Source organism: Rhinolophus sinicus, chromosome 17 (assembly GCF_057876585.1).
Source record: "Rhinolophus sinicus isolate RSI-liver-muscle chromosome 17, RSI-T2T, whole genome shotgun sequence".
Taxonomy (NCBI): domain Eukaryota; kingdom Metazoa; phylum Chordata; class Mammalia; order Chiroptera; family Rhinolophidae; genus Rhinolophus; species Rhinolophus sinicus.
This window is the reverse complement of record NC_142517.1, coordinates 156,293,396-156,581,753: the sequence shown is the minus strand read 5'-3', so window position 1 is coordinate 156,581,753 and position 288,358 is coordinate 156,293,396. Positions and strand designations below refer to the sequence as shown.

Below are 288,358 nucleotides of genomic sequence, written 5' to 3'. Positions count from 1 at the left end.
CTGTCCAGATTTGACTATAGCTTTTTGTCTTTTAGCCTAGAAATCACCTTAAATTGTCTGTTCTTGAGAACCAGAAAATAATAATGCCTTCCTCTCATTAATAGAGAACATCATAAAGTGATATAATATGTATATACAATGGTATCCCCAACCAGACAATGTAAAAATCAAATATCCTACTCTTGTCAGAGGCACCTGATATAGTCTACATAACATCTTACTTTTAAGGGAGTTTTCCGACTGACTCTAAAAGTCAGTCCTCTCTGAAAGCAATTTAGTATTTTGGCATTTGGAGGACATATTAACTACCGTCATCACTACCTGTTTATACCTAACTCTAAAAGCTCAAAAAATAAGCAAATTCACCCACATTTAGTAGATTTGGAAAGCGGATTTAGTGGTTTGGGGTTTATTATTTTCTGAACATAGCTTAGGCATTAATAACATAGACTATAATGAATTTAGACTAATAAAAGTATCTATACGACTACTTTTCCTCGCTCCTGTGTTGCTTACACATTTGTCAGTAAATAAGGGTTTTATTTCCTTCATACCAAGTATCCTGCAGAGATTGAGAACAATAAAGATCCCTGATATAAAATATAAGAGTTTCTGACCACTAGTAAGTAAATTCTTATTTATTGAAATTCTCATTTATTGAATTTCTTTCTTCTTAGTATGAGGTGAATAAACTTAGTGAAAAATTTGCATGGTATAAATAATATTAAAATATACTAACTATGAAAATTCCAGAAAATTCCAGAGTGCACTGGATTATGGAATAAAAGGCTTATTTCCAGGTGCTGCAGCTATAGATTTTATCCTTTTTACCTAAACATCTTGGTGATTGCTAAAATCAGGCAGCAAAAGTACAATAGCATAAGAAAAAAAAAAAGGATTCTGCAGCCAGGGGAAATATCCACACCTATGTATTACAGAAGCATTAAGGTGTATAAGTACCAGAGATTAGGCAGAATGAAAGCAGATAAACAGTTGTCATGTTCTTCATATTATATGTGCTCTATGGCCTGTTCCTATAGTGAATCAGCACATTCTTTTAGCACATAGCAAATTGGGGGTATGCTTGGTGATCATTCCTTTAGCAGAATTTTTTTTCAATTATAGTTGACGTTCACTATTATTTTATATTAGTTTCAGGTGTACAGCATAGTGCTTAAACATTTGTATAATTTATGAAGTCATCCCCCACCCCATAAATCTCCTTTAGCAAATTTACTGGCTACCTAGTGTATTACAACCCTTGTTCTAAGCACTTCCTTATAGCAGGAGAGGAACAAGTTCCTGTTGTCATGCAGCATGCATACAAGTGGAACAAGACAGAAAAGCAATTGATAATTCATATGCTCAGGCACTCACTCACCAGCTATGACAAGATTCAAAGTGTGAGTGTGAGAACTGATAGGTGAGGGGAAGTGTAGGAAACGTCATCTATTAGGGAGAAAATCAGAAGCTAGGCTGTGGTATGTCTTATGCAAATGGTTACTGGCTCCCAAATGGATGAGAAATTTGTTAATAATAAGAGTAAGAGTTCACATGCTGGAGAAGATTGTCAATCAGAAAATAAATCTTTAATAAGAATGTCAAAAGATGATTGCTATACTAGAAAAAGGAAAGGGTGACACAGCTAAAAATATCTTCAGAGGAAGAGTTTTTTATTTGTTTGTGTTTGGGGAGAATTGTTTGCTTGCTTTTTTTTACACAAGGTTTTATCACTTCTGGATATGGTGATACAGGGTGAGAATAAAAACACCAGGTCCATCCACACTCCTGACACTGAAGTTTTTGATGTTAGAATAAATAGCCCCCACTTAAGCTGACAGCAAGGAACGGAATTCCCCAGAGGCCTATATGTTTCAAGTGTAGTGAGACAGAGCAGGTTTCTCTTGACACCACAGGACACGTGTGTCTACAGCTTCCACCTTCTGAATATATACCTAGCAGACAGAAATAGAACGCATGATTTTAAGGGTCTTCAGGCAGAAGTGTGGAAAACAAATAGCAACTTATTCCTCCCACCTACAACGCAGCCCTCCCACCAAATCGTCCATTGAGCAAATCAAGGGGATCTCATCAGCTCATTATTAGGAGCACAATAATTGCCAAAATCAATCAACTCCAACTTAGTAACATTGTCTAACAGTGGTGGCAAAATATTTGCTCCAGAACAAAAACAATGAAAAATGGTTGTCCAACTCATTGGTTTCCCTTCTATTTTCTTCTTGTTTCTACTATTGCTCTGCAAATGTCTTGAGATTAGTTGCCTGTTCCTTACACATTACACACAGCTGTACATTAGTTCCCCTTATCCACGGGGTATACGTTCCAAAACTCTCAGTGGATGCTTGAAACTGAGGATGGTACTGAACCTATATATGTATACTATGTTTTTTCCTATACATACATACATACCTATCATACATTTTAGTTTATACATTACGTACAGTAAGAGATTAACAACAATCACTAATAATAAAATTGAAGAATTGTAATAATATACTGTAAAGTTATGTGAATGTGGTCTCCCTCCTCAAAATATTTTATTATACTGTATTCACCCTTTTTCTTCTTGTGATGATGTGAAATGATAAAATACCAAACTTTTTCCTGAATCTGTGTAAATATTCTTGCAGTAAATGGCTCGGTGTCACTCATTTCAGGGGAGCCCTTGCTGAAGTCTTTGTATAGGCTCAATGCTTTCTATCACAACAGGTTGCCCTCAATCAGAACAAGCTTCCTGTTCATGTTTTCCACCCACATATTTAATGCCTTTTCCATGTTAACTAAGCACTTATCACACATTGTGGCCATAACTTTTGAGTTTGATGTGCAGCAGAAAACCAACATGAATTGCTTTTTCCTTCTTCACAACTTCGCAGATAGAAAATTTGCAGATAGAAAATTTGACCGTAGCAAGCTTAGTGTATGATTTTCTCTTTATTAAGTCAAGAACTTTCACTTTTTCACTTAAAGGAAGCACTTTATGGCATCTCTTTGGCATATCCGAATTGCCAGCATAATTACTCTTGCCTTTTGGGGCCATTATTAAGTAAAACAAGGGTTACTTGAACACAAGGACTCTGATACCACGACAGTCCACCTGATAAGCAAGATGGCTATGTGACCAAGGGTTGGGAGCACATATAGTGTGGAGACGCTGGACAATGGGGTGACTCAAATCCAGAGTGAGATGGAGCAGGATGGGCAAGATTTCCTTATGCTATTCAAAATGGCATGCAATTTAAAACTTATGAATTGTTTACTTCTGGAATTTTCCATTTAATATTTTCAGACCTCAGTTGACCTTAGGTAACTGAAACAGCAGAAAGAAAAACCGCAAATAAAGGGGACTACTCTACTTCTCTTTATTTATGCCAAATATCTTATGTAAGCTATAAAGTGTTTGATATTATTAAATTTAAGTTAAATGGACTGAAAGATGCATAGAATTTTACTGAGAAGGGATGCATAAGTCAGATTCCTCCAAGGGAAAATTCTATGCACTAGAATCTTCACTTGACTTGTCACTACGATGTGTGTGGAAGAGAAACTGGTCATTCATACATTGCCTATTCAAAATGTATCAAGTGGATGTTTGACACTACAAAATAATTGTGAACTTTTAGGCATGATAATGGGCTTGAGTTACATTTTTAAGTCCTTATAATTCAGAGACATGCTAATGCGTTTTTTTAATGACATGATACAATGTCTGGACTACTTTTTAGCTAATTCAAGATGGGAAGGAGCATACAGATGAAACAAGTTTATGTGTTGACAATAGTTGAGGCTGAGTACATAGGAGTTTATTATACTTTCTTTGTCTTTTTGTATATGTTTGAAATTTTTCATAACAAATGTATAATTTAAACAAACAAAATAAATGTAACAGAACTTTTCTATGAATCATGGATGAAGCATGCTACCCCGGACATGGTTTGCACAGAACCATGACAGTGTTAGCTTAGTTCCACTTTCCTCTTCTGTAACTTAGAATATAAAATTTGAATCTCTTATAAATATACATGATTTCCCTTTCCCTCATTTTTGTTATCTTTTCTTGATGTGTTGCAGGAATCTTTTTTTAAGGAAACTTCACCTTTTCCGAACAAGATAGGACTATAAAGTGAATGTTCTGTAGTGTGACTACATTTTCCAAACTCCCTTTGGGAAGAAAGACGTTTCAACAGCTCTTCTCTTCACGGCCAAATTGGCCAAATTACTCTGCTGCCCACCAGTTTTCCAAAAATTCCCCAAATGCATAATTTTTCCTCTGTTCCTTGTTTCAACTCTAGAGTGAGGTTATAGTAACTCCAGCCCATTTTTTTCCTGAACAGCTGCACACCTACACACACACACCTACACACACACCCTACAGTGCTGTCCAGATGTGAATGTTACAAGCTGACATTTGCCCCTGACAAGCTCCACTGGGGCAGGTAGGCACAGGGAGAGACAGAGTAAGGAGGGAAAGAACCTGAGTTTGGTGCTTCCCTTTCTCACTCTCCCCCTCTTCTCCCTCCTGTTCTCACCACCACCACCACCCCGACCCCCCCCCACACACACACCCCTACCTCTACCCCTACCCCCTTCACAGGATCCCTTCTCTTCCTCTCCTTTCCATTTCTTCAAGCCCTGGTCCTCTCCCTGCTCCACCTCCTCACCGATCCCGAGCTTCTATCCCCTTCCCTTGCCAGACAGCTGGTAGAAAAGACGCCGCCGCAGCTGCCACCGTTCAAGCTGCTGCAGCGGCTGCAGCGGGTTTCTGTCGACATCACCCCGCCCACGCCCGGTCTGGTTGAAGTCGCGCACTGGCCTGGAGATGAGGGCGGGGGGAGAAGGTGGTGTGGCGGGGAGAGGGGAGGGAGTAGTGGGAAAGACACAAAAACAGCTTCCAGGCGGCGGGCGCGGCTTCACTGCGCAACTGGCAGGAGGGGTCGCTCGGTCAGGGGCTGGGCAGCCGCTCCTGAGACTTGGTTTCTAGCTGGCAATTCAGTGGGGCCATTTACTGCCGAGCTTTCGTGGTCTGGGTGGCATCAGCTGGTGAGGGCAGATGCCAGCCTAGCAACACCTTCTAAGCAACCACAGCCCAGGAAACCAGAGAAATCAGAAAGAAAGAGAAGCCCAGGAGGAGAAAAGGGCTCCAAGGAGCCCAGCTTCTCAGGGTTCCCTGAGGTGCTGGTGGAGACCCCTCACATGGTAGCAAGTAAGTGCTTTTTTCTTGGTGTGTGCAGTCCAAGGACGGTGATAGCAGCCATCTGCGGCCAATCTTTCCCACCCAGCCCATGCCAGCCCCACCCCATACACTCCCCTAGGTCCCCAGCAGGAGATCAAGGTTCTGGACATAAATTAAGAGAGCTACTTCCTAGAGCAGCAGTGGCCTGTGGGTGTTTGTTCTGCACTGAATGTGTGGTCAGTTTTCTCATCCCACCAGGTAAGCTTCTGAAAGCAAGACGTTCTATTAGTGTGCAATTTCTAGAAACCCTGTACGGCAATGGTTTTTAGGTTACATGACACAATGATAGAATCGAAGGAATAAAAATTTATGCAGGATGGAGTGAGTATACATCTAAGGAATCTTGTCTTTTATTGTTAAGTAACTTAGTGATTTAAAGAATGGTGCTTTTCATGTAAGAATTGACAGTATAAAATTAGAGGCATGACTATGAATGGGAAATAGTGTGCCCAGTTTAAAGCATTGGGCATTTTGGTATTGTTTGGATCAACAGGTTTTTTTATTGTTTTTCATTGTTTAGCTCTGAAAAAGCATACCTTCAGGAGACTTTCTTTTAGAGGTGATGATGTACGCATCGTGACTCTGGGTATATGTTGCCTCCAAAGTTAGGATATCAGTCAAAGCAGGACCAATGATGACTACAGGTGGAAAGGCACACTGACGGGCTTGTCTTAGTAATGGAAACGATGAAGGCAAGTTTGGATATTGGTCAGAAAAAGCTCTTGAAATAGGAAGGCGTTTCAGTGGTGCTTTCTGTGGATTTTTTTTCTTCCTGGCTATCTTTCAGGAGAGTAGTCCATGGTAAATTAGAAGGAAGCTGGACCCTACACTAAACAGAATCCTGGGCACCAGACCTGCCCTGATGAGCCCTAATTGAAGTTACTTAATTACTCCACCCATGAGGAGTAATTAGCCAGTAATTACCTAGCTAGTCAGTGATGAGCTGGAAGTCAATGAAGAAAACTATGGGATTTGGAATGATAAAACTTGATTTTCATTTTTGTGAAAATGAAGCAAATGCTTTAACTTTTGATTAAGCCTTATTTTTCTTATTTTAAAATGACCCATCAAAAATTTACACATCTTGGTAAGGACTAAATGACAGAGGTTGCATGAAGGGTTTTGTGACGGTAGTGTCATGTGTAACTATTGCTTATAAAAGGAATTGTTCTGTGTTTTTATGCATATTATTATTCTAGCTCTCATCTTAAGTCTAGTTCAATAGAGGAATAAAAGGGGCTTTGATTGGTCTCACTAGAATGCACTAGAGGAAGTTGAAATTCAAATGCCCGTCATGATCTCTTGCCACCTGTACACTTTAAAGTATATTCTAACCTGGGAACTTCCATCCTCACAAAATTGTGTGCTTTGCCTAACAATTCATATTTAAACACCTTTGGATATTCTCAAAATATGCTTTTCACTCTCTTTTAAGTTTTAAATTTTGCTTTAGGGTATGTGGTCTTCTTAGGGATGAAATCATTGGGTATATTGGATATTGCTGAATTTAGTTGGTCCATTAATTAATATATTATTACTTATAGGTATAAATTAATATATGATTAATTATAGGTATAAATACTTGACTTTTGACTGCTAGGATTCATTAAAACCCTGCACTCAGAGAAGAGGTACTGTGAGCTCCCTTTATCCCATCAATGTGTTTAAAACAATAGGAGAAAAACCTACAATTGGACATAGGCTCAGGAAAAGGGACCAACAGATCCCAGGTGACGTGGGCAGGCCCCAGGACCTGCCATTGCATATCAGTCTCCGCTAAGAGTGGGAGATAGAGCCAAACACCTGGGAACTCGGCATCCTGTCTCACAGCCTCCTGTGAAAGAAGCTCTGGTAGGAAAGTTGATACATACTCCAGTAAATGTTGACCAGGGAGAATAAATACAGGTCTGAAGCACAATGGAAATTAAAACAAGAATATTTTACTCAATCCCTTACTTAGGGAAGAAGTATTCTACTAGATCTCGTTATGACAGGCTCTGTGCCACAACTGGAGCACTCAGAGACTGACCCATAATCCTATCCCTTCCACCGTGGACTGTCTCTTGAAAGTGTATAGTGAGGGTATTAGCATAGAAGGAACATTCTTGATTTCTGAGAGTCCGGACCCATTATTTCCACTAACCAATATAAACATTGGTCAGTTGTGACAGGACATCTGCAAACCCTGCCCACCCTGACTAGTTATCAGTAATGTACACTCACCCATTATGACACTAACTTGTACAGACAGATCTCATTTTTCCTTTAATTGGTCCCCTTTTATTCTGTTAGTGTATGCAAACCAAGGCCAGGTAAGCAAGGTCTCGCTTCCACAACACTGACAGAGGGAACCTTTAAGGTTGAAGAGACAGTTTTCATCTGATCACTTCTAGGGATGTTTTCAGCTGATTCGTATCTCTTGGCCCAGCTGGGATGGTGATTTCCATGTATTTGTTCAATCATTGCTGTTTATAAACCAGGCTATTCTGGTTATATCCCATGTTGATGGGAGACCCCTGTTTGTCTGGCAAACAGATATCCCCGTTGTATACACAGTATTTCTGTCTGAATTGACTCGGCCTGCTGCTGGCTGAGGATAACTAGCTATGTGGTAGCAGCCAGGTGCTAAATCAACTGTATCAGCATCAAGCAAGAGCTTAATGAAATGCTGAAGCCAGAGACCTGCCCAGGGCAATGCAGTTTTTAAAAGTCTAAAATTACGACAGGGTATTGGTTTTAACCTAGAACATCAGAGGATACTGATTTGGGGGCCGTAGTCCCTGGTTAAATATATGGTGTTGAGTGGAATATTCCTTCCCTTCTGCTCTAAATGCCAGAGTGAGGCTCTGGGTCCACCAGCCTTGCACTCTCTGAGTTCTTCCAAAGGCTGCATGGTTTAAGCCCCTGATTACAGGTTGTAACATTGGCTCTAGTTCATATCTAGTCTCGCCCTAATGTGTTTCAAGGCTCCTTTCTGGCTTTTCCAAAATTTGAGAAGTGGTCGGGTATCTATGTGTTTGGTTCCGTGTTTGAAAAGCTAGAGTAGTTTTGGGGGTGAGACTAGATCCTGGAAAAGCAGACCAACTATTCAAGAGTGATCAAGAACAGAGGTAAATAACCAGCTTTAGGAGGCCTTCAGGGTTCCAGTGAATATGGCTGTCCTGGATCTTTTCTTTTTTTTAAATTTTATATTCCACAGATCCAGTAGCATCTAAAACCATAGGTCAGAAGGTCTCAGGATTGCTGTTCAATATGAAAGTTATATACATAACAAGGTCTCCTTTGTAATACTCTAACAGGGGCAACAATACATTCTTCCCTCTTGAGCTCTTAAATGGCCTCTGGCCAGATTTTTCTTGTCAAGAGACTGACTAGGGTCACAGAACAGTCAGTTATGGATAGATTCTGGCCTTTCCCCAACATGCTTGTTTTGGTGGGCTGGACAGGCACAGCTTGGAAATTGCTGTCATATCCATAGAAACAAGGGACCCTACTAGTGAACCATGAGATTGCCATAGAGAAGCTCAAGTGGGCGTACTTACCGCCGAGGCAGCTTTTCTTCCTGTTCCTGGAACCCCTTCCCTATCTCCATTGCCTTGCCACTCATAATGGCTCATCCTGGTGAGACTCCGTCTCCCACGGAGACTTACTGTCCTACATCCTCTCAAGGCACTGAAACATCCTCTGAGCTTTCCTTGGGCTCATTCTTGTAAGTGAATTTGAGACTAGGCGCTAAGACTAGGCGCTCCTCCCCAGGAAGACATTTGCAAAGACCTCAGCTCTTGATTATTTTAACAAACCACCTCTAGAATCCAAGTTTACCAGATTTTGAGGGGAATTCAGTTCTCATAAAAGAACATTTTAATTTGGGGAGAGGTGAAGTCTGCCCCTTTGGCTTTTGCTTGTGTTTGTTTATTTACAAGACTGTTTTCCTAGTTTTTGAATCCAGAAGATTTGATTCAGAATTCTTCAGAAATATATAAAAATAAAATGGCAATACATACTTAGGTTTTTTAAGAAAATCGTTTACAATTTTCCTCTGTAAGATGACATATTCTAGGAATGTGTTGGCTGAGATTGTGAGTGAGGCAGTTGAGTCCAGAATTAAGTGGATATGTTGAAGCCAAAATAGGCTGATCTGGGAGCAAAAACAGCTGCAGGCAGAAACCATGTCCAGGGACAAAGGAGAAATATCAATTAAGGCAGGCCAGATAAACTGTATTCCAGAAGAATTAAAGAGTAGGAGTCAGATAATCAAAGTTACACAGGAAGTAAGTAGCTCGAGTGGAAAAATAATCCCAAAGCAGAAAAGCAAGTAGGTTCAAGTAAAGGGGAACAGACAGCTGCAAAATTCCAGGTGAATAAATACCATTCCGGTCAGTCTGTCCATTATTCCCAAGCTTTCTGTACGTAAGCTTTCCATTTCTGGATTTCAGTAATACATACATGGCATATTGCATTCAAGTAGTATACAAATATTAACCAGAAAGCAATTGATACCTTTTCAGTTCTTTTCCATAGATACAGCAGTTTAGTTCCTTCCAGGGAGGAAACATTACGCATGTGCGAGCATGAATAACGCTATGTATAAAATCCTTATAGAATGTGTTATTCAAAGGTGAACGATGCCAGCCATTCTCAGCATTACATTTTTCAATAAATAATTTATTTTGGGATTCTTTCCAAAGGAGCACAGATATATCACATTCTTCATGATTACTAAATAGTGTTTCCTGATAGCAACCAACTATAATTTATGGTATTACTTCCTTGGGTGGACACTTTCATTGTTTTCAGTCCTTGAAATTAGAAGTATGTTGTGATTAACATCTTTGCAAATATGACTTCTCAAACTTCAGCAAGAATATTCATAGGGCAGTTTAATTTGGGGGGCCAAAGAGTACGTGTAAGATTGTTTTAAAGCTGTTGACGATCAGTACTTCGGAAGAAAATGCACTTATTCACTCTCTCACCAGAACTGTGAGAGGGGGCCTTTTGCTTCCATATCCTAGCTTGTCAAAGGTCACATCCATTAGGAGAGTCTCAATTATGTCTCTGATGTTTTATTGTTCAAATTATTGATTGTTTTAATCTTATCCATATCTCAGAATCTCATGAGTTTCAGCCCTCTTTTTGATAGCCTTCTGTTTCCTAAAAGACAATGATAATATTTTTGTATTCTCCATAAGAAAAACAACAACAACAATGCATCTAATATCATTTGAGTTCTAAACCCTGGAGAAAAAGAAAAGATGATAGAGATCTCTAAAGGAAAAGGCTCTGCATCAGAGAATTTAGCTGAGTCATCACGGAATGTGGGAAAAATGAAATATAAGTACTTCAGAATATATCTATAAAGTACAGTCGAATGACCCCAATGAATGAAAATGTCAATCTAAATTGGTATTCACTAAAGCAGGTGTGGTTTCTACCTTCTCAGCAATATAGTTTCCATTTAATGATCACATTACGTTTGTCTCTTTCACTTAAACATGCAGTTAACTTCTAGTCCCAAGTTAACTCTTTTATCAGCCTTTTCATTGCTAGCATTACTTTTTTTTTTATTTAAATTATCTGAATCTCATTGGTACAGTAGGCTTAAAGCATTGTCCATGGCTGATAGAAAGTAGAATTGTTTCAGAATAGTTGGAAACTAAGTGAGAAGTCACTTTACTCTTTATTCCCTATTCGATGTCAGAATGAAATTGGCATTTGGGATTTGGGATATTATTTTTACTTTATGGGTCCATTGTCCATTTTTTTTTCTTTTTCTGGCTTCATTTTTTCCTAATTTACATTACCTTGCTCTATGGCCTATACCATTCCATTGTAAGGTACCCTAAATCTTTTGGTAAATAAATTAGGAGAATAAATAAATATATGTAATCTGTTATAGAGTAAAACATTTCATAGTTCTCTTTGGCAAAGCTAATCTAGCATCTGTTTTTCATCCCTAGGATTCAATCTAGTTTCCCAGAAAGCATAGAGGTTGATTAGATGCTGTAGTTTCATTCCCTACTGTGGGAAACATGAAAGTGAGGAGGCTGTGATTGCTCTGGATAGTCACAATCTGTCCCCACAGCCTGACTGCATTACTGGCAGGCCATTGCTTGGGGATCAAACTGAGGGATAGAGGGAGCAATAGGGAGTGGGAGAAGGAGACAGGGAAAACAGTGACTTTTGGCAACCTCTTTCTTCACTATCCTTCATCATCTCTAAGAAGATGCAGCTGCAGTTGTTGATACAGAACGCTAGCCACACAGCCTCTTCCCTGAGAACTAAGCTACACAGAGGCCAAACATTGGATCACTGATTGTGTCTGTGTCATTTATCATCCAGCTCAGGATGCTTTTGAAAAGGAACAAGAATGCCATGAAAAATTAGTTCTCAACAACAAGCATAAACCCAACTGTCCCCAGAACCCATGACTCCTAATGACACTACAGAAATATGAGATTGAATGTGCTGGAAACAAGAGGAAAGAGTGGAAGGAAAGAGAGATTAGTTATCTTGAAGCAAACTGGGAGCAACAGGATAAGGTAGATGTCCCAACTGCATTTCTTTGATTTCAAACGTTAGAGCCGTTTTGCACCAGGACCGCTATGGCAGAAATGCCATAGGAAATTCTAGAGCTGAGGGAGAGAAGGTGCCCAAAGAGGTGAAAAGAATGTGGATTTTCTGGATAAGTGATGTTCTAAAACAGGTATTTGCCTCAGCAATTCCATATATGCTTTATCTCTCACACTTAGGATGTGAGACAACAAAACATACCCAAAGAAAATGTAATGATGTCTCTTCCTCTGCTTGCTTTATAAGGGTGGTTGGATGAAGCTTGGCTATCATCCAAAGGAATCTTTCTCTCTGGCAGGCTGCCTCACATTCATCACAAGGGACCCCTACCCATATTCTGAAATTATGTCTGGGTTGGGCCACTTGCTCCTAGATTTTCAATATTAGCTCTAGGAGATTTCTAATATGCAGTCAAGAGCTGATATAATTCAAATCAGCTGCACTGAGAGGATTTTCTTTCCCTATAGCTCAGTAACAGGCTGTTGACCAGAGGCCACTATCCTTTCCCATTCTTGGTCCTCTCAGAGGTCCCAGGATTCATGAACTGCAGATTTGACACTGTCACTTCTTGTCAGCCACCCAGAGTCTGATACATTGTCTTGTATCCATCTCAAGCTAACCCAGAGCCAGACTAGGTGCTAGAAGTTTGTGGTTGGCCTTGTATGACAACGGGTTTAGAACTCTTTCATCTGGTCACAGATTCAGGGCATGGTTTGCGCATCTATGAGCTTAGTTCCACTTCTCAGAAACTGGGCAACGATGAAGGTTCAAAGAAATCTAACGGACTCACTGGAGATTAAGAGGATGCTCAGGGAGGCCAGCTGGTTGTGAATCGTCCCCAAGAGTTCCAGGAAGAGTTCCAGTTCTGGATTTTACTAAACAGAAATTGAGATCCGGTCTTGTATCTCAGGGGAGCCAGTTGCATCAAGGACTTCAGGGTTGAAAGGAAGTTATAGAATCTGGTTGCATGATAAAACCTCCTGTGCATTCCATTGGGAAGTGGCAAAGGGTCCTTTTACTTGTTCAGCTCTAACATGGCTGCTGGCCAGGAATTTTTGGTCAAGGATCTGACAGACTGGGTTCACCAGAAATACAACTCTAGGAAGATCCTGGCTCCTCTACAACTTGCTTGTTTTGTTGGCATAACAAGGGAGTCATTCAGAAATCTTAGAGACCAATTTCACAAAGGAGTAGAACTTTGAAAAACATCTGGAGAAATTGGAGACATTTAGTGGTTTGGAATGTTGGGTTAGACCACTTTCTCAAATTCACTGGTAGGAAACCAAAACCTTTGTTGTCTTAGAAGATTCAAGTAGAAATATTTAAGGCAGAATCAGCTTTGCTTTTGTCTTCCTGGCAACCTCACATTCTATTGTCTTTATCAGTGTCATAGTGGCATTTGTTAGTGAGTCAGGAGACTCTCACTGGGATCTTATCCCTGGTGATCGACATCCTTTCCTGGTGTTTCAACTGCCAGTAAGTTTTCCTTATGCTCATTGTTCTTAGTAAACTGGCAGTCAGATGCAGATAGGGAGACTGTTACCTGACACCGGTTATGGACTTCTAATCATATTGACTATGTCATTTGGAAACTTAATGTCCTAGACTGCTCCCTCCTTCAAGAAGAGAGACATTAATTGTTATCAGATTATTAGAATACTGGATAAACACTCTGTAGAATCCAGGTCCACCAGTGTTGGAGATGGTTTTAAGTTCAGTCTCATATTGCCCTCCATGACATATCAAACTGCAAGAACAATCTTTTAAGGAAAATTGAAGTTCACTTTTAAAAATATATCTGAAATTAAAATGTTAAAATAGAGAATTAATGATAAGTACAGATTATCATATATATGCAGAGAGAGAGACGAGACGAGACGAGACGAGACGAGACGAGACGAGACGAGATGAGACGAGACTTGTTTGCAACTTCTTTCTTCAGGAGAACATATTTCAGTAAGGGGCTCCCAAGAGGTCTGAGAAGGGTTGTGACAAGGGAACTAAAGAAGGATAGCATTCAGCAATCAGAAAATGTGAAACCACCAAAAAAGCACAGAACTTTGACCCAGAGTAGGTCAATCCTAGGTCAGAGACACATATCGAGGAGGCTTAGCCAAAATTGGCTGAACTTGGGACAAAACGTAATTACAGAGAATGTAAAAACAAGACCTATAAATCAAAAGTCATTTTAGTCAGAAAAGAGCAAAACAATCTCAGGAGCAAGAAAAAAAGTTGGAAAAAACAAAGTGATAGCCACACTAAAGAGATGCTAGTACAAGAAAAATCTTAGCATATAAATCAGTAATGTGATAAATTAAGTGAAATCTGAGCCAGTTTTGGAGACTAGTGCTTGTATACTCACAGGAGTACATGGTCATTTTCTATCAGATGTCAGGTCTGTCCAGCTGCCTGTCATTCAGTCCTTCCACCTAGGAATAATTATACTCTTGGAACCTCAAGTCATCAAGTAATAATTGTGACATGTTTTGGATTATACTTATAATAAAGGAAACATCATAAGCTTCTTCTAAACATTACTGGAATCTAGGACTCTAAAGAGACGTACGTTCTGCCATATTTATCCAGAAGTCCTCAATTTCAACTGTTTAAGCTATGTCTCAGGATAAGAAAATAATGGGACTTCGTGTTAGGGACAGGAGAGATGATTTATAAAGAGCCAAAACTTTTATAGTATGGTTGATTTTTTTTTTTTCCTATTAGAGATTTTGGGCTGCCATTTACAGCCCATTATTATGGTGTTTACACATAGCAAGTTAGAGAGGAATTGTTAGAAGAGGAAGCAGATATAAACAAACAGTTTGAAAGCAGCAAGGAAAAAATGTATGAAATTCTGATGATGAAGGAGATACAGATGAATAAAATGAAAGATAATGTAAAAAGCAGAACTTTTAAAAAAATTATTTAAGGATATCACAGTATTGCAGTTGATTATAATTAAGTATATTATTACTTTGATTTATCAGTAAGAAATTATATTATGCATATTTTCTTTATAAATTCCAGGAAATATGGCAGTAATTTCAATTAAAAATGTGGTTAAACATAAAAATACAGTGCTTTAAATGACTAAAAGTAGTAACAACTAGTATTTATTGAGTGTGTAGTACTTGGCAGGCTCTGGTCTAGGTGCTTTATATTTATCAACTCATGGCATCCTCATATTACCCTAGGAGATAAGTACTCTCATTATTCTCATTTTATAGTTGAGGAAACTGAGGCATGGAGAAGTTAAGTGCTTTGCGCAAGGTCACAGTTAGAAAATTCTGAAGTCCAGATTTGAATCTAGATGATCTAGCTCCATAGCCAAATATTTATTGGTTATGGAGCTAGATTTTTTTTCAAATATTTATTATAAAATATTTCAAACACATAGAAAAGCAGACAGAACTGCACAAGAAACAACCAAACACTCAACACTAGTCTTCAACTGTTATTTTATAGTATTTTCTTTGTCACATATCTATCAATGTATTTTCAAACCATCCATCAATTCTTATGTTTTGATGTCTTTCAAAATAAGTTATAAGCACTAGTAGACCAGACCCATTAACACTTCATAATTCATATAAGTAATTAGAATTCAGTATTTATTTATGGCTTTAAAAAAAGTGAAACAAAGTAAAATGCACAAACCTTAAGGGTATCATCCTATCAGTTTTTACAAATGTATATACCCTTGTGTGCTCCAAACCTCTAACAAGATGTTGAACGTTACCACCACCCCAGAAAGTTCCATCATCCCTCCCAGTCAATTACTACTCCACTCCTAGAGATTATCTTTGTGTGTTCTAGCACGTCATATAAAGTGGATCACATAGTTTGTAATCTTTGTTGTAAGGCTTCTTTCACTCAGTATGATGTTTTTAGACTCAGTCATTTTTATGTGTATCAGTAATTTGTTTTTTTGTTGTTGTTGTTTTTTTGTTGTTGTTGAATTGCATTCTATTGTATAAATATACCACAGTTTTTATTTTTCTTTCTATTCTCTTGATGGCTACCTGGGCTGCTTCCAGTTTTTTGGTAATTATGTTTTATATTTTTGTATGCTTCCCACAAATTTTCATTTCTCTTTCACTTTTTTCTTCTTGAAGATCTAAATTTACATCTGAAAATACCTTTATTGTGTCCTCATTCCTGAGGGGTACTTTTGCTGTGTTAAATTGTAGCTTCATATTTATTTTTCTTTAAAGCTACTGTTACATTACCTTCTGGTATCTTTTTTATTGTGATGAGAAGCCAGTAATCATTCTTATCATTGTCTCCTAATACATAATATGTTATTTTTAAGTAATTTCAATATTTTAACTGTGATATTCCTTATTAATAATTGATCCGCGTGACTTAAAACATTTATTAGCAGTGATATATAAAATAATTTGCTTTCTAAACTGTTGTTTTTTATCACAAATGTTAAATGATAGGTAGATGCTTTTCAATGGGCTGTGCTTGAAATCATTCTATAAAGAATTTTACACATCTGCACATAAGCATGATATTTTGTACTCCATTTATTTTAGCTATTTATCTATCACATAACTATATAACCATGTACTATATATGTAAATATACACATATATACACACATATATTTATACTATATGTATATAAAGCATATGCACACAAATATACAGTTTAATTATATTTATTAAGCTCCAGATCCAGACTTCTAATTAATCTCTGAATTTTTACTTTTGGATATTTCAGATACACCTCAAACCCAATAAATATGGAACATTATCTCTCATTCCCCTGATCCCTAAACTGGTACTTCTCTCATATTCCATAGTCTCTATAAGGTATGACAATCAGTCATATAATCCGGATCTTATAGACCTCACTGTCAGAACCAGTGATCTATGTACCTAGTTAGGAATCAACTATTAGGTGTTTTTTTCAAAAAAATGTTACGAAGATACTAAGAAGCATATCATTTCCTAGTTAACACCTGTTTCTATTTTAAAAATAATTGTACACGCACACTTAAAAAATATATATAATATATATATATATATATATATTATATATATATATATATATAGTTGCAGAAGCATAAAAAATTAGTAACAGTCTATTATAAAGATGTACTCTATTTTTCAGCAGCTGTACCTGCGAAGCATGTTGACCGCTTCTATTCTTAGCTATCAAAATGCTACTCTGAACAATCCTGCGCACATTAATTGGTTTGTGGTTTAGCCATTGGTACATTCCTACTGCTCAAATTGCTAGGGTAAGCTGTATATTTTTTTTAATTTAGAGAACTAGTGCCAGATTTCCTTCTAGAAAATTGTACCAATTTAAATTACCAAAAAAGTTCATTGAACTGCTTATTTCCTCACATCCTAATCAGCACTTTGCTTCATTAAACTAGGACTTCCATCTTAAATTATTATAAATTAATTTACTTATGGTTTCTTTTATAAGTTTTATTGTTTGGTTTTTAATTTTTTTTATTTTGTATGTAAATCATTGATCCATCTGAAATTTATTTGGATATAAGAAATGTATGGAGCTATGGATAATGGGAACTGCCCAATTCTGCACATCCCCATATATGCCCCACAAACAATACAGTGCAGAAATACCCAAAAAACAAACCAACAAAAAAACAATCAGTACTACACAAAACCTATACCATCAGCATAGCTAGAAGACAGAGAATGCCCAAACTTCAAAACACCTGTAAAGTAAAAGTAAAACCCAATCCATTTGTTCTCTCTCTCTCTCTCTCTATCTCTCTCCCTCTCCTTCTCCCTCTCCCCCCCCCCCAAAGGCTTTATAGAAAATCGGGACTAAGTTTGATTTAAAATGACTGGCAGAGAATTCTCACCCTAATGGTTAAAAGACTGAAAAAACAAACAAACAAATTTTCCACAAACTTCCTTGTAAATTATTGAATGAGCTCTATTGTCCACTCTGATTTGAAATAAATTAAGTTTTTATGTAGATTCTATACTATACCAATACTTCAAATTATGCTTATTGACAGTAACAAAACAGCCTGGCAGGAATGGAACCTTTGATAGATTTAAACTCAATTCTCGATAATCCTAAATCTGGACATCTACAGAAGGAAATGGTGGAGGTGGAGGGGGGACGGGAAGAGGAGGGCTGATAAATCACAGTCAAGATCACAGCTAATATCAAACGGCAGAACCAGTCCAGTGAGCATGAATGACATTTCAGCTCAAAACAACCAAAAATATAGCACTGAACACGGCTACTGGCTCCAGACCACTCCCCAAATTTCTAAAGTTGCTGCTGAAGCTTCGAACTCCCTTTCAAAAGTGGATTCTCAGCTGCCCCTCTTATTTTGTGTTATTAAATCCAAATTTAAAATCTTGAGCTGATGCATTTGACTGGCTTAGTCATGTGGTCACTTCTTAGATTCCATGCGACCCTGCACAAGTCATTATCTGCCTTATTTGGTCCTTTCCACATCAGTTGCCAGAAGTCTCCTTCATAATTCATACAATAACAAACTCCCTAAGTCTGTATAGGGGATCATCATACTGGGCAGCATGTCCTCCCCTCCAAATGGTGCATGCTTACCTTAAATTTTACAAAATATTTGACTTTGACAACATTTACATAAAGGTTATTTCCAGACAATTCCACCTGACATCAACTTGTCAGCTACAAAAGTGATGCAAGTTAGTCTAAATTATTCCATTAAGCCTGTTGTTGTTTTTTGGGGGGTGTCTCTAAAGTAGCCCTGCAGAGTTTGTAGTAGCTACTACAGAGTTTATCCTTGTCTAAGAAATTTACAACTTCTAACCACTTTTGTGGTGTAGTTTACAAGTACCCAAATTTAGCCTTAGACACATCTGGGTTAGCATCTATCTTCACCACCCAACTAGCTCTGTCTAGAGTGATGGAGAAGTTATGAAACTCATCGATCTTCGTTTCCTCATTTGTAAAATGGTGATCACAAGGATATGTGAGAACATGAGATAATAGAATTAAAAACATCTAGTCTAGTGCCTAACAAATACTAATCACTCAGTAATGTGACCATGATTACAATTGCCTTAATTATGATAAATATTGGCTAATTTTCAAATGCTTAAAAATCATTTTCAGGAGAATTATTTTTCTATAAGAATGTACCTCTTTTCTCCAGACTGGTGTTGGTTCTACTTTTAACTGATATCCAGGAGAGGTGGCTTGCACTTTCATCAATAATATAAAATATTAGTGCAACTGGAACTTGTTAGAGTCCAAGCCTGAGTTGACTTTGATACAATTCTTGCCAAAAGCTTACTTTAGCTTTCGATTTTTTTAGGAGGGAAGCCTAATGGACAGATTTACTATTAAGCTTTCTATATATTTCAGACTTTAGCACTGTATTAAGATCACTCACCGGAAAGCATAGTGCTTGGACCATATTTTATAAGTCCCCCTATAGAAATGCTTTCACTGAATTATGAGTTAATTAATAATTCATCATCTGCCCTTAGCTATCAAGAAGTTGGATGCATGCCAGTTCCATCTGATAAGTGCTTGCATTTCTTTGTCATACCATAGAAGAAAATGCCCACTGTCAATTCATTCACATAGTCAACAACCCAAAGTAATTTCATTCAACATCAAAGTATATAAAGGAAGATTTCAATGAGAACTGACTGAGTTGGGAGGAAGAATTAGCACTGATAGAGTCAGTACTGTCACCGAGGCTTTCTGTATATGGTCTGTTTAACTTTTATGATCTTGTGAAACACATGGGGCATTCTCAAGTTTACATTTGAGGATATATGACACAGGCTTTGTTATGATACTTTGAAAAATATAATGTTCTAGTTGAGTATATTCTGCTTCAACTAATATATCATCCATTCTTTTAACTAGTCTATAGATGGTGTTTTTTGAGTCTAATCACTGTTCTGATTCTATTTGAGGACCCTCCAGTTTAAGTACATTCCTTTTACATATAGTCATGGATTACAGCAGAATGGAAAAGGGTTACCTCCTCCATCTTCCTTCAATACAGATGAAGGTTATATAGCTTTCTTAGCAAGTACAAATCAGTATTGATTTATATTGTAATCACTGTTAAGTAAAACCCCTTGGTAGTTTTCTCTGCTGCAAAAGAAAAGATGAAACAGTGCCATTTGCGACAACATGGATGAATCTTGAGATTATTATGCTAAGCGGAATAAGTCAGAAAATTTCAAGAACCATATGACTTTACTGGTATCTGGGATATATAACTGAAATCAACAAAGGAACAAAACAAACAAATAAAGAAACAAAGTCTCATAGACAAAGACAACAGTTTAGTGGTTAGTAGAGGGTAAAGGGGTAGGGGTGGTAGTTGGAGAGGGTAAATGGGGTCAAACATATGGTGATAAAAGGAGAACTGATTCTGGGTGGTGAACACACAATGTGATATATAGATGATGTATTATAGAATTGTACACTTGAAACCTATGTAATTTATTAACCATGGTCACCCCAATACATTTAATTAAAAATAAATCTCTACTGTACTTTGGTAGATAGGAGGTTTTGGTCCAAATTTCAAAATCATACATATATTCCTTTTACATATTATTTTGTTAGATTTGGCCCATCATTCTAAGATATAAAAACCTTATCACAATAAAATTTTTGTTTACATCCTACCCATTATGTGCCAAACACTATAGTAGGCATTTTAACCCATATTATTTTATCCTTATTTAACTGAAAGAGGAATCCCAGTTTTATAACTGATAGATTGAAGAATATTAATTAATTAGGCTGTGACCTCTCAGAACATTAGTAACAAAATTGAACATTTGAATGCAAGTTTATCTAATTCCAAAGTTCATATTTGTTTTATTTGTTTATACTAGTCTATAATCATGAGTTACTAAGAAACTATTTAATATATATTCAAGGAGCCCCATGTAAGGAATATAATTTTGAAAGCTCATTAAATATTTTAAGGGAAGAAGACTTCATATATAAGAGCAAACTTCAATTATGTGTAACATGAGTTTATAAATTGTACGTATTCAAAGACTTTTGACTCCCCTCAACAAAGTTTGATATGTGAGGTGTTCCTATATGTGTGTTTGTGTTACATATGGTGAATATAAATAATTCTTAATAAACTTTTCATATATTAGTTTTGTGCATGATACTTAGCAAGATATTTAGAAAATAAGTAAATTTTAAGATGGGCAATTCTTAGTTTTCACACCATTAGTCTGGAAAGAGAGTTCTGAGTAGATACATGTTAATATTCCTATTCTGTATTTCTCTCTTTAAAATTGTTTCACATCCCATCCTTGTAACGTCCCTTAAGCAAGCATAAGCAGCCATTGCAATTGTGAAAAGTCCCTCTCTGGTTGCAAATTTCTGAACCAAGGGGAAATAAATCCATAGGCTGGGCTAGACCAATTAAGAGTATCTTTTTTATTTACAGTTTTTGAGATAGAGGTTTTTGAGGTAGGCAAATGGTGGGAATTTAAACTGAAAAATCAAATAAAGTTGAGGCTAGGATAGCATTTTTTATGTGCATTCTTGAAGTAAGCAAGGAAGCCATTCTTTAAATAGACTGCAGTAGAAATGAAAACGAAAGGACTAGAAAACTGTGATCCCATGAAAGCTATAAGGAGTCATCCCAATACTTGATTTTTTCATTTTTATTTGCCATGACACAGAACTGGACTATGTGTTCTCTCCTTGGATGTCTATGAGATTGTCATTTGTATATTTAAAATATTTCCCACACACTATTTATTTAAGTTACCAGTAGGAATCTGATTCTTACAATGATGGGTACTCCACTAAGATTAACCTCTTTTCTTACTTTCCATTAATAGACAAATAATGAATTAAACTATTAAACAACTCGATTTTACTCAACAGTATGAAATTCTGGTGCAGTGTGTGTGTGTGTGTGTGTGTGTGTGTGCGTGCGCGCGCGCATGTGCGCGCATATCTGTGTGATTTTTGTTTTAGGAAAACATTATAGAAGGAATTAATCTAAGGCCAGCACTATAAGAGAAAAAATATACTCATACAAAATGCCACAATATCAAGTACAAAATCTCTTATCCATAATTGCAATAATAAAATTACAAAGAGGGTTAAGGGAAAATGAATAAAGAATAATCAGTTGTCACTGAATAAGATCACTTGAAGAGTAGGTTTTGACAGGAATTGGGAGGGAGAAAATCAGCAAAAGAACATATTTTTATATGAGAGGAAAGAACAAGTTCATGACGGGGAACTGATGCATAAAATTATATTGAATGAAGAAAATTTTGAATGGCCTGTAGAATGATTTGAAATAGGTAAAGACTAGAATAGAGGGAACCCTGTAAAGATTACTACAGCAACCTGCATACAGAATTACAAATATGACTTACCCTGATGTAAATATATAAACAATGGCTAGTATTTAAATAATGAAAAATAACTGTAAGAACATTGTTTTCTTCAGAGGAGTTGATGACAAAGAAAAATTTCATGAGTAATTTTCAAAATAATTAGTTTGTATTTGTGCTTTTGTTTTTACAATGGCAAGAAGGTTAAAGAGTGGTTCTAGTTATGAAGAAAACAATAAATTTTGTTTTTACTTGTTAAGTTACTGTCATTGGTGGGATTGCCACATCAATGACTGAGGGACGATAGTGTTTTGGGAAATGCACTTGGTAAATAACCATGTACAGTAATTAAAACTCTGTGTTTGCCTATGTATTCAACAAACAGAAGGATACAACTGAAGGGGAAGGCAGAACTTTAAGGGATATCAAAGTTAAAATTTAGAGGAAGAACTGAGTGAAGGGAAGTTAATCAAAGGCATAAAAGAAAAGTGGGGCTTAGAGCCAATGAAGACTGTATTTAGCAAAGAAGTGTCTACTCAATGGTTAAATGCAGCTGAGAGTGAAATAATTGGATTTGCCCCCCAAGCCCAAAATCTCTAACAACATTAGAACTCTTTCATTACAAGGGAGAAATGAAAAAAAGACGATTTTAGTAAAAGAAAAAGGATTCAGTGGATAAGTAAATGAAACAGAATGAGTTAGTCAATGACCTTACAAACTAAGTCTAATATTATGTGTAACAAAACCTGATTTAATAACTCAAATTTCTAAAAAACTCAGCAATTATCTTTGAGTGCATGTTTGCTGTTCTCCTTTATTTATATCCTAAACTTGTGTAATTCAAGCTTTTTCTTCGTACAGTATACTCAAATTTTATATAGAACTAAAGAAAATACATTTCTTGCAGGTGCAAAATTGGAAATGGCTTCCCCAGAACCTAAGAGCCTTGTCCCCTTCACCAGAGAGTCTCTTGAGTTTATGGAACAGCGTATTGCTAAAAAGCACAGTGAGGAACACCAAGAAGAATTAAAGCCAAACACTGATTTGGAAGTTGGAAAAGAGCTTCCATTTGTTTATGGAAATCTTCCTAAAGGAATGGTGTCAGAGCCCTTGGAAGATGTGGACCCATACTATCAGAATAAAAATGTAAGGATTAATTGAACTTATTGTGACTACATTTTCATTATTTTATTTTGCACACATGCAACAATGTAATTAAGATATCATTAAAAAGAGAAAGAAGAATAAGCTAAAAAGCAACTTTAAGTTATAGAAAACTGCATAAGAAATTTCACACATACTTGAGATTTTTATCAAAAGTGATAAAAATTATTGCGTGATTTGTTAACTTATTTGGGGTTACTTTACTTAGCAGTAGGCTGTCTTGCTATGCCTTAATATAATAATTTGTTTTATGGGAGTATGATGATTGGCTATTTCAAGTTAGTAATTTTAAAACAACTATAATATAAAATTTCCATAATATGTACAACAATTTCAACTGTTCAACTTGATGAGCTACTGAGTAGTTAGGAATATGATGCCAAACTAAGTTTTATTTCTCATTTTTATTCATTCATACTTTCACATCCTATTTTATCTCCATAATGACTTGAGGAACCCTCTAAATATTTGAACAATCCAATAACAAGCACAGAATGATTAAAAATCAGAATATTTACACATTAAACTATTTTTAAAAAAATAAAAGAATATGATTAGGAAAGGCAGAGATCTGTGTGGACTGACAGAACTGGAAAGGTCTTCATTAAGGAAATAGAATTTGAGTTACAATTTGGAAAACACTTCAAATTTTAACAAAACAAAGGAAAGATCTTCTATAACAGGGCAAGAGCAGAGATTAATTCTGGAATAGAAAGAAGACAGGGTGATGACAGAACTGGAACCCTTGCAACTGTATTGCAAGTTGTGGGAAATGAGATAACAGAGATGTCAATTTGGATCTAATTTGGTGGCCAAAAGAGTGATGTGATGAATGCAATATTTAAGTAAGGTTAACCTGGAGGTTTCTCAACTATTATTGCATGGAAGAGATAGGATCAGAGAAATGAAATAGGAGTAAAAGTAATCCAAGGCTGAATTTCAAAGGCCTGGATTATAAGACTGTCCAGGGAAAAGAGAGGTAACAAACCCGGAAAGAAATAGCAGGATTTGAAGACTGACTAATAATGCCAAAATTTCTAGCCTGGAAGAATGATGCTGCTACTGACAAATATGAAATAACTATTAAAAAGTTCAAGTTTGGAAGAGATGACGATTAGCCCTGTTGTGGACAAATGTGATTTTATATTCTTGTTGAGCATTCAATGATATTAACAAATGGGTGAAATGGACTTGAACAAGAATTCTGGATGTAAGGCAAAGTGATCATTTTGTATAAACACAACTCTTTTGAATACTTGACACGGTGGAAGAGTATTGGTATTTTACAGCGTAAGTGTATGTATTATAAAAAGACCTCAGTATCTTGGTTGCCTATATGGGTATTATGAAATAGTAACTATAAAACATCTGTAAAATCTTGAGAACATTTTAGTGAAAATGTAAGTCCTTATCTCAATTATCTCTGCTTTCAGATTTTGTTATGCTTAAATCATAACATTTGATGTAACACGCTAACCTTAGAGATTAATATAACAGAGTTCTCAGTTCTTTGTACTATATCCAGAGTGGTAGAAAAATCTAGGTTTGTTATTGAAGAAAAAAAAGGGTTGGAAAAATAAAACAAGCCAAAAACTACAAAGATAGCTAAGTATGAAAAGTATATTAATCATGACACAAAGTTATTAAAATTTTGAATTCAGTTTATTCTGTTAAAGAAGGCATATCAGTTAATGATTCTAAAATTAAACATTTCAGCACTTAAACATTAACTGGAAAATTATTATATTGGGAATTACACATTGTTTCACAATAATATTAAAACTGGTTGGTTGCACATACATCTTGTGTGAAGTTTGAGATTGTTCTGGAAAATACATGGAAATCACATTTTAAATAATCAAATTTATTTTCTTTGGCCTTTTAAAATTTTCTCTTTGCATTTAAAATGAAATGAGGGAAAATAACTACAATACAGGACAAATGTCCACAGATTGTATTTTGGAAAAGTATTTTATTAAGGAAAATTATAGCACAGTTTAGTTTCCATCTAGAACATGTAATCATAAAGTAGTGACAAATATATATTTGTGTCCACTAATGTATTTGTGGTCACCATATACACTTCTGTATAACTATGCATTACATAATATATAATATAATAGTATATAAGAGATTATATTTAATACATAACATTTTGGTATATAGTATATTATATTACATTGCATTATATACTATATTATATACTATATTATATTATAATCTGTATAATATTCAATATGTAATATATTTATGCACATGCCACATTCAATGAATTTTCCAAATAGATATGTATCTATACTAAAGATGTACATATACATAATATATCTATATCTATCTATCTATCTATCTATCTATCTATCTATCTATCTATCTATCTATCTATCTATCTATATGGATGCCAAAAAATGTATACGTATTTTAAGAAAAGAAAATTGTATTGAAATTGTAATATCCAATATATACCGATAACAAAATATGAATTCAAGTCACGTTTGACTTCTGCAATTACAAGAGGTGCTCAAAGTGGTTACCATCAGTGTCCAGACACTTCTGATTACAGCGAACTACTGCTTGAACAATGTTGACCAAAATGTCCACTTCTATACATTTTTTGGCACCCCCGGGATATATATGAGACATACATACTTTCACTTGTGTACATGTATTTACACCTGTACATATATGTGTACACACATATACATATATGAATCATTTTTAGGATATTTCTGATCTTTCATTATTTTTGGTTTTAATGTTTCTATATCCAATATGTTATTTTTCCTTGATGTAAGTGTATGTTTATGTCAATGATAACATACAAGCAGAGTTTTATACCATGCAAAATTACTGATGATTAATGTAACATTTCAGTTCATTGGGTCATTTTTACTATGACCCACACCTTATTTGTTTTGAAATAAAATTAACTATTTTTTTTACATTCATTGCATTCTGGTATGTTTAAATGCATCTCTACAAACTATTAGAATGTAGTTTTCTCCCTATTATTTTAGTTTTGCAGGAAAACTTGAAGATCGGTGTGTGGCAAATGGCTTTCATAGATACAACACTGGGAAAAGAAACTGTTAGATAAGCCTAAATATCAATGCAAAACCATTCCATTTTATTTCACATTTTAAAGAATATCAAAATATAAGAAAAGTATAACTGTTAGAATTGACTGAAATGATCATTGGCAATAACCAATCATGGTATAATTGGTTAGGTTATTTCACTCAATGCTCTTTTTTCGCCTTACAGACTTTCATGGTATTAAATAAAAAGAGAACAATCTTCAGATTCAATGCCAGCTGGTGTACATTGTCTCCTTTCAATTCAATTAGAAGAACAACTATTAAGATTCTGGTGCATCCATATCCTTTTCTATTGACTTTAACCTGTACTACTATCAAAAGAAACAATTTTATTCAAATATCGCTGCAGTCGTTTTCTCTTTTGAATGATATGTCATTGTAGATCATATTGAAATCTGGATTTTCATTACACTAATTCCACATTTGAAAATACATTTAAACATATTTTCTAACACATACAGCAGTACCAAATATTAGCAAATCTTAATCTTAATTGTTTTTCAATATGAATAGTATATATATATTTTTTTTGACATTTAAGAAAATAGTTTATCTCACATAGCTATATACATATAAACAGATTTTAGAAATATGTATTTCCAAAACCATTGTTATCTATTATTCCTTGACTGTAGCCTACCTTTTTCCAACTGTTCATTTTAATTAGCGTCCTGATTGACTGCATACATATGTCCATGAATGATTTGCCAAAATGGGTGCCAGCATTGCAGTAAGTTACATAATTTTATTATGTGCCAAAAGTATCCTTGTATATATGTATAATAAGTTCTTTCACACAACTTTACAATTCGGTTAATTGTGTGATTCCCAATATGGAATAAATTTGATATTTGGTATTTTTGTCATTTACCTAAATATGCATACATACAGACTATAACCTTGAGTTAGGACTTGTTGAAAAACATAGTCAAATTTCATGGTTAATGCCATAAGACATAGCCCACCCTATAGGACTGTGATAAGTCCTAGCTAAAGCTCTATCCTATAGTTTAGAGAACAAATGCTTTTTTCCTTGTGGTCTGGTTAGTAGGTTGGTTGGTTGGTTGGTTGTTGCCAGATAGTTATCATAGACATGGTATTTCAGAGCTGCTAATGTATTATTTTCACTTTTGCTGAATACATGAAAATTTTTATGCAGGTCTACTTTGCTTGGAATTTACACACTTGAAATACTTGTAAAACTCACTGCAAGAGGCACCGGGGCAGGACCTTTCTACTTCTTTGGTGATCCGTGGAACTGCCTTGATTTAAGTATAACTTTGTTTGAGTGAGTATTTCTTTAAGTTATGACCATCTTAATACCTTGCTAAGCAAATGCTTTTCATAAAAATTAAAAATAAAATAAAATTGAAGTTGACAAAGTTTTCTGCCTGTAAAACCTTTGCGAATAAAGAATATTTCATGTATTATAGTCATAGTGAGTTCTCTCAGGCAGCTCCAACTGAATTAGTCCTCAGAATATGAAATAAAAATGAAAAGAATGGGGTGTTATCTCTGTTTTCTATATGAAGCAAAGATGATAGAGATTGATTTTTTGCTTTTTAAGTGATTATTTTCAGTGAGCAGAAAATCCCCTGGAAATTTAGGAGATGATTGTGGCTTATTTGGTTCTGTCTCCAGTCTACATTTTCTTTAGCTACATTGCTTAAGACCGATAAATATATTTGATATCTGAATAAGATGTTTTAAAAACACACACACATTTTCTAGTGTTACATCAAATTCTAATGATTTACACATGTGTTTATTTTTTCAATGCGTGCATTAAATGTACTCTGATGGCTGAGGAAATGATAACTGGCATTAAACGCCTCTTAAATTAATTTAAAATAACATTCTATTTGTAGATTTTGCATCAAATTAAAAAAAATCTTTATAAAGGTTAATAATGAGTGTCTGCCCTATTGTAAGCAGTCAAAAATAGTAGCTGATATCATTGCAATTATTATCACTACTACTTCTATTGCTGTCATCATTTCTGCTGTTGCCGTTAGCAATCACTTAGCCCTTACTATGTGCCAGGTACTGTTCTATGCACTTTACGTAGAGTAACACATTTAATCCCCCCAAAAGTCCTCAAAATGAGGAAGGATTATTATCACCACTTTTGCGGAAACTGAGGTGCGAAAGGTGAATTTCTCCATGTCACACAGCTAGTAAAGAGGAGAGCCTGGATTTCTACACCACTATGTACCCTACTTTCTGCTATCATCACCGTTATCATTGTTACCACCATCATCATTGTTATCGCCATCACCAAAATCACCATCACCTAAAGTTTAAATCCTTAACATGAAGCTCATTCCTAAAAAAAACAACTATGGATTTTTAAAATTATCTTTTTATTAATTAGATAACAAAGTATTTGTGAACATAATATAAAGTATTTGATATGGTTAAGAGTACTCACAGTGTCAAAATTTTATAAACTGTCATAATTTGTTTGTGGGTTAATATTTACCTGTGTACTTGGCACTTTGTAACTATCTTTGTCTTCCAATCAATAATAAAACTGTTTGCAAAATAAAATAATGAGAGCAAGGTTATATGGTTTTAAAAATAAATTTTAGAGAATATGAAAAGCCAAAGATAAGTGGCACAGACTCAATCTGATTTCTAAATAACTCTAACTTAATTCCACAGGCATATAACAAGATATTCAACTCCAAACTCCACTCCAATATTTGGAATTGTAAGAAATTTGAGAATTTTGAAAATTATTCCTTTAAACCAAGGTAAGAAATGGCAGTGAGTTCCTTTTCTTCATTTTGTTTTGTGTCTTCCCGCACATTCCCTTGAACTCCTCTGTTATGTCTTGGAGAAATGCTAAATTGAACAATGTTTCAGCTTTGAAATCAGTGAATTATCTGATCTTTAAATTTATTTCAGTCACTACAGGAAAGACAAAAAAAATCACATTTGTTATTTGGGTTCATTACTTTTGATAAAATGTAGCAATCCATCAAAAATATTATTTTGTATTATTTATTTATTCTTACATTTTACATATGAACTTATAAAATTGTCCCTAGACTTTTGAGATTGATAACAATTTAGACAAATATCTAATTTACCTACTTCTTTTCCTTATTGCATCTAAAACCGAGTTGGAATTAACAAAGTAACATGAAATAAGATAAATTCCCTTTGGCTATGAATGCTTGGATAGTATGCATTCCAAATGCCACAAAGTTCAAGGAGGTTATGCTAAATAAAGCTGTGACTACATTGATGGAAGGTTCTGAGGACTAATTTATAGCTACCATTTCTGAAGATATCCTAAAGATGCCCACCAACACTTTCTAATTTTCATTCAGAATTAATTTTTAAAAAATCAGATAAGAACAATGCTGCTTAGAGTTTTTTTGGTTGCAGCAAGTCAGAGTATTATGAAATAGTTGGATCAATAAACCCAGGGGTAAGTGTGATAATACCAAAAGTAACATATACAGGTAACTTTTTTCTTGTGGGACACCGGGAAGAAGGTCAAACATATGCATAGTATGTACTTGGAGTCCAGGCGGGGCAAAACAGCACAAAGATTGGTGAGTGTGGTGATGGATGCATAATCCCGTGGATATACTAAAATGTTGAATTTCACACATTAACTGGATGAATTAATTGTACAGTTTATGAATTATATCTCAATAAAGGTGTTTAATAAAAATTGTCTGCGTCATGGCACCTTCACCAAACCCAGTGAAAAAAAACCAGTGAGAGTTGTCCAGGGAGGAATTTCCATGGTCCTAGCTTCCTTACTACTCTTTGCAGATTGCTAGAACTTAAAATTATATCAACTGCTCCTTCATCTTAGGATAAGAAGTAAGGATTATAGAAGAAATCATGTGAATCCAAGTTAATACAAGAATACACTCACTAGAGTTGGGAGCACACAGGTTGGTAGGGCCTGCTCTTTTTTTCAAGGTAGAAAATAATCAAGGAACATCGTAATGATATAGAGTGTATACAAATATTCTGCAATATAGAAAGAGAAACATACTATTTAAGAGAAGGAAAATAATCCTCTTTTTTCTTTGAAAAAGGTGCTCTAAGGAATAGGAAAAAGTATAAAAAATCATCTGTTTTGTAGTCCCAATAGAACAAAACCTAGACTCTTTCAAGCAGAAGATGAAAATGAGATTATAAAATAGACAAATAAAAATACCTTTAATACTAAAAAGTGGTAAAAGTTATAATAACTTCCGGGAATATTTGATGGCAATGGAAGCAGTAAAATATAGTATTATCTGTATAGTATTATGGTAGAGTAAAACAAAACCACATGTGTAAAGAAAAACTAGAGAAGTTCTACATTAATACAGTAGAACCAAAAATTTCATTGATTAATGAAGGAGAGAAAACTAAGTTCCATTTTATGGATAATTGGTAATACTAAAAAGGAGATAAGAATAAATATAAAAGAATTTATTTAAAAAATACATCACAATTTTTTAAAATCCCTTAACTTAGTCATAAATGGAAAAGACAAAAAACCTAAAAGCTATTCTTATAAAAGTATTATAAAACACCTACAAGCAATAAAGCAAAGAAAAAGAGCCTATGGAAAGGTCATCCTTAGACCTCGTAATAACATTAAACATGAGTGGGCAGTGGAGTTTTAGAGCTTGTGGGGAATGTGGGCAGGGAGGTTGTGACACCAGAATTCTGTATCTGTCTGTCATTCACATGTGAAGTCAATAGAAAGATATTCTCAGCCATGCAAGGGTTCTGAAATTTTACATGTGTATCTTTCCTGAATATCTGCTGAAAAAGAAAAATATGAAAATAAAATATTCAACAATGGGAAGATTTACTACCAAAAGTAATTGCAATTAATTCTGAAATCATTTCAACAGAGAATGCATTTCAAAGTACTGTCGTTACTGGGTTGCAAAACAGAATACAAATATAAATCGGAAGTTATAACAAGGACATCTGTGGATCATTGTTGAACTAGAGACATATTTTTCTTGTGCTTTAAAAAACTTTGAAATAGATACCAACCTTATAAAAATCTCTTGACTTTTACAAAATACAAATTAATTTGGATAAATTGTCAACATCAATCCAACTGAATTCCTGCATGGAAACTACCAGGTGTAATTGAGAAGCCACTGACCCTTTAAGTCAGTTATATTCATCCAAGTCCCCTCCCCTCCCTATTTGCATGAATTTATGTTTCTGACAAGTCTTTGTAAGAATTAAAATGTTACCTTTTCTACAAATCATTAAAGATAATGTCAATGCAAAATACATAAAATTCAATAACTATAAATAGGTCAAAAGTTCTAAATTATATTAACAGAAACTGAGAAGTGGAAGTAGAGAAATATGAGAAAGTAAATATGGCTATTTTCTTATCTGGTGAGACTATAGTAGATACAGTTTTATTTTTGATATAGACAGTACATTTGTTCAAAATAAGAACTTAAGTTTGATAAAGGTTCTAAAATAGATATATTTTATCTAAAGAACAGAAGAAAAGAGAAAGAAATTAAAGTTTATTTAGAAAAGATAGAGCACATAAAAAAATAATAAGAGGAGAGGAATACAAAAAAATGGCAAAGGCTAATCCAAAATAAAGCCAATTTATGAAAGTTAAAATTATTGTGTTAACTTTTCTGTCAATATGTAGACTTTAATATTAAATCAGAAATAAATTAAACTCCACAAGAGACATACTTACACTAAAACAAAATGAAAGTTTAAAAGTAAAGAGAAAGAGAAAGTCATACCAGGAAATCAAAATCAAAATTGTCATATGGTTTGAACATAACAATAAACGGTAGATGACAATTAAAATTATTAATAAATCTGATTCTGTAAAATTAGATGGTGACTTTTTTTACCTTCAAACAAAATGTCACCACTAAAATTAAAGCTCTAAAAACTTAGTTTATATATAAATACAGATATATATATATATATATATATATATATATATATATATATCCACACACACATACACACACACATTTGTTTTTATTTAAGAATTGCTAGTCTTAAAAATAATTCCAACAAAATAATATGAAAAAATATTTTCAGTACAATAATACACAGAGGACTCATGATAGTTACCTAATAAAGTACATAGTGAAAAACATACATATTTTTAAAGTTCATTATGGTAATCACAGAAATCAAAGTAAAGTGATCCCATTTTTCTTCTAATAAGTTGAAAATAATGCTTTTTTAAATGTTTAATTTTTAAAGAAGGCTTTACTATACTCATACATAGTCTTTGGTTTATACATTGTTTCAACATCTTTCAAAAGCAATTTAGACATATGTATCAGTACTTAAATCTGGTCGTATGAATATATTTTGACACAGAAATTCCATTTTTAATGTAACTCTTAAAAAAGACTGGTATATAGCAAAATAATAATAATAATAACAGTATAATTCCAAGTGGCAAAACTAGGCTATAAACATGTGTTTTAATATACTAGCAATTGAAATTGTGTATTTAATCTAGATACAACATTTCTTTAATCACAGAAATAACTTTATTTCAACCCTATTCTGTTATACTCAAGAAATCCAATCATCTGAGGAAGTCATTTAAAAAAAATAGATTTCAATAATCACAATAATATAAGAAACAGCTATTATTATTCCCATTTTAAAGATAATAAAATGGAGATATAGAAATGTTGATAACTTGCTCAACATCACAGAGCTGGTATATTCTAATCCATTGTTGAGCTGAGCTGTTATTAGGATGCCATATATTAACAGACCAACAAATATGAAGACAGCAAGGTAAAAACAGGAAGGAAAGAAGGGAGAGAGGAAAGAAGGAATTACAATTGTCATACAATATTATATTAGTTTCAGGTGTACAAAAGAACAGGGTGATTAGACATTTATATACCTCACAAAGTGATAACCCAAATAAGTCTATTACCATCTGACACTACATAGTTATTAAAATATTATTGCCTATATTTTTATGCTATACTTTGACTATTTTTTTCAATTATAGTTGATATTCAATATTATTTTATATTACTTGCTGGTATATACCATAGTGATTAGACATTTATATACTTTAGGAAGTCATCCCCCTGATAAGTCTAGTACTCACATGGCATTAGGCATAGTTATTACAGTATTATTGACTATATTTTCTATGCTGTGTTTACATCCCCATGACTATGTTGTAACTACCAATTTGTACTTAATCCCTTCACCGTTTTTACCCAGCCACCCAAAACCTTTCCCATCTGGTAACCATCAGTTTGTTCTCTGTATCTATGAATTTGTTTCTGTTTTGTTTGTTCGTTTATTTTGTTCTTTAGATTCCCCATATAAGTGAGATCATATGGTATTTGTCTTTCTCTGTCTGACTTATTTCACTCAGCATGATACCTTCTAGGTTTGCCCATGTTGTTGCAAATGGTAAGATTTCATTATTTTTTATGGCAGAGTAATAGCCTATCATATATATGTATCACATCTTCTACATCCAATCATCTATTGGTGGACACTTAGGTTATTTCCATAACTTGGCTATTGTAAATAACGCTGCAGTGAACATAGGGGTGCATATATCTTTTCAAATACTGTTTTGGAATTTTTGAATAAACACAGAGAATTGGAATTGCTGTGTCATAAGGTAGTTCTATTTTTAATTTTCTGAAGAGCTTCCAAACTGTTTTCCATAGTGGCTACACAAATTTGCAGTCCCATCGACAGTGCACGAGGATTCCCTTTTCTGCACATCCTCGCCAACAATTGTTTTTTGATTTATTGATGATAACCATTATGACAGGTATGAGGTGGTATCTCATTATAGCTATAATTTGCATTTCTCTGATGATTAGTGATGTCGAGCATCTTTTCATATGTCTATTGGACATCTTTAGGAGCTCTTTGGAGAAATGCTTATTCAGGTCCTCTTCCCATTATTTGATTGGATTTTCGTTTGTTTCGTTTTTGGGTTTTTGGGTTTCTTTTCTTTTTCTTTCTTTCTTTCTTTCTTTCTTTTTTTTTTTTTTTTTTTTTTTTTTTTTTTTTTTTTTGGTGTTGAGTTTTGTGAGTTCTTTATAAATTTTGAATATTAACCCCTTATCAGATTTATCATTGGCAAATATTTTCTCCCATTCGGTAGGATGAATTTTTGTTTTGTTGATGGTGTCCTTTGCTGTGCAAAATCTTTTTAGTTTGATGTAGTCCCATTTGTTTATTTTTTCTTTTGTTTCCCTTTCCCGAGGAGATATATCAAAAAAAAATATTGCTAAGGGCAATGTCAGAGAGTTTACTGCCTATGTTTCTTTCTAGGTGTTTTATGGTTTGGAAACTTATATATAAGTCTTTAATCCATTTTGTGTTTATTCTTGTATATGGAGTAAGAAGTTTGTCCAGCTTCATATTTTTGCATGTATCTGTGCTTTTTCACAGCATCATTTATTGAAGAGACTGTCTTTGCCCCAAGGTATATTCTTGTGTCCTTTTTCATAGATTAATTGACCATATAGGCATAGGTTTATTTCTGGGCTTTATATTCTGTTCCGTTAATCTGTGTCTGTATGCCAGTACCATGCTGTTTTGATTATTATAGCCTTGTAGTATAGTTTGATAACAGGTAGTGTGATACCCCCAACTTTGTTCTTCTTTCTCAAAATTGCCATTGCTATTCAGGGTCTTTTGTGGTTCCATATAAATTTTAGAATTATTTGTTCTAGTTCTGTGAAAAATGCCATTTTGGTAGTGATTGCATTGAATCTATAGATTGCTTTGGGTAGTATCAACATTTTAATTATATTCTTCCTGTGCATGAGCTTCCATTTATTTGTATCATCTTCACTTTCTCTCTTCAGGGGTATAATTTTTCAAGTATAAGTCTTTCATTTCCTTGGTTAAATTTATTCCTAGGTCTTTCTTTTTCTGATGCAATTGTAAATGGGATTGTTTTCTCAATTTCTCTTTTTGATAGTGCATTATTGGTGGATAAAAATGTAACCTGCTACTTTACTAAATTCATTTATCAGTTCTAATAGTTTTTTTTGTTTGTGTGTTTGTTTTTTGGTGGAATCTTTGAGGTTCTCTATATATGGCATCATGTCATCTGCAAATAATGATGGTTTTGCTTCTTCCTTTCCAATTTGGATGACTTTTATTTCTTTCTCTTGTCTGACTGCTGTGGCTAGGACTTCTAATACTATGTTTAATAAAATTGATGAAAGTGGATATCACTGTTTTGTTCCTGATCTTAAGGAGAATGTTTTTAGCTTTTCCCCATTGAATATAATGTTAGCTGTGGGTTTGTCACATATGGGCTTTATTATGCTGAGATATGTTCCCTCTATTCCCACTTTGCTGAATTTTTTGTTGTTGTTGTTGTTTTGGGGTGTTTTTTTATTTTGTTTTGTTTTGTTTTATCATAAATGGATGCTGGATTTTGTCAAATGCTTTTTCTGCATCTAATGATATGATTATATGATTTCTATCCTTCATTTTGTTTATGTGGTTTATCATGTTAATTGATTTGCAGATTTGACCCAACCTTGCATCCCAGGAATAAATCCCACTTGCTCATGGTGTATATTTTTAATGTATTGCTGAATTCAGTTTGCTAATATTTTGTTGAGGATTTTTACATATATATTCACCAGTGATAGCAGCCTATAGTTTTCTTTTTTTTGTAATGTCTTTGTCTGATTTTGGATCAGGGTAATGATGGCCTCATAGAATAATCTTGGGAGCCATGCCTCCTCTTGAATGTGTTGTAATAGTTTGAGAACAATGGGCATTAATTATTCTCTGAATGTTTAGTAAAATTCACCTGTGAAGCCATCTGGTCCAGGACTTTCCTTTGTTGGGAGTTTGTTGATTACTGATTAGATTTCAAGGTAGTAATCAGTCGGTTCAGATTTTCTGTTTCTTCTGGATTCAACCTTGGAAGGTTGTATGCTTCTAAGAATTTATTCATTTCTTCTAGATTTTCCAATTTGTTGGCATGTAATTGCTCATAGTATTTTCTTAATTTTTTTTTCTATTTCTGTGGCATCAGTTGTCACTTCTCCTCTTTCATTTCTGATGTTATTTATTTGGGTCCTCTGTCTTTTTTTCTTGATGAGTCTGGTTAAAGGTTTATCAATTTTTTTAAAATCTTTTTGAAGAACTAGTTCTTGGTTTCATTCATATTTTATATATTTTTTTAGATTTTATTTCATTTATTTCCACTCTTATCTTTATTATTTCCTTCCTTCAACTCACTTTGGGCTTTGTTTGTCCTTCTTTTTCCAGTTCTTCTGAGTGTTGTTAGATTGTTGATTTGATATTTTTCTTGTTTCTTGAGGTAGCCTTCTAAGAACTGCTTTCACTATGTCAGATAGATTTTGGGTTGTTGTGTTTTCTTTTTCATTTGTCTCATGGGATCTTTTGATTTTTTTTCTGTTGATCTCACTGTCAGCCCATTCATTGTTTAGCAGCATGTTATTTAGCCTCCATGTGTTTGTGTGTTTCTAGAGTTTTTTTTGTTTGTTTGTTTTGTTTTTTTGTAATTGGTTTCTTGTTTCACAATCACAAATGACTAATTTTAAAACAAATTGAGTCTGAATTATTTTGTTAAGTGCAATAAATTAGCAAAATAGAAAACTCAAATTTTTATTCATTCTATTTATTGGACCACTATAATGATGAATTATATTATAAAACACAAAGCTACCAATTTCGATGGAGTATGCATTTGCCATGGGAGAAATTTGCTAATGCTACTATACTAACATATTACATATTTTATTTTTTCAAAAACAAATCTTTTCATTTCAGGTCTGAAGTCTTACGTAGGAATCCTGCTCCATTGCTTGAAAAAACTTACTGGTGTTATTATACTTACTTTGTTTTTTCTGAGCATATTTTCTCTAATTGGGATGGAACTCTTCATGGGGAACCTGAAGCATAAATGTTTAAGATGGCCCCAAGAAAATGAAACTGAAACCCTGCACAACAGAACCAGAAACTCACATTATATTCGAGGTAAGAATCACTTCCCATCTATGTCAAAAAAAATTAAAATTTTTCTTAATGGAAAATCAATCTTCACAGAAATGTTGAACTCTCAACTTTAGAACAAATTTAACTTCAGAACAAACTTCATGTAAATGCTGTAAGTATGCTTAAGGACTAATTTGGATCAGTTTCATATATCAGAATAGCAAAGTTCATATCTTCAGAGAGGTAAATCATGGAAACCTAAGTTTAGAATAGCTAGATTTTATTTTATAAATAAATTAATAAATGCATACATACATGCCAGTCTTATTTGCAATTCCATCAGAGTAGAATCCCCATAACACTACCTTTCTTTAATAAAGTTGCTTATTTAAAATATAAATTTAACCCTAGAGGTGAGTGGAGGTGAGAGGCTTGCAACCGAAGCACTTGGCGAAGGTGGGCATCCCTGGAGCAGCAGCCTTCCAGCCTAAGAGGTTTGGGCAGGCTGAAGGAGGCATGTGAGAGGCCTGCAGCTCCACTGGTGTGAGCTCTAGAGAGGCCACCAGTGGGAGGCGAGGGTGGGGAAACTGAGGCCCAAATCAAGGCGAGGGATACAAGTTCATGCAGCAGGCCAGAACTTCCTGGGCTCCCACGGCCTCGTGGGCACTTCCTGTGCCTCCCAGAGGGCTCGGAGCTCACAGTGTGAGTGAAACAGTGGGGACTGTGGCCTCTGAGCCCAGGCCAGACCAGTGTCTACAGAACTTGCCTGTGGACAAGGATTGTTGTCTCCTAGCGCTGGAGCCACAAAGTGAGGCTTTTGGGGAAATATTATATACTCCTAATTTCCAGGGGCATGTACAAGGCCGATAGTGGAGGACGACAGGTAGGCCCCTCTGAGGGGCCTGTTGAGTGCAGGATTAGGAGTTGGATTGCCTGGGTTCATATCCCGGCTCCCCCAATTACAGGCTGTAAACTTGGATCTCTCCAAGCCTCACTTCCTCCATCTGTAAAATGGGGGTGTAAAGATCATGTCCACTACCCCTCACCCCACCCGAGTTCTTGGGTTTTGTGAGGTCAGTAGAATACTTGGCACAGGCTCTGACACATACATAAGCATGAAAACTGTCATTGTAATCACTAATAAACCTCATCCAGGGTGAACCTCACTCAGAAAAGACCCCCCCCCCGCAAAAAAAGGACTAAATACAAATAAAATATAAATTTGAGTTCACTCATTAGACATTTTGAGATGACCTTACAAATGAAAAAATGGCCTACGGTGTAGAAATTCTTATTCTTGTTGGATTTCAATTACTGCTGCTCATTTTAAATGCTGTGAGATATACTTTACTAAATAATGAAAATATTTTAGACTAATAGAAATAATGCCAAATAGATATCACTTAACTCTTATACGTAAGTAATTTACATGCCTGATCACATTTTCCATAATCCTGCAGAGGACACATGAATAACCGATTACAAACAAGAAAACTGAATGAAGTTCAGAGAAATTCAGTGAATGTTCCAGCTTACTATAACTACTTGGTGGTAAAACTAAGATTCTAACCAAACTCAATCTGGCTATATAACCCATTCTTTTTTCACCAGGCCATACTCTTACTGGATTTTTCTCTCATCTTTAAATTATCAGGTCCTTTGTGGCAATATTTAGAAAAAATTAAAACAAATTTTTCAGCTAATAAAAATAAAATGTTGCTAAATCTTATGTACTCCTTTATTAGTTTTATTTATACTTTGAATTTAATAATTTCTAAAACAAATCTTAATAAATTTTATTCTTTGGTTTACCCCATAATATGGTTCTGATGTAAGGAATACAAAATCATTAGTATATGAGCATGTGAAATGTTTCCTTATTATATGTGTCTATTTCAAGGTCCCAATTTTAGTGGTGAGGACAACAGGAAATAGATATTAAATCTTAGATTCCAATTGAAATATCTTTTGATTTCTTTGACATTGTAACAAAAATATGCTAATTATTTTAAAAATATATAATATTTGCTACTTCAAAGGTTATTGCTATGAAAACAGCATATAGGTTCCTTTCATCTTTGTTAAAGTATAATATTATAAAAAATCACTTTTCAAAGATTATTACTTTAAAATTTATCCCATTCTAGTCATTCCATTTTCTCAAATAACGTTAGGAATTGCTGAAAACATTATATTTGTATGTTATTGAACCTAATTGTTATGTCATAGTACTTGTATTTGGAAGAGTAGTTGGGACTGCCCAGTTCTACTAATATCAAATTTCATTTGGTTTTTGACTGCCATTCATAAGGTTTGATTAATGATTCCTAACTATTTATGATTTAAAAATTCTTCTAAAATTCTTCTGGGTAACAAATTAAAGACTTTATTTGAGATTGGAGTAATTCAATTTTGTATATATAATACATTTACAATTTTATGTATATTTGCCTACACACATACACACACACACACACACACACACACACACTCACACACACTCAGGACCAATCTCATGGGTTCGATCTCTGTGATTTGAATTTAGAACCTAAAAAACAATGTTCCTAAGTATGCATGTTGCCAACCTTAGTCACTGGTATCTATAAATACACAATTTGCATTTTGGTTGACAGCAAATAAGAATACCTGGATAAATTCTGCGGGCTATGACCCAGATCTACTTGGGTTGTGCTCAAAATTAGGTGACGCAGGGAAATAACTAGTACTGGATGTTCAATGTAGAAAAATAAGCTTCGAAGTGGGAAAAGAATGGAAATTAAACCCAGAGACAGGAAAATCTGGTCTGCTCAGGAAGATCACCAGGAATAAACCCTGGAAGCAAAGGTCCTCAGCTTTCAAACAGATGAATTTTAGGAGTCTTTTCTTCAGGGGTCTGGTCATAACCAGCTGGTTAAATGCATTTTCCTGAACTGATTTTGAAAGGGATTCTCCTCTTTCTATGCTGAGTTTTGTCTCTTTGAGGGCCATGAAGTAGGTGGGTTGCCAGAGCACTTTGGCCTGTGCGTCAGAGGTTAGGCCAGCCTCCTAGATTAAAAAGGCCACACCATATCCTCATTCCTTCTCACCATACACGGGGATGGTCATCTTCTGTACAGAGTGAAATTGATTTCAGATAAGCTGGTCACTCAAAATTATATATACAATATAATTTCTTTCCTATTTTTCAGAAACACAAAACTTTTATTATTTGGAAGGAGAAAAATATGCTCTCCTTTGTGGCAACAGAACAGATGCTGGGTAAGTGATGTTAATGTTTTCTTCTATGAAGTCATTACCAAAAATCAATAGTATTTATTGAATAATTATTGTTTTTACTAATGGGTCCCATTTGATTACAGTATCTCATTCTATCATCAAAGCCATGCTGAGAAGTGCACAGTATGGAATAGTATTAATCGAATTTTACAAAAAGCAAAAAAAAACACAGTAGACTAGCTAAATGATTTATTCAAGGTCAAGAAGTTATTAAATGGCAGAGCTGGGACCTAAACAAGGATCTGATTTTTTGTTTGAGTGTGCCCCAGAGCTAGTGGAAATTATCAAAAAGACAATATAATCTTTTCTTTGTCCAGAAGCCTATGAAGAAGAGAAATGTTAAAGGTATGCTGTTATTTCACTTATTTTATGGTTTGTATATATTTTATGACTATAATTTACATTAATAAAAAAACGTATTGTTCTTAAAAACAGTATTCATAAGCAATTCTTCAGTGAGATGACAAAACTCTCATGTCTTCCGGTCCTATAATTTCAGATGAGGAAACAAGGAAGTAGAAATAGAGTGCTTCTAGTCAGTGCTATGACTCACACAAAAAGTGCTATGCTACTTTCCTCAGCTGGGATGACTTGATGCTCACCTGTAGGCTCAACTCTTTCTTAGGTTCTGGAGCCCAGATTGACAAAAGGCACATGGTAAAGAGAAGCATGAGTTATACAGTTTAGTTATCAGTTGATTTAGATATTTTCTCGCTAAAAGAGTTGAGCTTCTGTTCTATTATCAAGTCCAAATTGTGAACCCATCCCATTGTATCTTCCCTATACCACTCCAGCTAACCCTTCTTATGGACATTCCAAACTCATATTAAAGATATCTGGTCATCAATAGTCAGAATCACAATGATATATTTTAAGGCCAGAAGAGAGTCATGCAGTGTTTCACCTGTAGCCATCATACTTTGCTGCATGGTAAAATATCCTAAAAGTTAGTACCTTAAGAAAAGAACAAAAATTCATTTGTTCAGATTATGTGGGTCAGCAATTTAGCAAGCCTCAATGCACAATTATTTTTTGAACCTCTGTTTATATCACATGTGTTAATCATTAACAATTGTCCAAAACAAGTCACATGGCCAAAGCCAAAATAATGTGGGCAAGAACTACGTAAGCACGTGGATAGTGGGAAACATTTTTTAGTGGCCACTACTTTAATAATCAACCACAGCACCCAAGCTCCCAGTAGATAAAAGTATGAAGACTCCAGGAAAAGAAATGAAATAAATATTGACTCTGATTTTTCCACCAATTTGCAAGTACTGCTTATAATTGTTGATGTGATAAATGCTTTTTCACCCTTACATAATAGGATCTAAGGATTTGAGGTGAGATCATTTAGAAAATCAAACCCTCAGCTATTACAATTTTATTTTTATCAGTGTTATGTTCTGTCAGTTATACTTTCGCTTTGATATTGGACATTAAAGAAATCTTTAACAAAGGCTTGGCAAAAACCATTTGTTAGGCCCCCTTTTTAGCCTAATTAACACTGTTCACTTATTAGAAACTTAAAATCTAACACATTTGCAGGTTTTTCACTGGCAATTGTTTGGGGGAAGAAGACTCATGGTGGAATAGGGAGCCCTTTATTATGTATGGATAGATGTTCTATATTTATGATTTGGCCATAATCTGAAAGTCAACCTAAGAATAAGCAGTTTTTCTATTCTTTGTCTTTTTTAGTCAGTGTCCCGAAGGATATGTGTGTGTAAAAGCTGGCGTAAATCCTGATGATGGCTACACAAATTTTGACAATTTTGGCTGGGCCTTATTAGCCCTATTCCGGTTAATGACGCAGGATTACCCTGAAGCACTTTATCATCAGGTAAGAACAGAGAGAATCGGCTGCGCGTGTAAGAATGGTGCCATGCTCCACACTCCTCCCTTCCAAAATGATGGTGGAATGTAACATAGTTTATTAAATTTTTATGTGGAGAAAAATGTGAAGACAGAAGGAAAGAGAACTAGAATTATTAAATGTCAAACTATATCCTAACACTGTGCCAAAGTCTGTGCTCGTATGTACGAGATCTCATTTATCTTTAACACAATCCTACATGGCCAGTATGTGTTTGTATATGTATATGTATATGTATATGTATATGTATATGTATATGTATATGTATATGTATATGTATATGTATATGTATATATGTATATGTGCTTTTTATATGGAGATCAGAGTGGTTGGGTAACCTCCCCAAAGTTACATGTATGTGCCAGATCACTGCCTTGCTCTGTGATATCATACATTTGATATTAAGAACACTTCTAGGTTTCAATTCTTTAGTCAAGAATTTGAACCTATGAGATTACCAAGTATTAAACAATTATTTATTGAATACCTACAATGTGCTATTTCTTTTCAATTCTTCTATTTCTTTCGTTTCCTCTTTATTATTTAATCATGCTTCAGTTCTAACAGAAGGCTTGCTGTTACGAGACTTGAAATCTAAATTCTGAGAGTCTGTCTTCATAATTGATGATTTGTGTACAATAGTTTCTCAGAGGATATAATATTCATTAAAATGGAGATTCAGTTTTTCTTTTAAGAGAAGTTTCATCACGGTACAATACGCAATGCTATTTTAGCAGCATAGCTAATATCAAAGGATATTAGATAAAATAAATAAATTACTTTAAATTCCAAATGTATTTACAGTTGAAGGAGAGTGCTTTTTTAAACACATACACACACACCCATAATTTTTATGATTGGATAAGTAAATTATGGTGTGTGTGTATAGGTCATTAATGATAGGATAATGTAATATATTTTTGGCACAAAGGTTCATGACATATTATTAAATAAAAATTAAACCAAATATTGATCTAGTATAATTATATTTCTAGTTAAAGAATTACATTCAAATATTTCAAGTGTTATTTTTTTCTTTATGAAAACTATTTTTCTAATTTTGTAAGTTTAGTATTTGTATTGTTATTTCCAAAAGTTTTTGACAAGTATCAATGGCTCCTCCAAAATACCAGGAACTTCTTATTTGTAAACTAATCTCATCATGTTATCATCCTTCTAAAATCCTTCAGTGGCTTCCAAATTCCTATGGGATGAAGTTCAAAGTCCATACCCATGGTACATGGTGCCCTTCAAGATCTAGTCTGGGTATACTTCTCCAGATTTATTTCCTAACAATATCCCAATATATACTTTCTGTTTTATTTGAGTATGAAAAAAGGCTTGTTGTTTCCTAGGTGAGTTTATCCCATAATTTCTTGTTTCAATCTAGGTTGTACTCTGCCTGAATTCAATTCTTTCTGTCTTGAGTTTCATGCTCGAATTCATGCCTCAAAGATTCCTTCTTTGAGCTTTTCCCTAAGCCCTCCTTTCAGAGTTAGGCATATCCTATAACAGAATTCCACAGAACGCTATAATTGCCTCTGATAGTGGTTATTTCAATTGTTTGTTCAGTTCTTCTTTGCACTAGGAGATATACTACCTAAGAAGATGTATTTTGTGTTATTTTAATTTTTGTGTTCTCAGCATCTAATACATAGAAATGCTTAATGAAGTTTTAATAAATGAAAAGTATAAGTGAATATTTATGGATTGTCACTTTATATAATAATGTCTTGCTTTTTTTACAACCCTTAAAGTGTGTTAGCTAATTTTGTTGTTAGCATTGGTTTAAAGGAAATTCTTTCCCACTACCACTAAAATGAAAAATCAGTTTGGGAATGGATTCCACATAGTACCTTCATCATTATCACATTCTAAGTTTTATTGACTCGTGTAGATAAAGTTTTCTTTGATTTGAACTGGACTTGTACTCTGCGCGTTGCCCTAAACTGAACTGAGTATGACTAGGAAAATTCAGTGATTATTCCCAAAGAGAACAGCTCGTGCTTTAGAGAATATTATTCTCCATTCATTCAACAAATAAGTATTTCATCCATGTACTCTTTGATACACCATGGTTACAAAAATGAGCAAAACAAAGTGTTAATGTTCATGGAATGGAGTTATATTTAACAATAGTTAAATGTTTATTGCATATTTGCCATGAGCTAAGATCTTTGCATGCATAGTTTCATTTGATTTTCATAACAAAACTATTTGCTCCAATTTCATACTAAAATCTAATAGAACTAGAATTTTTACACTTTTTCATCCTAATAAGATTGTATTCTTTTGTCCTCCACCAACTTCATATAGTGAAAAGAGCAAAAATTTTGGATTTAGGTATCCCCCTGTAGTTGTGAAATCTTTGGCAAGTCATTTTGCTATCGATTTTCATCTCTCTTCTTTTGCACTTTGGAAATAATAGTAAATACCACATAAAAGTGTTGCACAAAATTAATAAGATGATAAACATAAATTACTTATTAATGTTTATGGCCTGTGGTATACTCCATAATATCTATTATTGACTCCTGAATATACTACTATAAATGCTCAATGGGAAAATTACATACTTAACCAAATCCTAAATAGCTGACTCACTGGGATAATAAGGTTTATTTAAAATACTTTTAAAGACAAGTATACTATAGATTAATAAAAATTATTTCTGATTGAATAGAACTTCCTATGAATCCGTAAACATTCTTAACTCTGTTACATCAGCACAATATTTTCTGTAAATAATATTTATTGATTCAAATGGATGCTGAAAAATAAAAACTATTCCCATTTTCTTTTTGAATTTTCTTCATGTACTTTTAATCAATGAGAATAAGTCATTGGACTATATTTTGGATTTGTAATGTCTACATATAATTTCCTAAGTTTTTAAATTTCCTGATTTATCTTAGGTAATTATTAAGAAATAAAAGCTAGTCAAGTCTCAGTTTGGAAATCTAAAATTTTGTATTTTCTATCTAAAAATGAATTCGTATAATTGAATTATATGACTTTCCCTTGTGATTCATTCAAAGCTTCTTCACCAAAGTAGGTATTCTGACAGATGCAGAAATAATTCTGTTCCCCACCCCTTTGAATACCTTATTTTGTACCTGTGGTGTTTCCGTAAAGTAATGATCAGAAGAAAGTAATCTCTAAACATTCATTTTCTGACTTTATTAAATTTCATAAGTTTAAAGATTCTACTGCAAAGAAAGTAATCTTCCATAATCAGATTGTTCAGCTTTCTTTATTGAGAGATGACAATTTTTTTTCAAAATGTTTTGACTATTTTATGAAGATATAAAAGTAAAATGCTCACCCTAAATTACTCAATTCTTCTTTTGTTTTTGTACCATATATTTTATACCATATATATATATATCTCATATATATATACATACATATGTATATATGTGTATGTATATGTAATGTCTTCAGTTGAAGAACATTTTACTTATTTCTCTAGGTATGAGTACTTAAACTGTCTTGTGATTACATTCCACGTATAACTTTATTTTAAAACAGGAGATTACAGGAAAACAAATAACATTTTCCTCCTTTGTCCTGTTTTTCACTTCACCTTAGATCCTTTATGCTTCTGGGAAGATCTACATGATATTTTTTATTGTAATAAGTTTTTGGTTTGCCTTTTACATGGCAAGTTTGTTCTTGGGCATCCTCGCTATGTCCTATGATGAAGAAAAGCAGGCAGCCGCTGAAAAAGCTCAGAAGACTGAACCGAAATTTCAGGACACTTTAAAAGAACTTCAAGAAGGAAACAAAGCAGTTGAGGTACACATTTGTAAAAATGCTTCTTAGAATGACAGAGTTTGAGTTCTCTTCTCACAGTCTTAGAGCACATTGCCTTCTACTAGATGCTCACTATCTGTTTGTGGTACATGATAAGAAGATCAAAAGTGATTTTAGTAAGAGATCTCACTTTTGCTACATAACATTCCTTCCTGAGTGCACTGTGGTAAGAACGGCCAACATCTTTAAAGATTTCTTTAATACATATATTTTTTGTTCCAAAATGTGTATTATTACTTCTGTTAAACTATGAATATGAATATATATATATATGTTTGTATATATATATATATATATATATATATATATATATATATGTATGTATATCTATGTGAACTTGACTTCTCTTAATGCAAGTGTAGTTTATTAATTCAAACTTGCTTCAGATAGTACATCAGAATTAACTACAAAATTTTGGTGTTCAACTGAAAAGTGCTAGTGCCTTCCATAATTTAGAAATCATGAAGTACTAAATGCAAGGATAAAGTACAGTATTGAAGTTGTAAAAAGAGAAAAAAATTACTTTATTGGCTTTCTAGTTTCTTCAAGAGGAAATGCACTGAGCATGATGATATTAGAAATTATTTTATCCATAGAATAATTAAACCCATGATTAGTAAAACTTCATGAGGGATTACACTTATTTTCAATTATTTTAGTGTTGTGTTTTAATATATTTTCAGATTTTAAACTTCATAGCAAAAGATTTGGTCTATGAACCTAAAAGTATTGACAGAAATAACATTAACAAAGTCATAGGAAATTATTTTTTAAACTCTTAATTGTGCTGTAATTGTGCTAAAAGGAAGAAAAGGACCCAGGAAAGCAACTAGAAGTAGCTTCCTTATATCCCATAGGACCTGGCAATCTCACACCTCTTCCTTGGTTCAGAGAGGAATAGATATAGCCCAGTGTCCTAATACTCCTCCCAGGAGCTGTTGAGGTGTGCGGTGGGCAGAAGCCAAGCAACCTGGGATGGGACACAGCCCATGCTTTTTCCAGGTGTTGCTCCTTTCGCCCTGTTGTGAGGAGACCTCCTGCTGGGATCTTGTTGGAAGGAGTGCTGTGCCCAAAGTGTCCATAGTCAAGTCAAGTGCTCCCACGCCACTGGCCTGCTTACAGGGCCCTCACTTGGGGAAAGAGAGCCATGTTCTACCTCCTTTAGATCCCTCTGGATTTGTTACTATTTTGCACCTTAATACCTGCTAATGAAGATTGTCTATACTGGGGGGGGGGGGGGGAAACTAACTTCATTTTATGTTAAATGGACAAACACAGATTGAGGGAACAAATAAAGCATAGAAAGTAGCTATACCAAGGACCCTCTCATTTGAGGAGGGTAAAAAGAGATGGGGAAAGGTAAAGGGACAAGATACACTATGGCACTAAGTGGAATGTACAGTAAAGCTGGCTAAGAGATCAATTAATGCCAAAGGACCCTTCTAGGTCAAAAAGAGGAAAACGTTAACTTGCCTACCTAGGTAACCGTTTTATTAAACCATTATCAATGAAGAAGCTCTAAGAAAGTCATTGTACCAAAAAGTGGGGCCTGAACAACACGATGTAAGATCATACCAAATGACAAGTTATCGATAGATACTCCTGTCTACCTGGTCCATAACATGTATACCATTGAAACAGGAAGCAATTATAAGCTATATGAAGAAAGCATGTGTAAAAAGAGGCTCTTGAGTATAGCCATTATATCACCCATGAGGAAGTCACAGAAGAACAAATTACAAAAACTTTCTGTCTCTAGAAATGAGTCTAGGGTTCTTCAGATTGAATGATTATGGTCTGAATGATATGTTGAATGTGTAATTTGTTTTGAAGTGTCATTTCAAATGTCAAGGGCTACCCACAAATATATCCAAGAGCACAATGCTTGCCTTATCCCAAGACAAGATGCCCTATTAACTCTGCTTAAGAACTTGAATTTTTTCCCAATTTCCCAATATCTCCATTCATTTGGCTGCTCTGGATCACAAAAAGCCTTTCTGATTTTAATTAACATCTTTCAATTACAAAGGATTTATTTTCTTGGAAGAATTACTAGAACATTTTGTCATGCAAAGATTTTCTGGGAAGTGAGAGTGAAAACCACTTTCACAAGATTTCTTGTTTTATTTATACATAAGAAAACACTGGAGCGGGAACTTGAAACAAGCTGAGGTCCCTTTAGGTGACCAATCTAAGTGAAGACTCGTCAGATTCTAATGCCAATGTTGGTATTACCAGGAGAGTGCTTAGATGCTTCATATTCTCACATTATAGGAAAGCAATGGATCATATTGGCTAAAAGCACAGTTTTGCAGTCAGATATAGACTTGAGCTACTTCATGGATGTATGATATTTGCCAATTCTGTTAACCTTTATAAACTTCAGCTTCTTCATCTGTAATATGTAAATTACTATAGTATCTGTCTCATAGGTAGTTGTAAGATGCAAGTGAAATAAATTCATGTTAAGAACTTGGCACTTCTTAGACTATATTAAGCAACTGGCAAATGTCAATGGCTAGTTGTAGGGAACACAACAAGAAAAACATAAGAAGGCACAGCAATCTATATGGAGAATACTTCAGAAACATAAAATTCTTAAGTCTTTGACAATATCCTCTCCTCTTTTGAGGGGAAAAACAACAACAACAAAAACAACAACAACAATAATAATAAAATAAATGCTTATTGAGCATCAACTATGTACCAGACACATATGTGCCTTCATGACTTTTCAAATTTAATCCTCACTGAGTTCCAGTTGCAAAGTTTTATCTACATTTATTGGTATTAGATTTGTCAACACTGAAGAAGAGAATCTAGTGTTAACCACTTCTTTGTTTCAATGCTGAAACAATATTATTATTCCATCAATTACACAGTTTTCAAGTGAAACTCTTCTATGAATTGTCAGTTACAGGCAAAACCTTAGGAACGGAATCAGATATATACAACTTTAGGATTACAAATATTTTCAAATTTCCCCATCTACACAGACATTCCTATAGCTGATCTGTCTAATAAAACATTATTGACAATCTGTAATATGCTAGCCATTGTACTACGCACTGAAGATAAAAATACTTTAATAAATATAAATATAGTGTCTATCTTCATGAAGCTAATAGTCTAATGAGGAGATAAACTATAAAATTATCATAAACACAAAATTGTAATTCTAGTACCACTAGACATTATGTGTTCCCCTATGTTATGAAATAGAAAACCTAAAACACGACATACAATATGTCCTTTCCAAAATCTGAGTTACATCTAATAAGCCTCTAGGTTTAATTTTTTTAGAGACTATAGGAGAGAGAAAAACAGATTAAATTACACTAAATGGAAACAATCTGTCAAAGAATACGGAAAATACTACAGCATAAGTGACCTATCCCCAACAAATAAATCACATAGGGAAAAAAAAATAAAATCACAAGGTAATCCGTGGACCTGCCAAACTAAATACAATATGTACTTATTTGTATTTGTTTTCTTTTTAAAATTTTTATTAAAATATAGCTAATATACAATATTATCTTAGTTTCAGGTGTACACCATAGTTATTCAACATTGTATACCTAAAGGAGTGATCACCATGATAAATCCATCAACCATCTGACACTGCACCATGCTATCACAATATTATTGACTGTATTCCCTATCTTGTACATTACATTTTCGTGACTTATTTTTTTTATACGTGAAAATTTGAACCTCTTTTCTCCTTCACCTTTTCCTCCCCTTTTTAAATTTTGCAATTGACATTCCATATTATATTTCAGGTTTACAGCATAGTGGTTAGACATTTATATAATTTAAGAAGTGATCCCCCTGACTATTCTAGTTCCCACCAAGCAGTATATATAGGTATTGCGGTATTATTGACTATATTCCTTATGCTATACCCTACATCTCCAGCCTAGATAGCCCTCCCAATTTTTAACAGTCACACACAGGTGTGGGGTCAGCCTGTTCCATGTCTCTGCCACTCCTACTAGTCTTGATGTGGCTTCTTCTGTATGTCCTTAGTTATAGGGCTTTGGTTCAGCTAGACTTCAGGCAATTCTCAGTGATGGTTGTTCTGTAGTTTAGTTACAATTTTGATGTGGTCTTGAGAGTAGGGAAGCACAACATTTACCTAATCCAGCACCTTGAGTGGAAATTCTCAGTTTTTGATCTAATTTGTATTTTGATTGATACAAGTCAACTACAATAGAATGTTTCTGAGCAATGAAAGAAACTTGAGCATGGTCTGGGTATCTGATAATATTAAGGAATTACTAATTGTGCTGATAATGATAATGGTGTTGTGATTATGTTTTTTAAATGCTTATTGTGATAATTATATAACATCTGAAATTTGATTTAAAATCTATCAAAAAATCAGATGAGCAACACATGAAAAATGCAGAATATAATGTTATTATATTAATTGTTGAAGCTGAATGTTGGATTCATCGTGGTTCACTGTATTACTCTCTACTAAAAAACAAACAAAACAAAACAAAAACTGTAGTAAGTGCTGTAAAAGAAAGAAACATGATGCTTTAAGAGCCTATAATAAAGGCTATCTCTGAGTCTGAAAAGATTTTTATCTGTGAAATGACACTTGAGCTGAGATCTGAGGAATGAGTTTATGCTATATAGGTGAAGGAACCAGGGTGAGCCAGAGGATTAGAATCACCAGTGTGGCTGCAGTCCAGAAAGGTCTGAGTCCAAAATGAGCACTTCAGGTAGTTTCATTGCTAAATGCTAGAAATTGACTGGGTTCTTCCTTATTCATTCCTCCCTCCAGAGAAAATTTAAACCAGTTGTGAGAAGAAGCCTAGTGCCTTTTTCCAGTCTCGTTTTACCATTGAATTGTTTGAAATTCATGTATATGCCCTTATTAGCTCTCAAACTTCCAAAAAGGAGAGTTAGTGAGTTAGGATCCTCTCAATTTGTATTGTAAATAGCTATATCCTCAAGAGTTGGCCCACTTGTGGGCATTCATGCAATATTTTTGAGAAGCTCAATCAGGGTGTATATATTACTAGAACGATATGTGGTTTGTTCATTTTATATTCTAAAGTATGTCCATCATTCAAGCCAAATTAGAAGAGAATTGAGCATTGAATTATGTCAACAATAACATTATGACTCCCCGCACTCCATCCCCCATCCGCCACACACGTAATTGTCTTTACTCAGTTGTTCTTTGGTGTGATTCCATTAAATGTTGCTCACTATCAGAAACAGCTCTACAAGAAGTAATTTCTTTGTATTAAGAACATAGTGGAGGATATTCTTCACTATGTCACCACAGTATCATCTTTATGAAGATATTTGGGAAATCCCTGTCAGATCTTAATAACAGAAAAATTATACTTCTGTTGTTTTTTAATCTCATGGTAATTTGGAATTGTAAAATTCATATCTTATGTAACCTTATAGGTCAGCTAAAAAATAGTTTCTGAAATAACCATGGTTTAAGTAAATAAATTAACTTTGCATCCTGACTTTTTAGCTTACTCTGAATTTTAAAAAAATGGGGAGGAGAATCAGATCTGTAGACCTGCAGACTCTGCTAATGAAACTCATGATGTAATACAGTTGGTTTTTACCTCCTCTAGCTCCAGTATTTATGACATTAGAGGGGACTTGACTGGCATGAATATGAATGCTTTCATGCCTATTATGCCTCTTCAGAGAGGCCAGAGCAGAACTTGCCAACCAGAGTGTGTAGTGTATGGGTTACCAGTGAACCTCAATTACTAATTGCCTCAGTGTTAAAGTGGCAACTTCTCCCATGTCAGTTTCCTCTATCCAGGAGTAGCCTCACTTCTTTACCCCAAGTTACCAAATATATAAGTATTCTCATTCTTTTATGTGCCAAATGTAAAAACTGTTGGAAACTCTGTGGTGTAATATCGTCTACCCATTGTCAGTTTCTTAGAGTTTAAATACTAATACAAATTTTATACATGGTCACTAGAAACACCTTGGGCTATATTTGTAATACTTATGAATGTGTAGTACTTGTAATATCTACATCAAAGCCTAGGAGTTTTGAGTGTTTTTCCAGTACAAGGGTTCTTTTTAACCCTGTGTAGCCACATCAGCAAAACAGAGAGTACCTTAAAACCGTTGCTCAAGAAACATGAGAGACAGAAAGAATGATTTGTTTATGGAATTTTCATATACTCATATGTTCTAACCAAAGCAATCCTTTAAATTCATCCTATTACCTGATATTCTTCAAGACTTATTTCATTACCATGAAACTAAATCATTTTAATTTTATCAAGATAATATATAAAGTTATAAAATTAACATTTCCTCAAGGAAAAAATTTAAGTTGTTCAAGGAACACTTTTCAATAACATATTTGCCAACTGGATATTTCACAATAATCCTAAACTACACATTGAATTCCTTGTCAAATATGGGTAATACCACTCTCATCCTCTCGTTTACTCCTTTTATAATTGACCTCATAGCATAAAATTATTTTCGTTGAGTTTTAAAGTATACACATTCATTTAAAAAAAAGTTTCTGGAAGTAGAATCAGCATTTTTAAGAAGGTTATAAATCTTCTTATAGTTATAGCCTTGGAGCTACAAAGGGAAGAAGCCAATATTAGACTCATCAACTTTCTTTTTAGACCAAGACCACAGAGATAGAAATGAAGAAAAGATCACCAACTTGTATAATCACTTCTTTGGATGTGTTGGATGATGCTACTATGAGACATGGAGAAGGTAAAGAATATTTAGATACTATGGAGGGTACTATTTATAAAATTTGCTTTTAAAGAAATCCTGCAATTTCTTCAGAATTTTGATAATAGCTAAAATTTAAGGAATAACCTGAGAATACTAGGATGAACAAGTCATAAAATTTCCATAAGATAGTGTTTTAAACATTAGAAAGCATTACCAAAGAGTGCCAAGGAATTTTCTTTAGTATTTAAAGTAACATAAAAGTGGTAAGTTATAACTAAAAATATAGGTTGGAATATATAACATTAAGATATTAAGGTCCTTTCTATGTTGACTTTTGCTTTTTAAACACAGAGCGAGTAACTCATTATCATGGACAATGTTGAAAGGCATTATTTGTAAAGCATATAAATCTAGGAATTATATAACTCTCCATTATATTCCATATTTGTTTTTCTTGAGAGACACGCCTATGTTTTGTTTTTCTAATATAGTTTGTCTTGTTTTCATTTGTCTGACTCAGCGAGCATGAACAAAATTTCAAAGGAAATTTCCTTTGCTCTGCTTTTTATTAATATAAAATATTTCTATTTGGTAACTCCAAGTCAAAAGTCTAGTTTCAAACCTGTTTTTACATGCAAAAGTGAAAACTTTCTATTAGTTAAATTTAAATAGACAATTTACTAACGTTGAGTTTGTCCATTCTTTCATTGCAGAACATCAAACCTCTCAGAAGAGATGCCCATTGTGTTGGTATAAATTTGCTAAAACTCTCTTGATCTGGAATTGTTCTCCCTGTTGGTTAAAATTGAAAGACTTTGTCCATGTAATTATAATGCACCCATTTACTGATCTGTTTCTCACTGTATGCATAATTCTAAACATCTTTTTTATGGCCTTGGAATGTTATCCAATAAGTAAAGAAACCATCAATGTTCTCAGCATTGAAAACAAGGTAAGGTTCTTTTCATTTGCAACTTTAAAATTTTAATCATTATTATCCCTTTATTTATTTTATAACTGCAATATGTTGCAAGTGCATTATATGAGTATTGGATGTAGTCTTGTTTTCATGCTTCTCCACTTCACCACTCCCAGTCCTATTTTGTAAATGTTCTTATCACTGAATAGGTTTCTACCTAGAGTTGAAAATTCTGTCATTTAAATTTGGGATTCCTAGCCAGCTGCTTGGCAGTAAGGTTAAGTGGAAATTATTTATTCCCTCTCCCTTCCCAACTATACCCTCTCTTGGTACTATAGCCCCGTAGATCAAAGAAGGGCCATGGTGCAATAACACAAAAGTTCTACACTGACACCTGATTCTGAATCCTGGCTACAGCTACACTTGACCCTGTCTGCTCTCACCACCTGCCTTTGCCTTTGTCAAGGTATCGTTTGGTCTCACCGATCCTTTTCTTCCCATATGATTTAAAAGGCAAAAGAGAGTCCTGTGAATTTAAAAACAAGTCACATTTAAGCAAATATATAGTGTTTATTTTATTTCATTTTATTTTATTTTTATTGTTGCTGATGTTAGTTGCTTGGTATTCATACAGCTAAACAGCTCCCAGTTTTGAATCATACATTTACTTGATACCAAAACAGTAATTTAGTTATTTCTACCGGTATAGCTTTAAAAGGGCAGTTTCCATAGGTTTACTCTGTTTTCATTCTGTACCATATATGTACCTCTTTTATTCTTTTACTAGTTGAAAAATTAATTACCTTAATATATACTCCATAAACCAAAAGGAACTATCCAAACTGAAAAAATTTCACGTTCAAATATTCTTTCAGTTTCTTCCAGACTGACATTAAAAAAATAATTGAAGATTCTGTATACAGTGTTTAACATTAGATTGTTAAATAAAATGTATGAGTGTGTTGTTATAATATAGACTCCAAACCTAATTAGATATGGACAGAGGAACTATGAAGAGTGTGGCAGTGAAAAGTTAGTTTCTGTGCATGAGGGTTCTGACTAGAGCTATTGGAATCATATTCTCATCCATGTGCTTTGTTTTTATTTAGGTTTTTATTGGAATTTTCACAGCAGAAATGATTTTTAAAATAATTGCCATGCATCCATATGGGTATTTCCAAAAAGGCTGGAACATTTTTGATTGCCTAATTGTGTTCCATGGTTTAGCAGAACTTTATCTAACAAAGATTCATGGAATGGCTCTTTTTCGATTATTCAGGGTGGTAAGTAGAGTCCACGACCTAAATTTTTTTTTAATGAAAATTTATCTTAGTTTCCTCAGACATAAAATGGGAAGAATAGTAATACCCTTGGGTCATTGAGAGCTGAATAAATTAACACTACCCCAGGAAACAGAAAGCAGTCTCCAAATGCTGTTATTTGACCAAAGCAGTAAAGGAAATAAGCCATAAATGTAGCACATTTGAGATGTAGTTTTAGGAAGCAGGGCCAGGGTACTGGGTCAGTTTTGAGGAACAGGGTAATGAAGAGCGCCAGAAGCAGAATGTCAATGTATAAGTAAGGAACTGTAATCAGGTATTTCTAAATGTAAAAGCAGTCAGGCCAGTGGAATGTTTTGAAAACTGTTAAGTCAGAATCAGTGTATGTCTCAATGCAGGGTGAGGATAAGACTCAGAAAACTAGGAAACGGAATAGTGTTATTAGAATGGTATTTATGGAAATGTTAAGTATTTGATAATATATTTTCACATTCTGATAACAAGTTAAAGGAATGTAGCAATAAATAAGAACAACTTAGTAGATTGGATCTTATACAAATGATTCTTTAGAGCCCTGTCTTAAATCCTCATCCATAAACTTTTCTAATGAGTGAGAGAAATATATACAAGATATAGTTATCAAATTCATGAATGAAACAAGACTGGGGAATGCAGAAAATATGATAAAAGATAGTATCAAAATATATGAAAGGGTAATAACAGACTGAATATAAGATGATTAAGTTTTACATGGATAAACATAAATTCGTACTCTTGAGTCCAGAAAGCCAAATATATACTAGAAATAGTTAGGGATGACACAGAATGTATTAAAATGATATATGGGTTTTAGATGCCTAATTTTATTGTGACATGGTGGCTAAAATATTAAGGAAATCTTGTGCTATAACAAAAGAAATCCAAACTTTAGTGAAAAGAAGGGAAATATTCAAACTAAACCTAGAATGTTGCGTTTGGTATCTGATATGTTACGTTAAAAGGGAAATACACAATAGATCCTTCAATGGAATTCAGTGGAAGGTGACAAGCTTTTCCAACATCACCTATATGTCAGAGTGTGGGAAAATAGCCAATACATTATAAAAAGCAAAACAAAGAATTGATGGTTGTCCTATCAGACATTAAAACATAAAACCAGATTAATTGTAATAGTATAATTTTGAATGGGAATTGAGCGATCAATAGATGAGAATATATGGGTTTAGTGTAAAAAATTATAGAATATCTATGATGTATTAAGAATTCTATATGAAATGACTTTTTGGTGGTTAGTATTAATGCTCAAAATTGAATATTGCATTAAATATTGTATATGTGTATGTGAATAATGTTGATAAAAATCTTAAATGTGCATCATAATAAATGCTAACTAGGTTTTGTGTTGTTTGTTTCTTATGTTTGTTGTTTTTTACATTGCTCTCTTAGATGCGAATTTTCAAGCTGGGGAAATATTGGCCAACATTTAGGATTCTGATGCTGACTCTTAGTACCTCATTGGTGGCCCTGAAAGACTTGATCCTGCTCTTGTTCACATTCATGTTCTTTTCTGCTGTGGTTGGCATGAACATGTTTGGTTCGAGTTACAAAGATTGTATCTGGAACGTGGACAAAGACTCTCAACTCCCACGCTGGCACATGATTGATTTCTTCCACTCCTATCTGACCGTGTTCCGGATTCTCTGTGGAGAGTGGATAGAGACTTTATGGGATTGCTTTAATGTAGCAGGCCAATTCCATTGTTTTCCTTTTTACATGATGGTCATTTTAATTGGAAATTTACTGGTAAGTAATCCATGCTTTTAAATTTTCCTTGATATAATATAGTCCAGTATTTTCATGTTGTGGATTTATGGCACTCAGTGGTCTATAGCTGTGCTGTCCAATATGGTGGCATCGAGCCACATGTGGCTATGGATCAGTTGAAATATGGGTGGTCCAATTTGAGATGTGCGCTAAGTGTAGAAAACTTAAGCACTTAAGCTAACACTAGTTGTCAAGCATGGCTGTGCATTGAAAGTACCTGAGGAATTAATAAAAATATACTAATGTCTTGGATCTATTCCCAAAGATTCTGATTTTATTGGTATGTGGACATAGCCTGGTCATCAGGATTTTTTAGGAATCCTCATTTGATTAAATTGTGCTGCAAAGTTTGAAAACCACTGTCCTATAAAACTATTATGCATTAACTAAGAGAAAAAGCTTTCACTTTTAGATTTCCAGTTATTGAAGTGGTGCTACATGAATTGAGTAAGTAGGTTTTTCTTCTTCTAAGAGAAAGGAACAACTTACAAAAGAAAATTGTTCTTACAGGAATAAATGGACATGATATTTGCTTTTTAATCATAAGTATTAGAGATCAAGTACATTTCCCAAGAGACTAAAAAGAACATCACAGGTTAGACTCCATTGGATTGGTGCCCTTCCTCATTGCTTCTATTTCACCCTGGCCATAACCACTGTCACACACTTACCACATTGACATTATTGATAATGTCAATCTTGTGGATGTGCTTATCCACAATAATGTCAACAAAATCTTTCATTGTGGATGTACTTATCTCTCTTCCTTATTAAACTGTAAGCTCCATGAAGGAAGAGATCATGATGCTTCTTTGTATCATCAAAGCCTAGAACAGTGCCCAATGTGTAAATATACTGCAATATCCCCTGCCTTCCTAGCTATCAATACATTTTCAACTCCAAGTAACATAAAATACTATTCCAACTGGCTGAAACAAAAATGAGCATATATATCAATACGTAACTCAAAACAGGAGATATTTAACTTCAGTTATGGTGTGACACATAATTTCAAACATGATCATTAAAGACAGCTCTTTGTATATTTCAGATCTGTCTTTTTCTATGCCCATTACTGTCTGGTAGCCTCTGTGTTATTAAGATGGCTGCTGCAGTCTAAAGCTTCATGTTTTCAAGTCTAATAGAAGAGTAAATTCCTATTTCTTTCCTAGAAGCCACAGCAAATTTCCCCTATTATCTCATTAGCTCTGAGTCACATGTCCATTTCTGAACCAATCTCTATTGCCCAGGGTGTGGAATATATTAACATATATTAATTACTATGTTAAGCCTCTCAGACTCCTCTCTTAGAGCTGGAGATGGTGTCAATCCAAACCCAAATCATACAACTACTAATGGGATAAGGGTGATTTCCCAAATGAAATATAGATTTCTATTCCCAAAGAAAGGGCTTTGGCTGATGGCTGGGGTGAACAACACACACACACACACACACACACACACACACACACACACACACACACATTTCTAAAGAAAAGAATCGGAAATGCTGAGGTAATAATGTAATTTCATTTGTTTCTTTGTTTTTGGACTCCACTCCATTTCTCATTTTTCTCATTCATACTGATCAGAAACTTCAAGTCTATGGGCAGAGGGGTTTCAGGATAAAATGAAGTTACATGAACTTCCATTTCCAATTGATAGACCATCATATTGCTTGGCTTCCTAAATCTTTTAAGTTTTATTCCCCTCAACAGTCATCCAGCTGTGGGGCATCATAATAATAATACTAGAGTAAATACAAGGGGGAAATGCAAGGAGAGAATTTTTGAGGTTGTAGATTTTTTTTCCCACACACATCCAACTCATTGCATTACAGCATTAAAATTTCACACCAAAACTACAGCACTGGTATAAAGGGAAGTTATTCAGAATTTTTTTAAAATTTAATTTTATCTTATTCACCCAGCAAAATTCGAACAGTGATTCAGAGGCTTAAGTGGAAACGTTAAAAAAGTCATCATAAAAAAAAAGTCATTGTGTACCAAAGCTAATATTTAAAGTGCCTTTTAAATAGTTCTGTGCAGTGTTGAGTTGTAGAGAAAACACAGAGTTCAGAGTCAATCAAAAATAGATTTAAATTTCAATTCTGTTATTTACTAAATAAGCAGCTTTATGCAAATTACACAGCTTCTTATCTAACCTTGACAATATCTAACGGAACAAGCGGAACAATAATACGTGCCTTAAAGGGTCATTGTAATTTAAATAGAATTAGCTAACACTCTATAAATAATCATAAATGTTGGCTTTAGTTTCTTTAAACTCTAGAAATTATAACTCCCACAACTATAGAATTTTGTAAATTATTTGACATTATTATAAGTTTCAGTTAGGCACCTTCCAGATGTTTTACCTGCAATTTAAATAGTAGTCACCAGGTGAATTATGGTATCTTATTAAGGTCACATAAACAAACCAAAGAGAGATCGAAACATGAAAAGAAGTAGAAAACAATATAAAATCTAGTTGCTTTTTAAAAATAAAATATTTGACCCTAAATATGTATGTTAATATATTTATATATTTCCAAGTTAAATACATTAATATGTAATAGAACAATATTAAAATAGAAGACCCTTAATACATGTTAAAGTACTTGATTACTAATCAGAAAAATAATTACTTAAGTAAATTTTGAATTGTCTTTCTCTTCCCTGCTACTGTGTTTTGGTATCAATTGCTCAAGTCTCACCTAATAGGTAGTAGATATGTTTGAAGTAAAGGAGAGAGCAAATTTCAGGAGAGACTTTTAAATGTTTTATTTTCTATACATTATCTCACCTTTTATCTCTTTATAAACAAAAAGCAACAAGATGTGTTTTGAATCTTGTTGTAACACTGTGACTGGAAGAAAGTTACCCTGAGTTTATATAATATATATTTCCCCCTTCCTTCTTTATTGCTCAAATTAGAAGAGATAGTCAGACCTGTATAGTTTTGGGTCATTTACATATCCTGTTTTTCCTTTTTAATCCTTTAAAAGACTGTAGACTATTTTAATTCAGAGCACATTTGAACAAAACAGTAGTGTTGTATAGTGTTTTAAAGTTCTTTTTTTATTCCACAATTCCAGAGTATTTTGAAGTTCATTTTCAGCTTTTTAACATTATTATTATATATGTATGTATACATATATATGTTGCATGGGTATATGAGGGAAATGTGTGTCTATGTCTATGATATAAGAAATCTTAGATTGCAAGCTCTTAAAAATACAATTGCTAAAGCATAATTTTCCCTTGTCCAAATCCTTGTACAAAATCTATTCTTTCATTCACTCCATAATTAATTAATTTTTCAACAAATATTTATCACTGATTTTGTGCCTAGCACTGTGTTAGTTGTCTACTTAAAAGAAAATGTGGTTCCTGCTCATATGGAGCTTATAGTCATGAAATTATTACCTAACACCTTTTCCTTATTTCTCACCATGCCTAATACTAAATCAAATAAAGGAGGGAAAAGAAACAATCAACTACCTTAACTTATATTTGGTCCTGCCCTCTTACATCCTGAACTTACTATCCTTTGAAAAATGATAGAGATGCAAAAGTGTAGTTCCTACAAGGGTCCTGGAATCCCTGCCAAGATTATCTGTAGTAAACCTTATTGTCAGATGTGACACTAGTGTGAAAGCAGCCATACTAATCTCTGGATCACTGTTTTGTCAGTTTTTATGTTTTGTCCTCTGAGACTCTCTCATTGTAGGTTATAGAAAACATATGGCAGTCGTTCAGATGATCTCACCTGTATGAAATTTCCACATTGAGCCATCTTGTACCCTACGTTTCATTGCTGCCCCAAAACTATGGTTAAGATTAAGGTTATTTATTTGATGACATTAGTATCTGCTATAGTATTCTGATTTTCCCATATGAGTCTTAAATAAACCTTCTTTTCCTAAGAGATATGAAGATCTAGGTATAGAGAAGTAAAAGCAATCCATTAGAATTGAATACTATATGGGGGTCAGTTCATATTATCTCAGGTGTGTATGTGCATGAGAAAGACAGTAATTATCAGAATAGCTGAGAATTTCATCTCTTCACATAGATCCAGAACTCAGAAAGAAGTTTTAACAAATGAGTATTAGGAGGTCTTTATATACTTATTTTATTTTATGTGCACATAAATTGTCAGTATAATTATTTTTAAGAGTACGTATACCTTCATGTGTGAAGAAATCAGAAACACAAGTTATATAAGTTATATATGCACAGCAGGTCCTCGAATAACACATTTTGTTTAACATCATTTCGGCCACCCTCAACCCTGACTTGCAATAAGCAGATTGGAAAATAATTGTTTTACTTGTTTTTATTAATCTTTCTTAAATGTATATATAGCTTATTTCAATGTATAATATTAGAAGAGTTTTGGGTCTTTATTTAGAGTTTGGTGATGTTTTTTGTGACCAGAAATATGCTGTAGGAACTTAGTTCTTATCAATTAGCCTGTGGTAAAATTATCCTATGGTAATATAGCCTATATCAATTAGCCTATGGTAAAATTAGTTTCGTTTTATGGCATTTCACTAATCACCATTTCCAAGAACCTATGGATGACATTAAGTGAGGACTAACTGTATAGATAATGTACGCCATTTGAACTTTTCCCTCTAAAAAAAATATGTAAAGCATAAAGTAAATTAAATCTTAAAAAACTCAAATATCTGAAGAGAGAAAACTCCCATAATAGGCAAAATGCTCAAATTATTACTTTAAGTTTAAGAGAAAAATCAATATGAATCTCTTACACTAAAGTTTAAAATGTCATCTAATTCTCCACAATTACAAACAAAATAAAAAATGATTCTCTGGAAGCTGAACATGCTTGATCATACTTCTCAGTGATAGTGATGGTTAAAATATATACTATCCTTGAGTTCAAATAACTTGCAAGTATTAAGAATGATACTTATGTCACTCATCACTGTCTTATTTGACCAAATTTATTACCACAATAATCAGTTAACCTATCCAATCCCTGTGCTTGTGTGTCTCAAGGAAAATTAGATGTGAGCTTCAGAACCAGGAATAGCTCTGTCCCCATGAGATTCCTTACAGGTTTGCAGAATCCATGACGATGTCATTAGACAACTTTCTGGGATAAAGCTGAAGTGAAGTCAGCCACCAGGAGTAGCAATACATTTTCTTACCTTGGGAGAGGCAGCTTAGCTCAGTGAAATAAAACAAGCTTCAGAATTAGATAGACTTGAGTTCATTCTGTGTCCTTTGATATTTGACATCTGTAAATCTTGCCTTTTTTTTTCATTTATAAAAATGAAATATAGAATGTTGTGACCTGAAACTAATAAAAATGGTAAATAAAAAAAATAAAAAAATATATGAAATGTTGTGAAAAAAAAAACAAAGAAGGAAGGAAGGAAGGAAGGAAGGAAGGAAGGAAGGAAGGAAGAAAAGAAAAGAAAAGAAAGAAAGAAAGGAAAGAAAGGAAAGAAAGGAAAGAAAGGAAAGAAAGGAAAGAAAGGAAAGAAAGGAAAGAAGGAAGGAAGGAAGGAAGGAAGGAAGGAAGGAAGGAAGGAAGGAAGGAAGGAAGAAAGAAAGAAAGAAAGAAAGAAAGAAAGAAAGAAAGAAAGAAAGAAAGAAAGAAAGAAAGAAAGAAAGAAAGAAAGAAAGTTGTGACCTTAAGATGACTTCTGGCTCTACAAATCCCTAGCACAGCACCTGATGAGTAAGAATTGCCTAAAAAGTATTGTAGTTCATATGCTGCTCTCAAATCTCAGGTTAGTTTTTGTTTGTTTTGTTTTGTTTAATAAGGATTTGTTGTTGTTTAAAAGGAAACAAAAAAGAGATATACTTATTTTCATTACTTCCTCCTTTAGATATTATACCTGTTTCTGGCCTTGGTAAGCTCATTTAGTTCATACACTGCTGCAACAACTGAAGAGAATGATGAAGCAAAAAATCTCCAGCACGCAATGGCAAGGATCAAGAAAGGAATAAACTGTGTGCTTTCTAACGTATTACGCAAAAAACAAAATGTTCCCAAGGAGCCAATGGACAATGTAAATGATACCTACGTTAAAGAGAATATTTCTGACCATACCCTTTCTGAATTGAGCAACACCCAAGATTTCCTCAAGGATAAGGAAAAGAGCAGTAGCACAGTGAAAACCACAATGGCCGAAAATGAGCGTCAATCACTTATCCCCAGTCCTAGTGTCTCTGAAACTGTACCAATGGCTTCCGGAGAATCTGACATAGAAAATCTGGATAATAAGGAGATTCAGAGCAAGTCAGGTGATGGAAGCAGCAAAGAGGTGAGATGTTTCCATATCTTGATTAGTTATTGTTAATTTATGGCATTGTTGATAAGAAAGTGAATCATCACTGAAGTTCCAGAATTAGATTATCCATTCAGTTTTGTTATTGCACTCCTTGCTCTTGATTTTATGCTTCTGATCAAGTTACTTAAACTTTCTAAACTTCAGTTTCCTCATCTGTAAATGAGAATAAAATTGTATCTATTTCTAAGGGACGATAAAAGGATTAAGAACAATAGTTCAGTAGTGCATAGAACAATGTCCAATATGTAGTAAGCACTTAGGAAACATGAGGTAATATAATTATAAAATTCCAGAAATTAATAAGCAGGTAGTAGAGGGTTATGTAAAGCATACTAACGAAAACTAAGTTTTCCAGTATATTACTAGAGAAATCACTGAACTCTCCTGGGCATCTTTAAAATTTGAGATTGTACTAGAGGAGTGCTAAGATACTTCCTTGCTTGTGCCAATTCTAAAATTCTTACCAGTTAATTTCTGGAACATATACCGTGTTTCCCCGAAAATAAGACCTAGCTGGACTATCAGCTCTAACATGTCTTTTGGAGCAAAAATTAATATAAGAGGGATGGCCCGGTGGCTCAGGTGGTTGGAGCTCTGTGCTCCTAACTCCGAAGGCTGCCGATTGGATTCCCACGTGGGCCAGGGGACTCTCAACCACAAGGTTGCTGGTTCAGCTCCTCAAATCCCTCAAGGGATGGTGGGTTCCGCGCCCTGCAACTAGCAATGGCAACTGGACCTGGAGCTGAGCTCTGCCCTCCACAACTAAGACTGAAATGACAACAACTTGACTTGGAAAAAAAAGTCCTGGAAGTACACACTGTTCCCCAATAAAGTCCTGTTCCCTTTCCCCAATTACAAAAAAAAGTTAAAAAAAAAAAGAAAAATTAATATAAGAACCGATCTTATATTATATAACACCCGGTCTTATAGTAAAATAAGGCCGGTTCTTATATTAATTTTTGCTCCAAGAGACACATTAGAGCTGATGGTCTGGCTAGGTCTTATTTTCGGGGAAACAGGTATTATAACATATATAATTGAATTGAACTAAAAGAATAGAGAAATCACCAGGTTGATTTGCAAACAGTTTGTAGCTTTCTAAATTCCCAGACAAAAAAAAAAAGGGGGCACACATTTAAAGAAGGGTAGATAATGCCATTCACTTAGCTTCTAAAATGTACACCCTACTGGATACAGTCTTATTGTCTTCATTTGCAAGTTGCATAATGTCTTAGTAAGAGGTGCAGTTTAATAGAAAGCTACATCTACAGAGACCACATTGGCACTATGCTTCTTGCACTGGGCCTCACACTAGGAACTCACTTTAGATCACTCATAGGCACTGAAGAGGGGCAAGTTCCCAAAGTCTCTGACACTGTCTTGTCGCCCAGACCCCTTCTGGCTTGGCAGCTGTTCTGTTCAGTAACTTTTCAAGCTGGTCTTATGAAAGGTGTTGAGATTTATTTATTCAAAGTCCTTCCAGCTCCTAGTGAAGGCATCTTTGTTTAAGAGAAACACTTTCACTCCTTACTACACACGATATTCTAGGGTTCATTTTTCTTTAACATAATTATTAGAAAAGAGGGGGCAATTCCTCTCCAGCACACTTCTGTATCTTCACTTAAGACTTTGACTACCATCCATCTCTGGGTAACATTGCTGTTTATCACAGTACATCAGTCAAGATGTTCTGGGGAACTCCTTTCCAATCTCGTTAAAAAGTTTGGGATATGAAAATATATAGGAAAGATGGAATTAAATATAATTGTTGAGGTTGCAGAAGCTATAATTCATGCTGCATCATTATTTGATCCTGTTGATTGGTTAACTACTCACAGGTTTGTTCACTTATTTGTATGTTTAGTTTATTTAGACACTTTCCAGATTATGAAGCCCATGGGTACTTAGGATATTGATCTACCAACTCAGTGAATTGCTGTAGCCTTTAGTTCATCACAAATATAGAAAATTTAAGGGAAATTGAAATAATAAAAATGATTTGTTTACTTAAGAGTATCTTGCTGGACATATTTTTTTTAATTGAGCACCATGTCTTACTGACAACTCACCTCTAAGATTTAAGCAAACAAAGCTTCCTAATTATATTTCCTTGACATTTATTGTACATAAGACTAAGAAGTAGGACAAAATATAGTTTCCTTTCTTTATATGCTCTACCCCGATCTTTCCTTAACTTTTTAAGAAATAAGACTGGTTTTCTTCCAAACGTTTTAGTGCACATCTTAATTTTTAAAATTAGAAAATAATTTTGTATGCTATTAACTTTAGGGTCTTGGTCATTTTAAGGATGATATGTTATATATTCATTTTTAAATCAAGTAAAATTAAGAGTGGTGAGAAAATCATTTCAAGTAAAGGCCAAGTTTGTCATTTGCATTATTACCACAGGTACAAAGTCTGCCTTATGCTAGCCAGCCTTGAACTTCAGACAAGAATAGAGTGGGAAAGAAGGTCAATATTTGCACCTAGCTTCTTCTCATAGGGCTGGTACCACTTTCCCAGGTCTTCTCTTGACACTAGTCCTCATGCCATTTAATTTCACTTCAGGATAACTTCACATGAATCCCATTCTGTGAGGACATACACAGGAATGTCTGGCCTAGGTTTTACGATAAACACTAAGTACACTCTTGTCTACCTATTTTTAGCATCAAGGAGTGACTTGTTCTGATACTACTCATCTAATTGAAATAGCATATGAGTATATAGGATCCTTGTGAGTAACTTCGGGAAAGCTTTTGGAACTCAAATCTTTTTGGAAATTGGAGATAGACTGTACATCTTTGGGGAGAACAGTATTATTAAGTAAATGTTAATTTTAGTTTAAAAGATATTTTAGCTTACAATAATTTTTGAGATTTAAAAAAATATTAAATTTATTGAGGTGGCACGGATTAGAAAATGATATAGGTTTCAAGTGTACAATTCTATAATACATCATCTATATATTTTACATGGTGTGTTCACCACGCAAAGTCAATTCTTCTTCCATTAACATATATCTGATCCCCTTTACCCTCCTCTATCACCCCCGCCCTTACCGTCTGGAAACCACTAAACTGTTGTCTGTGTCTGTGAGTTTCTGTTTGTACTTCAACTCACAAAGGTATGTATGCATTTTAATACCAATCATGACATTGGCCTTAAGTCTTTCACACCTGATAATAGTCTTTATGTACATATTTTTTCTTATTTCTGTAAATGAAATAAACTTTAACTACAGTGAGTAAATGAAATTTTGTTCACATTTTGGTGGGATTTTACTTTTCAGAAGGTAAAGCCATCTAGCTCATCTGAATGCAGTACAGTTGACATTGCTATCTCTGAAGAAGAAGAAATGATCTATGAACATGAAAAGCTAAAACATCTTAAAAACAGTAAGGAAAAAAGTTCTTTGATAATTATATTGAAATTAGACTATATTTCTCTTACCCTAAGTAATACTATTGGATATATTTTTAATTTTAAAAAGTCTATTAATTTGGCTTGGAATACACACACACACACATGCACACATGAATTATGATAGAAACTTATAATAAATGTCAAGAAAAAAGTCAACATTTGGAAAAAAGAAAAAGGACCTATATTTCCTAGGGAGACTAATGAAGCAGTTAAAAGTGTTGTCTCTGGAATCAGACAGCCTGAGTTGAAATCCCAGTCCACCACTTACTAGCTTTTACTTATTCTCTCTCTGACTCGTTTTCTAATATGTAAAATGAAGATAATAATAAAAGTTACCTTCTGGGATTAATAAAAAGATTAAATTAGGGTATGTGTGTATGCGTGTGTGTGTGTGTGTGTGTTTGTGTGTGTGTGTATTTTTATGCCTCATGGAATGGAGTCAATATTTAAATGCTCATATGAAAACATCCTATAACTTTCATAGGAAAACAAATCATGCAATGGTGATGTATTTTTACATTTCACATGAATATTAAGAAATGTACAAGGCTTCAATTGGTTGGCTCACTACATATGTAACATATACCTCTTGACTTATAATTAAAATTAGTTTTTAAACAAGATTAACAAATGACTACATGTTCTGGACATTTGAAATCACTGGAAATAATCAAAATAGAAACTGCTAAGTGCTCAAATTTCTATATTCAAAATAAGAACCTGCCCTCACTAAATTGAGTTCTAGGACATACATCATCCAAGACAAGGGAAGAAACACTTTCTATACTTTTTTTGACCAAAGATATATAAATTGATATTAGGTAAAATTCTAAAATGAAAAATGTTGACTTTTAATTCCACCCTGTTAATCACTCCCTTCTCCTTAGGTTCTCTTTATGCTAACTTGACCAGAAGTTAGAGTTCAAAAACATGCACATGTACCCTACCCACAAAGTACTCTACAATGTACTTAGTTCCTTAGATAGTCTCAACCAAAATTCCCATCCCCATACCACCTGAGAACTGAAATCAATTTATCTGACTTATCTGATGTTATATCTCTTAATATTTCATAAATAGTTGTATATTTAAATAAGACTATTTGGTATGCCATGTAAATCTTCAGAAAATGAATTTTTAGGCATTATACAAAACTGTGATATTCAAAAGATATTGTACATGTCTGTCTGTCTTCCTTCCTTTCTTTCCTCTTTCTTTCTTCCTTTCTCTCTCTCTCTCTCTCTTTTCTTTCTTTCTTTCTTTCTTTCTTTCTTTCTTTCTTTCTTTCTTTCTTTCTTTCTTTCTTTCTTTCTTTCTTTCTTTCTTTCTTTCTTTCGTTTCCTTCCCTTCCTTCCTTCCTTCCTTCCTTCCTTCCTTCCTTCCTTCCTTCCTTCCTTCCTTCCTTCCGATTCGGTGATAAATACTATTCTCAGACTCTGTCCTTCAAGATTATGGGATGTGCTAAGTTATCTCTGCCTTTCATAATTTCTTTCTTCCTCCTATTACCAAACTCACAAGTTAAGTTTTTCTTTTTTTCCTCAGTGATTGCAGTTGTCAGTACAGCAGGGCTAAAAATCAAATGTTTATAAGCCAGAGACCACCTATATTCCGTAAATAAGTAATTGCTAAAGCATATGGTAGAAACTTTGAGATGTTTACTTTTCCATGAGTTTTCCAGAATTTTCTTCTTAACAGTTTTATTCTTGATAGGGCATGAACGAAGATCTTCACCTTGTCAAATCAGTAAAGAATCCAAGAGAGCAAAAATTTGTCAAAACATGAGGAAAACCTGTTGCAAGATAGTAGAAAACAGTTTTTTTAAGTGTTTCATTGGCCTTGTCATTCTACTCAGCACAGGTGCTCTGGTAAGTGATAGTATGTGAGATTTTTATGGGAAAAATGTAACATAAGTCATTTTGTATCAATTTATGTAGTTATCATGCCAAATTAGTTTTCCCCAGAAAACTTATTATAGCACCAAAGTTTGTATTCTATAATTTTAGTCTTGGAACATACATTATAGTTCTTGTAGAATCTATATATGCCTCATTCAATATTAAATAAATAATGCAGTTTCAAAAATATGAATAACAGTGGGGAAAGGAATGTTAATAGATACCTAATTCTTCTTAATTTAATAAAGTTTCATATAAGAAACAAAGTTTAGTAATGTGCACATACAAAACTATTGTATTGTGCTAGTACTTTGGTACCTATTTAGTAAGGAAAGAGGAGTGTTGCGTATACTTTTAAGGACCTTTGAACTATAAATATATTTACTCATACCCAACAATCTTAATTCTGGGAAATTATCCTACAAATATCTGAACAGGTATTAAATGCATTTACAAGGCCATGCACTGGAGAGTTTTTTGTAATAGCAAAAGATCAAAAAGCAAAAATAGTCCATAGTAGATGACAGTTTATACTATGGTACAATCATCCAATGGGACACAGTTCAACTATTTAAAAGTTCAGAAGTTATATGCATGCTGATATTGCAAGATATAGTAATAAGGAAAAAAGAGAGATCTAGAATAAAGTGTATGACATGCTACATTTTGTGTAGGAAAGAAAGGGAAATAGAAGGTATATTATTTGCTTGTATTTGATTGGAGAAGATCAGAGAAGGCTACACAAGAATTAGTTAATTATGAGATGCACAGAACAGGGAAGATGGAGTCGTGGTTGGGGACCAGACTTTGTACTGCATATATTTTTAAGTAAACTTTATATTGACATCTATTACACATTCTGGCAACCATACAAGTTATAAATGTATAGGATAAAGGATTTTCAGAGAGTGACTACACCTGTGTAATTGTCACTTGGCTTGAGAAATAGAACATTGCCAGGAATTAAAAACCATAGTCTGACTCCTCACAGTTACTTCCCCACTCCACGTGAGTAGACAGTACACGCAAATCAACTGCCATAGATTAGTTTTGCCTAGGTTTAAAATTGTTTAATTGAAGCAGAGACTTCTAGTATATCTTTTTATATTATTTTATATTATGTACCCATTCAATAAATAAATACATGCAATAAAATAAAGTCCTTTAAAATAACTTGTGATTACATTTTTAATTTGCTTTTATAGATACTTTTACTCCATAATTTGTCCAATTAAGTTAGTAACTCTATTGCTATTTTATACTTACTTTTATGTAACAGTAGGTTTATAAAAATCAAACCATTCTTTACATCAGATTACTTGAATTCTTGTTTACTTTTTGAACTTCAATGTACTTTGATGCAAGTCTGCCTGAGATTATTGATACTTTATTGCCTTTTTTCAGTACTAAAAGAAAAGAACCATGAAATTGCTTTGAATGGCATTATCATACTTCACAACCTCTACAGTGAAATTAAAACAGAGAAGCTTTGGAGAAACTATTATATTTTTATTTTATATTCAAACTGAGAAGCTTTGGAAAAACTATTATATTTTTATTTTATATTCATGTATTTCCATTGGTTTATCTGATTATTTCTGCAGTGGAATAAACTTTGTGATGTTTTCTTATGATAGCAGTATATATTAATGAAAACATATTTTTTTTTTACCTCTCTGCTTCATTATTAGCAAGTGGCATATATCTGTGAGTTGACTACATGGAAATAGAGATAAGAGCCATGTCAGATATGACTAAAGTTTCCATCTCTTATATTAAGTTTGATTAACTAATATGAGAGGCATTTTAGATCACTAGAACAATTATAAGACCAAGTTTAGCCTCTATAAGAAGTGGTACTTATGGATTATGTGAATTAATCCAAGTGAAGTGAACCAGCCCTTGAGACTACAACCTATGACTTTGCTCACCATCTGCCTACTAGAGATGGCATTCCATTCCCCTCTATGCCAAAAGACTTTTTAGAAATTACATGTAGACTAATCCTTAAATTTTTACCCGCAGGCTTTTGAAGATATATATATCGATCAAAGAAAAACTATTAAAATCTTATTAGAATATGCTGACATGATCTTCACTTACATCTTCATTCTGGAAATGCTTCTAAAGTGGATGGCATATGGTTTTAAAGCCTATTTTACTAATGGCTGGTACAGACTAGACTTCATGGTTGTTATTGTATGTATTTTTAAAGAAAAAAATTTAAAGCTATTTAATTTGCTCTTCTTTCTTTACTCTTATTCTCACTCTTCAATTTACCTAGGTCTTCCTTTTTCCTCACTCTATACATTTGTAGTCACCAGCATCCCATATTTCTTCCTTTGTAATATTTAATACTTATTCTTTTCTTCTCATTCTAAAATTTTAAAAGTTCAGCATTTCATGCCTCAATTATTCTAATAGTCCATCTATGTACCCAGTGCTAACAGAATAGGATTGTTGTACAATATCTTGGAAATATAAACGTCCTAAAATATTTAAATCCTGTTTGCTCAACTTCTAAATTATATATTCAAAATTAGACTACTTATCATTACCTTCACCAGTACCACACTAAGCAAAGCCACCAAAATGTTTCATTTGGATCATGGCAATGTGTTCTCAACTGATATCCTTGCTTCCACCACTGCACACTTTCATTCTATTGTCCACATGGCAACCACATACATTTTACTGTTGTAAAATGGAAGTCAGTTCAAGTCACTTCTCTTCGTGAAACCCACCCCATTACACTCAGAGTAAAAGTTACATCTGCAATCAACTGTCTGCAAGTCTCTACAAGATCCAGTTTTGCCTTCTATTACTCTCCCTTTCCGCATTCAAATCTATGTACTGTACCACCACCACTGGCATTCTTGAAGCTCTCAGATATGCCAAGATTACTTCCATCTTAGTGCTTTTGCACTTACTCTTCCATCCACCTGGAGCTTTAGCCAACTCACCTCATTATGTCTGCTCAAATGGAACTGTTGAAGTTAGGTGTTTCTGTATTTCCCTATTTAAAACTGCACCACTCCAATGCGCTCTTTTTCCTTTACCTGCTTTATTCATCTCCATAGCACCTACTGATATTATATAATTTATTCATTGATTTTGCTTATTGTCTTCCCCACTGAAAGATAAGCCCCATTAGGGCAGAATTGTTTTCTCAATTTGGTTCTCTCCTTATCTCCTATTCCTAGAATAATTTATGTCATATAGTAGGTGCTCAGTAATTTTGCTGAATGAACAAATGTCTCCCTATTCTATAGGCGATGATTGAAGCTTCTTTGTTTATTAATGAAGACTTAAACTATCTGACTTCTGTCTTCTAAATTAATTCTTGCAAATTAACCTTCTACTCCAACCAAACCACACTTTACCTGTAACCCACTTTCCTGTTTCCTGGTCATTGTTCTTATGTGTCCACATCCCTTACCTCCATGCTTACATAAATGACACCTACCCTTACTTCAAAACCCACTTCAAGACCATCTCTTTAGTCTAGGGTTAAAAAAGAACATTTTTAAAAAATGTATATTGCCTTGTAAATACAGAAAATATGAAGGTATAATAAAAGTTAATCATGACTACCTTAATCTCCATTAACATTTATTAACTTTGAATCATTTTTATTCATATATGTTTGCTTTTAAAAAATCACCTTAGTATCTTTCTACACTTTTTTGTAATTTGTACTTGGACTTATCAATATTCCTATCCTCTTTGATGCCTCTCCTCTGAACTCTAATTCTGTATATTGTCTTACCCATATTTATATATGAATGCATATGTAAATACATTCCAAATTTTGTTTTAATGAATACATTGTATACTATTACTATATTGCAGATAATCATGAAATTAATTTTTAATCTAATTTTAAATGAAAAAATGGATATAAATATTAATCCTTAATTATAGAATGTCAAATATATAAATGTTTTTTATTTCAACATGTATTCCTATTACCAGAAAATATTTTTATCTTTTTAAAGTGATTTTAACACAAAATTATTTTCTTTACTTTTCTGTAATCATTGTTAAAACATACTGAAATATGTATTAAATCTTTTGCTTATTTCTTGGTAGGCTTTGACTGTATATCTTTTTTGTAAAATAAATACAAAGTCTATTTTACAGATTGTTTTGGTTAAAGTTAAAATTAAATCCTATTAATTCTTTTTTTTTTTTGTATATCTAGGTGTTTTGTCTTAGCTTGATAGGCAAATCTCGGGAAGAACTGAAACCACTTATTTCCATTAAATTCCTTCGGGCACTCAGAGTTCTATCTCAGTTTGAAACAATGAAGGTAAGAGAAAAGTTTCCAAATAAATCTGTAAGTTTTTATTTAGGATTACTATATTTCTACAAATTAAAAGTTTTGTAATTCTCTCATTTGTATCTTTAACAATGTTAATACAAAAACCTTACCTTCCACTACTTAAAAATATAGAAGAAAGGTATATTAGCTATGCTTATTCTGATTTTAGGTCTTTATTTCTCATAAAATATGAAAACTAATAAAGGTAAGCAAAAAATCTAATAGCTGAAAGAAAATATAATTTCAAAAGTATTACCAGTCTAACCCACATGGATATGTATGAGTATTAATTAAATTATCTCAATATTAAAAATATAACTGACAGAAAATGAAACCTTGATTAGTTAGTAACTCTTTTAAATTATAAGAACATTTTGCAAACTAAGTAGTTATTTACTCCATAAAATAAAGTTTGCATTTTAAAATAAGTTTACTTTTTTTTAAGCCAGAAATCACAAATTATGAATTCTTACCAGTTGTCTCTACCTCACTACCATGTCAAAACTTCTTCTGAACAACGTGAGAGAAACTAATAGGCTGAAGATGGCCAGTGTTCAAACTTATGGGCCTGTTATGAAAATCATCTGTTCTCAACCTAATGAAAAAAAAGAGTGTATTACCGCCATAAATAGTACATTATGTGGCTGTATAGAGATTGATTATGTACAAAAATAGCAGAAAAAAGTCTAGTTTTACCTTTTATTTCATAATCACACATTTGTTTTCTTACATTTTTCATTTACATATTTATTATACCATTAGTGTACCTATTTGATTAATATTATGTAATATCACATATTCAGTGTAGATAGGATCCAATAAGAAAATTATTTATGTTTAAACTGTATTTTTATAGTTGATGTATTATATGTTACATTTAAACTGCCATTCATTAAGAAACCATAACACTTAAATTCTTTTCACTTGGTTAAAAAAATGGATATTTGTTTTATCTCAAAATGGGAGTGATTATTATAAATCCAAACAGAAATATAAGTAATTTCAAATGTGAATTTTACCAAAAAAAATTGCTTAAATTTTAACAGTATTACCTTTATATCATGTGTATATACATATATACATAGAGCACTGTATGTTTAAGTACACTGATTACATTTTAATATATGTGCAAGAACATGGTTATTAATATTTTGGTAATTCATATGAATCTGAGGTTGACTCATTATAACAGAATTTAAGCCTGATTAACCTTTTCCTCAAATGCATTTGATTTGTGGTGTTGGGAAGAAATATTTTGACTACGTAGCAAATACAGTAAAATACCAATTATCATACACCTAGAAAACAAATATCTAAATATCAATGATAATTTATATTATAATTTATTAAGCATTTTATTAGCAACATCATGGAGGTCCACAAGGTGGTACTGTCCCCACTGGTTTGCTTTTAAACCAAAACAAGGAGGAAAATAAGTAGGAAAGGAGAAAGTAGTTGAAGAGGTCTGTATGATTGAGATTAAAATGACAAAACAGCCAAATTTCCAGCATAAATGCAATTAGTGATGGAAAAAGTTCATAGAACATTCTGGCTATAAATTATACATGACCTATTAACTCAAAACACTGTGGGAGGGAGCAGGTTGGTATAAATGGTGAGATGTTGGTCAAACGGTACAAACTTGCATTTATAAGATGAATAAGTTCTGGGGATCTAATGTACAGCATGGTGACTATGTACAGTTAATAATACTGAAATGTATACTTGAAATGTTCTGAGAGTAGATCATAAGTGTTTTCACCACCAAAATAAATAAATAAATAAAAGGGAAACTATGTGAGGTGATAGATGTGTTAATTTTCTTGATTGTGATAATCATTTCACAATGTTTACTTATATCAAATCATCACTTAATACACCTTAAATATGTACAATTTTTATTTGTCAATTATACTTCAGTAAAGCTGGAAAACACACACATGCATGCATGCACACACTGTAATGAATATAACTAGAATAAATTCCTCTTTATTGTAAAAAAACATTATAGCAGAATACCAGGGTTTTTTTCCCCCAATACATTCTGATTCACGGGAAGGTGGGAGAAAACTGCCCAAATCAGCAAATTGTCTGGCCCTAATTTTGAGAAAAGTAGGAAGAGATTTGCCAGGGAAGACTGCCCCTATTTGTAAGAAATGAAGCACTGTACCATTTGATGCCAAACTTAATTAGACTGGCAATGAGATAGTAGCCAAGGACAATTCAATGAGGTGTATAGTAGTATAGCAGCCATGCTTAGGTCAAGGTCAGATCCAGATCTTCTCTTCATCTCAACCTCTGGAAGTTCTGTAGTTGAGTGCTCTCTGAAGCTGTACCACTGAGTATATAAGGAAGCTACATGATTACAAAATTAATATTTTATGTATTTAATAAGTTTCAGGTCTTGGGTGCTCTTCTAGTGAAATATTTGTGTCAACCATAACCATGGCTTTTAGTCTTACATACATGTATTTTCTAATAGGCATAGCATGTTGTCATCAGAGGCATCAGTGGACTTATCAAAATATCTAAAGTGTCACCGAAAGATATATGACTTAGTTTTAGAATAAAATAAATTGACGTTGATAATACAATTAAAAGTCAAAATATTACTAATAATTCAAGGCCAGAAAACTAAAGAATGTAATCAAGAGAATAAGAACAAAAGGGTATGTATCCAGTCATGGCTGAGAGAGGGAGAAGTTAGAAAGGAAGAAAAGAGATCAATGGTGCCTTTGAGAAAACAGAGAAAGAAGTGAGATTGGGAGGAGGGAGTCAAAAGTGTAACTGCTAAGCGAAAGATAAAGAAGTAGCAAAGATTAGAAATATTCTATTGGATAGAGCAACAGGTTTACATTTGCCATAACAGCATTATTGGAATGATAAAAGTAAAATTCTGGTTTTAACATTAAAGGGTGAAGGGAGTTGAGGAAATGGAGGTAGTGATTACAGACTATTGCTCAGGTGTAGGTGGCAATTTCGTTTCCCAAACTTCCCACTCTGGAGTGGCTCACCAGTGAGACAGAGTGGGTCAATGAGGAGGTTTGTGATTTTGCAAGGTCTAGGTGCCCATTCAGTGTTTCTTGACACAGTCTCTTGCCTGGACTTCATTGATCTATAATCTCTTGGTGTTCCCTTATTTCCCCAGCCATTCTTTACTTTCTCCTTTGAAAGCTATTCTTCTTCAAGGTTAGACTCCCCAAGACTTAGATATGGGTCTGTTCTGCTTTCATGTTATATACTTTCTAGATAACCTCATACACATACCTAGGTTCAGTTATCTTGCTCATTTCTGGCACAATATAGGAAGTTGATAAACGTGTTAAATCAGTGAAATAATTCTTCTTTCTAGTATTTATACTAATCAACTCTGTTGTCTTTTAATGATTTTTTTTTTAGTACACACATGTTGAGAATACCAGGACTTTTAATGTACATTTTTTAATTGAAAATTAGATTCTTTAGGTTATTTAGGTTCTTCAAATACCGGCATGTGGTCTATTCAATCTTTACAGATGGCCTTTTTTTGTGTTTGTTATTTTGATATAACATTACATTAATTAGTATTTCCAATTTAATCAAAAAAGTTTCACATTTCTTACCTAAAATTTGCATATTTGTTTTTTATATGCCAGGTGGTTGTAAGAGCTTTGATAAAAACAACTTTACCCACTTTCAGTGTGTTTCTGGTCTGCCTTATGATCTGGCTGGCTTTCAGCATCATGGGAGTATACTTATTTGCTGGCACATTCTATGAATGCATTGACCCAACAAGTGGAGGAAGGTTTCCTGTATATGAAGTCAGTAATAAGAGTCAATGTGAAAGTCTTGTATTTAATGAATCCATGCCGTGGGAGAATGCAAAACTGAACTTTGATAATGTTGGAAATGGTTTCCTTTCACTGCTTCAAGTAGTAAGTATACTTATGATTTTTTAATCTATTATATCTTCACCCGTATTGTACATAAACATAAAGGACAGAATATGTCTGGTTAATAGAGTTGGTTATAAATTATTTTAGCAATTATTAGTTAGTAGATACATGTTATGAGATATGAGTTCATTTAGGGAGATCAAAGTGAAATACAATTTCTGCTCTTCTTGGAGAAGGCAGTGAAGATGAAGGTAGAATTGATGGAGGAAATGCCAGGTACTGGCCAAATCTATTTCCATCACTGATCATGTAATATGGTCACAATTTTTGGTCCAACTCAGGTTACTACTATTTTGTTTCTATTTAGCGCTTTGAGCAATGGTTATTTAGTCACCCAGCATGTGACAGATTTGAGGAGATGAACCATCCCTCTCATTTTCCCCATAGAAAAACACGTATACAGCAGTTACAAGTAACTATGACTCTTGGGGAGCATGTATTTATTAACTATTTATCTATCTGCCTCTCTCTCTCTCTCTCTCTCTCTCTCTCTCTCTCTCTCTCTCTGTCTCTCTCTCTCTCTTTCTCTCTCTCTCTCTCTTTCTCTCTTTCTATTTATACTATCATAAAATATTTTGTTATTAACTGCAATTGTGCTAAGTAGTTGTAAATAGTTATTAAGAGACAATATAAATATAATAATGAAAATAATAAAGATCTCAATTACACAATATATTGAAGTATGGTCAGCCTTACTAATCAAATATTTTACTATATTAATAACAGATTGAGTTTTACTTTTTATTTACCATGAAGCATAAAATTTTCATAAGAATTAAATACATTCCATTTTTACAGGCAACATTTAATGGATGGATCACTATTATGAATTCAGCTGTTGATTCTATTGGTGTAAGTACAGTATGATCTTAGAGCTATTGTTAAGGTTCAAGTGAAGTCATTTTGAAATTCAAGAACAGGGCACCAGCAATAATCGAATAGTTAACAGTGTAAAAGCAAATGCTTATGCTAGACAGAATTTAAATACATTTCAGATTGAGTATTTCATGGACAATGAAATCCTTCCAGGATTATACACTAAGGTTGAGGCCCAATAGCCCTATTTAAAGGATTACCAGACTTCCTAACAATGATTAAACCAACACAATAAACTTTAAAATCCAATAAACAAAGCAACGATATCCCTTCACCAAAGATCGAAGAGGAAACATTACCTCAAGTAACATTATTGGAATGTTGTCATAACTTGTTTTATAAAGCTTATGTTTTAAAAAGTCAGTATCAATATTTTGCTTATCTTTTTCTATGTATTTATTTTTAAGGACATTATTTCTTAGAGCAGTTTAAGGTTTACAACACAATTGAGAGGGAGGTACAGATATTTCCCATATACCACTGCCCCCACATATGCATAACCCCCCATTATTATCACCCACCAGAATTGTACTTTTTTCTTTTTTTATCAAGAATGTGTCTACATTGATTGACAACATAATAATCACCCAGAGTTCATAGTTTATCTTAGAGTTCATTCAGTGTAGTACCTTCTATGGGTTTGAACAAATGTATGATGACATGTACCCATCGTCATAATATCATACAGAGTATTTCACTACCTTGAAAATCCTCTATGCTCTGCCTTATTTTGCTTATTTTTCTAACTTAACTTTTAGGTAAATATGCAGCCTAATTTTGAAGACAACATCTACATGTATTGTTACTTTATTGTCTTTATTATCATCGGACTATTTCTTCCTCTGACCATGCTGATTGGTGTTATTATTGCTAATTTCAACAAGCATAAAATAAAGATAAGTATAACTATTCTTTGTTCATCAAGGCCTCAGAAAACCAAATACATTTATAAAAATGTTCTGCTTCAAATAATTGGTTTTGGATTCAGCTTGATGTCATTTTTATTTGGTACTTACCTAAAAAAAATAATTGGTGGTCCTGTATGTTGATAAATATTGCTAAAATGTTCATCTGTACATTGTATTCTATATTTAAATATATACATACAAGTTTAAAAGTTAAAAACTACAAGTGTTTCTGAATGAAGGTTCATAAATAATGAAATGCTGAAGAATAAATAATATTGTGCATCTGCACAAATATGAGAAGTTTAAGAAAAATAAAGTGCACTTTTTCACTCTGAAATATTCAAAGCCTTCAGAGTCATAACCAGCAAAGACACTACATCAGTTGGAGTAAATTTTTATGCTGGAAGTAGAGAGAATCATAAATCCTAATTGGGTGGCCAAAATGAATAAGAGAGAATTTAGAGGCAGAATTGAACAGCCCTTGTTTGGTGCCACCTCCACACAAAGACTTTCTTCAGGGCTTCTACAAATTGCAAAACCCTCAAAGTCATATAAATCCACTCATTTTAACCACAGAGACCTGCTTTCTTGTAGGGGTAGGAAAAACTTCTAAAAATCTAAGAAAAGAACAGTTTAATTGTGAAATTCCATCTTTAACTATGTCATCAAAGTTTAGCCATGTACAAAATCTGGTAAACAAAGCACTGAATTTTAGATGGGATTAGTGAGGTCAGTGATCAAATAAGCATTTTATTGGATGCTTTGGCTTCTTGGGACATCAGCCCAATGGGAAAACATCCTAGGATTGGCTTCTGGGCTTCTAATCAGTGTCTCTTGTCAATTTTAAGTGATCGAGTCCTGATTTAGGGCAGTAACAATTCCTAATTCCCAGATTAACACATTGAATGTTCAGCGCTTATTTATTTTATATATTTTGTATAAGATACTGAAGTGAGCACCAGAAACACAACGATGAATAAGCTCTAGAGGGGCTATGAAGAAGTAAGCTATGAATATATAATAACGCATATGTGATCAATTCTAGTTTTTCATGCTTATTAAAAGGTACAAACCAACTTTACCTTTAGCCTTTGAGTTCAACCTTTCTTAGTAGACTTTTCCAGATATCCTGTGCTATTGCTCTGTTGTCTCCATCAGGAGACTGAAAAGTTAAAATAAGGTTGACTACCCACAGGAAATTGCACCAAAAATAATTGAACATCAATCCTTACCAGTGTATATTCTATATATGTTTTTTTTATGGATTTTTGTGCAGAAAGTCAGATATGTTTAAACATGATTTAATTCATTGCCGTTAAGGCCTTTTATAAAGGATTAAATCAGTCATTGCCAAGCTTTCCAAAATGCATAGTAATATAAGGTGAAATTTGGATTAAATGTGATTTTCATATATTTTTCTTTCATTTCCTTACCAGGGAAGCTCAAATATCTTTATAACAATAAAACAGAAGAAACAATATCATGCACTAAAGAAGCTGATATATGAGGACTCTGAGAAGCCAGTACCTCGCCCAGGAGTAAGAAAGCATCTAGAATTTTTTTGAAGCTTCTAAAAATATTTCCTTTTTATATTCATCTTTAAAAACAAACATGTGTTTTTAAAATTCTTAACAGCAAAGGCTTGTGACAGAAATTTAAAAATATGTTCCTTGACAAAGCTTTTAATGGTTTTTGTTTGTTTTCACTAGATGCTATAATTATAGTTTGGTAAAAATTTAGGCCCTCACTTATCTCCTATTTATGCCGGGAATAAAGTTGTAAATCTAAAGACTGTGTGTTTATATCCTATTAATAAGACTATTACACTTGTTTCTTTACCCACAGAACAAGTTCCAAGGATTCACCTTTGACTTAGTAACAAATCGAGTCTTTAATATTGTCATTATGGTTCTTATCTGTTTCCAAGCAATAACCATTATGATACAAAGTGATGAACAAAGTCCAAAAATGGACATTGCTCTCTACTGGATTAACACTTTTTTTATTATACTATACACTGGAGAATGTGTACTGAAGCTCATCTCTTTTCAATGTAACTACTTCACCATTGGATGGAACGTTTTTGATTTTATGGTTGTCATTTTCTCTATTACAGGTAAGGTTTTATTTATTCAGATCTTCATTTGTAGTAATATTAATTCAGGCAAGCTCCTGAGATATAGCCTCTTAGTAAGCAAAACAGGTGGGGCCCCTACTTATTTCCAACAGAAATGCTTTACATTTTTGTATTCACACATGTACACAGGCCTGACAGATATATTAAAAATATGTTTTGAATTAATACATCTATTTGAGTGCACTGACCAACAGATAAATACTTAATTACCCCTTCAGTGTATCACCTGCATAATTTTTGTAGGATGACACTAGAGGGATCTTTATGTCTTAGCATGATATAACCTTTCAAGCTCATTATTTTCCCTTTAACCTTTAAAACTGTTGACAACTTTGACAACAGTAGAGTTGAAGGCTGTGATGGATTGGTTACTAGCTTTCTCTTACTCTGGAGGTTTCAGTCTTTTATTTCACCAATGTATTTGATTACCCTCTTTGTGAATAGATATTATACTACATACAAAGAATTTAGTAGTAAACAAGGTAGGCATAACTCTTATAGAAACATAGTTTGTAATGTATTAAGAGATACAGATAATTAACAGTGCATTCTAATATTGTGCTCGGAAGGTTATGATAAGGGAAGAGGCACAGGGTGCTGTAGCTGTGCAAGAAATTGAGGAGCACCTGATCTGGAAGCAGAGATCAGAAAAACCTTCATGGAAGAAACAAAAATCTAAATAGATACTATTGGATAAGGAAGTAGCCAAGAAATAATCTTGGATAAAAGTATTCTAGAAAAGTTTGTTTATTGTGTCGCCCATAAGACACATGGTAAAATGTAAGCTCTATGAGAATAAGGACAATATTTAAGTGGTTAACATCAAGTACCGTGTTTCCCCGAAAATAAGACTGGGTCTTCTATTAAGTTTTGCTCCAAAAGACACATTAGGACTTATGTTCAGGGGATGTCATCCTGAAAAATCATGCTAGGGCTTATTTTCCGGTTAGGTCTTATTTGGGGGGAAACAAAGTACTATTCTATGTAGTCAGTAGTAAAATATGTAGATACACTGTCTGCCTAGTTATGCTTCCATAAAATTCATTCACTCAGTTGGTAATGGAAGCAGTGCAGCTAACTACTGATAGACAGGTTCAAGAAGCTCCATAGAATAATACATAGAGACTGGAGGAGAGCATTAGGAAGATAACACAGGAATATGGAATTAAAGAGCCCTAGGAGACTAAAGTGAGAGTTACTTAATCAGAGATCTGGACAGAAAGAAAATTGCAGTTAGAGAGAAAGCTGTTTGAATTTGAGATCTCAGAAAGTCAGGTATCCTGCCTGGGTACAGAATGTGGCCATAGATGTATAACTAAAGTAAAATGGTGGAGCTTATTAAAGTTAAGAAAGTCAAAGACTAAGAGACTGGCCTTTGAATGGGTTGTTGATAGTAGGTGCTGGGATGGAAAGAGTAACACGAGCCAAGGACTAAAGACTCCAGTCTTTATGAATGAGGAGAAATGAATAATCAGAGAGCCAAGGAATTGTAGAAGACGATATAGTTAAACGGCATGATCCACAAGTGTCCAAAATTTATTTTTTTTCTCCCTTTATAAACATCATGGGAAGGAAAGGTGTCTAGAAATCACATTGGAAGTAAAAAAAGATGCTTACTTATTCCACCTTTGTACCCTGAGAATTATGTAGTGAGGAAGAATGAGCTGTCTGCACTGGAGTATTGCGAGGGAAATAATGTTCTCAAGATAGAGTCAGATTTTCAATTAGAAAGGAGGTGAAGAAAATTTAGTGATGAGGATGTAAAAAACATTTGTTTATAAGTAAATGGGGATACCTCCTGCATAATAGAAGAGTTTAGAAGATTGTGGAGAAACAAAAATTTGAGCCGAGTAGTTTTCCTAAAGCACTGTGAGATGAGAGTATGGATAAGACACAACGTCAGAAAGAATATCATCAGTGACAGTGACCAAGTTCAACAGAAACCGTGAGATGTGATCCTTCCAAATTCAGTAAACATAGCATCTCATTTAGAAGCTTCATATGATTCTCCCCTCCCCAACCTTCTCAACTGAAAATGTACCACCCATCTCCAGTACTTTCAGAGTATTCCTCATGCTTTTTGTGGTGATTATAATTTCGTCTTGTTTTATAGTTCTATCTCTCACTTCCATACTTCCCTCTTTCATCCACCACCACCAGAAAAACATTCTGTTATAGGTAAAGACTCATTTATTCAATTCACATTTAAAGTTCCTAAGGGCCCAAATACTATTTATGAAAGAAATAAATTAAATTATAATCTGTGAGTCACTAAATGCCAGACATTTTTATAGTTGTATTTATCAACCAGGTTTTTCTGCCTTGCACTCTAATTAATTTAAATGTCTACCTCTATACATTACAAGGTCTTTAGGACAGAAGTCACATCATTCATCTTTGCATATTTGTATGATACCTTTATTAGGTATCCAATAAAAGTTGGATTGAACTAAATTTCTTGATCCAACTACAATCAGAAAAAAATGTGACTGTTGTCACATTTCATGGATTCATGCCATCTGTGATTCCAGAAGTATTTGATCCACAGTACTATTAAGATGATGGTACAAAGAATTCTCTTCCAAATTTTGATAGATACTCTGAGCATTGCCACAATTAGTATTTGACTAACCCAAACTTTCATTATGTGCTATTATATGGGCAGGATTAATAAAATGATCCTAACATATAGAAAAAAATGAAATGTAAAATAATTTATATCCTTCTAAATACAATCAAATTTGAATAATTTTATTGCTTGCTTTATCTTTCCACACATCCAGGACTATTTCTGCCTTTGACGGTAGGATACTACCTGGTGCCTCCTTCCCTCGTGCAACTGTTACTTCTGTCTCGACTCATCCACATCCTGCGTCCTGGGAAAGGACCAAAGGTCTTCCATGATCTGCTGCTTCCTTTGATGCTGTCCCTCCCAGCATTGCTAAACATCAGTCTTCTCATCTTCCTCGTAATGTTTATCTACGCCATCTTTGGAATGTACAATTTTGCTTATGTCAAAAAGGAAGCTGGAATTAATGATGTGTCCAACTTTGAAACCTTTGGCAGCAGTATGCTCTGTCTTTTTCAAGTTACAATATTTGCTGGTTGGGATGGGATGCTCAATGCAATTTTCAACAGTAAATGGTCTGACTGTGACCCTGATAAAATTAACCCTGGGACTCAGGTTAGAGGAGATTGCGGTAACCCCTTTCTTGGGATTATTTATTTTGTCAGTTACATCCTCATATCATGGCTGATCATTGTAAACATGTACATTGTTTTTATTATGGAGTTTTTGAATATTGCTTCTAAAAAAAATGCCAAGACTTTAAGTGAAGATGATTTTAGGAAATTCTTTCGCGTATGGAAGAGGTTTGATCCTGATAGGACCCAGTATATAGACTCCAGCAAACTGTCAGATTTTGCAGCTGCCCTGGATCCTCCTCTTTTCATGGCAAAACCAAACAAGGCCCAGCTTGTTGCCATGGATCTTCCCATGGCTGTTGGGGATAGAATTCATTGCCTTGACATCTTACTTGCTTTTACAAAGCGAGTTATGGGTAAAGATATGAGGATGGAGAAAGTTCTTTCAGAGATAGAATCAGGGTTTATGTTAGCCAACCCTTTTAAGATCACATATGAGCCAATTACAACTACTCTGAAACGAAAACAAGAGGCAGTCTCAGCAACCATCATTCAGCGTGCTTACAAAAGTTACCGTTTGAGACGAAATGACAAAAACACATCAGATATTCATATGATAGATGATGATATGGAAATTCAAGCTACCGACTTTGATAAAACTGAGGAAAAGTTGACTATTAAAAACCAGATCTAATCCTATTTACCACCTTCTTCACATACACCCAAAACTCTTAAAAGTTTAAATCAAGAATTAAAGCAAAGATTAGAGAAAGTAAAGATTTCACTTAATAATCATTTGTTTATAACTCTTGCTTGTTTTCACAAGACTCCATATCAAATTCACTTTTTACCCCTATGTATTCATTGTAACCAAGACTACCCTTTAAATCACTGCAGTGAGTTAAAGTGGGTTTAAATTGCTGTTTGATAATTCAGTGCTTGTTTTCTCTATATGGTTTAGGTGGTATGTGCTTCTTCTGGAGGATGGCGAGGTAGTGGTAGAAATTAGTAACAAAAGGGTCTTCCTGGTATATTTTATGTCTACTTTAACTTGATGGGATTCAAGTCCTCACTTTCTTAATGTAGGATGGTGTTTAAAAAATAGTACAATGCCATTGGCCATGAAGTCATAAACTTGCCTAGACAGATGTCAATTGAAGGAAGAGGAAGGGTAATTCTTAAAAAGTGCCTTTGAGATCAATCACAGAGACCTTGGGCTGAATCAAATCACATTTGAAAATATTGGTTGGAGCCCACCTTTTGTTTTAGTTTGTTTTTGTTTTATTTTTGGTACAGAGAATTAATGTTGTTTCATTGTTTCTCGTCTATGGCTAGTTCCACCTAAGTTCCAGCTCTTTAACAGAATGGATTCATAGAACAAGAAGAATAAAGGGAACAGTTATGATCTCCATTTTCCTCATTTTTTCTTATTTACATTTTTAAGTATACGTTGACTAAAATGACATAATAGAGATTGTGTTAGTAGACTCAAGTCCTATCATAAAACTAATGTATTTTTATCATTTATCTATAATGTAACACTGAGTATATAAGGTCTGGCAAATGCATATCATAATATGAATTAGAAGAGTCAAGAGCTACCACTGTGTTTAGGGATTTTCACAGTGTTTTGATCTGTAGTTGGGAAACTGGCCACGTTGAAGTACTTTTCACTATACTTTATCATTCTTTATAACTTAGAGAAAGAAAATGATCCTGAAACTGTGAGGACTCTGAATTAGGAGATCAAAGTATAAGTTCGTTGTTGGTAGGGTTTTATAACATTAATATGTACATGTTAGTGTTCACTTACTTTTATCTTTCCAAGTTTTCTTGTTTTATCTCATTACATACATAATTACTCACTAAAATGTTTGTGTTTGAAAAACTTTAAAATCCTAAACATTAATTTTCACTATTGAAATTATTTTTATAAGATAGGCACAAAGTTGTTTTTCAGTGTTCTCATAAAAATGCAGGCACATCCATGTGGTTTGAGATTCTAAAATTTATTCCTTTTGTATGAAGATGGATTTCAATGTGCCTACAAATTCCTAAAGGATTCGAAAAGATAATATGTATACTGTTGACTTAAATGAGAAGCTTATATGATGTTCAATGCCACTTAAATATCGGTAATTATATTTTATTATGAATGCATGATCTTGAGCCTTAACTATTATAATCTCTTTCTGCTCCTCAGAAATGTTAACCTGACCAAGATGCCTTTGGGGGATCCCCTAAGCAAGTATAAATTCAGGGTTCTGTTTCTTTCTATAAGTGTTCCTTTCTCCTCCTGCTCTCCATCACATGATGGGAACTGGAACCATGAGGAATCATCGTTAACTTGGTGACATGGTGATAGATGGTGCTTTATCTAAGCGTCTCAGTTTTCTATTTCTTGGAAATGCTTTAATGTGGAAACTGCTACAGATATTGAAACTTAGTCGTAACTTGCTTCTGTAAATTCCATAAAGACCATAAACTGATTTTAGTTTGAAAATTATATCTTTTACTTATAAACTGTGTTTGCCACTAACTTACCCAAATTGTGTAAAAAATTATTTTTAACAAAGTCTTACAATATATTCTACTTTTTAGATACTTTAGAGAATAATAAACACAACCTGTTAACCACATTAACTTTTGTTTTTGTTTTTTTTCTTTGGTATGTCAGGTTGGCAACTTTCGACAATAAGAACTTTTTAAAAAAATATTTCTTTTCATAACTTACATTGTTTGTTCTTCATTGTTCTGCATGAGCTCTTGGTTTTTGTTTATTTTTTTAGAACTTTTCAAAATGAGCCTTACATCAAATTTAATTCATTCAGGCTCAAAATTTAAAACTGCTTCTTTAAAAAAGTGTTTCTGGTCTTTTAATAAATATAATGTACTTCAAAATAGTTTCAAAAATATTGGAAATAGCTACCAATTATCGAACAGACTGTTATGCCTGGCCTTGTATTAAGTATTTATCATGCATGAGCTCAGCATTCACAACAACTTATGAAGCAGTGATAACTGTCCTTTTATAGATGAAAAATATTAGGCTTAGGAGGGTTATAAGAGCTTTCATATGGCACAGAACTTGCAAATGACACGCCAGGACTCCAGGTCTAGTTTTAGAGCCTTAATATTTAATCACTCTGTTCAATAACTGTCTAGTAGTAAATGACCTGGGTAGAGACTGAGGACGTTTAAGAACTAAATTGTTCTACAGAGATAAGGAGTATCTTTGTTTATCTATCTCTGTGTCCCTCTTAGGAGAAATTTTAAAAGTATAAGACAACCCCTGGAAAAAGGAAAGGCACAAGGGATAAAACTAAAGAAGTTTTTCATTCCACATTTATTGAACTCTAGATACTACAGGTAAACCCAGAGCCTGGATAGACACACATATATACAAATATACCTGAGACTAAAGAACCTATTGAGGTGGCCGGTTAGCTCAGTTGACTAGAGCATGGTGCTGATAACACCGAGGTTGCCGGTTCAATCCCTGCATGGGCCACTGTGAGCTGCACCCACCTTAAAAAATAAAAAAATAGAAATAAATAAAAGAAAACATTTTAAAAAAGAAGAACTTACCGACTACTGGAGGAAAACATAACTATACAGCTGATTATAATATATGATAATTATATATAATTTTTATGCCATTGGTATAAATTGTAACACATATAAGGAAAGAATGATGGGTTCAGCATTGGAATTTATAGTAAAGTGGGCCACTGAGGAAAAATTACTCTAGGTGCCCTGAATCCCTTCTCAGACATGGTCTATTTTGCCCTTTGGTTGCTGAACCCTTTTCTCCATTAACTGTTTCTTTCCATAAATTCCAGGTCTGCATTCTCAACTCTACAGTCAATAAGAGCTCCAGTGAATGATTGACTGAGTCTTCACTCCACAGTTGTAGGTTTTCACCTTTTTGTTAGGTAATCTACAACTGGCAGGGTCAGACACTTAACTCATCTCTTCATCTATAAATGAAACGCTTACCTCCACTGACTTCAAAATCACACATTAGCTTAAAGAATTTTCAATATAAAGAATTTTCTCTCATCTCCAGCTGGTTAGTCTATTAACTATCCAGGTGTCACAACACTCCAGTTCCTGGATTCTAGCCTACACTGCATGAAAGTAATATCTTCAAATAATCCATTCATGCACAATTTCATCACCATTCTTCCCTTCTTTTCTCTGTCCTGTATTTCCTTTCATAAAAATCTACTGAACACCTCCTAGGTATTAGGCACAGCAATTGAGAGATAAATAAGATTGTCCTTATTCTAAAATGGTATTAATCAGGGCCCTCAGTGGATTGGATGATGCTTGCCAACATTGGTGAGGGCAATCTTTTTTCATCATTTTACTCTCAATATGTGTATGTCATTGAATTTGAAGTGAGTTTCTCGTAAGCAGTGTATAGCTGGGTCAAATTTTTAATCTTTTTATTGGTGTATTTAGACCATTTACATTTAAGGAGTTAACATTTAAGGTTGGCATTTATTATTTGTTTTCTATTTGATTCCCCTGGTCTCATTTCTGTATTTCTCTTTTCTTGCCTTTCTGCACAGTATTTGAATATGTTTTAGGATTCTATCTTGATTTATTAATAGTGTTTTTGAATATATCTTTGTATCTTTTTTTTTTTTTTTTTTTTTTTTAGTTTCAGGTGTACAAAACAATGTAATAGACATTTATACCCCTCACAAAGTGGTAACCCCCTCTCCCCAAATCTACTAATACCCCTCTTTGTATCTTTTTGGTAGTTATTGTTCAGAGTATTATTATTGACAGACCACTCGTATCCATGTTTTACCACTCTGAGTGAAGTGTGGAAGCCCCATTTCTTCATCTTTAAATACTAATGTCATGGAAATCCGATTGTGCTGTAATTTTTGTTCCAATCATCAAATATGATTTTAAAACTCATGAGGAAAAGAAAGTTTCTTTTATGTACCATATTTCTGTTCTTTCCATTATTCCTTCTTTCTTTCTGATGCTCCATCATTCCTCTTTTTATGAATTCGTTTCTGTTAGGAGAATTTTGTTTAGCCAATCTTTAAGAGTGAGATTTTATTTCCTTTTAATATTTTTTATATGTATTACATGTTGAAATGATAACATTTTTTATATTTTGGTTTGAACAAAACCTATTTCTAAAATTTTAAAAAGACTGTAGCTGCTACTAACACCTTCTTTTAGCTTTTCTTCCTCTGAGAATATTTTTTCTCTTTGATTCTTAAAGGATAAATTCACAGGGTATAGAATTTGTGGCTGACAATTCTTTTCTTTTAGCACTTGAAAAATATTGTGCTACTTCCTTTGGTTTCCATGACTTCAAAACAGAAATCCATTGTTGTTTGCACTGGTATTCCCTATAGGTAATCTATAATATCCCTCTAGCTGATTTCAAGATTTTTCTTTGTCTTTAGTTTTCAAATTTTTTTAACTGTGGTATATCTTTGGCATGTACTTCTTTGTATTTATTCTATTTAACATTCACTCAACTTCTTGGAACTGTAAACTTGTGTCTTTTATCAAATTTAGGACATTTTCAGCCAATACTTTTCAAACAACTTTTCAGCCCCACTCTTTTCTACTTTCCTTCTGGGTGGGTGATGTCATAAATAATGACTCTTTTGTTATTGTCTCACAGGTCCCTGAGGCTCTGTTTTTTGTTTTTCTGTGTTTTTTTCCCCAGTCTATATTTTTTCTCTCTGTTGCTCAGTTTGGATGAACTCTGCTGTCCTGTACTCAAGTTCACTGATTTTCTCCTTTGTCAACTCCACTCTATTGTGCCCATCTATTGTGTTTTTTATTCTGTTATTGTATTTTTAAGTTTCACAATTCCATTTTTTCTTAAAAATCTATTTCTTTGGAGCTTTTCTGTTGTTTTTTCAAGAAAATTTGTAATTGATTGTTGAAGTACTGTTTTAATGGATGCTTTCAAATATTTCTCAGATAATTCTAACATCTGATTCATTTCAGTATTAGTGTCAAGTAATTGTCATTTCATCTTCAAGGTGTGATTTTCTTAGTTCTTGGTATGCTGGATGATTTTTTTTCCTCCTCTGGAAAATTTGTCTATTTTGATACTGGATCCTATTTAAATCTTTCATTTTAGCAGGTAGTTACACTGTTTAGGTTTAACACACAGGTCTTGGTGTATTTTTGTGGGCTATGTTTCCCATGGTAGTTCAATTTTCAGAAGCATTGATGTTGTTTTGGTACTTTTGGTTTACCTGGTGTGGCTGAGACTCCCACTGGTTCCTTCTGCTGTTGCTTGAGGTACTGGAAGAGGTTCCACAGTCCAGGCAACAGGGTTTCCTCTCAGTGGGGGGGTAGGGGAGGGGAATCCTCTGATAACTCATGAGGACAAAGAGGCTCTCTGGAGTGGGCCACTTGTAGCTGCATCCTCCTTGATGACTCCACCCACACAGTCGTATGTCCCTGGCCAGGGAAGGAGAGTCTCAGGCAGGCCTCTGGATCAAAGAGGCTTTCTGTATCAGCCCGTCTGCAGCTGGGTCTCTCTTGCCAGTTCCAACCACTTTGCCAGAAAAGGGACATCTCAGTCCCAGCAGAGAAGGAGAGTTTTTACCCAGCCGCCTTATTTTTGGTAGGGCTCTCAATAGATCCTCCTCGTCAATAGTGGAAGCTTATCTAATGTTGTCATCTCTTTTTAGATCAAGAGTAAGTGGGCTTCTGCTGTTGGGCGTTGGGATGGAAGATGCCCTTTACTGTGGTATGTCTCCAGTCCTCTGGTCTCAAGCCACCTTGCCTTCGCAGGGTCCTTTTTTGGTTGTCGTTTGTGTCATTTACAGTTGTATTGGGCAGAAAAGAGAAGGGAAAAACATGTTCTATGACATCTTGTCTGACCAAAAGTCTGCTGATATATTTTTTAAAGGTCTATTAAAACAATTAAAGAGAAAGTTTGCTTAAATAAATAGAATATCTCATTTTCCAATATCACATAAATAGGGTAGCAGTTTAATTGGACAATTATATAAATATAGTATAAGTAATAAAAATACTATAAAATTAGTCCTAAATACTAAATATTAAAAGTAACATAAAATTGTAATGTCACTAATCAGGCTGCTTAGGATTATCATTATTAATAAAACATTACTACTTAACACAAAGAATAAAAAATAGTAATAAAAACCAAATTAAGCCATTAAAAACTATAATCAATTTTTGCATGGATAAATCCTGATCTAAAGCACTGATTCTCAAAATGTATTCCTCAGACTAGCAGTATAGGATCACCTGGGAACTTCTCAGCAATACAAATTCAATGACCCAACCACAGAGTCAGGAGCTACGGGGGTGGGGCCCAGACGCCTGTGTATTGTAATAAGCCCTCCAGGTGATCCTGCTGTACACTGAAGTTTAAGAAACAATTACCTAAATCTGCACTGCCAATATGGTGGCCACTAGCTACATGTGGCTGTTTAAATTTAAATTAATTAGCAAATAAAACTAAAAATTCAGTTTCTAAATCTTACTGATCATATTTCAAGTACCCAGTAAATATCTGTGTCTAGAGTTTACCGTATTAGACAGCATAAACTTATTATTTATCCATCATCTCAGAAAGTTCTATTAGATAGCACTAATGTAGGAATAAATGAACTTTGTCAGAAATTAATGTATTTATAACCATGAATTATCAGCTGTACTGGATATCTTTGCTTTGCCCTGCCCAAACTGCTTTCCATCCTTCTCTTTGCAATTAGAGGCTCACTCACAATGTTACTTCAATAAGTTATCTTGTCCTCTGCCTTCAGGTTTGTTTTGGTCAATGAGAAGCACCGGTGTAAGTGTTTTCTTCCTCCCAGGTGAAGTTTCCACTCCTTACCTATGGGTTTAGTTTCCACTTTTTACCTATGGCCACAACTATGGTAGAGAACCCTTTCTTATACCTACATCTAGTTTCTAGGGAACTATACTGACCACAACCCCACTGCCTTTTAGGCCTAGAAGCAGAATTCCTTGATTTCCTTAAACCTCACCTGTACCTTTTATTAGCCCCTTTACTAAACTCTCCCTTTGTGATTTGACTTCCTTTTTTTTACAGTAAGACCATATCCCTGATCCATACACCAATTAAACTTTCAGCCTTTTATTAGTTTTTGAAAATGAAAGAACTCAAAATCTCTTTCTTATAACTTCCCCCAGAGTAAGCTCAAATCTCATTTCTCTTCATTAAATAAAGAGGAGGAAAGATAAAAGAGAGAGGAGAAAGAAAGAAAGGAAGGAAGGAAGGAAGGAAGGAAGGGAGGGAGGAAGGAGGGAAGGGAAGAAAGGAAAGGAAGGAAGGAAAAGAAGGAAGGAAAAGAAGGAAGGGAGGAAGGGAGAGAGGGAGGGAGGGAGGGAAAGAGGAAGGAAAGAAGGAAGGAAGGAAGGGAGGGAGGAAGGAAAAGAGGGAGGGAGGAAGCAAGGAAGAAAGGAAGGAAAGAAGGGAGGGACGGAGGAAGGAAGGTATGAAGGAAGGAAAGGAGGGAGGGAGGGAGGGAGGAAGGAAGGAAGGAAGGAAGGAAGGAAGGAAGGAAGGAAGGAAGGAAGACTGCTTATTATAAGGTACTTGCTGTAATACTTGTTTTTGCTGACTGTGTTACACGGCTTGGAACCACAGCTGAACTGATTGCTGGGAACAATGGAGAGAATATATGGCTCTGAGGACACAGGAATTAGGAGAGAAAACTTGGATACTGAAGGGTTAAGTAAGAAAAGTTTGGGGAGAAGTGACATAGTGGAGATTTTGAAACTATATTTTTCAGGTCTTTTCATCTCCCTCATGGCACCGCCATGAAACAAGCTTGCTTTATTTATTTATTTATTTATTTATTTATTTATTTATTTATTTGACCTGGAGAGAGTGTTTTGCTCTAGTCTAAAGAAGAGAAAGTCACCTTTCCCCTATGCTTTTTCAAGATATAGTGTGTATATCTTGAAACTGACCTAAAACCTGTATGTTTTCCAAAGAATCTAGGATTTTGAAAGCAAAATCCTCAGGCCACAGCACTCAAAGGCTATTTTTCTTTTTTGTGTTGACATATACTTTGCTTGAGTTTTGCAAAAAAGAAATCAGTTCTCCACCTGAATGTTTGGAAAGTAGGAGAGGGAGGAGGAAAGGGTAAAATACGAGGTACAAAAACCTGAATTGATATCAAATAATACCTAAACTATGCAAAATAGAGTTGCAATTTTTGCATTAAAACTATTACAGCATAGACTGTCCCGTGTATGCCAACAAGCCAGTCTGTTCTGGTTACCAGGTTGTATACTTAAGTACAAAAACAGAGGAAAATACAGGCTCTCTGACCTCAGGAAGTTATCACCTAGGTGGCACAACAGATAGTATTTTCCTCAACTTACATTATCATTATCTACATTATCAACGGAAGTACAGGTACCACAGATGCTGGTATCACTATAGGGCTTGACAGGGCCTGTGACCACACACTAACAGGTATGCACACGATTAGGATAAACAATATTTTCACAAGTTTCAGGCCAATTCTTCTTCCTGTCTTGCTCCTGACCTTTGAATCTTTTGCACAGAAAATTGCTTCTTTGCCTCCACAGCCCCGCCAGAGCACTTGAAAATCCATTACCAAGGGTACTGAGTCATAAAGCTCTCACAGCTTCCTGTCTATTGTTAAACAAGAATTTTTAACTTCCAGCACTGAAAGCCTTTTTAAAAGAAAGAGTTTATTAAGCCATTGCTAGCAAAAATAATCCGTTCTTGGGGCATGGAGTCTAAGCCACCAGCGGCAGGACTAGGGAGGGCAGACAGCATGTCCTTCTGTCATCCCAGAGTTTTGCAAGTATTTTCACGTGTAAAGTAGAGGGGAGGAGGATGTAAGTTGTTTGAAAGTATTTACACTAGCTATAGACAAAGAAAATGGGAGAAGGTGGAGCAGGGCTAGTTCTGGGATGAACCCACCAGAGTCCACAGCAGACTCCATATAGCACATGTGTAGACAAGCAGAGTCTCCTGGGGTTCAACGGTGCCTGGCTATTCTCTCTTTTTAGATAATCTCAGAAATAGCCACCTGGAAGTTAATTTAATAATTCCAACATGTGGGTATGAGCAGTCTTTTGTTGATTTGCACTGTAGTTATGAACTAACGCCATTTTGTCTCTTCCTTCCACCCTCCAGCCTGCTGGTGTTTAATTTAGGGCATCTCTGAGTTTTCTCCTTGTCACCATGTAGTAGAAACAGAAACCGCAGGCACCACCCTGTCCATCTGAGGAGCAAAACTGCAGACAATTTCAAGGAGTGGCAATAAAATCAGTTCCCTAAGTTGCTTTTCATAAGTGTAAGCTTCAATGAGATAGAGGTTTGTTTTCTATTAGGGTAGCACAAAAGTAATTCCGGGTTTTGCAATTTTTCTTTAACCTTTTAGATCGCAATTACTTTTGCACCAACCTAACAACTAGGTTTCATCATTAAGAAAACTAAGGATGTTACAAATGACTACTTGTTCCCCAAACTCCATTCTGTAATTCTTCTATGATAATAGTATTCTTAATTCTTGGGCAGACACTTGGGTAGACACAAGTATGAGATTACATTTCATAATCTCGTTTTTTTAGTTAAGGCTGACCATGTAACTAAATTCTGTCCTTTTCAACTTTTTTTCCACTGATTAGAACATGGATGAAGAGGTGGTGGGCCATCTGAAACAAGTGAAGCCAACAATCCACGAATGGGAAGCAATGAGACAGAACATAAAGTAGCAGGGAATCAGTAGCAGGGAATAAGAAGACCACATTTTATCTCCTTTAACTAAGCTATCAAGAAAAATAAGAACCTTGGAGTAACACTGAGGTGATGTCCCAAACCTCTTCCTCAAATTTCTAGGTGAAGGTCCAAATCTTTAGAAAACAATCCACACCATTAAAATAGCATTATGTTCTCTAGAGTTTAAACCTGAATAATTGTTATACAGTAGTGCAATAGGGAACGTAGCAGAGTCTAATATAATATCCCACTGTCATCGACTGTTTGTAAGCCATATGGGTATTATGGGCAGTAGTTTCTAACCCTGTATTGCTTTTCACTTCCTACTAAGTACAAATCTCTCCAAGATTCATAAACAACTAAATTGGAAGGAAATTATCATAAACCCATAATATAGTGCAATGTGAAACAGACGTGCCCTTTTAATCATTGGGTGTGTGTGCTCTTACTGTATGTGAAAAAGCTATTTTGGTTGGCTGAATAAATGTTTATTTTTAATTGTTCTACCAATCAGGCTTGAAAGTACTGGTGAAGAAAAGTATTTGTTCTCTCAACTGAGTGAACCTGCATTAGATGAAGGCAAAGCACTGACATATTTAGGAGAAGTGAGACTCTGCAACAGCAGCATCAGTCTGATGAAAGGAGATGTGTTGACTTCTTTTCTTTGACATCACAGAAGTGATTAAGAATCACCTCTAGGATGTCTGTTTTTCTCCTGAACCTTAACTTAAATATATTTTTGTGTTTTCACATTGTTTTCTGCAGAACAAAACACTGCATCGTTCCAGTACACATAAAGTTTCCACTGCAGTGCAACCCAAGCAAAACCAGTCACGGTCCACCAGGGATCTCTGCTGTTACTGCATTTGATACACACAGGGAAGGTCTCGTGAATAATGTACAGTTGTAAACAGGTGGCCATATCAAGATCTCGTCACTTAATGCTATTCCCAAGCACATTCTGAGGAAAGTAACTGGATATCTTCATTACCAATTGATCTGTACCGGAAGAAAGTGTGATTAAAAGCTTTGCAAGCCATCGATTGCATGTGCATTAGCTTGCATTGACCTGCATTGTTTTCTACTGAAAACCCATGTGAATTGTAGCAATAACCAGAATTGTGAGTCTAAACATTAATGTAAACTATTTTAAAGCTACAAGTATGAGAATCCAGAGCAATCCTTCCAGTATGTAAAAAGCAAAAGCAGAGTATGTAAAAGCAGAGTATGTAAAAAGCAAAAACAGCTTATCATGAGGCTACCTTACAATCAGGTAAGTGCTTACAAGGCCTTGTTGACCACTGATGTGCTACCAGTGGAACAGCTTGTAAGATATGAATCCACTCTAGTCCATTTTCTTAACACCAGTGACATGAAATATCATGAGACTCCAAGCACTTCCTGGAACAGCCATCATTAATCTCCAATATGATCACATTACCTTTTTATTGTTTTAAATGAAAAACAATAGCGGGCGGGCACCTTTTTCCCCCCAATCACATACTATGTGTTAAACCTGAAATATATGAGGTGAATGTACAAAGGCATTCACCTCACTAAACCAGAATTATCAACGTAATTGGTTACAGTTAATTCCTGCTATTGGTGGGGGGGGGGGGAGTGTGGATGGTCCCCATGGCTAAATCATGTAAGACAGATATAAGTTTCCTGATGTTTTAACAAGAAGATTGAAATGTGGTATATAACCCTAAATATACTATGGATTATTGTTTTTACTATTATTATTATTATTAAGCATTTATAGGCATTGGTAAGACAGTATCACAATGATAGCTGCATGTTTTGTTCTGTTTTATATTGTTTTACCACAGTGGCTATTATATTATCACTAAATTCTATGTAATATTAATTGTATCTGATTTATTTTTTCTCTCTGAAATTATAGAGTTATTTATCTAGGTACTCTGGAGATTCTATGCTGCCAATTATAGAAAGTGTTATTTATATTATTACTCTGCTATAGTTATGTTCTCCATAGCTTAGTTATTCCTGCTTATCTTTGTTGGTTTAGTGCATGAAAATTAAATATGCTAATGTGGAAGAAAATAATAAAATTCTAAACTGCCATTAGTGTGAAGTGCAATCATTGGAAAAGAGGAATTCATTTGAGATTATTTAAAATTAAAGTCAAGATCTTCTGCTTCCATTTATAAAAGATTAACTGCCATGAAAATTGCCATCTCACTGTAAACAACTAGAAAACTTGACAAAAATGTATGAAACACATATTTTTAGACATTGGACAATGGGTAGCACAGGACTGTGAAATGTGACAGAAGGGGTCCTAAGACAAGTAAGTCTCAGAATCCCTGCACTGTATTAATGGCTGCTCCCACCCTGACTTAAGTACACTTCAATACCAGCCTCAAAAAGACTAAACTAATCCCAGACAAGAAAAAGCTAATGGAGTGTATCACCACTAAACCAGTATTACCAGAAGTGTTAAAGGGATTTCTTGAAGAAGAAGGAGGAAGAGGAAGAGGAGGAGGAGGAGGAAGAGGAGGAAGAAGAAAATATATGAATAATAATATAACAATAACTACATATCTGTAGCAATTACTTTAAATGTAAATGGATTAAATGCTCTAATCAAAGATATAAGGTGGCTGAATGGATAAGAAAACAAGACCCTTACAAATGTTGCCTACAAGAGACTCACTTCAGATCAAAAGAAACACACAGACTAAAAGTAAATTTCAGATTTCTGGCCTGAGAGTACAGATTTCTGTTGCTTTATGGCAACCAGTTTGTGGTACTTTGTCACGGCAGCCCTAGGAAAAAAACACAGCTGAGAACAAATTTGGTGAATTCTAAGACCTGATAGGTGACTCAGGAGCTTGAATATGTTGAGTGAGAGAAAGTGTGTAGAAGATAATGTAAAAGACGTAGACAGGGGGCCCCATCGCTTCGGTATTTACAGATTGTAATGATTTTAATACACTATTTTATACCATATTTCATATCTGCACGCACTGCTTGATGAAATATCTCACCACCGTGAGCTCCACTTTCACTTGTCTCCTTGTTATTCTTCATTATTTCATTCATTCATTTAAAAATTGAGCTTTTCTTTATCAGGCATCCTTTCACATTAAAGTGTAGTAATAAAGAAAGTAGATATAGTCCTCTTCTTTTTTTTTTTTTTTTTTTTTACAGAGTTTTTGTTTAGCAGTCTAGGCTGGAAAATAATTAGACAATTAATTATAATTGTGACAAGCATGATGAAAGAAAAGTTCAAAGCATAAAGCAGGGACAACATGACCCAGTCTTATGAGTTGAGAATTGGCTTCAAACTGAGAAATAATGGAAGAAAAGAGTTAGCTACACAAAGAATGGGGGTGTCCTTCCAATCAAAGAAAGCTGCACAGCCAAAGGCCCGTCAAATGAAAAGGAATAGTTTATGTTCCAACAGCCTAAAGGAAACTGCTTCTGTTCTCTCTCTCTCTCTCTCTCTCTCTCTCTCTCTCTCTCTCTCTCTCTCTCTTTCTATGTCTCTCTCCCCACCCCCTTTTTGTCTTTTGCGCCCTTCCTTCTCTTGCTCCTTCCTTTTCTTTCCTCTTCCTTTGGGTGTTGATTTTTGTTTCCACACAAAAGAGGTGGTATAGCATCAATTATCATTTGGGTACAAAGTTATTTAAGATAAGCCCCAGTATTTTTGTTAAAAAGGAAAAATAAAAATGCCTACCCCATGGACTGTAATAAGAATTTAATGTGATTGTGTGCCAATGCTGGCATGTCACGAACACTCAGAAAACTTAGCTATCTGTTACTCTATTTGTTTATGTACTTATCATTGAGCATTACCTATGTGTTTTCTGTGCCAAGCCCAGCATTTATATAGTCCTCACAGACTCATGCACGGCAGGTGTTTTTGTTCCCAGATGAGAAAACTAGAGGGAGAACTAGAGCCTCGAGTGTTTAAATAACTTTCTCATATTAATACAATTGACATGCTTCACCAGCCTTGAAAGCCTAGGTTTTTAAATACTACAGCATGCTTCACCCTTTCATTGAATTGTTTATTTCATTTTCTTTTTAAAAATGGAAAGATGATCCTTAATATTGACACTAAGCATATTTGGTTAGCTTTGTTTAGATAAAGGTATTTTGAACTTAAATGTAGGAAAGAAACAAGATAAGACTGCATTATTCTACAGCTCATTTCTAGTGAAACTACAAAGTTAAATCACTGGAGAAAAAGGATATAAAGCAAAGTGATTGATAAAAAAATCCACTAAAATGGAGTCATTTTGTTCTTAATTCCTGAAAACTACAATGTCCTTGCCAATCCACTTGATGACACGGATTATTTTTCAAATATGTATAATATGGGAGACTTCCAAAAACCTGTAGGGTAGATCATTAAAAGCTACAATCAGCCAGTAGCCATCATTTCAGCCTTCTATCGCCATTTTCTTCCTTTTCCAATTCCCATGAAGCTGATGTTTATGATAGCATCACCTAATGTGGGGTGTTGGCCTAAGACGTCAGGAAAAGCAATTGTGCCAATTGGGTCTCACTTTACAGTTCACCAATGACCTGGTTCAGATATATATTTGGGGGGGGGGGTGTTCATAAATCAGAAGTACATATGGATGACTGAATCTTCAGGTAATATCCCCTTTCTTTCAACAATGCTAGTGAAGCACAGATTTAATAAATTCTCTGATAAATTCTCTGACAATGGAGCAAAGATAGCATTTTTTTTTAATTGGGGAAGGAACAGGACTTTATTGGGGAACAATGTGTACTTCCAGGACTTTTTTCCAAGTCAAGTTGTTGTCCTTTCAGTCTTAGTTGTGGAGGGCTCAGCTCCAGGTCCAGTTGTCGTTACTAGTTGCAGGGGGCGCGCAGCCCACCATCCCTTGCAGGGGTTGAACCGGCAACCTTGTGGTTGAGAGGATGCCCTCCAATCAACTGAGGCATCCGGGAGCTCAGCGGCAGCTCAGCTCAAGGTGCCGTGTTCAATCTTAGTTGCAGGGGGCAGAGGCCACCATCCCTTGTGGGACTCGAGGAATTGAACTGACCACCTTGTGGTTGAGAGCCCACTGGCCCATGTGGGAATCGAACCGGCAGCCTTCGGAGTTAGGAGCATGGAGCTCTAACCACCTGAGCCATGAGGCCGGCCCCAAAGATAGCATTTTAAACAAATGGCGCCAGAACAACTGGACATCCACATGCAAAAAAATGAATCTAGACTGAGGCCTTATATCCTTCACAAAAATTAACTCAAAATGGATTGTAAAATGCAAAACTATAAAACTCCTAGAAGATAACACAGGAGAAACCCTAGATGACCTTGGATATAGTGATGATGTTTTAGATACAACACGACACAATCCATGAAACAAAGAAGTGATAAGCTGGTCCTCATTAAAATTAAAAACTTCTGCTCTGTGAAGACAATGTCAAGAGAATTAGAAGATGAGCGACAGACAGGGAGGCATATTTGCAAAAGACACATCTGATAAAAGACTGCTATTCAAATACACAAGGAAATCTTAAAAGTCAACATAAGGAAACAAAAAGACCTATTAAAAAATTAGTGAAAGATGTTAATAGACACCTCAGATATATGAAGAAGATATACAGATGGCAAATAAGCACATGGAAAGATGCTCTACATAATATGTTATAAAGAAAAGGCAAGTTGAAACAATTATATGACATCCCTATATACCTATTAGAATGGCCCAAATCTGGCAACACCAAATGCTGTTGAGGATGTGGAATAACAGAAACTCTCATTCTTTGCTGGTGGGAAGGCAAAATGGTACAGCCACTTTGGAAGATAGTTTGGCAATTTCTTACGAAAATAAATATACTCTTAGCATACGATCTAGCAATTGCAATTCTTGGTATTTGTCCAAAGGAGTTGGAAACATATGTCCACACAAAAACCTGCACACAGATATTTATAGCAGCTTTATTCATGATTTCCCAAACTTGGAAGAAACCGTAATGTCCGTAGGTAGATGGATAAATAAACTGTGGTACATCCAGCCAATGGAATATTATTCAGCGCTAAACAAATGAGCTCTCAAGCCATGAAAAAATATGGAGGAAACAAATTCATATTACTAAGTGAAAAAAGCCAGCCTGAAAAATCTACATACTATATGCTTCCAACTATATGACATGCTGGACAAGGCAAAACTATGGAGACAATAAAAAGATAATGGTTGCCGGGGTGGAGAGGGACAGAGAAGAGATGAATAAGAGCATAGATGTTTAGGGCAGTGAAAATACTCCACATAATATTATAATGACGGATATATATCAGTATACACTTGTTCCAACCCATAGAATGTACAATACCAAGAGTGGCCTCTAAGGTAAAATATGGACTCTGGTGAGATTAATATGTCAGTGTGGGTTCATATATTATAATAAATGTGTTATTCTGATGAGTGATGTTGATCATGGGGAAGAGGTATATTTAGGAGCAGAGGTATATGAGAAATCTCTGTACCTCCCTCTCAATTTTGTTGTGAACCTAAAACTGCCCTGAAAAATGTGTCAAAAAATGTAAACGGTTTTTAGATTACTTTCTAAGATATTTGACTTATTTTAAACACCAGGTGGCAGTAGATGTAGCATTTATCAAAAATAAATGAGGGAAGAGGAAACAGATTTTGAACTTTATGTATGCAAACTAATAGTATATATGGAGTGTCTATTGTAGCACTGAGCTAGAATTTGTACTGGGGTACCTCTGAGGGAAACAGTCATAATCCAGTGAAGTAAAGACAGCTTCATATTTGAGTCCATATCTTCTATTCAGTAAGTCTCGTTTGATTATTTCTCTTAACTTGTATCAAAAGACATTAGCTAGACATTTTGGCAACACCTTCCAAAAATGGCTGTCATAGAGAAAATAAGAATACATGTTGCACACAAACAACAATTCCCTGGTAGAAAATGTTTCAATGAAAGAATATTCTATTTAAATTTGACTTAGAAAATTGTACATATTCATATAAAAGAAACAAATCTTAAAAATTGGAGAAGAAAGGACCTTAAAAATAATTTAATACAAACCTTCCCATTTACCAAGGAGAAAACGAAATACACAATGATTAGGAGAAAAGCTCAATGAAAGGCAGAGTAGATCAGGAAATTGGTGCATCAGGAAATGACTTCTGAACTCTCCACAATACTATGATGAGATTTAACTTCTCTGACGTGTTTGATTTCAGTCAACAGGTTTATTTGTAAATAAATAAGCTATTGAGAGTTTTGCTTTCTTTATGTATTTATTTTTCTTCTACACTTGCCAAATTTTATTTTCAATTCATAGTTATGTAATAATTATTCAATTCAATTCATAATATATGTAATATAGCCTGACCAATGCACATATTGTCTGTATGACATATAGAATAGTTACTTCCCTATAACAGTAATATACTTAGTGCTTAATTCAGCACACGGGCAGATACTTTGGCTCTTCCATATATTAGCTATGTGGCCTTGGGCAAGTTGTTTAATCACTCATATTTTAGTTTTCTTACCCGAAAAAAATGGATCATAATATTACTTACCTCCAAGAATTATTGTATGGATTAAATAAGTTAAACATGTAAATTTTTAAAAAATAATACCTTGTACATATTAAAACTTCAACAAGTGTTACGTATCATATGTCACTGCCAGGGACCAAAATAATTTCAAGAGTTTAATATAACTACTTTTCTGAATTTTTTATAAAAACATACTGACCATCTCTAAAAAAGTAGTATTGTTTACCATTCAACCTGTCTTCACTACATTTAACTCAATAATGCATTCTCAGAATATCAACATGTTTCTTGAAATAGTTAGCTAATTCAGACATTGCAAAATCAAGCCTTGAATTCAAAAGTTATCCTATCTCATTCATCACTATACAAATACTTCCTATTTTAAAGAAATCTTATGTCTTTCCTTCCTTGTTTTTTTTTTTTCTTTTTTGGTATGTTTCCTCACTGCTACAAAAATTTGAGTCTATTTACTAAATTGCTTAAAATGAAACAAGGTGAAAAAAAATTACTTGTCAAAAAAACTGTAGAACAATGGTATTCTGATCGTTTCATATGTGATGAGGTCTTTCCACTTTGGCTGGAGGGAACACAAATTATTTCTAGCTCTGTATGGAGTCCAGGGATTTTTTTTTTTTTTTTTTTTGACCTGTTGCTTTCTATTAGTTCTTTCCTAGCCTTAGGTAGTTTTGTTTAATTCATTGTCTTCTTATTACTATCTTTTCACCTCTGTAGAAACTTGTGTAATTTTGAACATTGAAGTGGAAATTTTGGAAAAAATAGGAGGGTGGATTTACACAGTACCATCAAGTAAAATAAAATCATTTATTCCTCTTCTTGTTTTGAACTATAATATTAATTTAAACCTATAAATAGCTACTTTTTTCTACCCAATTATAGATGACCATTTGTGAATAGTCTTAGGAATTTACTGGTTGTTCGGTAGTTCAACCAGGTACCTTCTCTGCCTCCCATAATTCAAGTCTACCCTTTAGGCTTTACAGTGGCACTATCTACTTATGTGCACATGTGACACCATCACTTAGTTTTTGGTGAACTCTCAGCGGTGTTTAGTATAATATTCAGTGAGAGACTCAGATAGTCTTTCTCTGGACTTAAACAGAGACAAAAATCTCAGAGCTGCCAAAAGAGCAATAAAAACACAAACTGCACAGACTAAATGCAACAGATTACAAAATGCTTAGGAGATTGAAAATGGCACCTAAAGTAAATAAATAGAGGGTAGATAATAACTGGGGATGAAAGAGAAGTGGGAAAATAATGAAAACTACACACAAAGCTTTGCCAATGTGTTCAAAGGCAAAAATCTTACCAGGGATACCTGAGACAGACCTAGGAGGTTTTATTTTTGAAACTCCTAACAAGAACCTAGGTATATTGTGAATAGTATGTACTTGTGAATGGTCTCTTAGAATATATATATATATATATATATATATATATATATATATATATATATATATATATTCATGTTGTGTGTGTGTGTGTGTGTAATAAAAAATACACACATACTCATTGGCAAAGCATGGTGTATATCATTCATTATTTTCTTAGTTCCACGGGGAAAGGGACAACAAATCCCTTTCCTATCACACAGATGGAAATTACTTTTTTGTCCACTATTAAGAATTGCTACACTTCATTAAACCAATGGATCATCCAGCCCAATATCCAGTCATTATACCTAGTGATGTTTTCTGGGTAGTGCTGTATGACATTAATCACAAAAGGTGACCCTGAACTTCCTATGATAATTCCATATGGTGCTATCATTTAATGAATTCACCTTGGATCTATTTTTGTCTTCATTTTTGTATCATTTCTAGGAATAACAAATCCAATAAGCTCACTCTGTATTTCATAATATCGTGATTTGATTTGTTCTTGATTAGCTTTAAATGTTTTGAAATTTGTTGATCAAATCTGTTAATCATATCAATAAATTTGATAACTTTAGTGACATTAATGTTTTTAGACGTCTTAAGCAGCTGGAGTATTTATGTTCTAATTATCCTCTTAAGGAAAAATATAACATGGGTTTGAAATCCTGTGGGTTCTAATTATTCTGTGTCATATGGCTTATTACCTGATAGAAAGGAGATTAGATGTCAGAGAGCTGTAAGAGAAAGGGTTGACTGAGCTCATTTTACTTCTCAGTGACTGTTCATCAGACAATTTAGTTGAAGGGGGACTTGAAGTGGCAAGAAAAGAAAGTGGCATTGATTGCATCTAATCAAAAAGACTGTCACTACTAGCACAGTTGAACTCTTACATCTGCAACTAATCAAAGAAGAGATTGCCATTGAGTATTATCCCCAAGTGACCAAATTCACCTTTCAGTAGAGCCTCAGAAACTGAAAAATTCCTTCCTTCAATAACACAAGTTACAAGTTAAGAATTTAAGGTCCACCACCCCACCCCACCCCCCAGGGCAAACCTCAGTAGCTCAGTAAGCAGCAGGGAAAGGTAAACTCTGGGGTTTAAAACCCTGTGTTTACCACTAAGTAGCTTGTCCACAATAGAAGATATGGAAGCAAATAACATTATAGCTGCAAATGCCCATCACTCATTTTTATACTGCAAAGTAATCTGTCCCTTTTTAAGGCCCGGATCCAGAAATGCACTCTGTCCCAATGTAATCCTTTGATTATCCCCCTTGGTGGAAATTTCCTGTTTCCCTTTGAGAAAGATAATTCAATCCTGCTTCCATTACTCTTTCTCCCAGCAGGTTGCTGTTGAAAACACACACACACACACACACACAAAGGATTGATAAAGATTTATTTTTATAGTGGCTCCTACCGAGCTCTGAAACTCAAAACCGTTATGACAGATGCTGTATCCCCACGAGCGGGTCCCTGGTCTGAGAAAGCTGTCTCTACCCCACAGCTCCCTCTCCACCGATGACCACCTCTGACTCCTCACTCCACCGTAGAAAGAAAATGTATCCTTTGCCTGCCTGGAAGACTCGGCAAGCCGATTGATCTATTATAAAAAAGAAAAGAAAACTCGCAGCCTAGACAGAGGTCTTGGCAAGCCCCAGGGAAGGAACCGATTCCCAGTCTCGAATCCTCAGAGCCCAGGGCCCAGGAGGCATTGGCCGGGCCTTTGCCTATTGGTCCCCATCTCCCCTGCCCGGAGTTCTTCTCCGGCTCTCCAGCAAGCCACACAAGGTGACTTCTCGGAAATGTTAGCAGATTCTGGTGAGGAGGAAGAGAGGAAGGGGTTATGGGGGCGAGGGATGAGATAAGGGAAGGGTTCTTCTAGCTGCTGGACACACACACACACACACACACACACACACACACACACAGAACGCGCGCGCGCGCGCCCCACCCATAGTTGTAGCCTTAGTTGAGAGATCGCGACCTCTCCTCTGCCTTCTACTTAGCCCACAGTGGAGAGGCTGCCCTAACGCCACCACCGCGCCCCGCGTAGGGTGCTAGCCGCTCGCCCCCCGCGCGGGAGGGGGGGACAAGGCGGGGCGGGAGGAGTGGAAGGAGAGGGAGCGGCGCCGCAGCCCGGGGAGGGGCGGGGCTGCCGACGGCCTGGGCGCGCCCTGAAGGGAGGGCGCAGTCTGCGTGCGGGCCCTCGCCTGCGCTCCCGCGGCGGACGCCTGGTTTCCAGTTCTTCCCCAAGGCTAGCCCGGGCTGTGCTAGTTTGGGTGCCAGCGGCTGGTAGCGGCGGGCGCTCCGTGAGCAACAGGAGCCTAAAGAAAGAGGGAGACGCAGCAGCAGAGACAACGCCGGGGAAGAGAAGCCGGGAGCGAGGAGGGGGTCCCTGAAGCCCGCGCCCTTCCCTGGGGCCAGATTCTGCGGATGCATTGGGTGGGCATGACTGGCGAGCAAGGTTACAAGTAAGTGCCTTTTATCTTGCTCCTCAGGTGTGGCGGACAGGGAAGCCGCTAGTCTCTCCCTAGCGCTCGCCTCAACCGCCACACCCACCTCTGTTATTAGCATCTCTCGGCTTTTGCCACCCGGTGTTACGCCACCTGGAAAGTAGAGACCCGAGGGGAGCTGGGCGAGGGGGCGGTGTCAAAGCAGTTGGGGCAAGAGGAGCTGGCTGGAGACAGAACTGTTTCCATTGTAAGGCCGGTCCTTTGCGGGGTTTCACCGTGTGGGTTTGCTGTCAGGTTCAGAAAACGTGGAAAGGGAAAGCAGCTGAACCGGATGGTTTCCCCACCGTCTATTATTTCTTTCTGTCCATGCTAGCGGAGTCGTTGGATGGGTTTCGGTTCCGCGGGCGGGTCGTGTGCTTTACGAGCAAAAAGGCTGTGTTGTATTTCCCATTCACAAAGGAGAGCGTGCAGAACCAGCCGCTTACAATACCTGTGGGGGTAGCGCAGAAGCGCCGCACCCCTTCGCAGCACACAAACACAAATCACAAGACTGCCTAGCCCCATTTCTCAACGCAGTTTTATGCTTTTCAAACGAATAAGCATTTTATAGTGAAATTCAGATAAAATTCAGAATCATTTTAACTTTTGATCAACTTCAACTGAAACTGTCATTTACTTTTAGAAAAAAAGTAGGTACTTTTGTTACTTGTGTTAACGATGATTAAAAGATCAAAGCAAGATTACCAAACTGGAAAATGCAATGCCAACTATGATTATAGCAAACATTTAACTCATTTTTGTAGCTTTTTTAAAATACAGTTGCAGTTTTCTTGGTTATAAGAGCAATTTTTATGTGAGAGAAGCTTAGAGGGAGATTTTAAAAAGCTCACTTCAATAAGATAAAGAACAAATCAACATGAGCTTTTAAAAGAATGATGTTTTCAGTTGCTGAGTATCAATAGGAGGTTCAGTTCTTTTCAGAAACACAATTGATGTTCTTTTCTATTTCTCCTCTCCTGTGGGCAGAAAAAAAATGTTTTTCTTTCTTTTGGTAATTTAAAATATATTTTCATGATTTTTGCTTTAACATAAGTAAAACTTATGTATATATAATCTGCAAACCAAATCCAATTATTAAATAGTTCATTTTATTGAAAAGCCTTCAAATCTTTTTCCATTTTTTTAAAAATAATATTCTTTCGGTTATTTTTTTTTTTTTAATTTAAACTATAATAGAATTACCATGATTGTTAGAATACTGCTTATTCACAACAAAGTGGTAGACAAAATATGTCGTTTGGTATAATGGAGGCTGTGCCCTCCATTTAGGCAATTGATTATAGTTTTACTTACGGTAAGTTTTTGTATTTTGTGGACGTTTGAAATACACATCGATTGGAGGTTCCCTTTTGGAAGTGAACCATTCTGCAGTCATGAGACACAGTTACATATTTTTACAGAGACTGGGCATACAATGTGCCATGATTTCTATGGTGCAGGGCAGGGCTCACATGGTACCTGGTGTTTCTACAGCAGAAAGATGAGTCAGGTCTGGCTCTGTGCCGAGAGCATCCTGGTACCTTCTTGTGTCTCCTAGGACCCAGAGATAAACATGGGAGTCCTCCTGTGCTAGTGCTTGTGTTTTTGCTACCTGTGGCCGAGATGAGTTTTGGCCGCAAAGAAAATGTAAGAAATTCAGAGGTGGAATCAGAGGGAACCTATTCACCTTATTTAATATGACTAACGCACTTTCTCTGTAGCAAGGAAGAAAAAATAGAACCTTACATTTTGCATGAATAATGAAAACTCGTATTTATCTTATATCTTTTCCTACTAGATATGTGAAAAAGTGTGAAGTGCTGGAAGGATTTATATGGTATTTTTCTAACCTTGTAAAGGAGCTTAATTTTTATTAATGTGAATAATGTGAATGAGTCATTGTAAATGTCATAATGGTAGTAACTTAGGATTTTCTCTAAAACTTCTCAGCTCCTTTCCCCCAGTCTCCCTTATTTGAATCAATGGCTCCACCATCCACCAAGTGTTCATTTCTCTCTGTTCCTCATGATGGCATTTATCCCTAACCAGTCCCTAGTTAGATCTATCAGTCTCACTGCCTAAATGTACCTCCATTCAATTATGCTTCTCAGATGTACAGTTTCACCTTGTTTTCTATATCTATACTGCCTCAGGATATCCTGAGATATATTCCCATATTTCAGCAGTTATTAAGCAACAGTGTCTTCAAAGGTAAGTGGATTATATTGTATTCTTAAGTAGGCAATGGCCACAACTGGATTAAAATATATTTTAAAGAAAGATTGGAGTACCTAAGCCGAGTTACATGACTTTAGTATGAGTGACTCCTAATGTACAGTGATGACCTTATTAGGTTTAAATCTGTCTTATACCAAGAATTAAGGTTCACTCAGTAATCACTTAAAATATTGTTTTGTAATGAATATGGGTACTTGAGTGAGCTCAGTTGATTTAAGTACGGTGAGATGAGGCTGAGGCCATAGGTCCGGTGCTCACGTGATCCAAGTTGGTGTTTACTCCAGGCTCAAGGGGCAAATTATCTCACAAACCCAAAGTGTTCACTAAGAAAGACTCAGAGACACGGTGGGCTAATCCATGAAGATCCATCACTATTATTAGGAGCTGGGAGAGGGGCTTCAAAATTCACGCTGGTTAATGAAAATGTCTTATTTACACACACACATTCTCTCTCTCTCTCTCTCTCTCTCTCTCTCTCTGTCTCTGTCTCTGTCTCTCTCTTTGTGTAGCTATAAGTATACCCATTATTTTTTTGAGACTGTACTTAAAGATATTAACCAAGCAAGTAGTTTTGCAATTAACATTTGGTTGAAAGTTTAGCTTTCAGTTAGGTGACCAGCTTTGATTTTTTTATTTTTTTAATCTTTTTGTAAAGAATTTGGCAGTCATGTTTCTTCTTGAAGGACTAAACTATTTCATGAACTGTCACCAGGAACTTTGTTAAATTTGCTATTAAGGTGGCACATTGTGATGGTTGTATTATGTTGGGGTTCACTTGTGTACTAATTGGAGATAGCCCTGTTTTACATGTTATAAATTAGGTAATTTATTCTTACACAGGAGTATTACAGCTTCCTTCTTCAGAACTATGCAGTTAGATTACCACTTACAATGGCAAGGTCATAATAAAGTATATTATAAGAGTGTAAAAATAATTGTCATATGAGGGTTTATAGGAGAGCATTTACAGAATGTGGGTACACAACTTTTGTGGAATATGAGAGAAATTTTAGGTGTCTTGCCATCCTGCAAAATGAAATTTCTTCATTGAAGGCTTAACTTACCCTTCCCTCACTATATAGCTGGGAGGAAATGGCTTTAGGCAACAGGGAAAGCCTCAGCTCTTGGCAGCTAACAGTAGAATGAAGTTTGAAGAAATGAAACCTGGGTGGTGAGGAAAAATACCAGACCACAATAAAGAGGGAAAGGAGGAGCGAATACCTTGAACAGTGCCGATAAACAATCTGCCACGGACAAATTTGAGTTAACATTTTATATACATAGAATTAAATTTTTTGATATCTTTTTACCTCCACTGAGAAATGAATGCCTTTTTTCTCTTTAAAATAACAACTGCATTTTAAGTGAAAACATGCTGTTATTGCTTCTTGTATATAAGAAATGGAATACCTATGGATTTTTAAAGTGATATTGTCAGGGAGACAAAATGCCATATATTACTAGTAAAGTAGACCATTACTGTAATTGTAATTTCATTGCTATTCATTTTATGATTTCCTTTTGTTGTGTCAAGTGTTTGAGAGACTGCTATTATTGATTATAAAGTTCCTTAAAATGTTTCCTTGGATTTTTCACAAAGCTTTCTGAGTCATTTATCAAAATAAGATGCAACTCTAATTGCACCTGTGATTATTCACTTGGAAATTTAGAAGGAGTAAGTACATTTCCAATGTCATTAACCTACCACTACCGTCTCTGCCCTGCAATGAATGCCTTTTTTTTTTTCCTTTCTGCTTCTCTTCTACATTTCATCTTCTGAACTTGATATACATGCCAGTAATACAAATTTTGCTTGACTATTAGGTCAAACTGTTAATACATATAGTTGGAAAATTGAACCTCTAAATAAAAATTAATACATTAGACAGATGCAATAAGATATAAGCAAAAAACCTTTCTGTAGATATTTTTGTGAAGTTTTCTGTGCTATATGCCAAACTAGTCTTCTAACATTATCTAATTTTTTTTAAATAAGGGTGATTTCATTAGATGTAGTGTCTATCAAATGTACTAATGACTCATAAACTATGTATCTTAGAATATAATAAGATAATTTTAAAATATGTCATCTTCTTGAAGGCCTATAATTTAGAAAAATTAAAAAATAAGTAAATGTAGATATTCAAATTCATACAGAAAAGTAAAACGGGAAAATGACAGAAATGTTCTGTGATGAGATAACTCCTTATAAATTGATTTAAACTCAATCAATGATAATTTCAAGTCCAATGTACAGTGCTTCTTTTAGGGATTAGGGTAAAGGTAATTTCTTGACTATGTAAATTTTGAATAGGATCAATAGAATACTTTACTGGTAAATTGTGCCTTCATTTTCTCTGATTAACTTTGTGTACAAAGTTAACATTCCATCTCGGTAAATATTATGAGACCAATCTTTATAGACGATCTTTTAATGGAATAAAATATTACACAGTTTAAGTGAGGGTTTTTCTCCCCTTAATATAACATATATTCTTGTTCTCCTGGACAAACTTGACTCCAGGTAATTCAGAGAGGGGGAAGGGAAGTGGCATACTTGGGTCGCTGGGGAACAAGGTTCTTAAAACCCTATGAGATTATCCGACAGCCTAGTATGGTTATGCTGAGAAGCTCTTTTGCAAATTCATATTATGTGCCTACTATACTTAAGAATCTTTGTAAATATTCTTATAAGTGTTCAAAACACCAAGGAATAAAACTATATTCATATTAGGGTAGTGAAAAAGTATTTTTCTAAATATTTATCTTGCTCAAAATGTGGTCTTAGTCAAATACTTTAACTTCAAAAATGTAACTTCATTATCTGTAAAATAGGTAGTGTCTACTTCTAAGGGTTTCTGTACAAATCAAGTTAAATACACACACACATATTTGTACACACAAATATATATATACTAAAAGGCCATTTTAGTGTCTCAGACATGATAAGTAGGTATTTGGCTATGGTAGATAGACATTTGGTAACAGTATATTATAATCAAAATATATTCTGATTGTATTTTAATACAAATGGTACATTTAAGGTTTTTTGTTGTTACTTTCACTTTTACTTTTAATCCTATTTCAACGAATCCTAATAATGCAGTTTCCCTGTTTCTAAAGACAGTTATACAGCTCTGATATACAAGTAGGACCATTCCATTTTGAACTCTGTAACACTCAATTGGTAAAGTTGCTAGGTATAAGCTATAGCAAATAGTTTACATGAGGTATCTAAAAACTTATCAGTCGGAAAACATGGGAGACATGTTTAACAATCAAGAATTTGTTGACCGTCCAATTATATTTTCTTTATGTTTTTGAACCTGATCTATTAGAATTCTTCATTAATGGAAAGCAGTACAGTGGGGGTGACCTCCCAGGTGTTCTATTAGTGGGTCTCACAACTAATATCTACTTTATAGGAAACTTATTAAAAGCCTGTGATAAATTTTCTCACTTATGTATGAAATCAACCTTACTCTAGTAATTCAGTCATCGGGAATATAACTCTGAATTTTTAAATCAGCAAAAAAGATGTTTCAGCCTGAGGGAAGTATTTGCCAGTAAGTCCATTCACTTGCTTTATTTCATTGGTGATACATTTACAAAAATCAGAATCTTGTAAACCAACTCATGAAATTAAGCGTAATTGAATCGTTTTTATTTATTGTTTTCTTTTGCAATCCACAATTCTTCCCCAGTAACAAAGAATAATAGACTACGTATTACAAGGAGTAGGCCAGGGCAATATCATGAAGACAAAAAATGAATATATTATAGATACACTGCCATAAGGGAACATATAGATAGCACAGTTTATATCTTGCTAATATCACTGACAATAGCATTAATATAACAGCCTCAAATATGAAGGTCTCATTTTTGCCAAGCATTACATTAAGGGATTTACAAATGTTCCTTTTAAATCCCCACTACCATCGGAGGTGAGAACACGAAGGCTCAGAAGTTACCTAACCTTCCCAAAGACTCGCCGTGATTACTAAACCTGAGGAACATACACATTCTTTTCAAAGCAGCGAAAAATCTTATTTATCCCAAGAATGTATTTGCACATATCCCACACAGATATACCTGATGGTTATGTTACCAACAATTCCACAAAAGCCTTTTTTAAACCATAATGGAACTGAAATAATCTACATATTTCATTACAATATTAGAGAACAAGAAAAACAAAGATCGAAGCTTGTTGAAATGTACATCTTGAATAATGACTTTTGGGGTGTGCATTTGTGTTAAACTAAAATTTGGAGTTTGGATTTAGGTGGACGTTTGAAGACATAATGACATTACGAAATGTATCATACATTTAAAAAAGTGTTATTGATGTTATTTCAGAGGTTGAGTGACTTTGCTTTCCTGGTCGAGGGGTGTCATTGTACTGCTGACTTGATTTGACCATGATCCGAATATTTGTTTTATTGTGAAGAAATCATACAGGAAAAGAGATTCTTCTGAGGTAGAGAAGAGTTGAAAGAAGAGGAGTAATGTCATTAATTAAAAGTAATATCGTAGAAGTGATATGGGTGAAGTTCATTCACCGATGAGTGATAAAATGGAGAGCAGATGGAATGAAGTTGCACATGTGAGATCCTGGGTGTGGTTGGAGAAAAAGAGAAAGTCAAGTGACCTTTTGCAGGGTAAGAAAAAAAGAAGACATATTCATCTAAAGTTCTATGTCTGAGAAATGAAGATACAGACATTCCTAGTTAGAAGACTACAAACACTTTTAGCATCACATTGGTATGCTCAAATGTAACCGACATCATAGTACTTATTGTCACAAAGGGTCAATGATTTATGTCAGTTAAAGAGTTTCTTTACCATCAGTGATTCAAGGTGTTTACTCTTGAAGGTTTTCAAACATTTGGGAAAATTAATTTATTTTACGCTATACTGATCATTTCCAGTGCAAATGATTTTCTTTTTTTTTTTATCTGTTACATACTTTAATACTGTAAAAGTATATAATAGATATAAAAAAACAAGAGACTTTGGACCCCTGAATTCTATGATATTTCTCAATTTGTTCAAATGTTTGTGGATTGGTTTGGCAGCTTGTCCACTGGACTGTAAGGTTTTAAGAGTAGAGACCACATCTTGTTCATATCTACATCCCTGCAGGGTGTCTTATATGCAGTGATTCCTAATACATAGTTGCTGAATAAATGAATCATTTATTGTACAACTATATGCTCAACTTTTATTGAAACAGCTCCTTTTCACCAAGATTTGCTTTCTAAGAATATAGGAGAAATCACTTACAAGGACTTAGTAATTTATGCTCCTCAAGCCTAGCTTTTTATCATTTTTTAGGTCCTGATAGGATAAAGTCATACTTCTTATTTCTTACACAGGAAAGGAACAGCACTCCTGCTTATTCTGTGCCACATTTTGGGTTCATCAATTCTAGTGACAATATTCAGTCTTTTTTGTATAAAAGAGCCAAAATATTTTAACATGTACTCGAGCTGATGCCTTACAAAAGCTGAAGCCTCAATTCTTTCCTAAAAGTGAGAGTTAATCTATTGGAGGATTTGCTTAAGAGGTGGACTGCAGTCAGATAGTGAGAGAGAGAGAGAGAGAGAGAGAGAGAGAGAGAGAGAGAGAGAGAGAGAGAGAGAGAGAGAATGAAAACTAGAATTTCCCACTCATTTGTCTTCAGCTGGTGATCAATCATTAAGCCCTATCTGGTTGGCCTCCAAAATGCATATATAGGTCAGGAGTTGGAATCCAAGTTTGTGTCAGTGCCATTGAGGCTTGTGGAGAGGGAGAACCTGGCAGAGATCCCAGGGATAGTGGTAAAGGCATGCTGAGTTGCTCCAGGTCAGCTCCTAGAACTCTCTGCGTCACTGTTCTCAGCATTCATGTTTTCTGATATTTAACAGTTAACAGAAATTCCTTCTTTTCTTCCCTCTTCCTTCATTCACTTCTTTAAGCTACTCAGGCACTCTTGTAGACACTGGACATACAAAACATGGACAAAATATGGAGGTTTATGGTAGTTTTGAGACAGATAATGAGTAAGTAAACAAATATTTACCACTACCTGTTCTCGTATTATATGCTCTGAAGAAATGTAGAGCAGGACAGAGAGAATTGAGGGGAGGTGGCATTATTTAATAAGGGGGGTGAGAAAAGCCTTGTTAGAGGCGATGTTTGAGCAGACAGCTAAAGGGGATTGAGGAAGTGAGGGAGCCAGCTAAGCAACAGGAAAATCATTCCAGTCACAAGGAGCAGCAACTGCAACAGCCCTAGGCATGTCTGATGTGTTTATGGAATATCAAGGAAGTCAGTGTGGCTGAGGTGGAGAGAGCAAGGTAAAAAGTAGTAGAAGATGAGGGCTTTTTCTTAATTTGGAAAAGCTCGTTAAGTCTGTAGAGATCTGTATGAAAGTCAATTCTACAGTGACCAGTGACCGGCATGGGACAAACTGGGAGGGGATGAAACGTGCTTCCGCCCTCCTTCCCCCCAGTTGGATACCATTCTGGACATGGGTATGGCACAATCCAAATAAATGATTGGGGAACTCCTATATTTCCATACAAAATTTATCTCTTTGTCTTTTTTTGTGATTTATATGTAATTGTTTTATATTCTTTTCCCATAATGGCTCCGAAGCCCTTATTACTATTTAAGGGAAAAAGGACTAGTAGGACAACAGGTTACAATTGAGAGTATCTTTAAATATTTAAATTCTAGAAACTAAAACATGGTGACAGTACAATAATATTTTGCTTAATTTTTATGCCTATTGTGTAATTATTACTCATGAAATAGTGCTACTGCATAAATGTCAAGGAGTATGGCTGGCAAAATACACTCCAGAGAAGCACACTTGTGTCCTGTTAAGATTGACCCACTGCTACTGCTATGACTTTAGTATCCTCCTGACTCTTCACCCCTCCTTACACCCTTAAGGAAATTCTTCTGAATTAAATACCATTTTATTGTGGTAAAATATACATGACATATTTACCACTTTAACCATTTTTAAGTGTACAATTCAGGGGCATTAAATGCACTCACATTGTTGTGCAGCCATCACCACCATCCATCTCTAGAACTTTTTCATCATTCTGTTCTGAATCTTTGTACCCATTAAAAAATATTTCCTCATTCTCTCCCCTTCTCCAAGTCCCTGGTAATGGTTACCATTTTACTTTCTCAATGTGTTTGACTATTCTAGGTACCTCATATAAGTGGAATCGTACAATATTTGTCCTTCTGTGTTTGGTTTATTTCACACAGCATAATATTTTTAAGATTCATTAATGTTGTAGCATGTATCAGGATATTCTTTCTTTTCAAGGCTTATAATATTCCATTATATGTATATATCACATTTTGTTTATGCATTCATACATTGATGGACATTTGGGTTGGTTCCACCTTTTGCCTATTGTGAATAATTCTGCTATAAACATTGGTATACAAATTGATCTCTGCGTATAATTCTTTAGGGTATATAGTCACAATTGCAATTGCCGGATCATGTGATAATTCTGTGTTTAATTTTTTTGAAGAACTGCTATACCATTTTCCACAGTGGCTGCACTATTTTACATTCCCACCAGCAATGCACAAGGGTTTCAATTTTCCACACTCTCGCTTACATTTATTTTCTCTTTTTTCATAATAGCCATTCTACTGGGAGTGAAGTGGTATCTCATTGTAATTTTAATTTGCATTTCCCTAATGGTTAGTGAAGTTGAATATATTTTCATGAGCCTATTGACAAGTTGTAAGTCTTCTTTGAAGAAATATCTATTTAAGTCCTTTGCCCATTTTTGAATAGGTTTGTTGTTTTTGAGTTGCGGGAGTCCTTTATATATTGTGGATATTCTTTTTTTAAATTTTTTTATTTTTATTAGTTTCAGGTGTGCAAAGCAGTGTAATAGTTAGACATTTACTCCCCTCACAAAGTGATAATTCCCCTCCCCCAATCTACTACCCCTCCGACATCGTATATAGCTGTTACAATACCATTGACTATCTTTCCTATGCTGTACTCCATATCCTGTGGCTATACATATACATATATATATATAGAATTATAGTTGACATTCAATATTATTCTACTTCAGCTTCAGATATATAGTGTATTGGTCAGGCATCTACGTAGTCTATGAAGTGATCCCCCTGGTAAGTCCAGTGTGGATATTAATTCTTTATCAGATAAATGATTTACAAATATTTTGTCATCTCAGAGTTCATGATGAAGAAAGAATATTATATATTCATATTTTCCAACTGTCTGATGTGGTTCATTCATCCTTTTGACCAATCCTATTACTGAAAGATGTTTGAGTTTAGTCCTTTCCTGTATAATCTGGGAATTCTGATTCCTTGCTAACTACTTAATAGGTTCAGACTCTTTATATTCTGATCGTACATATTAGATGATATGATTAAGTAGAGCAAGAATTCTGTCTTGCTACAATCATAATCCCCTCTGACCCTACCTAGCATAATGTTTTGCGATGAGTGGCTACTCATTAATACTTAGTGAGTAAATGAGTAATAAAGACTATCTTGTTACCTTAAGTGTCTAGGAGATCTGACTTCTACTTTTTGAATCTTAGATTCATTTTATTAAAAAAAGTTCAAAAATCTCCTTTCCCCTTTCCCTTAATTCTTAGTGAAGACACTATTTTTTAAATCAATTTTTTGTTAGAAGTATTTGTAGAAAAGTTTGCTCCTGAGAACTGAAGTTTGAAGGGTAGAGTTTGTTCTATTGTATATAAGCTTGTTTATATCTGTTATGAGATTCTGAAAATCTTGTCTTTAAATAGTAGAAAGTAAGAAATACTATCATATATTTAATTCAACCCTTTAAAAAATAGCTATGCTCTTCATCTTAGTACCTTTTAAACAACAACCTCCTCCTAAGATAATACATTTTAAACAATATTATATGGGTTTCATGTTATTCCCAGATTAAGTAAGGTCAGGGCTTCTAAATGCCTTGCCATGATTTTAGCCTGTAGTGCCATGAGGGAGTAGAGAAATATGAAACACGGGCAGGTCCTCTGTTTATGAACATGTTAATTTGCAAAAGGCTTGTTTGTAAGTTCATGTGATTTATTCCACAATACTTTAGAATCCCTAGATGAATTCCCACGAAATAAGCTGTTTCTTTAGAATCGTAAAGTCAGGTACCTCCTTCCTCTGCCAATATACACTTTCAAACAATGTCTAAATCAAAAATCTTATAAGCAGATGACAATTTTTCTTAATAAAGTCCATAAATATTCCAAGGAATCCCTTGGCCTGCATGCTACTTAACTCACTGATTCTGATACTGAATTAAAGGGCTTTGAGCCTATTGAACCATTCCTGGCATGCCAGGAATATTTCATCAGCAACTGTCAGTGTGCTTGGATTTTACCTTCTTGAATGAGTACCAAACCTTCTTTAGCTTTAGTATTAAGTTCTGGAGCATCCACTGCTCATGAAGAAACATCGTCTGACCGTACTAGAACATTTTCCCTTAAAAATTTTTTTTCTTTGTGTCTTTCTGGCTATTGACCAGGTTCAACATTATGAACTTATTGCATGATGATCCTGCTCAATCCTAAATAATCATTTCTGCTGTCAGATAATTAATCTTTCATGTACTCGCCACATACCTTGTTTTCTTACTTATCATTTCGTTATTTCTACTTTGGTTTCCATCATATTCCAGTTCCTTTGTTTAGTAAATCTTTCAACTCTCATTATATTTGCACTTAACAAGCCTGATAGACTTAACAATCTTCATCACAACTTAAGAACAATGCATATCCTGCATACACTGCATGGATTAATGAGCCTTAGGTTGGCAGGGACTAAATGTGCATGTGGCATACATCGCCCTCTATTGATAGAAAGCAGGGTGGTCTTGGTTTTGCAATGACCGTAGTTTTGTTTTAAATTTTAAAATATCCCAAATTGAAAAAAAAGTTTCTGTATATGCAAAACAAACATCTGTCTGTTATGAAGTAACAAAATTTAGTCTCCTTCCTTAAGAATATTAGGTATGTAATATCAATTTATAGGAAAGTTGATAAAAATCACTAATAATGGTTAGATATTTATTCTTGTACTTAAAATGTATCAGGAAATGTGCTAAAGGAAATGTTGGAATGTATTGTGCACTTAAAGTGTACTAGGCAATGTGCTTAATGATTAAAATGCAGTGTCTTATTTTTTAAGGTCCATTAGAATGACCTTATAGGATAATCATTTTCAGGCCTGTCTTATGATGAAGAAACCAAGCTTTAAAGAGAAGAATTAACTTGCCCAAGCGCACAAACTAGTAAGCAGTAGAGATGGGATTTGAACCTGGGTCTCTCTCACTCTGGAGCTACACAATTAACTATGTTATTTTGTTTTCCTGTCTTACTGCAACCTATTTTAAATTAAAGCCATAAACATGTTAGGAAAATGAAATAAAATATCAGTAACAAATATTCTCCACTTAAGATTACAAGGTTTTACTTTTACTGGCCAGCTCACAGTTTATCATTAAAAATTGCAATATATATGGGGAAAGAGGATAATAATATCGCTATTGTTTATTTAGCCTAGGCCCTGTGTTAGTTACTTTACAGAAACTGTTTCTATTCTAATAATCTCGTAAGACATTTTCTCTGTTTCATTTATGAACATAATGCCACAGCGCTAGTTATATGTCATAATCAGGAAATTCGAACCTAAGTCATCCTGGCATCAGAGATGTTTCCCCCTGTCTCCTAAGCCATGTTGATGTTTTGCAGGAGGTAGGTACATGCATAATCAAAGAGTGAAAATGCGTTTCTGTACAACACTATCCAGAGGTATAGGACCTCTCCTGCAGGCATACTTTAGTGACTCCACAGGCCATCTAAGTCTGTGATGATTTTGTGCTCTCAGGAAAGGATTAATTCTGACTAATAGAAAATTAAGGTGAGCTAATACATATTTTCCCTTTTTCCTTTATATATCATGTATAGATGAGAATATGTGGATTTTGCTATTAAAATTTTTCAGATATGCCAGCAATCATTGACAATAAAATTAATTTCCTCTAAAGTAACATGCTTCTTGAGATTATAAACTTTAATTATTTTGTAAATTTGGGGAATACTATATTTTGTATGCCCATACATAGAGACAACTTCTTTCTTAAAGTATAATACAGGTAATCATTACAGGGTGTTATGAAAGACTTAGACCACGGTGTTTTGATAGTTTTTCTCATCAGAAAGTCTAGAAGTAAACCCTTAACTATCTGTCTGCACTCTAATTATAAAGTTGTCACATACAATTTTAAATTTTTTTGCATACCAGTGCTTAAATACCATAAAATGTTGTAAAGCTCTTTTAGGACATGAAATATTAGACTACTTTTCTGAAGCAATTAGACTAGTGTTTGTATAAATTGTGCCTCTAAGAAATAATAATTTTAAGAATTTATTCATATGATTAACGTAGCACTAAATATGAAGGATGCAATAGTAAGATTTCAGTAATCAGGAAAGTACTTAATGAAAATGATTGATTACTTATTTAGTGATTATTATATTTAATTTATAGATGATATACTTAACATTAGAGGCTCTAAGGTGGGTAGCCAGCTCAGCCCATTTGTCTTATGATTGTATACTTTGTTTGTATGATGTAAAGAAAGGGTATTAAGAAAAGGAGTCACAGCATATAAAGATGGCAGTCCTTTTTAAGTTAACTTATAAATTTACTGCAATCTTTATGAAAATAAAGATGACCTGAGTTTAGTGAGTTAGTACAATATACACAAGAAAAAGTAATATCTGATAGCATTAACACCATTAGATATTAAATCATTTTATAAAATTAGAGCAATTAAAATAGTGTGGTATTGATGTGATACATAGTGCCATGGAAGAAAATATAGCGTCTAGAAATAGACATTACGTATGAGAATTATAAAGATTACATTTTAAATAGGTGGGAGGAAATATTAGTTAATATTATAACAAAATATTAGTTAATATTATAATAAAACATTAGTTAACATTATAACAGAAATTAATAGGACTCATTGGGACAACTGAATAGCCATGTGGATAAAGATAAATTCATATTGCTATCTCATAACCTAACCAAAAATACATTTCAGATACATTTCAGATGCACAAATTCAAAATATAATATATAAACCACAAAGAAGAAATATTATGAGAAAACATGTAGATTGTTTTCATAATCTTGAAGTATTAATTTTTTCTTAAGGTGATATAAAACGTGATAGCCATTAGAGAAAGGATTGGTGAATTCAATTTAATAAAAAACAAATGCTTTAAAGGGAAAAAATCACCATAAACTAAAGGGAAAAAAACCCAGTAACATGATAAAAATATTTGCATCTTGTATCACAGAAAAGGGCTCATTTCATTATTATGTTAAGAGTTCCTAAATTAATAAGAAAAGACTAATAGCTCATTACAAAAATGGACAAAGTCTTTTCACAAAAAACAAAGCACAAATGATTTCTAAAGAAAAGAAAAAATTCCCAACCTCCCTCATAAAAGAAAAATACAATGGGAAGTTAGCAATTCCCACTTTTCAAAATGGCAAAGATGAAAAAAATACATAAAACACTGTTGGAGTTGTATACAAACATTTCTGACACAATGTTTGTGGGAAGTATGAATTGGTAGAACCCCCATGAAAGACAATTTGGCAATATTTTTCCAAATTAAAAATGCAAATACAGGGCCGGCCTGGTGGCTCACGCCGTTAGAGCTCCATGCTCCTAACTCCGATGGCTGCCGGTTTGATTCCCACATAGGCCAGTGGGCTCTCAACCACAAGGTTGCGAGTTCAATTCCTTGAGTCCTGCAAGGGATGGTGGGCAGCGCCCCCTGCAACTAAGATTGAACATGGCACCTTGAGCTGAGCTGCCTCTGAGCTCCTGGATGGCTCAGTTGGTTGGAGCATCCTCTCAACCACAAGGTTGCCGGTTTGACTCCTGCAAGGGATGGTGGGCTGTGCCCCCTGCAACTAGCGACGGCAACTGGACCTGGAGCTGAGCTGCGCCCTCCACAACTAACAACTAAGACTGAAAGGACAACAACTTGACTTGGAAAAATGACCTGGAAGTACACACTGTTCCCCAATAAAGTCCTGTTCCACTTCCCCAATAAAGTCTTTAACAAAAAAAAAAAATACAAAGAAATATTTATTTTTAAAAAATGCAAATACAACTATGACCGACCAATTCCACTCTCAAGCATTTGTCTCACAAATACAATTTCATATTGTGAAGCTGTATTAGAAGGTAATCACTGTAGTTTTAGGAAACCTAAATGTTCTACAGTGGGGCGGGGGGTGTAGCTAAATAATTTTGGTATATCCATACCATCAGAATTTATGAAGCTGATGTAAAAAGAGGTGGTAGCTTTATACATACTAATATGAAAATATTTCCAGGTTATATTTTTACGTGACAAATGAAAAAATGTTAAGCAGTATGTACATACAATATAATTTGTGTTCAAAGAAAAATTAATAGGTATCGATGTGCTTAAGAAAACATGTAGCTGGATACACAAGGGATTGGTACCAGTGCTTGCCTCCAGGGTAGAAATCTAGGTGGCTGGGAAACAGGCAGAGAGGGAGAATTACTTTTCATGTCACATGTTTTTGAGTGTTGCGGCTATACTTATTCTTTAAAAATAAATATAATAATCCTACTTAGGGGAAAAACAAGAGTCATAAATCTTCAGTTTTGGCCCAATTATTCAACTTAAAAGTGTTCTAGTTCTTAGAGTTACTAACAGCTCTGAAGTTTAGGATTGTAATCAAGTAACGGGTCCTCAAAAATATGGCTGGAATGAATCTGAATGAATGAATGATACCTGTAAAAGTGTTTTGCAAACCATAATGTGTATAAAAATATATAATACTATCATTAGCCTTATTCAGAATAGTCATATGAATTAAAGAAATTTCCCTATACAAAATTACATGTGCAAAATAGTTTATACAGAAGATCTGAGGAGGTACATGACTCAACAGAGGAAAGAATAGAGGCAAAGGTTCCATTTGATGTAAAATGAGTAAACACTCTCAGCTTCAGACGATATTCCAGGGACTGTGTAAATATCTCATTCCTAGGCTTATGCTCCCCAGAAATACATTTTGAAACTAAAACCCTTTCCTCACACTAGGGAAAATATATATGCACAAAATGTGTGAATATTTTAATTGTAAAGTAACTGCATAGTTCTTTTAAGTAGTAATTATATATTTCTTCTAAATGGGATCAATATCTTTAGTAGAAAAAGACCCCTATCAAAGAAGGAAATAATGAATACCCCAATAGAAAAATAACCAAGAGAATAAATGGATTCATTAAAGAAGAAACAGAAATGTTCCATGAGTGAAATGTCTGCCTATTGCATTGTTTTGTGCACCTAAAACTAATAAAATAAAATAAAAGGAAAGAAAATTAGTGAATTCAACATTCTCATCTGTCACATCAATATCTCCATTGGAAAAAAATATATTTGTAAGAGAACTTACTCAACTGTATAAAATTACTATCATTTAAGTTTCAATGATGTTTCCTTTATTTTCAGAAAAGAAATATTTATTCAAGTAGAATAAAATTAGTGATTTTTTTTTCAATTTATCCAAACTGGGAGTTTTCTAATGAAAATCCTCAAATTCTCTGGCTCAAAAAAAGAAGTGTTCCATGGGATACACATTTTAAAAGAAAATTTTTTTTCCCTATGAAACTGAGAAGCATTTAAAAAATTACTATAGTTAATGTTGTTCTGGTATGGAAAAATATATGCTTATATATTGCTGGAGGGAACATTAATTATTACAGCCTTTTTGGCTGTATGTACGTACATAAAAAGCCAAATAGCTTGAAATCTCAGTAATTTACTCTGAGTAGGTTAATTTTATTTTAACCTTTATGCCTTTCTGTATTTCCCAAATTTTCTGCCAAAGAAAATTTACTACTCTTATATTGGACCATATTAGTAACCCCAAATTAGTTTTATGTACATCTTGCTGTAAAGGATTGTATCTTGGATTTAATGATAATAAAATCTTTTCTCTATAACTTGACCTTGTTATTTACCTACAAACTTTTAAATAAACTGCATTATTTAATTTCATTAAGTTAGTACTAACCAACAATCTAGTATTATATTTGTGCCTATGTTTCTAAAACAATTGATTAATTTATCACGTCATTAGCTCTCCAAACATTTGGTGATTTTTCCTTATCAAGTATATATTTCAAAAGAAATATTTGCAGGTTTGGGGTGCTTAAGCACTGCTGAATATGGAAAAATACTACTAACTTCTGCTATGACTAGTGTAATTTCAGAATTAGGGAGTTTTAAAGTTTAATTAGGTGGTGTCCACCATATTGGTTTTCCTTCTCATCCATCTGAACAAGGTTTTAACTTTAATCTTTATGGTTGGTAGAAAGCTACTTTGATTAAACTCAAGCAGATAGGTAGTAGTTTTTATTTTAGTGTCATTAAAGTGAGAAACTTATAAGCAGAACTTTCATATTATGAACATCAGGCTACATATAAAGTTAAGAAGTTTTTTGTTTGTTTCTGAATATGTTTTAATTTGTTATATGAGAAGGAAAAGAAAAATTGAGAGTGCCATAAATTAAAAAGAAATGTTTCTTGCGTAGAGTCAATGGTAGTTATTGATTATTATAAGTATTTGAAGATACTCTCAAAATATTGCAGAGAATCTTAAGTGATTTCATTAAGTAATAATTAAAGTTTGCTTACAAATCAGTGACATGTATGTTATCTTAAGGACAAGATGTTTCTTCAAGTGTTTGGGTCAGGAGTAGCTGTTATTCGCCGAGTGTTTAACAAATTTCTGCGATGCCCAGATATCATGCTATACACTGGTGATAAAATACGCCAAACACAAATTCCTATCTATGTTGCTTAGAGTCTAGTTGAAAAAGCCATGGAGACTGATGAAAGAAATTAGGTATTATTGGAGTTATGGTGAAAACCTGCTTAGGGGGCAGTTGGGAGCCCAAAGCAGACTGGAGATGAGAGGAAAAACTGATGAAGAGTTGAATTTATATCTGAAGGAAGGAAGGTAGGAAATGATGTCAGATCTGTTTATAGAAGAGTCGTTTACCTAAATATTTAAAGATTAGTAATCAGGTGATAAAGATAGTTGAGACTGTTTGGACAGAGGGGGCATCATGAGAAGGCAGCAATCATAGAAATATCTGTCCTTTGGCTAATGAAATGTAGAGTGATGTATCTGGAATGTAGACTGAAAATAGGGGAAGGAAAGAGGGGAAGACGCTGTCAGCAGCAGAGTAGGTAAAGCTTTAATGCTAGACTGGAGACCTGACAGGTTAGCATGTAGGTAGTGGTCAGCTAGAAAGGACTTGTTTTTAGTAGGGAAGGATCTAAATCAGCATGGATTTATCTATTTTAAATTTTCTGTTAAACTGTCCAAAGTAGGGCTTTGTAAAACTGTAACTCTGTTCAAGTTATAGTATAAAAACTTATCAGTATCCCAAGTTAGTAGTTTTTCTCTGATCTTACAGGTAGAAGGTTTATTTTCTAGCAACGTCAAGTATAATTTCAACATCGTACGTGTTCCTTAAGAACATGCCAAAAGAGCAGGGAGTATTTGTGATACAATCCAGGCCTTGCTGTTTTTTACTGTGTCTTAAACAGTAAAAAATATTATGTCAGATACTACAATAAAAAAAGACTTTCCAAGTGTCACTGCATTATTTTGCATGTAAACATACTCTTAGGTGGTATCAAGTATGGTAATATGCGTCATAGTAATTAATTAAGAACTCCAGAATGAGATTTGTTCCCATTCCAATCAAGAAGGATAAGGCATTTTGAAAAAATATGAAAGATTTGTTTTCTAGTCGTTGAAGTTAACCTTATGGACACCTGGCTCAAAAGTTTCGGGCCTTGTGAATCCATGTGGTTTTTCTACCCAACCCCCAAGCCTAATGACTTGGTGATCATGTTGTATTCCCTTGTCCCTGCAAAGACAGATGGATCAGCCAGGGAATTCTTTCCTCTCTCAAACCACAAAATCAGGAAATGTAATCGGAGTGCTCAGCTGAACCCAGAGCAAGAGCTTTCCTAATGGGTAACTATGACTTGAGAAATCGCATCCATTAGATAAAAAGTGATTAAATATACATCAGTCCTTTGGCAAGGGAGCTATGAGGATATTGCAAAAGAACATCATCATGTGACCCGTTTCTCCTGCTTGAAAAAGAAATGTGTTTTTACCTTTGACATGTATCATCTTTAAATTCCTCAGCTCAGTCACAGGAAGAAATTTTTTATGATGAGATTTATGCAGTTCATGATTTTTGTGTGTGTGAACTATAAGGTAATTGTGTGGTTGATACACGTTATAAAGGAAATAGTTCTGACGTGCTAATGTCCATACCCCATTTTTGCTTTATATTATTGTTCTTTATGTTTTAGTTGTTTCATATTTCAAGATATTTTTAAAAATAATTCCAATAGAGGCCTCTTTGTTCCCAAAATTAGTTTTTTTCACTTAGATATAGTACATATCTTAAATATCTAATTAGAAAAAAATGTGTGTTCATGAAAATTTCTCTTAGCTTTCCAAATGATTTTTTAAATAAAAATAATGTTTAAAAAAAATGTAGTCGTTAATAAATGTCACCAAATAACATTAACCTTGACTATATTTATTGTTCTAGAAGTTTCTGCTTCTCGTAATTACAACCATATTTTGATTAATAATTTGCTTCCCATATTATATTAATATACTTGCTACTAACCCACTTGAGGTAATTCAAGCATTTAGAATGTTCTTTTAAAGTTTTGAATAACCTTTCACTTTTTCCCTGCTTTCTATCAGCAGGCAACAGTAAGGTGACTGACAGAGAATGTGCTTACAATCATGGAATTAGAGGCGACTCAGTTGAAAGGTCCCTCAAAAACTGTAGTCTACCTCTTTATTTTACAGATGAGTTCCTAAGAGCTCAAGTCCATGTGTCTAGAATAGTAGGAAGCACAGTTAAAGAAATGATTGAAAGTAATTATCATTTAAAATTTTTCATTAGGGTATTTCTGAGCAACCTGTATACACTAAATCCTCTCCCCCAAATCAAAATTTCTCTCCATATTCTTAAATCTCTAAACCCTCAAGTCAGCAGAGATGAAGGGAGGGAGCTCTGATTCTGTTGGGTTTTCTGCTGCTGAGACACATAGAGGAATGCCTAGTTGCATGAGACCAAGTGGTGGGGGTGTTACACACAGAGACAGAAAGGTGTCATAAACAAGTCCAGACACGAAAGAATAGAGAAGTGCCCGGAAGGGCATCTTCACTGGCCTGTTTGATGATCTCTGTGGTTAAGTAAAATAATCAAATTAACTAAATTCTACATGTAGGAAAAATTGAATATACAGTTTTCATACTGAAAGGAACCTTATAGATGTCCTACTCTTTTTCTAAATGTTCTTGATGCCAAGAGATAGTTCAGCTGTAGCATATCAAGTTGGAGTTATGGTCATGAACCAATACTAGAAAGGCTTTCAATTGAAAATATAGCAGACCAAGCATGTTAATTGAAACATTTTGATACACATGGTTCCTCTAGGCTCCTATGGTACACTGCCCCCAATCTCTACATACAGTGTTTAATAAAATTATGCTCTAATTTAAAATGTAGTGGTGATATTATAATTTGCAGAATTAATATTTTAATTTTTTCTGACCATTGAGAATATTTAATGTTCCCAAATTTCAAGATGAAAAGAAAGGTACTCAGTAGATAAGTAAAACATCTCGTTCAATGCAGAAATTGAAGTAAATAAAATGAGTTATGTAGAAAATAATAACTACAAGAAGGAAGTAGAGAACTCATTACATAACTTTGTGACCTTTTTTTTTTCCATTGGGGCCTTAAGTTTTGAGTCTTTTCTCATTTTTCTGTTCCCTTCCTTCTGGAGTAAGGAATAGAGAAAAAAAAATGTATAACCATTGAATCAATGTTTGTTGACTCCCTACTATGTGCCTCATTGGGGTAAACATTGAGAGCAGAAAGATGAATAAGATGTCAAGTCATGATGAGAGTAACTACTTTGGAGACTTAAGGACAGTGGTCCTAGGTGAAATAACCCTTGGACTGGCTCTGGAAGGATGAATAGTAATGCTCCTTTGGACCACAGCCACCTATCCAGAGTCCTAGATAAATTGATGGAGCTGAATTGCAGAGAATGAGGCTGGAACCAGTTAGAAAAGGCCCTGGTGGATTAATCTCATAAGCCTTGGGGGATCCATTGAATGATATTTAAATAGAGAAATTATGTGACCACATCAGTTTTTATTTTCCACTTTGATAGTACTAATAGCCTATATAGATAAGAGGTAAAGAGACTGGAAACCTAGAGATTAAACTATTGTGATAATACAGATAAGAAGCACAGAGATAAAGAGAAAAGCTGTGGGGATGCAAAAAGAATGACTTTAGAGATGATAGAGAAAGAATAATCAATAGGACTTCCTGACTAGATGTTAAGAATCTAGTCTGAGTCCCCAATTAGTGAATGATATTTGTCATTTCTACCCCTGGCTACTGATTAGTATCATTTAAATGAGCAGGGTAATACAGGAGTAGACGAAAAATTAGATATGAGTTTGCTGAATCTGAAGGACACATCTAGATTGGAAAATAGTTGTTTTTCAAATTTTTGCAATGGAAAGCCTTTCCATTCTTAGTTTGTAGGAAACAATCTATATAACAAACAACAAATGATTGCACATGTGCAAAGGTGGCATATTATTAGTTCATTTTCGTTGGCTTATGAGTTGATTGGTGCATGGCATCCTCTCTGAGAGCCACAGCTTCTCAGCTGGGAAGTGGGCAGTATCTCTCTCACATGTTCTCCCTGATGTGTGCCTGATTTGAGTACCCAACTGTCTTGCTGTAGAGATAAGGCTTAGTCCTTCTGTAACATGCTCATGAAAAGTTGCAATTCCTAATGTAGGTCCTGGGTTTATTTCAATTTAAATGTTTCTGGGCAATGTGTATTTTTATCTGGCAACCCTATCCTATGTTTTTTTTCTCAAATGTTATTTTGTGTCTCTTCATGACCCATTATATAATCTCTAGATCAGAATGTTCTAGACCCGTTAAATTCTGGGACATGAATGTCAAATGCACGTGAAGGATGGGGTTAGGGGAGAATAGTCTACCGGTCAGTTCCAGGTACTTCAGACATGGATTCCTGGATTTATTTTCAGTGTTGTCATTTATCGATTGTTTCACATAAAACCCTAATGTGTTTATAACTCAGGAAGAATGATGGAATAGTACTAACAGTGCCGCAGGTGTGTTTTGAGCATCAATTAGTTAATTATGAAATATTTGAGAGGCATTCTAAGTAGCACAGAACTCAAGGCTTTTCACCTCATTTGGGGGTCCACTTAAATAGCACTTTACTAAGCCAAGGGAAACAAACACAACTTGTACATATAGAACATCACCCACTAGGAATTCTGATCTCCCAGTGTGACTGCTTGCATGAAAAAATATCCCCTGGGTGTCAAAGGCTTTCTAAAAGCAATGATTCATGAACCTTCTGGATTTAGGACAATGTGAAATTATTTTCATCTGTATTTTCAGTTGTTTTTAGTTACTTGACAAGTTATTTGACATGATTAAAATATTTTACATTTTGATCCAGGAGTAACAGTGGAAGTGAAATCAACATAATACTCCGAAAATATAAGGCCTCAGAAGAGAATAAGAACACCGAGAGAGAGGACAGTGGGCTAGGAAGATGGAAAAAGAGAATTGCAGACCAGTGCCCAAAGATTTTAGACAAAATTGCAGCACTAGTACTTCTTGTTTGTGTTCTCTAAATACCATTCTTATTAATTCAGGGTTACTATCATACATAAAAAGTATTTTAAAACATACACCAGGCAGATACCAGCAAATTGGTGTGGAGAAATATGGCAGATACATGCGTGACTCAGTCCCAGTAGCAATTCCTCATTTTATTTTTTCATTTGAAATATAAAGCATGTATCAAGTATATACCTTCAAGAAAACTGAGTTCTGTTTAGTCTGAGGCTCAACTGATTTGAAAGATGGTCTCAAAACTATTGTGCATATGTCTACTTTTCTATATTTTTGTTGTCTTTCTGAGTTTTTCCTCTCCTAGCCTTTCTACCTACTATTGGAAAACATATACCTTATTATGTGCTCTTATATATTATGTACCCTTTTCAATGAGCTCACTTCCCACCTGAACCCATGCTTGAAAGAGAACAATGATCAATTTCTCTGCACCTGCTTCATGTTTAGTAAGTTTACAATTCATTTTGGTGTCCAACAATAGCAGGTAACTCTGCAATCCTTCCGGTCACTAATGTGCTTGGTTTTGTTGTCAAGGCAGCAGCTGAACTATCTCTTTCACAAACATGTGATAATTCTTTTTCCAGCTTGGGCAGAGCATCTCCCATTCATTAAGAAAAATGCCCCTAGAGGCCCATCTCTATGTCCTTGCCATGGCTCAAACATTGTATACTTTAAAATCCTTAGTACGTTTTCTGTTGTACGGTATTGAATTGTTTGAAAATAATTGAGAATTTTAGTAAATCCTCTTACTTTGTTGAGATGAATCAAAGGTGTTCAGCTTTCCTGAAGCAAGACTGAAACAATCTATGAAATATGCCAAGTCGTGTTCGATTCATGGGGGGAAAAAAGAGAAAAGTTTCATGGCAAAAGGTTCATGGTCTTCGGTATTAGGTTTAAGGTTAGACCTAAATAATGAGAAGATTTTCATGATGGTCTGTTGCATTTTTATATCTCTTGACCAAGCCCATAGCACTTAAGAAATTGACTAAGGCAAGAAAGAGGGGTCAAGTGTTAGGGCATCACTGATCTGTCTTTCCTTGTTTGTTTGCAAGTGGCAAGATGCGTTACCTCCCACAGCAGCCCAGGTTTATCTAGAGGAGGGGTGTCCAAACTGCGGCCCGCGGGCCAACTGCGGCCCACAATCCATTTTTTATTGGCCCGCAGCAAATTCCAAAAATATATTTACGTCACTTAAATAAATCAGGTAAGGCAATATGTACTTCACCTCGAGTGAGTGGCCAGCTGTTTGTGTATTTTACCGCATATGGCCCTTGGTGAAAAACGTTGAAAAAAATTTGGACACCCCTGATGTAGAGGCTCAGAGGAGCAGGAGGATGAGATACTACTCTTTATTGCTATTTCAGTACAGAATTCTCCTCCATCTTGGTGGTTTCAAGGCAGATGACCAAAGCTCCTCAGCTTATAGATCCCAGTAAACACACCTGATGACATGGAACTTCATCTCATGTTCCATGGTGACCGTTTTAAGTGTAGAATATTCCCCAGAATCAGGGAGGATGCTCGGTCTCATTGTTTTTCAGTAAAAATATTGCAAAGTGTAATTTATAATGCCTATGTTTAAGCAGTCTTTTAAAAATAACAAGTTATACCTTCTGTCTTTAGAAGATATTCATTTGGGGTGAGAATAAAATGATACAGGCTAGACACCATTAGTTTTATTTTGGGAGGCAGTGAGAGTAGGGGAAAACACAACCAAGGGTATCATCCCCATTCCTAATCATGGCAACATGTTCTGGGAGCTCAGAAAGAAGAAAACAAGTACTGGCACTTTTAATAGGCGCTTCTTGCAGATATCCTGTTTTTATTTTTATTCCTCTATTGATTTGAAATACCTATTCCTATTGAGTTTTCTTGTAACTTACATCTTTGTCAGTCAGTAATCCCCTTTTCTCTAGTTTCCCCCCTCCATTTTTTCAAGAGCCTACTGACCCCACATGATGAAAGCTTTCAAAATAGGCAGAACTGAGTTTAAAGCCTGACTCCCTCTACCCCTTCCTAGCAGCATCAAATGACATGTCTAAGTCTCCATGAATTGAAATGAGGGTAGTAACACATTCTTAGTCTTATAAAAAATTCCATTTCTAACACACTACTTAACATAGTAGCTGCTTTATGTATGTAATTTGTTCTTCTATATCACAACTAAGCTCCACCTACTCTCAGAAGTATTCTCTCCCGATGACCTTTACAGCTTTGTAAAAGCTCCCTTGTCACTGGCCAATTTTTATAAACTATGCTCCTCACAACTCAGTACCAATTTTGTTGTGAAATATCCTAAAGATAGCCTAAGAATAGAGATTCTATGAGAGAACTTTGGGTACTAATAAATCAAGGTATGTATTTTAAAGCAGGGCTTTGCTTGCTATTCTATACAGAGGATAGCTGAAGTCTCTATTTAGGCCACTGAAGCCCATCTTACATGGCAGCTGTGATATTTTAACTTCTGAAGTAATTGTGGGTGTATTTGCAATACAATCAGCTCAAATCTAATTTGTCAATTTTATGAGGTCTGAATGTGGTCAGAACTCCCTTTTGGTGCCTTGAGAAAAAGCTGCTTGCCAAGATAACAAAGGACGTGACTCAACTGCTTTCTGACTTGCAATCCTGCTTCACATCAAAAGCAGGGAATTTTATGTTTAGTGACCTTCTCCTCCCACATCTTTTGGATTTGCTCATCTAAAGGCACAGCTGTGACATCAGTGGTGGAAATTTCCATCTTGTTTGTTATCTTGATTATTTTTTCCTGTGTATACAAAGGATTTAGGTGGTTTTCCATAAAACACATACGTATGAAAGGGATCATTGAAAGGAATATCAAAGTAAATCGATATTATTTGCAGTGGGAAAATAAAATCCAAGCAGCAGGAAATGTTATCTTTTACACCAGATCTAACACATATTGATGAATTGCTAGTATGATGATTATTTATGCAGCTCAGGTACATCTTCTTAAAATCCATTCTGTGGTTCCTTTTGACGAAGTCCAGCACTCTCAAAAAGTTGAATGATTCTCATGACAGATGACGAGGAGGACCCGTTTCTAAGCCAATGCAAAAAAAATTACAAATCCTGTTTCATCAGATACCTTCTCACCCAAAGCTTTACTTTGTGGTTTCTCATGTTTCACATTTGTGTTAATGCCTCAGTAATAGTTAATGGTATCTTTTCATCAGTGCAGTGTTATCAGGTTCAAATGAAATAATAGATACTAAAAAGCTTTAAAAAATTACAAATATATCAAAGTATGGTTTTAATGATGCTTCATTTATTCTAGGTAATGTGATGTGGTTAATGATTTTTTAATTAAGTATTTGTGCCTGTTTGGTTTAACTGATAGGAATATGATTCTTCTGAAGCTAATGCAATGGATTGGATCCCTGTAAGGAACCCTTAGCATTTCTCCATGGAAAAATACATGATCCTCTGAGACAGTCCTATGTGACCCTAGCCAGTTAACTCACACAAGCATGGAATTGACCCTTAGCATTCTGAGATTTAATATTTGAGTGATTCTTGTGTTCAGCACCCTTCTCAGCACTTTATGTTATGTATCTTTATAAAGTAGATGGCTTTGTATGTATTATCTATTGTAATGCACACAAATAACATAATGAGGATAGGCCCTTCTTAGACGAGGAAACTGAGTCTTAGAGAAGTAAAGACACTTGTCTGTCACTCACAACCAGAAAATGATAGAACTGGAATTCAAACTCAGGTTTGTCTGATTCATAGTTTTTAATACTATGCTGTGTCTCTCAAACTAAACGCTCACTGTGCCTGATTTTGAAATGTATAGAATAATTCTTGAAAAAAAAATCTTTTCTTTTTTTTCCCTTTCCCGGAAAGGGCATCTGCTATGTATTTTACATTGATTCGGAACTTCATTTTTGAAACACAAACATTCCCAGTTCTATAAAACATTGACATATATAAAGTCTCCTAAACACTTGGGGTTTTCATAGGTAAAGTCTTTCTTAATTTTCTTTTCAAAATAAAACGTCAGTTAAAACTCTAAACAAGATACCCAAAAATGTAATTTTCTCTTCTAAAACTAACAAAGGATATGCTAAGAATCATATGTGCTCTCTTTTTCACCACACCAAGAAAAATCACTCTAATAATTATTTCACATGAATGAGGTTTTTTTATCTGCACTAAATCATGTAATTAATTTTACAGCACCTCAAAACATGTTATACTGAAGATATTACAATTAATCTTGGTGTTGAAAGAATGTTAGTTTTAAAACTAAATGTACTCTATATGCTAAAAGTATTTTTGCAGTATGAAGGTACTGGGACTAGATGGGGACATGTTTGCCAGAGTTCTCTAGGGAAGTTTTGGTGGTGGATGAGAGAGCTGAGCCTGTCAAATAGTTGATGATTTGGACATGGAGAAGGTGTAACCTGTGGTCTCCTAGTGGAATATGCACACCTAAGAAGGATGCTGAAAGAGTTTGTTTTTTGGTTAATCCTTGTATTTAAATTTTCAGTATTTCATACTTTCTTATGCATAAAATGTTTTACAGTTGCACATATAGATTCTGTAAAATTTAGCAATAGTGTAAATTCATATATTGAGAGATGTTCAATTTTTTATTATTACTGTCATTATTGTTATTATTTTGCTAGGAAAAGTGAGTCTGGGACATCTTCTGAATGATAAGGATTGAAAACATTATCCTATAATTATCACCATGATAAGGAAAGGTAGGAAAACTAACTGCAGGTATTAACTGTTGGCATGTTGTAGGATTGACCTGGTGTATCAGAAAGTGACCAAACGCTAACATCTCTATATACATTGATTGAACGAGTGGTCCTACCACTGATTTAAATCACTAGTGTTTCCTATACCACTTTGAAAGAAACAATAATTCTAAATTATTTTAAAGTAAATACATTATATTATTGGTATTATATCATCTATACATGTGTTCACATGTTTATTTGCTTTTCTTTTTCCTATTGGTAAGCCGTCATAATTTCCCAAATGTCAAGGACAGAATCATCATGACAAGATTTTTGGAAAGTTACATAGTCATCACTCAATTATTATTTTGATAGATATTTATGCCACACACAGAAATATAAGTCTGAGACATTTCCTATGTATTGATCACATTATTCTGCAAGTGTGCTTACGAGACAGTATAAGAGAGACCAGAATCTCCTAGTATTCTTAGAGTTAAGACCAGAACTTACCTCAGATTTCCTGAATGAAATGACAGGTTAATGTTATTGATGAAATGATTATGGCTTGGCTTCCTTGAAACATAAGCTGTTAGTAAAAAAGCAATTAGGAAAATAATAAAGAAATGAAACAGCAATTCCTCTTCCATTTTTCCTTACCTCTGTATTGTGACATAAGCAAAAGTAATATAATAGCCACTAATTATAGGAAACATTTCAGACTTATAATTGGATCTTTCATTATTTCCACAGCAACTGTGAACTAAGATTTTATTCACAGATAAGTAGAGTTCATTCCCATGGAATCTTATCAGCGTCTTTGAATGAGAACCTTAAAACAAAGAGACCCACATAATGTATTTTAAAGTAAATACATTATATTATTGTTATTTAGGCATACTGGATAAACTGGTGTCTTTCTTTTGTTTTGTAAGAGCAAATATGAGGCTTATTGTTGCAGATTCTTCCATCATCTGCTATAGTATGAAGTGGTAGAAGGCACTGAACTAAAAAATTGATTTCTAGTCAGAGCTCCAATATTTCCTTAAACTAGACTTAGCAAATACTAATCTCTGTAAATCTTTATGTAACTGTTTATTTTTTAAAAAGGAAAAGAATATTTTTATTTTATATTTCAGAGCATTTTTGTCTGTGAAAGAGCTGTGAAAATAAAAACATTGTAACTGAACATGTCTTTGTATGTTATTCATGAATGTGAAATGTTTTCAATATTTTCTATTTAAAAAGTTCTATCAATTAAGAAAGTTTCCAAAAGAAATTAGTTCTTTAGAAAAGATGTTGACATATTAATGTCTGTGAAAAATGCAAAGAAATATAGGTATAAAAATAAAATATAGAGGAAATATGCAATAATACCATATTCTTGGTATATATTTGTATGTCAAGAAATAAACTTTATGATGTGATTGTAGTAGTGAAAGTTGATAAAATAAACATTAGAAACCTGATAAAATAAAAATTAGAAAATCAAGAATCAATACTACTAGTTGAAAGAGGGAAAGTAAAACAGAGAAGTAGTAATGGAATTGATGTGGAAACAATATGTTGTAAAGAGGCACATGTATTTTGCCTTTAAATAATATACATTAGTGTTCAAATCATATAGCTTGGAAGAATCTCCATGTCAAATGCAGTCAATATCAATTACAAAATTTCTAAAAGTACATCCTTTCCAGTTTGTATTATTTGGGGATTTTGCTTTCATTCATTTTCATTAAGGAGACAGGTTTCCCATTTGTTGCAACAGTAAAATGAGATATATAGTTCCTGAGTATCTGAGAGGACAAATCACTTGCTCATCACACAACAATGGAAAGCCAGTATTTGGATCTATGCTATTGTGACAACAAAACTTACGAATTTCCAACTATAATATGCTGCCTCTTGTAGATAGTTGTCCTGAATTTCAGAGAGATACCATAGAAGTGTTATATGTACTTATATTCTGTACTAAGGTTCTTATTCATTTCATTTTTGTTAACATTTTATTATATAGAGGTTATTTAAATAAAACAGCTGATTCATCTTGTTAAGATGATATTTACACTAATATGAAGTTTCTTCTTTGCAATGGCAAATTTGCAATTAATTAAGAAATACTGAGCAGACACTTAGATGCAAGGGACTCACATTTGTTGTTAATGTCTTTCTTATGTAAATGGAGAGACTTGATATCAAATATTGGTATGAAAGGTAATAGATTAAGAAGCTTCTCTGCATTTATAAATTCATTACATTTAGTGGTGGGGGGGCCTATAAAAATACATGGACTTGCAGATGTGTCATACTTCAACAAAATACTATGAAAAGTCATATCCTTCCCAAGGTATTTCTTTAATTTTTCCTTCTCCTCACCTATTTTTGCATATTTTTTGTTTATATTAGTTCCAGCTGTGCAAAACAGCATAATGATTAGAATTTACACCACTCACAAAGTGATAACCTCTCCCGGTCTACTACCATCTTACATTGTATATAGCTATTACAATACCATTGACTATATTCCCTATTCTGTACTTTATATCCAATGTCATATATATACATATATACGTATATGTGTGTGTGTGTATATATATGTATATGTATATGTATATATGTATACACACACACACACACACACACAGAGGGTGCCAAAAGATACACATTTTTTAGAAAGGAAAAAACTCTATTAAAATTACACTGATGGTAACCACTTTGAGGACCTCTTGTAATTGCAGAAGTCAAAGGTGACTTGTATTCATCTTTTGTTATCAGTATATATTGAGTATTACAATTTTTTTTTTTTTTTTTTTTTTAAAGATTTTATTGGGGAAGGGGAACAGGACTTTATTGGGAAACAATGGTCAAATTGTTGTCCTTTCAATCTTAGTTGTGGAGGGTTCTGTTCAGCTTCAAGTTGTTGTTCTTTCAGTCTTAGTTGTGGAGGGCGCAGCTCAGCTCCAAGTCCAGTTGCCGTTGCTAGTTGCAGGGGGCACAGCCCACCATCCCTTGCGGGAGTCGAACCGGCAACCTTGTGGTTGAGAGGACACGCTCCAACCAACTGAGCCATCCGGGAGCTCAGCGGCAGCTCAGCTCAAGGTGCCGTGTTCAATTTTAGTTGCAGGGGGCGCTGCCCACCATCCCTTGCGGGAGTCGAAGAATTGAACTGGCAACCTTGTGGTTGAGAGCCCGTGCTCCAACCAACAACTGAGCCATCCGGGAGGCAGCTCAGCTCAAGGTGCCGTGTTCAATCTTAGTTGCAGGGGGCAGAGCCCACCATCCCTTGTGGGACTCGAGGAGTTGAACTGGCAACCTTGTGGTTGAGAGCCCACTGGCCCATGTGGGAATCGAACCGGCAGCCTTCAGAGTTAGGAGCACGGAGCTCTAACCGCCTGAGCCACCGGGCCGGCCGAGTATTACAATTTTAATACAACTTTTTCTTTTCTTAAAATGTGTACACATTTTCTCTCTCTCTCTCTCTCTCTCTCTCTCTCTCTCTCTCTCTCTCTCTCTCTATATATATATATATATATATATATATATATAAAATAGACATTCAATTTTATTTTATATAGTTTCAGGTGTACAGCTCAGTGGTTAGCCATCTATATAATCTATGAAGTGATTCCCCTGATAAGACTATTACCCATCTAACATCCTACATAGTCTTTACAACATTATTGACTATATTCCCCATACTGTGTATTACATCCCTGTGACTATTTTGTGACTACCACTTTGTACTTTCTAATCCCTTCACTTTCTCACCCACCGACAAGCCCCCTCCCATCTAGTAACCATCAGTTAGTTTTTTCTCTGTATGTATGAGTCTATTTCGAATACAAGTCACCTTTGACTTCTGCATAAGGTAGTTCTTAATTTCTCTTTCTGATAGTTCATTATTGGTGTATAAAAATGCAACTGATTTCTGAATATTAATTTTGTATCCTGCTACTTTACTGAAATTCATTTCTCAGTTCTAATAGTTTTTTGATGAAATCTTTGGGATTCTCTCTATATAGTATCATGTCTTCTGCAAATAATGACAATTTTACTTCTTTCTTTCCCATTTGGATGCCTTTTGTTTCTTTTTCTTGTCTGATTTCTTTGCTTTTGTTTTTTTGCTTTTGGTTTTGTTTGCTTGTTTATTCTTTCTTTATTTCTTTGCTTTTGGTTTTGTTTGCTTGTTTATTCTTTCTTAAAATTTCACATATAAGTGAGATCATATGGTATTTGCCTTTCTCACTCTGACTTATTTCGCTTAGCATAATATCCTCTAGATCCATCCATGTTGTTGCAAATCATAAGATTTCATTCTTTTTTATGGCAGAGTAATACTCTATTGTATAAATGTACCACTATTTATTTATCCAATCATCTATGATTGGCATTTTGGTTGTTTCCCTGTCTTGGCTATTCTGAGTAGTGCTGCAGTAAACACAGGGGTGCATGTACGAGTATTTTTTTCAAATTGCTGTTTTGGATTTCTTTGGATAAATACCCAGGAGTGGTATTGCTGAGTCATAAGGTAGTTCTTTCTTTAATTTTTTGAGGAACCTCCATACTGTTTTCCATAGTGGCTGCACCAATTAGCAACCCCACCAACAGTGCACGAGGGTTCCCTTTCCTCCACATCCTTGCCAGCACTTGTTTGTTGATTTATTGATGATGGCCATTCTGACAAGAGTGAGGTGCTATCTCATTGTGGTTTTTATTTGCGTTTCTCTGATCATTAGTGATGTTGAGCATCTTTTCATATCTCTTGGCCATCTCTTATATCCTCTTTGGAGAAATATTTATTCAGGTCCTTTGCCCATTTTTTTAATTGAAGTTTTTTTTTTTTTTTTGATACTGAGTTGTATGAGTTATTTAATAAATTTGAATATTAAACCCCTTATCAGATAATATGATTGACAAATACCTTCTCCCATTTAATAGGATGGTTTTTTGTTTTGTTGATCGTTTCCTTTGCTGTGAAAAAGCTTTATAGTTTGATGTTGTCCCATTTGTTTATTTTTTCTTTTGTTTCCCTGGCCTGAGATATATCAATAAAAATATTACTAAGGGTGATGTCTGAGCGTTTACTTCCTGTATTTTCTTCTAGGAGTTTTATAGTTTTGGGTCTTACATTTAATTTTCCATCCATTTTGAGTTTATTCTCGTATATGGAGTAAGAAGGTGATCCAGTTTCAATTTTTGCATGTATCTGCCCAGTTTTCCCAGCACCATTTATTAAATAGACTTCCTTTACCCCAATGTAAATTCTTGCTTCTTTCATCATAGACTAAATGACCATATAAGCTTGGGTTTATTTCTGGGCTCTCTATTCTGTTCCATTGATCTATGTGTCTGTTTTTATGCCAGTACCATGCCGTTTTGATTACTATGGATTTGTAATATAATTTGATATCAGTTAGCATGATACCTCCAGTTTTGTTCCTTTCTCAGGATTGCTGGGGCTATTTGGGGTCTTTTATGGTTCCATATAAATTTTAGTATTATTTTTTTCTACTTCTGTGAAAAATGTCATTGGTATTTTGATAGGGATTGCATTGAATCTGTAGATTGTTTCGGGTAATAGCAATATTTTAACTATATTCTTACAATTTTTCAAATACAGGTCTTTTACTTCCTTGGTTAAATTTATTCCTAGGTATTTTATTTTTTTGATGCAGTTATAAATGGGGTTGTTTTCTTAATTTCTCTTTCTGATAGTTCATTATTGGTGTATAAAAATGCAACTGATTTCTGAATATTAATTTTGTATCCTGCTACTTTGCTGAAATTCATTTTTCAGTTCTAATAGTTTTTTGATGAAATCTTTGGGATTCTCTCTATATAGTATCACGTCTTTTGCAAATAATGACAATTTTACTTCTTCCTTTCCCATTTGGATGTCTTTTGTTTCTTTTTCTTGTCTGATTTCTATGGCTAGAACTTTCAGTACTATGTTGAATAAAAGTGGGGAAAGTGGGCATCTTTGTCTTGTTCCTGATCTTAAGGAGAATGCTTTTAACTTTTCCCTATTGAGTATGATATTAGCTGTGGGTTTGTCATGTATGTTGTTTATTATGTTGAGATATGTTCCTTACATTCCCACATTGCTGAGAGTTTTTATTGTAATTGAATATAGCTGTTACAATGTTGGATTTTGTTAAATGATTTTTCTGCATCTATTGATTTGACCATATTTTTTTAATTGAAGTTTATTGGGGTGACAATGGGTAGTAAAGTTACACAGGTTTCAGGTGTACAATTCTGTAATATATCATCTATATATCACATTGTGTGTTCACCACTCAGAGTCAGTTCTCCTTCCATCACCATATATTGGATCCCCTCATCTACCACCCCTGCCCTCCTTACCCTGTGGTAACCACTAAACTATTGTCCGTGTCTATAAGTTTTTGTTTCTTTATTTGTCTGTCTTGTTGCTCTGTGTTTTCAGTTTTATATCCCATATATCAGTGAAATCGTATGGTTCTGGACTTTTTCTGTCTGATTTATTTCGCTTAGCGTAATAAACTCAAGATCCATCCATGTTATTGCAAATGGTATTATTTCATCTTATGGCAGAATAGTATTCCTTTGTGTGTGTGTGTGTGTGTGTGTGTGTGTGTGTGTGTGTGTGTATATATAAAACATCTTTTTTATCTAATCATCATACTGAAAAGCTTCTGCATAGCAAAAGAAACTATCGACGAATAAAGAGGCAACCAACTGAATGGGAGAAGATTTTTGTGAACAACACCTCCAATAAGGGGCTAATATCTAAAATATACAAGGAATTCATACAATTCAACCACACACACAAAAAAAAATAATCCAATTAAAAAATGGGCAGAGAATCTGAATAGATATTTCTCCAGAGAGGACATACAAATAGCCAGTAGACATATGAAAAAATGATCAACATCACTAATTGTTAGAGAATTACAAATAGAAACCACAATGAGATATCACCTCACACCAGTTAGAATGGCCATCATCAACAAGACAAATAATAAGTGTTGGAGAGACTCTGGAGAAAGAGGAACACTCATACACTGTTGGTGGGAATGCAGACTGGTGCAGCTGCTATGGAAGGCAGTAAGGAGTTTCCTCAAAAAATTAAGAATAGAATTACCATATGACTCAGCAATCTTTCTCCTGGGTATCTACCCCAAAATTCTGAAAACACTTATCAGTAAAGATATATGTGCTCCAGTGTTCATTGCAGCTTTATTTATAGTGGCCAAGACATGAAAACAACCAAAGTGACCATATGATTTTTATTTTTCATCTAGTTTATGTGGTGTTTCACATTAATTGATTTGTAGATTTTGAACCACCCTTTCATACCAGGAATGTCGTGGTATATGATCTTTTTAATATATTGCTGAATTCTGTTTACTAATATTTCGTTGAGGATTTTTGCATCTCTGTTCATTAGGGATACTGGCCTATAGTTTTTTTGCATGTGTTTTTTTTTTATGTAATGTCTTTGTCTGGTTTTGGAATCAGGGTAATGATGGCCTCATAGAATAATCTTGGGAGCCATCCCTCCTCTTGAATTTTTTGTAATAGTTTGTGAAGAATAGGCATTAATTATTCTTTGACTGTTTGATAAAAATCACCTGTGAAGCCATCTGGTCCCGGACTTTCATTTGTTGGGCACTTGTTGATTACTGATTCAATTTTGTTGGTAGTAATCAGTCGGTTCAGATTGTCTGTGTCTTTTGGTTTCAACCTTGGAAGATTGTATGCTTCTAAGAATTTATTCATTTCTTCCAGGTTGTCTAATTTGTTGGCATATAGTTGCTCGTAGTATTTTCTTAAATTTTTTTGTATTTCTGTGGTGTTGGCTGTCACGTCTCCTCTTTTTCTGATTTTATTTATTTGGGTCCTCTCTCTTTTTTTCTTAGTGAGTCTGGTTAAAAGTTTATTGTTTCTTTTTTTAAATCTTTTTGAAGAACCAGCTCTTGGTTTCATTCATATTTTGTATTTTTTTTAGGTTTTATTTCATTTATTTCCACTCTTATCTTTATTATTTCCTTCCTTCAACTCACTTTGGGCTTTGTTTGCTCTTCTTATTCCAGTTCTTTTGAGTGTTAAGTTAGATTGTTGATTTGATATTTTTCTTGTTTCTTTAGGTAGGGCTGCATTGCTATGAATTTCCGTTTTAGGACTGCTTTCACTGTGTCCCATAGAATTGGGGTCATTGTATTTTCATTTTCATTTGTCTCAAGGTATCTTTTGATTTCTTCCTTGATGTCATTGTTGACCCATTCATTGTTGAATAGGATGTTATTTAGTCTCCATGTGTGTGTGTGTGTGTGTGTGTGTGTGTGTGTATTTTCAGTTTTTTTCCTTGTAATTGATTTCTTTTTTCATACCACTGTAGTCAGAGAAGATGCTTGATATGATTTCAGTCTTCTTAAACATATTGAAACATGTTTTGTGGCCTAACATCTGGTCTATATTGGAAAATGTTTCATGTGCAGTTGAAAACAATGTATATTTTGCTGCTTTGGGGTGAAATGCGCTAAAAATATCAATTAAATCTATCTGGTCTAGTGTGCCATTGAAGAACGCTGTCTCTGTGTTGATTTTCTGTCTGGAAGATCTGTCCATTGGTGTCAATGGGGTGTAAAGTCCCCTACTATGATTGTGTTACTGTTGATCTGTGCCTTTAGGTTGGTCAATATTTGTTTTATATATTTAGGTGCCCCAACGTTGGGTGAATAGATGTTTTCTAGGGTGATGTCCTCTTGTTGGATTGACATTACATACTATTATGTAATGTCATTTTTTGTTTTATTATAGCCTTTGTTTAAAAGTCTATTTTGTTTGATATAAGTATTGCTACTCCATATTTTTTTCTATTTTGCATTTGCATGAAATACCTTTTTTCCATCCCTTTACTTTTAGTTTGTGTGTGTCTTTTAATCTGAGGTGGGTCTCTTATAGACAGCATATGCATGGGTCTTCTTTTCTTATTCAGTCAGCTACCCTATGTCTTTTGATTGGAGCATTTAGCCTATCATTTAAAGTGATTATTGATAACATGCATAATTATTGCCATTTTATTATTTATATTTTTTATCTTCATTTGTTTGTTTGTTTTCTCCTTTCTTCTGCTTAAAAAAGTCCTTTTAACATTTCTTGTAATGCTGTCTTGGTGGTAATGAATTCCTTTAGCTTTTTCTTATCTGGGAAGCTCTTTATCTCTTCTTCAATTTTAAATGACAGCCTCGATGGGTAGAGTAGTCTTGGTTGTGGACCCTTGTTTTTCATCACTTCGAATATTCAGTGCCAATCCCTTCTGGATGGCAAATTTCTGTTGAGAAATCAGCTTTTAGTTTTATGGGAGCTTCCTTATAAGTTACTAGTTGCCTTTCTCCTGCTGCTTTTAAGGTTCTCTCTTTGTCTTTAACCTTTGCCATTTTAATTATAATGTGTCTAGGTATGTGCCTGTTTGGGTTCATCCTGTTTGGGACTCTGCACTTTCTGGGCTTGTACATGTATTTCCTTCTGCAGGTTAGGGAATTTTTCAGTCATTATTTGTTTAAATAGGTTCTCGCTCCCTTGTTCCCTCTCTTCTCCTTCTGTTACTCCTATGTTGTTACACTTGATGTTGTCCCACAGGTCCCTTAAGCTATCTTCATTGTTCTATCTTTTTTTTTTTTCTTTTTGTTGTTCCAATTTGGTGTTTTCTGCTACCTTGTCTTCTAAATCACTGATTTGATCCTCTGTTTCATCTAATCTGCTGTTGATTCCTTCTAGTATATTCTTCGTGTCACTTATTGTATGCTTTATTTCTGACTGGGTTTTTTTATGGTTTCTATGTCCTTCTTTATGTTCGCTATCTCTGTTAAAATTCTCTAAGTTCCTTAAGCATTCTTATAATCAGTGTTTTAAACTCTGTCTCTGATAGATTGGTTGCCTCCATTTCATTTAGTTCTATTTCTGGAGGTTTCTTCTGTTCTTTTATTTAGCGCATGTTCCTTTGTTTCCTCATTCTGGCTGCACTCTGTGTTTACGTCTATGTATTAGGTATCTCTTCTATGTCTCTCAGTCTTTGCTGGGTGGCCTTATAGTATGTGTTTTATGTGGTCCAATGACACGGTCTCCCTGATTCCCTGTGTGTGTGTTCCAGGAGTGTCCCTTGAGTGTGTTGTGTGTGCTCTCCAGTTGTAGATGAACCTTGATTGCTTTTGGCCTGGGTCGGATTGACTTCCAGTCTGACTGAATGTGAGGATTTGCTACACCCACAGTGTATGAGCTGCTGGGTGGGGACTGACTCCTCAGAGAAGGATTCGCCCCCCCGCAGTCTCTTATGCCTGTTGAGACCCCCTTGTGATGCTAACCAGGTAATGCTCTGGTGTGGTCTTAAGCTGTCCTCTGGGTGTGTTGTTTCTGATATCTCTTGGGAATGGCTCCTGTGCAGGCCAATTTCAGCCTTGCCTGTTACCAGCCCATGGCTAGCTGGTACGAGACACAAAGGTATATGTGGTTGGCGGCTGCCTGTGCTTATGTGGTTGGCTGCTGCTTGTGCTAGACCTGAAGGCATGTGGGAGTGGCCTCATTGTGAACCGAGGCCTGCTGCCACCAATAGTGGGCCTGGGGCAACTTAGCAAAAGGCCCAGGACCCCCTAAGCCTATTACCACGTGCCATTTAATGCTCAGCCATTTAAAGAGCCTCCTTAGGTTCATGGGCCAGGCTGGTTGACCTGGTGTTGAGAGTTCCCTTGGTGATGCATCACTAGCTGGGTGTGGGGGAGTCCCAGGGAATCATGAGAAATGGCTGGTGATTTTTGCAAAGTTAATGCAGATTCAGTTCTTATGCCAGTGCCTGGCCTGTGACCACTTCACCCAGCCCCCAGGAATACTGAAGCCAGCCACCACTCACGTCAGTGCAGTGCCTAGCCTGTGATCACTTCGTGAAATGCCCTTAAGAACACCACAGCCATCCACTGCTTGCCTCAGAACTGCCCAAGAGGGGCTGTGGCACAGGTTTTGGGTCACTGTCCACCAACAGAATCTCCCCAGGCTGTCGTGGGCTGTCGCTTCAGTAAAAGGCCTTCGAGGCCTATGGGGTGGGGCTGGCCACCCAGGCGCCCAGAGTGCCCCTGGCAGTGCAGCTCTAGGTGGGCATGGCGGGGTTCCAGGGAGCTACTGTGCTACCCCAAAAATAAGGCCTAGCCGGACAATCAATCTAATGCGTCTTTTGGAGGAAAAATTAATATAAGACCCGGTATTATGTTATATCATATATTATATTATATTGTGTTATATTGTATTATATTATATTATATTATACCCAGTCTTATATTATAGTACAATAAGACCCGGTCTTATATTAATTTTCTCCAAAAAAACCCATTGGAGTTGATTATACAGCAAGGTCTTATTTTCGGGGAAACACGGTAAGGGGTGTTATTGGTGGTTTCTACAAAGTCAGTGCAGTCTGGGCTCCCACACCACTACTAGGCCCATGACCACCCCGCCAAAACTCTCCAAGGACATCATGGCCAGCCACTGCCATGTAGGGCCCACAGGTTCCCAAAAGCTGCACAGGAGATACTGGGGCTCAGAGCTTGGGTCACCGCCCACTGGCAAATATTTCCCGGGCCTCTGCAGGCCATCTGCCCCCGCAAAAAGGTTTCCACAGCCTGTCGAGTGGTGCCAGCAGCCCAGCAGTCAAGAGTGTCCCAGGTAACATCGCACCAGCTCTATGGGGGGCAGAGACACAAAGCATCACCAAGGTGGTGGGTACATGCGGATTCCACGAGATCATTGTGGTCCCACATGTGGCCCTTTGGGGGAGGGCTTAACACTGAAAGATGGTGCCCTCCTGTAGGCTCCACACCGAGACAGCAATGACTCCTGTCCTTCCAGCACCCATCCTGAAGTCACACAACTCAGTCTTTCCCCGCATGTCCCTGGGCCTCCCTCTGTGGGCCTCCTGAGCTGCCTCCCCTCCACCAGAGACCAGTCAAGTGTCCACAAGTGAGCTACTCTGGGTGTGAGCTCTACAAGAGGGCATCTGGGTTTCCAGCTACCCTCTGCCCCTCCTGGATGAGCAGACAGAGTCCTCGCTGATTTTCACTGATAGATGGCATGGTAACTCCTCTTCCTGGCAAAGGACCCCTGGGCTGGGGACTCCACTGTGGGGCTGGGACCCCTCCCCCCTCTGGGAGGACCTCTGCCACCGAGGTGCTTCTCCTGGCATTCAATCACCAACCATCGGCATGGGGTCATCCCACTTCCCATCTCCCCCCACTCCTACCAGTCTGTATGTGGCCTCTTCTTTGTATTCAGGTTCTGTTCAGCTAGTCTTCAGATGATTCTGGAGATTTGCTTGTTCTATAATTTATTTGTAATTTTGGTGTGATCCTGGGATGCAGTAGGCATAGCCTTTACCTAATCCACCATCTTGGACCTCTTTCTCAAGACTTATTTTTGCATATTTATTAACCTTTAATTACAGTAAACTCTGTGTTACAAATTTAGAAATCCCCAAATTATATTGCTGTCAATAAAAGATTACTATATACGAAGTGAGGCTTTTTTGTGGCACATTAAATATCAGAGAGTTTGCAGTTACTTGTTCATGCCTTTATGGAAGTTAAGAGCAACCTGCCTGTCATTTTAAACTTCATTTTCAAAGAGTAGTGTGTCAAAAGCAATGTAGCTTCTAGGTGTTACTGATGAGAAGGTGTTCTTCATTTAGTTTTCTGGGGATTGCTTCATTTGATTACAAGGGCAATTTAGCAGATAAAATTACTCGCTGATTGAATTTGTCAACTCAAGCCTGCTGAAAAAAGCCAAATGAGCTATCAATTAAAAACGTCAGTGATTCAGATGCCAAGAACTTTGTGACAGGCACTTACTATAAGCCATGTATACTTCTGCATTTTGAACTTTTAAAAACACAGATATCCCCCAATGTTATTTCCCCCGCTTTATTGGACTGGGGATTAACAAACCTTAGTGCTGGTCCATGCTCTGCACTGCACAGCTCTGTCATCTTGGACAAAGTCATTTCCTTATTTGTGAATTGAGAGGTCTGACTTCGATTTTTTTAAGCTCTAGTTACTCCAGTGTAATATATTAAAATGGAATTAGTGGGTTGTAGTGTGTAGATTTAACACAAAAACAAAAATATAATGGGGGGGGTAAACTAGACGAGGGAACATCAGTATTATTTACAGTAAGAATAAATATTGTTTGTGAAACTTTGTTTCAGACATAAGTGAATATACTTAGCCACAGTGTAAAATATAGTTTGCACTGTGGGTCATGATCCAAAATTATGAAGAGAATTCTCTAGAATCTTAATGAGATTTCCTACTTGATTTATAATGTTTGGAAGTGAAAACTTAACAAATGACATCTGTTCCCAAAAAAGAATTTTTATTGTGACAACCTTAAAAATGCCATGCCCCAAAATAATAAACCCCAAAATATGTATGGAATATGTATGATAAAGGCTTTTTAAAAATCATCTAGCCTAAATTTAGTCATAGAAAAGCAGAAATGTGTTTAAGGCTCTAAGTAATATTGTACCCTGTTAGGGCGGGGTGCATTTTTAAGTATTTGCTGCATCCTAAAAGTCAGTTGATGGTTACATTTTAAAGCTGGCTTTGCTGCACTCTGTTCCTTTCAGAACAATGAGTCTGATAATTGCCATCTGAGATTTACATATTAAATGAAAATGGTGAATAATTGTTGAGTCTCAGTAGATAGTAATGTAATATTCTTAAATATTCTTTTTATTTTTATTTTTATTCTATTTCTAGGCTATAAAATAGATTTAGTACTATTGGTCTTGGAAAACTTCAATTAGGAAGAATTGTTTCAATATAGCCATTGCGATATACATGGGATTGTTTTTATCACCCTTTGCAATTTATAAAGTCTGCTTCTTGAGGGAACCAACCTGTGTGGTAATACCTGTGTGCTTCCCCGAAAATAAGACCTAGCCAGTCCATCAGCTCTAATGCATCCTTTGGAGCAAAAATTAATGTAAGACCCTGTATTTATATTATATTATATTATATTATATTATATTATATTATATTATTATACCTAGTCTTATATTAAAATAAGACCAGGTCTTATATTAATTATATTAATTTTTGCTCCAAAAGATGTATTAGAGTTGATGATCCAGCTACATCTTATTTTCAGGGAAACATGGTATTTCAAACAAAATAACATAATTTTTTTTAATGTAATAATTGTGGAAAATGAAATAATATTTGATAAATAAAAAAATAGAAGCATGTAAAGTGTTTTAGTGTATTTGATGTTACTAAGAATAATTTTATTCAGATAATCAGTATAATTTAATATGAATCACATTAATAAAACTTAATGATAGTTATTCAATACTGTTTTAGTGTTGTTTGGAATTAGATTCAGCTGCTAATAATAGAGACCAACACACAGTAGCTTAAACACCCAGGTATTATGCTTTCACTAAATACGAGCCCAAGGTAGACATCTAAAGCTGGTAGAGTAGCTGCACAAAGTCACCCAGATCCTCTGGCTTCCTGCTGTTCTGACTTCTAGCCGGAAGGTGACATTAAAGGATTATGGTCCTATCAGGTTAGAGAATGGGCTTGAGTTTATTGCATGTACATGTCCATGTTTCCTTTAAAGGCTGAGAATAATAATGGGGGAGAGAGAAGAGCTGTATATTTAAAGTGAAGGTTAAAAATTGAATTTAGTTCATAATAGAAGTTTTGGACTACTTATTTTGCAGAAGTACTTTTAACAGAGGTTATAGGCAAAATAACCACATCTATTTTATAAACTAAGAAGTAATATGAAATGGATTCTACATTTGTAGACTACATTATTTTTCTTTTAAACCACTACTTTTGAGTTATATAATTATTTTTCAGGTGATTCAAAAGAAATGCTTTAATAAGTTAGGAAAATGGCTCTGTTTAAAATTAGCTTTTCTGATCATAACCTCGGTTCTATATAGTGAGTTCAAAGTAATTTCCCCATATCAAACAAGGATTTTGGTTTGCAAGCAAGAGAAATGAATACTGGCTGACTTAAGCCAAAGGGAGATTTATTAGAAGATGCTGGGTTCTCACAGAGTTATTGGAAGGATGTGGAAACTTGGATGAACTGGGTGGGGAAATGAGCAGACCAAAGGGAGGACTAGAAGCTGTTTCGCAGACCCATCTGCAAGGACTGCTGGGTGATTCTGCTTGCCACAACTGGATTCTACCACAGTTGCCAGAGTCTCCATTACAAAGGAGGAATTCCAACCAGACCTTCCTTCATCTTGGCTTCACTCATCCCAGAGTCAAAGTAAAGGGCAAGTGAATCCATCCAGATTAGCTTAGGAATTAGTGTGGCCTCACCACACTAACAAGTATAAAAGAAGGATAATTCCTCTTAGATTTCCACAATAAGAGGCAGGGCTCGAATTCTATCACCACTACTCACAATCGGGAATCTCCATCCACTCCAAAATAGAAGGAAGATTGGATGTTTGAGAGAAAATATAAGTATATATATATATATATATATATATATATATATATATATATATATATACACACACACACACACACGTATACACATATCTATAACTTACTTTTGGATTAAAAAAACGAAGCAAATAATATTAGGTGTGTGCAATCAGACATGAAGTGACTGAACAGTTAAAAATGTCTTTTTTATCATTGAATTCCCAGATTTTACCCAGTATCTGACATGAAATATTTACTCATACTCTTTCTTGGTGCTTCAAGAACAGAAAAAGAAATAGAAGGAGAAAAAAATAAAATTGTCATTATTTCCGGAAGATACGATCATCTATGCAAAAAACAACTGACAAACTGTTAAAAATGAAAATTAAGGATCACTGGATATAAAGTCAAATTAGTAGCCAGTATCAACTAGAATGTGTATGTTTTTAAAAATAGGACACCATTTGCAATAGCAACATAAAAATATAGTATCTAGAATTAATTTAACCAGGAATACACAAATCCTTATGTAGAAAAAATAATAAACTTTGATACGGGACATAGAAGATTATTTACCTCAGAGATTAATTTTATACTTATGGATGGGAAGACAATATTATGAAGTTATAAATTCTTCAAAAATTACTATGTGTCAGTTGACTTTTTGGGGAAATTGTTAGAAGAAGAAATCATCCTTATAGGTAAGTTAAGCTTAAGTAAAAGAAGAGGACTTATCTCAATATCCACTAAGATGTACGACAAAAAAATTTTTGTGGGAGGAGAGGTGGGGAAGGCTATAGTAGGTAAAGGATGCTTTCAAAGCATTAAAATAAGACAAACTATATGTAGAAAAATACCATTGACAAAGGTAATGGTAGAGTAGAAGATAGTCAGGATTCTGAAACAGAGGTGTTAAAATCTAGTATATACAGGGCACACCTACTAATCAACCAATAAAAGACAACAATCAAATGGAAAAATTGGACAAGGGATAAGAACAAAGAATTCACTTAAGAAGAAATCCAGAAAGCTAATAGACATATGAGGAAATGCTCAACATTATAGACCAATGGAAATTCAAACAATATAAAATGGTATACTTTCTACCTCTTAATCTGGTAAAAGTTAGAAAACTGAATAATGCTGCGTGTTGGTGGGGATACAGAACCTCGTGAACTCTGGTAGGAGAACAGAAGAGGTCAGCCTTCTGGAGAGGAACTTGGCATTACTTGGACCAGGTAAGTACGTATGCACCCTAAGGCCCAGCGCTTATGCTCCCAGGTATAGATTAACAGGGAATTCTTCACAACTCCATAATGGAGGACACACAAAGTTGTTCATGACAGTGTTATCTGTGGTGGTGACAGAAGTGAGTTTACTGAGGAAGTAATGAAGTGTAAGCTAGGAGGAGCCCTCGCAATGTGTCCACATGGTTTTATGTTTTTGATGAGATGTACGAAGTAGACATTGTAACCATACCACAATTTTCCTCCCATCAAGTAGTGTTGGAGTAGCTGTAGGCATATCTGGTTTGTAGCAAAGAGGAGTTGAGTTGGAGATTCCTTTTTTTTAGTTCAATGGGATGCATTTATGTGGTTTGCAGTCATTTCATATACGTTTATCACACATCCTCTTATAAAAACACTGCTAAGTATGTAAAACAGGCTCTGTGTTCAGCTCCTTCCTTTAATCTTTCCAGGGAAAGAAATTGCCTCCCCAGTACCTGAAATTGTGATGACTTTGATATTTTTTAACAGTTACATATTTTTTGGTTGCATTTCATAGATGGCATGTTTTAAACACCAATGCCAACTTGGAATTTTCAGTTTATATGTTCTGCCTATTATAAAGCTTTCCAAGCTACACAAAATAGGTATAATGAAATTCTAAAAATATGCCCTTAAAGATTTGTTTAGAAACCCAAATACAGTTGAGGTGCAAGATATTTATTCATCAACATGATAAAGCTCCAATTTAACTGCCATTTGGAAATATACATAAGAATATTTTAAGTTAAGAATTGCATATTATTGAATATATATGTGTATATATACATGTAAATAGAAATGCATATATACCGGGGGTGCCAAAAAATATATACACATTTTAAGAGCTGTTACTTTAAAATGTGTATACTTTTTTTTTTTTTTTTTTTTTTTGGCTTTTGGCACCCTCTATATATGAAGAGCACTTTTTCATATTTAACTTTTTGTGTTAAAATACTGAGAGAAAATTCAGATATAAAATTAGTGGGATATGAAACAAATCATAAGATGGTCAGTAAAAGCAACAGAATCGGTACTAACTGTGAGCAGTGAAATATAACAAAATGTTGTGTCATATCAGAAGCAAAAGTAAGAAAAACAGAATTTCACTGAGAGGAAGAGGTGCCTTTCTTACAGAAGTATTAAACAGGTTCTTGGATTGTTTGATAATCCAGCTGATGAAGAAGAGTGAATCATATGAATATATTGGGGAAAAAATATTTAAATTTCTCGCTAGTTTGCCATAAAATACCCAAACACATGAGGTAATATAAAACTACATTGAGGACATTGGTGACATGTGGTTGATGAGTATTATCAACTCACAGTATTTAAGAGTAGCCTCTTAACAAGACTTAGAGTGACTGAACAAGTTGATGGTGGTGTTTGTAAATTTGATGATAATATTTAAAAATTTACCTGCTGCTAACAATAACAAGTTGTGTAGCTCAAAGAAATTTGCTCAACTATCAGGACTAAACACGCATACACATTCCAGTCAGTCAGGTTACAGGAAAGAGTAAATTGCTTCTGTTCCCCCAATCACAAAATTGTTGCCCTGCAAAGAGATGATCAAAGAGAATGAAGCCAAAAATGGAGGGAAAGTATTAAAAATATGTGCTAAGGAGTTGATTAATTAAATTTTGGAATTTGTGGTGTTCATATTATTGGTTAGTTTTTAAAAATTTCTGAGGTCACTTTTAATAAATAATTATTTTTGTATCCGATTTGTATTTTGCATTTTTGTCTTATCACCTCCCCCCCATTTATATAGGCTACAGGCCTGTAAAACATGGATCTGTCTCTGGATTGTGGGGGGGCTAGATGGCTCCCAGGTGTTCCAAATAAGAGCAAATAGGTGAAATATCTGCTAATATACTTTGGAGTATTGTGCTGTAGTTATAAGTACCGATTAGATGTACTTATAGTAAAATGGGTGGATATTAAAATCATAGTACTTAGTAAAAAGAAAAAGAAAACACAGTTTATGTAAATTATAGATATATACATCCAAGATAATAATAGATTTTCAAGAAAGCATAATAACACAAAGATGTAACATAAAGATGTACAGTAAATACATTTGGACGATTGCCTAAGGATGGGAATGAAAAGGGGGTGGAATGTTGCAGAGTGGGATATGGTGTGACAGAAAAAAAATAGAGATTTGCATGGCCAGTGGTGACAATGGGCCATGAACTGGGCAATTTTAACTCTCTAAACCTGAAATTAAAAAAAAAAAAAAAAATCTATGGAATGTAGAAACTTTGGTTTATATTATCCACAATATAGCTAAATTGTGATTCAATCTTAAAAGGTTTGTGCACATTTAAAAATTTTTTAAATTAGAATCACCGGAGGTTAGATTTTAAAGAGATAGAATTTAAAGAGATAGAATTTAAAGAGTTTATGAAGTTACACATGTCAAATTCAATGGAAGATAATTTTTTGTTGTTTGGAAAAGCTGAGAGTAGTGACGATGATCAGACTGGGGAAAAACCTAGAAAATAACAAAGACAGCTCCTGGACCATAGCAAGCACTTAATAAATAATCTTATGAATGAAGTCCAAATGTCAAGGTGTAGGACTTATTAGGGAAATAAGTTGTAAAGAACAGCGAACTTCTACTCAACTTCCCTCCCTGACCAAACCCTACCTTCAGGAGTCCAGGTCAGGTACCTTTCCTGTGTATTCGCATTGCTTTCATATGGTAGGTGAATTGCAGTTGTTTACCTGCTCATATTCCCCAATAGACTGTAGGTCCCAGAGGACAAGGACCAATGCTGCCTAGTTTGTTTGTATTTGTGTCCCGAGCACCTGGCATTCTGTCTAGAGCTTAGTGATCACTTTAAAAAAAAAAAAAAATTGAGTAAATAACATGGCATGAACATCTGAAAGGAATGTTAGCATCACATGATTTCACACATGTAACAATCACTATTTTTATAACCTGTAGGGGGATAATCTTAAAATCAAGATCAACTTCATTTTGTCTTAGTAACTTGAACAATAAGAAATTAATAATGTTTATGTCTTCTTGCTTTAGTCTTTTGTAGCTTAATAAACAAACTCCCCCCAAAGCATATTTTGTTAATTCTGCTCACAGGTAATTATGATGACATATAAAAATAAATTTTAATAAAAATAATAATATTGCAAATAATTTAACTGATGGCTGGTCATGTAAAATTAATTCTCTAATTACTTTTAAGTTATTGAAGGGCCTTTCAAAATAAGACTATTCTGAAAAATAGTAATTTTTATATAACAGTATACTCTTAGGGAATTTTTTTTTTTTTTTAAGATTTTATTGGGGAAGGAGAACAGGACTTTATTGGGGAACGGTGTGTACTTCCAAGACATTTTTTTTTTCCAAGTCAAGTTGTTGTCCTTTCAATCTTAGTTCAGCTTCAAGCTGTTGTCCTTTCAGTCTTAGTTGTGGAGGGCGCAGCTCAGCTCCAGGTCCAGTTGCCGTTGCTAGTTGCAGGGGGCAGAGCCCACCATCCCTTGCGGGATTCGAGGAATCGAACTGGCAGTCTTGTGGTTGAGAGCCCACTGGCCCATGTGGGAATCGAACCGGCAGCCTTTGGAGTTAGGAGCACGGAGCTCCAACCGCCTGAGCCACCGGGCCGGCCCAACTCTTAGGGAATTCTTGAACAGTGTTTTCAACACAACAGAGAAAAATATTCAACATACTTAAAAAAATTGAGAACAATTACCTTAATAAAACCATTGAAATGTAACTGCAATAACAAAGTCAGATAAGATTAAAGGAAATTTAGATTGTATATACAAACAGTGATGAAGGATTTAAGAAAATATACAAACTGGGATTCATTTTGCATTTTATTCTACATTGTCTTAAAATCCCTAAGGCATGATCGTTACTGCTTTGTATAGTCACTGTTCACTTTACATGGTAGAGTCAGTTTTTCTGATATATACATAGCTACATACCCATGCTTACAGTCTTCAATTCTTTCTATGTTTTCATTCTTCTGTTCTTAGGCTATTTTCCTTCTGCCTAAAAAGTCCTATGTATACTTTAGTACAAGGATGAATTCTCTTAGTTTGTGTTTTCTGAAAAAGGTTTCTTTTTTTCTTTTTAATTTCGCATTTACCCTTTGTTAACCTTTCAAAAAGTGTAATGTTCTTATAGAAAAATACATATATCTTAAATATACAGTGCAGTGAACTCTTGCACACTATACACACCATGCAACCAGCACTGGAATAAAAACACAGAACTCCCTCACTCTAGAAATACGTTTTTATTCCCCATAATATTTTGGATTGTTAGGAACCACAAAGACTAACTACAAAATCGAGAGGTCAGTCTATTGTATTCCGGCACAATTATAGGCTAAGGATACACTGCTGTCTGTTGGATTTCATAATCTTAGAGATTCCCAGAGACATTTAATTCTAACAGTAGGTTAAATAAAGCTTATGTATTTATGGACTGTAATTTAAAGGTGACACAGATACTGCACCTTTCCCTTGTCAGGGAAGGCTCCTTAGCACTGATGAAGTATGAAGAACCACTAGGAGTTACCAGAGCCTAAGGGGCTGGGGAGAGTTACCCTGGTTCAAACTAGCTTTCTAGTGAAATGGGCTAGATGAATCCATAATGAAGATAGGCAATTATTGGTAAATAATGTTCTGCTATACTTGACTGTTCTGATGCCATGTTAAGAAACTATAAAGTTAAAAACAAATGAAGGGATTGTATTGGGAAGTAGATTGTATATAGATTCGTAAAGGCTGTCTTAATTCTAGTCTTCTTACTGCCTATTTAAGTATAAAAGTTTGGGTTAACTTTTAAATTTCAGGTAACAAAACAAATACTGTGGCTATCACCTAAATACGTAAATATATAATGGACTATAGCCATCAGTTTTACTGAACTGGCAAAGAGTAAGATAAAACATCAGAGGTAGAACAATTGGCAGTTTGAAAATCTGTACAATCTTCAAAAATGGTAAACCAATGATACGCAGGCAGTATTGGAGGTTCCACCAAAATTAGAGCTAAAAATATGTATTTTATTTTGATAAAAATAACACAGAAATTTCAAGGCAGCAAATTAAAAGATCAGTCAGGGAGTTCACAAACCTTTTATGGCATATCAAATGCAATGCCAAGCAGTATTTGGATATAGCCCATGGTGCTTCCAGCCTTCAAGCCCAAAGTTGGGAATCTTCAATTATCTGAAGTCCCAGGCTCTGGATACTATTTAAGAAAGGTGCAGGATTTCCAAACAGTAGTGATGTCAGTATGATTAAGTCTTAAGAATTTGAGATTTAAGTTCTGCTCATGTTTGTTTTTGGTACTGCTGTACAGCCATGAAATCTATCTTTCAGAAAAGCACATGATAAATAATAATGATCAAGACCATTAGTCTCATATGCTCCTATAAAAAGGAAAGCATTACAAGGCAGTGCCAGGATCTTATGTCCAATTTAGTAATTTATCCAAGGACCTCTCTTGGGTCACATGAGCATATATCTTAGCTTGCCCAGAACATTCCAGCTAATGCCTGTTGTCTTGATGTCCAACGTGATGTACCATTTATTCTTGAAAAAGAAAAATGGTTCATAGCATAAATGTTGTGGTCATCCCGCAAAGGATGGGACCAAATTTGCAAGTGTATTCCCTATAGCCAGGGTAGATCTGTCTATTGCTTTCCTTCAGTGATATTATCAGGTGTTCAGATATCAGTAAAATGAAAAACTATTGAAAGGCCTTCTAATTACGATTCAGAGAGCAGATAAGACTCAGGGGTGGCCGGTTAGCTCAGTTGGTTAAAATGTGGTACTGATAACATCAAGGTTGCCGGTTCGATCCCCACATGGGCCACCATGAGCTGCACCCTCCACAACTAGATTGAAACAACTAATTGACTTGGAGCCGATGAATCCTCAAAAAACACATTTAAAAAAAAATAAAAGCCTGGACTCAAATCTGGTTTAACTATTATTTTTTCCCCTATATTCTCTAGATTCAGTCCTCTAGCAGCTCTTACTTATCTCAATAGTAGAACTGCTAAATGATAAAGTGCACTTCCTCTCGTCTTTGAATATCTCAGCTGTATCTGAATAAATGCTAATTTAACATGCCTATAATTCTGTGAAAACTTTACTTTTTGTAGTTGAAACCAAAAACCTGTTTGTTTTTATTATTATTATTATTAATTATTAATTTTAATGGGCTATCCTTGGCTGGCAAACACTTAAGGCTTTCTTTCTTTGTTTCCCCTTAGGCCTCTTATGTAAGGAGCTGAAAGGGAAATAAAATATACAGGATGAAAAGATGGCAATGTTGCCACCCCCAGGACCTCAGAGCTTTGTCTACTTCACAAAACAGTCTCTTGCCCTCATTGAACAGCGTATTGCTGAAGGAAAAACAAAGGAACCCAAAGAAGAAAAGAAAGATGATGATGAAGAAGGCCCAAAGCCAAGCAGTGACCTGGAAGCTGGTAAACAGCTGCCCTTCATCTATGGGGACATTCCTCCAGGCATGGTGTCACAGCCCCTAGAGGACCTGGACCCCTACTACGCAGACAAAAAAGTGAGTTTACTGTGACTGCAATGGTGTGGTCTCGGCTTCTTTCAGTACAGAAAGTTATTTTAAGTTGCGATCAAGTGGAATTTGGGGGGGAAAAGAAACACGTCATGACAAAAATATTCAGGTAAATACTTATGTATGATATTCAGAATATGTATGTTCTGCCTTTTTGGACAGACCAAAAATACATATAGGTAGGATCAAAATAATTGTCAGTTTGAGAAGTAAGATCTGAGGATATGTCCAGAATGCATTTGCATGGAAGTGACAGCTAAATCCATGGGAATACATAAGATCACTCAACTCAAAATGGAGTTTGGGGAGCTGCTTCATTTAAGGTGTTGGAGAGAAAGAGGAGTCTGAGATAGATGGTCACAGGGGTAGGGCATAAATCAGAGAATTTTCCATTGTTTAAAAAATAAGGGAAATAAGTACCTCATAAAATTACCCAGAAAATTGAGGCTAGAGAAAGGCTATGGAAATGAGCAAAGAGGATGAGTTGTTTATGTTTTGTAAGCAGTTTGTGTTAGATGATGGAAATCAAAGGAAAATAATAACGGAGAGCAAATAGAAAGAGGAAATAGGTGACAATATGTGCATGTTGAGAAATTTGAGAAAGTTTCCACCAGAAAGGTGGTCATTTTTGGTACCAAATCAATTGAAAACATTTTAAACATAGAGTATAAAATAGCATGTTTGGAAGTAAAGAAAAATCATTCTGAGTCAGAGAAAAATATAGAGCGTTTCAGTAATGTAGTTAGTTGATGATGTTCACGGACAAGGTACAACGTTGTGTTTGTAGGTCTGATTGTATTTGCATTAGAAAGTGGAAAGAAGTCTTTTTGTCTGAGGCTTGAGTGGCAAATAGGAGGATGGATTTAAGAGTGATATGTTGAAGTCAATGTAGATACATCAGGGGAAATGCATGATAACTGCAGTCAGTCTTTTCCATACTACAGGAGTGGAAATTGTCCTTTGAGAGTCAACATTGAGAGTAGTAGCGTGGAGAAGGTGTTGACTGAATTAAGGAAATGGGGAAAAGTTTGAAATGACTGCTAAAAGGTTATTCTGTTGAGAAAATGCGAAGGGGAATTAAATAATTTTTGACACAGTAGCAGATACAACCAGGTTGAAGATGAAGAGGAGAAAAGAGAAGACAGTAAAGGATTAGATCAGCAGATTTTATTATTTTCTCCAACAGTGCTTTGTTGCACAGCACCTAAAGACTGATCTTTGAGAGGTCAAGAAAGGCAGGATAAAGTCCATTTAAAAAATTATTTTGATTTGTTTAAAAAATGAATAAAAGGGAATATTTCTTGATAAGATATCTGGCAAATAAAATAAAGAACATAATTGAAATGTCTTGAGAAATATAAAATGTAATAAAGTTAATTTTGATGGTAGAAACACCGTCTGCCTCAGTGATGGTTCCTATGAATGGCCATATCTAATATTTTGATTCACATTAAAACCAGAATCTCATCAAGCTGATGGCATAGCAATAGAAAGCAGAATACCTGAGAGAACCTTGAAATATTACACAACACTCTAATTAACCAATCAGTATTCTGACACAGAAAGGAAAAATGCTAATAGGTATTGAGGGTCTCTGTGTCAGGCATTAGACGTTTTATACAAATTAGCACAGGTATGTTTCACAACCTGGTGAGATAGGAAGTGATACCCTGTTTTTTGATGAGACAAAGGGCTTGGGGAAATTAAGCAACTTGCAAAATGTTATATACTAGTAAATTTTGTCATAGATTTTTTAAAATTTAAGTTGGTTTTACTCTCTACTGAGATATCAACAACTCTGCACCTACTGAAATGCAACAACTCTAAGTTTAGTTTCTGTTGTATAGCAACCACAATGCTAACAACTTTTAACAAATGAATGAGTAAATAATGAAACCAGCAAAATAAAAGGTACTTTCTCATTTTACTTATTACTTCATCCTGAAAAATTCCTGGCTTTGCATGGATACCTACTGTATTTCTCATTTCCAAAGGAAGCCTGTATATATTACTTAACCAGCTACTCCTTAAGGAGGAAAGAATCTTGCTGGAATAATCCCTAAGTCAGAGATATAAACTAATATTTGCTTAAAGTGATTTGGGAGGTAAGGAGATAATGTTTGCATTTGAATGGAGGATGATGGACTTATTAACTAATGGAGTAATTTTAGCTATGTGATAGGCTAATTTAATAGAGAATATTTGGGGTGGGACTCCACCCCCTCACCTTGGCCCCAGCTCCTTTCAAATAATGTAAAACCAACCACATCAAAAGCCTAACCCACATCAGCATTAATATACTTGGGTAGAATTGCATACTGAGGCAAAGTAATCTATTTTCATGGTTCTCTATTGTTAGCATCTGAACAAATACACAAAAGGGATAACTGAGTCTTTTTATTTCCTTATGGTTTGGAGCTGTAAATTATCAACTTTTTGTGCCTTGTCCAAGCTCCTCAAACATTCTTGATAAAAGTAGTTTAGCTTTAACTTCTATTTGCAGGTTTAGAATTGTATTCTCTATTAATTGATTCCTCAGTAATTCATGTTACTTACACTAATTGACAAAAACTTTATTTCTGCTACATTATAATTATTGCTTGGATTAAAAATCTTAATGAGCCATAGTTTGACTTGGATCCAGATTTTAATTTACATTTGATTATAATTATCAATGCTTTGTTAAAACAAAGAACACTTAATAAACAGATAATAGAAGTTAGGGCTTTATTTTTATTTTGGAACACTTGCTGCTAACCATGACAATAGCCAGTGGTGGATATGTAAGTGCTTTTCAATAGTGTTTGTTATGCAGCATCTTTATTGTAAGTAAGTTTGTGACTTTAGGAAAGAATAAATTACCAGTCACTCACTACAATGGGTATTAAGAGGACAGTAACATTATCTTATCTTCCTGTCCATGGTACTTATATGTTGCCTATAATATCAGCAGTTGTTCCCCCGTTTACTAAGAGTTTACACGTATGAGAAACTTGAAACTTCACAGACAGTAAGTGCTAGCTCTCAAGCTGCTGTATGGTAGATTTGGTGTTAAGAATCATACCTGTCCAACTGTAAAGCCTTTCCTCCTTAAGCACCATAATTCTCTACTTTTTAATTCGATAAATTCTTAAAGAAATGAGCAAAATTTAAAAGAATTTATTCAGACTTTTACATCTCTGGATTTGCTAGTAGGATTTTAGAATTTACTGGAGAGACTCATACTGATCTCTAAAATTTCATAGGCATACCTACTTTTCCTATGTATAAAGTCTATGACACCTAGGTGTGTATAAGGCCAGACATTCCTAAAGAAGTTTTTTGAGGGTAAGGGGGATCAAATATATGGTGATGTAAGGAGAACTGACTCTGGGTGGTGAACACACAATGGGATTTATAGATGATGTAATACAGAATTGTACACCTGAAATCAATGTAATTTTACTAACAATTGTCACCCCAATAAATTTTAAAAAATATATAAAATTAAAAATAAATAAGTAAATAAATAAAAAAGTATTTAAAAAAAGTTTTTTAATGCAAATTAAAATTGACTCTTTAATTTAAAAATAGCAAACTAATCTTTTTTTGAGTTTTTTTGTTTGTTTTTGTTTTAATTTCAAGTCCAAGGTAACTTGATCTTGCCAAGGCTGGGAGTAATGTGATTTTCATATTAGTGCAGTTGACCTCTGGTTCCTGAAGTCTCCCAGATAATTCTGACAGACATGTGACCCTGTCCCCTCTTTACTCTCATACTCCTCCGTTTGTATTTCTCTGTGTGTTACCTGCCACATCTTATACCAGAGTTATTGTGTTCTTATCACTTTTCTAGGAAGTTCCTTGAAGGCAAACTCATGCCTCATTTGTGTTCAAGCTCCTTACATTGCCTCTTATGCCATAGCTGCTCATATACTACTACAGTATATTGAGTTTCAATAAAACAACAGTTGTACTCAAAGACTAGATATTAATTTTAAAACTAGTTTTTAATGTAAAAGTGAACTTGATGTTAAATTATGTTTAGACATAACAAGTATAGTGAAAGGGACCCGGAATACAAAAAGGCATCCGAAAATAATAGATTCTGGTTCATTTTCTTGAGAACACTTCCACATACAATTGAAAAGCAAGATATTTCAACTTATGTCCCCAAATAGTGACAAATGTGTATTACCAGAAACCCACTTATTAACTTATATAAAATTCAGATTAAACAACAACAGCAACAGCAGCAAAAAGACAAAGTACATGTCTTCTAGATAACACAAATAATTTGCCTGCCAATGCAGAAACATAAGTCAAGGTTTTGAATTTGGGAAAATGTCACTCATTAAGTAATGGTTACATAACATATTTTTAAAATGTTTGGTTCTATTTGTATTATTTTTAAAAATTACCATGGATAGTAGCAAGCAAGTACCTTAATTTTTGTCTTTTACTTTAGCTTTTATTAATATTACATCTAAAATAAGAAAATTGAACTGGATAATAGGATTCCTCCAACTCTAACTTTCCTTAAATTTATGAAAATAGTTTTTTGAAAAAGCTCATATTTTTAGAGCACTTTTACTAACCATGACAATAGCCAACAAGTATTAAAATTCTCAAGCTTTTATGGTAAAAATGAAAGATAGCCAGTTTCTATTTGGTTTGCTTGTAATGTAGTGTAATGAAAGAACGAAGTGGTATTTTAAACTAATTCCAATAGCTAGAAGTTATTGTTCCTGATGTGGGTGTTAAAGGGATGTGAAAAAGCCAAAATACTGTATTTTGGGAGCTCTGAGCAATACATGCTCATAAAAAGTTCACTTCTTAATTTGCTGAGAAGAAATGGACTTGGAGTTCATTGGCCAGCATGACATATAGCCACATAATTGGCGTTGGAACCGCATTGGTTGAGTCTCATGGCATTGTTTTTTTAACATGATACTACTGAGATTAAAGTATTGGATTGAAATTTTGGATTTTCAATTTCATCCTGTTTTCATTTTGATTCTGCAGACTTTTATAGTATTGAACAAAGGGAAAGCAATCTTCCGTTTCAATGCCACACCTGCATTGTACATGCTCTCTCCTTTCTGTCCTCTAAGAAGAATATCTATTAAGATTTTAGTACACTCATATCCTTTTTAAAATGCTTACTTGCAATGGTTCTTTAAAATGTTGTTTTTGCTGTTTTATTTAAATATGGATTTGTGTCCTTTTGTACCTGAAAAGACTCTGGTTTTAGTTCATCATTTCAGTATAATTTGGTGTAGGTCTCTGAGAAGATCGGACGAATGGCAGTTTTAACATTTTAGGATAAATTACTTTTATCTATTACTCCCTTGTTCAGAGATATTAAAAAGATAGCCTATAAACTATTTATAAGTATTTCTTAAGGAAAAGATTTCAACAAGTGTTATTATCAAATATTCAAAGTCTCTGCTGTGGTCTTTCTTCATATTCCTTGATTCTAAGCTACCTTATTCGGCATGCTTATCATGTGCACTATTCTGACGAACTGCATATTTATGACCATGAAGAACCCTCCAGACTGGACCAAGAATGTAGAGTAAGTGGGTATAAGTACATTTTGATATGGTCTTAGTATTATCATTTTTATTCTTTCCTTTTCCTACCAGGAAGTTACTACATCTATTAAAACTGTGGTGTTTGTCTTCCAATGTTATATAATTGCTTTTCTTTCCATTATTTCCTTTCCTCTATGGTATTAACCTGCTAGCAGTAAAATAGAATAATTAGATGATACAGTCTTTTCTAGAAGAATAAACTTATCAGATGTGCTGCCTTGTTCTTAGACATGTTACATATTTCTTTTGGTGTATTTCTGATAGGAGCAGTGTAGGAATTTTCTAGGCAGACCTAACATTTATGTTCTTAGTAATTTTAAATACCCCTACTTTCTAAAGAGATTCTGATAGGAACATTTTAAGCTTTTCTGGAATGACCTTTACTGTAGTTTATTGTAATACTTGGAGTGGGTGTGTAAACCAACAGCCACACTGCAATAGATGCCTTTCTTTGATCAATCAGAAAAAAATAAATTACGAAGATTCACATGGTGCTGTATTCTTTTTCAAACTTAATATCCCAATGGATTCTTGTGTCTAGGTACACTTTTACTGGAATATATACGTTTGAATCACTTATAAAAATCCTTGCAAGAGGCTTCTGTATAGGACAATTCACTTTCCTTCGTGACCCATGGAACTGGCTTGATTTTATCGTCATTGTTTTTGCGTAAGTACCACATTCGGTTTTTTGAAATGGCAATCTCATGCAAATCACAGACAGCACAGTATTCCAGTAAGAACAGAGCTTTAGTGGTGAACACACAGTGTCACATATAGCTGATGTACTATAGAAATGTACACTCGAAACCTTTGTAGTTTACTAGCCAATGTCACCCCAATAAATTTAATGAGGATTAAAAACAAAAAAGGATAGAGTTTTAGGTTCTGACTTTTTCTCCATGTCTTGGTTGCATTTAAAGGAAACTGTATGAAAGTTAGTCATTTACAGGCAGATACAATTTTTTTTTCAGGAAGAGCATTTCTCACTCAAAAGTGTATGACATCATTAAAATTGATCATCTCCCTCCATGTCCAGCACTTGGATGGACAGTCTATTTGGTGCCAGTTAGGTTCACACTTTTTCCAAGTTCTTATTTAAAAACTAATAAAACCTGTAAGAATCACAGAAATAACTCAGGCCTTTAATTATAAGGATGGTGGTCTTTTTTATTAACCTATATTATTCAAGCGCTAGTAAGTAAATCTTTTTATAAGGGTTGTCACTGATGGCTAAGCCTCACAGTAATACACTGTATGTGTATCACACACGCATCCATAGTTTATTTTCAAGGGTAAAATATTACTTTAACATAGAATTTTAATTTATTCATATTGCTACTCTTTTCCCAAATATATTTGTCAGAAACTTTTTTTTTTTAAATCTCAAACCTAGATGCAATATTTTTTGTTCTGCTATTGAATTGTAAAAGTAACGCATGTTCATTTGAGGAATTTAGACAATACAGAAGGATCTTCAGATTTCCAGTCTCCACTTTCCTCCTCAGTCATGTCCCACCTCTGTCCATCAGGCTAATTCCTATAGTGATCACATGTGGCTGCTGCAGTCCCACCTACCACCTGCTGATACGACAACATTGTGTCAAACAGGGCTGCCTCTTCTAAGGGGGCTCTCCTTTTGTATTGAGATAGAATTTATATACCATAAAATTTACTTTTTTAAAATATAAAATTCAGTGTTGTTTAGTATGTTCCCAAAGTTGTGCAACCATCCTTACTCTCTAATTCAAGAATATTTTCATCACCCCAAAAAGCAGTCACTTCCATTCCCTCCTCCCATCAGTCCCAGGCTGGGAACCACTCATCTAGGTTTTGCCTCTATGGGTCTGCCTATGCTGGACATTTCATGTGAATGCAATCATACAGGACGTGGCCTTTTGTGTCTGGCTTCTTTCAACTGTCATACAGTTTTCAAGGTTTGCCACGGATGTTTTAAAGGATTATTAAATACCTATATTACCAGAAGGCCAAGGTCTAATAATTGAAGCCTGTAATTGTTTATTTAAGCATTTAAGTATATGAAACCATTTTAATAATATATTTGTATTTTGCTCACATCAACTGAGGCAAATCAAATTAAATTAAATTAATTATGATAGGGGAAAAAAAAGACTTGCAGAGTCTTTAAATAAGATGTTCCAAATGTTGGAAATACCTTGACTAAAGGCACAGGTAAGTATCATAGACTCTATCTAAATTCTGAATAACTCTGATTTAATTCTACAGGTATTTAACAGAATTTGTAAACCTAGGCAATCTTTCAGCTCTTCGAACTTTCAGAGTGTTGAGAGCTTTGAAAACTATTTCTGTAATCCCAGGTAAGAAGTGACTGGTGTGAAGCATTAGGCCACTCATAACTCCAACTATTTGGGAGTTGTTCTTTGTTTGTTTGTGTGTGTGTTGTCACTGTGTTTGTGTATAAACTCCCCTATTGCAGATATGTGACAGAGTTTGTGGACCTGGGCAATGTCTCAGCGTTGAGAACATTCAGAGTTCTCCGAGCACTGAAAACAATTTCAGTCATTCCAGGTGAGAGTGGGGTTAAACACCGGGGCTGACTTTTGGAAGAAAGACAAGAAAAGCTTTTTCTTATGCAATTTTAATTAAATTTAATTTCTTATGTTTTTCAGAATCCTAATTAAAAGTCAGCCTTTGAGTTTAATCAGTTGCATGGGTCTTAGAAGATGAAGATGGCCGTTTGGCTCACATCTCAACTTGAAATTTTCCCTCCTGTCTAACAGTTCTTTTTCCATTTTGCTTATTCAGGAATGAAAATTTCAGTTTGTTTTAATTGCTTTTCGTATAGTTAAGAAAAGAGAGAAAAAATATTAGCATGAAGGTATTGCATGACATATTGTTTTTTTATCTTTCCTCGACAAACCATTTCTTAACCGAAAATTAGTAAATTGTCACTGTGTGCTGCAATGCAGTCTCTTCTTTGATTTAGTGTCATTATAGGGAGATGGTTTGTTTGACAAGCATTTCCTGAACTGGCACTTTTAAAAGTTACTTTTTACAAGTGAGTGTGGATATGGTTTGGGCAACCAAATTATTCATTTTGACAATTTGGTTATTATTCTTTGAAAATATTTTACAATTTTCAATCATTTGCTATATGTAATATACATATGTATTTAAATAAAATAAATGTGAAACAACAAATCCACTCTTTGACCTAGTGGGCTTTTTTTTTTTAATTAGGTTTTTCAAGGTCATTGATTTGATATAGTGCATGCATTTCTAGGAAAGCTTGTGTTTGTGTTTGTTTCTCATTCAGAGGCCTTATTTCATTATGAACACCTTTTTGACCCCATCTTCAGGCCTGAAGACCATTGTGGGGGCCCTGATCCAGTCTGTGAAGAAGCTCTCAGATGTCATGATCCTGACTGTGTTCTGTCTGAGCGTGTTCGCGCTGATCGGGCTGCAGCTCTTCATGGGCAACCTGAAGCACAAGTGTATGCAGTCTTCACATGAAATGAATGTGACCATATCAGATATGTCTGAAGAAGAATACTATAGAAGTAAGACTATCTCTACAGTGGTTAATAAGTTGAAATAAGGCTAAAAGCGTTGATCTCCTTTAGCGATGAAATGTTGCTTTCATTTTAATTATTTAAAAATTATTCAACTATGTAGAAAGTTGCTACAGTATGGATTTGGATCGTGTTAAATTTTTATAAATCTCCCTTGTTCTAACCTTTCTAGCAGCCCTGGTATTAGAAACATGAGATATTTCCATAATTCTCCATTTCTGTAAGATAAAAAAGAATAAATTCGCTCCAGAGAAATAAATTTAGCTATGACCTACTGCTATTAACCATTACATTTCATCATAAAATATAAACTATAGTTTTATTGTGTAATTCATACTGATGTTTATAGGGTAATTTATTATATCATAATATAATTATATTTTACATGTATATTATACTTAATGACTATAATATAACATGATATATTTATGTTAACCATAATATAATTATAATATTAATTATCACATATTAAAATGTCTCAATAATATTTCTAAAGATTTGTTTAAAGTGCAACAGTTTACTCAGATTTATCAACACTATCTTTATATTATAACCAATTGTGAGTTTCACAGTTCTTTCTAATGACTTTCCTCAATCTAGCTAATCCATCACATCAAAGTTTAATTCATCAGAACTAGTTCTGTAGGTACTTTATGAGATGATCTGTACTCATAGTCTCAGACGTCTGCTTAATTCACAAGTATATTTTAGAGTATGTTACAGAAAGCATGAACTGCATGTTTCCTGAATGATTATCTCCTAACACCATTTCTCTCACCAAAGCTGTTGATAAGTTTGGGTGAGAATGAGATCAGGCAAGACTGTGCTTTCTGTCTAACACCTGCAATGTGTCTGTGTGATGTTGCCCACATGAGCCCACAAATCCTAACAGATAATTAGATCCAGAGGTGGGGTGGAAATCAAGAAACCTTTCAAATGTATGTGCCTGTGACAGAAGGAAATCAGGAAGGAAAGGTCAGAATTCTCCTTGGATAATAAAGAATTGTATACATCATTTTTTTTTTTTTTAACTTTACTAAATGTGTAATTTCCACTCACTGGGGAACATAAAAGCAAATAAAACCTAGTTACTATAGTTAAATACTGTAAATAAAGAAAAATTTTAAAAAGCCTAAGACAAAAAAAAAAAAAAAAAAAAAAAAACAAATGTTTTCAAGTAAAATATTTAATGTAAATTTTTTTACTACCAGCTTTTGCTGAGGGGTTTAGCATATTTTTCCTTTCTTTTATCTTTACTTATTATTTTCAGTTTCTGATTTTATTAACATGACCTTAAATTATATTTTCAATTTCCAAGGAATTTCATTCCTTAGTTTATATGCCATGAAATTAATATGACTTGTGGGTAATTATTGACATTCACATTCTGTTTTGTGAATCAATTTACAACTTTTCTTTCAACTTAACTTTTTTAACTAGGATCTCTACTGATCCTTTTATTCTGATTCTTGGCTCCATTACTGAGTTTGTAATTTGAATGATTTTTTTTAACCTTCTGGAGTTGTTTCAAGCATTTTTTTTTTTTTTTTTTTTTTTTTCAAAAAGAGTAGAAGGAGCCCTTGAATTTTGCAATGTGTGTTCATATTGCCTTTACATGTGAGTGGCAGCATAGCTAACATAGAAATTTTATTCCATAATCCTTTCCCTCAATTCTGTACAGTATTATTGATTTTTCTCCTGAAATATAGTTTTAGAGAGGACATGTTTTTGTCAAGTTTGTCTTTGGTTTCCTACCTGTTTTCTGTGTTATAGAAAATGGGTCTTACTGTACTATTTATTCAGACATTTATTTATCGCCATGTGTTTATTAAGTACTTCTTTGGAGCTATAGTAATGAAAATGATAGCCTCAGCCTCTGCTTTCACAGAGCTTATATTCTAGTGGGAATCAAAGATTAAAGCTAGGAGAACAGAAAACTAGACAAAAAATATTGCAAGTTTTAATAAATGCTCTGCAAAGAAAATAAATCTCAGGGGCTGAGATACCAATTAAATGATAAAAGCTCTCTGAAGAGGTGACCTTTAGGAGGAAATCTGAAGGATAATAAGAAGCCATTAAATAGTGTCAATGTGGGTGAGAGTGTGTGTATGATGGCTGCTGCTTGAGTTAGAAGGAATAGCATATGGAAAGATCCTAGAGTATTCTGTATTCACAGAATGGAAAAAACAGTGATACGGTTAGACTTGAGCAAGGGAGAGACAGAATGGCAACAGAAAGTAAGAAGAAGAAAAAAAAGACAGGGTCATATCATGAAGGATGTTATAGCCCATGGAAAAGAGTTTGAATTTTATTTTAAATGCTGTGATTTTAATTAGTTTGTGGGACACTGCCATATGTTTGGGCAAGAACTGCCACATAAGTGAGCAAAGGTGGATGGAGATTGGAATAAGGAAGACCAGTTAGAATGATGTTTCTGTCATCCAAATAAGAGAAGATCGTGGCTTCATCTAGAGTGGTGGTAGGAAGTGAAGAGAAAAGAGAGTTCAAGATAAAATCTAAGAGCTTGCTGATGGATTAAAGAAGAGCAGAGGGCTTGAGGATGTCTTCTAGGTTTCTGGCTACAGTAACTGAATAGGTGGCGATGGGAAATGAGGGAAATGTGGGCAGGTTTGTACAGAAAAGTCACTATTAAACTTTCAAAATCGAGATGTCACTGGGACGTCCAAGAGGAGATATTAAGTAAACAACTGGAGATTAAAGCATAGAGATAGAGGCACTGCCTGTTTTGAAAATATATATACTTTGAAGTAATCAGCAAAAAGAAAGGGCACGTAAAGACATACATATGTCCTTCTGAAAAATGCTTGTAAGTAGTTAGAGAATGGGCAACCTGGTGTTCAAAGTAGGTTTGACATTTAGAAGATGCTCAACTCCACAACCCTAATGTCTAAAAAGCAGGTAGAGAGGACCCAGAAAAAGACACAGAAGGACCAGCCCATAAAGAAGAAGCATACAAAGATATACATAGTGAGGCCAAGGGAAGAAAGTATGTTGAAAAAAAAAGGAGTGCTTGTGTTGAAGAATGCTACGAGATCAAGGATAAAGGATGATGAGGTTAGAGAAATAGACATTAGCTGTAACATCATGGAAGTCACCAGAGACATTCATGAGAAAACTTTAGTGAAGTAGTAGGTTTAGTGGAGCATGAGGTTGGACTATGGTAGTCATGGTGTGGATAAGACATCAGATCAAAGAGAAGATAGTAGGTTCAGACAATTTTTCCAAGAAATTTGGCTGTAAAGAGAAGCAGAATAATGGGGGAAATAGCTGCCATTCTTTTAAAGGATAGATTTGATAGTAACGTTTTTCAGTGATAAAAATGAGTGAATAGTAAAATATGGATTAATAGTTCAAGAGACAAGGGAGAAGTCAATTCCTTGATAAAAATGGAAGAGCAAGGGGGAGAGGCATGTCTCTCCACCACGGAAGCAGGAGGAAAGATGGACGAGTAGGCTGCAGAGTTATCAGAACAGGATTAAGTTAAATCCAGTGGCTTTATTTCCTCAGAAAAGTGTGAGATGAGATCATTGGCTGGGAGTTGAATTCTGCGGGTTTGAGGAGAATGCACTATGTGGTCATCTTAGGTAATGGCACAGGTAGTCTCTTTTGAATGTCAATTGATATTGCGGATCATTTATTTAAAATATAATCACTCACTTGGGTGTGAGGGTTTGTCTAATAACATTCAGGTACTTGGGGGCAAGTATGGAGAAAGTGGATGCTAGATTATGTATAAGATTTGGATTCTGCCAGGTTAGTATGATAGACTGAGAGAAATGCATGGAAGTTGAGGAAACTGTAAAAGAATGATGATAATGAGTGCCTGGATTCTAAACTGGACAAGTGGTGAAGTAAATGAATTGGAATTCTTGGTGATATCTAAGAAATGTAATGGTAAAGGCAACCTACACACAAAGCCTGAACATATTCTAAAAGTGTTTTCTGTTGCTGACAGCAGGGCCTCTTTGGAGGTGCTGTTTAAATTCCTTATCAAATAAATGAGCCCATCGTCTAGCCTCATGTTTATAAATACACAATTTATAGATTTTCCGTGGTGCTAAGCACTGTCTACTTTGATATCTGCCTTCTTGCTACTGCAGTTTGTAGCTAAATTTTTAGTAACTATTGTGCATTAATATGCCACAGTTCTTGGGGATAAAGTGGGATAGCTTTTTACTCCTATTTTCTGAATGTTAGGCATTTAATAGAAAAGTTTTTGGAAAAACCACAGCACTGGTCTACACTACTGCCAAGGCTGTTCTTGTCTCCTTCATCCAGACTTCTTTCTCCTGGGGACGAAATCTCCCAGAATGCAATGTGTCACGTACAGGCACTCGGACTCTACCTGATCCCCTGCACTAGTTTTCCCAGAGTTGATTTATTATTGCTCCTTGGTTGAGGAATAATCCCTTGACTCTGAAAGCCCAAGCCATACATTATTGCTCAAGCTGTCTTTCTGAGCCAGGTCAGCTAAAACTAATCGTGGAATGTTTGGGTCACCAATTATGTTTCACCGTTCTATTCCATTGGCCTTAACATTAATAGAAAATTTTCCTAGAATCTACACTAGATTAAATATCCATTCCAGATTTTTCTTGTGTGAATTTTGTAATTTCTATTTTTCCCTATGTATATTTTACTGTGAAATTGGGACATCCATTACTACCCACGACCTTTGCCATTATACTGCATTACATTTATTTAACAGCTTTATTGAGAAATAATTCACATACCATAAAATCCCCCCTTTAATGTGTTCTTTAGTGTATTCAGAGTTGTGCAACTATCACCACTATCTAATTTTAGAGTAGTTTCATCTTCCTCAAAAGAAACCCTGCACTCATTGTCAGTCACTTCCCATCCCCTGCTTCCCCCAGCCCCTGACAACCACTAATCTACTTTCTGTCTCTATGGACTTACCTATTCTGAATATTTCATGTAAATGAAATCATACAATATGTGGCCTTTTGTGACTGGCTTCTTTCATTTAGCATGTTTTCAAGTTTTATCCATGTAGCATGTAGCAGTAATGCATTCCTTTCTATTGCTAAATAATATTCCATTGTATGCATAAACTACATTTTGTTTATTTACTCATTAGCTGATGGATGTTTGGCTTGTTTGCAGTTTTTGACTGTTGTGGATAATGCTGCTATGGACATTTGTGTGGAAGTTTTATTGTGGACATACGTTTTCTCTGCATTACATTTTCCATTTACATGTTACCCTTAAATTCTCTTGAGGCTAACTACCCTAATAATTTCAGGCGAGTTATATAGGAATTATTTAAAGTGTTCCACAAGACCAGAGTGAGCTATTGCTTTACTTTTAATCATTCTTGTGCTGAAATGAGTGTTAGCCTGCAGACTGCTACTACAGACACCTCTACAGTCCACTCTTACACAGCAGCTCCTCGGTGATTGGTAAACATGAACCAGTATAACTTTAAAAGATAATTCTAAAGCAATCCTTTCATAATAAAGTAATCCTTTCATAATAAAAATATGGAGGTTTATGTATAAAAAATTGCATCTTAACCTCCTCCGTTCTCATTCTATCATGCCCACCCACTCTGAGGCACAGAATTTTCTTTTTTTAAGTTGTTCATACACATTCTCACTTAAATTTTCACCTCAAACTAAGAGGCTTTACTATTGTATTTACTATGTACAATTCTAAGAATTGTACATTCTATATGATACAAAGTGGTGATGTGTAAGGTAGTTAGTCTTATCTGAAATTGTTTAATAATAACAGCCGCTGTTACTATTTGAGTAACTGTACGGAATGTGGGGATCACTGTGTAAGGTGCTTGCCATGCCATATCCTATTTATTCTATATCACAACTCCACACAGTAGGGATGCTTATCCACATTTTACAGATGCAGTAACTAAATCTTCAAGTGGTAAGATAATTTACTTACATAGGAAGGAGTAGAAACAACATTCAAATCCAAGTATATCTGACTTCAAGGCCTTTCTTCCTTTATTACTGCTAAAGCTTCCTAATAATTACATCTTTATTCCTTTGACTTGAGCCAAATAGGAAGTTGAACCCTTATTAAAAGGAATGGATTTTTTTAGTCTTTTTTCCTTTACTATGCACAGTTGGAACAGCTGTCTCTCTAAGGACTAAGCCTTAATAGTGAATGGGTTTACACCTGAAAATGGACACAAAGGGTATCATGAAAGGGGAAAGTGTGCATTTATTTCACTTCCATATTCTTAACATCCAGAACTTAGTAAGTCCTAAATAAATGTTTATTGGTGAATAAACAAGGAGCGAATTTCAGAAAACAAATTTTGTTCCTTTACCGTGTTGCCTTGCTGACTCCACCTCTCCTGGAGTGCTTTGGGGATCAGTAAGGGGCTCCTTTCCCTTGCCTTCCCGTCCCTTCCATACTGCACTTTCTGTCTGGGTTAACGCATCAAGTCCCATCGAGTCCACCTACTTGATGATGACTCTCATCTTTATATCGCCACCCTTAATAACTACTGACTTCAAGACTTTCATATCAATCCAATCACTTACTTGACAAATATAGTTTAATACCTAATAATCATCTCAAACTAAGAACAGCTGAAACAGACCTCCTGGTTTTTCTCTAGGCCATTTCTTGCCCCAGTCTTCCTCATCTCAGTACCTGGCACCACCATCTTACCAGTTGATACATCCTTTTCTACACACCCCTCATGCACTCCGTCAGCAAATCATGTCCACTCTATTTCCATCCCCTTCTCTCCATATCCACAGTTACTCTGAATTGTTGCCATGGCACCTCTCACTGTAGCCACTTAAATGGTAGCCCTGCTTTTGCACTTGCTCTCCTATATAGTCCAGAGTCCACAAAGCAACTGCGGTGACATTTTAAAATATTAATGATTGTCTCATATCTCTACATTCCACTTCGATTACTTCTTTTTTTTTAATTAAAGTTTATTGGGGTGACAATTGTTAGTAAAGTTACATAGGTTTCAGGTGTACAGTTCTGTAATGCAACCATCTATATATCTCATTGTGTGTTCACCACCCAGAGTCAGTTCTCCTTCCATCACCATATAGTTGATCCCCTTTACCCTCATCTCCCACACCCCACCCCCCTTACCTTCTGGTAACCACTAAACTATTGTCAATGTCTATGAGTTTTTGTTTCTTCATTTGTTTGTCTTGTTCTTTTGTTGTTTTCAGTTTTATATACCACATATCAGTAAAATCATATGGTTCTCGACTTTTTCTGTGTGATTCATTTCACTTCGCATAATAATCTCACTTCCCACTTCTATTACTTCTAATCATACTGAAAATCCAAACTCCTTTCCATGACATGCAAAGCTGTACGTGATCTGGCCCCTACCTACCGCTGCCACCACAGTCCTCCCCACACTGCACTGTAGCCAGGCTGGCCATCTCGCTGTTTCTTCTATACGCCAAGTTCATGTCTACCTCAGGGCCTTTACTTTTGCTCTTTACCCTGCCAAGATTATCTTGTCACCAGTGTCTGTGAATGGCTGGTTTCTCGGTGGAGCTTAGGTCTCTGTTCAAATGTATCTCTTTAAAAAGCCCTCCCTAACCACATTATTTCACATTGTGTTCATTTATTTTCTTTATGGCATTTATCACTATCTGAAAACTCCTTGTGCATTTATTTATTTACTTAAGTGTTTTTCTCCATCCCTAAACTCCACCCTTACCTAAACATAAAGAAAGCTTTATAAATCTAATGACCTTCTTGTCATGTTTATCATTGGATTCACTGCCTGGCCCATAAGAGGTTACCAATAAATATTTAAGGAAGAATATATGAGAATATAATAAATAAATGAACACACATTGCCTGAGATCAAGCCTACATGTTGTGAATATGTCTATGTTGATTAACTTACCTGCTGTATCACTATTAAAGCTTACCTTCCATAACCTTATATTGTTTGATTTCTTCCTAAACAGGACATTTTTATTTCTTGGAGGGATCTAAAGATGCTCTCCTTTGTGGTTTCAGCACAGACTCAGGGTATGTAACACTCACTTGTTTTTAGTCTAAAGGCAGCCAAAAAGGAAAAAAAAAAGAAAACAACAATCAGTTTATTGATAAAAACCTTTGATTCTATATTGTCTTCATATATTTCATGGCATTATTTGACTTATTCTGTCCTACAGTGAGTCCAGGCTTCATAACATTCATAGTTACTGTATACCTTTGAAATCAAGACGTGGAGGTAGTACTTGAATTAAAACAAGATACATGTTACATAAATCCTAAGAAAAAATAAATCCCACCAAAAGTTTCTTAGATAGTTTCCAGCCTTTCTTTCTTAAAAGAAGTGACAAAATCAATTTTTCTTTCCATCCCCAAATTCTACTCATTCTTCAGTCAAGTAGGACTCTAATTATAGTTGACTGAATGCAGTATCAGTTTGGCCACTCTAAATAAAAGGACCCCATAGACTTGGTAAAGATGCTTTAAGAATCTTGTATTAATATAAATGCCCATCTTGCTGTTTCTCCTATACACCAAATTCATTCTGCTGCAGGGCCTTTGTTCCTGCTCTCCCCCCACCCAGATATCTCTTCACTGGGCTCTGTGTACACAGGGAACATCAAAATAAACAAGATAAGTTTGCTGTGCCCAATGATTCCTCAGATCACTGTGTTTGTTTGGCATCATAGATACCACTCCACTTAGAAAGAGAAAAGTCTTAAAGCTACAAATCTTTATGAACTTACACAATTGCTGTATTTTGCCATACTTGATTCTAATTCACTGCAAGAATAATTTGGGAAAACACATTTTTGTTAGAGGCCTATATGTCAATTTTTATGGATTTAAGAACTATTATATGACACCTGGTGAACACTTCCAAGTTTTCATAGTGATGATGATGATGATTATACTAATAGCAGCTATCATTTATTAAATACTGTCTGTGTGCACAAACCAGGCAAGGTAATTTGCGTACATGATCTTCTTTAAACTTAATAACAATGTTAACCATTTGAGATAGATGCTATTATCTTGTTTTCAAAGAAGAAGGGCTCCAGGCCTTGGAGAACTTAAGTAATTTGACAAAGTCTCCAACTAGAGAATAGCAGGGGTGGGATTCAAACCCAGTTATTCCTGACTCCAAATAATGGGTTCTTAATCATCATTCAATATTGTCCCCCTAGAAAAGGAACCTTGAGTTTCCCAATTTTTTGTAGTACTATTTAGCTTGCATCCTGAAGGCACCCTGACTTTGTGATATTCTTTTTTGCATGTAGTCAGTGCCCAGAAGGGTACAAATGTGTGAAAGCAGGCAGAAACCCCGACTATGGCTACACAAGCTTTGACACTTTCGGCTGGGCCTTCTTAGCCTTGTTTCGGCTAATGACCCAGGATTACTGGGAAAACCTTTACCAACAGGTGAGTGCCAAGAGAAACATTCATTGCCTAATATAATGTATAGCCGTTACAAGCTTTACATATGAATATATATATTCAATCTTGAATTGAGAAAACCCTATGATTACTAAAATTAGACATTTTCTACATCTAGCACTATTAGAATAGATATTTCTTGAATCATAAATTATTTTCTTATCTTTCCTGGGCTTATTTGACCTCTAACTCTCTTTCCCCCTTTGTGAATATAGCATCCCGTAGGTCCTAAGTAACAGAAGAAATATACTGTAATGTTCTCACATACCTCCCTTGACACAAACTATGCTTTTCCTCACAGGTCTTTCTGTTTGGAGTACCCTAAACGTCAGGCTCTCCTATACTCATCATGCTTTATTTTTTTAACTCCTCTATACAGTTGTTATGGACTGAATTGTATCCCCCCAAATTCATATGTTGAAGTCCTAACTCCCAATACCTTAGAATGACTATATTTGGAGTTAGAGCCTTTACTGAGGTAACTGAGTTAAAATGATTCTGTTAGGGTGGGTCCTAATCCAATCTGACTGGTGTTCTTATTGAGAAAGGGAGATTAGGACATTAGAGAGATACCAGAAATGCGCACACAGAAAATGCCATGTGAGGACTCAGTGAGAAGGTGGCCATGTGCACGCCAAAGATAGAGGCCTCAGGAGAAACCATACATGCTGACACTTTACTATTGAACTTCCAGCCTCCAGACCTGTGAGAAACAATTTCTGTTTAAGCTACTTAGTCTGTTGCACGTTGTTATGGCAGCCCTAGCAAACTAATAAAGCATTAAAGACTCAATTCACTTCTCTATGCTTTCCTCTCCCAACTCCGTTGCTGCTTGTTCTAAACTTTTATGCCCTTTGATATTCTCAGGTTATAGTGTGTGTTGCTTGTACTGTAATTGTTAATTCACATGGCCATCTCCTCTAACTTGAATGTGATCCTCTTGGGCCTGTGGGCTCTCCCTTTTCACTTACATGTTCTTAGCACCCAACACCAAGAGGTAGGAGACCAAAAATGATTATTCTATATTACAAATAATAGCAAATCACTTTTCTCAGATTGTCATTGATTCTCTTTTTGACTTGTATGTTTATTTAATTTCTGAGAATATTATAAATGAATATAGAAATTATACTTCACAGGAAAAAAATACAAATGACTTTTTAAGTATGCAACAAGATACCTTTACTGCAAATTAAAGTGAGACTGACATACAATTTTTTTTTACCTGTCAGAGTGACAAAGATCAAAAAGTAGAGCAAAAGAGAGATACTATCTGACTGAGCTGTGTGGAGGCAGATGTTCTCACACATTGCTGGGAACTACAAGAGAGAATAATGTGGGAATTTCTATGAAAATTAAAATGAATATACCTGTTGACCTAACAATTACACTACGTACTAAGAATTCATCTAACAGAAGATATCAATAGCAATAGTAACTGATAGAAAAAGGAATTACGTAGGCATCAGAGATAGGAGAAAGAGACATATTTCCCATCTAATATCTGTACCATTTGAATTTTTGTCCTTTATTATATTTTTAAATATTTAGTAAATGATAATTAAAAACATATATAAGAGGAACACATAAGTTCATACAATAAAATTATCTCTTTTGTGTGAACATAATACACCATCATTACTAGTTGTTAAAGATAGCATTTTATCAGTATAAGAGACTATAGAAATTATCTGGTCCTGTATTTTGCAAGTGAGCAAAGCAGCTAGTTTTTCAGTAATTTTCAGACTAGAGAAAATTTTCCGGATTATTATGCTTAATAATAATCAAGAATCATACCTAATTTTAGTACCAGTTTAATACATTGCTATAGCCTTTTTACTGAGAAAGTATGTGTATTAATACTGATTGTTTTCCATGGAGATATGATTTTAACGGCTTTATATTTTGATAACATGACATTTTACAGAACTAGTTTACCCATGCCTAATATGCCATTCAAGTTGAAAGAATTTACAGAAAAAAAACAAACACTGTATTATTAAATTGATGATTTCCATTTTTTTCCTAGACACTGCGTGCTGCTGGGAAAACCTACATGATCTTCTTTGTTGTGGTGATTTTCCTGGGCTCTTTTTATCTAATAAACCTGATCCTGGCTGTGGTTGCGATGGCCTATGAAGAACAGAACCAGGCAAACATTGAAGAAGCTAAGCAGAAAGAGTTAGAGTTTCAACAGATGTTAGATCGACTTAAAAAAGAACAAGAAGAAGCTGAGGTATTGTTATTTGGTTTAAAATTCTTCCTAGAACTAGAAGTGCAAAGGGGAACACCAGAGGCCCCTGTGGTCTATGCTAGGTCTTCCCCAGGGTGATTTTCTTTAATGGATTCCTTCATATAAACTGAATCCTCGTTCTCGTATGGTCGAAGAAACCAATTCTAGATGGAGTTATAACTGACATGTGACCCATTCCACCTTCCTCCATAATCAACTCACTCTAACACAGAGAATGTTCGAAGATGTTCCTCCTAAACCCGTTACCCACCATTTCTCAGTGTGCATGGCATTATGGAAAGTCCCAAAACCTGATGGATTTCCCCCAGAACAATTGTACCACAAAGGTTTAGGAAACTTATTTTAATATTAAAGTTAACAGATACTCTATGGGTTAGAAATCAAAATGTGCATCCATTTTTTAAAAAAATGTTTCAAGGATAAAATGTGAGATTAAAAAAATCATACTTAAAGTTGTGGCCACTTTAGGCTAAGTAGCAAATTCTTAAGGATCTCCTTAATCTTCTCTCCCAAGGGTACTTCACTGGAAAAGTTTGAGATTTGTACTAAGAGAACCAAAATTTCAAATATTCTGAAAGAGTTAAAACTCGTTTGATAGTTTCACCTAGTTCAATCTATTCAAGGAATCTAAGCTATTGAGGAGAGGGTAGTAACCTGTAATGCAGAGAAACTTTGACTTAGAAAGATGATCAGTGCAGTATCGTATTATTAAAAATCAGAAAACATTTAAATTTTCAAAAATTAGAAAATGGTTAAATAGATTATGATATTTTTGTAACTTCGGTTATTATTCAGCCATAAAATTATGTGTTTTAAGAATATGGCAGGAATAGGTGTTAATATAGTCGTGTATTAAATAGTGGGATACAAAATTGAGTATAATATATATATAATTTCAAAATTATATATATAAAGACTGGAACAAATATTAATACTAGTTATTTCTGGGATACAGCATTATGAGTGATTTTGATTTTTTTATTGACAATATCTTTATTTTCCAAAATTTTACAAGAATTATTTGTTTAATTTTTTTTTTATAAAGGGGTAGGTAGCACTAGGTTATCCTATGAATTTCCTAGGGAAACCTTAGAAGACCCTTTCATTTTCATGAGATATTATTCTGTAATAATTTTAATTTTCAGACAACTTATTCTTCATTGAACTATAGAGTGCCTAATTCTTTTGATAATATTGAGTTAATTATCTGAACAAGATATACTAATTTTCTTATCACATGGTTTATGCTTTATGTCTCAGAATTACCTAGGAAAATTTTCACATATACTATTTAAAATTGCTTTAGTATAAATACAGTAATAGTATACAATAGTTGAATTCCAAAGCATAATGGAGCTTTATTACAATGCAGGAGAAGCAATAAATATATGTTTTGTAAGCTCTCTGGTCATAATATAAAGAGAGTGACATTACTTCCCATGTAAGGAACATGATTATGTGCACATAATTCTATTCATGATAGAGAGGTGCCCTGTTATCCTGAACTTTGGAAATGACACACTGAATGTGTGGCCTTTGGGTCCAACAGGCCATAGCGATAGCAGCCGCTGAATACACAAGTATGGGAAGAAGCCGAATTATGGGCCTCTCGGAGAGTTCTTCTGATACATCCAAGCTAAGCTCTAAAAGTGCTAAGGAAAGAAGAAACAGAAGAAAGAAAAAGAATCAAAAGAAGCTCTCCAGTGGTGAAGAAAAGGGAGATGATGAGAAATTGTCCAAATCGGAATCAGATGAGTGTATCAGGAGAAAAAGTTTCCACCTTGGTGTTGGAGGTCACAGGCGAGCACGTGAAAAGAGACTGTCTACCCCTAATCAGGTAACATTGACACCATCAAATTCGTATCACCAGAGGTAGGATTCTAGAGCAAAATGTTCTTTTCTGAGGGATAGGATCTCAGGAGAAGGGAGTGAATAACTTCACTGGTATGTTTTTAGCTAAAAACCTATTGATTGCCGACCATTTATGGAAAGAACATGGCGTACGTCGTTTTCCAGTTAAGTTTGTGAGGAGCTTATAGTTTTAGAATTGTCATAACTTCTCCAGTACACAAATTTTCAAAACAAAATATTCATGACAACCGTTGTAGAAATTAAGACATTATTTACACTGTAGATTAACGTTTACATTTTTATTTAGTCTGTTTTATAATGCTGTGTTGGTTAAAAACTAACCTTACACTAGTTTTGTTTTGTTTTGTTTTTTTTCTCATTTCTTCACCACTGTTGGTAATGTATCACCTGAATACCACTCACCTAAGCTGGAAAATTTGGAGACACCTTGACAGCCTCCACTCCCAACTGCATCAGATACTAACATCTAGACCCACAGTCTGTTATTTCTGATTATGTAAAATTTCTCTTTCCCTTTCTTTCTTTTGCCAGTGACACATCAATATTTCAGGTCTCTCTACCTACAAACCTCCAAGATGAACCATTGCTTCTATTCTCCTTAACCCTATTTTCTATCTCACAACCCCTCCAAATCATTTTTTTCCTAAATCAAAGCTGTCCCTTTGCTCAAATTAAAAAAAAAAAAAAATGTTGGCAAATAACTGCAGACTAGAGAACAGGACCCGCAAGTTATCCATGTCGTGAATGGCTTTAGCCTCATTTCCCACCCTTCTGTACCTTCATGTACACTCAGTCCACCATGATTTTTCACTCTTACCTACATGCACTGTACTTTCATGCTTTTATTAATTAGCACACATGGTTTTCTCTTAGTGTCATAATTTTCTTCCTTGTTTTTGTCCTGGCATAGTAGTATCACCTATTCTTTACTCATTAGCTTAGGTGCCAGCCATCCCCCCAATTTTCCTTTATCCTCTCCACTGCTCAATTAGCTGTTTGGTGCCCCACTCACAATTACTATCTTTCTCATCTATGTCTTCATTTAAAATCCTAGCTCCTAATAAATACTTCAGTCTGTAAGAAAGTGTTGGATAAGCATAGAAATAAAAGATAGAGTCCTTGCCTTCAAAGACGTCATAGTTTAGTTAGGGAGACAGAACTTTAATACGCACAATAGCAATAAAAAGATAAATGACAAGGGCAGTCCAAACTAGTTTCAAGGCAAAGACCTTGTTATACTCATTTTCTATTACTCACGATGCTTGCCACTTGATCCTTTACAGAGGGAGCGCTAACGTTTATTGAATTAGATACTTTCAAAGAATATTCATTCTGTTTGGTTTATGGACACAAATTACCCTGGACATGAGTCATATACGTAAATGTGAGTTTTCCCCCTTTTTGGTATTGGGCAACTTCTTTTCTAAGTTCTACTATTTTATGACTTTGTAAACTCGCTAGTATTAAAAGGTCTTTCTTAAGACACCATAACTGAGCTCTTACACTACGTGAGGTGGAGTTGCAAGCAATGGAATGTAAAGAAGCATATAGGATATACCAAATAAATCCAGGGGGTTTAATACTTATGGAACTTTGGGGTTTACACATGAAAATCTAAATAACCGGTATCAATACCAAATTATTTTTAAGTGATATATTCTTTATAGCAAAGTGAATGGTACCAAAAGAATGGAGAGGTCGCTCCAGGCCAGAAGAGCAAGGAGCTGTACAGCAACAAATAATGCACTTTGGTTTTTAGGTGCTTCAGCAAATACATGTCATCTTTTCTTTTTCTGCAGTCACCACTCAGCATTCGTGGCTCTTTGTTTCCTCAAAGGCGCAGCAGCAGAACAAGTCTTTTTAGTTTCAAAGGTCGAGGAAGAGACCTTGGATCTGAGACTGAATTTGCCGATGACGAGCACAGCATTTTTGGAGACACTGAGAGCAGAAGAGGCTCCTTGTTTGTACCCCACAGACCTCGGGAGCGGCGCAGCAGTAACGTCAGTCAGGACAGTAGGTCCCCCCCAGGGCTGCTGGTCAGCGGGAAGATGCACAGTGCCGTGGACTGCAATGGTGTGGTCTCCCTGGTTGATGGACCCTCAGCCCTCATGCTCCCCAATGGACAGCTTCTGCCAGAGGTGATAATAGATAAGGCAACTTCTGATGACAGCGTAAGGACGTTTTAAATAGCTCAGGCATGGCTCGGCCCTTATTCATGCATTAGTCAGTCTTTCTGCTGGAGGGGCTTTCTCTGGTCCTGTGAATGGCGCTGCAGTTTGCAATAGTCTGTCTGTAAAACACACCTTTACCTCATTAACTTAATCCATATTCTGTGTTCTATAGGCATAGAATTCAATAATAGTTAAAACCCCATTTTTAAAAATCGAGGTATGATTGATATATAACATTAGTTTCAGGTGTGCAACATAATGATTCGATACGTTTGGAAAAGGTACTTATCTATTGATATTAAACTTGAAGATTATAAATTATCTCTTTAGAAAATAATTTATAAAAGACATGTATCCGCACAAAAAAATGCAGTGATAATTCTAATCTTATTAGTTGATAATAGACCCCATTTTTGTAAGGAAATTTGGATTATTTGCCACCTTCTGCTATCTTTTTCAAGTCACCACTTAGTACATACCTTATTGGAAGGGATCTTATTTGAGTTGTTAATAACAGTAATAGTAAGAGCAAACATAGTATTTACAATAGTCCTATGAGATGATATATTATTATCCCTGTTTTACAAAGGGGAAACTGAGGCACAGAGCAATGAAGCTAATGAGCAGTAGTCCTGAAGTTCAAACGACAACCCTGTGTTTCAGAGCGCATGCTCTTGACTGCCACACTTTGCTCTCTATCCAATGTGTGGTAGGCTTCTTAACTTGGAAGTGATTTAGAATAGCTGTATTTTTCACCCTTCATAAATGAAACGTACTGTTGTCATTTAAAAAAAAAAAAAAAAAAAAAAAAAAAAAAAAAAAAAACCTCTAGAGTCTATGAATAAAAACATATCAAAATGTACACATGAACACAAACATACACACATAAAAACAAAAAGCAACCATTCCAAAACAACAATTTCAAGAGTTTAGGAGTCATTGAGTAGTTAGAGAAAAGGGTCTGATTAGGCTTGAAAGTGAGATCTTTCTGGATTCTGGAGTTTCCAGGTTACCACTTTAGACCACTCACTGTTACACTGCATTACTAGATATCAGCAAAGTCTTTGACTAAACTAATAAGCTTTGAACTCATGCTATTTACTCATGTATTCATATTTGCTGACAATGTAGTATTTCACGTGAGAATAAAGTTCCATCAAAACCATGGCCACACACATATTTCAGTTTGAATGAATGCATGTGCTTTTAGGTAACATGCGGCCTCTATGCTTGCATGACATAGCTTCAGCCCTGCTGTCAAGGTATTTTTCCTTATCAAACGAGCATGTGAAATTTCTCTGGAGTCAGATCTTTGTTGTGTTTTGCTTTTCAATGATGTGTATTATCTTCAAAAGATTATATAAGTTATGTGAAATTTGGAGATTGTCATATTTTTAAATAAAATGGTTTCATTGAAAATTTTATTTTTATCGCAGAAAAATTAGTATCCATATAAACCTTACAATTAAAACTACAGAATTAGAGGAATTGGTGGATACTTTAAGATTCAATACAAAATGTAAAAACATAATAATGTGACATAATGCACAGTTTGAATGAAAAAATTGCATGACAATATAAACTTGTCTACGTAGACAAGAATTTGTTGATTAAACAAATTCTTGTTTGACTTGGGATAAAAGAAGTCTCTGCTTCTAGAAAGTCAGAAAGGAGAGGCTATCTGAGAAAATATGATTATAGAGAGTTCTCTATAAAAAGCTACCTGTAGATGTGTTTTTGTGTGTATATATCTGTGAACATGCACATAGATACATACACACATGCACATATTTATGGCTGTGTGTCTGTGTTTTGATATACACACATATATAACTATATCTAAACAACTGTGCAAGTTTACAATTCTAGAACTCACATACGAATATATAGGTTTGTAAGTGGAGTGTGTATATATACACATACATACATAAGCCACACAAACAGATATATAAATGGATAGATAAATGTAGAGTTGTATAGTTGTTTGCATGTATATATGTGTGTGAGCATGTTTGTGTGTGTGTGTGTGTGTGTGTGTGTGTGTTGTTGACGTGCACTGAACCTGCGTAGTGTTTTAACTTTGAATTATTGCCAAAATTTAAAAGTAAGTAATTTCACATACAAATGAGTTTACGTGGTAAAACTGAGCTCATATTCTTGCATGGCAACAATCCTCTGAACTAAACAGTGGTCACCTCTTTTAGATGGAGCTTACATTCTCCATTTGGCTACAGTTCCCATCAGTCCTAATTGTCCTTTTCAAATTGAGTCATTTATCACCATATGCTCACATCAGCTCTTCCTTGGCCATGAGAACTGTTATTATAGTCACCTCCATTATGCTGTTACTTCAACAAAGAATGATTAAAGAAATTTATCAGAGAATACTGAAATTCTACCCCTTTACACACACATACCACCAGAATGCTAATTTAGCCGTTTTCATATAAGACTCTTACATGGTAAAACTACCTGAATGAATTGGAGACCAGAAAACAGAGAGATGACGATAGTGATTAAAACAACAAAAGCAGCTCATTTAATTCTTTATTTCGTAAGTATTAATCCTTTTAATCTTCATAGCAAGAATGTAAGGCAAGTACTATGAATATCCCCATTTTATCATGTTTCCCCGAAAATAAGACTTACACCAAAAAAATTAAGGTCGTCAGTAAGACGGTTGAATTTAGTACGTAATGATGCTGTTCCAGAAGAAGATGACATGACTGTTTTTGAATAAATGTAGATTGTTGTACATGAAAAAATAAGACATCCTCTGAAAATACACTGTAATGTGTCTTTTGGAGCAAAAATTAATATAAGATCCGGTCTTATTTTCAGGGAAACACGGTACTAAAAATGCAACTGAGGCAGAGAGAAGTCAAGTAACCCTCCTATGATACAAAGCTAATAAGTAGCAGAGCCATAATTTGCATCCAGCAATCTTGTCTCTACTTTTAATTACTCATTACAGCTACCTAAGCAACATTGTATACTTACAATTTATTATAATTATATTTTTAAACTTTAATTAATCGTATGTTTTCAGGGTACAACCAATCAAATACACAAGAAGAGACGTTCCAGTTCATATCTCCTTTCTGAAGATATGTTGAATGATCCCAATCTCAGACAAAGAGCAATGAGTAGAGCAAGTATATTGACAAACACTGTAGAAGGTAGGCAAAATATTCTCTTTACCAATCACATTTTTAAATAAAATTCCAGTAAATTCTGGTCAGTACATGAAGTTCTTAGTAAGAATCCAATGAATATAAAATGGTTATAAGCAATGGTAAAAATAAGCAGTGGAGAGTGACAGAATGATCTTTATGTGCTTAAAAAAATAGATAAAGTTATTTGTGATTAAAGACAGGCATTGGATGACATGACCTCTCAAAGATAAATAGCTTGATGTTAATTCATGAAGAAGCTAGGTTCACCCAGGGCTGTGTGTTTCTCTCACTTTGTAGTCTTAGGAACTTTACCTAGTCTCTCTGAATTTATCATCTTTCTGATATGTAAGGAAATAATGCATACTTCCAGATGTCTATAAATTGCTGTCTCTGAATACATTTTATAAAATTGTCAAGTGGTAACATATGGCATGACATCTGTTAAGATTATGATGAAAAGGCATTAGAGAACACAGTTTAGAGGCTGTAATGTGAACAATAGTGGTTAGATCCTCAGATGCATTGAGAAGAGGGTCAAAGGGTGACAACTTTTAAAATGTGCTGACTCCCCCTTTCTCCCCCCACACTATGCCCCAATTCCCACTTGTTCAAACGCTGTCACCTCACCCCCACACACACCTGTAATGGGCCCAGACAAAGTTTTTATCCACCTTCTAAATTTACGTTGAGAAGTAAATGGACTGATGGTATGAAATATCTATTAATATTATATGAGTCACTCCATAAGTTGTTTCTAGTCTCCTGATTCTGGGATTGTTTTTACTTATGAACTAGTAAAAACCTTTCCTGAATAGAGTAGAATTGTTTTATTGTTGTCATGGGATTAAGGGCACGGGGAAAGTATGTACATTTGTGGAAAAATATACATTTCTCCCTGAAGAAAACATAGATATTCTTGTTTACCATCACATATTAGGTACATGTTTCTTTGAGAGATGCACATATCTGCTATTAGTCATTAATTTCACTGCTTTCCCCTTATTTATGCTTGATCTAGTAAGCAAATGTGCTATAATATTTTTATGTAATAATGCTATGACTGCATGGAAACAGTATTATTAAATTTTCAAGCAAACCAGAAGACTTGTTTCAGTGTTAGAGTACTGCTGATTTATATCTGTTTAGCAATAAAACATACAACTGATTGACTTCGTGTTCTCTGTTTTTTTCTCCCAGAACTTGAAGAGTCCAGACAGAAATGTCCACCTTGGTGGTACAGTTTTGCACACACATTCCTGATCTGGAATTGCTCTCCATATTGGATACAATTTAAAAAGCTTATGTATTCTATTGTAATGGATCCTTTTGTAGATCTTGCTATTACCATTTGCATAGTTTTAAACACATTGTTTATGGCTATGGAGCATCACCCAATGACTGAGGAATTTAAAAACGTGCTCATTGTAGGAAATTTGGTGAGTCTCTTAATATGTGTTATCTCTTTCATTTTCATGATAGTCATTTTTTTTTTTTTTTTTAAGTTAGAAAGATACGCAGCTAGGTAATTATGTCTATCCAGAATTCACCCTGTGAATCATTGTAAAGAGTTCAGTTTCTGGTGATAGATTTTGTAAAATAATTTTGTAGTAGTGTTAAGGTCTATAAATAACAATATTTTTATAATGGTCTCCATCTTGGGAATTAATTGTTTTTTTTTCTCTCAGTGTGTTTCTTGGGATCAATACTTGGAAAATTTGATGCTTTCTTACCCGTTTCATGATTACATTGCAGCTTCCTTGAGAGTACATACGCCACATATTTTCAGAAAAACTATGGATGCTTTGTTTTGCTATAATAAGTGAAGTATCTGGGGACTAATTTAGAGCCCCAAAGCACTGGGTTGAATCCCAGTTCTGCCTCTAACTGCTTATGTGACCTGAACCAATATGTTAATCTCTATAATCTTCCATTTTCTCATTTATAGAGTAATAATATTTCATTTACAAAATAAGTTATTTACAATATAATGGTAGTAATACTTCATTTATCACACTGTTGGGAGGATTAAACACTTTCTACTTAATTTCTTAGCCTGGCATGTGGTAAATACTCAACAAATTAAACCTATTATTACGATCATCATCATTATCCTCATCATGCTTTGCATCCGTCAGCCGATACAAGCCTTAAGAACAGGAATATTGAGGAACCTAGATGGTTGAACTGGACACAGGAGATGCAAGGGCAGGCGAGAAGGTGATCTGTAGGTTTCAGGAAGCTATAGGATCCAATTAGGAAAATTGATGCCAGAGTAATCTCTTAAATGTGCAGTGCTGGTCATACTCCAGCTTCATTAGTGCCTTATGGTAAACAACCACCAAAAAATGCTAGTTTCTGAAACTCTGCATGAAGCAAGCAGTGAAGATTCCCAGTTTATTATTCTACATAAATCATGAATCATCTTGGATGACTTCGTGAATATTTACATTAGATAATTTCACTTTCGCTGTGGTCCTAAACCAATTGATCTTTGAAGCCAAAGACTTTATTTCTAAATCGGTCTTCTCTCCCAATTTGTTTACGAATATTCCTAGTCAAAATGTTTGTACCCCCATATGCTGAGTTAGCATTCTTCTCTTCTATTCCACTTTGGAAAAAAGACAGGATTATCTACTTGGTACAGGTCCAGATCATGAAAATCATACTTTCTCACTGAGTTGACTGCATCACTGTGAACTCAGAAAGAAGTCACCACATTTCTAATCTATAATATTAACATAGTCCCAAGTCTGAGTACCCCCTGATGGTTTTCTTTATGCTGCATTATTTTAAGATTGACTCATGTCAATAGACCTAACCATTACCCTTTGAAATTTCTTTGGTTTGTTTCTTTGAGTCAAATTGTACCTGAATGATTCATAAAGAAGTCTTTCTCTGTTGCCTTTTTAAGTGAGTCCTTTGATACTAGTGTCATGAATTAATGATGTTTTGTGATGTACTTTTATGTCAGAGCTTTGGAAGTCTTGCTTTAGCTGCACTGTGTCAATTAAATACTTTCCCCTCTTCTATTGCCAGACCTTTAGAGTTAGTCAACATGTTCTTTATTAGTCTGAGAGTAGTCAGACCAGAAAAAAAAGACTGGTTCAAAATCTCAGTATCCGTGTTTCCTTTTTATTTTCTTCCAGAATTACTTGTTGGCCACTTAAATGTTTTTGCAAAGAGTGAGTGTTTTAGTTGTCAAAGGTTTTATTTATCTGGAATTTTAATATGCTCTTCTAAAAATGCTACCTAACCATAGTGGTTGCTGACAGGAGAGTTAGAGCTTTTTAACCCTTCAATGCTTGTGTTAGAGCTATAGGAATAATGATACTTAGTTTATAGGATTGATGAGATAATAACATACATTTGTAAAGTATCTAGCACACTGTCTGAAGCAAAGTAAATACTAAACAAATAATCATTCTCATCATTATGTTGATTTCATACCTTCTAATAATACTAAAAAACAAAACAAAACATGTTTCTCGCTTAGGTCTTTACTGGGATCTTTGCAGCTGAAATGGTTTTAAAACTGATTGCCATGGATCCATATGAGTATTTCCAAGTAGGATGGAATATTTTTGACAGCATTATTGTGACTTTAAGTTTAGTGGAGCTTTTTCTATCACATGTGGACGGATTGTCAGTTCTGCGATCATTCAGACTGGTAAATATAGACCAACCTTACATTATATTCTGTATGTAAAAGGATGTTTTCTCAGCTTTGCATTATTATTATTTAAATCTTTTGGAAGTTTAAATCAAAAAACAAGATTAGGTCCAAATATCTAGTAAAATATAGTTCTTTCAGTAACAAATGCACTTAAAGAGCTCAAAAAACACATATATATTTAATTTTAGAATCTTGAAAAAGTATTCAGTTATATATACTAGTATAATAGAAGTTGCATATACTAGTATAAGAGAAAATATTTCTTTACCCAGTAGGACAATAATTTATTTATCGGTAAAAAGCTTATGATTTACAGAATTTCAGCCATTATAATATAGTCATTACTTTGTGGATTTGATAATTCAAGATCAAATCATTGTTCCCAACACAATTGTTTTCTAATAACAAAAAATACAAAAAAATTTGTAGACTTTTTAAGGCATTTTTCTCTAGAATGTTGAGCTTCATCTCTATGTCAGCATTAAAAATTTTATAAAAACATCAGAAAATAGAATTAAGGATAAATTATCAATTCTCAAAGGAATATCTGAAACCATGTTAAAAGGCTTCTACAGCAATTCTGAATTAGAATTACACACTTCCTTTAAAACATGTGCGGTGATTATACTGTGGCAAGTATAACAAAATGACAAGCATATTGGAAAATAGATGAAAAATAGCAGCACTGTTTAGCTAGGTAATGATAATATTTTAGAACTTAAAATTTGGAATAAAATTCAAGGTTGGAAACTATAAAACTTATCATCATAATTAATATTATACTTTGTGTTTACTTTTAGCTCCGAGTTTTCAAACTAGCAAAATCTTGGCCAACACTGAACATGCTGATTAAGATCATCGGCAATTCAGTGGGGGCTCTGGGTAACCTCACCTTGGTGTTGGCCATCATCGTCTTCATTTTTGCCGTGGTCGGCATGCAGCTGTTTGGTAAGAGCTACAAAGAATGTGTCTGCAGGATCTCTGATGACTGTGAGCTCCCACGCTGGCACATGAATGACTTCTTCCACTCCTTCCTGATTGTGTTCCGCGTGCTGTGTGGAGAATGGATAGAGACCATGTGGGACTGCATGGAGGTCGCCGGTCAAGCCATGTGCCTTACTGTCTTCATGATGGTCATGGTCATTGGAAACCTGGTGGTAGGTAATCAGATGTTCACACATTTAAATTCTCCATAGGAAATTGTTATATGAGGATATGATCAGTTATTTTATAATTTTAGGATTAATTAGATCTAAAGCTATTAATTGTAATAAAACATTGATCATTTCAATACAGGGAAGAAAAGAAAATGAAATCTTGTCTTATTTTCTCTTCCAGATAACCCATACTTATATTTTTCACAAGGTTTTCCCAATGAAATATAACAGAAGTATCATTCACAAAGTTGATAACCAATATTTGATTAAGGAATTACCAATGATGTAGAATTAGAATCTGAAAAGAAAGAAACAAAAAATTATGCTTCTGTTATAGTTCTCTGCGTATTATAGCCATATGCTAAACAGACCTCTTTTTTTTTTTTCTTATTTATTCCTTAGGTTGTTTTACTACCAATTAATTGAAATGATTAAAAATTGTAAGTTTTAGAGGGTAGTTTAGGAAAATAAGATTTTAATAAGCTCAAGTTTACATAGAAACAGAAGCTGGAATGGTGGTTACCAGGAGCTGGCAGGGAGGGCGGGTAATGGAATTAGGAGATATTGGTAAAAGAGTACAAAGTTCCATTATAAGCTGAGTAAGTTCTGGGAATCTAATTTACAGCATGTGATTATAGTTAATAATACTGTGTTATATATTTGAATGTTGCTAAGAGAGTAGACCTTAAATATTCTCACAACAAAGAAGAATGGTAACTATGTGACATGATGGAGGTAGGTGGTCCCTAATGCTAGAATCATTTTACAATGTGTAAGTGCATCAAATCAACATGTTGTACACTTTAACCTTACACTATATGTCTAGCATAGCTCAATAAAGCTGGAGAAAATAAAGCTAATTATAAAATTGATATTTTTGAAATTTTTTAAAAATTTATTTTTAATTCTAGTTGACATACGGTATTATATTAGTTTCAGGTATACAACATAGTGATTCAACAGTTACACACCTTACAAAGTGATCACCACAATAAGTGTAGTAACCATCTGTTACTGTACATTGTTATTATATTATTGATTCTATTCCCTGTGCTGTATATCACATCCCCATGAGTCATTTTATAACTGCACATTTGTACCTCTTCCCTTCCTTTTGTTAACACTTGCAATGATGAGGGAGACTAAAGTAGTAAAAGGACACCTTGGCTTCTCATCAACATTCTTATTAAAATATACATATAAACAAACATATATTTCATAGTAAAATATATTCTCTCATTGACAATAAACACCAAAATTAAAATAAACTATTTCAGAATTTCTTAGTGATTCATCAAAATTGTTCTCTATTATTTTCGTTTTCCTCTCCCCCTCAGACTCTTCTCTTAAAACAGACATACTAACATCAACATTCTTAACCTGTGCTTTTCTAATTGCTTTAGTTAGATGTGGCCAAAATCAAGGTGAGTCCCTTCTCTTCAGTTCCATCTAGTTTTAATTATATTAATATGAGGTAGACGTTTTGGGCCGTGAATAGACTTTCATGAAAGAGCAATTCAATTACCTTTTTGTTTTCTATATAAACATAATTTATATAATGCAGCCCTCTGTGAGAATTCTTATTTTTCACAATGTTGAATTCACCTAGACCCCTATCTCAGGGAAGAAAAACAGGAATGGTTTTGCACACAAACAGGATTTTGCTTCAAGGATAATTGTCCTTATCTCTTTTATAATCTTTTCCAGGGCCAAAATGATTGGCAATGAAGCCACCCAAGTCATAATGCCATTATCTCATTTGAATTGGGCTCAATGGGCAAGTCCTTTTCTATGCTTTAAAAGCCTCATTAAATTACAAGCTGACACAATCTTGGACCAAATATTTTATTACAGGAGGTCTCCGAGTATTACATATTCCATTTGTTGTAACAAGTGACATTTATCTTTCTGGGAAAAGAGACTTGGCCTAAGTTCCTACAGCACAATAGTCACACTTTTCTTGTTCTACTTGTTTCTCACATATATTAATTACAAGTAAATGTTGGGGCTTATTAGGTCCATAAAAGGGAATTTGACCAAGGGACTCTTGCCGCAGGGATGAACTGCCGAATGACATAATGACATTGGTGAAGGGAGCGTTCTCTTTGCTCCTCATGCTAGTCCTTCACGTTCCCAGAGTTCACAGGAGCTATATATGTGATTGATGAGGAGTCTAGCCTCTCATCTACCCCCATCACATGTTCTTATCGATGTGTGACAGTGCAGGGATCTTCATTGGTGTGTGGATTTGGGCCTGTAATTCAGAAAAGTATACTTACTTTCTTTTTGTCTCCCTATTTCTCCACACCCCATCCCCACCCTGATACAGGTCCTCAACCTATTCCTGGCTTTATTACTGAGTTCATTTAGTTCAGACAATCTTACACCAGTTGAAGAAGATACTGATGCAAACAACCTCCAGATTGCAGTGGCCAGAATTAACAAGGGAATACATTATGTGAAACAAACCGTAGGTGAATTTATTCTAAAAGAATTTCCTAAAAAGCCGAAGATTTCCAAAGAGATAAGACCAGCTGAAGATCTAAATAATAGGGAGGAAAACTATATCTCTAACAGTATACTTGCTGAAATGAGCAAAGATCACAATTTCCACAAGGACAAAGATAAAACCAGTGGTTTTGGAAGGACCATAGACAAATACTTGATGGAAGAAAGTGACTACCAGTCATTTATGCATGATCCCAACCTCACAGTGACAGTGCCAATTGCACCTGGGGAATCAGATTTGGAGAATATGAATACCGAGGAACTTAGCAGTGATTCAGATAGTGAATACAGCAAAGGGGTAAGGTTGTTTTATATACATTGTATTTCATATAATTGATTAGTATGAAATGAATCAAAATTACAGATTTTCATGTCAGAAGTTCTTTCTATATTGCATACTCATGGATAGTTTTCATGCTTCCTGAAGGTTCATCTGGTATGGTGTTGCTTACTGGTTCTTAATAATTTATTTAATCTTAACTAGCCGTATTTGAAAGCACCAGGTATTTTTCAGTCTTCCCTTCCTCTGTCCCGTTTATTATCAGCTCTGAACTCACATACAGTCTCCTTCCTCAGTGTCTGCTGACCCCACTGCCCCTCTTCAGAACCTCTACACTCACTAAACAATTTTAAGTGGGGTCTGACTGGTTCTCTGCCTCCATTTTCCATCTACTCTAGTCTATGTGTTTGATTACTTTTACTCAGTTTCAACCCTAATCATGTCACTCCTTTGCAGTATCCTTTGTCCCCAAAGTCTCCTGAATGAGATTGTAGTTAAAGGCTGTGTGTCCTCGTGTTTGCCTGGAGCTCCTGCACCTCATGTTAGTCTGGAGCTCTTACACGTGTGAAAACCAGTTTCTTCTGAGCCACATATATTCACTCCCTGCATGACGTTGCTTGGGATTTCCTTCTTTATTCAAAATCTGATACACATCCTTAATGACATAGCCCTCAGCTTCCTCATTTGTAAAATGATTAGTTCTTACATCTTAGGGTTGGGTGAGGGATAAATGAATTAACACCTGTAAAATGCTTAGAACAGTATTCAGTGCTAAAAAATGTAGCTATTGCATCCTTCCTGATTTCTCCCCAAGCAGATAATGACCTCTCCTCATTTTGAACCCCACACCATTTTATGGCCTCTTCCTGGATTTATTAGTCTTATAGTTTATTTATTTATTTTTTTTGAGAAATGATTGTGTGCATCAAAGGGTGCTGTAAACTCATTGAAAAATAGAAATATTTTATTCAAACTTTTTTGTATCCTACTTCCCCACACTTGGTTGCATATATTCAAAGTATTATTGAGCTTTATTTTTATTAATATGGAACATAATAACCATAAGTGAGTTTTATGGCAGAGCATTAAGAGAATGGCATCTCTTTAAACTTTTAAGATACCACTTTAAAATATTTTCCTTTCTTTAGATCACATTTTAAAGTTTTTGACAGGTATTTACCAAATACCTTCCATCTGCTTAACCCTATATTAAACCTGCCCTTCATGAATTTATAGTGAATTTTGGAATGAAGGCACACAGCCGTGTGTGTGTGTGTGTGTGTGTGTGTGTGTGTGTGTGTACTGGCCATATGCTCAGTACTAGGTGCATAGTAAATGCTCAGTACCTACTTATTGAGTGAATAAATGATTAAATTATGAATATACGTTTCTAAGTAGCCAAAGAAACTCTTTCCAAGATGACAGAGTAAGGAATAAAATATTTTGTTTTTAAAACCTTTGCATGGAAGAAGTTAATATCTCCAAAATTCAAAAGGTGTGGTTGTTTTGGCTTGAAGGTAGAAAAACAAGTTCTACATCTTACTTTTCAGGAGCAGTAATCTCGGTCTAGTCTCATGTGGAAAGGGAAATTAATTCAATTGCCCCTTTTTCTGCTAACGAGGTTAAATTTGTAAAACTCCAGTTGCCTGATAGACTTTCTGAATAAGCTGGGATTCTAGGTGTTAAGGTGCTTTGGTAGCTTGGCAGAGTTGACCAAACACTTCTTACATCTTAGTATTTGGGAGGAGTCATTTCTTACCTGGTCATTTTTCCTTTGCTCTAAGCCTGTGGCCAACCTTACATGATCGCCTTAGTTGCTGGCAAAAGTCTTATTCTTATTGTTAGTATGTTGAATTATAACATTTGAAACAGAATCTTATAGATCTGCCCATTTAGCACCTCATTTTCTAACTGAGGAAACCGCCTCAGTAAGAGGAAGTATCTTCATCTATAGTTATAATGTTAATTAAAGGCAGAGCCATGACACGAGTCCCAGTCTTAGGCTTCATAGGTCAGTTCTAGTTCTACCGTCCTTCCCCTGTCTTTGTCCATTTCAGGTATAAAACATATTCCTGTTGGGGTTAATACCCAAGTTGTCTCCCATGGGACACTGAGCCATGCTTCTGAAGAATTTATGTACCTGTGGCATCAGAGGAGGTTTGTGATGTTGTTTAGTATGTAGATTATTTGGTTACTGAAATAGACTATTTTAGCCATCCATAAAGTTACTCTGCCACCTATCCCATAGACCCATGCTAAAAAGCATGAAATTTAGTATCCTTAAACTGTGCTATCTACAGACCAGTTGATGGTTTCATTCTAATATTCTTGATTATCATTTTTTCATGATATGTTAGTCATAGCTACAGGAGAAACATGTACACTTTTTCTCTTTTATATCTGTGGTTTACATGGTATAACATACAGGAGCTTGGGACTACCTCATAGGCTGTAATAAAGAATATATAAAATAATCTCTTTAAGCCATTTACCACAGCATTTGAGTTGTTCAGACCTAAAACAGTGTTAGATATTGTTTATTATTGAATTCATCATCATTGTCATCTAAAAGATTTGATATTATGGACTTTGAAAGTTTGCCCTTCCTCATAAGAAATTTTCCAAGATATTACTCAAAGTCTGTCATCTTGAATATATTCAAACCTACTTGACTGTATGCTGGATTTAAGAAATAATAAAAGTTCAAGATTTATCAGAAATTTGTTAGATAGCTTATCAATAATATTAAGCTGTCATCAACTGTGAAACCCTGTATCAGAGTCTTTCTCTCCAGTTGCTTGAGATTTAAATGTTCCTAGTTATGACTTGGTTTTGGTTTGGTTTTCACTTTGGACCACTAAACAATGCAGATTTTATTTATCTAAAGTGTTTCTGTTACACTTCCATGCTTACCTACCTGCTCGAATTCCCCTAATCTTTAGTTCTCAGTTGAGTTCCAAGATTTTTAATTGCTTATTCCCTCCTTTGTAACTTTCTTATTTTTCCATCTTGCCTGATGTCTTGCCTGAGACATCTTTGAATGAGCGATTGCCATGTTCTTGATGAACCTTTCCTGAACAGGCAAATCTTGATTACCTAACGGAAAGTAATGCCCGATTCACTACATTTAGGTTATTTACTTCTCAAGTACTACCTTGAGGAATGGTTAAGAATACAGCCACTGGAGAGACAATACTTGCCTTAAATACTAGCTTTGGTATTTCCTAACTCTATGATCTTGTACAATTTACAAAAATCTCTTTTTTTTTTTCAGTTTCCTTATATGCCAGATAGAATTATCATGAATATTAAAGGACTTATGTTATTAATTAGATAAGTGCCTTCTGGAGAGTAAGTGTCCAGTTAACATTTATTATGGTTATGAAATTGAGTAGCCACATGCACACTGTGAGTAGCTATTTGCTACTGGTTAAATTTAAGAGAGGTCGCGTGATGTAGATCAGTGGTTCACAATGTTAGTGTGTAAAGACAGACTTAAGGAGCTTGTTATAAATGCCTGTTCTAAGCCATGGTAACCAAAGAAGAGGTTTAAGCTGTAATAAAGAACAAAAAGCACTAATTTAAACAAAAAGGTTTGCAGTCCGGGAGGTGCAGATTCAGGTAGCAACCAAATGGCGCTCTGAAGAGAACAAGGAAAGGCAGGGTTTATAAAAGCAAAAACCACAAGTGCAGTGTGCATTTAGGTCTTCCTTGCAAATGAAGGATTGTTGGCCAGGATAACTGGGATTGGTTAGTTCCAATATGCAAATGAGGGAGAGAAAAACTACAAAGAGGAAGTTAGGTCCATATATGTCCATACAGCAGTTGTTTCAGGATGTTTATGGCTTGAGCTTGAGCTGGGTTTAGCAGCAGGTTAGAACTTCATAGCATTTCTGAGAACTGACCCATGAGACGTGCATAAGCCCCACTTCCTTAGTGGCCTTCCGATTATATTAAGTGGCTTTCTTAGCAATGCTTAATTCCATTTTATTTTCTCCATTATCAGCCATATCCTTTGAACTCTCTCTGCCTAAACCTGGATGCACCCTCAGAATCCTTGTGTGCAGTATTTCTAGGGACCACTGTGATAGACTGAATTGCCATGGGAAATGAACCAACATTCATCCCTGGCTTGTTTTGATCCAGATTTCTTGAGATATCATTATCTTTGTTCAGGACCTGGGGATATTTCCCCTTTTGCAAGTTTAAGAATCTGTGTTTTGAACAGGGGAGAGAACATCTTTGACCTTTAACCCCTCTCTCTCCCCCTCCCCATCAACAAAAGGTGGGGGGGTTATGGCTTTTTTTATGGCTTAGTATCCTGTTTTCCCATTACATGTCCGTCCTCTTCTACTATCAGCTACCAGTTCTCAGATAGGCAGGTTTCCTTGTCCTGATAGACAGTTAAATCTGTAAGTCAAAATATTCTGTAATAAAACACCTTATCAGAAAATAACCAAAGAGATAATAAGTTCAAATGAAGTGTTGAGTACACTATTTTAAACAGTTCGGAGGAAATAATTGGCAATAAAATGTCAGCATTTTTTTCTGAAGATCAAGTTTGTCTCAGAATTGAGAAAAACATAGTGTCGCCTCATGTGGATCCATGAAAACAAGATGCCTGGTACTGCTTCTCAGAACGCAGACACTGAACTGATGGTCTCCCTCAGAATCAGCCTTCTCCTGAGGCACAATGCAGCCCTCTAAGCACGGGGCAAACAATAACCACACACTGCACAGATTTTTACATTAGCGATGAAACATTTCATTATTATGAGCCTCAAACAAAGCATGAAATGCAGCCATTTATTCAGTAAATATTTATTGACATTTGTGCTCCAGGCACTATGCTAACAGTTGCTTAGGAAAAGATTCTTTCCTCCAGCTGCAATAATTTAATGTGATTGGCGTCTGGCTTAACTAAATACTTAAGAAGTGTACTTCTTTTTTTTTTTTTAATTGTGCCAAGTCTCAAATTGAAAACCCTGAAAAACTAAATTAATAATTTTTAAAAATGGAGAGTTCTTCCTTAGAGGTTAAAGAGACGCTCCCTGTGTTTTCAGTTATTACAGATTACTTCTCTCTGCTTTAAAGATGAAAAAAATAAAGCCATTTTACAGAACTGATTATGGAAGTGTATGTAAATTTCAGGGAAAACATTAAATTTATCCAGTTTATTTATCCAAATATTGAAAAACATAACAGCCACATGTGATTTTAAATTACATAGCATAAACTCTTACTATTTTCAGAGAAGCTCCTTTACTTGCCATGAATCACATACCCCAAATCTTTAGTGCTCTTTTAATAAATGCATCCACTTATCAAAGCTGGCTTAACTGAATTTGCTCATCTTGTATACTCAGCAGAGAGGAAAACATCCTGTGCAAAAATTTCCTCACAGAAGGATCCCCCAATTCATTCTTTTTCAAACCAAATGCAGACACTTTACTTAATAGTTATTTAGTGTTTTGAAGTATTGTATCAAAGTCATGATGTAACTAGCTGATATCCTTGGATCAATGAAACCTTTTCATTTTACATAATCAAATTTCCCACCTTCAAGGGACTGTCACTCAAAACACTACAACCACATTTATGCAAAACTTTATGTTCCATAAAGAAGCAAAGTCCTTATAAACGTTTCATTCACTTGATCACTCTGGCAGAAAAAACTGCAAAGGGATACATTTGAGTACCTTTTCTATGAACTATAGCTGTTGATGCTATAAAAAATATACAGGGGGAGGAGAAAATACCGAGGGTAGAGAAGACAGTTTAATTTGGGGACATTTTAATTGTGAGCTACTTGCAAGATAGATTAAGTGATGCTATTTGGAAATGTAGGTCTTAAGAAGAGAAGTCAGCATTGTAGACAGTTGGAATTGTGTATGTAAATTTATGTTAGCCATGGGATTATACAGGGAGTCAGTCTGAGGTCAGGTTCCCTGAGAAACCAACTCTGAGAGAAAATGTACAGGAGATTTACTTGGTAGTGTTCCAGGAGCAAATTTTTACATCTGTAAGAATTGAGGGAAGCAAGATGAGAGAGAGAAGTTGAAATGTTCTGCAAGCATCTCTGGCCCTGGGATGACCCTGTGGATTCATCCTGAAGCAGTTGGTCACTAGATGCAAGCTCTCCCTCCACTCTTCCAGCGGATGGGGTGTAAGGTCAGCTCCCTTTTGCATGACCATTCCCAGAGGGGATCTCTCCTGTGAGTCTTCAGCTGCCAGCACTCCTAGCAGGAATGAGTGGTTTGCCTGAAAAGAGGATCTGGGCAGTGCATCACAGCATCCACTACACTACAGGGACCATAGACAGTAAAAGGACAGGTGATCAACTCAGCACTTGAGAGGCAGACACAAAAGAAGAAAGCACCAAAGAGACCAAGGAAAAATGTACACGTTAACCACTTTTGTCTACACCATATAACTTCCCTCTTTATAATAACCCAGGCAAGTGGATATTGTTAATCTATGTTTACAGATGACTAAGACACTGAAATATTATAAGAAATGATGCTGATTAGTCACTAATGTTTCTGGGGGTCTATTTGAATTTGAACTCCAAGCTTTAACTATCATAATACATATCATAGGAAGGCAAGAGAATGAGTAGGAATGTAATTGTTTTCTATTATATCCCTGTAATGTTGCAATTCAGGATCAAATATCCTGTTATAATGGTGTTGTGCGTTTGCTGATTCATGTTCAGCTTCTAATCCTCCTTAATACTGATTTATTAGGTTATAGTCTAACTCGATAATACAAAATACAGTGGAGCACAGCACATTCCGTAACAGAATAATAAGCCAGTCCATCGAGGATGCATTGAATAAGGGACTATATCAGGTGGCAGTCACATGAAAGGAGGTCGCACTTGAGCCAGATCCTGAAGGATGGAGATGAATTCATTGGGTGAATATGGTGGAGAAGGAAATCCCAGGCAGAATAACATACATTCGTGCTGTTCATCTGATTCACTCATTCATTTATCTATCCATCCACCCATTCATCTATTCAGTATTCAATTTTGAAAGCCATCATCTTTGGAGAAACTTAAATGTGCTTACTTGTTATTAAATGCATTCCGTTTATTGATTTGATAAAAATACTTTAAATATGTATAGTCATCAAGGTTAAATATATGATGTCCTTTTACTATGTGATGGTTTCATTTACATTCTTCTCAGGTCTCTTTCTCTTCAGATTTTTTTATAAAGTTTTTTCTTCAGAGAGGCAGTTGAAAGCAGTTTAGATTTCATCTCATTATTGCATTTTAGAAAATAAAGTAATTTTACCAGAAATGCATTTTGACTTAGCAAGATTTAAGGTTTTGTTACAATTATACCGTTAGGGGAAGTTGACATTTGATCTTATATTTTATGTATAGATTCTTACAAAAACAAAAAACTCCTTTAGAATTTTACCTAGACCATTTCTTTTGCAGATTGCCTCCAAACTATTTGAAAAATCTTTCATCTTTTTGAATTTTTTCATGTGTCTAGAAACAATTTTGGTATGACATATTTAAATTGTTTTTAATCTTTTTAGTTTGATAAATTCGAAAACATCTCTTTTCTGTAATGTTTGAAATACAAAAATAAATAAATATAATTAAAAGTAAATAAAAATGCTGCTTTTAGAATATACTTTTAAAAACTGCACATTCTTACTCTCACCCCACTCCAATATTGAGAATCACTTATTTTAAACGTTTGCTTCTTTTTTTATGAAGAACAAACAATGCAAAAGTTAGCCTGAGCATATTACAGTATTTTAATTCATCTCCTAAAAAACAGAATTATATAACTGTTTAGTTCATTATATCAAATTTTTGTTGAAGGATATTTAACTCCATTACTGTGTTTCAAATATATTGCTTTGCAATGAGCATATGGCATGTATTGTCAAATATATAACTAATTTCTACTTATAGGTATGTGACTTTAAGTGTTTTAAATCAGTTAACTGAACTGGTTCATCATGATGCATTTCTAAATTTCCATACCTAACCTTCTTACTTCTCACAGGGGTAAAAACAAACTGGATCGTTCAAGGATGCAGCTTTGTTCCTTTAACCAGGCAGAGACATATGTGACCACTTTTACACAGGTTACCTAAAAAAAAAAAAATCATACATATATGATATTTTTTTCAGTGTCATGCATGCTCTTCAGCTACAAAAATCTTTCTGCCTGACCCATTGCAAGAAAGTAGAAACATATATGTACAATTGTTCCATAGATGAATTGACATAGCATGTCACTGGGGCAATTCCATCATTTTTTGTTATTCTCTTGATGATTTTCTATATCTCTCTCATGTCCTTAGGTAATTTCAAGTGCATGATTTATATATTTTTATTGGATGGATTATAAAAGTAAGATGCAGAAAGTAGCAGAAACCATTAAAACAACATTTAATCTTAAAACCTCATCAACTTCCCCTCCTAATTGAACCTATATTTGTATAGATGTATATATCACATTAAATTATCACATTATTATGAGGGTAAAACTGTACTGTTCCCACTATAACAACAACAAAAAAATGGTGATTATGTGAGGTGTTAAGGATGTGTTAACTAACCTTATTGTAGTAAACATTTCAGAATATATATGTATCAAATCATCACATTGTACACCTTAAACTTACATAATGTTATACGTCAATTATAGCTCAGTAAAGCTGGAAAAAATTGTTACATTTAAATTCAGTAAATTAAAACTCTATTAAGAAACAATTCTTGAGGGAGAGTATTTTAGGTGTAAACATGAAATCTCAGAACAGGAAAGGACCATTCTAGTGCTAGCCCTACATTTACAGCTAAGGAAATTGAGGCTCATACAGATGAGCTACTACCTGAGTACACATCTGGAAAGTTGGGAACAGAGACCAAAGTACCCAGCTTCTAGGCCAAACTTTGAGTAGATTTGAAATGATTTTAAACACACTGATAGCTATAGCTTTATTTCTTTAATCAATTCAGTAATTAACATTTGGTTTTTATTTCATCATATATAAAATGTGCCAGTTAATAACTTACTAGGCCCTGCCAAGGAACTAATGAGTTACAAGGCTTGAAATGCTTTATTTGATTCCAGAATCAATATTCTTCACTGATGGGAATAAGTTTCTGATTATGTATATACCTCATAAAGAGATACGCGGAGTATCCTCAAGAAGGGGTTTAAATAGAACATATTGTAAAGTGAACACTAAATCTGTCAATAAGCTATGAAACACTTTCCCTAAAATTAGAAATAGGTTAATATGAATTCCCTTATCTAATATTTCTAACAAGTATTAAATAAATTATACTATGCAGATATAATATTTTGTTATAATTTTTGTACAGCTTATTGAATTACAGCTCTAATAGTTCCATGTTGGGGATGATCCATGTTGATAAGAATCTTGCCCTTTTTTTCATATTTAAGTTCATATTTTGAATTTTTCTGTCATCGTTGGGATGCTTGTATTATTTTCCATTGTACAATGAGGAAAGCAAAACTTTATCCTGAAATTGATACTCAGTAGGGATAATAATGCTAATAATTTCAAATTAAACTTATATTATTGTTCCAGTTTACTTGAAGTTAACTTTAAAGGTGCTCCTAAATAAAAAGACATGTTTTTCTATTTCACATTGATGGTGATTTAGAGGCAATATTCTCTCAGAAAACAATTTTATTCCAGAATATATTAAATTTCCTCCCACCTTGAACCTAAATAAAGATGTACACATATACAATACTATCTATAGAGATAAAACACAATTTCTGAGATATTGTTTACAGAAATATGTGTATGTATGCGTGTTTAATTCCTAAATTACTATTACTTTTTTTTTTTCCTTTTTTAACCAAACGACTATTAGAAAACATGAGGTACATGTTGACAAATGGCCATTCTTTGACCATTCTTCAGTTGTGAAGAGTGACTTGAAGTATGTTACATTTCTTTGGCAGAAGCTGCCTATGTAAAGATTAGGAAAGATATATTTTATTTGTGCCAATTTTCATTTTATATTGTACTTACGATATTAGAAATCACGTTTAAAAAACTGGTAATTGTTACATTCATTGGAATTTGTCTTTTCTTGTACTTCCTCATTTTGAGTAGTTTTAGGGGTTAGCATTAATCATTCAAATGCAGTCGTTTGTTTTTTGTCATTCTGGGTTTTTTTTATTATAAATAATATTTAATGAGCTTGAGTTTTAGAGCCTACACTGTTACCTCTCATTTTGCTCTCATGCTTACCTATATTCTAATCTTTATTTACCCACTTATTGCAGTTTTCTAGCAGTCCTCAGTAGTAGAACTGTTTAAACATTTGTTTTTAATGTTTATAAGACATTCTTTCTGATTTGATCCACTGTGGTCCAGCTACTTAAATATCTATTCTCTGCAAATAGCAGTCTTGTGTTAGTGCACAAGGCCCTTGAATACTGTTGTCAGTTGCTTTATGGTGCAAGGCCTTATTGGTGAATTCTGCTTGCCTTTACATTAGAAAGAAGTTTCAAAATGATACTGTAGGATCTGGCTGAGAACCTATACCAGTCCAACCTTCTTATAGGAGCAACTTTGTTGCGTTTATTTTTATATTCAATATCATATCTTTTAGTCACATAAGTTGTCATGTTATTGGATAGAAAGTGCCCTAGATAGAAATTCTAGGAAATCTAAGCACTCTTGATGAAATCATTAGATTTATTTTGAATTTTCCTGGTGGTGGCTGAGATTTGACCTCACTGTTTCTCCAACATCTAATACAATATACCGTGTTGACATGTGATGGAACTGTTAAGTAGATTTCCTGCTGAATGAACAGCTGTTCCCAAAAAGCCTACCCAGTTTCTCTGGTAACAATGAGCAAAGAACATTAGGAAAGGAAAAATTCCATTTTCTTGCCCTTTATTTGAAAAAGTGCTGGAGCTTTAGTTTCCCATAAATCTAATACAATCTAAGAATTTATTATAACTAGTAAATACACTAACAATTTTCTGGTAAATTGAATGGAAGTAAAATGAAAATCTAGAATAACAGGGAAAAAGTATTGAATTTTATTGACGAAGGATATATGGAGTACTTTCAAATTGGGACTTTTTATTTTTTTAGATACTGTTATTTAGTGGGTCATTACCATTTTAAAACTTTAAATGAACCTTGAGAAATTTCAGAGAGAATAGAAAAGGATTGTAGGGACCCTGAGGGGCTCAGAAAACTAAATCATGTAAAGAAATGAAATATCATTACACTCAAGATGAAAAATACAAATTATCATATCAGAGGTGATCTCCAATTTTAAAAGGCTACAAAAGGTAATTAAAAAAGATGTTTTTCTATAAAGTCACAAAATGTATTACTTACAAATCCCAGAAATGGGGGGGGGGGGTGCAGGACAATGAACTGGGGGAAGGGCAGCCCTCCATCCCAGGTCAAGAGCCAACAGGAGAATATTGTATGTCAACTGTAATGGAAAAATAAAAAAATAATATATTTTTTAAAAAAATAGAGTGAACAGGAGATAAGAGAGCAGGGTAGCAAACACCTATTACTTACAAGGTGGTTGGGGCAGAGGTCACAAACTTTCACAGGCTCAACTTGAAGTGGTTGTTTTAAAAGGTGCCCCTGGAAAATCAGAATGGGAACGTGGAGCAGGAATCCTAATCCTAATTAAATGTCCAGACTCTGAGTGCGCGGAGGGTTGTCACACTGTAAAATGCCTAGACAGCAACTCCAAATAGCTGTTTTCTCAGCACAGGAGTTTTGCATAGCTTTTCTCTTTCCAACCTACAGATGAGGGGATCTGTGCATTTCTCTAAATAGGTCCTTACAACTGCAAGGGAAATTAAAGTGTATTTTGGTTCTAAGCCAGAAAAGAATATTTAAAATTCAAGTTGTCCCATATTAAAATGGTAAAGTTAGAAAACGTGGGACTCTTACACAAAGCATCGTAGCTATCTGTGGAATTCCTCTCTAGAGGACCTTTAGTCCTTTATTCTGAGCTTTATGATGTTAGTCCTTAATGACTCAGGACCCTCATTAGAGTTATCAGTTGTAAAATTAAGCTACAAAATTAAAAGATGGGCAATACTGATTTGAATTAAAAATTTTAATGTGGTACCCATATGGAACACTTTTAGCTTTCAAGTCAATCTCTAAAAATTAATATTTTAGATTGAGCCTATGATATTAATACATATTAATAGATTGAAGAATCAATTGAACTAAAATGGGTATTTGATGATTTTTAGCACTTGCATTTGTTTTAACTATTCTAAACAAAAGTAAAGCTGATCTTAATAAGAGAAGTATGTGCTGTAATAACTAGTAGTTTTCAATATTCACATGTCATTTAGCAATTGAGAATGAAAAATAAGCTCTTCATTGATGTGCTGTTTTACCCCTTATAAAACAATTTAGGAAAAATTGCGAATTTTGCTACTGTCGCTGTATGAATTTTTTTTCCAAACATTTCTGTGTATGTGTGTAAACATATTGATCATAAAGTTCTTGGCTGGAAAAATATGTCTGTGTTATGATCAATAATATGATCATAATAACAGTGAATTCATTCCTCTCATGTGTTAATAGTCTGCCATGTTTAATTTCATTGAATCTTTGTTTCAGAGTTTGCATGTGGTACTCACTTTAGTAGCCACTATCTCTTGACATTGTAAATAATACTTTATGATCTTTTCTACTATATCCTGAAATTTTATTCTAAAATGGGTGGTGTTGGATGAAATGATTACTATGTTTTTTTGGAGTTTTGATTGTAGTATATTTGACTTTTTTGGTCTTGATGAAAGGCCTTCTATCTATATCATCCTAATACATATTCTTAAATCCAAGAGGTATTAGAAGAAGTATGTTTGGATTTCATCTGATACTAATTTCTTTTTTTAATTTTAAATATCAACAAGTTTTTTCTGCCAACTGTCAGATCTGACCTTTCAATGATCAGGCGTTGGCAATTTGGAACTTGCATGTTACTGCTGTTAGGGTCTTGGTTGTCCTAAAATAATAATTACTGATGTAAACAAATTTAGGTTAAATATGGAAAATAACAAAAATGTGGCCAATACTTTGCAAATGTTATAGTTTACATCAAAATATTACCTTACGCTATTCTGTCTAATTACTTACTTGTAGCATAATAAAAATAATAAAATTTATTTTTCACGGGATGTGTAGATAGATCAAGTATAGATGCACTGTAAGGTTACTTGACCTCAATGTGTGTTTATACATTTTTTATGGCCATCATACTGTTAATCTTTTTTCATAACACTTTGCATGACTCTGATTATTAAATGTGGCTTCAATTCAAGATTTGAATGAACTCTAAATGACTATCCGGTGGGACGGTGAATTTCTTTTTAGAGACTGAACCAACTGAGTTCCTCTGAGTGCAGCACAATTGATAACCCTGTGCCAGGAGAAGGAGAAGAAGCGGAGGCTGAACCTATAAATTCAGATGAGCCAGAGGCCTGTTTTACAGATGGTAAGAGAAAAGTCAAGCCCTTGATTCTCATTCATTTATTAGTGTCTTAGGTTTTATCTTAAAACCTAATTCTTACTGGGGGTTGCTTAGTAAAAAGTCAGAAGACTCCATTCCATGATGAGTCAGTCATGGCTCTATGACCAAGGGCAAGTCATTGGAGCTTTCTAAGTTGCCATTTGCATACTTGTGATGCTCTACTAACAATAATTTTCAGTGACAGTGTACTATACTCTAATGCACTCTACTTACAGTAGGATGTTCATATTTCTCATTTTAGAGCCTTAATTCATGATCCCAGCTCCATGGAACCACTAGGATAAAATTTAATGGGATAGATGGTACTCTTGTCCTTTTCATCAAAAGTTAAAGCTACTCACTAACTCTCAGTAAATCATTTGATGCTGTTTTGACCACCGTCTGTCTCAAAATTATTCATTCCCTTCATTTCAGAGCCCACCCTGTTTCTGCATTCTTCTTTTACATCTCTGAGAGTTCTGAGTTTCTTCCCTTACTTCTTTTAGTGACGAGTTTTATGCACATCCCTTAAATAATGTTTTCCTCCACATTTTGATGCTTGGTTAGCTTACCTTGTCACAGTCTCTAGCCCTAAGGGCTTTCATCCATGTCTATAGCTTGAAGAACCATCTCTGTGTTGTTGACTTTGAAATCATTATCTTTACTCCTGCCCTCACTCCTGAGTTCCGGAACTGCCTATCACTCCCCACTGGTCATCTCCACCTGCTGCCTTTAAACATCTCAAGTTTCATAAGTTTAAAATAAACTTTAGCGGGTTATCCCCATATAATCTACAGCTTCCTTCAGTCTTTATCTCATTTAGTGACATCCTGATCTATCATGCCTCTCAAGCTAGACTTGGAGACAGTCCTAATCTCTTTCTTTCTAGCCACAAGTTGATCATAGAAAATGCAAGTTGATCAGAAACTCTGAGGATAGGATGCAAGTCCTCCAGCGTACTCTGATGCATGCTAAAATTTGAGAACGAGTGGTCGATAGCATAAAACCTGAAGTCCTTAACTTGGCATGTAAAGACTTTTTGCCTTTGGCCCTCATAGATTCTTTTCTAACAGTAACTCCTTTCATAGGCCTTTTCATTTTCTGCGTAACTGAATTTATTACTATTCATTGAATTCTTCCAGGGTTTTATTCAAAGTAGAAAATTTGAACTTGACCTAGAAAAGTCTGCAATAGTTTCTAGGCAAGTATTGTGTCATGTAATTAAAAACACAAACCTAGAGTAGGGTTGCAGCATAATACAATGATACAGAGCACAAGATTTGAAGCGTGTTAAACATGAGTTCTAATTGGCCTACTGCTAACTCCCTGTGAAAACTTTAATGTGTTTTAAAATCTTTTACCTCAGATACCTCGTCTGTAAAATGGGTATAGCAACCACATCCATATTACAGAGAGGTTGAGGAGATTAAATGGGGTAACACTTATAAATTAATTAGCACAGTGCCTTCTATTTCCTTCTCCTACTTTCCTTTTTGTTTTTAAAGTATTTTGTTAACAATTCTATATAGAAGTTATGATAGCGTCTATGCTAATGACTCAATATCTATTCATGGGCTTAAACTCAGCATCAGGATTTTTTTATAGAAATTAATTGATGTGCTTTCATTCTTCAAGATTTTCTCAGCCTCCTATAACACTCAGGCAGTAAACAAAATGACTGGCAAATAATGATATCTATAAATTAGAATAAGTGCATGGATTTTCTTTTAATACAAGCCAAATCTAATTTTGTCGGAGAAGCAAACAAGTATATCACCCAATTGATAGAAATATTATTTATCCACGGGGACCTATTAAAATGTTTGAGAGCTTCTCTGTTATGTTTACATTTAATTAATAGTCTTTTTTAAAAAGGAGAAGTGATAATGTTGCTAACCAGGTAGGTTGAAAAACTCCTGGGATATGCCTTCGCATAAAAGCCAGACAAGTGGTTGAGCACTCCCACCTCAAAATAAGAGACGGAAACTCTCTGAGGTGTGATAAATCCTGAGGGCAATATTTAGGAACCTTCATCTCAGATAAAAAACTTACCTACTTTTCTAATTAGAATGTATAATGCTTTTTCTTGCCTCAATCATAAGAACATTTTTCTTCAACTATAAGACTGACAAAAATAAATCCCAGATAGTAAAATCTTCTTAACAAAAGGGGTAACTTTCTCCTCTGGTAATTATACTTGAGGCACGTAGATTCTGTTCTACACGAGATCTTTGTTTTTAAGTTAAAGATAAATTCAAAAGTCTCAAGCATTAAGTTAATATAAAAACAAATTCCATCGTAAGTTTTTGCACCCTTTCTGGTGTTTTCTTTTGCCCTGAAAGAGATTATGTGGGAGTCAATTTTTGGCCCTATCCTTTTACTATTTTTGCATATCATTTTATAAAATATTTTCTCTTTACTAAATGTATATGAAATATAATTATTTTAAATACAATGAATATAAATTTGTTCAGATCTGAGATCATGTTAACTGTAATTAACATTGGATAAATGAAGTCATCAGATGTGTATTTTCCATTTATTCTGTTTGTTTTTTTATTCATCCAATCTTTGTATAAATTCTAGAATACACAGAGATGAGACCTTTCAGATTATGATTAATGCTTGGATGATTTCAGAACTCATTTTTTGGGGGTATTATGTCTTTTCAGTCAACTATACACAGCATATTAAGCTGTATAGGAATACAGTAAGTACTGTGAGAAGAAAGAAAGGGCATAGCAGGCATAGTTTTAGCCTTCTGGGAACTTAGAAGCTTCTGGGAAGAAAGGACAGGAATACATAAACTATACACGATAGCAAAAACACGGGAGACTTAAGGGAAAATACGTAGCTGCTGCATTTCTATGAAGCTGGAAGTTGAAGTGCTAGGAGATCCCTTATATTCAGTGAGTCATATTCACTACAGAATCGAATCATGAAAGAAGCCATAACAAAACATTGTCTAAAACATGTAGTTCATCAAGAGAATTCTAGTGTTTTTTTGTTTTAGGACATGCAGTGTATGACTACATGAAGTTATTACTTGATAGGTTCAATAGTTTTTATGAAATATAGTTTGTTTTGTAGAAAACAAAATTAATTGTAGTTAAATACCTAATTTCAAACTTCTGAAACAAGTATCTAAAAAGTGCTCTCCCACCTTCTGCCTTCCTTTCAAATGAGGTTTTTTTATCTAAAATTTTTAAGAGATAAATTAATTATAATTCCTCTTTTTAAAATCCTTCCTTTTCTTCCAAATAATTCTAGATAAATATTATTTAATCAACTTTAATTTTTTAAATCTAATTTTTAAATTTTCAATCATTATTTTTCTGGGCCTTCCTTGGTCATGGCTCTTGTTCAGCAGTCTTTCCTGAAACGTTTTACTCCCTGACTTCTCTTTTATTGCTGCCTCCTGTGCATCTCTCCCTCTCTTACTCTGTTTGCTTCTCCGTCAAGGTTTTCTCTTCTTCCACCTTCCCCAGTGGTGTGCAGGTAAATGTTTAATCATTACCTCTACAAGAAAAAGACAGCTTGTATATGCACATCAGTTTATTATAAATTTCACTGATATAAAAGATATGGCCCTCAATTTACAAATAATAATATAAACACTCTTAAGTGTGCATTCCATACGGCTCCTTGATCCTTACAGAATGTTTTTGTTGAATTTTGCCAAAATTTTGTATTTATAGACAACCAAGGATTGCAACTGATGAACAAGCATAGTTTTAAACTGAAAGTTGGTTGGTATTTTCAATGATGTTCATCAGTAAAGTGAAAGTGAAACAAAGAAGCTCTATGTCACAACTTCACTCACTCATCAATGATGTAAGCAAATCTTTGCTGAATCAGATAATAGATTTTGAATAATGAAAAATATTTCTTCAGTTTTTGTGCTATTCACAGTGTAATGGCTACGGACATGACATGTACTGTTTTATCTGTTTAACATTTTTTTCAATCACTTTCTTAAGTCTACTCTAGAAAAATCAACAAACGCTGATTTGTAGCATTTGATGACTTTTATAGTGTAAAGATTCCCCACTGTGGCTGATTTCAAACTACTGGTGTGATTTCACTAAATGTGGAACTAAGAAGAGATGCACAGTAACTCAACAGTATAACAAATTTCCACCACCAGATAGAATACAGAAATGTGCTCAAGAGCATAGATAATAGTAAAATGTAGTAAAGTGATATGTTTTTACTATTTATGACTTTCTTAAGTAACTCATTTTAAGTTTATACAATTTAATTTTTATAATGGCTGCATTTAACAATAGGCTAGCAAAATTACCTGACAATTTAATAATGACTTATCAAGAGCTGGTGTGAGCTGGCTCCAGCACACCACTGAATTCTGTCCCTTGTTATGGCTGTTCCAGAATATTGCAGATTTCACCGTTCTCTCTCTTCACAGTAAATACCTTTTTTGTATGACCTCAAAAACTGTCCTGAGCTCAGCTGACACATATATGCTAATGATTCCTAGATATTATTTTCTAGCCCGAGCTTCAGTTTCACACCTCCAGGTATTGATATCTAGAAGGGTCACCAGCATGTCAGACTCATTATCTCCCAAGCAGCTCCTTTTCCTATAGTCTTTGTTTCATTGGTCACATCCACCCCATCATTCTGGGCTTCTCCTTTTCTCTTATACGCATATCCATTCAGTCACCGAGTCCTACTGATTTTACCTGCCAAATGTGTCTTGAATCTTATCATGCTCTGGTTCCTATTACCTTAATCTATTCTTCTTGTTAGGGTTGCTGAACCAGAATCCTAAATGGATTTCTGGCTCTGGGTCTTTCTTCACCTCCACCCGTCTTTTTTTTTTTTCTGTTCTAAATAATCCTCCACACAACTGTTGGGGACACAACTGTTGGAGACTTCCATTTAAATTGCAATCTGCCTATATCATTCACTGCTTACAGTCCTTCACTTACTCCTCAATGTTTATAGGATATAGACCAAATCACTTAAGGTGGGGGAAAATGCTTTCCATAATCTGACCAATTTCTCTAACCTTATTTCTCACCATTGCCTCTTGTGTACACTGCTTTCATCACAATTCTGAATTACTTAGAACTCCTTTGCATAACATATTTTACCATCTCTTAGCCTGAAATTCCACCCAAACCCTTTTTGGCTCAGACTTTAATTCATTTAAGGCTCCACCTCTTCTAGGCATCCTCTTGTGATCTCTCCTCTTCACCAATAAGCCTGGCTAGGTGGACTACTTCAGTGCTACCAAAATAACCCCTGCATATGTGTCATTATAGTTGCCTTATCCAGTTATAGTCATTTATTTCTATATCTATCTGCCTAACCAAAACCAAAAATAAATTTCTTTAGGAGAGGAATCTATGTACACATTAGAGTACATAGAAGATTCTCAGTTACTCTTTTATGGAGAAATAAATGAATAAATCTAAAAAATAAATAAATAAAATGTTCCTCAATTTTTCGTATGTTTTACACCTAGGATTTCAATGTCAGATTTGATTCTAACTTAGAGTACTCGAAATAATTTCATCTGCATCTTCTCATCAAGATCTATTTTTTTTAAACTTGATTTTAGGACCTTCCACTAATTTTTTTACTATTACTTACAGTGGTGTTTCTTGAAGGGTTTTTTATACAGGAGTTGAAGCAGGACCAGATTGCAGACTAGATCCACATCAAGGAAACTTTACTTTAAGCAAAGAGGACCGTGGAATGCATTTTTATCCTCAGATTTTAGTTCATTCACTTATTCATTACGTAATTATCTAGTGCTCATTGTGTATCGGGTTAGGATCGCAGTAATAAAAAAAAAATAAGTGGTTTAAACACTGTAGAGAGATTGCTGAGAAATCTGGGAAGTATAGAAAACAAGAATATATTCTAAGTTAGAAATAACTGACAAGTATTAAGGAAACACCATGGAGAGTGAGGAGATAAGAGAAGGTGGCACCCAAGTTGAATCTATTTGAAGCTGCAGTGTTAGAAGTTGTAAGTGTTAGAAATTATATGGTTGAGGGACTATTATGGGAAAAGTTTTGTATTCAATAGTGCATTTTAAACATTTTTAAAATTCTGACTATCAAGATTTTACATACATATCTTTCTTGCCAGGTTGTGTACGGAGGTTCCCATGTTGCCAAGTTAACATAGAATCAGGGAAGGGAAGAATCTGGTGGAACATCAGGAAAACCTGCTACAGGATAGTTGAGCACAATTGGTTTGAAAGTTTTATTGTTCTCATGATCCTGCTCAGCAGTGGTGCTCTGGTAAGTGATCTGACACCTAATGAAATAAATTGTCAGTACCTTTAATAAATGAGTTGGAAGATAAAAGTATCTTGACAAGTTGTTTTATCTAATAGTTATTCCCTGTGATTAGTACCAAGGATAAATTTTTAGTTTAGCTCAGTAAATATTAACTGAGCACCGTTGCATCCAGGCATTATTCTTGCTGCCCTTGAATGCATTCTTGAATGCAAAGATGGGTAAGACCCAGGTACTTTTCTCAAGGAGCTCAGAGAGCATTGAGGAAGAGAGAGGCACAAGTGATTCCAGAACTGGGATGTGTTGGTAAGTGAAGAATATACTTGATAAAGCTCTGTAGCAAGAACAGTTGTCTGCTTGGGATTTCAGAAAGGTAGATGATATTCTGCAAGATCCAGAAAGATTAATAGTAATTTTCCAGCCATGCAAAGTGGGCTGACGGGAACAAGTGTACAATGGTAAGGAAGCATGAAACAGCATCACATATACAGGAACTTAAAAGTTGCCAAACTGAAGGAAGTGTCAAGGGAGGAAGAGCAAATACAGGGAGGAAAGTGGTAGCCAGAGATACTGGGACAAAATTTTGCAGTGTCAGTTTATAAACATCTTACATCTTATAAGGAAAAATAGGCTGTAGTTTTAGGGTGAGAATGGGACAAGTTTCTCACTCTTGCACGTATATCAGCTACCTTATGTGAGAGTTGAAAGGGATCTGGGCAAGTTACAAGCTCCCTGAGCCTTTTCTGATGTGCTTTTCTTTCCTGCTGACACTAAACAGAGATGAGCCATTGGAAACCCAGTTCCACCTAGAGATACCACTGGAAATTCCATTATACTAAAAACAGAATACTCAACAACTTTATAAATTGCCTCATAGACAGTTCTCGTAAATCTGGGATTTCATTTTACCCTACTTATAAGAAATTAACCTGTTACTGTTTCATGGATCCTGGTGGAAGATATGAGACGTTCGAGTCAGAGACACAGGACTTTATTATTCATGGCTCCAAGAGCAGCATGATCTTCAACATGTTTGTGTTGATCGCCTTTGTCCCCAAGTCACATGGGGTCATAGCATGGAGTTAAATGAACATTGTGCTCACAGTGTGTTAGCATCAGAGTTGAGCAGCACTGAGCTTACGGAACCCATCCTCTTAAGTAAGAAGTAAGCAGCCTTGTTCTTTGTTCCACAGGGAGACACTGTCTTATCTCTCATGGTTGCTTGTTGCAAAAACAACCCTGAGAAATGGCCTGGATAAAGAGCAGTCAGGGCCTTGCATTCTTGGCATACCCACCAAAACACTCAGGGACACTCAGGGCCGACAGGAGATCGCCTTTCCTAAAAGTCTCCTCTCTCAAAAACACAAGATGAGTGAGCAAAGTGTCACTCATCTAATCTTGTGGAATACAAGTAGAAATCGTGACAATGTCTACATTAGCTTGTATTTCTAATAATTAAAGAAGTTAATCCCATGCTGAGTCACATGTGGCTGAGATTTTAAAAAAATAGAATATATAAAAAATTAAAGAAAAGTTTAGAGTAAGCCCTTGTTTAAAATGTCTGAAAACAAAGAGGACATTTTTGCAGAGGGGCACTCTCAAAACTGAAATTCATAAGATTCGTGAGGAAGAAAAGGGAGAAGCATTTCAAGAATCTGGTGTTTTTACTTAGGGAGTTTGCCAATTCAAGATTTTAAAATACCTGTCTATAAAATAAATAAAAAGTAATAGCTCTAATTTAGTACATAGTCATTCTATTTCAAGATCTTTATACAGGTTTTCTCCTTTAATTTTCAAACAATCCTGTGAGATTTTGGTATTTTGCTTATTTTACCAATGACGGAGCTAGGCACAGAGTTTTAAAAGTTGCTTAATGTCCCAAAGCTAGTAAATGACAGGGCCATATGTTAACTGAGGTCTAAATCAAAGCCGCTGTATCTTTTCACTGTTGGGGCTCCTCAGAAAACGGAGTACATTCCAGGCGGAAATAAATGAGTGGTCACTGCAATGAGGAACAGTAAAGCCTACACCCCAAATCAGATGGAGCTCATATAATGACCTCCTTGCCTCCCTGCTCCCACATCCACAAACTTAGTCCTAGAAGCTAGGAGCCCTGCAGGCTGAATCCAATTTCAGGCTCTGGGACTAGTCAGAGCAAGGTGCACTTGGTGGGGTATTTGGCTCTGAGCACCAAGACTTTCTACTGGTCCTGCTCTGTGCCCTAGGTCCAGGAACAGCAGTCTTCTTCTTTGTGATCAAGGATTTTTTCAGCTTTGCATTTCAAGGACTGAGGCACTGCCATAGTTTCTGTTTGAGTAGCTTTCCTGATTCCTCTACAACCTGGAAAAGGGAGGCAAGAAAAGACAGAGGAGTGGAAGTCTCCCCTTGCACTTCAGTTCCATTGATGTTCAGAACTTCTGCCAGCTGCTGGAACCTTCTTTTAGCATCTTAGTAAATCTGCTCATTCTGTCCCAACTTCTCTGTTTTCTTCAATATTCAAAAAGTGCTAAGGATAATTTTTAAAGTATTGATAGAAGAACTTAGAATAGGAAGAATAAGAATGGAACGTGCCCATGACTCTGGACAGAAGTATACTGTTAACCGCTAAGGATACAGTCCCTTTTGCTTTCATCTTCTCCAACATGGAGAAGTTTAAACATTGTTTAAACTTGAAAGGGAAAATTCTAATACTTTAGATCTGTTTAGGTCAGCAATCATTTTAGATGTCTTCAGTGAGCTCAGTTCTCTAAGTCCATTCAAATTATTTCCTGAGGAGCTTGTGGCTCATACCACAGTATCACCATCTGTCACTTCAAAAAGTTCTTGGAAAACATTAAAAGGTCTCACATTCATGGAATGAATATAAGACTGATTTGTAGAGCTGAAGCTTTTAATGATAAAATATTGTACAAAATTCAAGGAAAGAAATCATCTTCTATGTTCTGTAGCCCTACTAAGCTACTGCACTTGTTCATTTAGCAAACCTTTCCTTGCCTTCTGCTGTGTTCCTGACTCAGTGGTAGGCATGGGGATGCACAATGCACAGCATGTAAGAGCTGAAGGAAGGATCCAAATCCCGCTGGTAGCTACGAAGGAGAGTGCAGGGCGAGAAAGATATATAAGGGGTTGATCCTGGAATCGTGTCTTAAATGATGTCTTACCCATTTGAAAAGGGATGAACGGGGAGTCAAATGAAGTAAAAATCTCTGTAAGTTTCAGAGATCTGGTCAATTGCATTGTTTTGCACCCATGTTCTCTTGACCTCTGGTGACCCAATGGCATGGACTAGTGGGAATTCTAGAACTAAGTGTTACACAGTAGCTATAAACCAGACGAAAGTCAGCTGACTCCTAGTTGTAGTATATTTCAGTGGTTTATCCATCAGAATTTCATTTCCTGTTTTTGTTATGAAACATAACCTTTAAGTTGTACGTCAATTAAAATTTGAATATTATTTCCACAGGCATTTGAAGATATATATATTGAAAAGAAAAAGACCATTAAGGTTATCCTGGAGTATGCTGACAAGATATTCACTTACATCTTCATCTTGGAAATGCTTCTAAAATGGATCGCATATGGTTATAAAACGTATTTCACCAATGCCTGGTGTTGGCTAGATTTCTTAATTGTCGATGTAGGTACTTTGAGTAAATTTTAAAGGAGGATTTATTCTTACAAATAAGTGTTCTGAAAAACGTTCATTAGTGTTGTATATTATCATATTTTCATTTTGGTTAGCTTTTTATATTTTCAGGCTATAGGTTTATGCTTTTAAAAATATTAATACAGCCAGTAGAAATATATCAGAAACATATCAGAAAGAGAAACCTTTCAATAAATGTAAATTCTTTTCTGCACTATTGTAACATATATAATTTACTCTTCATGTGTTTTCTGCAATCATAGATGTGATTTTTGAATATATATACATGATTTGAATATCATCCCTGTTGGGAATATGAACAAAATGAAAAACTAAAACATGGGAAGGGGGAATGGAAAAGGGCAGAGGCACAAATAAAAAGATAAAATACAGATTTTTTTTTTAATAGAATGTAAAACTAGAAAATAAAAGAGGATGAGGGATGTATCAGGTTGTCTGATATGTTACTTGAAAGTTACATAAAAATGGTAGTGTTAAAGCTAAATGACTCTACATTAGGAAGAAGGGAAGACATGGAATTTCAAAATATTTATCTCAGTCACAATGATAGGGAAAACCAAAATGAGTCACAGCTGTTGGCCCCATGTCAAATATCTAACCTACCCTTCATCTCTACAGTGGAGTAGGACAGAAAAATCAGCATTAATAATTTCAAATAATAAATTCAGATAACTGTTGAATACTTGGATGATGGAAAATCCATAAGAATACTTCAGTTTATGTATTATTTTTAACAAAGAAAAAATAGTTTTAGACATGTTATTGAAATAGTCAGGAAACAGATCCTAAAACAGCTTGTGAGATCAAGACATCTCAAATAGAAATTAATGGTATAATATCCATTATTATCAATTCATTTTTATGCAGTATACTCTAATTATTTTGTTTTAGATTTTAATGATATAATGTAATAATACATTATATAATAATGTGATATCATATATTTTACATTTTTTAAAAGACTTTCTTAATTCATGACCACAATCTCTCAATCTTATTTTTCTCAGAATGAATTATGTTCTTCAATCTTTTACTAATTCTCCTAGATTTTCCAAAATGTAGTCTTTGTGTTTAGGGAAGAAACATACAATCAGTCATAGTTTTTAGAGATTTGTTTTCCATCCGATGTCTGAGATTAGAGGGCAACATGCAAATTTTTATAGTACCAACAAGTGCTGTAACATTTAACTAAGAATTTGCATTATCAAACTTTTCAGAAAAGGTAAATTAATACAGCATCATTCATAGATATCAAAGTTAGTAGTAAGCATGACTATATATAGCAAAATCTGACTGCAAAATTAAGCCAAAACTAATCATGTCTTGTCAAAATTCAATTTCTCAACTGTTATCTAAAGCTCAGTAAACTCTTTGGTTTTGAATAGCTCAATATATGAAACATTAAACCTTAACATTTTTGTTTTCTATATAGGTGATGCACATTTTTTTCCCCGAGGTATAGCTATACATTGCACCTCATATGTTCTCTGGGGCTTCTTATATGAGAAATCTAATTTCTGATACCTTATATTGATTTCATGTTTTTTGGTTATTTTTATACACACGTATATATGCATATTCATATATTGTCAGTTATGTACTATACTATAATTTTCTCAATAATATGCATCTATTATATTCAGTGTCATATCCTCTAACAATGGTTTGTAGATTGGATCTACCATTTCCTTAAGGGATATTTAAATGATAATAAACATTTTAAAACTTTATTTTTTCTGATTAAAAAGGACCACTTTTTATTCTGATTAAAAAGTATACTTATATTTTTTAGTGTACTTAAGTGGAAAATAATGCACCTGAAAGACTGGGTGAGTTTAGGAATGATATGAGGGACTATTAGTTATGTTGAATATATAACATTAGGACTTAAAAAGAAGCAACGTTACATTTGGTGAGACATTCATGAGAACAAAACACTTCAGCACATCCTGATCCATAAATCAGTTTACTTCTCTCTGATAGTAGCCGCAGTGAACTTGTGAGCAATGAATTTATCTACTCCGTCAATACTTGTTAAATAAAAATTGCCTCTCAGATATTCTTGTTCTTCCCTGGAAAACTTAAATCTTTTAGTCTTTACTTAATTTGTAATGAAGAGTTGCATTCCAGACACTATTCTTAGACATTGCTCCTGCTACCCAGTGTAAAACAAATGAATATATTTAATGGAACTTAATCAGAGACTAAATGCATTTACAGATCCAGATCTAAGGTCATTAAGAAACTCGTTGCTTTATTAACAGAAAGTTTGTTGATTTTCTTTCTGTCCATGTTATTTCTTCTGAGATAATTTTCGATAAAAACACACAATTCTGTTGGATACTTGTTATGGTGATTGGGGCAGATCTATCTGACATGATGAAGTTGTGTGTGTGTTGATTGTGAAGCCAGTAACATCACCTACTCTCATGCACTCATTAATACAAGTAAGATTTTCTCCCAGGGAATTATTACTAGTAGATGTTTGTTACCAATTCTGAGAAATGGTAAAGCAGAATAATTTGGTTAGGAATTAGCTCCACTTCAGAATCACGAGTCTTCAAATTGATTTTGAGTAAGGTTTATACTAGGACTTGGACTTGGTTGAGTTAATGCCACTCTGTTATGACTTAGCTTCAGAATCACACATTTTGTTAGGCCCTGGATTTTACTTCAGTTGAAATTTTGATAATTGTTCTAATTAAATGTTCAGAATTAATAAGCAAGCACATAACCATTGACTACCAAGGTGTGCAAAGCACATGTCATTTTTATTCAGATATAAGAAATAACCCACTTTCTTTCTATTATTTATTTTTTTTTTGTTAACCTTCCTTTAAAACTATTTTCCTTATAAAACTATCATGTTACCCTTTTTTTAGGCAATGACTAGATAACGTGATATATAAAATCATATTGTTCTTGTTAAGCTTCTCTTAGTGATCTTTGAAATTGATTTTTCCTCTTTTTGCTTTATTATTTCATTGAAATGATTAATGAAAAATTATTTTTTTTGTAGGTTTCTTTGGTTACTTTAATTGCCAACACTCTCGGCTTCTCAGACCTTGGCCCCATTAAATCCCTTCGGACACTTAGAGCTTTAAGACCTCTAAGAGCTTTATCTAGATTTGAAGGAATGAGGGTAAGAAAATACTAAACTTCCTAATATAATATTTTTAAATTGAGTATAAAATATGAAAAAATGAGTATGTATAAATTATGGGCTCTGTACATAGATATATATAAATACATCTATACATATATGTGAACTGTGTATGTATATGAATGTATATACATGTGTATATACACAGTATTTCAGTGCATACTATTTAACAAAGAGTAAATCAAATACAGTAATGCCTCCTTTGTATAATATTGTTAGACAATGATCTAAATAAGTAGCTTTTCCCTTCTTAAATGAAAATGCCCATGCTAGGAAATTCAAATGAAGGGGACACTATTATGTGTTCTGAAAATGTCCTGAAAACATTTCTCATATACAAGTCATCAAGGACTTGCCTGTATTAGGTGATCAATAATATTTGTTAAGGAACTATCGTGGATAAAGGGAATTAGAAAGTAAAGGGAAGTGAAGAAACAGCCATCACTTTTAATTTCGTCCTTAAAATAAATGTTGCAATGAAAGTAGGATTATCTCCAAATTATATCCAAGAAAACTAAAGCTCTGAGAGTTTACCTAATCTGCATTCGACTATATAGTGCCTGAAAGGAGGTTCATTTTGCAAAGACAAACAAGGTGCAAGATAAATGACTACCAGCAATCTGGCTTTAAGAGCTATATTAAACCAGCAACTTCTTCATAAAATACGTGGAGGACAATAACCTTATTTTCTCTAGTTAGTCCATATCCTCATCCACTGCTGCTCTCCTCAGATTTCTTCTTTTCCAAATTTGTACCTGCTTTCTCATGCCTCTGGTGTTCGCTTGGCCAGGAATGCTTCTCCCTGCCTTTCTCAACCCTCACTCACCAATATAGCAGATAAACATCAACCCATCCTTGAAGCCTCAATTTAAAATTTCCTTGTCTGTCCACCATGAGACATAATTGGGCATCTTTTCTCTATGTTCAGACACATAAAACCCTCATTATATTGTGTTTTGTTTATTTGTTTATCTGACTTCCTCTCCACCTGTAGTCTCTGAACAATTTAACATGCAGAGTTAATCTATCTCACTGCTTCTCTAAGTGTGGTCTACTGACCAGCTATCGGCATCATTTGAGAACTTACTAGAAATGCAAATTCCCAGGCCCCACCCTAGACATGGTGAATTATAAACTCTGAGATGGAGCTCAGAAATCTGAAGCCTCAGGTGAACAGTAGAGACCTTTTCGTTTAGCATATCTTCATTATTATCACTGCTATCCTAATTATGACTCACCTCTACTGCTTAATGCATTCAGTGTGTGATGGCTCCGTGTATATGATCATGATTATACAAAAAAATCCATCAAATTCAAGTATTTTTTATCATATAAGAATTGAAAAATTGCAAGTTAACGTGTTATACGGAAAGATGATTCTGGAATTCATTGACATCATCTTCATTTGTTGGCATTAGTAGAATGTTACAATCTATCCGGAACTTACGACTGATCCCTGGACTCAAGCAGACATTATACTCCATTTTCATGAATAAATAATATACTTTCCCCGACAAAACGACTTCCCTCAGGGATTCAGCCAGCCCATTATTTTACCCTGTTTGCTCTTTGTTCTTTATCTATAATACAGGTGAGTTGGATGCAAAAGAATGTTTTACTATATTTGAGGGGTAAACATGTCTATTTAGTTACATTTATTAACCAGGCAAAAAGGAGTTTTTTCCTTCACACTGCATGTCATTTTGAAAAATAACTAAAATAATGATTTGAGGTATTTTGTAGTGAGCTTCCTTTGAGTCTTGAGGCTCTTGAGCTTGTTGCTTTCCCAAGTTAGAGGCTTTTCATCAGAGCAATATGTACCTCTCTCCCTCAGAGACCCATCATTGCTCACATTCTTTCAGCAAACATTTTAAACACCAACTATGTGTCAGATGTTGTTCTACAAAAACAGTACAATGGTGAATAAACCCTACCCATCCAAGACTGAGTAGGAACAATGGTCATGGAGAGACAGAGAAGGGAACAGTAGGTAGTCTATGACATCTGCTAGAGAATGGTAAGCACACAGCACTAAGGAACGTAGAGGTGGGAACTGCTACTTGGGGAAGTCTGGGAAGGCTTTACATGAAGGTGACGCTGGAGGGCTGAAAGAGCGGGCCCCAAATCTCAGGCAGGTAGGCATTCCAGGCATCTCTGCCACATCGTAGAGAAGCTCAGAGTTGAGTGTATAAGGCATGTTTGGGCAGTGACAAGAAGGATCAGTGTTTCTCGGTAACAGCCACAGTGGGCAGGTTAGCAGGAAATGAGCATGGAAAAGTAGGCGTGAATAAGGGTTGGCCACTTCAAACTTTATTCTCTAATCCTGTTCTCCCTCACCCTTTTAGTGTCGTATACACTGTAAGAATCGCATGAAAGTATGAATCATCATTCCATAAAGAAAGCATACCCCTAATGTTTCCTATGTAATTGCATGCCCTCATGGAACCTGCACAGGTCCATCGACCGTAGGGTAATAACTATTATTCTGGACCAGCCAAAGCCCACAGGCTGGTTGCCTGTTTTGTAAAGGAAGTTTTATTGGATTTCAGCCACACCCCCTTCTGTATACTCTGTGGCTACAGTGGCAGAATTGAATAGTTGCAACAGAGATCATAGAACCCTCAAAGCCTAAAAATATTTAAGAAACTGTTTGCCAACCCCTGCTCTAGACAGTCTCAAAGGTAGTCAGCCTTAAAGTTTCACCATTTGGAAATGTCTGAAGAGTGCATCATTTATTACAAACAAGTCGGAGCACAGCATTCTTATGTAACAAATTAGTCTAACATATTTGCACTCAAATTTGGACTAGAGCTGAAGTGTCAGAAGACAGGTAGATTTTGAAGGGTGGGGTAATTAGGAAAATCTGGAGTGATAAATGCTACAAAGTCGTCATGCAGGAAAATTGGCGTGGCCAGAGGCATTGGTGATCAATAGCAATAGAAATGCTGAAAAGCAAAAAAAAAGGAAGTATTGAAGACAAACTATACCTCATTTTTGTTTTAACTGAGGCCAACATAATCTATATTTAGCCAAAGACATACATAAAGTATTTTTAGAGTTAGAATAATAAATTTGAAAAGATTGCTCTCATTTTGCAGATGAGGAAACAAGCGTCCCAAGATCTTAACTGAATTCACATATCGCACAACTAGAGAAATAGTTAGACCTAAGGGATTCACACCGCTGAAAGATTCTCAGTCTTAATTCCAGTTTATCTACACACTAGTAGTTTCTCTGTAAGGGAGAGTTTTAGAGTGGTAATTCTAGGACTATAAAGCTTTAAATGTATATTTTATTTTTTATCATTTATATTTGTAAATTTCTTTCTTTTCTAGAATATGCAGATTTTACGACTTCACCTTACATATATCAGGTTTTGGTTTATTATCTTTTTTTTTTTTTTTCATTTAAGCTGTCATAGCATCTTTGTTATTTGGTTTTGTGTTGTTGCTAATAGTTTCACTCTATGTTCACCATGTATTTTTGTAAACAACTTGATCACAGGGCTTCTATCTCATTTTGTCTTGCTTGGCATATTGCCAAGCACATAGTAGCCATTCAATTAATACATGTTGGCTGGTTAATTTAATGTCTTAAACATTTAAGGGTGGCTTTTCTATTTCTTTAATTCTGTACTGTGTTTCATTACTGTTGCCCATTTAAAATTTGTATGAATCCTAATTATTCCTTTCTTTCTTTGAATACTAGGTGGTCGTGAATGCACTCATAGGTGCAATTCCTTCCATCATGAATGTGCTACTTGTGTGTCTGATATTCTGGTTAATATTTAGCATCATGGGAGTAAATTTATTTGCTGGCAAGTTCTATGAGTGTGTTAACACCACAAATGGGTCACGGTTTCCTGTAAGTCAAGTTAACAATCGTTCCGATTGTTTTGCACTGATGAATGTTAGTCAAAATGTACGATGGAAAAACCTGAAGGTGAACTTTGATAATGTTGGACTTGGTTACCTGTCTTTGCTTCAAGTTGTAAGTAACCCCTTTCATGTATTGTTTCTTTATATTTTAGTGAACACTGGATGAAGGATATGTCATTATTTTAAATAATCTATTAACTAGCAATTAAAGATCGAATACTCTTTGTCTTTAAAAAGAGACTTGGTGTTTCTTAGAACATATGCATATAAAAATGAGTAAAAATAAGGTATAAGTTCTACTGCATTTGAGAATTATTAATCTATAATTGACTTTTGGGTGTCATTTGGCCCTTCACCATTGTACCACCTAAACATTGCTCCAAAACTGAATAGTTGTATTTTGGACTGCCAATTTTACACTATATGGGAATGCAAGGACTCCCACTAGCACAGAGAATCCTTTCTTTAGAAATGGAGAAAATCGTCTCCTGCCTTTTTCATAAAACTTTCCTCGACCTCTGAAAAAAATAAAAGTTCATGTACAAAAATTCTCAGGAATTGTTAACAACCTGGAAATAACTAACTAGGAATAAGATTTAGAATGTGATTTGAGAATGTGTCCTTTTTGTTCTTGGCATAGCAACTTTATATTAAATTGATATTTTGAAATGCAGTAAAACTTAGTGATTGATATTAATAAATGTTGTAACATTCAATGAACTAAACTCATGTATGGCTGCTTTAGAGTATGAGCTTCACATTCAGATTCTATAAATGTTATATTTACAGGCAACATTTAAGGGATGGATGGATATTATGTATGCAGCTGTTGATTCTGTTGATGTAAGTACTGGTCAACATATAACTAAGTTCTGCGATTTTTAAAAGCTCCTTAGTTGAGTTTGACCATTTTCAAATAGTAGCTCCAAGGAGCCCTTGGTATGTACACTCAAAATTAAGAACTTCCACCCAGGGGTAGCCCAGTGATTACATGTACAGCATTAGAGACGGACCTTGACTCAAATTCTGGTTCTACATTATCGTACTCGTACAAGCTGTGCGACTGACTTTGAACAAATTACTTTACCTCTCTGAGCCTGTTTACTGACTGTATAAAGAAACGAATTCAATGCCTACATCATGGGATTATTCTGAGGTTCCACCAACAAAACACAAGTAGAGCATTTAGCACACTAATAAATTCTCAGTAAGTACAAGTTTATCAAAATAAATATGAAATACCATGTTTTAGTCATAGTTTTTTAAATTTTTATATTTTAAAGAGCGATGGAAGTGTTTATGTGAAATAAGATCCACACTAAGAAAGTTAAATCCAGTGAAGACATTTCTGTAATCAAATGAAAACAAGTCTGCAAAATTTATATAAATATGGCATTATCTCTTTTACAATTATTTTCTGGAACTAGAAAACATACTTTAACATCATCTATTACTAAATTGCCTTACCAATCTGAGAACAAGTATGATATATGGTTAAGCCCTTTTTAGTCACTTGGAGATTATATTCATGTACACAGTAAACATTTAAGAAATATTTATTTAATGTTAAAAAAAGTTTTAACAGTGATTATATGGATCCATAACAATATATGGATTCTGAAAAGCCAAGTTCATCTAAAATAGCACTGTTTGGATTACCTTGAAAAACCATGTGAAAAAGAAAATGAGGAATGTTATTGTCAACAAAGTGCTAACTTACATTAATTTTATAGGTAAATGAACAACCCATATATGAACACAGCCTCTACATGTACATTTATTTTGTCATCTTTATCATTTTTGGGTCATTCTTCACTTTGAACTTGTTCATTGGTGTCATCATAGATAATTTCAACCAACAGAAAAAAAAGATAAGTATTTTAAGTTTCTTTTATTGCACTGAAAAATAGGAAGTTATTTTCACGAAATTTTAATGTAAAATTTAATTTGATATCAATGAATAATTATTTTCATTAGAATTTCATTTATTTTTCAATTGGCCAGTGTGCAGTTACAGATATGTTTAATCTCATTTATCTCTACCCAGAAAGTAATCTCCTAATTCATAGCTGTTTTTAAACAATATGGCAACTGTTTAGGTTTTTTTTTCAATGTTCCCTATAGAGGATTGAATAATTAAGAAATAGTAATGCACTGATTATTTATTCAAAACACATTTCATAAGTAGTTCTTTCATTCTGTTCTGTGCCATTGTTCGGTGTGGTATGGATTGGGCTGGCATGTCAGGGAGAACAACATAAAATCAGGTCCCTGAGCTCAAGGAGTTTATATTATAGCAGAAGGAATGACACATATAATGGAAATGAAGATTTGGTCAATGTTGCAAGTGAGGCACTTCTCTGAGATTTCTGTTTCAACTATTAGAGCCTTTTAATCTCCTCTTAGTTTCATCTCCCCCTTCTTTATGTTGGCAACCAGGATATCATCAAGGGAAAACAAAATCTGCTCCTTTGATTTTTATCTCTAATTCAGAGTTCTCTCCCCAGTGTTTTCATAGCTTCTTAGGTAAGTTCTTGACATGCTGTAATGGTCAGCCCCCATCAGTGCGAACTACAGGATCTGGGCTTCTCTTGACATTGGAACAAAGGCTCTCTTTCTTGCCAACTACCGTGTTTCCCTGAAAATAAGACCTAGCTGGACCATCAGCTCTAATGCGTCTTTTGGTGCAAAAATTAATATAAGACCGGTCTTATACTGTATTATATAAGACCCTATTGTATTATATAAGACCCGTTCTTATATGATATTAAAATAAGACCAGGTCTTATATTAATTTTTGCTCCAAAAGATGCATGAAAGCTGATGGTCCGACTAGGTCTTATTTTCAGGGAAACACAGTATCAGTAGATCAGATGAATACCAAAATTTCATAACGACTGCATATCAACTAGAGGAAAGGTGAATTAAAACACTCTAAGACAGAAAGGGGATTCTGGTTATTATTAGGTACTTGATACTTTTTTTTTTTAATGCAGTTTATAACAGGAAGCTGAATATTACCTAATCCAGGCAAACTAAAGGAAAACCATAACTAGATTGTCTTTAACTCTAGGACCCTACGATTTAAGTAAGATTTCAGAACTATAAATTCCCCCAAATAAATTTCTAATGGCATGGATTATTCTGATTTATGCCATAACTAAAAAGTTGATATTATAGATCAGTATAGAACATGCATGAATCTGTAAAAATTACAGATGATTTTAAGAAATAAGCAGATCCTAAAAGAACAAGCAAAGCTTTTAGGCCCATTTTGTTAGATTTAGGCTTTTACAGTGATGAAATGATCAAAACCTTTATTTAGATGGTAGTTTTTTTTGTTTGTTTTTGTTTTTGTTTTTTTACTGTTGAATCTTAAAGGTTGTATGTTCAATAGAAAGACCTTCAGATCTGGGACCCTGGACTATTAGTAATTTTCTCAATGCCTTGAACTCTGTTATATATAATGTTGATACCAAAAAAATTATTTATGTTGAAATTCCTTTATTTCAAATTAAAAGGATAGCTAAAGAGTTTCTTGAAATACACACACATACGTGTGTTACATATTTATTGTATTTTTATCTCTGTTAAGGAATATGGCATTTTAAAATGAATATAACTCTAACACTATTTTTGCTACTCTTTTTGAACCCTGCTCTTCATAAGAGTCCTAAATATTAGCCAAACCATCAAAGAAAGGTATTAACTACTTTTGTTTTTCATAACCCTTTCTAATATATTCATTATTTAGCAATGAAATGCCTAGTGAGACAAGTGGCAGATGAAATGAAATACCAGCACATAGTTTAACACAACACAGATTACCTCACCAAAAGAAAATTGAGCCAATCATTATTATATTTAATACATGTATTTTATATATGCATACTACATTAAGTATAGAGAGTCATGTGCCTACACATAGATAATCCTTTAAGACAGGTTTTATTTATAGCTACATTGCGTATAATAAAAATGTGTTTCACTTTGTACTAATACATTTTCAACCTGTCTTAATAATCTGAGGAAAGATCTAGGAAATGATTCTGGTTTTAACTAGATTTATTTATTTTTTACCTTGGAGGTCAAGACATCTTTATGACAGAAGAACAGAAGAAATATTATAATGCAATGAAAAAGCTGGGATCTAAGAAACCACAAAAGCCAATACCTCGACCAGGGGTAAAAAAAAAAAAAAAAAAAAAAAAAAAAAATACATATATACATATATATGTATATATACATATATATATATATATATATATATATATATATATATATCTCTTTAGAATCTTTAATGTAAAACTATTTCTTAAACATGAATATTGTGAACAAAATTTTGAACATAATTTTTTAACACAATTGCTAATATTTTGAACAAAAGTCCTTATAAAGCTTAATGTATGTATTTGGAACACTAATTTAGTTTTTAATATTCCTTCCTATTTTTTATTTTTCTCTAAAAATGAAAAATAATTGTATATGCTTTTACTTTTATGTTAGTTACACAACTTACTACTACAGTGGCCTGAAGAAAATCAAAATAAATGTGCTTTTGATTGAATATAACATACTAAGGTAGATAAGCTTAAAAGCAAGTGTTAGTATACAAGGCTAACTGAATACTGGTCTGATATATTGAAAGTCAACAACAACAAAAAGTTTCATCTACTCTGACTTTGATTTAACCCATTAATAACATTTCTTATAGAAAGCACGAACCTATGACCAAGGATAATTTATGCAAGTTTTGAAGACGGATACCTTTTTAAAAAAACTTTTACTAATGTAATGATTAGTGGACACTACTTGGAAAGTTTACTTTATATTCCATATTATTCTTGTTTCTTTGCAGAACAAACTCCAAGGATGTATATTTGACCTAGTAACAAATCAAGTTTTTGATATCACCATTATGGTTCTTATCTGCCTCAACATGGGAACTATGATGGTAGAAAAAGAGGGACAAAGTCAATATATGACTGATGTCTTATACTGGATAAATCTGGTTTTTATTATCCTTTTCACTGGAGAATGTGTGCTGAAACTGATCTCCCTCAGACACTACTACTTCACTGTGGGATGGAACATTTTTGATTTTGTGGTTGTGATTCTCTCCATTGTAGGTAAGACCATTTATTAATCAGATTTTAATTTTGAATCAAACCAAATTCCACACATGCCCAGAGAAGTTTCTGAATTCTTGAATATAAATTAACTGTTGAGTGAGTAAAATGAAAATAAAGGAACCTTAAAAATAAAACTTTACAAAACAAAATCCTCTGTGTCAGAATTCCTGGATTCACACTACAGGTCTCAAAGCCACAAGTTTTCTGTCTGTTAGATGTACATAATACCCCCTTGATAGAGTATTTGATTTCCAACATCACCATTCACAGTGGTAGCAACTGCATCTCTATGTAGGTGTCTCTTAGAAGGCCAAAGCAGAATCTGAAATCACTTCCAGTTTTAGCACATATGAGAACTGCCCTTTGATTAATGATAATATTAATAGCAGAATATTGGTGACTCTTTGTGAAAATTCTTCCTGAATTTAAAGTAAAGATCTCAAGAAATGCCATCTTCGTTTCTTATGATTTCGTACTTGGCAAATCTATAAAATGCAGTCGTTTCTCAACCAACCCGTCATGTCTGTGAATCACAATACATAATTTTATACTTTCTCCCCTTTAATTACCATAGCTGTTTTTCTGTCCTTTTGTTTTTGATTATCTGTACATGCCTGGCCCACTATTTTAGGATTGCATTTATTTTGAGAATTATAAATCTTAGACAGTAAGGTATTGTAGAGATCATAAATTGGAAAACAACATAAAATTCTTCACTGTGTGGTTATTTTGACAGAACGTTAGACAACTATAAGAAATTACTTAGTTGTCATTTATATGGAAATATTTTCATGACATGAAATGACTAAAATAGGTTACAAAAAATGCTTATATAACATGATTGCATTCATATGTGTGTGTGTGCTTGCATAGAAAAATGTCTGGAGTCATACTTAACAAAATATTAACAATAGTTAGGATTGGTGATAGTTCAGGTGATTTATATTTCCTTTTTAGCACTTTACTATATTGCTTGAATTTTCTACATGAGTAGGTATTAACCTTATAATTAAAAAATTCTTGTGGAGGAAGAAAAAAAACAATGTCCACAAACTTAGTAAAGGGGGTAAAATGTCACAATGGTAAGTCTAATCATTTTCCTTTGGAATTGCTCAATCCTTTGATTGTTATGAAATCTCTTGCAATAAAATTACAGTCCTGAAATTGTTAAGACATAAGATGGAAGGTGGAAGATAAAACTATTTGTAGAGTCATGATTTTCTGTAGCATGGAAATTTAAATATTTCCTTTTTATTCCTTCCCTCCACACCAGGAATGTTTCTGGCTGAGTTGATAGAAAAATATTTTGTGTCCCCTACCTTGTTCCGAGTAATCCGTCTGGCCAGGATTGGCCGAATCCTACGTCTGATCAAAGGGGCCAAGGGGATTCGCACGCTGCTCTTTGCTCTGATGATGTCTCTTCCTGCGTTGTTTAACATTGGCCTCCTGCTCTTCCTGGTCATGTTCATCTACGCCATCTTTGGAATGTCCAACTTTGCCTATGTTAAAAAGGAAGCTGGAATTAATGACATGTTCAACTTTGAAACCTTTGGCAACAGCATGATCTGCCTGTTCCAGATTACCACCTCTGCTGGCTGGGATGGTTTGTTGGCACCTATTCTCAACAGTGGACCTCCTGACTGCGACCCTCAAATAGAACACCCTGGAAGCTCAGTTAAAGGAGACTGTGGGAACCCATCTGTTGGGATTTTCTATTTTGTCAGTTACATCATCATATCATTTCTGGTTGTGGTGAACATGTACATCGCCGTCATCCTGGAGAACTTCAGTGTTGCTACTGAAGAAAGTACTGAACCTCTTAGCGAGGATGACTTTGAGATGTTCTACGAGGTTTGGGAGAAGTTTGATCCCGATGCCACCCAGTTTATAGAGTTCTCCAAGCTCTCTGATTTTGCAGCTGCCCTGGATCCTCCTCTTCTCATAGCAAAGCCAAACAAAGTCCAGCTCATCGCCATGGATCTGCCCATGGTCAATGGCGACCGGATCCACTGCCTCGATATTTTATTTGCCTTTACAAAGCGTGTTTTGGGTGAGAGTGGAGAGATGGACTCTCTTCGTTCACAGATGGAAGACCGGTTCATGTCAGCAAATCCTTCTAAAGTTTCCTATGAGCCCATCACAACTACACTAAAACGAAAACAAGAGGATGTGTCTGCTACTGTCATTCAGCGTGCTTACAGACGTCACCGCTTACGGCAAAATGTCAAAAATATATCAAGTATATACATAAAAGATGGAGACAGAGATGATGATTTGACCAATAAAAAAGAGATGGTTTTTGGCAACGTTAATGAGAAAACAAGTCCAGAAAAAACAGATGCAACTGCATCCACCAATTCTCCACCTTCATATGATAGTGTAACAAAACCAGACAAAGAGAAATATGAAAAAGACAAAACAGAAAAGGAAGACAAAGGAAAAGATGGCAAGGAAAGCAAATAATAGAGCTTCATATTTGATACACTGTCTACAGCCTGTGAAGGTGATATATTTGTGTTAATAAGACTCTTTTAAGGAGGTCTATGCCAAAACTTTTTATCAAAATATTCTCAAAGTCAGTGCAGTCACTAGCTCTGGTTCCCTAAGATAGGTGGGCAGTGTTAGCAGATGGCTATTTTTGCACTGGTAAATGATTCTGTAAGAATTATAAGAGTAACTCTATAAGGATTACTAATTACAGCAAGCCAAGGTAATTTAATTTTATTTGCTTTTAATAAATCATAAGACCATATAGAAACATATTCACATCTGCCTTGTCATCTTTTCACAGGATTGCAAATATTCATGTTTCCCTTGCAGATAAAATATAAACACACACACACACACACACACACACACACACACACTCACTCACACACACACCCTATCATTTGGATATCTACAAAAGTATTTTGTCTTGGCTTTGCACTGAAATGTCCTAATAGAAGGAATGGACATTAATAGTGAATGTTTAATTAAAACATCTTATTATTAGGGAGCAAGACTCTTTTATCCATGTAAAGAGGTCACTCTAGATTTTGAGGTGCTTAAATGTATTCTATATTGCATCAAAACCAATTTATATGTATCTGTAAAATGCTATGGGATTACAAACAGGTAGGCTATTCATTTCAACAAATACTTTTCGTTCTTCTTGACTCATATAACCACCAGGATAAGATTTATCTTTAGAGTATTGTGCTTCATAGTCTGTCTTTTTTATATTCTTCTTTGTGCATACAGCAACCACAGAACATGAAAAATTATTCTAAGTACTTATCACATTCCTCAAAAGAAAAAAAATAAAGATAGTTGAGACAAGAAGCCACTGAAGAAAGCTTGATTTACTATTATTTATGCATTCTAATACTGGACTGCGCTGCCAATCATACCAATAATGACCCAACTTTTAAGCTCTTTTGTCACATTTTTCTGCTTGCTCATGCAGTATTGTGTAGCCATCCTTTAGCACTAAGCAGAGTTGATATTTCCCCCCAGTGAAATGCTCCCTGATGTACAGGTGGCTGTTTAATGTCATGGTACATGTCTGTGCAGATCATGACATGGGCACAGTATTTACTGCATCACCTGTACAAAACCTTAAATGTGTACAGCAAGCTTTCAAGTCATAATGTAAGGCAGCCTTTCAACTCACACTTGTCTGTGGTATGACTGAAAGTGCATTCAACTGGGATTCTTACCAACTTGCTTTCTTGCCAGTTAACTTTCCTAATTTATACTAGTAATCCTTTTGGGACTCTATCATCTGTAAAATGAGGCAGATGACACTTTCTGCTTAAAATGCTATGGTTATGAGGTATATTATGCATCAATCAATAAAGTACCCTGAGCTTATAATTCACCAAGCACATACTCATTTTGCTTAGCTGTTGTTCTCCTACTGAGGATTATAAATCTAGTTTTTAAGAAATTCTTATTGATAGTGGCTTGAAAGGAAATGGCTATAGTGCATTTTTTTCATAAGTTTATTTCAGGAATATGGGATCTTTCTCCTATCAAGTTATTCATGTGCAGGCAAAAACTGAGTTATGTAAAGAGAAAGTAGTTTTATTTAGATTTTATGGGAGTTTTCAAAGTAAACGTATAGAAGGTATTTCATTCATTTGCTTTTTAAATTAAAAAGAACCTAATATATTTCTATAATAAGTACTCAAACATATTTATTGTTCTGGCTCGTTAAAATTAAAGGAGATTTAAACATCCCTGTAGAGATGAAGAGGTATGGGTAGACAATGAGAGACAGAAAGAGGAAGAGACTAAAAAAAAACAGATGTGAAAAAGAGAAAAAGAGACATTTCCACAGAACTTCCTATATAGAAACAAAATTTAATTGTGATGTGTTTTACAACATCCATGAGGGAGATTGTCACATGTAGACATTTGTCCTAAGGTTTATAGAAAATTAAATCTAGGGCCAAAGATTGTTTTTTTTGTTTTTAATATCAGTCTAGTTTATTATCAATAAATATAGGGCTAAAGATTGTTTACACCTATGTTCAATCACTCATCTTTGGTTATTTGAGCCACATTTTTTATTTAATATGAAAGATACCATGCAGTGTTTTCCTAGACTATGTAGAGCATTGCATAACATACCAGCTAAGCCTGTTGAAAATATATTTTGACAATTTAATTAGGGAACCCTACAAAATATATTACATTTATAAGATTTTTTAATACATTAAATTAAATTAATATCATCTCACATTTGAATTAAGTGTATCCTTATTATTTTAAACACATAAATATTACTGCATTTTGCATATTTATAGACTATGAAAAGATGTATGGTAGGCAGGTTTATGCGTGATTTACTATTAATGTTTTTATATTGCCTGATTTTTATGTAAAATAAAAAATACTGGCAACTGGTTCCTCAACATAGTTTCTTCTTAGCATTTCAAAAAAATTTACAGTCACTCTTTCTCCTATTTCATGGTGAACTATAATTTTCTTTTAAACATAACGTAGTCAGGTTTTGTACACATACATGTTTTCCCAGAAATGTCTAATTTTTACTTTTTATCAATTAAAAACAATATTTGGAACTAAGATCTCATTTAGTACAGTGTAAGTTTGAAGAAAAATTAGACTTTTCATGTAGGTTACTGTTTTGTAACAATTATGAGATATCACCTTCCAGAAGGCATTATCATACCAATATTTAAATTACATAATCACTGAAATCACTTCACCTAATGATGTTAGGTGACAGTTACACTGTAAAATTTAAGTTAGAATAAAATGGAAGCAAACAAATTTGAGCACAAATCTATATATACAATTTGAATGAAAGTCAGAGAATCTCAGTTAACTCTTTGATTGTTATATCGTTTGCAAAACACATAAGTGGCTTGTGGGCTGTTTCTAAATCCTGATTGTTAAACCTCAACCCAAAATGTTCAGCATGATTTTATAGAATTTTGAAAGCTTTATTAAAAAGAGTTACGATCAAATGCACATGTAAATAAAGCAGTTCAAAAGAGCAATTTTGGAGAAATGTTAATGGAAGTAATGAAAGGAGAACCAGCTAAATTAGAATAGCCAAGTAATAGATCTGGGTTTAGGACCTATGTATAGAGGCCACCAATTTTTAAAAATATTTGTGGTTTATTATGTTATATTCTTGGGAAAAAACAATAATTGCTTCATAAAAATAAATTAATAGCCATGAATATAGTAATGCTGTTTACATAGAATTCTTTACAAATTTTCTACATTTATGAATGCTCATATTTGAGTTTGAGATTGTCATCCATTATATTATAGTAATACTTGAGACTTACACACTGTAATAGAATCTATAAATAAAAGTCATCAAAAAAAATAAAATCATGCTTGCATGTATTTTCTGTTTCTGTAAGAATAACCTTTAAGGAGATAAACTCAGTGCATCCATAATTAAGTTGCAAGTACTGATAGCTTTTTTTTTAATTGAAAGATGTACAGTTTCAAATGTCCTCCATCAGAAGTCTTCCAGGATGAGAAAGATGGGGATAAAGAATATAGAATTCCAAAGCAATTCATTGAAATCCACAACAGAGTTTGTGCCAAAGGAGAAAATTGAGACAGGAAGTGAAAATATACATTTAGCCACATAATGACAGTATTCATTGTGTGTGTGTGTGAGAGAGAGAGAGATAATATAGCATACATAAAGGCTAAAAGCTTGGGTTCGAAAATCAGAACTGCATTTGCATCCCAGTTAAGCCATGACTTTCTGAGTTTCCTAAATACATTATTTAACAAATACATGCCTCAGCTCTCTCATCTATAAAATAAAGATACTAATACCACTTCCCAATATGGCCATAAGGATAGAATGAGAAAATCCACATGAAGCAATTAGAACAATGTCTGACAACAGAATCAAGAGTTTATATTGGTAGCAGTACTAAGTGTGGCAGTCAATTTGCCACTAAATCTGTGAGTCCAGGCTACCTCTCTATCATATTGGAGCACAATAAATTCTCCGTAAATGTTAATGACAATATGTCCTCTTTTGTATGGCTTTGTAAATATAGTACCCAAAAGAGTATGCATCCTTTTAGTATGCAGTGAACATTTAGTGATGTGACATATACACCAAAATATTTCAAAATTGAGCTATTTTTGATATTTGTGAATTCAAACAACATGCTAACATGAGAAAACATGCATATTTACAAAAGTTTAGCTTATTCCAAGAAAAATTGGGGAGGTGTTAATTCCCATTTTTAGCTAAATAGTCAAATCCAGAGCTCTATTTTATTTAACTGTGAGCATCCAATCCTGCGTTGGTCTTTAATTAAAATATACTATAAATAATTGCTACTGTGCTGGGGCATTATTTCAACCTTGTGTACTATTATAATGGCATGTAAAAGGGCATAAAATATTCTCGAGACTTCTGTTCTGGCAGTGATAGTCACTACAAAATAACATGAATCACTGAAGAGTACTATTATCCATCTCAACACAACTGATTGGCAATCACATGAAATCCCCACAACAAGAGTTAAATTCTTCCTTGCTATAGATAACACTATACCATAATCCTACCAAAATGAGCTGCAAAGTACATGGTAATCTCTCTCAAGGGAGGAAAAAATTGCATACCGTCTAGAGCAGAGGAGACTTCTGCTGCAACAGCGTTTGATGCACACAGGAAGAGGAACATGAATAATTGATAGCTATAAACAATCAATAGAGAAAACATGCTACACTTTACTCCCTACTCTGAGTCATGTAATTAGATTCCTACGTTACCAATTGATCCAACCAAGAAAAAAACAAAAAACAATTTTAAGACATTTAGGAGGCATGTGTAAGGTGTGTATCATGCTCTAGTTTGAATTTCATTTAAAATATTTTTATAAACAATTGAAATGCAACAAAGTAATAGATAAAATGATGCACAATAAGTATACAGAAAAGATTCGGAGCTTGCTAGCAATTTTGAAAACCAAATAGAATTGACCAAAAATTACGCCTGTTCCAGATGAAATATTTGCTGGCATGTCCTAGTTTTGGTTTTGTTTCATACAAGACAAAATGTCTTCTCTTTAGTAAACTTCCACTAGGTGATTGGCAACAGCTTGGAATGTCTTTATGAACCAATCAGAATAATGAAAAACAAAGACAAACCATATTACTAAGTGAAAGAAGACAGCCTGCAAAGGCTACCTACTGTACTAACTAGCCGGTGGCCCCAATGGGAATTTCAACTCAGAATGCATTGAGATTTCATAACCTTTAAGAATTTTCAATAGAATTGATTTTAATGGCATTAAACCCTTAGCAAAATCGAAACGAGTATTACCAAAGAAAACTTCTTTACTGTATTGAAAAAAAAAGCAGTTCCAAGATGAAGTCTAAGCAAGTCTCTTGACTCCTGAGACTACAGGTAAGCAAAGTTTTCCAATTATCCCAAGGTTCACCAAAACTCATTTACTTTTATCTTTCATCAGTAATTTAGAGCTGTGGACACCTTCACTTCTGCTCAGCCTAAGAAAACAAATCCACGAATTCAGTTTTTGGACTCCTGATTAATTTCTTGTGAGTCCAATTTAGCGAAATTCATTTTATGTTCAAAGAGAATTAAACATCATACATGAATTATTCATTCATTCATTCTTTCATTCATTCATTCGATAAACATCCTCTGAGCACCTGCAATCTGCCCACCCTTGTTTCAGACATTGCGGACACAAATCCCTTCCTTCATGGAGTTTTATTTGAGGCGACAGAAATGATTACACTTGAATGATTATAAATATCAGAGTAATATATTGATTGTATCATACATTATAAGTCATGTATATGTCAGATATATTCAATTATGTTTTGTTACATGTTCTATTACCTATGTTATATACTGTTTTATTTTGTGATATTTAGAACAAGAGTATCAGGATGCTCCTGTCTCAAAAGCTTCATAATTGGGAGTCATAACTTAAAAATAGAGATGAGGTTGTGCAGATTCTTTTACTGAAAATTTTTATAACTCTAGAATTACTCTAGTTATTCATTCCAATCATCTATAAGCTGTGTTGTTACACACGCACAAAAATCACTCTAGAGCTAACTTTTCATTCCCAATAGTTATTTTCCTTCTGACTCCTAAAAATAAGTGAGTTTTTTAAAAACTTGAAAGTAGACATTTCACTCTGGCAGTCCAGGCCAAAGATTTAATGAGAAAAGATTGAAATTTATAGAGTACAAATTTGTGTTTATGTTTGAAGCTATGACATTATCATTGTCCTTGATTTCGTTCTACATAGTGGAAATTAAGAACTAATTTTGTAATAAAATTTATTTATTTATTTATTTATTTTTAATTAATTTTATAGATGAGAAATAGATACAAAATTCTACAGAAAAGAAAATTTTTTTTTTCTTAAAAATCCCATGAAGCTCACAACTACCAAACTTTTAAATATCAAAATCTTATTTTGACTCCCTTTAAGAAACTGGTAAAGAGAATTATTTTGTAATCTTCCTAAACAACTCAGTAACTCTTGATATATTGGTTCTAGTTGGTGCCCTCAATAAAATCAGCTCTGATAAGAGAGGATTGGGAGGAAACAGAGGTGGGGAAAGAATTCCTCCATGCTTCATTTTTGTGTCTAATTTATTTCCTTTTGTATACTCATTTTACCCTAACAATCTCATTTCGACCATAAATTATGAACAAAGATTGTTAACAGGCTTAGAATCACCCTAATTTTGCCCTGGCACTTGCAACTAAAAGAAAAGTTATGTGTATCTCTAAAGAATTACACATTGTCCATTTATTTTAGAGACAAATAGGTCTGCCTCCTACAAACCTCAGCCAGAATACCACTTAGAGCTAGGTTATGGGCAGAAAAGGATCTGGGAGAGAGCCAAGAAAACCAAGAGAAACAATCTACTTTAACTTTGTGAGTCAGCCACAGCCTATATGAGAAATCTGAAGAATGACTGCAGGCAAGAAGTGAATATTTGCTGATAAGCATATTTTTTTTCTTTGAAATAAAGTTAAAAATTTACTAATTCTCGTGCCCAAAGCTAGATGGGCCTGATTGGCTTGGTCTAAAGAAGCCAGTGCTTGTATAGAAAAACAAAGCCCTTTGATCTGCACAAAGCTGAGGAATATGACGGCAGCTTAAAATGGCAGCCTTTGGCCTTTTGTTCCCTATTAGCATTTCTTCCTGTCCAGTTCTTTCCTCCTGTAGTAAGAGAACTCTTTTTTCTCCCTTGTTTCTGTCATCTTGGGAGCTAAAACCAACAAAACTAATCTCTTCCTCTTTATAAGATCAATAAAGCAAATTAGACATGACACTGAAAGCACTTAAAGAAATCTAAGCTCCGTTTTTCAGAGGGTAATACCACCTTATGCCTTTAAGCATTGTCAATAAATGTAAATGTGCAAACATATACACAGCAGCAGCACATTATGCAATATCATGAGTTTAAATCTTTGTTACTAACAATGTGACTGTGAACTTTAACAATGTACTATATTTTCTGGGCCTCAGTTTCTTCATCTGTAAGAGAGACCGGTGGCTGTAAGTAGTTCCAAAGTACATAAGTACATGGTAAGAAATTTAAAGGGCAATGATTTACTATGAATTTTCTGTTGTACCTCTTAATCTAGCATTCAGTCATAAATTCCATAAAATGAGCATCAACTGTGTCCTAAAAGAATCAGCCAATGATAATAGTACTGTGCTATGTTTCCATATCATATCATTGAAATATCATGAAGAACTTAATCTAGCCAAGGTAGTCTAAAGGAGTCTTAAACACTGAGAGAGAGTTAATTTTGAATGTGTTGAGTTTGAGGTACAATGGGCCAAAGTAAAGAAGTCCTGCAGGCAATTGAATAAAAAGGTCCGAAGTTCAATGAAGACATCAGGGTTAGAGACACATGTCCAGAAGTCATTGCTTCCTAGGGATAGTTGAATCCACAAATTCAGTCTACGAGAATGTATGCATGCAAGTAGAAGCATGAAAAAGAGATTTTAAGGAGAGTGGACAGAATATTAAGAAAGAGAAATTGATCAGCATTACAAATTGCTACAGAGTTGTCACATAACTAAACAATAAAGTGTCAATCATTTAATGCAAGCATTTTTGTTGGGATACTAGATGCAAAATCCACATTGGATGAGTCAATAAAGAAGTATGTTAGTCTTAATGTAACTATTAACCACCTCTCATAAAATTCACCTTTCCAACACTAGCAGGGTAAATATTGTAAGAATGAAAATTGGGCTTCCAAAATATTTTTTTTCTCCATTTCTAATGCCTTCCAGAGCAAACCTAGAAATAGCTTTAAAAAAAAAAAAAAAAAAAAAAAAGTAGTAAGGAAATGGAAAAAACAATTTATTCAAGGAAACTCATTAAACCTGAGGCTTAAGTTAGTCAGTTTCAATATTTTTTCATTCTTTTTACAAGAGTAATTATTTTATGATCTAATTAAAGCATCATTTTCCACTGCATTGTAATTGCATTTCACTAATAACACAAACTATTTGAGAATCTAGATATTCCATAAATGTATTAATCATTTATCTTAGGAGGAAGGACTTGAAATAAAGGATGCACTGTGAACGGCTCTCTTTCCTTCGACTTGTAATAAGTGTAAAGATTTGATTTTTTCTTCACTAAACAACTTATTCTCGTTAAAACCGACCTCAAAGTAGAAATTAACTGCTAGACATAATATATACCATGTTCCTCAAATTAAAACAAAAAAATAAGAGCATTCTTGTTTCCTTCCCTTACATAGGCATCCAATCTGTATCTACAAGCACTATCGGTTCAACCTACAAAACCTGATGTCAGAAACATAGCGGTGTAGGGGTGCTGCTTGATCTCTCCCCTTGAAGTTACAACAAGTTGAACAGCTGTAATTCAACAAAGGATTCCCTGTGCTACACACAAACACATCTGAGAGATCTACTCATCGAAACATCTCCCACCACACAAGAAGTCAGAACAGGGCAAGAGAAAATAAAATGCTCCAGTGCTATGTACTGGAAAGCAAGAGAAAGAGCTCTTCATATCAACATGCTGCAGAATTCGCTCTCATAGATGCCTGGGTAGAGAAATAATCCATTAATTACCATAAATAACCAAGATTACAAGGCAGCTCAGAAAGAAAATTTTAAAATCTCCAGAAAATAAAGCTAAAGAGATGGAAATATGTGACTTAGATGACAGAGAACTCAAAATTGTAGCTCTGAAAAAACTCCGTGAGATGCAAGAAAACTTGGATAGGTAGTTTAATGAACTCAGAAATAAAATCAATGAACAAAATGAGTATTTTACCAAAGACATTGAAATTTAAAAAAGAACCAAATAGAAATTCTGGGGCTGAAAAACTCAATAAAAGAAATAAAGAGTGAAATAGGAAGCTTAGAATATATTGCTGATCAGATGAAGGAAAGAATTACTGATTCAAAGATAGAAACCTAGAAATGATGCAGATGGAAGAGAGAGACTTGAGAGTTAAAAGAAATAAAAGAACTGAGACACAACATAAAAAAGAGGGGGAAAAAATCACAGCACACCACCAAACTAAAATAACAGACAGAAACATAAAGGCAAAGACACAATGGAGATACCAAGTTACCAGAAAACAAAAGGTAAAATGCCTATAGGCAATCCGCATATCAATAATCACTCTAAATGTAAATGGAATGAACTCACCAATAAAAAGGAACAGAGTAGCAGATTAGATCAAAAAACTAAACCCAACCATATGCTACCTCCAAGAGACACATCTCAGCTACAAGGACAAACATAGACTCAAAGTGAAAGGGTGGAAATTGACACTCCAAGCAAATGGTATCCAGAGAAAATCAGGTGTAGCCATACTGATATCAGGTAAAATAGACTTCAGTATAAAAAAGGCAACAAGAGATGAAGATGGACAATTTCGTAACGATAAAGGGGACTATACAACACGAAGACATAACACTTATCAATATGTACCAAATACTCGTATATAAAGCAACTACTAAGATAACTAAAGGGAGAAACTGACAAAAACAAAGTTATAGTAGGTGACCTAAATGCACCATTGACAGCTATAGATAGACCACCCAAACAGGAAACCAATAAGGAAATATCAGCTTTAAATGACACATTAGACCAAATGGACATAATTGGCATTTACAGAGCCCTTCATCCTACAACATCAGATTATACATTCTTTTCTAGCACACATGGAACATTCTCAAAGATAGACCATATATTGGGACATAAAACTAGCCTCAGCAAATTTAAGATGATTAAAATCATACAAAGCATATTCTCCGACCACAATGCTTTGAAATTGAAGACCAACTGCAAAAGGAAAATGGGAAAAACCATAAATATGAGTACATGGAGATTAAACAACATGCTACTAAAACATGACTAGGTCAAGGAAGAAATAAAAAGAGAGATCAAAGATATATAGAAACAAACAAGAATGAAAATTCATTATTCCAAATTATTTGGATGTGGCAAAAGCAGTATGAAGAGGGAAATTTGTATCATTACAGGCCTATCTCAAGAAACAAGAAAAATCCCAAATAAACAACCTAACATTACATCTTAGAAAACTAGAAAAAAGAACAAATGAAACCCAAAGTCAGCAGAAGGAAGGAAATAATAAAAATTTGAGCAGAACTAAATGAAATGGAGGACAAAAAGACAATTTAAAAAATGAATGCAACAGAGAGCTGGTTCTTTGAAAAGATCAATAAAATTGACAAACCCCTGGCTAGACGCACTAAAGAAAAAAGAGAAATGACACAAATAAACAAAACCAGAAATGAAAGAGGAGAAGTTACGATGGATACTGCAGAAATACAAAGGATCATACAGAATACTATGAAAGACTATATGCCACCAAATTCAATAGCCTAGAAAAATGGCCAGGTTCTGAGAAATATATAACCTTCCCAGACTGAATCATGAACTGGAAAATCAAAATAGACTGATCAACAGTAAGGAAATTGAAACAACCCTTCAAAACCTCCCCCAAAACAAAAGTCCAGGACCAGATGGCTTCACTAATAAATTCTATCAAATATTCAAAGGTAATTAAATAGCTGTCCTCCTCAAACTATTCCAAAAAATTGAAGAAGGCAATACTTCTTAACTCATTTTATGAGGCCAACATCACCTTGATATGAAAATCTGATAAGAATAGCACACACACAAAAAGAGAAAACTACAGACCAGTATTTCTGATAAATACGGATACGAAAATCTTAAATAAAATGCTAACAAATCAAATACAAAAATACATTTAAAAGATTATACATCACAATCAAATGAGGTTCATTCCAGGGGCACAAGGATGGTTCAACATACACAAATTGATCAATGTGATACATCATATAAATGAAATAAAGGATAAAAATCATATGATCATGTCAATAGATGTAGTAAAAGTATTTGACATGGTACAACATCCATTTATTATTAAAACACTTAATAAAATGGGTATAGAAGGAAAGTACCTCCACATAAGAAAGGCCACATATAACAAACCCTTAGCTAATATCATACTTAATGGTGAGAAATTGAAAACTTTTCCTCTAAGATCAGGAATAAGAAAGGGATGCCCCCTATCACCACTGTTATTCAACATAGTATTGGAAGTCCTAGTCAGAGAGGTCAGCCAAGAGAAAGAAATAAAAGGCATCCAAATTGGAAATTACAAAGTTTAATTGTCACATTTTCCAGATGACATGATTCTTTATATAGAAAACCTAATGACTTCACACAAAAAAACTAATTAGAAACAATATACAAATACAGTAAAGTAGCAGGATACAAAATCAATCAATGTACCAAAATCCATTGCATTCCTATATAGTAACAATGACATTTCAGAAAAAGAAAAAAATATTCCTTTTCCAATTGCAACAAACATTAAAATAAAATACCTAGGAATTAACAAAGGATACCAAGGCCCTGAAAACCATAAGACATTATTAAAAAAAACTGAAGAAGACACAAAGAAATGGAAAGACATGTTCATGGATTGGATAAATCAACATAGTTAAAATGGCCATATTATCCAAAACAATATACAAATTTATTGCAATCCATATTAAAACCCCAATGGCATTTTTTAAAGAAATATAAGAAAAAAAACATCAGATTTGTATGGAATCAAAAAAGATCCTGAATAGCCAAAGCAATCCTGACAAAAATGAACAAGTCTGGAGGTATCACACTTCCTGATTTCAATTTGTACTACAAGGTGACAGTAATCAAAATAGCATGGCATTGGCAGAAAAACAGACACACAGATCAATGGAATAAAATTGAGAGCCCAGAAAAAATAACACATAAATATGAACAGATAATTTTTGATAAAGGAGCCAAAAACATACAATGGAGAAAAAAACGCCTCTTCAATAAATGGTGCTGGGAAAATTGGAAAGCCATATGCAAAAGAATTAAACTAGACTGCTATCTGTCACAATATACCAAAATTAACTCAAAATGGATCAAAGTCCTAAGCATAAGACCTGAAACAATAAATTGCATAGCAGAATTATATTAAACTTACAGACCTTGGGTTCAGAGATGATTTTATGAGTTTGACCTCAAAGGCAATGGAAGTAGAAACAACTACATCAAACTTAAAAGCTTCTGCCCAGCAAAACTGAATGGGAGAAGATATTTAGAGACAACCTTTCTGATAAGGGGCTAATATCCAAAATATATAAAGAACTCATATAACTCAGCAACAACAATAACAAAAAACACACAATCCAATTTAAAAAATGGGTAGAGGACCTGAACAGACAATCTCCCAAGAAGACATACAAATGGCCAACAGATAAATGAAAAAAGGTGCAACTTCACTATTAGGAAAATGCAAATCAAAATCACAATGAGATACCACCCCACACATGTTAGAATGTCTGTTATCAACAAGACAAGAAATAACAAACATAGGAGAGGCTGTGGGGGAAAAGGAACCCTCATACACTGCTGGTAAGAGTGTAAATCTGTACAGCCACTATGAAAATGGTATGGAGGTTCCTCAAAAACTTCAGAATAGAATTACCATACAACCCAGCAATCCCTCTTCTGGGTATCTACCCAAAAAATCGGAAAACATTTATTTGTAAAGATATATGTATCCCTATGTTCATTGCAGCGTTATTCACGGTGATCAAGACATGGAAATAACCATAGTGTCCTTCGATCGATGATTGGATAAAGAAGATGTGATACATTTATACAATGGAGTATTGCTCAGCCCTAAGAAAAGATGAAATATTGCCATTTGCAACAACATGGATGGATTTTGAGATTATTATGCTAAATGAAATAAGTCAGACATAAAAAGTTGAGAACTATATGACTTCACTCATATGTGGGATATCAAACTGAAAGCCAGAAACAAACAAGACAAACAAAAAGTCAAAGACACAGGCAACCAGAAGGGAAGGGAGGATGGTGGAAAAGGAAAAAGGGGACCAATATATGGTGATGTGTCACCACGCAGCAGCTTAACCGTCTGTCTCCTTGTACCTGCCCCCAAAGAAAGGAGAGTCTGTAAGATGGATCCTTTCAGGGACTTTGCTAAACCTTTATGTTTGCACCTCCTTCCTCCTTGTTTGGCCCCAAAAAGATAGCTGGTCAGTCAATGACGAGTAAGATTCCTCACGGAAGGAACAACTCAAGCCAGGTGCAGTCGCGTGGGGACCAACAGGAGAACCCACAGGGTTCATAGACGTGGGCACAGCCCTCCACCTTCCCCAGGCTAAGGGAAGCCTCTGCCTCTGTGGCTGCCTTCCTTCCCAAAACCTGCAAGGGAAGTGATTCAATGATGTACTCTCCATCTATCCATATGCATATGTGTTTTTCCCTTGGGGAACTTGAGACTTAGGGTGCAGCTGCCTGCAGGCAAGGGTGATTGGCTTGAATCAGTTTCCTATTATGGTGCACGGAATTCACTGATCTTGAGATTAACAAGCTTTATCTCCTTTACTTCCCCACCTAACTAATAAAAGCTATTGCCGCGCTGCCGGTCCCTTGGCCCCATTTAACTCTATTAATGGCTACTGTCTTTTCTTAACCCTGCGCCATCCTCCTCGCTCCCCACAACCCTCATCATGCTGGACATGACAGTGATAGAAGGAGAACTGATGCTGGGTGGTGAACACACAATGCAATATACAGATGATGTATTATAGCACTGTACACTTGAAACCTATATGATTTTACTAACCAATGCCACCCAATGATTTTAATAAAACTTACACACAAAAAATCTATCCCACATCTGCTCATTTCTCTTCATTTCTGCCACCTTCACCCTAGTCCTAACTATTATTATCTTTTGCCTAGACAGTTGTAGTAACCATGGAACTGGTCTCTTAGCTCCACTTTTGATTTCCTACAATCTATTCCACAGAGCAGAGTGATTCTTTGAAACTCTAATTTAGATGAAGCCGTTCTCCCCATTGCCCCAATTCCTCTTCAGGTTCTTCATGCACTTAGCATGAAATGCAGGAAAGCAGTGTGGAGGTTTCTCAAAAAATTAAGACTAGAGTTATCATATGACCCAGTAATCCCTCTCCTGGGTGTCTATTCAAAAAATCCGAAAACATTTATCCATAAAAATATATGTGCTCCGGTGTTCATTGTAACTTTATTTACGGTGGCTAAGACATGGAAACAACCAAAGTGTCATTCAATAAATGATTGGAAGAGGATATGTGGTATATATACACCATGAAATACTATTCTTCTATAAGAAAAAATAAAATATGGGGCAGCTGTTTGACTCAGTTTGTTAGAGCACGAGCTCTTAACAACAAGGTTGCCGGTATGATTCCCACATGGGCCAGTGAACTGCGCCCTCCACAATTAAATAGAAAACAATGGCTTTGAGCTTGGAGCTGAGCCACTGGTGGGTGGCTGGTTTGCTCAGTGGTTAGAGCAAGGTGCTCATAACACCAAGGTCACCGGTTCGATTCCTGTATGGGCCAGTGAGCTGTGCCCTCCACAACTAGATTGAAAACAACAAACCTGACTTGGAGCTGAACTGCGTTCCCCAAAACTAGATTGAAAAAACAACTTGACAACCTAAAATATAACAACACACTGTTCCCCAATATTCTCCAATTTAAAAAAATAACAAAAAAAAGATGAAAAATGCCATTTACGACAACATGGATGGATCTTGAGATTATTAGACTATGTGAAATAAGTCAGAGAAAAAGTCGAGAACCGTATGATTTCACTGATATGTGGGATATAAAACTGAAAACAGCAAGGAACAAGATAAAGAAACAAAGACTCATAGATACAGACAATAGTTTAGTGGTTACCAGAGGGTAAGGGGAGAGAGGGGTGGTAGATCATGGTAAGGAGGATCAAATGTATGTGATGGAAAGAAAACTGACTCTGGGTAGTGAACACACTATGTGATATATAGATGATGTATTACAGAATTGCACACCTGAAATCTATGTAACTTTACTAACAATTTTCAGCCCAAGAAACTTTAATTAAAAAAAAAAAACAAAAGAAAGAAAGAAAGGCAGACTTCTTAACATTCTAAAGAGCCTAACCTGATCTGGCCCATACTTAACTACCCTACCCCATGTGCACCACCTTCTACTAAAACTCATAGCACTTTCGCTCCCTTGACTTTCTGTTCTTCGACCCAGTAACCCCACTCTTGCCTCAGGACCTGTTCTCTTACACTTCTCCACCTTGAAGTCTCCTCTGATTCCGAAAACAGCTGCATCCTCTTAGGTTTCAGCTCAAATATTTCCTCCTTGGAGAGGCCTTCCCTCATCAGCCTGCTTAAAGCAACCCCACTGCCCTAGTTGTTCTCTACCACTTTAAACTGGTTCATTTTTCATCTTACCATTTACGATTATCTAATATTATTGTGATTTTTATCTACTTGTTTACTTGTCTCAATTAACCAATATAACCCCTTGAGGTACAGGCCTTATTTATTTTAGCTGTCTCCTTAAAATGCATCCTTAAAATGCCGACATCTGACAAATGCTGAGTATTAGTTAAATAGATTACTTCAGGGCCCTAAACTCTGTCAGTTTGGCTTGAAAATGAAAAGCTCTGATGGACTAACATCATGAAAAGGTATGTGTGTGCTCATAGTTTACTATTACCTTTTCCACGGGTCTGTGAATTTAACAGAGAAATTTTGGAGCTTTATTGTGGGAGAAGATGGCAGGGAAGGGTGTGGGGACAGAGTCCCAGAGAGCAGTTTCCAGTCTCTCGGCCTCATGTGAATATGTGCTGGCTTGGTTATTAGATGGCCATCAGCTGTGGTCAGATGGCCATCCACTGTGGCTGTGTGGCCATCAGCTACCGGTTAGCCATTAGCCACTAATATAACTGCCGTGGCTACGCTAGGGGTTGTTTGTTGGCAGAGAAGCAGATGGCATATTGTGGCTAGCAAGTGAGGTACTGGTGGATGTTTGCTTTTGTGTCTCGACCAGCTGCCATCGAGAATATAGTGGTATGACTCCCCTATCCATGGCTCCGTTGGTGTTCCTTTTTGGCCTCACCATATCCTGCGTTCTTGTGTGGGGAGCAGGACCAGAGTCCCTGCAAGACAAAGGGTTTTCCTGGAGTTCTTTCATTCAGATCAGATCTTTGGGCTATGTTTGGCTATTATTGTTTGCTTCATAAGAGAAAAGGAAATGATCTCCTAAATCAACCCATCAGGAGATAAATAACCACAAAAGGAATGCCTGCCAGTGATGTTGCTGGCCAATGTTTAATAACTGACTTTCCTGGAGAAACAAAGCTCTTATTTGTATGTACCTTTTGTCAGTTTCTGTGGTGTAAATAGTCCCACCACACCCAGTTTCAAGCAAACAGCCTGAAGCCACTGAATGTGGAGTGGGGAGGAGATGGGCACTTCCCTCTCTAACTAGTCCGTTCTGGCTCCAGCACCCCACTGACCTCTACCATGTGACAAGAACAGTGTGAAACATTTTATATTCAGTTTCTCCTGTAGAGCAGCCCATAAAGCTGATTTGTTAGACATGTCAGAGATGAGGAAATAAACTGAGGTAACTTGCCCAAGGATACCCCTCATGAAAGGGCTGACATCAGAGTTCCAATCTAGATCTCTCTGATTCCGGGGACCACATCTTTCATTTGTTTTAGGGAGTGGTAGTCCAAAAACTCAACAACAAACAAAATAAGACTGTGGTTAAATGTCAAGCTGCCGCTTAAGATCATGGTTATTTTCTGAATACTCTGGCTGTCTCGTAGATGATGTGAATTTTATTGCTAGCACCAATATATGTGGAGTATATAATTACATGGAGTGGGAATCCTAAATGTAGAATACTAATCAGAGTTCAATACACCGACAAATCTTGGAACCCCTCTCTACCCCTCTTTCTTGTTTTCTTTGCTAGATTTTATCAATTCCTTCCCTCAACATTAACATACTAGCCATAAAGGGGAGCAGGCATTGAAGGAAAAAGTGACTCAGTGTCAAACAGGATGTGTTCCTTGGTTTAGCAGTTGTGGAGAAAAGCAAAAAATGGATCAGTTTCCAGGATAAAACTGTCAATGAGGTAGAGAAGCTCTATTGCTTTGGAAGATGGAGTCACCACCTGTCAGAGATAAAAGGAGGAAGAAATTGGTCCTGAGCTAAATCAGTGATTTCTTAGATGTTAGCACAGTGAGAACCACTGCAGAATACTGGGCTCTGTGCCTAGTTTCTGGTTCAGTAGATCTAGGGTGGCCCCCAAATTTGCATTTCAAGCAAGTTCCCAGGTGATGCTAAGGCTTTTCATACAGTAGATGGAGTAGAAATATTTTGAGTAGAAATGCTCCAGATGTCAAGTAATTTCTATGTTTATTACCCCTGGAGAAACACTGGTCAAGACCTCTGCTCCTCAAATTTGACTGCACAGTGCAGTGACCTGGGAACCTTAAAACCAATGCCTGGGTCCCACCCCAGAGATTCTGCTTTATTTGGTCTGGGCTGCAGCCTGGGTACTGGGATTTTAGAAACTCCTCAGGTAATTCTAATGTGCTACTAAGTTTTTCAAATGGAAGTTGCTCTGGATTTTAATCCATAGGTGCTATTTCTTTCTACACAGCTAATGGTGACTCCTCATAAAACTGAACCATCAGAAAAGTGCTCATTCCTTCAGTTTCCTAGTTTGTTTCAAGCGTGGGTTGAATGATAGAAGTTGGAGTGACAGCTGAGGGAGCCAGGAGGCTGTCCCTAGGCTGTGGGGTAGGAAGCTCGCCCATGGGTCTCACTCAGTCTCTGCTGCTTACTGCAATACTTACTTAGTTAAATACGACATTTAACTTCTCTGTTTGTCTTCTGTTCTGTGTAAGTATAGATAACAGTAAACAGTATATAAAAGAAATTGGGAAAATCTTGGTAAACTTTAAAGAGTTATAGAGAAGAATCATTATTAATGGGTATGACGACAGTGGTGTCCGCAGATAGTACATTATGGATTAAAAAATTAGTGTGCCTCCTAGTTTAAAAATGTTATCCCACATCATCTGTTATATGAGAATCCTGAATCCCAAACAAGAATGTTAAAGAGGAGTAGCTACCTACTTGTTGAAATTTTCCTTGGTCCAAGATAACCAGTGTGCTTATAATTCTACAGTATAAATATGTAACATCTTGTTCTACCATACAGATGTGTCTCTTTACAGAATCCACACATTGAGGGCAGAAGCTATGCATTTTCCATGTGTATGCTTATTTAACTAGAGCTAATCGCCTAATATATTATTTCTTTGTATATGTGAGGTTAAAACACATCACCTCCTTTCTATTGTTAAAAAAATCAGATTGCTCAGATTCCAAAAAATGTTTTTAAATGATAAAATTAGGAGAATTCCTAGTTCCATTTTGGCCTGCAAGTTTTTAAAATTCTTTATATAATGGCTCCATCTTCTGGTCAATGAAAGAGTTTTCAGGCTTCAAAATGTAGTTAGGTTTCATGTTCCATAAATAATTAAACTTGTTTTAGTATGCGTCAGAAAAAGAATAAAGTGACTTTTTATTCAGAGTTCCACAAACTTGACTAATTTTTTCCTTGGGAATTTTACTTTGTTTATTGTTTAAATTGACCCCTATCTCTCTAATGCTGCCATGTTAAAGGAAATGGGGCTATATTTATCTTGTTCCCTCTAATTTCCTTTGTCATCACTCTTTATTCTTCCATCTTGGTACCTCATTCCCTGGCACTCAGAGACTTGCTGCCACCCCTGAGGCTTCATGCAGACTTGACGTGTCATGCTCTGTACCCAACTTTTCATTCTAATTTGGAAGAGATTTTATAAAATGTATGCTATCATAGCAATGAGAAATTGTGGCCTGACCCACAAACAAAGTTTAGTTTCTGCAGGTAGAAGGTCTAGCAGAAGAAAGACTCTCAATGGTAAATCTGGATCCAATAATTATGTGGGATCTTTTGGGGTTTATGGGCTTAGCTGAGTAGAAATGAAGACCTATTGAAAAGCATAAATTTTAAACGGATATAAAAGATGTGTACTTGAATGAAAAAGAAAATGATTATGAACCCACTTACTGTTTGCATGTAAATCTCATGGAAACGTTTTACTCTCCTTGTCCCCAGTCTATTTGATGTTCCTCTGGCCAACATAACACAATGAACCCATATTCTTTAGTTCTTACAATACAGCAAAAGAGTAGGCCATTTTAAACTACATTTCCATGTCTGTCTGAACCTCAGTAAACATAGCTCACAGTGCAATATAACTGAATATTAATACATACAGCTAGATTAGTATTTTAGAAATCCGGTTTGAGCTTTGTTGTTATTCTTGTTGTTTTGCTTTTTATTCCAGGAAAAAGTCTTTTCTTGGAATAGAGAGACAATGACATACTTTATTAGAAATTATATATTTTTATTCTTTATATTTATTTAAGAAAATTGTGATTTATTTTCGCACATGTTAGAATGTTCTGGGCCACAATAAAGGATAGTATTCAAACCAAGACACATTGAATCCAACGGGATATTACTCATAGCAACACATATTGAGTCTATCAATATGTCTCTTGGTATAAAGCACACCCAAGCAGTTAGCTGAGTAAAAAGAAAAGTTAGGAAGAAATGCCATACTTTCTTCTCTGTAACTACTTTATAAGAAGTACAAGACGTCTGCTACTATTTTATGCTACAAATTTGGCAAAGAAAAAACTTAGTCTCTTGTAATACTTTAATGTTGAGATAGTTTAAATAGCTTATTAACACGAAAGGACAAGAAAATCACCTCTAACGTATACTAAATAAACCAAAAAAAGAATAAGGGAATAGGGTATCAAATGCTCCAAATATTAAAACCTTTGCCCAAACCTCTTTTGGACCCCCAGTGGACACAATATTTTGACTAACTCACTAACAAAGTCTGACGGTCTGTGATATGAAATATATGAGGAAAAGAAATGATAACCAATGAGTTTTTTGTGGAATAATGAATTCAATAGATATTTATTGACAGCCTCCTATGCTAGGTACTGTTGTATGCACTGTGGGGGGTGGGGGGGAAGCAGTGAACAAAACATACAAAAATTACAGTTTTGAATAATAATGACAGCAGTAGCAATAGTTAACAGTACTTAGGCATAATTATACCAGATCCTAAGCGATCAATTCACCTAATTTATTCCTCAATTAATATTTATAACAAATTTCTTCAGTGTCCCTTTCTTTTCTTCGTTATCCTTCTCTTCTCTCATTTGTAGTAAGAAAATCCACACCAATCCAAGTTCATTCTAAGCAGTATGGCAGAAAGACGGTTTGGGGGTGGAGGAGAGGGTACTGAAGGTAACATGCTTCTGTTTTAAATTCCCTGTGCCTGAATGCTTATCCTCTGTGCCAGTTGTTGGGACATCCCGGAGCAGTACTCGAGCTCTGTGCATTTAGTTTCATCTTTACATGGTACTTACACAGTACTGAGATCTATGCTTCATAGAGGCCTGTTATCACGAGCCACTGAAATGGCCTGAAGAATCAAGAGAATGAAGTGTGGGGCAGGGGACAGTGGAGGAAGTAAGGTGTTGAACAGGCAAGCTAGAACAGTGAGGGAAGCCAGGTCAGGAACACCTCAGTAAACAAACAGAAGTTGCACAGACCTCACTATCAAAGGACCCCTGTAAGGTGGATGGTAAAAATGGATCTAGAAAGTGTATTTGTGGACAGCAAGGCTTCCCCTACATGGTAGTAGGTAAGTCTTAATTAAATTACCTAAGATGTAAAAAGCAACCAGCCCACAGCTCTGGATTCCTGTGACTTTCCAGACTGCTCACTCTGCTTAGAGATAGCTGCCTGTGGGTGACGCTCAGAAAGGATTGAGAGCTCTGGGGAGCTGCATCCACTCGCTCATTTGTTTTTAGTCTTTGCACTGCTTGTTGCAGGTTTGGTATAAACTGAAGAGAGGGCAACCGTGAACATACATTCACAAGTCGTTGATCACAGACCAGTCCTCTGCAGTCTGGCCAGCTCAGGAGGGCTTCTCATACACATTTCTCCAGCCAAGACAAATCACAGTGCTTGTAGCAAAGGTGTCTACAATGCCTGATTGTGCAGTGCGGGGGACCACACCACACTGCAGGAACATGCATTTGTTATTTCCTTGAAATCGAGGATTAGTTCCTCAGATTGCAAAAGTAACATGCGTTCTTTGTAAAAATTTGAAAATCACAGAAACCCAAAAAAGAAGAAAAGGAACCAAGTCATATTCCTGTGAGATAAACAATTACTGTATTTTGGAGAATTTCTTCCCAGTTATTTTTTCCTATGCAGCTAAAGTTGATTTTTGTGTTTTCCTGTCATCTGAATAGGGTTGTGGTGTCATAGAGTAACCTAAGAGCATTTATTTCTTAAAACTGTCAGTTGTCAACTCAGTGCTGTATTTGGTTCCTCTTACAGAGCTCTCTCTCTCTCTCTCTCTCTCTCTCTCTCTCTTTCTCTCTCTCTCTCTGTCTCTCTCTTTCTCTCTCACACTAGTGAAGGCACTATGCTAGTAAAAAGTTCCCACCCTCCAGGACCACATATGGAGGCTATACTATCATATTTTGCCGTGTATAATGTGCACTTTTTTGCCCAAATTTGTGAGGGAAAAATAAGGGTGTGCATTGTACATGGGTAGTACTAATTCCGTATGTATATAAATGTTTTCAATCCTTTTATTTATGCTTATGAGTTAAAAGTGTAACTCTAGAAATCAACAACAATATCCGTATGCAAAATAATACCCTGGAATACCATAATTGGTTTTGTTGAACTGATGACGAACTTGTAAGGATGAAAAGTTCTTGGCCTTCTGTGATGCATAAATACCGTAAATTTGTTACCGGTACATAAAATTTCTTGTACCATAATATGTTAGAAAATAAATGCTAAAATTCCTTTATAATACAAAAAATCAAGTACCTAAATGTACAAATAAAAATTTGAATTAAAAAGTTAAATCGAAAGATATTTTTCCCTGAATATTTGGGCCAAAAATGTGAGTGCACATAATACATGGAAGTGATTATACACAGAAAAATATGGTATTTAACTATTTAATTTAATTTACTTGACTGCAGTGGACAAGGAAATGAAACTGGATTTTGTGTGCTTCTTCCTAGCTGTAGCAAAGACAAAATCATCTGTCAGTCCTGCTTCCATTTGTTAATCCTCCTGGGGGAGACATTCCGAAATAAAATGTGTGTAGAAACCCTCAATTACACACATTTACTAAACCATCTCTCTGGTCCTGGCAGCAGGCCACCATGAGATTCAAAGTACCATCATAAGCAGCCTCACATATCTGTTCATGTATTGTTCCTATAATCACAATTAGAACGAGAGTGTGTATATGTATTTTGCAAATATTTCCCTAAGAAGAGGATGTGTGTTGGAAAATATTTCTAATTATTTTAAGCACTTTCAACTCCTTAAAACTCTTCTGAGTTGATGTATATATAAATTCATAAAAATGTATGGAAGCATTTACATCTTACACTACTCTCTCTCGGTGGTGATATTGGCATATGTTTTCTGATTTTTTTTTGTACTTTTATGAATTTCGTCTTTTGTCTGAATGGTTTTAGAAACTAAGTGTGAGTTACTTTAGCAGAAAAAAAGGATTTTTTTTTTTCAGTTTAGTTTAAAACAAAACAAAAACCTTTACATGGTAAAGTTCAGCAGAGCACCTGCCCTGGCCTATGCACCAGTGAGTGGGGAAGGGAGGTCGGTGGCACCAGGACAGGGAGGAGCCAACACAGAGAGATGCACTGAGCAAGCACAGGCCTCCTCTCGTGTGCAAGGCTTCCTTGTCAAGTGTCCCCTGTTTGTGAGCAATTGAAATGGTACATAGAAAATGAGAGGGCATTTGTCTGTCTGAATATGGCAACAACATAAATACTATTCCAAGGTTCACTTCAGAGATCTGTGGGCTTCCCTTGCTTCAGTCAATGGGTCTTGAAAAGCTTTAATCAAAACTACAGAGTGACAAGGTAAATGTCATCCTATCTGATTCGTATCAAATTCTTAAAGATATTTGAAGACTATGTATTCTTAATCATTAAAAATAAGATTAAACTGCCCTCTACAGAGGCCAAGGCTTACAATAAAATGCTTAAAATTATATTAAATTGGAGAAAATATTTCAGCCTAGAAGAAACCTTCAGCATACAGATATTGGAATATGAGTTACTGTAATATTACAGTACTGATAATTCTTTTCTCCCAGCTGAATTAAGATATAATTGGCATATAACAATGTGTAAGTTTAGATGTACAATGTGATGACTTGATACATGTACATATTGTAAAATGTTTACCATGTAAGATTAGTAAACACATCCTTCACCTCACATAATTACCACTTTGTTATTATTGTTATTGTGACAACATTAAAACTCTACTCTCATAGCAACTTTCAAATATAAAATACCATATCATTAACTATAGTCAGCATGCAGTACATTAGCTCCCCAGAACTTATTTATCTTTTCACTGAAAACTTGTACCCTTTGACAAACATCTCCCCATTTCCCCCTCTTCTCAGCCCCTGGTAACCACCATTCTGATCTGTTTCTATGAGTTCGATGTTTTGAGATTTCACATGTAAATGAGATCATATAGTATTAGTTTGGTGCAACAGTAATTGTGGGTTAAAAGGTTAAGAATAATCAGAAAAAATGCAATTATTTTTGTACCAACCTAATATTTGTCTTTCTCTGACTTATTTCACTTAGCATAATGCCCTCAAGGTCCATCCATGTTGTCACAAGTGGCAGGATTTCCTTCTTGTTTATGGCTGAATAACATTCCATTGTGTATATAATCTATATTTTCTTTATCTATTCATCCATCAATGGGCACTTATGTTGTTTCCACATCTTGGATATTGTGAATAGTGATGTAATAAAAATGGGAGTACAGATATCTCTTCAGATAGTGATTTCATTTCCTTTGGATATACATAGAAGTGGGATTTCTGGATTACATGATAGCTCTATTTGTAATTTTTTAGGAACTCCATGCTGTTTTCCATAGTGGCTGCACCCATTTTCATTCCTACCAACAGTGCACCAGGGTTCCCTTTTCTCTACACCCTTGTCTCTTTTTGATAACAGCCTTTCTAACAGGTGTAAGGTGTAGCTCCCATTACATGGCTGCCACTGGTAGCTCCCGCTCTCCTTATTTCTAGCCACCTCTATATGTCTTAGCTTTGCTGGTCTCTTCATTGAAAATGAAGGCCCTTCATGCACTGCCCCCAAAGGGTGGAAAGCTTGTCCTTACCCTGCTCCCCCTTTCCTGAGGAGGGGGGCTCTTTCTAGCTGGGGAGTTACCTCTTGGCACTGGGCTGTGACACCCTGGGGTTTGGGATGAAGCGGACAAAATGAAGCTGTTCTGCGTTGCCTTTTTGTGTTCTCAGGTTTTTTGTTCCACAATGTTATTGAAGTTTCTTAAGGGGAATCCTGAGCTCTTCCAGAGCTGTGTGTGTTTGTTGTTATCTGTCTAATTGTTTACTTTTGTGGGAGGATGAAGGCTGGGTTCTCCTAGGCCATGATTTTAGTGATAAATGTTCTATGTCTGCACATGTCAAGTAGAAAAGTTTTGAAGAATCAGAAGATTTTTGACAACCAATTTGTATAAAAGAGTAAAAATCCTTTTTTCCTGTCATGGCCTGCTCTGAAATCTACAGAGTAATCATTGGTAATTGAGTGCGTAAGCCCAGGACTTACGGTCTTAGGACCGTTATTATACCTCTCACATCAGTCATTATTTTCATCTGCCGTCACCTTCTCGCCAAAGATCTCACCTCTTAATATCAAGGTTGTTGCAAGAGTTTCCATTTTCAATCCATTGGTCATAACTTTCCCAAATTAGTGTTTCTAAAATCCAGTCAATGTTTATAATAGATGGTGCTGCTTAAAAACGATGTGCTCCCATTACCTACAGGATAAAAATCTATACTGATTATTGTGGTGCTATCAGTGTTATCAACTCCAATATGCTTTGTCATTTTAATCCTTCACAATTCCTCCACTCAATCCTGTCACCTCAATTGTTCAGAGTTGCTCCCTTAAATATATCATATACTTTTCTGCATCTGCCCTTGGCCACTTGTTATTTTGTCTGCCCGTTATCACTCTGGAGTCTCTTTCCCTCAATCTATCCAAGTCTTCCCTGTTATTTGAGCACAACCTTTGGGGACTGTAAAGGAGAGAAGCTTGGCATGTACCCAGGAAGTGCTACTCAAAAGGGCAGTTTATACCAGGAGAGGAGCCAACTGGAAGAAGGGCATTACCAAAAGGACATTCCAAAATCAATATTGGAGGAAGAAGGCAATTTTCAACCTGAGACTAAAGTAGAAGAATCAGGAGCTCTGAGATTTGATCAAATAAGTTTCCAAGTCAGATAATCTGAGCAAAGAGAAAGTCAGAAAGCTAATGAGAGAGTTGAATTGGAGGATGTAAAAGGAGTGGCACACAGGAGGTGTGCCAGAGGCTGCTGTGGGAATATTATTATCATGTAGCCTCTACCGCTGTTCTCTCTTGAATTTGGCATGCTTTGCAGAGTTGGGGGATATCCTTAAATGAACAACACTGCTCTACTGGATACATCCTTTTTCGCCCAGTTCAATCTTATCTACTCCAGGCCTCTGTGAAACTTTCTGAGATCACTTCAGCCTATAGGAGTCTCCCCTTCCCCTGACATAACAGCACTTGTTATCTCTGTCCTCATTTGGCAATAGCTCCTGTGATTGCCATGTGACATGTTTTGTATTGTGGTTTTATTTTTACTTAAGACTTACATTTGCTTGACTTTCTGTGGTTGTGTCTAATACAACCTTATTAGGCCATGAAATTAAATCTTCCTTGGCAATATGGAGCTTTTATTATTTTATATTCCCCCTCTTAATCAAACGTAGAAATATACCCTTTGTAGGCACCTGAATAAATACTTATTGCATGACCAGGAATGCGATCATCTTAATTTGCTCTTCTCTTTAACTAGGGCTAAAATGCAAGCTAGTACCCTGTGCCTCTGCAAAACCATTTCTAAAATGGCAAAATGTACCCAGAAATACACATTCAAAAATAATTATGTTAATTAAATCCATAAGGAATATAGATGCAGTTCAGATTTACACTCAAGAAGGAAAATATTTCATCTGAAATTCTTTGGTTATAAGCAACAAAATAAACTCTGGCTAACTTAAGGAGGAAATAATGTATTATAAGGATATTTTGTAGTTCAAAATTCATGGGAAGGTTAAAGAAGAGGACTCAGAAAAAAGGGGTGAACAAGGCTCCAAAGGTCTGAAGTAGGAAACCCATCAGAGTGCCACTACGAGAATTAATAGGCACTAACCTCTTTTCCTACCATGTGATCACTCTGCTCGACGTTCTAAGTCGAGAGAGAGAGAGAGAGAGAGAGAGAGAGAGAGAGAGAGAATCCAGATAGCTCAACGTGAATCATTTGCTCTTCCCTCTAGAACAACAGAGAGCAAGACACCATGACGGTATAAAAATGAAGCCTATAAATCTTGCCCAAAGTGAATCCTGGCATTTTTGCCAAAAGGAGAATAATGGAAACTACACTTCCAAATAAAGAACAACTGAAAGAACTGATGTACATTACAGTTCAATAAATACAACTGTGAGTTCTCATAGACAAAGGTTCATTCTGGCGAAAGAATTCTATAATCAGTTTAAGACATAACACAGGTGAAATAAGCATAGAGCAAAAGGTTATTTAAAATTGGAATAGCACACTGAGTCTTTAACCTTGAGGCAGACATCACCCCAGGATATGAGTATGAGCCTTTGGGCAGGAAGTACAATCAGGTTAATTATGAATGCAGAGAGTGGGCAGATTGCCAGGTGAGTATACTTTGAGGATCCACACCTCACTGTCTACTTGGATACTCCTTAAGGTCATGTTGGTAAAGATTTTAACTGGTTCACATTAAATGGAAGCTTTGTGGTTTGAGATGTAATTGTTTCATGGTGAAGGGGAAGAAGGATAAATTAACAAAATACAATAATGTTGTACCTGACACAGATCCCTAGTGCCAGGTAGCATCTAGGTTGCACAGAATTGTTTTCCCGAACACAGGCAGTGGGTGAGATAAGTTGCCTGCTTATGTGTCACGCATCTCCAAACAAACACAAAGGTCTTAGAAATACTGTGTGTTTGTTTTTTCTTAATTCAGTATCTGGACAGATGCATAAATCTACAAAACATTTATCAAATAATTTTACTTTGGAAAAAGAATAATACTTTAACCCTAAGAATAAAAAAACAACTACAAATTGCATGAATTTGTTTTTTAAAGAATAATTTATCTACAGTGTGTTTCCCATGTTTGTATTACTTTTAACAGCTTCAATTATCTTAAAGAATAGTAAGTCCAAGCTTACTTTGTAAGAAGATTCTAATTACACTGTTCTTAGCAGTGGACCCCAAAAACTATCATGTTGTCTTTAAAACAGAACAAAGTTATTGAGAAAGTAAGAGTATTGTAGATTGAAGAGAGCTAGTCTCTCTATGAACACTCGAAAGAATAATTCTCGTTGCACATGCCGTTCAGAACTGAGCAAGATATTTTATTTTACAAGTGAACATAATAAACCTAGACACAAAAAAAGAGGATGCCTGGAAGATAAAGAAGTGGAGACAAGAAAAATCAACACTCTATTTTCTTAGTATATAGAACAGAGTCAAGAACCAGTGAGTAGTGGCTAGGTTATTTTTGATAAACACACAAAACAAGAAGACAATGACTCAGTCCCATTTGCAGGGGCAAATATGGTACTTCGGTTAGAGAACAGGCATCACTACACTGATGAGAACTCTTTGAATCCATGATTAAATATTTGGAATTCAGTTTCTAAAAATGATATTCATCCTATTAATCTCTTGCTGAGGAGTATTTCAATATGTGTGAAATTATTTTACTTCTTGGATCAAAATGACTACAAAATAATACAAGGAAGTTTTCGTTTTTAAGGCATTCCAAAGATTAGGTAGGAAGATGGATTTATATCTGATCTGCTCTTCCCTTTCTACCAACTAGCTATGGAATAAAAGGAAACTTAAGAGATATGTTCTACTGAAAAATGAAACTCACTTTATAGTCAGAGTACAACTAAAAGAGAAATAAAACTACAGAGCAGACATTTAAATGTTACACCTTCCCAACAACTATATTTCAATATTTTATCCAATGTCTGTAAAGACAGCATTGGAGATTTCAGACAAAAACACTGGTGAAACGTTTTACATGTCCCATAATCACTGTTTAACATAGATATTGCCATTGGCAGACATTGAAGCACTTAAACCCAATTTAAACATAGCCAGGGAGTGATAGTATTGGACTGAAGGGCACAGTAAAGTGTTTTTAATTCCATCTGCAGACAATACGCCAATGTGGAGTTTTGCGATTTTACTTACTACAGAGCACTTTCTACCACAGGAAAATAAACAGAGCATATTATAAAACTAAAGAAGTTTTGTGGGGATGTCATTTACAATATAAATTCCTTTCTTCTAAGAAAAGTGTTCTTATATCCCAGGGGCAATGAACTAGGGTGTGTGTGTGTGTGTGTGTGTGTGTGTGTGTGTGTGTGTGAATGTGTGTAGAAAAAAAAATTTGGAGAAAATTTTTGAAAAGCTAAATTAATGAACACACACACACACACACACACACACATTTCTGCTTAATATTATTTTTGGAAGTACATAAAAATGTGTGTGTTGGGGATGAGCAAATAAGTGTAGAAAAAACTGAAATCTCATTTTAGTTTCCAAAACTCTTGGGGCGATTACTGACCTCAATTCTTAACTCCAGCAGGGCTTTTTGGTGGCAGCAACCTCTCTGACCTCTTTGTCAGCTGGTAGTTAGAACCTGTTTCAAAGGTGCCAAGTCTAGGCCGAGGCCATAATTCAGCCTCCATTGTCAGTACTTCTTGCTTCACTATCTGATGATGTCAAGTTTCTGATAACAGCAATGGGGGGAAAATATCTATATTACATATATATTTTACACATATATATTTTACATATATATTTTACATGTATATAATTTACATATATACATGTGAAATATATACATATATACATAAATCTATACATACACATATATACAAAATATATACATATATACATATATGTATATTCTCTCCTGTCAACACTTGTCATGTGGAAATGTAGTACCGTGCCCACCCCTGTAATGCAATGTTTCCTATGAGATCAGATATGGTGAACAGAGAGAGATTCCTTGCAGTGGCCTTGATGTTCTCTGACCACCCTGTATCAGTTGCAGCTGCCATGGCTCAAACAAGCAGAGGTAGCCTATACAAAGTAGGTATAAACTAGCAGAGGTTCCATGGCTTGTGCAGCCACTGGGATAGGAAGTGAATATAAGAGTTAGTCCTGCAAGATAGCCTGGAAGCCAACTTACTTTTGGCATTTTCTGATAAAAAAATCTAAAGCTCTCTTGTGTTCTTTTTGAGTCAACTTAGACCCAAACATCCAATCTTAGATGTTTTGTGCAAAAAAACTAAGAAAACCATTAAATCTCCAAGCATAAAATTGCTTTAAAATTTGAAATGCATATACATACACACATCTGTAAACAGGGTAACAATTTTTCCCTAGTGAGTGATTCTTAAAATAATTTCATTTTCCTCCCAGAGGCAAGGGTAGACTCTGTCTTGGCAAAGGTTGGAGAAGCCCTTTGCGATGGACAAACCTGGCCATGTGGTCTTCTCTTTTTCCCCAGATCTCACCTTCCAGAGTTACAACTAAGTCACTTGATAGTCTTTCAATAATGAGAGTGAGTGTCCAACTAGCCTGAAGTTAACCAGGCATCCAGCCTATTGGCCACCAGCCTGGACGTTTTCATACTCCCCAGAAAGCAAAGAATTGTCCAACTTCTTTCCAGTTTAACAATTTATGTGTTCAATTTCATATTTATTTAGGTAGTGATTTGCTTATATTTTTAGTTTGATCTACATCATCTCATTTAAAACCCCTTCTAAACTTGAATTTGAAGCCAATTTTCACTTTGGATAATTTTTTCCTTCTCCATTGTCCAAAAGATACATATTTAGATGATATTAGTTCTAAACTACAATTGTTTGGTCAGACTATTAACAGACACTGCAATGGTTTCAACTGCAGTCTCTTATGATTCAACATTACTGAAAACAATGGGATCATAATCAAAGCAAACCTGCAGTGGATTTCTCTAGAATTTGACCATTGTGTGCTTCTCTTGAGTTTCTATATTGTATGAAAAAAGCAATATGGTCCCAGGATAAACTCTCTGCTTATCCAGTGTGGGCTGGAAACACTGCAGAAACGACCATATTGCATGCCCTCCGAGTATCCTTTATAAACTCCACTTCTCTAACTTTTGATAAGAGTCTGACAACAGAGTTTGATGTTACAGCTTCTGACAAGGGTCTAAAGTATAAATATTCTGAGATATTAGTTAAGGGAAAATTCTTATGTCTTCAGTATGAGACTTGTAGATTGTAAGGATGACACCTTTTTCATGAACAAGTATGCAATGCTTTAAGCAAAGCTCTTACATGGGAGGTGGACCCATGGTGTGGCTTTTCTAGTTCTAGGTCTCTCTAATAGTCTTACCACCAATTCATCTCTTTTTCTATTTCACTGTAAGTGAACATATAATTATGTGCCAATTTCCCACAGACACCAACAGTGTATTTAAAAAAATAAGAATAAAATTGGGTCTTCAGACAATAGCTTCTGTTTTTCACTATCACACTTTGTAAGAATCTGTTAGATTTTAATATTCTCTCCTCATATCTAAATGAGTGATTAATATAGTAAATTAGATATTAGAATTAAATTCTGGGCTAGAATCGTTTTATATTTTCAACTTTAAGAGACTCTATATTTACAATATAGCGACTACTTGGAAATTCTAAGAAAATTAGCGATAACTTCCGACAATGGAGGGAATTCTGATACAAGTTTACCTCCGTTCCAAAGGAAGGATGTGAGGTCTAAATTAGGGAGCCAGCAAGTAGCATGGACAGGCTGTAGGTATCTCCAGACATGGACACACGGATGGGGGAATAGTGTAACCACTGTGGTCCTGACTCAAAACCCTTTACCAGGACAGGGTGCAGCTCTCCTGCTGTTGTCAGTGTTGATATCAAACAGCTCATAGCTTTCCCTTTTTCTGAAGAATTGCTCTAGTCTATCAGGAGCTCTCTCCTTGCTTGGAAATTCATAGGAAGTCCTGCTCTCTTCACCAAGGAAGCATAGATGCCTCAAAGTCTGATTGCTGTGAGGTACAAGAGCCTGCCCTATTGGGAGGAAACCCAACCAGTGGCGGTCAGTGTGGATAAGGGTTGGCATTTATATCAAATAGCCTCCTCCTTTTCTATTTTATAGCATAAGGCTAGAAATTTACTAATTCAAATATCTTTGTTGAATCATTTAATTTCTTGGGTCACTTAATGAAACCACCCTAACAAAACTTGATCAATTCCGGTCCTTCGTTTCCCAGACAGCAGAAGGAAAGTCGATGGTGAAGAAGAGAAACATAGTATAAATTCCGACAATTTTTCCAGTCATATTTTTATGGAGGTTTTTGTTGTTGTTGTTTTAAATAATATTAACATAGTTAGAGATAAATTCTTAGCAGAAGCCAAATTGACATTTTTTGAGCAATTCCTTTGGAGAGCTATGCATTAGGGAATTTTTTAAATCCCTGAGTTTGAATGATGAGTTAATGACTATTTCTGTCTGAATTAACACCCACATAAGAGTATATTCAGTACAAACTAAAGTTCTCATCCAAAATACATATGATCATTCTTAAATAAACATATAAATTCCTCTTCCATGTATCTCTTAATTCTAACCACTGTACATCCAATCTTAATGAGTTCATTCATTCACTCAGTCTTTCAGTCATTCAGCAAACATTTTTTGAGAGACTAGCATAAGCCAAATACTGAATCACACTAGGATACAATGGTGAACAATTGCCTTTCTTTACAGAGCCTATAGCCAGTCAAAAATATGAACTAGACATGGTCATGGACTGTAACAATACAACACGAAAATGGTGAGTGCTATAAGGGAGGCAATACCAGGTGAACACAAAGGAAACGCACTTAACTAGAATCTGGATCAGAAAAGCTTCCTGAAAGAAGTGACGCTTAGGCAAAAACCAAAAGAATGAGGGAGAGAAGAGCTCAGAGGAAAGGATAAGTGCCAAGGCTCAATGGTCGAGCACTATATATTTGAGGAACTGAGGTTAGGTCAGACTAGAAGGACAGAGTACGGGGGGGAAGAACTCATAGAGTATGAGGTTCAAATGCTGAACAATCCATGGAAGGCTCTTGTGTCAAGGTTGGTTTTTGTGGGAAATAGACTTAGAGGTCGAGGTTTTCATGCAGGAAGTTTACTGGGAAGAGCTTTCAATATCTACTCCTATGGAGCAAAGAAGGCAGTCTACTGCCCAACTTCTTTCTCTGTGTGGAGGGGAGAAGTTGGGCTGGAATATGGTCAAAACAAAGTCTTCAGCCAATCCCACAGAGAGCTCTGACATTGGACCTTAAGATTTGTCTCTGATTAGAATAAGGAAGCTGGAATTTTATAGCTCTAAATGGAGCTGTCATTGGAGACAGGCTGCCCTGGGAAGGGTGTGACCTTGTGCAATAGGTTCTCTTCAGCTGAGGGAGTGTCCCAGAGAGGGACATAATTGAGAGCTGTTGGTTGCAACAGTACCAGAAATGGTTGAGTCCTCAGGGGGTCTAGGGAATGCACCCCATTGTAAATAAAATATGTTAAGAATATATCATATATCATGTAAACCATGTTAAAATGATGGTAAGCCTGGGTTTTAGCATGGGAAAGACACAATCTGATGTATATCTAGAAAGGTCTTTGTGGCTATAATATAAGCAACAGATTGGAGAGAAGCATGACTAGAAGCAAAGAGACCCATTGAAAGCTGATAGCAAAACTTGAGGCAACAGGATGGTGGCCTGAAATAGGGTAGTGGCAGTAAGAATGGAGAGATGTAGATGGATCTAAAAGATGCTTAGGAAGTAGAAGTGGACAGGACTTGGTGTTTGGGTATGAAAAAGTTAGAGAGAAAAATCTGAGCTGTAACCAAAATTTCTAGCTTAGACACTCATGATAAAAACAGAGCAAGATAAGCCAAATGTTTGATTGTTACTGTATTTTTTTCTAGTGGTAAGAGGGAGATAATAAACTCAGTTTTGAAAATGTAGAGTTAAAGTGAGTTTAACAACCGCATGTATGTGAAGATTACTAAAAACTTATAAAGGGTCTGGATCATAGGAAAGTGGTTTGGACCAGAAATAGAAATATGGGGACCATCAGTATAAAGGTGGTAATTGTGACCAACAAAGAGATCAAGATTGCTCAGGAAGGTATGAAAGTGAGGAAAATAGATGTCTAGGATAAAATCATGAAGCCTTAATTTTTCTTTTTCAAGGAAGCATTCATTAAATTCTTAACCCTGTGCTTTCAACTTGATTAAGGAGGAGGGGGAAGAAGAAGAGTCGTGTTTTTTGAACACCTTTGATGTGCCAAACACCTTATCTCATGATCTTATAATTTCAGATTATTATCCCCATTTAACAGATGAGAACAAATGCTAAGAAAATGTAAGCAACTTCCAGAAGTCACATGCTATTGAGCTGGAATCTCAATCCAAATCTGTGTTTTACTATAATTTTTACACTATATCATAGCTAACTTCAAATGATCATGTGATGCAAGTTCATTGTTAATTATAGTTTTTATAATCATAGTCTTGTTTTGGTTTATATAATATGCTACCTTTAAATATTAAAAAGTAAAATTAGAAAATTCTAATCTGCTTTGGGGAATAGAGATAGGATCTCCTACATTCTCAAACATTAGAGAAGATACATAATTTTTTTTTTTTTGTCAAATAGAAAAACAGAAGAAAAGAGCTTAATCTTTCATTAACCACTTTGTGAAGAAAAGGTTCTATTTAGTCTGAAGGGAATTAAAAATGTATAGCAACAGGCATTTAGGACAAAATTACCTCACAACAAGAAATGTATGTTCCGTTACCACTGATGTTATTTATGTGTAGCTAGAATTACATGCCCATACAGGACCCAGGCTTATGAAAATGTCTGAGAAGGTTTCTCAGGGCTGTGAGAAACTATGTGCAGAAACCTATTGTGGGCTTTCTTGCAGGGTTCTGAGAACCTCACCCCCACCCCCACCATGGCTTCTGTTGCTGGAGATTCATCAGCAATGCTTAATCAGTGTTCTGTGCTGGTTGATGTCTGCAAATGTCCTCTCTAACACACACGGGCTCAGAGAGTGGGAGCTCAGTCTTCCTGTTGGGGAATTGAGAGAGATGGTAATATTACCAGAGTGACTTTTGGCTGCACTCATAAGTGGGGCAGCCATCCATCAGCTATTGGCCTCCTGTGGATATATCCCCAACACGGAAGATAGCACACACTCTTCATAAGGGCAGCATCCCCTCCCAGTGTCAGTGGTGAGGCTTGAATACATTATTATCTTTCATAAAAGGATATTCAGGACAAATGTGATTGTATGGCTGAGTACACTTTAGAACAGCAAAGCCTCATAATGTGTTGTGATGAATGTTAAATTACACATATTTCAGGATTCCTTGCAAGCCCTAACAGGGAGCAGAAAGAAGACCTCCTTTTAAAAGTCATCCTTTATCTCATTACATTTCTTTAGGATGTTGGTGTTGACATTAAAATTTAACTGGGCCAAAAGCTGCTATGTAGCCCTTGAGAAATTTTCTCGCTGCCTAAGAAAAAAAGACATTTGAACTGTGCAGATCCTATTCATCATGAATGTGGTTTTTAAAAAGGATAAAATAATAGAGAACTATTGGAGTTTTGAAAGTATATTATACAATTTTAAAACTTGAAGGAATTAAAATGCATTTAAGTTTAGTCTCATTTATTTTGTACGTGATTACACAGATTCACAGATGGGAAACAGAATCAAGGTCATACAAGAAAAAAGTATTTAATGGTAAACGTAGGGCTAAAAACCAAGGTTCTTTTTTTCATTACAAATCAAAACACAGCACTACATTGCCTTGTTTCATAATTACTCAATAAATAATAAATATAGGATAATAAATACTATCAATTGATAAGTGCTAAATAAAAATGCCAAGTCATGTATTTAGAAATTTCAAGGACATTGCAATCATTACTAAAATTAAAGACTCCTAATTCACTGCTTGGGGCAGTGACATTGCTTAGTTTTTAAATATCACACATACATCATTCCTCTAATGAACTTCATTTTATTGCCTTCATTTCTTTATTTAAAAAAAAAAAAAGCGTCCTCTGTCATTGAAGATGCTAAATAAAATGCATCAATAGAAATTAATAGGCAATAGAACTTGATGAATTCTCCTGGAGACTATTTTTTTATGATGAAAGCTTGGCAACTTTTCCTTTGATTAATCATGATAATGCACAAACCCTCAGCTCCAGATAAACTGCCTGTTCCTTTTTTCTGGAATATTCCTCTCCTTCCCTTTTGCCTTCAGAGAGTATTAACTCCTCCACCCTCTTTACATTCTTCCCTGTGATAACCCCACCTCCATTTCTCTATCCAAATCCCACTCTCCCCAAGAAGATATTTCTGACCACCAAATGAAGAAGCAATCTTGTTTTCTTTTGTTTCCAATGTACTTTATAGTTCCAGCATTCAACAGTGATCTGATCATACAGGGTAATATCATATATTCCCAGACCTTAAGCATTCCAAAAGGATGGAGTTGTGTGTTCTAAAAGGTAGGTCTGGAGGCAGGGAGCCAATAAATACCCGTTGCTTATAGCTAAAGTAAATACACAGCAATGGCTAAGTACATTAAAAGCAAGGATAGATTAAAAATTCGATAAATCAGTGGATCATTGGTTAGCACACATGCTTAAAATGAGCTTTCTCTATAAAGAAGGGACCCTTCCAGCCCTCCTACCTTTCCTGTTACAGAGAAGTCAGAATAAAAATAAATCTTAAAAAGAAGAAACTCAAAGAAAATATTTCCAATTTAGTTTAATCTGAAGGCTTACTTGGCTAAAAATAGCCTTTTTCTGGCTGACCACGGATCAAAATTCCCATCTTTAAGTGAGGGGAGCAAGAAGATAAAATTGAACGTTACTGACCACCTATCACATGCCCAGTTACTACTATATGTTTTCCCAATAAAATTTACAACAATTCTATGAGAGAGGCATTATTATTCCTATTTACCCATCCAAAATTTGCCCTGCATGCTAAAGAACCAGGATTATAGAGAGAATATGGTCAAGATGTGGTATTTCCTTTAGGCAATATTTCCTCTGATCTGTTTTATAAAATGAATTTACATTAAGAAGTGAAATAGCTTATATGATTTTGACATTCTTTTATATATATATATATATATATCAAATGTTATTGTTTATTAGACTAATGATTCACTAGGGCTCAAAAATTAAATACTGAACTATTAGCATACTACATTTAAAAATTGCCTTTCATTACTAAAGAAAGATTGTAGGTTGTGATGTGTCCTATCAATGCTTTTTCTTTAAAAAAGAGCACTAATCAAAGTCAAATTTCATCTGCTTTGGTATTTGCCAAGCTAGCAACGTGGGGCAACAGCAAAATTAGGATTTCCTCCAGCCTCCAAATCCTATGAATGGTTGACTTATCTTGGGCCTTAATACTGAAATTAGAGGCAAACTTTGTCTACCTACTTAAGATTGCTGACAGACTCGTTCCTTGTACAGTATATGCAAGATCTGCTTGCATTTGGAACCCTACTGCCTGTCCTCTGCAAAGAGGGCAATGTTTTCAAATCTGAAGACATTTGCAGCTGTTCAGCTAGTTGACTAATTGCTTCCGAGATTTTCTTCCCCAAAATAAAAATCACCTGGGGACTAATTGTTAGAATAACAGAGTTTGGCATTTCTGAAGATCTGTCCATCACTGGATTTCACAAGTCTGAGCCCATCTCTGAAACCCTGAGCTTCTCTTCCAGAAGTGCAAGTGGAGGCCTGAGAGGTAACACAGATCCTCTGTGGCAGGATTAGGGTTAGGACTGGCCATTCCTCACTCACATGTTTCACCTCATATCCATGTGGCCTTACACTTGATTAGTAGACTCCTACAGTGTGGTGTGTTGCAGAAAGCCCTTTGTGCAGAATTCCATGGCCTGGGATATATCCTGGCTCCATCTTAATAGAGGCATGGGATCAGGTAAACAAGCGCCTTACAGACCTCATGTGACTCTGGTAAGGATCTAGGGGATCAAATACATGAATATGCTTTGTAAAATATTAAGCACGTTCGTACAAATATAGATTATGTTTAACATTTATCTGTCATTAGTCCAAAATTCTCATCACCTTCTTCAGTTATAAAGCAGGAAGAGGATGATTCAACATACACAATGGCACCCTGAAGAACATCTTTAGAGGTTTTGCTGAATAGAATACATTTTAATTTTTTTTATAATCCAGCTATATCTACAGAAACATCTGGGCTGTTTATTGTTTACTTTTCAATAATTGATTTTTCACTTACTTGATCCTAGTCAAGAAACCCTATATGTTGGTCAAGCCCTAAAGATAACTGGTTATGTGGCCTCAGGCAAGTCGTCTAATTTTTTCCAAGTGTCCCACTGAAAAGTTGGGAGGTAGAAAAGAAACGAGGCAAAAGGAACAAACAAATGGGTCTGGGTTACCTGGTCAGCATCTATAGCCTCAACTCCCGACCTCCAGGAGAGCTCTGACCTTAAGCAAAGGGAGCTCTGCTGATTTAGAGTTCTAGGTACTCACAGATTTTCATGTTCAAAATGTCTGAGGGAGCCAAGTCTTGCTATTTGAAGACAGCATTTCTAAAGCTGGTTTCCAATACAACAGTTCAATTTGGAACTCTGACTAAAAGTACCTGAAGACGTTGCAGAAGCCGTAAAGGGTGGCAAATAAGAAATGTTTGTTGACTGCTTGAATTTGCTGATATACTCAGAGTTTTACTGAGCACACTAAATACAGCAGAGGCCCATCCTGGGAAAATATAAATTTCAAAAGGAAATTGTGGGGGCAGAGCCCCAGAAAGTAGTTTCCAGGCTCTCGGCCTCACATAGACAGGTGCCTGGCTCAGGTAGTAAATGGCCATCAACTGTGATTGTATGGCCATCAGCTGTGGCTAGTTGGCCGTCAGCTGTAACCAGTGAGCCATTGGCCACTAATATAACTGCTGTGGCTACGCTAGCAGAAAGCAGAGGAGAAGAAGGGAGAGAGGAGAAAGAATGGGGACTAGCAAGAAGATGGCGGCTGGGCTGGCAAGCGCGGATGGCGGTTTGCGGACAGTGTGGATCCAGCCTCCAGTGAGAGTATAGTGCCGCCAGAGAGAATATAGTGGTATGACTCCCCTACCTATGGCTCCGTGGGTGTTCCTTTTCGGCCTCACCATGTCCTGCGTTCTTGTATGGGGAGCGGGAGCAGAGACCCCACAGGCCGCCCTGCACGACAGAAATTAATTAATTGGAAGGAAAGATTCAGCAACCGAACTCTGAGATCTGGGAAGAGTCATAAGCACTTTTTCTCCATCTTTTCTTTAAAATGAAGAAGTAGGATAAGGTGGTGAAATCTGTTTAACACCTATCACAAGGTTATCATAAAACTAAAATAATAAACCAAATGTGAGATTTGGGGAAACTAAAGCATCTTATGTAATACAGGGCAAAAATATTAAACTTAAACACTGCTAATAATAGATATCATTTCTATAATTTTATTCTTTTCAAATAGAGTACCAATGTCTAGCTTCTCAAAAGAGAGTATGTTTTTAAAATCTCATATTTTACTGAGTTAAACCTGAGATAACTAAAAAAGTACTAAAGTGATTGAGCCGGCCTAGAAATAATTGATTTTTTGCCATTAAAATAGAAATTCATTTATAGGAAAATGAAGCAAATTACAGTTGTGTTATTCCTTGAGTTTACAACTTCTAATATTCATACCTATCATTTACTGAATATATTTTGATTATGCTGTCTCCAGTTAGGTTGGATATAGTCTGCTTTTCTGCAAATAATTTTCCCTATTTATTCCTGTAAATAATAAGTAGCATACTCCATGAGGCTTTTTAGGGTAGTAGATACTGGTGCAATATTTGATTTTTTTTTTTTTCCAAATAGGTTATTTCAAGATGATTGTGACTTGGGTTCAGAAGTCAACTATCCTCCATGTAAAAGTTATTTAATAGACAATGTCATAATTTCTTCCTTTTGAATTAGAGAGCTTCTATTCCAGTTTGCCCAGGAACCCTCTACAAATTTAAAAGTAAAATATTTGGTTTGAACAAAGGGCTATCTTGGTCCAGGTCCTGTAAAAGATGTCAGTATCATTCCTTGTCCCAATATGAAAAACAGTTTTAAGCTTAGAGAGGTTTTCTTACAAACTAACTGGGTATCTTACAAAGCCTTTCCATGGTCCAGCAGAAGGAGACACATGCTTCTCAGTCTAGCTGAATCCAACAAGGCAAGAGGCAGAACGGAAAAAACAAACAAACAAACAAACAAAAAAAAAACAAATAAAAGCCTCTTTTCTAAATTAGTGAGACACCATTTTACTTAGTAATGAGATAAATTTTAAGAGTGATAGCATTCAGTGTTCATTTATTCTTCCACAGTCAGAATTCTTTTTCAGAAAGAAACTATTTTAGACAACCATTTTTTGGGGGGCTGAATATGTGGTGAAATGGCACATAGGATTATTTTCCCTTTTCATTCTGAAAATTTTTATCTACAGCTTTCTCCTTGCATCCATTGGGCTACAGTGTAGGTATAAACCCGTTGTTACGCAAGTAATGTTCTCCTGCAAACGTGGGATCATTTTTTCCATAGAAGACCTAGGTATCAAATGAGAACAAGTCTTTTCCTTCATTTGGAAGATAAATCATTTTAGACTAAATGATCACTCTGAATGCTTTAGGATTTTACCACAACTACCAAAAAGTATATGCTAAGGGAGAATGGATATGGATATTGGGGAAGCAGACCCTTTTGTCTTAAAAACAGAGCCCCAACTTTATTGGGAGTGGCAATGGGCTCAACTAAAAACCCAATTATTCCAGACTCCTCTGAAGGAGTGATGGCATTTTTCACAGTTACAGCCCATAGACATAAGTCAAAGTCTCTAGGTGATCCTCTGGGAAAGCTTTTGGAGGAATAGCTAATTCAGCTGGCACTTGTTTTTTGCCCTTTGCATTTCCTGTTCCTCTGCCTGGAATGTAGTCAGGATGCTGAAGGTGGAGCAGCCATTTTGGGACCACCAGTAGCAATCAAATAATAAAAGCCATTTGCTAAGAGTGGCTAAGAGAAAAAAAAAAATGAGTTGAGGGCCCTGAGGGCTGAGGGTTTACTAAGAGGGTGAAGTCCTACCCTAATGTTACTTGACCTTACTATCTCTTGACTGGACTTAATACCACTTAAGAAAAACAAAACCTCTATTTGGTTAACCGAGTGAAAGTTGAATTACTCTTATGAGCTATCAGACCAATACGAAGTTGACTCAATTAGATTGCAAGGAGAACACTAAACAACTTTTTATAATAGCGGTTTCCAAAGAAGCATTTCAGATGCATTCACTTACTTAGGCAATTATTAAACTGATATACTCATAAATCATTTCTATACATTTCTTAAAAACTCCTCCAAGGAACTCTGCTAGGCATTAACATACGCAACTCCCATGCATGGGTTATTATGAATGCATTTCACCCCTCCATTTATCCATTCAGCAAACGTTTACTGAGGACCCAGTAAGCACTGTGCTGGGGGCAGGGATGCAAGGATGAAAAACAAGTGCCTGACTATAAGAGGCTCAGTTTACTTGAAAGTAATAAGACATTCTATTTTCCAGTTCTTTGCTTCCTATGGGTTGTTTATTTCATGTGCATTAGCTCTGCAAGAGACAGATATGCCTAGCACCACAATCAACATTAACAAAATAAAAGAATCTGAACCACCAAAGTGGTGTCCCTCACTTGATGTTCTGAACACTTTCATAATTTCAAATTTTAATTCAGTGTTGCACTAACATGTTCACTACTTGCGAGAAATAATGGAATAAAATTTCTCATTCTATCCACTACAAAACTCATTTTTCCAAAATCAGATTATTGCTACTCCACTTTGTTTTCTGCCATTTTTAGGATAAAAAATAATCATTATATATCACACCTTTACACCACTATCAAAGGACAATTATTCACTGGAGTATGGCAGGCAAAATACTGTGTGAGTCTCAGGAAAACCACTTTCTACTCACCTCTTCCTCCATTTCTCCTTAGGCACACCATTTAACTTCTTTCTACCTCTGTTTCCTTATGGGTTAAATGATGGGGTGGTATTAGATCATTGCATTGTTTCATTGATCTAAAATTCTCTTATTGCCCTGCTCTATTCTCAGTATGACGCATTAGTAGACAAGTTTCCCAGCTAAGAGCAACACATTAAGATTATTTTTAAATGATGCATGCCTTCTTCGCTATTTCTGTTGCTTTGAGAATTATATGTCTTAGCCCACATCACCATATCAAATCACAATGTTATATATAATTAAATAACGTAATATAATATCATCCTATATTAATAATATATCCCTGGACTCGGGATCAGCATATAGGACTTTTTTAGTTTATCATTTCAAGCTTTCAAGGACATGTATTGCACACATTTGAGACAATTGAATGGAAATTAGATGGAGAGAGTACATTGTTTTTATTTGCTATTTTAAAGTATCTTCCATACCTAGGAGTGAGTCTATAAAAGCTTATTTCATAAACACAGTAATCCTCTTGCCCCATTCTGAGAAGTTGTATTTAAAGTCTAATCAAAGATTGTATGCAAAATCTGAATGTTGAAATTCAGAACTTCCTTGTCAGTATTGACAATGGAAGTAATTAACACAGCTGACAGTTATCTGCAATCCACCACGGAGAGGTACCTGCTTTTCTTACTGCTTTCACGAAAATGTCTGAATTTGAAATATATTAAGCACATTCATTTTAATCCACCCAATTCTGAATTTGATGTAGTTAAAAATGCTCTCATCTTGCTTGCAACAAGAAACATGAACAGTCTTTACAAATCCTTTAATTATCATTCTACAAACCAACTCACACTTCCAACTCTTACTCTCATTACACATACACATATTCCCCTATACTCACCACAATGAGTTAAAGGAAGACAAAAGCTCTTGGTGGCAGCCTTTGAGTCATTACTTTGCGATACCGTTCCCTTCATTTTAGGTGTCATGGCACATTACTTTACAGGCAGCAATTCATTCTGTTAGGTTTACTGCAGACACTGAAAGAGGTGTCTTGCCCTTGCTGAAAGATTTAGCTTTTATGATTCTGGTCATTCTTCCCACAAAAAGAATGAGACCAGTTTCTGAGCTATTCTTAACTCATCTTCCAAAACAATTCAAAAGAGAAAGACAAGAAAGACTTCATGATTTTCATGCAAACTCCCAGCCTGCCTGCCTGCCTGCTGCTGCCAATACTTCTTACTCTTGCTGGTGATGACATTCAGCGAGCTCCCCAGTCCCGAAGCTTCTTATGTAAGGCTGTCTAGGTCAAGTGTAGGAGACATACAGCTGGCCTGTGAAAACTCATGGAACTGTTCCTTCAGATTAACACTTCAGGGGCTATGGAAGCTGGAGGAAGCTGAGCTTTTGCTACATCTTATGGGGGTAAATATGTTTTGCATGATTCAGTAGTTTATATGCTATACTCTTGGCAAATGCCTGTCAGCCATGCTGAGAGGTACAGGGAGGAATTACTGAGATTCCAGTGCTGTGAGCATGTTTGACTAAGCATAGTAAATCTTCTAGCCATCCTAGCTTTAAGACACTTTAGAGTAAATGAATCGTAAATTAGGGTTTGCTTATCAAGCATCCTCTCTAACCATCAAGGGATGAATGTTGATTTGACTGTTTAAACTGAATACAATCCATTTGCTCAGAGCTGTTGTAAGGAAGCGTTACTAGCTATTAGCTCAAAGAGATTTACTGCAGTTCTTGGCTTCCCCGTTGCCCTTGTCTGATCACACATGTGCTTCCCTTGTAAATTAGCTAGATGTTTTCCTGTATGTGTCTTCTGTCGTGATTGTGATAGTATGAGAATGGAGCCTGCATAACCTGGTAGTTATCACTTCACCAAATAATAAATCCTGCCTACTTAGTTCCAAGGTGAATACTGCAGTAAGAGTGCCATTCCATGCCAGCACTGAGTGATACTGGGTTAACTGCATTGATTCGAACGGTGTTGCATTTCGGGGACTTGAAGGCATGAGCCCAGGGTAGTCATGAATCGCTATTTGCTCTCTGAGTAGAAGTAGAAAGAGCATAGTGCTAATTCTGTTTTAGACTCTGACAGTGTCCTGGTCTGGGAATTAGTTAAAATAGCAGCCTCTTATTGAATGCTGCAGAACAGCCTGGAAAAGTAGCAGGGTGAGATTGCAGCAGCAGTGTGACACGGGCAAGAAATGCTATAAGATTTTACCAGAGATGATGGTATAACAGATGGCACCTAATTTAAAAGATAGGTGGATATTTAAAAAACTGAGGGCAAATGTAGCACATTTGAGAGGCTTTGGCTTCCTGTGAGCCCTTGGCAAGTGAAGTTCAGTCCCTTGGACAGGATGTCATGAATTAGTAAAATGAAGGCTGTGTAAACTGTCTTTATGATGTAAAAAGCTAAATGGAAAGTTGAATATTCAGTTACTGGGTGTCTCTCAAGGAGAACAAGCATAAGGCAGGTTAATTAGAGTATACTCATTAGGTAAACAGGTAGTTTTTTAAATCTCTGGAATTTCTTGCATTTATTTTTTTAAATTAAAAGACTGAAAATGAGTGTTACTGCGTTAAATTTCTTCCAGGGTACTCTTCATTCTGTTAATCATGATTAACAGTAGAACATTGAATATTTATGGTGGAATATAACTGCTTATCATTTTATGCTATATTTAATTGATTAAACATGTACATGTTTTCCCAAATAATTTGAAGAGACAGTTATGGTTCCTCAGGGCCTGATTTTATATCACTAATGTCAATAGGCATTTTCCCCATAGACTGAGCTTGGCATAAGATACTCATCAGACCAGGTTTTACTCAGTTTGGCATTTAGAATATTCCTCATAAATGTAATATTAAACATAATGCATACATTCTTAGTTGTACTCACAATCTTTGAGTTTATATATCTTCAGGATGACACTGTCAGTATTCAAATTGTCTGTAAATGATGTTCATTTGATACTTTTTTATTGGCTGTTGTTGAAAGGAATTCTTCTTTTTAGTAATGAAGCTTAGAAAGTTATGTTAATTTCTTCATTTCTAAAGTAAAGGGTTTGAGCTAATTGAGGTCTAAATTTAGTTTTAGTTCTGCCATCTGTAGATTATATTTCTCTGAATGTAAATTAGCTTTATTATTAATTTCTGCTAAAATGAGATTACATTTTTTGGTGCAGATATATTTTTAAATACCTACAATATTAGGCCGACATTCATGGAGAACCTATTCTAGGCCAGTTGTTCTCAAAGTGTGACCTCCCGACCAGCAGCGTCAGCATCACCTAGGAACTTGTTTAAAATGCAGATTCTCAGGCCTTGCTAGAGAATTACTGAGTGAGAGCCTCTGGGATTGGGTCAGAGCTCTTTGTCTTTTAACAAGCCCCCCAGGTGATTGTGAAGCTTGCTGAAGTTTGAGAACCACTAGCTGGGCAGTACTTTGGTTAAATATCATGAAAAATTGGTTTTACTACATGTAGTCAAATATACATTGCATAATGAAATTCTCTATTTTCCTGGTTGCCTAGATTTCCTAATGTAAGCAATACTGAGTTTTATAGAGCTATACAACTGCATATTTAGTACATCTGAAGCCTACATTTGTCCTTAAGAAGCTTTATTTCCCAACAGTTCCAGTTTCAGCTTTTAGAAGTTGCGTAGTGTGATGGGGAAAACACTAAAGGACTTGTCTCTTCTATTTGCTCACTGTATGACTTGGCATACGTCACTGACCCTCTCTGATATTCAGTTTCTCATTTGTATAATGAGAGGTTGGCCTAAGTCACGGTTTCTCGACTTGGCACTATTGGTATTTTGGGTCAGATGTTCTTTGCTATACAGTCTGTCCTGTATATCATATGAAATTATGGAGCATCCCTGACAAGGTGCCAATGGCAACCCACAGTTGTGACAATCAAAAATATTTCCAGACATTAACACATGTCCCCTAAGGGCAAAATTGCCCTTCCCACCTTCCCTGCCCACATTTCAGAACCACAGGCCTAGGTTAACTCCACTACGTGAAGTTCTATTACACTAAATAATACCACCGATGTATTATTTCTCCTTTTGGAAGTAGGCAAGGTAAAAATTACAAATAAATATTAAATATATTTCTTACTGGTACAACACAGGTATAGGCTTGGGCCTCTTTGCCCCTTGCAGATCTAGGTATAATTTTCTCACATAGCTACCAATTTTACAGTCTGGAAGTCCAAAACCCTTCTGCAACTTCTTAGGGACTTAAAATCTTACATCATCCTCTTTGTCCTGGAGTCTTGTTCCCATGTACATGATCTTATCACTCGAAAAAAGTGACCCAGGTTCCAACTGTCACTAGTTTCCACCAGAGATCAATCAATACCAACCATCTTTGGGTTTAATAGAGTTTGGTAAGGATTTGGGCTCTTCTCTGTCATCCTCTCCCTTCCCTCTCCTATCTCTGCTCCTCACCCCGCCCTGCAAGATGCGCTGAGAGCTACAAATTCTTCTTCTTCTCGGATGCACAGTAGTCCAGCTTTTCACAGGTGTTATATCCAGATGTAAGTGCCCAAACCCATCAAAGAGTTCAGAAGATCAAGGGCCTTCAGTTTAGGACCATCTCCCCTTCACAAAGATAGTTGGGGTCATATTATATAATCATAAAGTCATAGGGCTGGAAGGGATATTGAGTTTAAGTTCAATTTCACATGTTTAGAATTTATACTGAATGATAGCTCTTGGCCCTTAAAATTACACTTATTGCATGCTAATCTTAGAATTTTAAATTGTATCTTCCCATGAATTGTTACCTCAAACAGGTCAGCAACTCAGTTCTGATTCTTTCTGAAGCTGATATGTATGGTAGAAATAGATAAGTGTACACACACACACACACACATACACACACACACACATACACACTTCCCAAGAGGTAGAAATTCTTTTTAATACGCTGTACTATAAATTCAAATTAAGTGTTGTTCTAAGATATCTGTGAATTAGGAACTTAACCTAACATGAATGCATAAAATGTACCAATAGCTATATTTCAATTAATCAAAATAATAATAGCTTATATTCTAGTGAGTATATCTGTCTTTCCAAAACATTTTATACACATGATCCATTCTGAGATCCGCAACAATGCTATAAGATGGGTCCCATTACTGTTATTATTTTACAGGTAAGAAAATAAAAGCTCAAGATCTCCTGATGCAAAATCTACTTCTCTTTCCACTATTCTGCAAGGCAAGACTCCATAGCGTATGTAGTTTGAACACATTGGTGAGTATAATTTCTAAGTGTTTTTTGATAACGACCTATTTCAAGAATTCCTGCTCCAAAGTCATTCAGATAGCATAAGTGCTGATATGTTGCCAATTCTTTGCTCTAGTTGCTAGGATTAATACATTTTCCCTGACTTATCGTACATTTATTTGTATCACATGCTTAATTAATTGTTTATATGTGTTGCTAAAGTACATGTGGAATGATTTCAACATATCACTTATTATACTAATAATCACATGTATTATGTCACTTGATGCTCTGAAAATCTCCAGCAGGATGGGATTAGTCCCCCTCTTAAAGGATGACATTCAATTCAATTCAACTTAAACTACAGCTTTAGCAGTTTTGATGTTGACCCAGCCATCTGCTCAGTCCTCATGAGACAAAGTAGAGCCATAGCAACAGACCATGGCCAGTGCAAGGTACAGTGTTGGGCATATACAGAGTCAGTAAATGTTTATGGAATGATTATTGAGTAATTGTCATCGCTATCTAGTTCCTTTATATTTTAGGACTTTACATAATATTATTCACCACAGTCAATTATATAGCAACTTGCAAATGAAATCTAAAATGAAATGTCAAATTCCAAAAGAAAGTGGATTCATTTATGGCTATAATATATTTGAAACTCCTTGCAACTCTCAATCATTCGTGCTACTTTATTTATCCTGAAAAAAAAAATCTTTTGGGTTTGATATAGACTTAAAAAATGATTGCCAACATGAAATATAAATTATTTCTTTAAAATACTAGTTCTCCAACACTAGGGTCACTTAGTCACTTCCAAATTTATCTGATCTTAAAGCAAATACCTGAAAAGAACTTGAAAGATCTTTTATTCCATTGGAGAACATTAATTCAGAGAAAAATTATTCAATAATAGAAGCTAGTTTAAACACATATTAAATAGAGTGAAATCCAAATGAACTGGTAGTATACATGAATTTCAGTTTTTCTGAAGCTGTCAGTCAGCTCAGTATTAGAGTCCTTCGTTCAGAGTGGAAGTTCTCAACCTACATCCTATCCCCATAAAGATAGGGGTGAAAGTCTATTGTCACACAATCTCCTTGCTTACCACTGGTTAGCTCTGTAACAACAGACAATTTATTTAACCTCTCTGAAAATCTCAGTTTCTTCAGCTCCCAAGTGAGCACCATACTATCTCCTTGCCAGAATTTAAAAGACAATGCATATCAAGGGATTTGTTATAGTGTATTTCACATATTAACAGTATTCAGAAAATAATAGTATATAATAGTTGGCATCACGTACTCCTAAATATATCAGGTTGTCACAGGGGGTCCTCCTAGTGTTTTCTGAGCAACTAGAACATTAACATATCAACAGCAGGATTTAGGACTCAAAGATGCTGAAATCAAGGCCTTATGTTCAAATAACTGATGAGTCAAGATTGGTGATTAGACAAGGCAAAGAGAACTAATGATGGATGAAAACTGGGACTCTCTCACCTTGTCCCTAAAGATGCTTTTTAAAAACGCAATAACCAAGATAACTAGCCAGGCAGATGTTCATCTTTTACTCGTTTTTTCTAAAATGTCAGCCCCTGTTCTTAAACAAATTATATTATCAGGATAAATAATCCTTTGAGATATTTGAAAAGCCTAGGAAATGTAGAATTTTTTATTTTGAATTTAAGGAACAGTTATTGGGAGCACAAGTAAGTATTACTGGGAAATGCATTTAAAATTACACTGATTTGTTTGTTTGAAAACAAACAGACAAACAAAAACCTGGTCCTAAAGATAAAGCCAAACAAATTTCTACCAAGCTAATATGAATTATTTGACAACATAGAGCCTGAATTAATGCTTCAGGTATTTTATAATATTCTGTGTAAATAAGTTTAACTCTGGAATATGATCATCCAAATAACAACCAAATCTAAGATAATTTCATTTAATAGAGCCATTTCAGGTATCCATTGATAATTAAAATAAATAAGTGACTCTTAATACTGGTATTTTCATCATTATCCTAAAATGCATCATTAGTCACATATGTCTCATGATCTAGAATTTGATAAATACGCTCATTTGTGAAAAATTATTCCTTGTTTTTTTTAAAAAAATGAATTTATAGTCCTCTGATAAAGTGGCATTAACTTACTTTTTATGTCTAAAAAGGAAGCAGTGAAATAGGAAATAGGAAATGCACTTTCTCTTTCTCCTCCACGTATCTTTGTATTTGTCCTAGTAAACTCCTATGGGAAACTCCAGGTCAAATCAAAACTTGGCCTAGATTTCACTTCCCAATTAACAAAGGAAAAAGTTTGATGATTCCTGCTGATGGCAAAGGTGTGGGAAACAGGATATCTAAAAGAGTTATCAATGTTGTGTTGGGATTGTCTCATTTTGGGATGCAAGAAAAATGGAGCAGGTGTCAATCTCCCATATGAAATTTCCTAAAGAATATTATTGTGATAATCTAATATTGGGAGAAGGAAAAGTGGCAGTAATAATAAAAGAATTTTGTTTCAAATATGCAGTTTCTAGTAAATGCATTATAAAAAACGTTGTATTAGCATGATCAGGACCTCAGAAAGACATGTTTTAGTCTCTAGATTTATTAAACACTGTCCTCCTAACAATTAGCCAACCCTCCCATATGCACACCCACCTTGTCTAAATAGGGTTTTAGGCACAAATAAGCCAATTATAAGGACGCTGCAAGTATTAGTCAGTGCCCTGACAAGAATAGATAGCTCCCTCAAACTGGTGGAAAGAAAAAACAAAATATTTGGTTTTAGCTTCTCTACACCATATTGTCCTGATTTTCTTGTGAACACGGTTCCATCTTTCCTCCAGCAGCCGGTGTGCCGAGCCCTTTGCAATCTGCCCATCTGCCCATCTATCCAAACTCCAGCCCCTTCCACAGATCAAACCTTATACCTCTCTGTATACAATATCCCCTCTTGTTAGAATGCACTTTCTCTTTCTCCTCCACACATCTTTGTATCTGTCCTAGTAAACTCCTATGGGAAACTCCGGGTGAAGTCAAGACTTGGCCTGGATTTCACTTCCCAATTAACAAAGAAAAAAGTTTGATGATTCCTGCTGATGGCGAAGGTGTGGGAAACAGGCATCTTATGCTGTTGCTGGAGTACTACACCTTTGGAGGGAAGTCTACATAGTATATCTGCTAAAGTTAAAAGACACATACCCTTCCACTCAGCAGAGTCATCTCCTGAGAATGAAACCCACAGAAAAATTTGTACAATTGGGAAAAGTGTTTGTGAAGTGACGTTTAACACCAGCATTTTTTGAAATAACAAAAAATTTTTTTTAAGAACATGGAAATAAAATAAGTGTTTATCATTTGAGGACTGATTAAATAACTTTTGGTATATCTATCTAAATTCATACCAAAATACTTTAAGTAACAACAGGTAAGATATTCGAGATATATTATGTAAATCATATTATACAAGGCATATATATATATATATATTTATACACACACACACACACACACACACATATATATACTGTCATTTATGAAAAAATATATATAAAGCATATTTCAGATGCTTGGATATACACAAAAAATTTCAAAAAGTTTCAAAACACATTGTTAACAGTGATGGGCCTGGGAGAAGAGAAACTGGAAAGTTAATTTTTTCTTAAAGGTCCACAAAGGACAACTGACTCGAAATGTTACTTAAAGCGTAAGTGAGGAGTTTTCTTGGTAGAAGGGAAGAGGTAGGTACCTGACTCAGTGGTACAAGCACCCCTTCTAAAAATGGGTGGGCATGCTTAGGGAATGGTGAGAAGGACAGTGGCTGATTTATATGTTCTGGGAGCAGAGAGATGTGGGTATTCTTAGGGAGCTGAGGCCAGCCGTGAAGGTAATTGCCAACAATACTGTTTCTCAAACTTGAATGTGCACAGGACTCACCTTGGGATCTTATGAAAATGCACATTCTGCTTTAGCAGGGAGGATCAGAGCCCAAGATTCTGCATTCCCACACGCTCCTAAAAGATGCCTATGCTGGGAGTCCACTGCCACACTTTGAAAAGCAAGGCTTTAAAAGTTAGAAAGTATGGTATTTTTGTGTGGTTTGTGTCTTCACACAAATATCACACAAATATCACACACACACACACACACACACACACACACATCAAGCAGAGCCAGAAAGCACTTGTTTTTAGAAAACCAAGCTGAGAAAAACAGCTCATTAAGTATAATGTTTGCAACATGTAGCTTTGCCAAAGCAATCTTACTGTCAAATGTCCATGATCAGCAGTTGTGCTTTTTGAGCTTCTCCATGTGTAACAAATGCAGACTTCTGGAAGCTAATGCTTTGCCAGACTGAAGCAAGCTTCTCCTTTGCACTCCTCACGTATTTAGTTTATTTGTTGACTCAGTGGGAGTATTTCCAAACATAGTGACATTCTTTCACATTCTGTGGAAGATTGAAGAATCCAAAGCAAGTGAGAAGGAAGAGCTGCCATCTGCCACCTTCCCATCCTGCCACAGCTGCACCCTTGGTAGAAGGGAAGGGTTCTGTTAACCCCCAACACGTTAACAGAAATCAGGCTGTACATCTACTGTACACCTACGAACTGTCTTGGCTTGGCCACATGTAGAAATGCCTTTCCTCCATTGCATACTTGTGACCATAATGTTGCGTAATCTAGCCCACTGAGGGATACTTGTATCATCTCCCACATGTTTGCCTTTAAACTTGGATCCCACAGACTTACCACCATGACTTAGTAATGTGATATTATAGAGTTTTATATAAAACAAGACAGTATGAACTTATAATAAGATTAGATACTTTGGAGACAGATTGCTGGTTTCAAAACCACACTTAATCATCTTACCGTGTGATCTGGGCCAAGTTACTCAACTACTCTGAGTCTCGCTTTCCTTATATAAAGTTGTGATAATAATGTCAGTATATATTTCATGAGATTGCTGTGAGGTTTCAAGGTCCTGGCATATATTAATTATTATTCCTCTCAAATCATTTTTAGAGTTGATTTGAAAATAGTGATATTTGAATGTCAGTCTATTTATTTCTGAGTACCAACCGTGCTAACAGTTAAGGTGTTAAACACAATCTCATATCGTAGAGATGTTGTTTATCTCTGTAAAATACTTCAAATTCATGTGTTTGTTCTTCAAAGCAAACAGAAAGGAGTGTTTTGTAAAGATACGTTGGGATGCAGTCCTTTTCCCTCTCCCCACCAGCCCTACACATCGGGTAGAACTTGCCAGTCAAGCACTGCAGTCATGGCAGAGGCACTGGCCTGGCAGGAGCTGCAGAAGACAGGTTCAAGGAAGGGACTGGTGGGAGTGAAATGCCAGGTAGAAGTGGCACTCGGGGCTGGAAAGACCCTCAGCCTCCAAAGGCCACCTTCCATGGTTAGATACAATCTGGGAGCCACCTTCCATGGTTAGATATAATCTTCTTGATTCCTTGGGGTTTTGCCTAATGTAGACATTCATAGAAGATTGGAGGGCCTCTCCCACCACTCCTAAAGGAGTGGCTGCATTCTTCTCTGGCAAACCTTCTGCTGGGTCTTCCAAACCTCCAGTGCTCACTGGAATCTGGTGCCACTGTTCCATAATTTGCTTGTTAAGACCCAAGGGCGGTGTTGGCTCTCTTTAAGGCTGGTTCCTGGGTGCTTTGCCAACCATCGTACCCTACTTAGTAAATAGTTTCTTCATTAAATTATTTTCATTTAACCCCTTTTGTGTGTACCATCTGTTTCCTGCCAGGATCCTGACTGAATCAGAGGTGCAATTTTAAAGCATTAGATGTTTCATGGAAAGGTAGCTCTGTTGTGACGTCTTAGAGAGGAAATTCCGGACAGATGAAAAGATGGATAAAGGTACTGCTGTCTTGGGGAGCAGAGGGGAAAATAGGAAAGCAGAAAGGGGAAGCTAGGACATGAACAAACAGCTGAAATATATAGATAGATAGATAGATAGATAGATAGATAGATAGATAGATAGATAGAGTCTTAGAAGCAAGTGCCATGTGAAGCAGGGCAGATAATTTCTGAGTTTTATCATCTCTGACGTCATGGAAAGATCCACATTCTATATTTGCTTAGTTGCAGAACGAGTAAGGGGATCAGAAAGGTAATTGATCATATCATGTGTGTTAGTTAAAGAGGTACAGACCCAGAAAGAGCCCTTTCCTGCTTATCCAGCCTGCTCTTCCCCACAGAGAGAACAATATAGATTATTTTAATGTGACGATAACAACCAAAAGGTAAAAGTCTTTCAAAGAGACTGAGTGGAACATGGAAAGAAGTATATTGGTTTCTGAACTTTCTTACGTATCAAGTGCCATGGAAAACATTAAGATGAAGTATTTTTGTCATTTCACCATTCCACAATGAGCAAAGAAATATGCTTGTCTTTCATCCAACTACAGAAGACCAGGTGCAGGAGACTTCCCATAGGCATGGAGTGCAGCTGCCTAGCACCTCTCTCCCACACCCAAGTCCTAAGTGATCCCTGATGTGGATCTAGTGCTGTGCTGTCCAATATGAATAAGAACAATTCCAGAAGTAGTGACTCAGTTCATGGGCTGCAAAATTTTCATGGCATTCTAGGAGAACTGGGCTAAATGTATTTATCATCTAGTTCTGCTTGAGTCTTCCCCACTTAAATGTGGCAGTATCTTCTAAAGAGTATGAAACATTGAAGTGGGCCCTGAATGACCTCTGTCTGTTATTTAGCCCACAATAGAATTCTTGCTTTTCCCAAAGTGAGAGAGCAGAAGACATGTAATCATATGTGGTTGGTGTGAGTTTGGGAATTGATTTCTGAAGATTTGAAACTGCTTAGGGATATGTGAAGGGTGTTAATCTCCCAGAGAAACATGGCAGCACCTAATTTTCATGACATGCGCACACATTACAGACAGCTTTGCTGTGCTCTTGGTAAAGTTGATGGCTTTCTGCCTTTGAACATGAAAGGAAAAAGACATTGGTAAGAATCCTTTAAGAGAACAGGAACGACATGTTTGCTTTTGCTAAGTTATAGCAAAGTTCACTTTTATTCTGTAAATAAAGAGTTGTCTTTATAAATGTCAGCTATTTACTTTAAAGACAGTCCTCTTCATAAAAATCTAATTAAATGTCTTCAATACGTAGACGAATGATGTAGTTGATTTAAAGATATATTAAAATGGCAAACTACTATCTGGGTTTCAATAAGTAATCAACAATATTTTTCCTAGCACTAGATTGACTGACTCTTCTTTGCAAAGGGGGGAAATTGCTACATGAAATAGACCATGAAGAAAAAAAAAATTCAAGCATAATGTTTAACTGACTTAGGAGGATGGGAAAGAGCAGATGTAACCACAGAACAGAACCCAGCACAGAAATTTAGTTTATGATTGTTCATGCATTTCTAAAAATTTACATTTGTGTTTCTTTTCTCTCTTTATCTTCCTGTGGCAGTAGTACATAATGCTTTCAATACTGTGATGTACTTTGATCTTGTTTCAAGAGTCAAAGCTGTATGAAGACTTTATGTATTTAAAGAAAGAGGCATAAAACTGAAGCATGTGAAATATTAAATTTTGTTTCCATATATGAAAGACAGCTATCATATAAATATGGTTTATGATCCTAAAGAAATAGAAAATATATTTTTAGATTACATTTTGGTCTCTCAAAGAAATTCTAGAACTTCAGACCATTTGCTTCCTGCATATTTCCTGGCGCTCTCTTTAGGCCTATATTCCTGAAAGCCGTCAGCATTATACTCTGAGAACCTGGTGCTCATGCCCTTGAGCATGAACCCTTCGCAGTTAATACTTAAGATCAGTATGGGGAGCTTGGCTGAAGGACGGTCACTTCCTTTATCCTTTGCTAAAACCAATGTTGGTTAGTCCATCACCTTTTTTTAATAGTAACTGCAATCATACAAGCCATCACATCCATCTCTCTGTCAAAACATGAGTGAAAATCAATTGTGGCATTTCTAGAAATTTTCCACTCACTTCCATTTTGCTTCTTATGTGCTGATGCACCTACTCAATATTAGTTTCCTTCATAGTTAGATGGTGGAAAAAATTTGAATGGACTTTTGTGGTACAAAACAAGCTATGTGACCTTGGGCAAGTCACATCACTCCTCTTGACATCATTCCTCATATCCAAAATAAGAATACTTATCTGCATGATCTCAGAGAAATTTCCAGCTCCACAATTCCTCAATGATTATCATCTCCATAAAGCAGTTGTAAAGATTTATGTCAGTTGACATTCTGTTTTACAAGGTTTAAAAAAGTATTTTGTCCAACATACCTGTTTTCATGGAATTTTATTCTGGAATTTTGATTCATCAGTAGTCAGCAGATGTCATCAGTTCATATTCAGAAAACACCTCAATTCAACCACAAGCACTGGGATATGTTTGGGGAATAAAATAACGAATAAGGCATAGTTCTTGCTCTCAAAGAGATTAGGGGGTGGATTCAGGTGGTGCGGAGGTGCACAGATAAAGGGTGGAGGGGATGTAGCCAGAAAATAGAAGATCTCCCAGCAGAGGAAATGAAGGAAGCAAAGTAATGAAGGTGTGATGGCTCCTGACTTATTTAGGGAAAGGCAAAGAGTCTGTTGTTGTGAAAAACGACATTGATGCCATCCTCAGTGAATATTGATAGCGTACTCTTACACTTTAGCTAAAGAACAAAGACCAAAAGCAAACCAGGCCCCCAAATAATAAAAGGTTTTCAAGCTGGAAATTCATACAGAACACTGAAGTGATTTTTTTTAATTGAGATATAATGGACATATGATATATTAGTTTTAGGTGTATAACACAAATGATTTGATGTATGAGATGTAATCAAACATATGGTGAGTGTTTAAAAAAAATTATTACAGTAAAAGTCACATTGCCATTAATCCTCCTCAAAATACTCAACCCCTTGCTTCGAACACATTTATCCCATCATTCTTCCCATCTTCTGAAGCAGTTCTGGAAGCCCTCTTTCGTGAGTGTCTTTAGTTGCACTGTCATGGCTGCCTTAATGTCCTGAATTGATTAAAAATGTTTACATTTCATGGTCATTTTGACTTTGGGGAAAAGCCAGAAGTCGCAGGGTGCCTGATCCACAATTTAAGGTAAATGAGGACACACCATAATTATTTATTTGACAGAAATTGCCATACCAGAGTGATGTGTGACACAGAACTTTCCATGTGATCACAAAATACAGTAAATGCTGCTGCCAAGTGCCATCCAACAGAAAGTCAGGGATCTTCAATACAGGAAGCCGTGTGTCAAACCTTAGTAACAGTGTGTGACACTGTTTCAACTTGTTTGGTGCAGTCAGTGGGGTGTGAGCTATGGTTGAGAGAAGGGGTGTTTTAAAGTGTGCCGTAAATTATCCTCCATCATGACAATACTGTCACACTTCACTTCTGGTATATGGAAATTTCTGTCAAATAAAAACATTACAGTGTGTCCCCATCCACCTTATTCACTGGATCTGGCACCATGCGACTTCTGGCTCTTCCCCCAAAGTAAAAATGATTCAGGATATTGAAGCAGTCATGACAGCACACCTAAATACACTCATGAAAGCGGACTTCCTGAACTGCTTCAGAAAATGGCAAGAATGATGGGATAAGTATGTTCAAAGCAAGGGGGAGTATTTTGAGGGGAATTAATAGCAATGTGTCTTTTGCCGTAATAAATCTTTTTATTTAAACATTCACCGCATTATTTGATCACACCTCATATGTATATCCTGAAAAATGATAAAGGTGTTTGTTTGTTTTTTAAATATTGCTGGGATGGTTATATAATAGAAGAATAATTATAGGAAGTGACAAAAAGTAGTTTTGTAATTTAATATTCATTTTAAACCAATATTTCAATGCTGACCTCATTA

At 35.1% G+C, this 288,358-nt stretch overlaps 2 protein-coding genes and 1 long non-coding RNA gene across 6 annotated transcripts; 2 read left to right on the top strand and 1 right to left on the bottom strand.

Moving 5' to 3' along the window:
- Positions 1-4,905: 4,905 nt before the first annotated feature.
- Positions 4,906-86,702, top strand: SCN7A (sodium voltage-gated channel alpha subunit 7). 3 transcript variants are annotated; one of them, XM_019727350.3, is made up of 25 exons: positions 4,906-5,224; positions 23,069-23,307; positions 26,587-26,699; positions 27,061-27,150; positions 27,580-27,708; positions 29,085-29,176; positions 37,221-37,427; positions 40,574-40,643; positions 42,363-42,504; positions 46,129-46,335; positions 53,001-53,097; positions 53,775-54,013; positions 55,090-55,263; positions 56,707-57,063; positions 62,954-63,391; positions 66,711-66,816; positions 68,555-68,709; positions 70,765-70,938; positions 72,944-73,051; positions 76,699-76,977; positions 77,797-77,850; positions 78,633-78,770; positions 80,216-80,320; positions 80,628-80,898; positions 83,703-86,702. In XM_019727350.3, the coding sequence occupies exons 1-25, from the start codon at positions 5,215-5,217 to the stop codon at positions 84,755-84,757; spliced, it is 5,049 nt and encodes a 1,682-aa protein (XP_019582909.3). In that variant the 5' UTR covers positions 4,906-5,214; the 3' UTR covers positions 84,758-86,702. The 3 variants fall into 3 exon arrangements, with proteins under 3 accessions (XP_019582909.3, XP_019582910.3, XP_074193481.2); XM_019727351.3 differs by lacking the exon at positions 4,906-5,224 and adding an exon at positions 5,349-5,452; XM_074337380.2 differs by lacking the exons at positions 4,906-5,224; positions 26,587-26,699; positions 27,061-27,150 and having other exon boundaries at positions 23,172-23,307.
- Positions 86,703-105,932: 19,230 nt separating this feature from the next.
- On the top strand, positions 105,933-234,597 carry SCN9A (sodium voltage-gated channel alpha subunit 9). Of its 2 annotated transcripts, XM_019727348.3 has the most exons (27): positions 105,933-106,240; positions 157,135-157,442; positions 162,456-162,574; positions 162,919-163,008; positions 163,569-163,697; positions 165,275-165,366; positions 166,369-166,569; positions 174,552-174,615; positions 175,863-176,004; positions 178,049-178,255; positions 179,823-180,110; positions 181,945-182,316; positions 185,366-185,495; positions 186,690-186,928; positions 188,986-189,159; positions 189,966-190,322; positions 192,652-193,128; positions 206,506-206,626; positions 212,765-212,919; positions 216,380-216,553; positions 219,603-219,725; positions 223,455-223,736; positions 224,414-224,467; positions 225,358-225,495; positions 227,705-227,809; positions 228,483-228,753; positions 230,030-234,597. In XM_019727348.3, exons 2-27 carry the CDS (start codon positions 157,185-157,187, stop codon positions 231,217-231,219), a joined length of 5,952 nt encoding a protein of 1,983 aa, XP_019582907.2. In that variant the 5' UTR covers positions 105,933-106,240; positions 157,135-157,184; the 3' UTR covers positions 231,220-234,597. The 2 variants fall into 2 exon arrangements, with proteins under 2 accessions (XP_019582907.2, XP_088650616.1); XM_088794490.1 differs by lacking the exons at positions 105,933-106,240; positions 157,135-157,442; positions 162,456-162,574; ... (1 more) ...; positions 163,569-163,697; positions 165,275-165,366 and adding an exon at positions 165,467-165,577.
- On the bottom strand, positions 199,606-274,409 carry LOC109445186 (uncharacterized). Its single transcript, XR_012497967.2, has 3 exons — positions 274,062-274,409; positions 230,076-230,255; positions 199,606-201,230 (listed from the first exon to the last, which is right to left on the bottom strand). It is a non-coding gene; the product is annotated as an uncharacterized LOC109445186 (long non-coding RNA).
- Positions 274,410-288,358: the final 13,949 nt, after the last annotated feature.

Bases quoted from the DNA above. Each gene is read 5' to 3' on its own strand.
- SCN7A (XM_019727350.3), top strand. The intron at 55,264-56,706 runs GTAAGTAGAGTC...TTGCTCTCTTAG, and splicing joins TTTTTCGATTATTCAGGGTG to ATGCGAATTTTCAAGCTGGG. The intron at 80,321-80,627 runs GTAAGAAAGCAT...CTTTACCCACAG, and splicing joins AGCCAGTACCTCGCCCAGGA to AACAAGTTCCAAGGATTCAC.
- SCN9A (XM_019727348.3), top strand. From the start codon at position 157,185: ATGGCAATGTTGCCACCCCCAGGACCTCAGAGCTTTGTCTACTTCACA. The intron at 174,616-175,862 runs GTATGTAACACT...TTTTGCATGTAG, and splicing joins GGTTTCAGCACAGACTCAGG to TCAGTGCCCAGAAGGGTACA. The intron at 224,468-225,357 runs GTAAGTACTGGT...TTAATTTTATAG, and splicing joins CAGCTGTTGATTCTGTTGAT to GTAAATGAACAACCCATATA.